The sequence below is a fragment of the Apteryx mantelli genome, chromosome 18 (assembly GCF_036417845.1).
Source record: "Apteryx mantelli isolate bAptMan1 chromosome 18, bAptMan1.hap1, whole genome shotgun sequence".
NCBI lineage: Eukaryota > Metazoa > Chordata > Aves > Apterygiformes > Apterygidae > Apteryx > Apteryx mantelli.
The window spans coordinates 2,571,444-2,783,287 of NC_089995.1; the positions used below are offsets into that span (position 1 = coordinate 2,571,444).

Sequence of the window (211,844 nt, forward strand, 5' to 3'; positions counted from 1 at the left end):
GCCTAATACATGCAGGACAGCTAAGCAAATAGAAAGAAACAGAGCTAGCTTTAATCTTCCTCCCTAGACTAGTTATGGGCACAGGAACCAAATGAAATGTAGCACATTCCTGACAGAGATCTTCAGTTCCCTGTGTTTAACATCCAACACAATTTTAGAACAACTTGTTCACTAAATGCATTGTCAGATACAGTTCAAGTTATTTTGGGAGAGAGCTGCAGTGAGTCAGAACATCTCAGAAAACCTTGACTGTACATACAGGAATCTGGGATGCCTGTAAAGAAGGAAGTCCAAGTAGGTGATTCCATTGGCCCCATGAGATCTAACATTTAAGAACATATGAAAGAATTCTAAGGACTACTGTGGAGTTTCAGGGCCATTAAAGCAGCTGCTACTGCCCTCCTGAGAAGCTGACATCCCAATAAATATGCTGGGAAAGAGGGGAGTAGAATATTATAGTTCCCCAAGCCCTTTAAGACAGCACTGCTGCTGAAAAGAGCAGCCTCCCTCTTCCCCAGCTGCTCTTGCCCACATCTGCACCAGCCTCCCTCTTACCAGTACTAACATTTGTGAGGTGATGTGGATGTGATCCAGGCTAAAACCAACCTGGCAAAACAAACCAGCTCATTTTGACCTCTGTCAGGTTGCTGGTCTGATTCACTCTGCAGCCTCATGAAAGCTGGTGCCAGCAGAAGGAAGGGATGGGGAACATGCAGTGGGGGCAGGCAGGACCATTCCTGGTCGCAAGGTCCTGGCTCCAGGGCCTATGGGACACTGGTGTGAGGGGCTTTACCCTGTTCTCTTGCTACCACCACCATGAAATCTCCGTGCTGGCACCTGTGTGAGGGTCTCAAAGAAGTTGTCTTCTGCTTGGGGCTGCCCGAACAGCCAGCCCAACACCAGCCAGAGGAAACCTCGCTGCTGTCATGGCCACCAAGTGGCAGAGCTTGGCCCTGATGGGTCAAGCCTTCTAGGAGAGGGAACTTACAAGGGGCAAGCACGGATTTGCCACCTTTCCCCTTCCAAACCAAACCCAAGCACACCGACACGCCCAGCCTCGACTAGCACCCCCCTTTCTACACCCCCCGCCTCGCCACGCCACACCCCTCCCCCCGCCCGGCTCGCTCCACGCAGCGGCGGCCCCGAGGCGACGGCAGAGCGCGCGGCGAGCCGCCCACCAACAGCCGCCGCCGCGCGCACACGCTGCCCCCCGCCCCGGCCAACGGCTGCCGCGCGCGCGCCCTCCCGCCCCTCTAGCTAACGGCCGCCGCGCGCGGCTCCCGCACCGCGCGTGCGCGGCCCGGGGGCCGGAAGGGGCCGAGCCCGGCCCGCCGCGCCGCCGGAAGCGGCGCCCAGCATCCATGGCGGCGCTGGTGAGAGCCGTGGTGAGTGGCGGCGGCGGCCGGGGTCGCCTTCCCCGCCCTCGCAGTGCGTGGCGGCCCCTTCCGCGTGACGGGGCGGGGCGGCGCAGGCATGGCGGGGGGCGGCGCTGCCGACGGGACGAGCGGCGTGTGAGGCCGAGGGCGTTTCCGTGGGGTGGTTCCGGTGTCGCCCCTGCGGTGCCGGTCACGGACGTCTCACAGCCCCACGGGCTCCTGCGGGCTTCCCTGCGCACTCCCTGTCTCCAGCGTGGCCTTGCCCTAGGCAGCGTATATAAGAAAAAACTGTTAAACGATGTTTGTAAAGGAGTTGTCGTTTTGTAAATGATAATTAGTTTGATTTTTGGCGTTGCTGTGGGAGGTTACTGCAGCCAACTGCTTATTCCTGTCCTCCTCAGGGTGCGGCACTCAAATGGTTCGGGCATTCCCCTGTGTCCGGGGCGGATGTCTCGTGAAGGCGGGGGGAAAGGCTTGAACTTTTCCTTCAGAGGTTGTAGTTACATAACAGTTATGCAAGACTTTGCTACTCCTGCTTGGGGCTTTATGTTTGAGAAAACTTGTCTGGTATTTTTCCCGTCACTTGGGACATTTGTATGCCCTGCGGGATGGGGGTTATCTCTCCTTGAGGTTCCTTTCTCAGTTTTGAGGTACTTGATAACAAAGATTATATAAAGACTCCAACTTCTGTGTTAAGTGGAACAGACTGGGTTCCTATGAAGGACTGCGAGTGTATTACTTATTACTCAGCTTTTTTTTTTCCTTTCTAATGCACTTGTATCTATCTCTCATCTTTTTTGTGTGTATGAGCTTTTAAAGTCCTTGCAGCAGGATACCACTCTTCAGTAGAAACGAGAAGAGTGAAGTCTGTGACTGGGTTCTGAGATTCTGTCGCAATACAAATACTGGGATGCCAGCTATGCTAGATGGAGAAATATTTGTGAGAAAAATAGAAGACCTTTAGTCAAAGGGCTGTACCCACTTAAACTAATCCTCTGGGTTTTTTTGAGCTGGTGTTGTCTCAAGATGTGGTTTTATCAGCATGGTGAGCCCTACCTGATGCTCCCTGCAACTGAAATGAGGAGTCCCTGCTTCGTTCTCCTGTTCCTACTCTTCCTCCCTGCTCCTGTCTCTGTACTGTTGCCTACATTTGCCTGCTTCAGCATTTTTTTTGGATCATTATGTGCTAAATGCCAAAACAGAACCCTGACAATATTAAAATAAGGTTAATTTCCTGCTGTTTTAATGAGTTAAAGAGTTTACAAAATACTGTGGCAATCCGTAACAAAAGAGGAGGGGGAAGACAAGCAGGAGGGGAGCAGGGAGAATGGTAGAGAGATGGGTTCAGCTGTCCATGGAACTGTTCCCCAGGGTATGGTTTGCAATTAAAACCTGCTTACAAAAGGTGAAGGACTTGCCTCCCAGGCTTCCCCTGTCCCAGTGTAACTCCTCTTCTCCTGGCTGGCTCTGACATTCATCGTACAGCAAAATAAGCTGATTCAATCTGTCAGCCTGGCCAGAAAAATCTCTTTTTTGGGGGGAGAGAAGAGTTAGTTTTCTGCCATTTTTGTGAGCTGGTGTGCCTTACTTTGCAGTTAGGGAAGCACCTGAGCTGGAGTAACTGGTGGGAGTATGCAGTTGGGAGGCAGGGGACTTCTGAGAGCAGCAAGGTGTTTCAGCTCAAGCTTTATAATATCCTAACATTGCTGAGCCTTGACATTTCCCAACATCTGCTTTTGCATGAGGATTCAATAGTTGCCTAATCACATGGAAATGAGTCTTCAAGCTTTCAGCAGCTCCTCTTTGCACTAGAAATAAGAAAGGAAATGTTTTTTTTTTCTTCTTCTAATCCTAAAGCCTCCTCTGTTGCTCCCAGTGCGTGATATAGTCTTGATTGTTGTCCGGACATTTCAGGTCTACAAGTTAATGCTACCATTATGGTAAAGATGTTGTTTCCCTAAGTAATAGAAGAGATCGCAATGCACAGTTTTTCTGCTACCTAAGGTTTTTTGAATAGTTGCCAGGAAGATTTAGAAGACTGTAGTTATTTTCTTTCATCTGTATCTTGACAAGGCAGCTGCCGGAGGTGCTTAACTTGCCTGCAGATTGTTGCTGGATAATTGCATTCAGTTTATGCTTGGTACATTTTCTTTTAGCCATATTCTAAATGGAGAAGTCTAACATTTGTAATTTAAATATGGAAGGTTACATTCTGCAAAAGGTGACACTGGCTCATGAAGATTCCTTCACTCACCATGTTCCCCTTCTGTTGCTCTGCTACTTTCTTCTGTTGCCTTTTTCTCTCTTATTTGATTATTTATCACATCTCTATTCCCAACTGTGCATGTGCCTGTTTTGTGTTTTCTTATGTCTCTGTCCATTTTGGCTTTGTTCTGTTAGTGCTTATTAACAGCTATAAACCCCAGTATATTTAAGCTCTAAGACACTGGAATCTAGACATGTTTTCCTTCTTATTACAAAGAATGAGCATCAAAAATCCTATCATATAACTTAGTCTTCTAGTCTTTCTCTATAAAAACTGGTGAATTTTCTTTCTGACTTTTATTACTTGTTAAACTGTTTATGTCAGAGCACTGGATTACCTCAAGAATTACTTTTGTGGTACTCAGCTGGATTGTTTTGTCAAATATTATTTCTTTTTATGTATTAGTGCTACGCGGCAATTGGATAAATGGCAATATTGTTTGTAAGAGAGCTTTCCTCTCGATTATTTTATTTTCTTTGTGCTGTTTTTTCAAACCTTCGTGCAAAATTATAGGGCTCTTTTGATTGAATCCCATTTCTCTTGCCATATTCCTATTACTTTGTATCTGAAACCAGCAGTAAGGATTTTTTACATCTCAATTTGCCTCTGCTTAGCAAGCAAAGGAAAACTATTAGAAGTTTATCCATTTCATATTTGTACTTGCTGGGTACTGATGTTATGGAGAAGGATCAGAAACTAAATAATCTTCCTTAGTTACAGTAAAGGGGGAAAGGCATAATTGCAGTGAACATTAATCATGTTTGTTACAGTAGTGCCTCTCTCCCCCCTCCATTTTTTAAAAGCCGAGATCAGTTCACTTAGTGGATGAAAAGTGCAGCTCTATCAAGAGTTAAATGTGGACAGTCTGAGGAGGCAGTACATTGCACCTGAGGGGTAGCAATGAGTGTGCAGATAGAGAGAATTGCGTGGGGAACAGGAACTCAGGTTGGTTTTGCTTCTGTTCCTCCTAGTCTTTGGGCAGATCTGCTAGTCTCATAGTTTCTGGGAACTTCTGGTGTTCTGTGTAGCGGGACTGCATTGGGTGCTACAGGTATGCATGTAGTGTTCCCTTGGGTTTGGCAGCAGAAGTTTATTGAACTAGAGATACTTACTGCTTTTGAATTGGAGAACCGACATTTTTTGGAAGAACCACAGGATCGCTGAGGTTTTAAGGGACCTCTGGAGATCATCTCATCCAACCCCCCCTCCTTAAAGCAAGGTCAAGTAGAACAGGTTGCTGTGGGCTTTGTCCAGTCAGGTTTTGCATATCTCCAAGGATGGAGCAACCTGTTACAGTGTTTGATCACCCTTAAAATTAAGTTTTATTCTTATGTTTAAATAGAATTTCTTGTATTTCAATTTGTGATCATTTCCTCTTGTCCTTTCACTGGGCATCACTGAGAAGAGTATGGCTCTGTCTTCTTTACTGCTCCCCCCACCCAATCAGGTATTTACACACTTTGATAAGGTCTCCCTTAAGCCTTCTATTCTCCAGGCTAAACAATCCCAGTCTCTCCTCATCTTTGTGGTCCATTAAAAGATGAAGCTATTTTTATGAGAAAAATATTATCCACTCTAATAATATATATGTTTTTCCCAGTATTAATGTTGGGCATGTATGAAGACAGCAAGTGTAGTACCTACTTGAAGATTGCAAGTCAATGAAAGCACGGATGAAAAAAACCTCTTTTCCTTATTTTCTGTAATTCTCATTAATGAGAGAAAGTAATCATCTTTCCTGAAACTTGTTGGGACAATGTATGCTTTTGGAATATTAAAATTACTCGTTATGCCCCAGTTATGTAAGACAGAAAGATGTGTAAAAGCTGAGAGTGGAATAATATACCTGTTTATATATTTATTGTTGACTGTGTGATGGGAACCAGATACTTAGCAGAACTTGGCAAGGGGATTTGATGAAGGCTTCTTACAGATCTCTGTCAAGTGAATAATGCTTCTTAAGCATCTTAACTTGTTCTACAGATATAAAAATTGTGGTGTAGTTTTATGATGTGGACAGCTCACTATTTCCCGTGATTATTCTGTTTCTGCCTTCAAACTCTGGTTGCATGCTTTTCTCGAAGGCGAGCTTTTTTTCATTTAATCAAAACTTTTGCTTTTGTTAAATACAAGTTTGGAGTTTAATCTGAACATTGTTGTGTGAATGAATAAAATCTGTGGAAGCTGGAGGACAACTAAACTGTTCCTGAGTTATTTGGATGCTCCTCTTCATCACTAGTCTCTCTGTTCCAGAGCTGCCAGACTGGAGTAACTCAATGGATAGCAGCATGCAGTGGATTATTACAGACCACCATGGTCCAAGGCCAATGTAGAAGGATGCTCTATAGTATTTTCCAGGTAAGATGTCGGAATATGTTGAAGTGTGTAAAAACTGGGATGTGCTTAAATCTGTAAGAAAAAGTCACAGTTTTTGAGTAGAGAGGTTTCCAGAAGTTTTACTTCACCATCTATGTATTGATGAAATAACAGCCAGCATTTTATAGAGCATGTTTCTGCTGTACAATAGCCTTGGAGTTTCTAGTACTGAGATAGTATGTCTGCCTGGCACAGCAAAACACTGAATAGTGGTGATATTGCTGTTTGAAAGCGCTGCTTTACAGTGTTAATTCCATTTTATACTAATATTCATTGCAGCTCTGTAATACAAATCATGTGTCATGTAGAGGTTATAGAGATACATACCTATTCCCCTGTAACTTGTTTTGCTCAAGTCCTGTCCACAAAGACAATTGGATGGGCTAGAAGGTTGCTCGTAAACTCTGTTTCTCTGCAAGGCCAGGGAAGAAAAATTATTTAGTAAGAGACAAAAAACATAAGTAGGATTAATTTCTCAGAAAATCCAAGTAGCATAGCCTGTGGTTTTTGAAAGTGGAGTGGCCTGCCAGTCTATTCCATCCGTACGCTTACAGAGCACTAAAAAATATGTTGTATGGAGCATTAAGCATGACAACCTATTTATTTGTAACAGTTATGGTAATAAATATGTGCTTTATGTGATACAAAGTTCTGCAGGTTTAGAATGAACTATAATTGGCTTAGAAGCAAATTAAGGGTAATTGGTGTAAAGTTAAGTGTTCACTACCAAATGATCTCTTCAATTTTAACTTTTTTTTTTCTTTTATCGTTTTTATTAGAGACGCAAGACTGGCCGATTCCAACTGTCTAACGTCTGTGGTGGATTGACTCAGGCCAATGGAGCCGTTACACAGCAAAATAGATCATTTTACAATACAAATAAGGTTAGAAGAGTTTGTTTTTATTATTGGGCACACTGTGCTAGGGATTATATAGGTACAGGTAACAAAATGTCTTTGAAAATGTTTAGGAGGTGATTCAACTTTTATATAAAATGTTTTAGTATAGCATTAACAGTAGATCTGATAATTTGAGAGGTGCTGTGTTCCTTTCCAGAAAATGAAGTGCTAATGTAGGAAAGTCTGGTCATAATTGGGTTATTTGCGGGGAGGTTCCCATGACAAGCCCAGTTAGGAAAGAATCTAAGTTAAGGAGAGTAGTAGTAATATGGGGGCAGATGGTCCTTTCTTACCTTCAAAGAAGGAAGCACAGAAGTTTTCCATATATATTACAAATGACAAGGTGACAACAGTTTTGATGCTAAAGCCCCAAAATTGTCATGCAGTATATTAATGATGACTAATTCTAGTGCGCAGCTAATATTGAAAGTCTGTTCGTCAATATTATTTTGTGTTCTATCCATCTCTTTTATCTGTTGTTGTCTTTTGTTTTGGGATAGAAGTCTTCTGGAGCACGAACCATCTCCTAAGACTTGTTTAGTACTTAATCCAAGGGTGTCAGCATCTCTCAAATAATAAGTACTATGATCCTGCTCTAGTGATCTCAATGCAAAGATAATGGCAAAATGCAAGAGAAATGGGAGGACAGAGGGAAAATGAGGGACCGAAAAGTAAAATTTACATAAAAAATAAAAAATTATCCCAGTTTGCTCTCTGACTAATGGCATATTTTGTTGTTGTAGTGTTAGAGGTAAATATTAATCAGTTGGAATTTGAATTGCATATTTTGACGTGGAAAAGCAAAATGAAAGAAAACAAGGAGATGCATGTGGAAGGAAAGAACCACTGGCTGCTATCTGATTCTTAACTAGAACTTTTCTTAGTCAGTTTTGGAGTGTTTTTCAGCTGACAGGTAAACTGAACATTTTGCAGGCAAAGAAATTGAAGCATGCAAAATGGCTTGCATAAGTTATACCATGGCCTAGCAGCAGAGCTAAGAACAGAATCCAAACTAGACCCAGTGCATACCCTAATTCCTATGCCTGCACTGCTTCTCTCTTACCTGCCCAAACGTCATTTGGAGAGAAGATCTGGGAGAGCAGTGAATAAGATAGTAGATCTAACAAGCCAAGAGCAGCATGAGGCTCTTCAAGGCAGAGATGAGAAGCTTGTGTTTGGCATAGTGGAAAAGGACTAGTGGAGGAGTACAAAACTAGAATGATGAGTCAGGAAACTTCCTGGTTAAAATGGCCTTCATGTAAGAAACCATGCAGGATTTATGAACAGAGAGAAAGCAGTTTACAACAGGGGAGATAAGGTTTGAGATAAGCGTCTGGACTGCAACCTTAATATTTTGAATGGAGAAAAACATACTCATTTTTGAAATGTGCACTTGGATATCCACTCTTGGTGGGAAAGCGAGTTATAATTAATGGGGAACTCCAACTGTCTTGTTTTGGTATTTGGTGTTAAGATTAAGAGGATTAATTGCTTTGAGTGCTGGGTTTCAGGTGCTGTGTGGGGAAGTCGGTGTGAGGTAGGCCTCTCAGTGTCCTGATAAGCTTGTTAATTTGAATGAGTTACAAAATGTATTTTGAATTTTTCAGTATATTTTTTGTAAATCTAATTTTACACACACTTGTATGACTGTTTAATTGCATTTGGCTGCAGCAGTAGCATCGGCAGGCTGAATTGCACACCTCTGTCTTTACCTTGAACCCAGCACTCACTGCTTAAATCCCTTCTGCATCTCCTGAGCTAGTCCAGGCAAACTTCTGAATGGAGTAGGAGTCATGGGACTTCTTAGAAAAAGACTATTTTCCAGTCAGAAACCTTTTTTTTTTGGTGATGAACTAGCAAAATTTGAATCAAGATAATTTTGGTTTTAAGTTGACTTCCTCTGCATAATGAAAAACCTGTAGTGAGGGAACCTTCATAATGTATTTGTAGACAAAGGCAATGTACTAAAACTAATCTGCCTAGATTAACTAGGAACTAAGTATGATTTTAATTAGTGTGGAGAATATGAAGGTTATTTTAGTAGTTTTGAAATTGGTATGACGCTGGTTATTGAGACACAGAAGTTGTGTGCTGAGCATATCCTACCATCCTGGCTGGAGGGAGCTAATGACATAAGGTTCGGGTGGCATTTTTAGTGCACAGGAGGAAAATAATATTACATAGGAGAAATGGGATAAGCTTGAAGAACAACGTAATAAGAATTGGGTTAAAACTTCATGTATGTGTGAGTAGACTCACTGGGTCCAACACACGTGATAGAGGGAGAGAAAGTACCTTTGCAGAGGCAGTTGTTCTGGATAATAACAGTGGACATGGTGAGCAGGTTTAATGGCCAACATTCAAAGCAAGGATCTGAGTATTAAGGAAGATTCTGGAGAGTGTGATGCTCTGTCTTACTAGGTGATTGACAGATACCAAAATGGTACTGAGCGTGTTTCTTCCTGTTTACCTAAATACTAGGCATGGTGGAGGTCAAGACATTGACAGCCATCCATGGATAGTATGAGAATACAAAGCGTTTTATCTGGAATACTAATGCTGAATATACATGGCGATTATGTCTAAAAGCTGCAATTTTTGTCCCCTTTGCAATTAATTTGTAATTAAGCATAGCAACTTATACTGGATACGTGTCTGTATTTTAATATGTATCTTTTAAAATCATTCACCTTATAGGTAAATGAAAGTTTGTCAGTAATATAATTTCAAAAATTACTATACTAGTGCTAGGAAGGCTGTAAAGAATACAGCAAGGATAATCAGGAATGGGAAAAGGCTTCTGTATGTCAAGAGACTAGATTTGGATTCTTGAAATCTAAAAAGAGCTAACAGATGAGGATATATATGATACTGGCCTATAAAATTCATTAAAAATACTGAACAAGGGAATAGGAATTATTGTTTCCTGCTCCTTATAGGAAAACGAGGCATCCAATGAAACGACAAGGTTCAAGTTTAAAACGGACACAAGGAAATTGTTTTCGCATAACTAAGCTGTGAAACTCAAGTGTCACAACTCCATAGGCTGTGGAGGGTAAATGCTTAAATGGTTTCAAAAACTGATTGGGGTGCTGAAGATGCATCCAGTTGCAGTTGCCAAATGTGATTGGGTGGATACATTTTCTAGTGCAGGAATGACTATCAAAAGAAGGGCAGGTACACCCCAGGAAGCTGCTCTCTCTGCTATATTTCTCTGTTCTGTAAGTACCTCTTCCAAGTATCTGCTGCTGGTCCTTGTTGTAGATGGGATACGGGCCTAAGTGTTTGTTCTGGTAACGTATGGCAGTTCTTTTGTTGCTGAATTGCTACACTTCCTACCAAATCTGGTAACTAGCTGATTTTTTTTTTTTTAAATATGTTATTGTCTTTGGAGAAAGTGTTTAGAGTGAAATTCCAGTAACCTAAAGTAATTTAATGCTTCGTCGGGCAAGGAACTTTCTCGGATGATAATGGCTCTCAGCTGTATTCTTCAAGTATATATAGGAGATTCACTTGCATTAGATTTTGGTTAGATTGGTTAAAAGTAGAGTAGTTTGTTGATAATATAATGAGTTAAAGTATGCAGTGTAAACGTTCATTAGAAATTTGTTAGATCCCAAACTGTAATTACTGATGGCCGATCGCTATTGCCAGCGTGTTTTAGGCAGAATACCACAAAGATTCTTATCAACCCAATGCTCTTTAAGGTATGTAGTTAATCTGGAAGAAAACAATTATTTTCATGTTTGCAGACAGTGCAAATGATTGACCTGGTAAAAACTAAGGACTAATTACTTTTCTGATCTGGATTTTCTGCAAGTAAGATCTAGATTGATAGAAAGATTCATCAGCTACAAGGGGAATAAGATTCTGGAGGAGCTTTTCAGTGAGAATGGTGGATTTGTGTAACTTCAGTAGTTTTAAGATGAAACTGATTGGTTTTTACAATGTATAATTCTAGAATATGATTTGCCTGTGCAAGCAAGGACTGAACTCGGAGAATGTGCAAGGGCTGGGTAGATTTATTTACTATATTTCTGTGATTTGTTTGTTCATTTTGTCTGCAAAAAAATTAATTCCAAATAAAGCTCACTTGTCTAGAAAGAGAACATACTTCATACTTAGGAAAACAGGAGCTGTATTTTGGTAAGCAGGTTTTCATACAAAAGATTTGAGCCTGAGCTTCCAATGGGATGCTTACCAAAACTGATATGTGATGCTTGCATTCATATGCAGAAGAATGTCAAGTAGAAAAGTATATCTTTATTTAGTATTGTGAGACTACTTGAGAAACACTGGGACCAATCCTGGTATTAGCATTTCAAACTGAAGAAGTGGAAATGGATCAGAAAAATCACCTAAATGACTGAAAAACTAGGTTTGTCAGCTTTTTCACAACACTTTCTTTTTTTTCTCCTTTTTTTTTCTTCCTTGCATGCCTGATCTTCCTTTTAATGTTTGAATTTTTAGCTTTAAACCCTAGGTTTGTAAGTTTGCTTGGAAAAGCTTATAATTTCTTAGTGAAATAAAAGTAGTCTAAATTAAACTTCTATCCTAATGTTGTTTGCTGGATCTTTTTCATTCTACTTAATGTTTGGCACAAACAAACCCCAGGAATGCCTAGGTAATGTCATTGTGGGATCTTCATATAATTAAATACATGCAATATTACTCATCAAAATATTTGTTAGTCTGTTGAGCAGTTGAAATCCTTAAATGAAAATTACCTATTTTTCTGCAAGTTGTGATGAAGCTCAACTGCTTTGTGGTCTTGAGACAGGAGTTACTGAATAGCCTGCTATTTTTTTTATAGCATGCTGAAGTTGTACTAGATAGCCATTAAAGATTCTGGACCTTGGGACATGTTCATATTTAATGCGGAAGGTAGCCAATGATGTTTTCTGATGTCTGATATGTGTATTAAAACTGACCTTCCTAATCTGGAGCTGTTAAATAAGTTTTATAAAGGTATATTTTGTAGAGAATATCTAAATATGTACTTGTTTTGTTTGTTGAAGTAAGAAAGTAAACCAAAAAAGCTAATATTAGCAATTAACCTTGTAGTTTGTCCAACTAAAATGATTTGTCAGATTAAATTGCTGAGATAGAAATATGCAATAGTTTTTTTTTTCTTTTTTAACATTTCAGCATCTTTCTGCAAAAGATTCCTTGCAGCCATCTGAAGAGAAAGTGGGTGCCTTCACAAGGATAATAGAAGCAATGGGTTTCACAGGACCACTGAAATATAGCAGATGGGTAAAGCATTTACTTGGTGATTTTTCTTTTTTGCTTGCTTATTACTTTTAACATTCTAAAAAACCCCTATTTTCTCCTATGATAGGGGGAATACTTGTGTGGGACAATCCTATTTATTACCTAAGTAATTTTCCTTTTTGTGATATAGGGAATAGTAATCTAGAGCTTGAACCTGCCTTCATTTATGCATTTCCATCACTAACATAACTGGGAGTATTATATTTGGTTTGTAGAGGAGTCTTAAGATGCCTTGAATTTCTTCAAACCTCTGATTTCCCACTTTACAGGCATACCTCGTTTTATTGCGCTTCGCTTTATTGCGCTTTGCAGATATTGAGTTTTTTACAAATTGAAGGTTTGTGCCAACCCTGCGTCGAGCAAGTCTGTCGGCGCCATTTTTCCAACAGCATGTGCTCACTTTGTGTCTCTGTGTCACATTTTGGTAATTCTTGCAATATTGCAAACTTTTTCATTATTATTATATCTGTTATGGTGATCTGTGATCAGTAATCTTTGATGTTACTATTGGAATTGTTTTGGGGTGCCATGAACCGCACCCATATAAGACCGCAAACTTAATTGATAAACGTGTGTGTTCTGACTGCTCCACCAACTGGCCGTTCCCCCGTCTCTCTCCCTCTTCTTGGGCCTCCCTATTCCCTGAGACACAACAATACTGAAATTAGGATAATTAATAACCCTACAATGGCCTCTAAGTGTTCAAGCGAAAGGAAGAGTTGCACGTCTCTCACTTTAGATCAAAAGCTAGAAATGATTAAGCTTAGTGAGGAAGGCATGTCGAAAGCCAAGACAGGCTGAAAGCTGGGCCTCTTGCATCAAACATTTAGCCAAGTTGTGAATGCAAAGGAAAAGTTCTTGAAGGAAATTCAAAGTGCTGCTTCAGTGAACACACGAATGATAGGAAAGCGAAACAGCCTTATTGCTGATACGGAGAAAGTTTTAGTGGTCTGGATAGAAGATCAAACCAGCCACAACATTCCCTTAAGCCAAAGTCTAATCCAGAGCAAGGCCCTAACTCTCTTCAACTCTATGAAGGCTGAGAGAAGTGAGGAAGCTGCAGAAGAAAAGTTTGAAGCTAGCAGAGATTGGTTCATGAGGTTTAAGGAAAGAGGCAGTCTCCATAACATAAAAGTGCAAGGTGAAGCAGGTGAAGCAGCAAGTGCTGATGCAGAAGCTGCAGCAAGTTATCCAGAAGATCTAGCTAAGATAATTGATAAAGGCGGCTACACTAAACAACAGATTTTCAATGTGGACGAAACAGCCTTATATTGGAAGAAGATGCCATCTAGGACTTTCATAGCTAGAGAGCAGAAGTCAATGCCTAGCTTCAAAGGACAGGCTGACTCTCTTGTTAGGGGCTAATGCAGCTGGTGACTTTAAGTTGAAGCCAATGCTCATTTACCATTCCGAAAATCCTAGGGCCCTTAAGAATTATGCTAAATCTACTCTGCCTGTGCTCTATAAATGGAACAGCAAAGCCTGGATGACAGCACATCTGTTTACAACATGCTTTACTGAATATTTTAAGCCCACTGTTGAGACCTGCTGCTCAGAAAAAAAGATTCCTTTCAAAATATTACTGCTCATTGACAATGCACCTGGTCACCCAAGAGCTCTGATGGAGATGTACAACGAGATTAATGTTGTTTTCATGCCTGCTAACACAACATCTATTCTGCAGCCCATGGATCAAGGAGTAATTTCGACTTTCAAGTCTTGTTATTTAAGAAATAAATTTCGTAAGGCTATAGCTGCCATAGATAGTGGTTCCTCTGATGGATCTGGGCAAAGTAAATTGGAAACCTTCTGGAAAGGATACACCATTCTAGATGTCGTTAAGAACATTCACGATTCATGGGAGGAGGTCAAAATATCAACATTAACAGGAGTTTGGAAGAAGTTGATTCCAACCCTCATGGATGACTTTGAGGGGTTCAAGACTTCAGTGGAGGAAGTAACTGCAGATGTGGTGGAAATAGCAAGAGAACTAGAATTACAAGTGGAGCCTGAAGAGGTGACTGAATTGCTGCAATCTCATGATAAAACTTTAACGGATGAGGAGCTGCTTCTTATGGATGAGCAAAGAAAGTGGTTTCCTGAGATGGAATCTACTCCTGGTGAAGATGCTGTGAACGTTGTTGAAATGACAACAAAGGATTTAGAATATTACATACTTTTCGTTGATAAAGCAGCAGCAGGGTTTGAGAGGATTGACTCCAATTTTGAAAGAAGTTCTACTGTGGGTAAAACGCTATCGAACAGCATCGCGTGCTACAGAGAAATCCTTCATGAAAGGAAGAGTCAATCTATGTGGCACACTTCACTGCTGTCTTATTTTAAGAAATTGCCACAGCCACCCCAACCTTCAGTAATCGCCACCCTGATCAGTCAGCAGCCATCAACATCAAGGCAAGACCCTCCATCAGTAAAAAGATTATGACTTGCTGAATGCTCAGATGATGGTTAGCATTTTTTAGCAATAAAGTACTTTTTAATTAAAGGTATGTACATTGGTTTTTTAGCCATAATGCTATTGCACACTTAATAGACTACAGTATAGTGTAAACATAACTTTTATATGCACTGGGAAACCAAAAAATTTGTCTGACTTGCTTTATTGTGGTGGTCTGGAACCAAACCCACAGTATCTCCGAGGTATGCCTGTATTTGTGCATCAGAGAACACAATAACAACATTATTATCTCAAAGCAAAGATCCATATAGACCAGCATTGTGTCTCTGGTAATGATCAATAGCAGTTATCTGGAAAGAATTTAATTTTGGGGAAGACATATAAAGAAATTTTTCTCATGCATTCCTCCAGCCTACAACAATTGTCTGTTTTGGGACTTCCTGAACCAGGGAATTTCTGTAATATCAGTTGATGGGTTTTTCTTCTATAAATTTGTCCACTTGCCCTTTGGACTCTTTAAACTTACAGCATCCATAGCATTCTTTATGTGGCAGTTCCATAGCTTACATGCCCATTGTGGGAAGAACTTCTGCTAATTTTGTATTAAAAAAATTGCTGATTATTCTGCCTTTTGAGTGTTTGTTCACATTCTCCCTTCCACTCACAATTTTATAGACTCTTATATCCTATAATAGCTGACTTTTTCTGAACTAAAGAGACCTAGTCTAACTTGTTTCTGTTACTGAGGCTATTTCATGTTTCTGATTTTTGTTGCCCATCTCCGGACCTCTTAGCCTTCTGTATTTCTGTGACAGGAGGGGGTCCCACGCAGACAGTAGTGAGGTATGTTATCATTGCTGTTAAGAGTCGCTTTTCAATAGTAAGCTGACCAGGGCCAAGTCACAAATAGGTTTTCCTCTTGGGAATTTTCTAAATAGTCCTTTCATAAAGCAGTTGTTAACAGTGACTAAACAAGAGGAGTTCTGTAAGAGACACCTTCAGTTGAAAAGAGATGGGATTCAAAACTTCTTAGCTCTGAACTAGGGACTCAGTATAAAGGAGTCAGTGGAGAAGACAGTATAACTAGGAGGACTGAGCACAACTGTGCAGAAATTAAAACTCTATAAGGTACTTTGAAAGTCTGCAAGACAGAGTAGAGCTTCTCAAAGACTGATCTGAAACTGTTGCTGATTACATCTTCTCCTGTCAGAAAGTAAATATAAAGGAAAGATAACTTGCACTTAAGAGGGTGAGGTATTTTGATTTGTTAGTTGCTTTTAATCAGGTGATGCTAAGGCTTGTGAGAGAGTGCTGCTTCTTTCACGCATTTGTGTATGTATTGTTGTAATAAAGATTCTTGTTAGCTTTAAGTGTTGATTCCAAGTTCTCCTTAATTGCTATGCTTTACTGCCTGCTTTTGGCTAGGGGACTTGGGTTTGGAGAGAATTATTTTATGATTAAGGCCCAGGAGACCTGAGTTCATTTTTGGCCTTGCCAGTGCTCTCTGAGATCTTAGGGAATTTTCTTACTATTTCTCTTTTTTCTTATTTTTCTTTCTCTATCTGCTTACCTCTTCTGCACTTCAAAACCTCAATGCTTAAATTTCATCAGTTCTTTCTCTGTGTTACCTGCCTTATTTAAGGGCTGCGTGGCAGGGACTGTTCTTTACAGTATGATTTTAATATCTAGTAATGCCTGGTCTGGGGCAATGAATTTCACTGGAAAGATACTCTACTCACAGGCCAGACAGTGTTTCCTTTAAAGTGGAAATCTTCAGAACTCCAATAAGTAGTGTAAATTATTTTATTGTAAGGATTTTGTATGTATAATTGATTATTGAGAAAGCTTCTAATCCTTTATTTATGACAGAAGACCTTGACTATTGAATAAGAAAAACAACAGTTCGTGTGTTTCCATAGTAGGAGAAAAGCTGCAGTTTCCTTACCTTCCTTTTGGTTGGAGAAGGTGTAAATAATATTTTAGTACTTTGAATTGCCATTCTAAAAGCATGCTGTGTGGGTGCTAGCCATGTGCTCAGCTCTGCAGTGTAGTGAGCCCTAAGATGATTCCTAGTAGATACTGCTTAAACAAACAAAAAACCAGCAACCATGCTGCCTCCTTCTCACCTGGCCCTTCTCTGGTAGGGGAGTTGGCTCTGGAGTTTTCAAGTTTTCAACTTCCCTCCTTGATATCAGTGGAGGGGAATAGCTGGCAGTTCTTGCTGATCTCTGCTATCAGTTATTGTGCTCTTTGAAACTTCAGCACATGTCTCTTAGCTACAGATGATGCTCTGAAGGTGTTTCATGCAATGGCAGACCAAGAAAAAAATTAGAAGTGCAAAAGGATCTTACATATTGTGTGATACATCATTTGGGATTCCTTTCTAACTTGTGAAGCTTAGTTGGTCAATTTTCATTCTTGCAGCGAAAAAGATTTTTAGGTGACTGGCACATCACTTTTTTAATGTTTGAAAATTACATTATACAAGACATTTTGAGTTGTATGCATCAACAGTTAAAGTTATTGGAGGAAACCAGGGACTGTGAATGGGTTTCTTTGCAATCTTATTAAGGAAAGCCATTTCAATTATTCTCATATAAACAAGTATTGTATTAAAATAGTTTTTGAAGGGAATTCTAGAAGCCATTTAGTCAGTTTATTGCCTCAAGGCAAGATCAATTATACTTCTGTCATTCCTGGGAGATATTAGTTTAATGTGTTCTTAAAAATCTCAAATGATTGTGATTTTTTAGGAGAAGTCTTCTCAGAAGAAGACTGTATATGTATGTATTTAACAAAAACAGTAGCATTCAGTAGGTCTCATGATGAATACTCTAATTATTGTGTTTTCTCTTTTTCTAGAAAATTAAGGTGGCAGCTCTGCGCATGTACACGTGCTGTGTGGAGAAAACAGACTATGAGGAATTTTTTAACAGTAAGTTACAGATCTGGTGGTGTTAGAATTTGGATATATTTCAGATATATTTATACCAATAAATATGACAGAAGCAAGAGTGGCTAGACCCTAACAGTGCATGGTAAAGTAGGAGCCGATTATACTGCACCATTCTCTTAAGCTCCAACAGTGGCAAGGGTGCAAGGGCAGACTCTGAAATCTGGAATTGTTGCACTTTGTCTCTTACAATGGAGAACAAGAACAAGTGTGGGATAAGCAGAACCCAGAATATTCCGGAAAGTGAAGAATATTGCCTTTTTTATTGCTAAGGGTGGCACTGACTGAGAATCCAGGTGTGCATGTTCCCTTTTCCTTGTGATCAGATGGTCTATGTGTCCTATCCAGTCCCATGCTTAGTTGTGAGAAGGTCCCATATAACCAGGATGTGGATGCAGGTATATGAGAACCATGCCCCTCCATAGGCCTGCAATTTTTTTGATGATATATGATCAGCTAGATCTCAGGGTCCTACTTGTCTCTTTTCCTTATGTCTGTGATAGAGTTGGCTAGAACTGGATAGAGAGTATGACTAGAACCAAGACACAGAAGTCCCTCCTCCAAGTATGTAGGAATAATATTGACTTGAATTTGGATGACTGAATTTGGATACTGAATGCCTTCTTTGCCTCAGTCTTTACTGGTAAGACCGGCCCTCAGGAATTCCAGGCACTGGAGACCAGGGAGAAGGTCTGGAGAAAGGAAGAATTTCCCTTGGTGGTGGAGGAGGATTGAGTTAGGGATCGCTTAAGCAAACTAGACACACTGGATACACCCACAAATGCTGAGGGAGCTGGCTGATGTCATTGCTAGACCACTCTCAATCATCTTTGAAAGGTCATGGTGATCAGGAGAGGTGCCTGAGGACTGGAAGGAAGCAAATGTGTCTCTAGCCTTCAGAAAGGGCAAGAAGGAGAACCCAGGGAACTACAGACCACTTGGCCTCTCCTCGATCTCTGGGAAGATGATGGAGCAGTTAATCCTGGACACCATTTACAAGCATATGAAAGAAAAGAAGATGATTGGGAGTAGTCAGCATGGATTCACAAAGGGAAAATCATGCTTAAACAACCTGAGAGCCTTCTATGATGGAATGACTGCCTGGGTAGATGAGGGGAGAGCAGTGGATGTTGTCTACCTTGACTTCAGGAGGGCTTTCGACACTGTCTCCCATAACATCCCCATAGGCAAGCTGAGGAAGTACAGGCTAGATGAGCAGACAGTGAGTGGATTGAGAAGTGGCTGAATGGCAGAGCTCAGAGGGTTGTGATCAGTGGCGCAAAGGCTAGGTGGAGGCCTGTAGCTAGCGGTGTCCCCCAGGGGTCAGTACTGGGTCCAGTCTTATTTTCAACTTCTTCCTCAATGACCTGGATAAAGGGACAGAGTGCACCCTCAGCAAGTTTGCTGATGATACAAAACTGGGAGGAGTGGCTGATACCGCAGAGGGCTGTGCTGCCATTCAGAGAGACCTGGAGAGGCTGGAGAGGTGGGCAGAGAGGAACCTCATGAAGTTCAGCAAAGGCAAGTGCAGAGTCCTGCATGTGGGGAAGAATAACCCCATGCACCAGGACACGCTGGGTGCTGACCTGCTGGAGAGCAGCTCTGTGGAGAAGGACCTGGGAGTGCTGGTGGACACCAAGTTAAGCATGAGGCAGCAATGTGCCCTTGTGGCCAAGAAGGCCAGTGGTATCCTGGGTTGCATTAGGAAGAGCATTGCCAGCAGGTCAAGGGAGGTGATCCTTCCCCTCTGCTCAGCCCTGGTGAGGCCACACCTGGAGTACTGCATCCAGTTCTGGACTCCCCAATAGAAGAGAGACATGGAGCTACTGGAGCGAGTCCAGCGGAGGGCTACTAAGATGATGAAGGGCCCGGAGCATCTCTCATATGAGGAAAGGCTGAGAGGGCTGGGACTCTTCAGCCTGGAGAAGAGAAGACTGAGGGGGGATCTTATCAATGTGTATAAATATCTGAAGGGAGGGTGTTTTAAGGAGGATGGGGCCAGACTCTTCTCAGTGGTGCCCAGTGACAGGATGAGAGTCAATGGGCACAAACTGAAACATGGGAAATTCCGCCTGAATATGAGGAAAAACTTCTTTGCTGTGAGGGTGACAGAGCACTGGAAGAGGTTGCCCAGAGAGGCTGTGGAGTCTCCATCCTTGGAGATACTCAAAAGCTGTCTGGACAGGGTCCTGGGCAAGGTGCTGTAGGTGACCCTGCTTGAGCAGGGGTTTTGGACTAGATGATCTCCGGAGGTACCTTCCAGCCTTGACTATTCTGTGACTTTTCCATGTAGCTCACAGTTCTTAAACTGTCAGCCAAAAAATCTGTTGCTTTATTAGTATCATTACATAAGCTTCAGTAATGATTTCATTCTTATGTGAATTCCTAATTTTCTATGTCAGTGTGACCCAGCTGGTAGTAAACCCGTTGCCTGGATTTGGCCTGTCATCTGACTTCCTGAGTCACCAAATGCTTTCTTATGGTCTTAAAATGCACTAGCACAGGTGGAAGTTGTTGCCACCTCCTCTTGAGAGATTAGCTTGAAGGTGTATCTTTGTGTTCATCTAGTGCAGAGCTCAATGAGGGTGGTTTGGTACATGGTGTTGCTGCTGCTGCAAGGTTTTCCAAAGGTTTCCAGAAGGTTTTCCAAAACTGTTTTGTGGTTTCAGTAGTTGCAGGAGTTGAGAGAACTGTGTAAGCAGTAGGATTCATCATTAGTGATCAGAAAATTAGAACCTAATTTTTCCTGTGCACACACCTCTTTCCAGCTGTGTGCCCTCTCAGACTTTCTCAGCTAAGTTCTCTTCTGTTTGTTGTTTTTGCCTCTCAAAGAAAGGTTTTGCTATTTCTAACTGGGTTTCACTATCTCTGATTATCAGTAATTGTAAAAAGATATATAAATATTGCTCTAGATGAAAATTAAAAAAAATATCATTTTCTCAGCTGTGTTTTGAAATTTCTTTATTTGGCACAGGCTTTCAGGTTCAGTTCTGAGTAAAATGAGTTCAATTGTATTCTTGGTATTGTCTTACCATTTTAAATAAGAAAGTTCCCAGAGCTCCCCCTCTCTTTAAACATATCACAAACGGCAAGTGGCCTTTCCCTCAAGTTTCTCTGCTCTCTCAAGGAGTGTCCTGATTGCTCCTATTGTTCATCCCTCCGCAGCACAAGTTATAGCCAGTCCAGCTCTGAATTTGCAGCCAGGGAAGCCTATTCCCTGGGGAGGTTCTCAGGGAAGGTTCACTTGAGAGTGTTGTTACATAAGGGAACGAGATAGGGTTTTTTTGTTGTTGAGATTGACAGAGTGCTTGATGGCACCCACTGGTGTTCTGAGAATGCCTGTGGTTTTGAGGTCTAGGGCTGTGGTTCCAAAGAAAGCGTTGCTCTGATAGAAAAACAGATGTAAAAGGTTTCTGTTACTTCTATCTACTTACAGCTGCAGCTGGTTTTGGGATTGGCTCTAAACCCTAACAGGCATGTGATTCATGTTAAAAATAGTCCCCCTAAAAGACAGACTGGGTGAGGTGGGCAAGAACCTTTTAAATTGGTTTTGCCAATTAAGAAGATTTAGGCTGTGGTTCCACAGGCAGCTGAGTTGAAATAGTGGCCAAAGGGAAAGGGCTCACTGCTTCATCTTCCCTCCTCTGCTCCACATAGACTCTCTGCCTGTGTCCTGGACTAGGTAATTGTTATGTCCTGTAAACTGTTCAGCTCACTGAAGGAAAACTGCCTTTTTTTGTGCTGGCTTACTGTTTTGCTGTGTTAGTGAATTAAAGTGGCAGAGAGAAGCATCTGATGGGCGGCAGTGGTGGGGTAGTACACGCTTAAGAGAGAGGAACAAGACATGAAGCAAGATATCCAGCTTTTAGTTCAGTTCACCACGTCTTCATCAAACTAGTTCAGTCGGGAGCAAGATTTTCCTTTCTAAATCGGTCCTTTTTCAAATAAAGATGGGCCAAATTTAAGCAAGGATTACGGCTTATTACCAGAGGAGCAGCCTGGGGAACTAGCAGGAACAGGAAACAACTACCTCTTAACTTTGTCCCTAGGTGATGCAGCAAGCATAGGTGTGCCTGAATCTGTTGGTGCAGTAAGGTTCCTGCATGGGACCCAGCTCAGACCTACCTGAGCCAAAGCTGACTGTGGGTGGACCTACTAGTATATTTATGCATTGCTTCCCCTAGCACTTCTGGCTCTAGTTGCATGGTGTTGAGATATCCAAGTAAATTCTGCACAGAGTCAGCTCAGGTCTCTGGAGAGCTTATTAGCTTTTTCTTTGCAGTTCGTAAAAGTTGTTAACCTACTGAGCTGGCATTGGAAACAGTACATCCATGCATGTGCAAAGCTATTTGTGGACTAATTAACCCCGTGTGATCAGAACTGGTTTTTCACAGAGCCATCTTCAGTGTTCCTGGACATGCTTTTGTGATGTGGTTAATTTGTAATATGAATAATAACTGAGACTTGACCTTACGGAACTTGGATTGGTATGTGGATGTTGTGAGGTAGGTAGTTCTCTGATACAGGTGACATAGGGTATAAAGGTTGGATAACGTGTTGTTGAGGATGAGGACAATGATGAGAGCATTTCGTATGTCATAGAGTATCCTGCTATCTCAGTGCCTCTCTGCTGGTGCTTAGTGAACTTGTAAGAGAACCCCTCAATACAATATGAGCCCTGTGAACCTCCCTTCTCTGTTATGCCTTGGAGCAGCAGTTCACAAAATATGGACCATGGCTGTGCAGATCATGAAGCCTCTGTAGCATACAAAGACGTTTGAATTGTGGCTCTCCGGTATTATTCTGCTGTTTTTTTTATTGTGCCTGCTATTCTGTTGTTCCTTTGTTTTATGATCACGCACAGATAAAACCTTGGGAACTCTGTTTTAGAACTTACATCCCAAATGTCTATGTTGTGCTGCTTACAAGAAAAGGGGAGCCATTTGAGGGCTTCAGCTGTTACCTGTATAAAGAAGGAGAACAGAGAAGTAGCAAAGGGAACAGCAACATTACTGGTGCCAGACTTCTGTGCACAAAGCTTGTGGGGCTTGGGTAGTTTTAACAAAATGAAGGAAGTAACTCTTTGTGAGGAAAGTACTTCATGCTTACCTTATACCTGAAAGACCAGGAGAGCTTTTAGGATCAGTTAGGTGATACTGAGAGCTGAGCTGAAGAGTTTGTCTGGTGGACATGGAGTGTAGGGTGACTTGAATTTGTCTTGAGCTGTTAATTGCTACATTGTCATGCTGTTGCAGTGGCAAAGAGCCTGTCCTATCAAAACAAGCATTTCAGATAGCTCCTAGTGGAGCTGCCAGGCAACTCGAGAGGGCTGGAGTTTACCTACAGCTGTCTGGATCCTTCTGCCTTCCTTAGCCCATCAGCATCTTATAAGACACCTGCTGCTATCTCTGTCAGTCATGCTTTAAGAGTTGAAGCTTGACATAGCATGCCTTTTTTTTTTTTTTTTTTTTTTGTCCAGGGTGCAGGGATATTGTCCCATTGCATCCTTCCTTGCACGGTAGTTGCAAAGATGATCTATCACAAAAGAAAGTCTTTGTTCACATTTGCTTCCCATACCTGATGAATTTTAAATTCAGAATATGACTGGAGGAAGAGGTATGTCCTCGTAATCCTGGCATTCATGTCTCTCATCAGATACAGACATCTAAACAGGATGTATTCTGTAGGTGGAATAAATTTATTCCCCAGCTGATATCACAGTTAATTCATAGCTAGCTTTGCTATCTGACATTTTTCTGTATCTAAGTGTACTTAATTACAGGATGGACCTTTCTCCACTGTTAGTCTGGAATAAGGCATTCCAAACCCCACAGTTTTAGAAGTGCATTTCTTATAAAAAGCTGATTTCTAAAGGCAAGCTTTTTGTTTGAGGACTTGAAGCTTTGTCACTGGGCTCTGTTCGTACCATTTTCCTGTGGTAGTTTGTGAAGCCTGTTATCAGGAAAGCTGATGACCTGTTACAGCCTGATATATCATGATGCTTAGTTGCCTGTTTGTCTGACTTAGCTATGAGATATCTCTTTGTGACCATAGGATGGCTAATAGCTGTAGTCTTTGGTAAAAATAAGTTCAGTCCACAGATATGAGTCACTGAATCAGGCATAGGGCCTCAAGATGAAGTCTTTAATTTCTGCATGACCATGTGCCTATTCAGCTTAAAAAATAAACTGTTAAATTGATGTGTGGGTCAAGTGCTGTCATGAAGACAGCCTCCTTCAGGGAAGTGGCTGTGGACTATTCTCTTTTGAGAGGTCTTGGTTGTTATTTTGCATGTCTTGCTGAGCTATGCTAGTAATTCAGTGAAAGGGGCAAGCAGATGCTTAGGTGCCTGACCTGAATACAAAGCAGGACTTTGCCTTTTAGTTACTGATCCCTGGAATAAGTCCAGATCTAGTATGTCCATTACTTCCTTCTCAATGGTATTCTTTAAATTCCACAGCATCCGTCACGGGACTTCTTAAATCTTGTTGTGGGTTGAGTCTGTGTTTCATGCTGGAATAAGTAGGTTATCCTTTAAGTTACAGCAGAAAATTTATCTGTGTAGGAACCTACTTGCTGAACTGCTTAGATCTTTTGTCGTAATCTCTGAGAAACAAGTGTAACTTTCTGGGAATAGGATGAGCTTTGTGGTCCCATGTAGAGATTTTTCAGGCATGTATGTGATGGTGAATGCTGTGTATTCAGCCAAGGTTTTAATGCGTTTGTGTGACAAATCTTTCTTCTGCATTATGGGCCGGTGCTCTAGATAATCTGCCAGCCTCATCCTTTCCACTTGGGCCCTTGCTAGCGGACCAGTGATTTTGATTCATATGAGGGAAGCAGTAGCAGGGCCCTTATTCAAGGCTTTGAGAAGTTCTTAGGTGAGTCCTCGCATTACATAATCCTGCTGATCAAGCTGGCTTCTTTGCAGGCCTTTTTGGCCAGTCTTGCTGTGTTCTTAGTCTTATCCTGATGTGTGTTACATAATCTTTCATGTTTTGGACTGTTCTTCTCTCTTCTCTCTTATCAGGCCTGAGATCAACCTGGATTGGTGGCCATTTAGGAACTCAAGAGGGGAGAACTCTGTGGGAGTTAGTGGTGCTTTTTGTATTACAAACAGGACAGTCAATAGCAGCTGATTGTTTTTTCACAGCATGGCCAATGAGTTTATTGAGCATTTGCTGTAAGATCTGATTACTGCAGTTTTCAAGAGTTTGAACCCATTGTAATCCTTCTGTATGAATCTATCCCTATCATTTTGGAAAGGCCTCAACAGAAAGCAGGATCAGGATTTGTCAACAGAAAGTCAAAAAAACACAGAAAACATTGTTATTTCTTTGTGGAATACCGCTTAGTAAGTGTAAAAGAACTTGAATCTTGTTTTTTTTCCTCTTCCTTGGGTGACCTGAGCGTGGCACAGTATGGATGATGCAGTTTCTCCTTTGTGGAATGCCTTGGGTTCTAATGACTCCTTAGACTCTCTGTAGAAGACTTAGTGTAGTAAGTCTCTGGAAACAGTGAAGTGCGGAAGCTGCTGTGTTTCCCCATGTACTGCTATAAGCTTTTCTGAGATCTGACTCAGATATTTTTGCCTTGTTATTTTCAGGGCAGAATGTATGGGGCGCTGTTTTAGGACTTAAGGGTGCATTTAGGATCTCTTTATCCCCCTTTGTATACTGAAGTCTCTGTCCTTCTCTGTCAGGTTCTTGCTTATTATCTCACTCATACTGTCATCCGCTGCTGTCCTCTACTTTGACTGTTATTCAAGCCTGTTACAGAGTAAGTGAAATATGTTGTCTAGGAGAAGGAGTCCTGTCCCTGCCAGGCTCAGTCTTCAGCTCAAAGTCTTTGCTGCATGATTCATTGTAGCCCTCTTCTCTGTTTCAACTCTCCCTTGTCACTCTGGGGGTTGAATACTGACAGAATCCCTGCTAGACAGGTGCTTCCGCCTGGTTACATGCATTGTGTTGTTGTGTCTCCACTTTTAATGTAGCCATTCCGCCTTTGAATTTAGGATGTAGTCAGTCTTAATGTGGAAGTTAAATGAATTACAAAAATAGAAGTGCAACATTTGGGAAGTTAGAGAAAAAGTTCTTTCCTCCTGGGTATTGCGTAGGTCTTTAAAAATCTTTAGTATCTCAAATAGTAGAAGCATGAGCTTTGCTTTCCAATAAAGAATGATTTTTTGTTTTAGAAGACTGATAGATAATGGCTTTTACTTCAGAAACATCTGTCTGTTGAGCCGTATTTCACCCTGGATCTTGCCTGTGGAACTCTCACTCAATGAAATGGTTTGGTTAAATGCAAGCACTCTGTACTTTTACCCTGGTTAGGGAGGTTGCCCATGGCATGCCTTTAGGTGAAAGTAGAGTTGTTCCTAGGCACGTGGACTATTTCTTGTAAGAATGAAAGAGCTAAATGTGGAGAGGGGTGGGGGAAAAACTTGTGATTAATCTCCAAATATAGAATGTTAGTGTCTTCATACTGCCTTAGAGGTGGCATAGATAATGTATGGGCATTGATGCTGAAGCAACTCTTGTGCACTCATAGAATCATCTCTCTGAGGAGAGAGGAATACTAATGATTTATTTGTTTTTTTATGGTAGTTGTCTGACCATGCTTGGTGTGTATGAAGAAAGGCTATGAAAACGTTGCTTCATGATCCAGTTGAATCTCCTTGGTGATACTTGGGAGCCAGGAAGTACAGGAGTCAGGAAGGAGTACGTTCAAATACAAAAAAGATAAGGTTGACTTCCTTGGGACAGATCTTAGTGGAGACTCACTTTCTGGCCTTCTTACAGCTAGGCTTGAATAGTTCAGAAGATGAGGCCAGGTGCTGGACGGGCCAAGGTAACTGTGTCAGATCTGGATCCTTCACATTGAATATTGCTCTTAAGACTTCTTCAGAAGAGAGATGTAGAGGAAGCTGTAAGGTTGAGAGGAGCAGCAGGACTTACAGTGCACACAGCCCATAGATCCATGCTTTTCAAGTGTGAGGAAGAGGAGTATGGTTTCTGTGGCAGATAGCATAAGTCTCCAGGCGCACATCCTAATGGCACGTGCCCATTCATAGTGTGAACATGCATGTGGACAGCCCATCTCTTGGAAACCCAGTGGCTATAGTAGCAGAACTAAATCTGGTAATAGTAATTGTTACTCTGGTTGATCAGTTGCTTTAATCCTAACACAGAATGGCTAGAGGCTGTGTAGGCTGATGGTGTCATGGGTTATACAGTTATGTAGTAAATCAGAACAGCTGGGTTAGACCAAAGATCCATCTAGCACAGTATCCTGTCTTTGGCAGTAGGCAACAGCACATGCTAAAGGAGGGTGTAAGAATCGGGCAAAGCATCCACTGATATTTCCCTATTATTCTTTACCGCTTTGGGACTTCCAGAGCCACATATTTGTGTTTAATTTTCCACTGTGGATTTTATTCTCTGTAAATTTTGTCCTAATGAATTCTAAACATATGTATTCTTTTGAAATCTACAGTGTCCTGTGGCTGCATGTTCAAGAGTTTAAGTATATGTGTGACAGTGAAAGCTATTTGCTTCTGATAGGTATTTACAGTTTGAGGCAAGAAATTAAATTTCTAAAATGTATTTAAGTTTTAGTTTAGTGAATTTCTGGTAGGTGCAAAAAGTGGTGAAATTCATATTAATGTTTAGTTTTGTTTTTTACTGTTTTTCCCTTCCCCTCTCCCCAAGGATGCCATATGCCTGATACTTTGAATTCATGGTTTCTAGTAGCCCAGCTTCATGTCTGGTAAGTGAAAATTAAAATAGTAATATAATTGTTTTCAGAATGAAATGCACCTTACTGTGTGAAAAAGTGGGCTCCATGGTTATTGATAACAGTGGTTGTATTTAATTTGTTAACTTTTAAATTTTAGCTGTTTTGTGTTAAAGAGCAAAAAGAAGCTAAAATCTTTTAAATCTTTAAATTCCAAAGTAATGAAATGGTCTTTGCCATGAGTTTTCCAAAAGCCTTGCTCAGCCTGGATGGAAAAATTATATATAGCTGTTTTAGGAAAAGTTTAAATTTACGTAGAAGTGGTTTAAATTGTGAGAATTTGTGGTGATTTAAGTTGCTGCTCGTCAGAAGCATTTAACAAATTCTAGCACTGACATTTATGCTTGCACCTCTGAAATGTACATATGGGTTGGTGAATGCCAGCTTGGTTGCATGTAAAAATATTTAACACCTTAAGCAGGTTTTTTTCCTTTTTCATTTGTAAAATTAGTAGCCAAAAAAATCAGGTTTTCATCTAATGTTACATACTTGTAAAGGTCAGAGGGATGCACAAGGGAGTACAGGTTTGTGGGTTTTTTTAAGTGCCAGATCTTTCAGGAAACTAAAGTCCATAGATTTGCTTTCAGCTGTCCAAAGGCTAAAAGGAAGTTTGAATTGAAATATCTGCACTTAAACAATGGCCCCTTACTTCCTTGCCTGTTTTTTCCTTTCTTTTCTTTTAACTTCCCATCTCCTCAGTATATTGAAAGATGGGGCAGCTTATTTCACTGAAGAATGAATAAATTAGTAGAAGCCTTGAAATTGGAATCAGCTAATGGGATCAATTGAATCAACTAACCAATTAATGAAAAACCCTTGAGACTTGCTGTTTCTTTTTCTCACTGTTTCTTGTGGGGGAGAAAAAAGGCTTTAAAAGTCTGAATTGATAAACTAATCATTCATTTCAATATCTGAAAAACTACTGAAATAAATATTCAAAACCAAACCATTTGTAAATACCTGAGGGAAGACAGAGGGGTAACATAAATCTGCAAAGACTATGCTTTTTTTTTTTCCTAATGATTTTGATTTTTACTTGACAGGAAAACTTACCTTGTGATAGAAGGTTATATATCTTGACTTTGATGCTGTCTTTCATGAGAGTCTTAAAAATAAACAAGGGAACTATTATATCTAGCATGGGATAGACACAAAACTGCTAAGATCATAGCTGTATTAGAGAAGGCCAAGAGTTGCCTCTCCATGAGCCAAGGAGACAGATAACGAGGGAAACTGAAGTACTGTCATGTTTTAAGTTATGATGGACAGGTTGACAGCAATAGACTACACAAATAGGAAGGAACCAAATTCCTCTACTTTGTTGGGCAGCAAAGAAAATTTGAACATGGAGGGTAGCACAGAAGGTTAGTTTTTCTGAGGTTTATATGCCTGGTTTCTCCATGTTCCTGGCAGCTTGACCTAAGGAGGGCTGTCATTCTGGACTGCAGATGGGAGATCCAGTTTGATGTCCCAGGACAGGGGGAAGCCCTGATAGGCTTGCTCACTTACTGGGTGCTACAGGTTTTGCTTGTGACTAAGCTCAGTGACCAGGATCCTGCCATGGGATACTTCTGCATTCACAGTCAGGTGTACTGCTACATGCTTTCTCTCTGATTCTCTTCTTTTAATCAGTCTTGATCTGGGTAAAATCGGAAAAGAGCATTAGCGATCCTGCTAGCTCTGGCATAGTCAGGGCTGTCTTCTCTCTGTCTGAAGGCTCCAAGGCCTGTGTTTTTCCTGCTGAACCTTTTGTCTTGGAGGCAGAAGCCTTCCCTGATCTGGCAGCCAGCCATCTCGCAGTGTAGATTGTGGATCGCTGTCTTTTAAAATGTTCCAATTTTCCCCTGCAAAGCAGTCTCGATCTCTTTCTGGCTTACTTGCTCCTTTGAAGTTTTAGTTTCAAGTGTCTTAGGATATCTCTTGGACCTGGAGAAGATGAGATTTTCTCTTAGTTTGGTAAAAACCCTTGCTGCTGTCATTGCCCATCATGCTCCAGTCAACTGTGTTTCTGTGTTCTTATATCCCACCTTTTATAGACTTAAGGTGCTTGTCGGAACATACCTCCTTGTGTTATGGATTCCGGTGGGTCCTCTGTTTGAATCTTTGGCTCTTGTCTCCCCTTCCTGTCTGTGATTACAGTTTTCTTCCCTGTATCTAGAAGGAAAGGGGCAGGGAATTCAGGCTCTCATGTTTAGCCTGCCCCTTACGCCAATATCTTTAAAGATAACGTTCCTTCAGATACATCCCAGTTCCTTCCCATTCAGTGCTAAAATTCTACTTAAGCTAGAAGTCATTTTATCAATATTCTTCCTTACTGTCATGCTTTTATGGGCCATTTCTGTTGCTTTGCATTTCTGATATCAGGAGGACTCCCTCTTTTTAGGAACTCTCAAGCTGTTCGTCTCAACTTTTGGATTTGTCTTTTCCCGTGCAGAGGCAGTCTAAATGGATTATTCGCTGTGTCTAGACCTGTTATGAAACTGCCTAAGTGGTGACTTTAGTGGCTGTACCAAGAAGTGTCTCAATGTAAGAACGCAGGTTGTATCATGTAGATATCTAGAGCTCCCTTCATATTTTCACCAAGCATGGTCCCATCCCTGAAGCATTTAGGATCAAAGTAGAGTGATACTACAAAACTCCTGTTCTGACGGGCTCCAAGATCTATGGTAAAACTTCAGCTGAATATTGCTTCTGATAAAGAAAATTGCATTTGAGAAAGTGTTTATCAGAGAGAGTCCAGAGGAGAACAAGAACCATCAGGTACATAGAAAACAGTTCCTGCAGGAAAAGACTTACCAGATTTCCATAGAGGAGACTGAGGGTGCTGTATCATTTTGAGATACACTATTTCAAAAGAAAGGAAATGATTTCTCTATTATTCACAGTGCAGAGAACAGGGAGAAATAGAGTCCTGTGGGGGGGGGGGAGGGGGTAGGAACAAGTTTATCTGGAATGGCTTCAGCGTTTAGTTGATCCTGCCTGGAGGTGAGAAAATGGACTAGATGATCTAAGTGCTGGCACCAGGAGAAAGGAAGACTATATAGCCAGGCTCAGATCTGTTAGCTTGTGCCCCAGCAGAGATGTGTACATGGCTGTAAATACAATAGTTAGTGAACTTGCTAGGCTGAAGCACAGGGTAACATGCAAACCCATTTAGGAAGAGTTTAGGATTCTGCTCCTTACTGTTATTCTCAGCTACCATTATTCATAAAAGTGTATATCACAACATACAGCTGGTGGCAAAGTCAATTCAGGAGCATCCTCCTCCTGTCCCCAAGTTCCTGCCCATTCATGCATGATCTAGGTTAAACAGAATAAAACAACAACCTTCTACAATTGTTGTTGATACTTTTATTGTTAAGCTAGAGTCATTTCTCTGATTTAGTATAGTATAGCCCAAGAAGTAGTTGCGCTAGGAAAACTGAAGAAGCAGGAATGAGTGGCTAGGTCCAGGGAATAGCAGGAAGCTCTGAGTAGACTTTGCCTTTAGAGACAGAATGCATCATCCTTTATTGATAGCACTAGTCCACCTCACAGCAGAGTCAAACAGGGTAGCGTTGATTAGTACTACCGGTGTTCAAGCCAGTCTGTTGGCGCTGAGTGGGAATACTGACACAAACAGTTATAGCTGAGGGCTGTTGTGGGAAACAGCTGCTGCTTGTCTAACAAGGGTGGAGGCATAGGTGCTTCTGTTCCTTTTCACGCATCCTTTTGTATAATTTTCTTCTAACATAATCTCCTTGCATAACTTAAATGCAGCATAAGTTATCCACCCTGACCGATGTCATGTAGACGGCTTTCTAAAGATAGGTTGGAATAATTTTACTTCTGTGGTTTGACAAAGATGAGTCAGTATTTGAATAAATTACAGAACAGGTTCTGCAGTGAAACGATAAAATGTTTCACACTTGATCTAGTTAGAAGGTTTATAGTCTTTAAAGAGTCTGTGTCTTTTAAACCTCAGACGGCAGGTGTAGTAACAAACTACCAAATTTTCAAATAAACTGCAGAATTCCATGATCTCACTCGTGGTCTCATGGTGCTGCAGAACAGCTCTATGACAGCACTGTGCATCCAAACACAGAGCTGCCTTTTAGGCTTCAAGGGTAACAAGTTTTACTCTGAACACTACTCCATTCCTGCTCATCAGTGACCAATTGTAACTGTTGGTCTGTGTACTCTTTTCTCCTCCTGGTACACCACCACTGAAGACAGACTGGATGGGAACCAGCATTTATGCTCACAGGGTTTCTTGCCAAGCCACTCTTATTTTATTTTTTTTTCTTCCCCCCTGAGCTTGTGTATTCAGCAAGTAAAGTATAAAAATTCTTTTCTCAGTCCAGAATTAGTCTCCTAAACTGAGTCTTTTTCTCTCCAGCTTGCTAAGAGTGAGAAAAAGTTTGGGATACAGTCACACTTATTAATTAACTTTTTCATACAGCTCAATTATATAAATATACAAGAGGAACAAAGGTTTTAAAACTGGTGAAACTGAGACACAGAAGTTTTAAGCTGGTTGTGCATTGGTTTGTGGAAAGACTGGTAACTGGACAGCTGTCTTCTGAGTTCTGGACCACCATTTTAGCAGAAAGCTTTTTTCTGCTGTGAACAAGATGCAGGTAGATTAATTTCTTGCTACTGTCTTGCTACTCATTCTGCCGGCACTTCAACATTTTCCTTCCATTCTTTTGCTGTTGCTGTTTTTCATTTGTCCTTCCTTGCAAGACTTTCTTTCCGGTTCTTTCTCAACTGGTTTTGCAAGGTTTAACAAGTGTCTGCCCACAGTTTTTCAAGGACTGATCACTCTCTCCAGCTATCTTTCTCGTTGGAGTTTGCTGCCAAGCATTAGAACAAGCGTCAGGTTTTCTGCAAAGTGCCCAAGGCTTTCAGCATGGTGTTGTCTTGGAGCCAAGGCATCCAGCCTGCTTCAGGCAGAAAGCAGAAGTAAGAAATGAGGCAGAATATATTACAGAGAAAAACCTAGACTTTGTCGGGTACTCCAGAACTGCCTCTCGCTTGGTCAGTGGTGTTTTCAGAAGCCTTTTAGTTAAAAATCAGATTCTGGTCCAAGGGCTTTTCTCCTCTTAATTTTGGTGTTTGAGATGAATGACCCTTGTATGGGACCTGAATATATGGCTCTATTGAGAAGCAAGAATGTAGAACTAATGCTATTTTTGGTGCCTTCAGTTTGTTTTGTCTCTGTGACTCATCCTTGAGAATAAGATTTGCTTCTTTTGACAGTTAGAAATATCTTTCATTTACTAATCAGTATGCTAGATAAAATCCATCAAAAAGATCGATTTCTTTCCTTCTACAAATCAGCTCAATTGACAGTTTTCAAGTGTTTATGATTCTACCTGTTGAGCTGGCATCCACAACACACCAAATACTTTTAGTGCCTACAGGGGCACAGATCTTATTTCCACTGAAGAAATGAACAGGTATAAACATCATTTTTTACCTTTTAACTCTTCTGGTATGTTCACAATTGGTACTATGTTACTGCTTCAAAGTGGCCTGCAGCAATAAACTCTTGCTCTTGCATAAGTTATGAGAAAAAGCTTTTATGTGGGAAGTTTCCCAGCTGTAGCATGCCTCTTTGCAGAGCAGTAACTTCTTTCAGCTCCTGTGTTCGAGCACCACGCTGTCTACAATAACTCCATTGGTACAGGAGAGGCACTTCTGACTCAGGATGCAGGAGCAGGGCTGATTAGTAAGGTAGAGAACATGTGACTGGTGATGTGACTGGTGTCTTAGCTCAATGAAGGAATAGCCTGTATTTTGGTTAATGCTGCTTACAGATCTAGTAAAAGAGGCAAAATAAATGGTGGTTGTTTATCTTTTTTATACTGAACAACAGCAATGAAGTTCAAGTGTCTTAATGCTTAAAAAAAAAAAAAGTGAAACAATTCAACCTGGTATTCTCATTAAGATCCGGCAATGCACTTACAAACTTGTTAGTACTTCCAGCATGTACTGCAGGGAGGGAGTGTGCCAAATGGTTGGACATGTATCCAAAGACTCCGTAGCTGAAATAATTCAGGACATGCTAATGTAAATTCGGGCAAAGCCTGTAACTTGCTTAAGCTCTCACAACTTGACTGGTATAAACTCTTTCAGCACTTTAGTATACCAAGCTGAATTACAGCTGGTTTGTATCCTAGGACAAGACATTCATTCCTGCTCCAAAGGGTGACATGTTCTTAAGAATGTGGAATACTGATTAACTAGATTACAGTATTATCAGCTGCAGTAGAGTCCACTGACATTCTCCCATAGCTGAATTGGCTAAAATCCAGTGAGTGCAGCTCTTGAATAAAGAATAGACAAGTTTGTGACAGTTAAAGGGGGAAAAAAGGGCATTTTTTTGTATATTTTTTTCTGATCACAAAAACACTTTCTGTAAGGGACTTTTAAATGAGCTGAAGTATTTAATTTACTGTTTAAATTTGAAGGAAAATTAGAAGCTATGGATTTGCCTGGTGTTTATGTTCTTGCAGGATGTGTCTGGTACGAATGAAGCAGGAGGGTCGAGCAGGAAAATACATGTGTCGCTATATAGTTCATTGTATGTGGGAGGATGTTGAACAGCGTGGTAAGGTGATGGGGGTAAGTCATCTTTGGTGTTGATTATCTTGATTATTTTGATGATTCAGATGCTTTTGTAACTTTGTATATCTTAGAAGAAAGCCTAAGAATTAATTGGTAGCTGTGTGTGTGTTTCTTTATTAGCTTAAGCTAGCATATGTAGCTCTTACTCTTGACCATTCATACCTGGACTGACTATTTTATTGAGCCTGTGAAGTTTTTTTCTGAAACTGTACCGTGATCTGGATCAGTGCATTGATTTGACTGAAAATGATCCATTTTCCATCTGGGTTCACCAAGTCATTGCAGAAATAGTGATGCTGCTACAAGAGAGTTGGTATTAGGGGATGGGAATGTGCAGCAGGTATAGGGAGAAACATGACTGGTGCCAAACGTATAACCACAACTTAAGTAATTCCAGCAGAGCTTTGAGTTTTCTTTGCGTCTAGGACTGTTAGTAAAAGGAGGGAGAAGGGACAAAGTTTTGTACATGAGTGTAAATAATCATTAGTTAATCATTAATCATTAGTTAAGTTTTCACTTTGGCTACTTAATATATCTAGTCTTGATCACACAAGAGACATTGTAAGGAAAGGGTAGTTCATTTGAGAGTCTGAAGGAAGAGGAGGGTTGGGTCTTTTTGGCCTGTGCCATGAGCAAGGTTATGCTAGTTAGCTGTAATGGTCATTTTGGGCCTTAAAGTCATAACTGTCTGTCTCCATCCTTGCATTGGTGACAACCTTCAGAGAAGGCACTGCAGAAGCAGTGGAAGTAGGTGATAGTTTTCACAACACCAGTATCACAGTGGTGGCAGTGGACCTGGTGCAGTTGAGGATGCCCATCTCCAGGACACTCCTAGTGGGAGAAGAGGGCTAGGAAAGATTTCCTGGTAGCTCTAGAGTTCTTTTCTTGTGACAAACAAGGGAATTAACTGGTGAGTCAGGATTCGGTATGAAGTCACATTAGTAATTCAAGAGCTTTATCTCTGATTATATCTTTTATTTTGTGTGCAGTCTTAGAGTGTTGGTTCTGGTATGACTTCAGTTATTCCATCCATGATGGTGCTTCTCACCCCCCCCCCCCCCATTTGCCATGGACTTCCTCAGCTTTATTGTGTTACAGGTTGCTTTTAAGGTCATGCTCTTAATCTTCTTTTGGACTGAATCTAAATTTAGCCATCTTACAATTTCTTGCTACGTTAACAGGCAGCTCATAAGCTCATATATGGGGAAACTCTGCTACCCTCATCAGATGCTGTGAGGCAGTGTGAGTAAGCTTGGACAAATTAGATAATAGTAGTACAGGGCATTCTTAATAGTACGGTTTGTTCTCAGAGGCTTTTACATTGGTTTTTCATTCTAGGAGACAGAATGATGTAAGAGCTCATGCAGCAGGTTTCAGACTGTGATGCTTTTGTGGACTGCAGATTATGCATGAGCAATTCACTGAGTAGAGGACCTGAGCACCATTCTAGAAATGTATTTTGAAGGGCAAATGGCAAACATTGCACATTATTAACTAGCTATTCTAAAATCCCTGTATTGAATTGCATTTTTCAATTTTTTTTTTCCAGTGTTTCATTGTCTTCAGGTTTTGGGTTTTACTTCCTTTTTACCATAGTTTTGGCTAAGAAAGAGATAGAAACCCGCTAAGTAGTCAAACTTCGAATGAAAAGTACCAGAGAAAGAGATTGAACAAAATAGTGTTTCTATGTTTTTGTCCTTACCTACATCTTCCATGTCACATCAGTGGCTGTTCCCTGTTTCTGTAACAACTGGAGACAGCTCAGATCCTTGTTCTGGGTGTGAACTTACATGTGCTCCTCTTGATTAAAAAAAATTCTTCAGGAGTCTTTTGACTCTGTCTGTACATACAGAGAATGCTACTTTGGAACAGAGATTCTCACAGGATTTAAAAGAAAAAGCTTTGAAATAATTTCTCTGTTCCTTTTGACACTGTTTTTTCCTTATATCAGCTAGCCTCAGATGTTTTCCTGTAGTTTTCCTTGTAGGATTTGAAGCAGTGGCAGACAGTATAGAGAAGCAAAGCTGTTTGCTACCCTTACAAATATGCAGAACTCCAAAGTGAAGCATGGTGCGAGTTTGAACTATATTGAGATGATTCAGTAAGCTTAAAAAAAAAAAAAGATAGAATTGACTGTGAGCACTTTATAAGGGGAAGCACAGGTTTTCCAGTTCTGCAAACTAAACTGTTCCATTGCTGTCAGAAATTCCCCAAAGTGTAAAAAGTGTCCTTATATATGTTTTTATCCAGTCTGGAGCTTCAAATGTTAATACATGCTTGTTATAACTGTATGGTTACTGTACAATGCAACTATAAGGAGATCTTAAGTTGGTTTGAATGCCCTTCATTTCATACCTTGTCAAGTTATACACCTTTTCAATTTATCCTTGAATTTAAATTTCCCAGGCTATCATGCTTAGTTTGTATTAATATGATTTCTATAATGCATTTTACTTTGTTACCAATATATGTTTTTGACTGTGACCTAGTCTTAACCATAGCTTTTATGTGGCAATAGCTGATGCTTAAACAAAGCCTGTACACATTTAAGGGCTTGATCCCACAAACAGTTACATCTCTGTGTATATTTAATATAGTTCAACTGCACAGAGGCCCATTGATTTTAATGAGTCTCCTTGTGAGAGAAGGTGAACTCTTGAGGTAACTGCTAACTAGACCAGGCATTAAGGGTGTGTACGAAAGCATAATGAACTCTCCTAGACTGTAAATGTGGAAATCGGGACTGTTCTCTTCCCCATAGTGTTTGCAAAGGCACAGGGCTTTCATAATCTTTTAGTGATTTTCATCTTTTAATGGTTTCTCATCTTTCAGACATTAGTTTGTCAAGAGTGATGAACTTCTCAGTCTTTTCTGGTAGTATTTATTATACTTCAGATGAAAGTAACTTATGCATTGATCTTTGAAGATGTTAGTTGTTTGTTTGCTCCTAATCATTGCTTTATTTACCTTGCTCTCTGCTGGCGATCCTGACCTAATCTACCGCTCCATCCATGCTCCTGCATGAGCACTTCCTGTTTCTGCCATGTTTATTCACTCCTCCTCGCTTCCTTTTCTCCCCCTGGCATGCATGCCCTCTAACTGAACTCATTCACATACCAGCTTTAGCAGTTACAAAGAGTTGTAAGTGGTAAATAGGTAAAGGGTACCTACCCTAGGTATTAGGTACAACTTATTAATCTTGATATATTTATCCTTAATGTTTCATTAAAATGAAGTTGAGGTAATGCTTTACCTTCACTGTCATACTCAGACACAGGGTTCGTGAGCTGATTGAAGAATATGTATAACAGCTTTTTATTTTCAAGCAATCAGTATCCACTCTACCTCCAAAAGAAGATAGTTAAATACATCAAGATAGCAATAGCAGATGAAGAGAAAATATATTAATGTTCCTCTGTTGATGATTTCAAATTTCAGAATCTGAACCTTTCTTGAAAGTAAGTCAAATGAATGGAAAATGCTGAATACTTTCTGGGTGCTGAGTTATCATCTGCATGGCTCCCATGAGATTAGGAAATTCCATTCCCTGCTTTTTGTCTCTTGCAGGTTATCAAAGGTCAATATTGGACTCTCAGGCTGGTCCCTTCCTGTATTGTTGTACAAGTGACAGCACCTGTGTGAAATTTGCTAGTTGGAGTAATTAGGTTAATGTGTTGACAGGAAGAACTGCAGTTCTTCAATGCAATTTCATATCTAGCAATATTTAAAACGCTTGATGCAGAAAATGGACATTATATTCCTGAACTGATATCGATGGTTTATTAGAATATGCTATCTGCTCTTAAATATACAGGTTAATCGGAGCAGAAAGTGATGGAATGTAAGGCATTTTAACTACTAATTTACATCAGCTCTGACTCTATTTGGATTTTGTATTATTTCAAAAACTGGTTGTTAAAATTGCTGAAATCTAAATCTCAGCTACAAAGTTTTGGGACCTGTTAGCCTGAGCTCCTTCAGCACTCCTGAATGTCGGCAAGAGTCAGAAACCAAAACTTGACGCAGCTGTAAAAACACACAGAGAGCCTGTGGCCTCAGCAAATTCTACCAGTGCAGGCATATTTCAGATATAAATTTTACTCTGCTGTCCCTAGTACTAATGAAGTCAGTTTCTTTTGGTGGGTTTGCAGCCAGGTGTGTCCAGTTCTGTGGCTAACCAGTGCTCTTTACTTAATTTTTCCACTAGTGACATTTCTATCAAACGTCAAAAACAAACAGAAAAATTGGCTTGATGCAATGGCACAAAGTGTTAATAGTAACATTAGGCTGGGTAAAAGACTTCCTTTCGATCCTGCTTTGCCAGAGATCTCCACCTTGTGGCTTACAGTGAATAGATTTATACTATCCAAACTGGCAGCTGCTTAATCGGTTTGTAAGGGGAATTCAGTCAGTACTAGAAATTGCTCCTATTTGTCTTCCTACCAGAGTTCTTTAGCAAGCTGAATATTAACCTGGCTGATCTGAATATTGTGTTTTAGCAACTGTGTGTTTATAAAAGCAGGCATTGTAAGTTTGAGTGTATTTTTTTATACCTTTAGATGAAGCTGCAGTTTTGATCAGAAGGACTGTATACTCTGGGGCTCCCTGGAATGTGATTTCAGCTGATATCTCACGATAGGGATGTGATACAAAAATTTACTCATAACTCTGGATGCAAATGGGATGCTATCCTGAAAAGATGCATCAGGCTTTTTTCAAATATCTCTAACTTCTTATAGGCTCATTTTAACAATGATGTGTATTGCATTTTGCGGTGGCATTGTACTTCTGAAATGAATAAGGCTTTTTCAGTGCAGAATAATTCACTTTATAACCATACATGTTCTAAAAACTGCAAAAGAGATGATAAGAACAGGAGAGGCGGTCAAGCCCAACATGCCAAACCTGTTTTAATTTATCTTAATCCCACTTTCCTGTTTCCCACCAGACCACTCAGACCCCTCCCCCCTCCCCTCTTTTTTTTTCTTTTTTTTTCCCCCAGGAACACATCTAGGTGTCTTTTGAATTCATTTATTGGCTCTGCTGTGCATAGCACAATACAGTCTTTGTTTTACTTTTAGCCAGAGCTGTTTATATACAGTGACCATAATTTGCTCTCAGTTACATTGGTGAACATCTGAAGTAACACCATCAGAATCAATAACATGCTTCACATCAGTGTAACTGAGAGCAGAATTTAGCTCTGTAAACGTGAACCCAACTTTCTGTCTTGATACTTTCACAATTAAAAGACTTTAGATAATTAAAAATATCATCTTACCTTACACTAGCTATGTTTTGTTTTTCAAAATTTAATCTAGGAGTCAGAATTTATGTTCACATCTTATATTATTGCACTTACCTAATTTGATACACTTCAATTATAGTTATTCTTCTTGTGGAGAACAAAAAATTTGAAACTTTTTAACTATGGACTCAGAAATCATGGTCAGAATTAGACAAGTGAGATTCTAGAACAGATTTCTAAGATGAGAGGACAGGGCATAAAATTGATACAAAGATCGAGTTTCATCTTAAAATTTTATGAATTGAACTGTAGTAGGTGAGTTACCTGCAGTGGGAAGCTACTGCACTTGAAAACTCAGAGGTTCCTTTTCAGGCCTGTCTCTTAAATCTCGTGGAAGTCATGGAGGGTGGTTCTTTTTCTCTCTCAAGAAACTAGTCCATGCGTAATGGTTTAAGTTTATTGCTGCTTCTCTAGGTAGAAAAACCATGTATTGTGTCTCAACACATCTGTGTTGGGAATGTAAAATACTGTGTGCCTGAAGACAAGCCGCCTTGGCACAAAAGAACGTAGGACCCATGGAAATGTACAGTGGATATTTGTCCCCTTCTAGAGGTAAAAATGTTTTGAAATCACAGTTGTAGGGTCTCTTCCTTTAGCTCTATGAAAGTAAGGCATCTAGATTAACCTAGCTGTCTCGTGTAGTGAGTTTCAAAGAGCAGTATATCCCAGTTACTTAATGCAGGTTCAAAAAGACATATTGAGCAGATTAACAGCTGCTAGGAGACGTAGTTCTTTAGTTCTTTGTGCCACCACCAGCATTCACAAGACATTTCTGTGAGACACTTAAATGCTGAAGATGCAGAAAACTAATCCTGTAGAAGAGAGGGGTTTTGTGTGTGTTTTTTTTTCCCCTCTTCTTCCCCCCTCCCCCCCATTTTAACAAGATAAAGCAACCCATGTAAGGTCTGACTTTCCAGCAATGCTGGAAGCATGGAAGGGGAGAGTTGGCCGATCAACGTACACTTGAGGATAGGGTGGGTTGCCCTTTGGGAGCTGCTCATCTTTCTCCACTGGCTTGATAAGAAATCTGGTTGACTTGTTTAAACTGGATGCTTAACTTCTAAATATCCAAGGTGAGGTGAAAAGTACTCCACTGAGGATGTCTGAAAGTCTAAACAACTTCAGTCAGAAGCTTGGTAGAATCATTTACATCTAGTTATCAATACTATATTTTGAGTAGGAAAGTATGCTGGGATAGCAGCATAATCTAGGAGTTTTTTGATTCAGAGGGAAGATTCTAACATTTTATTTGTCATAAGTTCAGGAATGTATATGAATGAAAATTCAAAACGATTAACTATTAATTATGCAGTAGAGTATTTAAGTCTTATTAAAACAGCCTTTTGGAGATGTTTTTTCCCCAGAGATGCTCTGAAATCCACATATGTATCTATCTTGGCCTGAAAATTGCTACTGTCATTGAGGCCTTAACAGGAAAACTAAAAGTGCAAGTTTAGGATCAAGTTTAGTCAAACAGAACCTGAGAACCTGCTTTTAAAATTAACTTTGTGTGCTTTTTTTCTTAGAAGGTTTTGTCCGTGGTGCGGGATTGTACTTTTTTTGTCAATTAGACATTAAGTTTGACTGCTTTGCCTAATCTCAACTTTTGAGCGTCACCAAGAAATGGTTTCACAACACCATGCTCAAAATTAAAATTACATTCTGATTATATGAAGCTCTACCTGCATGTTATAGAACCTGGTATGCAAGCAGCAGAGAAATAGTGCATCAACTTTTGATCCTTTCTCAAAGAGCTCCAAAGTTCACAGCTAGTTTCCAGGAGTTTGTCATTTTATAAATGTATAAGAATATCAGGTACTGCTTCTAGGGTAGATGTAGTTTAATTTGGTTATGGGGATCCTAATAACTTAAATATACAGGAAAATGCATGTGTATGGAATTTTACCCTGAAAATACCTAGACCGTGATGAAGTCTGGAACAGATAATAGGCTGTGATATAAATTTAGCTTTACCGGGTCATGGAGTTTTGAAATGGTGGTCTTTCTCATGTTCTGTTTTTAATATAGTTGTTCTAGAATCAGAGCCCATGGAACTAACATGCCTGCCTCTCTGAAACAGGCATGTTTGGTGCATGCCAACAATACCTGGTGTTGAAATCAAGGTGTAATATATGTTTGTATTCTTTTCACTAGCCTGCCCCAATTTTCCATGGAGTCTGACATCAAAAATCAATTTAAACTTCCCAGATGTGTTGGAATCTGTTACTGTAAGGTAGTCTTCTTGGACTACTTCGTGCCTTCCTTTGGCACCTGCAAGAAGTACGCTGGAAGCTGCCTTACAGCACCTCTTCTAGAAACCTTTCTCATTATCCCCCACATTCTGAACCAATGTGGGGATTTCATGTGCCAAAATCGATTTTTACCATACAATGATTGTAGGGTTTAAGTGCTGCTCTGTGTTCCTCAAAATCTCCAGGACGTAGTTTAGTTGCCAAAATTCCAATGTTGAACAATGAAATAACTGCATAGCACAGCTGCATAATTTTTATTTTGACGGTACAGATGATGACAATAGAAATAAGGAAAACAATCCTTAGAGAACCTGCCATAATTTCCAGGCTCAGCAGAATGTTCCCTGGCCTCCTGTCAGTGCTTTGCGTATCACTTATAATGCAGTTCATGATTTGCCTACACTCAGTGCAGGGTTAAGTAATATGTTGTCATGCTAGATATTTTGGACATTTTTACAGTATCAGTTTCCTAGTCCTTGGAAGTTCTCCCCAAAATTCCTCGACTGACATCCACTGATCTGCTTGGCTTAAGTCTTTGAGAATTTGAGAGCAAGGTGTCTCATCTTGCAGATATAATTCTTTTTTTATGAACTCTAAGCTGCAGCAGTGAAAATATGACTGCACTGTTAAGTTCCTTCCTAAATACAGAAAAATATTGGAACTGATGACTTTTCTAGGTCTGAATAATCAAGATTTGCTAAAGTCGTTAGAGGTTTTATGTTGCTCCTGATGTATTTTATTCATATTGTTGCTTGTGTTTTTCACTGCCAATAGAATGTCAATGGTATCATCTGTTTCTTCTACAAAATTTGTATTTATAAATTTCCAATTCTGAATAACTTAACTTTTCCATAAACTTGTGCTGCCTGCCTATCTTGAAAGACAATAGCATAAGTATTAATTAACATTCTGATACAGTGCAGGAATGCTGAAGGTGTTTGAGATGCTGCTCATTCCCTTCCCCTTTTCTTTGTCTTTTCTTGTCTCTGGCAGAGTCAATAGCACCCATGTCTTGCAGTTTTGATTAAAATGGTATGCAGCTATTCTTGGCCCTCCCAACTCCCCTGTACTCATCCAGCTTCCAAATGCTTTTTCTGGCTAAATTAAGGAATGGTTGTAAGTCCTGTATTTTGCACAAATAGATATATTCTGGAAGTGTCTCCACAGGGCACAATATCATTGGGGTTTGTTTGATGCTTGAGATCTCTTTTCTAACTTTTATTTTGGGGGGAGGATTAATAACTTTGTTCCTTTGTTTTGTTTCTGAAAGCAAAATGCAAGTGAGGCTTTGCATATACCATCATTGTTGAGAGGAGAGGAACAGATTCCCTTGCCACTATCATTGTTTACAAGGAGAGGAAGACAGATTTCTTACTACTGAGCAAATCTCGACTGTTTTGTCTTTGGGACAGCCAATGCATTCAAAATAATAGGATCTTCATCAAACTTCAGCAATATCTGTACAGCTGTGGAAATTACTCTTGTTCTCTCTCAGTCCTGCTATGCTGTTTGAGAAGCCTGGTGCTGCTCTGTTGATTGCTTTCCTTGCTTGACTTTTTCTTCCTGTCAGGTGCATGAATGTACAAGCTTATTTCCCCATCGGTTACTTTTCTATGTTATGTTGGCTGTTATGTTGTACTGTTTTTCTGTATGCCTAATTTGGTATTTGTAGTACATAGGCAGTTACTTAGGATCCTCTGTTCTTATAACTCGTCATACCCATTCTGAATGATTTTTTCCCCCTCCTTGGTTGTCTTTGTGTTACCCAGATGCTGGAAAAATTCACTAGAGCTTGTGTATGTTCTTCCCTTTGCAGGCTCCACACCTGCTTTCACCTTTCCCCTGTCTCAGTATATCACACACTTCTCCCACCTACCTCTTAACTTGTAATTAGTCTGGCTGCCTACCTTTTCCTTTTGCTTCTTTTTTAGTTCTCTTTCTTTCCTTGCAGCAGCCCTTCTCATAGGTCACGCTGGCACCACCAACTCTCTCCATTCCCTTCTGTTTCCCACTTGACTAGTTCTTCGTAATCATCAGTGCCAGCTGTGCCTGCTCTTCACCCCTTCCATGCTTCTCTGCTGATTCCATGGTCACACACTCTACACCAACCTCCTATTGCAAAGGTCCATAATGAAAGCTCAGGCTCCCTCTTAATGTCTGCTTGCTTGAAACCTACTCTGGCATGTTGAAGCATCTTCATGACTTTGCTTGTTTCATTTCAGATCGTTCTCTTCTTCAGTTCTTTTATTTGTCTAGCTGAGCACCTTCTTTCCCATTCTAACTCCCGGATCCATATTTACTGTTTTTAGCATTTTCCTCAGTTACTAATCTTCTTTCTGCCTTATCCTTATCTCTCGCTGGCTTAGACATCACTTACGTGTCTTCCCAAAACTGCTGCTAGGATCATCTGCATGGCTTGTCACTCACTACGGCATTTCATCTCATGACAGTCGCCACTAGTTCTTGTGATTCAGTGGCCTCCAGGGGAAACAATGTCTGTTCACTCAGGGACGTAGCAGAGCGGGGGGGTGTTTGGCAGTCTGCCCGTGTTGGCAGTCTTGATCAGCTTCTGTAAGCAGCTCCATGCCATTTTAATTGTAGAACTCCTTCAAAGTCTGGTCTTAAATTCTACTGCAGACACAATGTCTTCATGTTTATAATACCCATACTGCAGTGCCTTGTAGCCTGGCTAGATAAGTGGGTTGCGCACATTTATATTTTCCTCTTTGAACTCGATTTATTTTGTTACCTTATTTTCTGACTTCCCTGGCCCATTTTATCTGTTTATAAAAACTCCCCAGCTTTATGAAGCCCTTATCTTTGACTGCTTTTGCTAACAACTTCTGCAATAAAATAAATGATAATGATCAGGAAGTGCAAATACAATGCATTCAGTATTTTCAGTGCTCTCTTTCTCTTCTTTCTTTCTCTCTCCTTTTTTCCATTTTTTTATTCCTTTAGTATGAGCAACCATACGTAATACTTTTGTGCACACCTAGACGAACTTTGTGTTTTCTGTTTATTTTCCTGTTCTGGGAAGCTCAATAGATTTTATTCTTTCTATTCTCTTGTATCTCTTCAGTTGTTATGTCTTCCTCCCCTCGGTTTCTGATCATACGCAGTGTTTGCTATTTTTGTATTGGTATTAACTAGTTAATTATCATTACACTTCTAAAAGAACATGAATGTTGCTATTTCCATATTCAAAAGGCAGGAAACAATGCAAAAGGTGAAAAGACTTGACCAACGTGACAGCATGTCTAGTCTTAGAGAGAGCAATCTCTATTTGTTGCTAGCAGATCTATTTGCCAATTCAGTTAGGCAATTTTCAACTTGGTCAGTTGGCCTTCTTGTGGCCATAAGGATGACTGCACATTAAGAGGGAGATTCAGCTAAAGATATGGCTAATGTGGATAGGAAATTGGGTCAGTACAATCTTGGTTTATGTAAAATGAGTAACACTTTCATCTGGGTTGGATTTCAGAAGCCTAGGAATGGATTTCATAACTACAAATGTCTGTGCTAGACAGAAGGCTGGCAGGCCTGTGAACCAGTGGTTTTAGGGAATGTCACCTGAATTAGCAATTAATTTGTCTAGGTAGTGCTAAAAGTGCTAGCAGTTCCTTGTGTTTGTAGATGTTATATGAAAATTCAATTTTTTAAAAACAAAGGAGATGGTAGAGATTTGGTCTCTTGCCAAGAGGCCAGAACCAAGAAGCTTGAAAACAAAGTGTCCAATTCAGGGCATCCTAAATTTGCCCTGTTGTATTTCCTACTTTATTTTTCACTTGCAGAGGAGAAGGTGGCTCATATGTAAGTTTAATCTTTGTTATTCAGGAAACAGTGTAAAAGGAAATTTTTGCCTCCTTAAAATCCTTGCCCGCTCATTTAGGATCTTTTGGAAGTTTGTTTATTCACAGCAGCATCAAATCTGAATGAAATACAGAAGTACGATGGAAAACTCACAGCATCTTACCATGCAGCTTTTTCATGGTTTGCTTTCCTCCTTTGCCTTTTACTTGAGGGCAGAAATAGGGTAGAGAAATAATTTTTGTTCACTTCTGAAAGGTTACAGTAATAAAGAAACTCTTGTTAACATCAGAGTATATGGCAGGCAGGAGTTTTCACAGTCTGGCATTGTTTATTTTACCAGCAATTTGGAACCTTCTGCACTCTTAAAATATTGGCAAGAAAATATTTAACTGTTAACTATTCTGTGGCATGCATGTGTTTGAAGCCCTGGGGAGGAGGAGTGCTTGGGGAAATCGGGTTTTTCTCAGCTTATGATTGAAACCAGAAGGTGCAGAATATTGGTAGAAGGTGAAAGCAATGTGACTTCAAATTATAATTTTAGACCTAATGTAGAACTGATGGGAGGATGTCAAAGAGGTCACATATGAACAGGACTGTGGTAGAAAATAGTGGGAAGTCTGATGGAGCAAACAGAAATAAGCCAGGCTGCTAGACACAACAGAAATGAATTGCAAAGTTAGATGGTGAGAGTGAGTATTTGCATTTGTCCCTGCCTCAGTCACGGGTTAAAGGTTATAGCAGTACTAGAGATCAGCATCATGGAGCAGGCTTGTTAATTGCTCAGTAATTGTATGGGATCTAGCAATTGTCACCTCATTTGGAAATGAAATAAAAATAACTTTTTTTATGGAGAGTTTTTGTTTGTGTTTTGTTTTTCTTTTCTGTAGAGCAGATGCAGTGGTTAGTTTGGGTCTCTTGCTTTCCTAGCCAATAGAAACTGGTTCTGGTCCCAAATTCTTGGAGAAAGCTTTTTTTTTTTTTTCCTTTCTTTCTTTTTTTTCTTTTTTTCCCCCCTTCCCTCCAGGTGAAGATGAATGGCTGGTATGAGCAGGATCATTCTTGCTAATATTTCTATATAAGGCGTAGCCTCTTCCCGTAGGATTACTAAAAGCTATGCTAAAGGCAGCATTTTCTTTCACAGTAGTTTATTTCAGTAGAAATTCTTACCAAGTCAGCAAAGGCACCTGACTGGTATCCAGGATCATCTAATGGGCTATGGTGGTCTCATTGCAAGTCACGGCAGGAAGAGATGCACAGAAGAGGCACTGATCAACATCTGCAAAGCTCAGCAGAGAGTGAATAAAACTGAACATATTTAGCAGTCATTATTCTCATGTTGGCTGAAGATCCAGTGTATCATTTCTAACAATAACCAAAGATGTTTCAGGAAAAAGTATAAGAAACAGAAGAAATGTGAACCAGTATGTCTTATTGTATGTCTTCTCTGTGTTCACTGATGAGTAATATGAAAGTTGCATGGGGACCATCATATTTAATAGCTACTAATAGAGCAATCCCTTATGAATTTGTGTAGTCCCTTTCTGAACCCATTCATATTTTTGGCTCTTTAATGTCCTGTGACAATTATTTCCACAACTTAATTGTGTTACATGAGAAAGTACTTCTGTTTATTTTTAAAGTACTGTTGGCTTGTTTCATTGGCTTCTTTCTAGATCTTGTTTTATGAGAGTTAATGAACAGTAATTTCCTGTTCACCAACTCTGTACCACTCCTGACTTTACATTGTGTCTTCCTCCTTGTAGTCTTTTCTAAATAGAATTAGTGTTTAGTGTGTCCTCATACTGCTAATCACCTTTTTTTTTTTTCTCGGTTTTCTAGTTTCTGTATCTGTTCTGAGATGGAAAGATATGTGTGCAGCATTTATATGTGGACAGACTGGATTTATGGCAGAAGAGGGTTCCTCTGTTTTGTTTTCTCTTCCTTTCATAATAATTCCTAATATTTATTTCCCTTTTTCTCCACTGTTGGATGTTGAACTGACATTTTCAGAGATCCATCCACAAAAAAATCTTAAGATCTATTTCCTGAATTCTAGCTGGTAAACAAAGGCACATTGTTATATAAATTTTGATTGTTTTTTCCTAAAGTATACTACTAATACCTTTATCAACACTGAATGTTACCAGTCATAATCATCTGAAACTGTTATTCTATCCTTTATTATAGTTTCTACTAATTTGTTAGAAATGGAAGTCAAATTTATCAGTCTGTACTTCCCTGGATCTTCTGAAACTCTTTCAAAAATTTATGCCACATTTCATGGCTCTGCAAACATATTAAATGTTATCTAATATGTTCCATTTAGTTTAATACTTTCTGATCCCAAAGATTTTGTTGCTCTTGATTTTTATTAAGTTATCTTAAGTCTGTTTCCATGGACAGATCATATCACGTGGAATATGGTTCTTTTCAACTCTTTTCAATTTGTGTAACTTCCTTTCAGTTTTTTAGACAGAATTCTTGCTTCCAATGTGCTCAGGTATATTATAATGATCACTTTTAGGCTTTTAGCAAGTAATTTCTTAAAAGAGACATTACAGGAAAAACCCACCACAACTTCTTACCCTTACAGAGAACCAGCGCAACTAAGGAGAGAGCACAGCAATTTTACCTCCCTTCTATGACCTTTCTCTGGAGAGGTTGTCAGTGAGCTGTGCCAGCATGTGCTGAAAAGAAGAATTAAGAATAAGCCTCCATCCATTTCATATAGTCAGGATTGTATTGTGACCTTTGCTGCATCTGTAACTGTAACCATGGCAGAGTTTCCAAGTTAATAGGCTGCAAAATAGAAACATATCTCATTTTACTGATACATGATGGCTAGGGGTGACGGTCTCTTTTTTTCTGAAACATGTAATGCTGTGTTTCTATGTCAGTTTGAAATAGATGTGGTCTAAGGAGTATTACTGATGGTCGTGCAGTTGTTATGAAGGTAGCAGAGCATACAAAAGTCTTTTTCCCTTAACATGTTGTTTTTATGGATTGAGAATTTTGGCAGGAACTGGTTCTGATACAGACTAAAATATATTTAGCTTTTGTCTAGGTTAATACAATGTTGTAGGTTTTCACTGGACGTTGAAGGTGGTTTTAAAGAGTGTGCTCCGAAGTTAAGCATCAGCTGAGGTGCATTACAAAATGACTTATTTTTAATTAGAACATTAGAGAGTTTATCAAAAAAGTTAATATTTTTAGAAAGTATATGGGGAATGACAGCTGTAGCTGATTATAAGCCGGTTAGCTTGACCCTGATTGCAGGCAAAGTAGCAGAATGGTTAATGCAAGACTGAAAAAAAAAAAAAAAAAAAATTGGAAAAATAATTTCTGCAGGATCTTTGTCAGTTATACAACTTTGTGACATTGCATGGAGGAACTAGGCGTTTTGGCCCATTGCTACAGAGTTTCTTTTAATTCTTTATATTATTTTAATCTTTTTGATCTTTAGCTACATGTCTCAGTCATTTTCAAAAACTGTCCTACATGTAATAGTCATGTTATTGAAGGAAATAAAAGGGCTGTATGCAGTCTTTCCCACTTAATGTCATGTGCATTTATTAAAAGGGCAGCAAACACTTAAAAAGCCTTTATATAACTATATATAGTTATATTATTTATAGTTATAATATAAATTATATATTATAAGCCATTCTTTCCAAACGCAAATTTGGAGAGGGTGCAGAAAAAAGCCCAAATGTTTGAGGACTGACAAAAATGTTTTATGGTGAAAGATTTGCCCTGTATCTCCTACAGGAACTTCTGCCAACATTGAATGCTCCATTAATCAAAAGCGTAAATAGGAGTGATTCATGTTTATGGCAGTGTGGCTAACAGAAGTCCCCAGAGCAGACCCAGTCATAACGACAAAAGTGTACTCATACCTGTGTAACTTGTTTTGCGCAAGAGATGAACTAATTTTACTGTATCAGCATAAAACATGGCTTTGCTATTACAGCTTTGACCACTCTAGGAGTGCTCTGATGATGTAGTGTATCAGTGCACCTAGTGTAAACATTATCTTAAAGAGCCTAATCTTAGTTTGACAATATTACTGTTGTGACACATTTACTAGGTACAGATATAGGAGCAAATAAAGTGTACAGAAGAAGCCTTTTATTCTAGCAGGAATGGTATAATGAGAATGAAAGGGTGGAAACTGAAGCCAGAAAATTCAAATATGAAATGGGATACACATGTTCAACTGTGAGGGTGATATGCTTTAGCCAAACACAACTTATTGAGCTTAGTACAGAGAGAACTCAGTGAAAGGTAATGGTCTGTGATATGCAGAAGGTCAGATTCTATGATCTAATCATTTCTTCTGGCTGAAATCTCTTCATAAAAAATATAGTTCAACCATAACTTATGGCCTAAAGAGAGGAATTGCTGCATGAAATTCAATGATTAGTGCTTGTACAAGGTGAGGTTAGAAGTGTCCCTTCTGGCCTTATACACTACGGATGGATGAATGTGTTAAAGTAGCTTAAGGGTGCAATACATGCTGGCAAAAGCCATAACACCAAGAAACTCCCGTTAAAATGCTTTGAAATAGTGTTGTCTGTGGTCGTCATGGCTATGTCTACGCTAGTGTGTAGTGTGGCCCAACAGGGACACATTTGTTGAGTGAAACAGTTGAGGCTCCAATGTCCCCGCTATACAGGGATGATTTTTACTCTGTGCTAGTTCTGTTCTGATCCTGTGGACTAAACGCCTCTTAGCAGGTGGAGCGCATTAGAGCACGCTTTCAAGTTTGTGCACTGTGAGACTTCTCTGAAGTGTAAACCAGAGCATGGTAAGTAGGGATGATGAGGAGATTCACTATGAAAACATACTCTTGATCCAACCAAAAGATGAATGTAGACTTACCATATGGTAGCTTTCATTTAAAAATTTGCTTATATCTAAGGCAATTTCATACAAGTCCAGCATATACAATAAAGCAGTGTGTTCTTGTCTTCCTAGAAGTTTTGTTAGAGTGCAGAACCTTAACTGAGACTTGAGTTGGTAGATTGCCTGATACAGCAATAAGCCTCAACAGCTGTCTGTTCAGCAATGCATATTGACTTGTTGGGGCTGAAGCTGAGGTTTCTCACCGTAATATAATAACAAGAATGTAGTGTGTGCACTGTAGCCTTAAAAAGGCGAATGTGGGATCATGGAGCCCTTCAACGAAAAGTGGTTACATGTAAAAGGAAGATGTGTTAGTTGTACATTTCCTTTTTTTAAAGGTAAGTGTGAGAGATGTAAAAATAAATATATTCCTAGTTTTGAATTAGGATTTTTTCCACTGTGTCAATGATATATAAATTATTCTGGTGACAGTTCTGCAATGGGTTGTTTCCAAAGAAGGCAAAGTGGCTAAGTCCTTAGAAAATTCCAGATGTTATCATTTTTTTCTTGTTATTATCAATTACTCACTTGGAATTGTCTAGAAGCTTTTGTACTTAATAACGAACAGTGGGAGAAGGCAGCAAAATCATGACCAATCAGATCATGAAGCTTGCTAGTGCTAAGAATATGTACAGGCTTGAAAAGAGGAAGTGTTCCCAACAAACCTGGATTTGGATTTACTCATTCTTCTTGTTTTATAATGAAGGATTTTTTTTTCTATAATAATTGTGCCGACGCTGATTGTATTCATCAGAAACTACAATATTCCTTTAAAAGTAATTTTACTGCCTAAGATACTGCTCCATCCCCAAAGTCATATTTTATATTTTAAACTGTTTGTCTTTAAGATGTATTTATTGCCATGTTTGTTTAACTTGGTTATCTCCTTCATCAATCTATTTCTTACTAACTTAAAGCTGCTGCTCTTTGTTTTTAGTACAGAAAGCTGCTTCCCTAGGGGTGTATAGTCCAGGACTTGTCTCTGTAATGGGACTATTTGTTTTCTTTGCCCCTTGCAGTTGCCTGCTGTAACATTTGTAGTATGTGTTAAGTAATCCTTGAGGTAACATTTTTATTATGTCATAAAAAGTGCGTGGCAAATATATAATAACTCATGGAATTTGTTTGTTTAAAAATGGAAGGATAATTTATTGAGTGTGTTACATGAGACCTGCTCCCCCTTATTAGAGCTGTAGAAGTGCAGCTTATTTAGAAGTATGTTCTATTGAGAAAAACCACGATCTCTGACATGCATAGAAAGTTTTGAGCATGGTTGGGTAGAAATGACATCATAGTTTATGTACTCAATAAAAATTTAATTAAGTCATTACAGAAGTTGCAGTCATCATTTAACCCTCTGATTTCTTAGTTTAGTTCTTCTTTTTTTTTAAAAACATTTAGTAATAGCCAGTCACCAAATCTTGATGGCCTATAAAATATCTGCATGAATTTTAATAGCTTATATTAATGGAAAAATGTGAGTAACTGACATAAAAGAAATTTTCCTTGTGTTTGCACTATAAGCAGTTCTATAAAAATCAACTGATGAAAAAGATAGCAGTTTAATGGAATAATGTTTGAACTGGAGATTTGATAGTATGACAAAATAATCCACGTTTTGATAGGAAGCTGTTGCATAAGGACCAAGGTTAGTACTCCTAAGGATACTAAGAAAGATTTAGGACATGTGGTTCCCACTGTCATAAGTATTAAGATTTTAGATATGTTAAATTTCACAGCTTTTCTTTAACCTTATGATAAGCTATACACCAAAGACAGTAATGCTCATTCTGTATTAGAATTGATTTCCTACCCTATGTTCCTGTTTGCGGTTTCTTTTTTAAAAACTTGTCCCCCAAATGCGGTCTCATAGGTAAGTGTTCTGGTTTGGAGGATTGGAGATAGTTATCACGCAGGATTGGAGATAGTTATCCTTGTCAATTATACTTACATTGCATGCAAGGTTTGTAGGAAAAGAAATGCTTGGTCTCTCACGAGTCAATACAAAGAATAATCTTTACCAAAGAGAGCAGAGCTCTGCCCTCATGAGAGTAACTGTTTATTACATTGTTCTGTCGATAGAAATAAAAAGCATGAGCAAAAGGAGTAGCCAGTTTGCATGGAGGAGATGCATGTGAATTATTTCAGCCATCTCTCTGGACCTAGCGGTCTCTCTTTGTTCTACCTAAACTCACACAGGGCTCAATTCTGAAAGCCAATGGGTAGCTCAGGCCAAAGTAGCAAATATTTAAGCAACTGTTAAATTTAGTTAAAAGTCAGTGTGGAACATAGACTGAGTCATACAGCATAAGGGGATGTAGCTTGAGAATCACCAGCTCTGAAAGAAACTTAGTCATAGTGAACAACTAGCAAGTCTGAGCTTCTAGAGAGATGCTGTAGAAACAGAATCCATGTGACTGCTGAATGAGCAAGTCAATATTGACAAGTAATTACGAAGCAGTGGTAGGGATGGTGCCTCTATCTTTAGCGTTACGGTACTTTTACTGTAATAGCATGTCTAGCTCTGGAGTCTGTGTGTTAGAAAAAATGTTCAAAAACTTGTGAGTTTCTAAAAGATCTATATGAATGAATCAAGGTCTGAAAAACCTGCATAATAGGTAAAACACAGAGCAGTTTTCATTATCTTAGTCTACGCTGCCACTGAAAGGACAGCCTTGCCTTCACTCTTTCCAGCCAGCATTTTTTCTCTGCTCAGGTAGCTATATGCCAGCACTGTTGGTTGAGGATTTTTCTGCCATTTATATAATCTTACTAACATTGACTGTGACTTTTATTTGTGTAAAGAACTAATGGAGCTGTACTGTACATTCTTCTAAAGTCACTGACTACATGAACCTCGCAATTTACAGCCAAATCCTAACATATAGACCACGGTACTCTTTCTTCTTTTCCTACTCAGAATGAAACTGGTAGTTTTTTCATCACCTCCACCAGTTTAGAACCCATTCAGATGGTTTTCTTTTTTATTTTTCAGATTACTTCTGCTGCTCTAAAGGAAGATTTGAGAAGTATGGTAGAAAATTTCTATGCAGCTCTGTTTGGGTATGATGAGGTAAGAAGGGTATTTTCAGAGAATGAGCAGGAACAAACAGGCCATCTAATTCACTTAACAGAAAATGCTGCAGATGGATAAAACTTTTGCCATACATATCATTGGGCAAATGTTGCATTATGGAGGCAGACTTCTTAGCTATTGTGATCAAGTTTTGCCTTGGATTGAACCGTCTTTAAGAAAAAAGGAAACGTGTAGCACATATTGATTTAAAACATGGGACATGGAAGAGGGATGTTCTTTGTTCTGTTTGACTGTTATTGCTTGACCATTAGTAAATCATATCCTCTCTCTGAATCTCATTTTACTCCACTGTACTTTGAGAGCAGTATTTATAGTAAGAGTCTATGAATACTGGGAAGCAAAAGCACCATTGTGTACAAGTGTTTATGGGACATTTTCAAGTAGAAAATACAATTGCATCAGCTCTTACAGTAGTTAACTTTTTGCTCTAGTGGGTGTTGCTACTGATGTTCTTTTTGTTTACATGGTGATGTTGTTTTTTTTACATGGCTATTTGCATTATTAATATCTTGTAAAGGTAAACTTCATAGAGTATTGGACAATGTTATGCATGCAGGTTTTTCCTTTAATCTATTTTTAAGTATACCCAGGATGTGTCTGTATGTCTGTCTTTTTCTTTCCTCTTTTTTTGTTGACAGTCTTTTTAGAAGCAAAATGTCTAGTTAAATTAAAGACAAATGTTGACCTTTTATATTTTAACTGAATATTTTAAAGTCCTCTCTTGTCTTTGGCAAACGTGTCAGCAGAAGACAGGAGTTATGAGACTGTGGTGATAGCACCATATAATCTAGAAAGACAATAAAAGCTGAAGAGAATTTAGATGAAAAGTTCTCATGGATGTGACTTGTGTAAGCCAAATTTAAAATTAGATTTAACTGGAAAAATCTAGATAGTTCTTGATGATAAGAACTTCTCTCTTTCATTCAGAATGAGGCAAATAGTAAAGTCCAGATTGCTTTTCCAGAACATCATATTATATATCTTTTAATTTTTAATATTTCAAGTATCATGGGCTTCACACAGTTCTCTGAAGTGGTGCTCTCTTCTCTGTAAGGCCTAATCTAAAGATTTAAAAACAGAGAAACAGAATAGTCAGCTACTACATTGCCAGTACCCCCACCCAGGTTTTTCTGATTGGCTGAATATTTGTTACAGGTTGAAGCAGTTAGTCTCTTGCAAGCTCAAGGTTGTTCTTAACTCTGGGGAAGAATGACGTTGATGCTTTTTCACAGGTACAGTCCACAGTAGTTGTGGGCTTTGAGAAGTCTGATATTGTCTAGCGCCAAGTAGTTAGAATAATGGATCAGGTTTGTCTTGTGTTTACACTCTCTTCACGTGCAGTTTTTAATTCCCTCTCTTTACTTACTTAGGGAATCTTGTCTGATGATCATGTTCTGGCAGCGGCCCTTTGGAGAAACCTTTTTAACAGGAACTGTGAGGACCCTAGGCATCTGGAATTACTTGTAGAGTATGTGCGCAAACAGGTACGCTACAGCTCATAGCACAGCTTCTCTTCATTCTCTTGTTAGGTATTGAATATTTATTTTTTATTGCCTGCATACTATGTAGCTCCATTTTCCTTGTAAGTATAGGTGGGTTTTATATTCATTTGTTACTTTTAAGGAGAAAAGGTAAAACTATAAAAACTGGCTGACATTCATTGCAGTTTGACTACAGAGAAATTGGCTACAGAGAAATTCACAGGAGATTGAAAGCAACCATGCTTATTCTTTTTCTGGGCCCATGCTATGGAGGGTCTTGACAAAAATGTGTCAGAAATGAGCTGCAGCTTGTTGTAGCATTATACTTGATGTTGTGGAGTCATCCTTGACAGTGCTCTGCCATATGGGACTTCCTGTAACTTAATATATGCCAGGGCCATTTAATTTACTTTGGGGAGCCTCTCCTACAGCCTAAAATCAGTGTTGTAAAGAAGGGATTAAGTTGCATTAAACCCCTGGAATCTTTTAAGAGGGAATGCTATTCTGCAGCTCTTCAGGAGTCTTTCAATCACTATGGCATATCGTTATGATGAACTTTGCGGATAGTAAGTAACAGGTTTTGTTTTTCAGAATGATTTAAATTTCTTTTGATTCATACCTGGAGGAAAAAATATTAAACAGTGTGTGTCCTCTCAACCATTATGAGGCTTCTGAACCAGGTTTCTAGGAAATGCTGGGTAGGAGCTGGTGGATGTAGCCCAGGGTGGGTTCCAAAGATGGAAGAAAGGGTGAGAGAGAAGTTTTGGAGGAAAAATGTAGGCTGTTGGACAGGAAATTGAAGACCAGGTCCTCCACAGTAGCATTATCTGTAATGTTTTCACTACTGTATTCAAGACCTGATGGATATTTGAAGAGACGGTATTTCAGTGCATGTCTGACAAAAAGGTATGGAAAGTGAAAGGCTCAAATTTGTCAGGGACTGAGGATGCTTCCAGCATGCTGGAGTGCTTCTCAGGAGGCACAGACTTAATGTACCAGGTTGCTGATGCTTAATATCAGGGAGGTCATAGGAAAGTTTAAAACTGAAGATAGGCAGGAAGCAAACAAGTGTAGAGAGCATGAAATTTGGGACAATTTGTCCACCAAGTGGGGAAATCATAGCAATTCTGTATGCTCAAGCAAAGGGTAGGACAGAGGCTATCAGCAGTTGAGTAGGAAACAGTGATCATACAGATAAATGTGGCGCACTGGGGAAGAGTCAGCACGGCTTTTCTGAAGGCCAGTCTTGCCTCACAAATCTGTGGAGTTACTTGAAAGAGCCATTGATGCTGTGGACAAGGAATATCTGATTTACATAGTCTCTTGGTTTTCTAGAAAGTTCTAGGAAGCTTCCACCAAAGACTTCTAAAGAAACTAGGTAGCCATAGGAGAAGAGCAAAGGTAGTCCCATAGACAAGTAACTAATAGGAATGTAGGCAATAGGGGGCCAATAAATTGTCAGGTTTTAACAGAGGAGAGATTGTTACTAGATTCAGAGGACTGGGGGTGGGAAGGGCTGTGTGCTGTTCAATATGGTTGTAAAGGAAACAGAGGGGAGTGAATTGTGAGATGACAGTTTGCTGATACTAGGCTGTTCATGGCAGTAAGCATGAGAGTTGATTGCAGAAAGAATTCATACAGCGAATGACTAGATGAAGAAATGGCAGATGCAGTTCAGTGTAGACAACTGTAAAGTGATGCGCTTGGAGACAAAAACAATCCCAACTTTTCATATATAGTGATGAGCTCTAAACTATTACCACACAGCAGTGAGCCCTTGAGATTATAATTGGGTTATCAAAATGTCAGCTCAGTGCTAAGAAGTGTTAAATTAAAACAAATGCTCAGAACTCATGAGGAAGGAATAGAGAATAAAACATAGTGTTGTCATGCCACTTTTTAAATCCATGGTACCCCTGTGATCTTGAATAATGCGTACAGTTTGGGTCCCTGCCACCAAGAAAGATTAAAAAAAAAAATGAACTGAAGAAGGTTCTGAGAAGAGCAGTAAGGCTGATATGAAACAGCTTCTGTATTAGCAATGACTAGGACTCCCTAATCTGAAAAAAACAGCTGAGAAAGAGTATGAGACAGCTCTGTGAAGTCTTGAAGGCTTATGGAAGGTGAGGTGGAGTAGGACCAGACGATCTCCAGAGATCCTTTCCAAGCTCAACCATTCCGTCATTCTGTGGGTGCGGAAAGGTTGGTAAGCCTCTTCTGATACAAGAGTCTGGGGACAAACGTTGCCACAGGTTGCCTGGGATGCTAAAACATACATGGATTTCAAAAGCCACAGGCAAAGTTCATGAAAGAGAAATCTATCGTGGGCCATTAAATGCACGACCACCATTTCAGGCTCAATATCCCTGAACTAACAAATTTGGGGAGGGAGGGAGAGTAAACAAGGAAAATAGCATTGTACGTATGTGTTGTACTTAACCCCTCCTGAGGAATCTGCTATTGATGATCCTCAGAAACAGGATACTGTGCTTAGGTGGCACTTCAGTCTGATCCTGTGTGGCCGTTGACACATTACGTTCTTTCCTTTGCTGAGAAATTCCTTGTCAGATTATCTTTTGTTGCTAGTAAGCCCTGGAAATCCCTTGAGTAAGAAATCTTTTCCGCAATTTCTTGCTGATCCTGTCTTTAACAGTGGCTATTAGCGGATGCCCAGAGAAGAATATAATAACAGGGCAAGCGTGTGCACTGTTTCCCTGGTCAAGTCTCCTAGCAGTCTGTGTTCCCAGACTTCATGAGCCAGAGGTGGTATTTTTGTATTTTAATGCCCCTTGATGGACTATAACCCTTACAGACTTTCAGTGTTTGCAGTGTCCTGTGGGAGCAAATTTCATAATTACCAATGTGTTAACCCTATGTTGTATGAAAAGTTTTTTTTTTTTGCTTGCTTTGCACCTTATCTTTTCGTTTGCCACTTATTTCTTGAATAGTGAGAATGAGTATTCGTTCCCTGTTCACCTCCTCCAACCTGGGTGCTTTTATAAATCTCTGATGCCCCCTGCTAGTCAGTCCCTGGTCTGTGTGAAACCACTTCCTGGAGCAAGCGCTCCGGGCAGATAACGCTGCTGGTAATGTGTCATCCCAATTAACCGCTGGGCCCATGAGGGGAGTCACAGCAGCCTTGCGCGGCTCCTCCTTGTCCTGCTGCCAGACTTTGAGCGGAGGCGTTAGCCGCGGCGCGAGGAGAAGGCTGCGCGCAGTCGCCTGCGGCGGCTCTGCGATCCTCATCCCCTAGTGTTTCCGTGCCCCGTCGGAAGCTTCGTCCTTCGCCCTTGGCCCTGGGCAGCCGGGGAGGGCGGCGGGCGCGGACACTGACCCCGACGCCCTGTCGCCTCCAGGTGCAGCACCTGGACGCCCTCAGCGGGGAGGAGCTGCTGCTGACGGGCGAGGTGAGCTGGCGCCCCCTGGTGGAGAGCGACGCCCGCAGCATCCTGAAGCCCCTCTCCCCCGTCTACAACGATGAAGGACTCTGAGAGCCTCGTCGCGTCGCCCCGGTGTTCGCTTCTCAAATGGGAAAAATTGCTTGGGAAAACTGCCTCCGATTGAACTGCTCTGACGTGGGGTCAGGAAGGAATAACTGCTGTTGACAGAATATATTGAAATAGATGCCATATCTGTGGTGACTCGGTAGCAAATTGGACAGCTGTACTCTTCTGGATATTCATCTGTGATTAAATGCTTAGTTGGTTCAAGAACCTTTGTTGTTGTAATGGCACTGAGCGGTCCTTGCAGACAAATTCCAACCAGACGTTTTACCATGAGTTATAATTCACTCAAGAAGACATTTCTGTCCTTTGCCTCGTTTGGAGAGCCGCTGTGTACAGACACAGCAGTGTTCCTCTGCTCACAGAATGTTTGTGAACACAAATCTGAGCTTTGCTTATTAGATGTTAATATATTCTAAAAGCCTGACATTAAGATAGAACGGTCCATTTTCGCTTTAATAGAGTTGAGAATTGCTTTAACAGATTCTGAAGGATTTTCCATGAAAATCCTTTTTAGGAACTCTCTGCGCTGTTGCACAAGGATATGAGGATGGAAAGAACAATGCACTGTTCCCACTAATTCTCTATGACTCTAGCCATCCTAGTGAGAAATGCAGGCTGAAACATGGCTGGGCTGTCACTAAAAGCTACCTCAGAGTACTTTGTATTTCAGAGGAGCTCTGCCTTGCTGATATTTCCATATTCTTTTTAGAGTTGTGTTCTAGTTATATTTTAGGAAAATAACATCCCCATTTCTGTCCAGGGCTCTTAATGGGATAGGACTGTGCTATCCCCCACCCCTCAAAGCAGTGGTTCAGAGCTTTTTAATGAGACCTGTTAACCCCAGTTAACGCGCAGGCAGATTACCCCTACATGATAATTATGAGAGCAATTGCTCCACTGATTAAATCAGCAGCGGCTGAGGTGTACTGTGCAGGTGGATGGTTCACCAGGCTATTTCCAGGTCAGTGACAAAAACTGTTTTCATTTCTCATGTCTAAAATCCTAATCCATAATAAATGTCAGTCTGGATAAAACTGATGTGTATGTGTTTTCTATGTCATGTGTGCTTCTGATAAGAACAAGCCCTATAATATTAGGACTTATTCCTAATAAAACTATTAAACAAAAATAGAAGATAGTAATCCTTAATTTGTGATCAAATGCTGTTATTTCTGGTGAAAGTGTGACTGTGCCTGGCTGTAACTGTTCTTGCTTCTGATGTTCCTTCCTTTGGATTGTGTGTTTTGGTGAATACTTGGCATCCCTCTTCTGTGTGAAGAGCAGTGGGATGCAGAATATAGGCTCCCAAACACTGGCCTGCATTTTTTTAACCTTTTCTTAGAGATTCTTCTCAGTACTTGAAAGAAAGAAAAGAAAAAAAAGGCATTTTGTTAGTTTTTTTTCCAAGGCGAACTTCCTCAGTTTAACTTGTTATAAAATGAGTCATGTAAAGAAACCCTCTATGTGTGAGGTGTATCCCTCCTCTGTGAAAACATTACAGACCAAACAACTTGCTTGCAGTTTATTTAAGATGCTTTTGTTGAAAGCTGAGCTAAGCAGAGAAACCTCTTATGTGTGAAGTATTATACAGTGTGTGTGAGATAATAACACCTTGTAATTCATTACAGCTGGGTTGTATTTACATAAAAGAAGGCTGAGCTGTGTAGGAATTTGCTGATTAATTTATTTTTAATGGGAGTGAAGTATACCAAGTACCAAAATAAACTTTACTTTGTGTATCTTACTGCTCCTGGAATAGGTGGAAAAATTAATGGTAGATATTTTGGCTCAAAACTACATACATTAATTCATATACAAAACAGTCATTTAAACTTTAACTCCTTTCCTGCTATGTAATTTAAACCTGGACTCATGTTATCCATGCCATGGGAACACAGGATTAGGAGTACACCGCCTTCCAACCCAGACGACCTAGTGCGCGCAGGTCTGAGATCACGTAGCATCTCTGGTACTGAAGCTGTGAAGGCTGCAAACTAGAATTCATGGGACCACTGGTCTGGGATGATGGTGTCTTTTGTACTGTGAATGTGCGACAGCTGTATGATCAAAACCTTCCTTTTATGTGTAGGGGTGGGAGTCTCCAGAAATTGTGGTGCTTGATTGTGGTCACTGGTATGTGCTTTTGCACTTTTATTAATATGAGAATAGAGACACCTCTAATCAAGGTTCATTGCTTGTTTCATAAAATGCCTTCAAACACCCCACTGTTACAGAATTGAGCCAGCAGTCAAGGTGTGTTTTGGAGAGAAGTGGGTGGAGCATATTAAGAGAGTAAGACAGAGACTGTCTATGAATTCAAAGAGAGGTCTGTTAGGAAAAGTACACCGGAGGCTGCATGGGGTGAGAGAAGAACTGGCTTCCCAGCCATTGATTATCTGGAGACAGAATTTGGGTGTAGACTATGAGAGTGTCTTACTCTTGAGAGAGGTATTTCAATAGGACAGAAACATCCTGTTTTCTGCATTTTATATGAGAGGCATCTTTACAGCCAGAATTTAGAGTCCTTGAGGAAAGCTTGTATTTCCAATAGCAAAATCTGCCTCTTACAAACATTATGGCAGCAATGATTAGCAGGTAATGTGATTTCTGTGTACAGGACTGAACACAGTATTATTAACCAGTCATGTTGTAAAGCCCATTTTCAAGGTTTTGGAGAGGGAATAATTGAAGATATTTTACTTTTGGATAGTTCTTTGTTAATGCTGCTAGTTTTTTGAGAGCGATCCCAGAGCATCAGCTTTGGTCACTTACTGTATTTTGAGTGAATATATGGATGTGCATTTCTTCTGACAGCAGCAAGTTCAACGCTTTATCATCCAGCCTGACCTCCTATGTCATATATAGAATTCAGATGTTGCTGATTAATTTCAAAGAAATTGCTCTCCGAAATTACCCAGGTGTCATGAGGCACCAGCCTCTAGGAAGCACTGAGTATGTCGGCTAAATCTTGTCTTCCTTTGTTTCTGTGAGCAGAAATCAAGGGCCAACAATCAATGTTCCTTCCATCTCTGCTGCTTTTGTTCCAGCAGTAGAGTAGGTGCACATTTTGCCCACAATGTCACGCTTGCAGGTTCTCTTCAGACTGAGACAACTTGGGGTAGGGGGAGTCATCTGTTGTAGCTCAGGCATCCAAGGGTATTTTAGATGGTTGAATGTTTTCCTGCAATACATGTTATCTCCTCTGTTCCTATGTTCGCACCTCCATTTGGTATTTATATCTAGCTGTCTTCTCCTGCTTTTTAGACAACTGAAGTGCTAAAAGCACAGGTATCCTTGCTGATTCCCACATTTCCTGTCCTATCTAGGTGCCTAAACCCTGTTAGAGTACAGTTACCACTTTCCAGATTTCTGAATCCTGTCCTAACCTTCCACCAAGTGCAGTTTTTAGTCATGCTTGTATTGCACCAAATCCTCAGGTCAGAATTGCAACTCCTGACATAGCAATGGGATTTAACCACTGACCTGTCTCATTTATCCTGCCTTTGGCTTGGCAAATAGCATAAAGAGAAACTGGAGACTGAGTAAGAGCAATTTTTTCCACAGAAGCTTTAATGTAGTAGATGTGGAATAGCAATGTGGTAGGGGGAGAAGCATAGGTTGGGAGAGGATTGTGACAGGCTCTGAAAGCATGGTCACTATGATTTATGCCACTGCATGACACCCTTTTGAAGAGTAGTGGGAACCAGATGAGGACGGACCTGGACCGGGAGCCCTCTGACCCACCCCCATGTTTTTACACATTCTTCTACTTCCAAAACCTACCAGAGGAGACCTGCATTCAGAGATTCAGATCAACATAGACCTGATGCAGTCTACTTGTGGCATTCTGTAGGACAAGTTTAATCCTGAGCGTGTAACAAAGGTTGTCTCCACCCTAGAGATGTGCTGAAGTACTGCTGCAAGCATTTAGAGAAGTATATTGATCCTCTATGCAAGTATACTGAACAATTCATCATCTTTCTTGAGCCCCAAAACTGGACTGCGTATGCTTTCTTCCAGCAAGATGAAAATATCAGTGTTGGGAGTGATAGACATTCACACCAATACCTAGAAATTGCCTAGTGTCTTTCTAACGCTTCTGCTACTAGAGTTGTGCCTTGAGCACCAGTGGTCACCTGTTGTGACTTCCTCTGGGTTCTCAGACTACAGTGCAGATGGATGCTTGTGGTCTTAGCCTAGTACATGTATTTTTCTGGATGATACTGGTGTTAGCTAGTTTTTTAGTAGACACTCCATTATCTAGGCCCCTGCCCTCTGCATCTGCCTCTCTATATTTGGCCTACTGTGTCTGATCTCTGTTGTCTTTTTGTACCATGAACTCTAATCAAAACTTTTTTTCCCCCTTTTCTTCACAAAAGACTGATAAACCTGTGCTCCCTTCTTGCTGCTGAACGCTGCTTCATCAGGCTTGATTGTGCCTTTGGTATCCTAAAGTCAGATTAAAACCTCTTTCAGTAGTCTGGGTGGTGGTATTTCTACCACTCTGCAGCATGCACTGGGTAACACTATCTCCATCTTTTGGACATATTATGACTGCACAGCCTGGGTCTCAGCAAGTCTGAGAGGCAGAAACTTGCATAGCAGGCCGAGAAGGTTGGCAAGGACACAGGAAAAGATTCTGAGGCTGAACAGGTGTGAGTACTAGTCTGCAATGCTTTAGCAGTTGTGCTGTGCTTCTGAGGTGTCCACCTCTCCTGCCTGAGAAGGGAATCTCACCCACTGCTGCTGGTGAGCTGCTTGGCCTCCTGCACTGTGAAGGGGTAGTTGCTTATTAGTAGTCTCGTGATCCTTCCCAGACTCCTCTGATGAGCTTTTCTTTCCAGCTGCTTATGGCTGTCCTGTGCATCCTACATATGTTCTTTCTGAAGTTGCTGAACATGTTGAGGGAGTATTTGTTTTGTTTGCAGTCATTCAACCTGCTCAGCAGCTTGCTCTGCTCATTTGTGGGACAGAGGAGATGTTTGAGCCTCATCCTTCCACTGGGAATGCAGAGCAGGAGCTCACATAAGCATGATCCTATCCTTTCCTGCTGCATTTCAGTGGCTGCTCCAGATGTGATGTGCTGGGAGCACCCACTGAGTTTAGGGGAAGTGGCTCTGTAGTGGATCTGTATGAGGGACCTGGGACAGCCTAGTGAAAGCATTTTCCTGTATGTGAGAGCAGGAACCAGAAATACCTACTATCCTATTTTGTATTGTCTTGTGCAGATGCTTTCATGTAGGAGGACACTGCAACAGGTTGTTGAAGCTGGATCCTGTTGGTGCTAGTGCAGCTGTCCCAAGAAGGTAAGGGCTCCTTCATGTTTATTTAGGAAGCAAGAAGTTTTGCAAATGCAAAGCTTTCATTAACGGTTGCATCACTCACTAAAGGAGTGAGCAGGAATCGTGTTCATTCCTCATCCCACTTGCTAGCCTTCTGGGCTACTCCACATCCTGTCGAAACAGGGCATCCTGTGAGGATTTGCTCATTGTCCCACATCCTTCCTTTCATACCCTCTTCCTGCCTGTAACTATATCCACTGATATTACAATTTCAAATTCCATTTCTGTGTATCTCCTTTGGAAGGAGAGAAGGAAGAGATGGCTGAAAGTGCTTTTTCACGTGGAGCTCTGTTCACATGTAGGCCCCTGCCTGTTGGTGCTTAGAGAACAACAGCCTGGAGAAGAGGCAGGTTGTGGTCCTTCTCAAGAGCCTCCCACTTTTTTGAGGGCTATAGTCACTTTTCTCCCTAGCTCTGAGTTCACAGAAGTCCTTGCAGGCTCTGCAGGGCCATTGAACAAACCTTGGGTGGTGAGTGAGAAATACTGATGGGACCTACATGACAAATTCCTGTGTTGTCCAAAGCTTTGTTTGCTTCCCTTAAGGAGTGATCTCAAGGTATAGCAAGCACTGACACCCACCCAGGCTCTGCAGGCATTGATGAAATTGCCTCAGACCTGGGATTGTTGTTCTCATCTTATGATGCCTTTTAGCTCTGCTCTAGCTATAAAATTAGGTTTCTGTAAAGGTAGCCAGTACTTGCACAGCACTCACTGTAGTGAACATTTATTTTGTATTTAAAATGCACTTCCTCATGCCCTGATACAAATGGTAACACCATGCTGGTCAGGCTGGATGTTCTGAGAACTCATGGAAGAACTGTGGAGTTATAAATTAAAAAGATCATGTTGGAATTGAAACCTTCATGTGAGTATTGATGCATCTGAATCCTGGAGTGGGAAAGGCACCAGCCTGTGTTTGGACAGGCACCAGCCAAGATGATGGGCAGCTGTATTGGGTGATAGCTCTGTTTTGCCAACAGCTGCGAATCAGTATCCTAAGCAGCTCAGGCTGGACCCCGAAGGAACACAGAATGACTTTGTGGCCATGCACTGGGCCATGTGTCATAGGCTATAAAGGGATCTTGGATCAGCCAGAACGTGTATGCTGGGCATGCCACTGAGCAGGGAGCTAGCAGAGGACGTAGGGATGTCTACCTTCCCTGCCATTGCTAGCTGTTAGATCGTTTGCCCTATAGCTGGCAACTAGTGTTCAAACCTGTCCTTCAGCTGAGTGGGTTCGAAGCTGTATCTCCCCTGATTTGGAAGAGTCTTAACACATAAATGGAAAAAAAAAAGAAACAAGGAGCTCGTGTGCTGCAGCTGTGTTTAGAAAGAGAATGATTCTGTAGTGCCGTGATCAGGAATCTCAGACGAAAAACTGGGGCATTTGTCTTTGTGCTGCTCTCTTGGTGATTTCAGTATTGACACAGATCTCAGTGCAGTAATTAAAACTCTTTTAAAACTTTTCCCATCTAGTTGCGTGTCCTAGTTGTTAGAAAAAAAACAAGTTCACTCTTGCTGCTTCCATCTGGTCAGCGAATCTGGAATTATTGTCTGCACAGTGGAACATTTTTATGGAGATGCTTTCCAGAAAAGCCTATCAATAAGTGTATTTGAGCACCATGATGTGTGGTGGGAGATGTGGATCTAAGTGCTGAAAACGAAAGGGGAAAAAAAGCACATCCAGCTTCTCATGTTCCAGGTGAGTGCTCTCCAAGAACCACATGGTTATGAAGAGAGGTAGCAGGCTCCTTTGCATCTGTGCTCAAAGAGGAAGCAGCAGACATATTTTGTGGGAAGCCCAGTCAAGTTGTTTGTGTTTGGTAAACTCCAAGAATATCTGTAGTGGGGCACATGGATGAAGCACTGACTAATTTCTGGATCCCAACTGAACTCGTATATCAGCTAGAGCATAGTTGCCTAGGGATGTTCACTTGGGAGTGGGATTCAGTATGTACGTTTAGCCAGAAGGGAATTTCCCCCCATCTTTCTCTGTTGATTACAGAAGATGCATAGACAATGCTTCTAGATAAGATCCTAAGTTCTAGGTGGCAAAAACTGGCTAATGTGATTCCCACATCCTGTGTTGGCCATCAAACAGAAGAGTGCCAATTATAGACATTTATCTCTTTGCCAGATGATAGGGACAGGATATCTCACATCTAATTTTAAATGTCTCCACAGTAAACCTCTGTCACTGACTTTGGCAGCCTGAGCGCTCTCTCCTTATACTCAGTGAACAAAGATAAGTACTTTCATGGCACAGTTCATCTGACCTGTTTCAGATGTCTGCTTTAGGGTGAGGTAACTGACTCCCTAACAGTCTCTGCCTCTCCCCACTGACACTGAAGAAGGCCTGGCTGACAAGCTTGGCTGGAGACATTTGCATGGTTGGTGCTTTCATGTGTTGAGGTCCATGAGAAATTATTGGAGGGGGAGCAGATCCCTACCAAACACCAGCTGGAAAAAGAGTTGAAATCCCCTTACTGTACCAGAATCAGAAGCAGTGATATATCTGGCAGAAAACACATCTGATGACTTCCTTTAAATTTACAGTCTTTTTAGCTCTTCAGGAAGGCAAAAAGAAGGGTGATGTTAATACACAGCACCCTGGGAAAGCAGCTCCAGAGAAAGGCCCATCATATGTATCTTATATCCCCTTCCCTTAACTCTGTACATTGATTTTTCCTCAAACTTCCTTACATTTTATTTGGTTTTTCACCTCACCATTTTAAGTTATGTTTTTCTTTAGGCTGCTCCAACACCTATTTGCACCTATGAAACTTCTATGCCAATAGCATTATTATAATTTTCTCCCATATCTATTGTCCATGGCAGCTAACTCTGCACCTGCTCTCTGCTGGCTTCATTGCAGCACAGCTCTGGCAGGTTAGTTAAACCTTCTGATTAAATATACATTGGCTTCTGTTTTTTAGGTTTGCACAGTCCTGGTAAGAGTCTTCATTCTAACTTCAGCAATCTAAAGACTAAATGGCTAATCTAAATAAATCATCTATCTGCATCTGTAGCTGGTGGAGAGTGATAGCCCCTTGAGGATGTGATTCATCCCAGCTGCCCTAGAACTCAGTGTTTGAATGTGCTAGTTCACACTTGGCATGGCTGTCTCTCTCCATTGACTATTGCCTGGTGATTATTAGAGAGCAGACATTTAACTCTTAGCTTAATTTAGCTTGGATAATTTAATCTACGGGGTTTTTGTAACTTGTAGATAAAAGGCTAGCTGATTACATCAACTATCCAGCCAGTTCTTCATGCTGTGCTTTAAAATTTTTCTGGTGGAGTTTAGTAGCTGCAGGGTAAGTGAGATGAATGGGGTGGAGGAGGTCCAGATTGCAGTCTGGGGACTTCTATGTGCCTCCTGTGCAGAATTTTTCTTACACTGCGTTATGTACTGAATGCATTCCTAACACAGTGTTTTAACTGATCTATTATTGTCTGCCTCTAGTGTTTCTCCAAAAATAATTCCATAATACTTCTGGGTAGCTGGAGTTAACTAATCCCCCAAATACCCAGCCCATGGACAATGTTATCATTCACACTGTACCAGACTCCTATGTTTGAACGCTCCCTTCCTTGAAGAATTTCCAGGGAGATGCTAAGAGACCATATGAGCTATTGCTCTTGCAGTCTGTGGTATTTAATAATGTGTACTGTGCTGAGATTCCTGCCATGCTTCATACAGACACTGTGGCCTTGTGATATCAAAAAAGGTGCTGTTTTGACTTCTCTGCTGCGTGCCAGTGTGGCAAATCCCAGGTTCCCAGGAAATGCTGAACAGGAACCAGTAGCTATGGTTCAGGAATGAATGAGTTTCTTGGCCTAGTCTCATTACCTGCTCAGGATATTTGTATTTCATTATAACTGCCACTGAGAAGCATGTTTGATTTGGAACAGATTTCAAGCAGGAACAAGTTGCAACATCTGCATTTCCACTGTGAGCGCAATGAGGGACAAAACAGGTTAGAGCCTGCTTGGCCAAAGGTGGGAACGTCATAGGAGTGAAGGGGAGGGCAGTGCATGAATCAGTTACAGGGAAAGGGAAGGAGCAGATTGAAGAGCTGGTCTCCCTCCCATTGCAAAAGGGATACTTTAAGCACTGAATATCTGGAGTGTGGCTGGTGAAGCTGAGTGAGGGAGCTGGGGAAGGCCAGCTCCTCCCCCAGAGTAGGAGGCCGTACCTGGTGATTATCTCCCAAGCGGAGGAGTGGAACTCATGTTGAATTCTGAAGGAACCTGTTGGGAGACAGCTCAGGAGAGTAAGAGAAGGTCAGGAAAGACCTGGAATCTGCCAGAGGACTAATCCAGCTAGAGAGGCACTTCTTAGCATCAACAGCTCTGGTAATGTTCAACTACCTAGCAGTAGAAGCAAGGCCCCAGTTCCATCGCAGCTACAGGGGCCAGCAAGTAGTGTCTGGGCCACTGAAGAGCCGTCTAGAGCAGCTGAAGAAGCCATGGTGGAGAGAGCCCACCACTCCACTGGTGCTCCAGCATAGTGAAACAGCTAGGCTCGCCATAGATGCCTTTCTTGAGCAGGGGGAACGTGGCTACCTGTGTGCCATTGCTGAGGAACGGGAGCTGCCTTTTCTTTCCACCCTGGACATGGAATATATGAACCATCAGAGAAGCCAAAGCTTTCCAGAACCCAGTGCCTTGAAAGAAAAAGAGACCAACTCTGCTGACATGGACACTGAAGACAGGTCTTCTCTCTACTCTGAGCTAACATCTGGCACCTACTTTCCACTTATGTCTGATGTGCATCCCCCAGAGCTGGAGCTGGGGTGGCCAGGGATGCCGTTCTTCACAATGTCAGGCCAGACTAAAGCCACTGTGGTTTTTCAAAGAAACAAGGCTAACAGCATTAAGGATTTCCTTCGGTCCCTGATCAGCCAGGCACGGACGGTATGTATAGAGCTGCGTCCCTTGAGCAGGTTCTTGTACCACAGCACCTGCGTCTTGGTGGCTGTTCCCACGACAGTACCAAACTGTTGTTGCTGTCTAAGATGTCTGGCATGGTGTGATTGCTGTTTTTCTAGCAGATCTGTAACTGTTCCTGCTCCTTTCTGTTCTTGTAACTTCTTTCCACCTGGGATTTCATGTCATGTGGGCAGTGCCCTTTAAGGCACTCTGCATCTATATTTGCACGTATGCAGAGCATGGTACCAAGGTCCAAAGCAAGTGGCAGGGTGTGCAGCGTTAACGCTCAACTGTCCTAAGCTGCCAAGCGTGCACCATCAGACCCATTCTGCCCTCCACCAGGGAGCTTGCAAGGCCAGGGCTTATCTCGACCCATGGACGTGATGTTAAGTAGGGCAAGAGGATTGCACTGGTGAGCTGCCATGGGAAAACATAGGATCTGAATAAACTTTGAACACGTGGGACTGCAAGTCCCTGCCTATGGTTTGTAGTAGGTTAGACTACATCACCGTATCTTCTAGCCCTGATGTCGGTGACTCTCTGAGTTTGAATAAGATGAGCCCATTTTTGCCCTGTCATGCAGTTTCTGCTGGGTGTGGATTGCCAGGTTTCAGATGCAATAAAGACTGACAATATTTGCCTATCAAGCACAATCCTGATGTGTATTTGCTCACTAAATTATGCTCCTTACTTCTTGTTTCTTTTTATTTTGCCATTATACTATGTACTAAGCAGCAACTCAGACAGCTGTATCTCAGACACATTTTCAGTTTTTATTACCTTTTTGCTCTTTATGGTTCTTTTCATGTTTTCCCCATTCATTTTCTTTTGTGCTATTTCAATAGAATAGGGATATTGAGTTAACTTTTAGTGCAAAGTTCACTTTTAATCAGTCAGCTCCTAGGCAATTTCTCTTATCACTCTACTAGTTTCTTATTTAACTTGACAGTCACCCCTTAAATCCATTACTACATAGCACAGAAAGCAGGGACTAAAGAATTGTTAAACCTGGACTTCAGCTGTGTCAAGAACACAAGCCATTTCCAGGCAGATCAAACAAAAGCATTATCTTCTATCACCATCTGCAATTCTGAGAAACACAGTTAGGCTGTCGCCAGCAGATCAAACTGGGGCCATGCAGCAGCTCAGATTGCTGTGCAGCTTCATAACATCATTGAACAACCACATATCATTGAAGGTCAGGCATGACAATGAGGTAAATGGGGATCTTTATTTTTTTTAACCAACAGAAGACCATTTTGCAACATAAGCTATTGCCCAGTTGTAAGCAGCTATTGCTTAATACCTGAATGTGCCTTTGTAGGCAAATATGGGAAGTTTTGTTCAGGAAGTAAGCCACAAAAATCTTTGTTTGTCCTTGCAAGCACCTGATTTATGACATCCTAAACAGTCTGAAAAGTCCTGTGACACTTGTTGCATCATTTTCAGAAACAGGGATTAAGACATAGTCATGGTCAAATACACAAAGTAAATGATTCCTGAAGAAATGTCCCCTTGTCGCTTAGCGCATGTCCTGGATCTCTGATGATGTTTTAATCAGCCTGTTGCACCCTGATTCTTAAACCACATGAAAAATATCTTATTGCTTTCTCAGTTCACACAAACTTGCCAATAGCTGCAGAGAGGTTGCCAGGCAGTAAGCACTCACAGAGGTGCTTTCTTGTACATTTTGAGTGTTTTCACCCTTTTTTGCTTGGCTTGGGAAAGCACAGAGAATCTTCAACCCTTTATGTTCAAGCTGGAAATTTTCATGCAGCGTTTTTGACTGTGTTGTGTAAAATGCAATAATGAGCTTTAAACAATCTTATTGGTTCATTACTGGTGTTTTACTGACTTCTGGTTTAGCAGATCTAGCCAATGCTTCCCATGATTAACTCTATGTATGACAGCAGTTCCAGCTCAGTCACAGCCCCAGTTACACATCTTTAATTAGTTCACTGAGTCATTTTGCTTGTCAGAACATCCAAAAGAATATTACTTGTACAGTTTTTAATGTCAAAAGAGAACCAGAGCTAAAAACATCTTTTGTCTGAAGTGGCAGTAGCAACCCGACAGAGAACCACTTGCTTTTCACTTTTGAACTGCAGTTTTTGCAGTGCAATGGCTCAGATGCTTTCTGCACTAGACTTTAAATTCTCCCTGCATTCCTCCTATGTGTTCTCTTAGGTGCTTACAGCTAAAATAAAAGGGGGATAGCCTGCCAGTGGGATCTGGGAAAGGTATTGAGATCCCAGAATACTTCTCCTGGGTCCTGTAGTCAGGAAGGTGTGCATCCTGAAATGTTGTTTGCTGTTTTCTTTTGTACAGTCATACTGAACAACATAAGCTGACGTATTTTGCAACAGCGTGTTTGTACTGACAAATCATCAAAATGGGCATTTGTTTTATTGGTACCTTTTGCTGGTGTGGTTTGTCTTTCTACTTTACTGTATTTAACCAGCTGTCTTTGAAGATATATTTTCAGATTTGAGCTTTTGTTTTTGCAGACGTAAGAAGATGCAGCACAGCCACACCTTAGCCTTAATTTGTTAATATTATTACAATTTACTTGTGTTGGATGAGCTCCAAGCTATTTTGAACTGTTCATACTACTTTTTCCCCCCTTTTGTGCAACTCTGACACTGGCTGCATGTCTGCATTTACATGCAATGGTAGAAGGGTCTTTGATGGTCCCCAGGGAAGCAACGTATTGCTTCAAATGGCAACACTACGGTAATGACCAAAACCACACTGCTATTGGCAAATACCAGTAAAACCAGCTGTGCTGGTTAGAAACCAGACAGATGGCAACCCCAACTGGATGCTGGTAAGTGCTGTAATTCCCAAAGTGATGACTGCAGTAATTGCTGAATTGTGAGTTTCCAGAAGTGGATTCAGAAATGTCATGATTTAACCCTACAATGGCAAGGTGTGAATTTTTTAGAGCCTGTGGGGCAGCTGTGTCTTTGTGGTGTCCTGGCTGCCAAGACTGGCTGCGGGCTTGGAGGCCGTGATGAGCATGACGAGCACAGGGTGATGAACAGGGAGGCTCTGAGCCAGCCCCAGCCATGCGGCTCCCACCACTGAGGCCAAGGGGCTGAAAGCATTGGATGTACTTTGCTCAGGTTTATAAGGCCAGATTGACTTAAATGCCTAAGGCTTTTTAAACATGAGATGAGTTGTCAGGAGCCTGAGCTGGAAATGGTATTTAGTTACTTCTAGTGCTGTATAGATCTGTTCAGAATTATCTTTGGGATTTTAGACCTTGCTTTTGTGACAATACTGCCTTCTTAGGAGCTTTCAAGGGGAAGACTTCCAGGGTCTCTTGGCTTTGTGTCCAGCTGGGGCTACTGTAAGAGCTGCCTGCTTTGTTTACCAAGAGGACATGTTGATTTGACTGGCCCTTCTGGTTGTCCTGCAGCACACAGGCTTAGTATGAGCAGCCCCCAGCCTGTAGGAGTGTCCTGGCAAGGGTGCCTGCTCCTCCAGCGCATGAGGCCATGGCAGGGCACGTTCTGCCCTCTCACCCCACCACGATGCCCTTTGTTGCAAACTGCAGTTCAAGCATGGCTGCCAGCCTTCCCGCTTCCTTGCCCCAGCAGCAGCTGTGGGTGCTTGCCAGCACCACCAGGAGCAACCCTACCCAAATCCCTCCTTGTGGAAGGATCACACGTGAAGAGGCCGTGAACAGAGCCAGAGCTTGTTCCACCTCCCAATGGTAAGCAAAGACCCGCTTTGGAAAACATGAGTCTGACTATCGCACGGGGCTCCACCCATCTTGCACAAGCCAGAGTCCTGCTGCCTGGGTGCCAGAAAGCTACCATGAGGTTGCCAGGAGATGCAGATCTGCCTGGCAGCGAGCTGCATCACAGCCTGGGGCGCGGGGCACCACAGGTGACTCTGTCACCTGGACTGTCCTACGCAGCCATGCTAGTGCCTGCCTGGCCTCATCCCTTCCACAGCGAGCACCAGGAACCAGCTGTGCCTTTTTTGGACAAACAACAGCCCCAAGCACTGTCAAAGCCTGTAAGCACCGGTGGAGACAAGCCCACTGACGTGTTCCTTCTGTGCACACCTGGCATGCATGGCGCAGCTGAGCCCAGAGAGTCTGGGGCTGAAGGAGCCTCATTCTCTCTTGAACTCCTTTATCGTATTGACTTTTCAAGTCAAGTTTAGATTGTCTCTAGGGCCAGGCCTGCCCCAGGACTAAACCTCGGATGAGCCAGGATATTGTGAGGCAAGTGTGGCTGAGAGGGACTTGCCTGGGGCCCTGTACAAGGGCTATTGTTTTTTCTTGGTGCTTCCACATTAGAAGATGGGTAGCCCATAAAAGTCACTTGGTTAAATTGCCTGGTCTTACAGCCCTTGGTCTTTGGCTGAAGGCCAATACAGAAAGACGTAGTGAAGTCCTGCTCTTTCTGTGGGTCTCAGCAGTACCTAATGTCTATGGCCCAGCAGCAGAGTTAATTTGGGAAGCCAAATATGTTTCTCTTGCTGCTTTCAGAGCCCTCCTCCCAGGAGCTGACTCTGCTGTTCATGCTGGATGCTGGGATTTCAGGAGGGGATGATGGTTTGCTGGAGCCTTATATGGCTTCTGGGAAGACAACACTGGCAAGGGCCCCGGCTGTTGGGAGTCAAGCTCTGAGGCCTGTGTTTCCCAGGACTGGGGTCAGAGGGTGGAGGAGAGGTGATTTTGGCCTGGACAGTAGGAATGTTTTTTAGTTCTTGCTGAGGAGGAGAAGTATATTGCTTTCTCACAGCTGCCTAGCCTCCTGCTTGGATACCTGTGAGTGCCCTGACCTCTAGGAAGGTGCTCCCCCAAACCTTGCTGTGGTGGGCTAAGGGGGTCTCCTGCAAAAAGGAGAGAACATCCAGGCCCTTGCATGAATGCCAGGGAGGGAAGACGAGTCCTAGGCCTGCCAGGATGTCCTGCCTCAAGGGCTGGGGGCTGGGGACACTGCTGGGTCTTTGTGGGCATTCAGATGGACTGAATCTGGGAGATCATGTAGCAGAGACTGCCTTGTGGACCTCACAGGGATGGTCTTCGGGGACAATCCAGATGGAGCCAAGAAATCTTGCCCATCTGCAAAGGGCTAAATCCACAAGGGAACAGGCATCTCAGAGGGGAACCTTTGGGCATTCCTGCCCTCTGCTGCCATGGCCCAGGTGCAGAGGGTCTCCCGGCAGTCTGTGCATACAGGCAGAGCTGAAGCACAGGGCTGAGAGGAGACAGTGTGCTAAGCAAAGGATGAGCCAAGAGAGCACACTGAGGCAGGCACAGCCCCCTGCTCTGCCCACAGCAAAGTGTAGAGCAGGAGAGCTACCCCGTTTGCCAGGCCATTGGGGCCAACCTGTGGATCGGGAGCAGAGATGTGAGCCTGTCCCCACATCCCCGGTTCAGTGATACTCTGAGCTCCTCTTTCCTGCCACTATTCCAGGTCAGACCCATGAACCTGATTCAGCCAGTGCCTAGTTTAAAGTTTGAACCACTGCACACATAAGAGTCAGTCTCACAGCCATCATCAGCATTTAAATTTTTATTCAAAGAGGAGCAGCTGAGCAGAAGTGGCAGAAGAAAGCTCACCCCACAGAGTCTGCTCCACACGTACCTCAGACCACAGAGATTTGTATTCATGGCCATGCTCTAACACAGGCAGAAAAGGTTTTCAAAAACAGATTTCCCACCTCCTTGCAGGATGCATTATGGGCAGCAGGGACAAGCTCTGTCATGGGTTTTGCACACCAGGTGTAGTGCAGGGCATGTACATTGAGAGCAAATAGGGCCATTGGAGCTTCCCTGAAATGTTGGGTCATCTTTATTGGGGCATCCTCTACTAGGTGCAGAAACTTGAAAGCAAAGTTATACAAACAACTTACAAGTACCAAACAATTATCTTATTTACTGCTAAGACATCGTAAGGACTGGGACTAACATACCTGATTAGTAGTTCCAGTATTTTTTCAGCTTTTGAAATGAAGCTGGCCTGTCTGTAATTCCTTGGTTACTTTACCTTTTTCAGTCTCCCAGCATGTTACCATCTTCACTGAGATCTCAATATTAACTGTTAATGGTTTGAGGTCTAGGTTACCCGACCACTCTGTGAGCACCCTTGAGTGAAGTTTGTGAGGCCTGGCTAACCATCCTGCTCAGCTTTCCTGCCTGTTCCTTCCTTCTCCAGGATGCTCCTCCACTCCCAATACTAACAGTGGTGGCCAACAGATCACAGCTGTCACTTTCTGATCAAAATAACAACCTTCTTGCTGTTGTTTTCTGGCATTGTCACTCTATGTGGAAGAGTGGAGCAGCTTCTCCAGTCACATCTTATTCTGTTTATGGCTGATCTCCTTTGATCTATTGTCCTGGTTGCAGGTCATTTTGTACTTTAAATTTTCTTGTTCTGAGACAACTTACTAGTACTAGATACTTCTCATGACCTACTTTCCATTTCCTGTATTTTTCTTTCTAGTTTTTGGAGAGGTCGTTTAGCCAAGATGGTCTCTTACCTTCCATTCAAACTCTCTTCCACAATAGGTTGGATTGCCATTGTCGCCTTCATTCTCATTCTTTAAAGAATTGCTAGTTCTCTTTAACTTCTTCATTTTAAACCTCCTCCCTTGGAGACCTTATCTTGCAGTTCTTCAGTTTATTGAGACAGCTCTTTAAATACATTTTTTTAATTTTAGTATTATTTTTTCTTCATACCCTTAGGATTGTTAACTATCTCTTCATGGTTGCTCTCACCAAGACGCTTTAGAATATCTACCTTTTTATGGACAGAGTCAAGTCGAGAAGAGCTCTCCCATTAGTTATTTCTTCATCTTTCATATGAAAAGCTGTCACTACTGCATTCCAAGGGTTTGATAGGCATCTCTGTCCTGCTATGTTTCTTTGCCAAAAGATGACTGGACAGTTAAAGATTCCTCCTTGCCACAAAAGCCTGAGCTCTGGATAACTCAGCCCATTGCCCATAATAGATTTCATCCATTTGATCTTTCTGGTCCGCTGATGTATGGGCAATCCCCAGTATAATGATGGCTATGTTCTCTTCCACTTTATTTATTTACGCAGTGACAGCTGTGATCTGTTGGCCACCACTGTTAGTATTGGGGGTGGAGGAGCATCCTGGAGAAGGAAGGAACAGGCAGGAAAGCTGAGCGGGATGGTTAGCCAGGCCTCACAAATTATTTATGAGGCAGTTTCTTTCAGCTGGCTGATGTCATTGCAAAGCTGCTTCTATTATCTTTGAAAGGTCATGGCAATTGGGGAGGAGGGAGGGGTGTTACTTATAACTGAAAAAGGCAAATATCACACCCACCTTCAAGAAGGACAAGAAGGAGAGACTGAGGAGCTACAGGCCAGTCAGGCTCACCTCAGTAAGCTATATCCAGGCACATGAAGAATAAAAAGATGACTGTGAAAGCCAGCATGGAATTATGAATAGCAAATTGTGCCTGTCCAACCTGAGTGCCTTTGTGATGAGATGACTGGCTGCGTGAATGAGGGGAGAGCACTGGACATTGTTTACCTTGACTTTAGCAAGGACTTTGACATGATCTCCCATAGTCATCTTATAGTCAGATTGGTAAGATACAGTTTGGATAGGTAGACTACAAGGTGGATGTAAAAACTGACTAGATCACTGGATTAAAAAGTGTGATGATCAGAGGTTCAAAGTTCGAGTAGTGGTGTCCCCCAGGGGTCAATACTCATGCCAATACTATTTAACATTTTTATTAATGACTTGCATGATGGGATGGAGTACAACCTGAGCAAGTTTTGGCAATACCAAATTGTGAACAGTCAATAATTTCAGCAAAGACAAATGCACAGCCCTGCCCCTGGGAGGGAATAACCCCATGCAGCAGGACATGCTGGGGGCAACCGCCTAGAAAGCAGCTTTGTGGAAGGGGCCCTGGGGTCCTGATGGACAAGTTAGGCAGAGTCAGTCATGTGCTCTTGTGTAAAAGAAGGTTGTCCACATCCTGGGCTGTGCTGGCAAGAGTGCAGCCAGCAGGAAAAGGGAACGGATCCTTCCCCTCCATTCAGCACCGGTGAGACCCCATCAGCAATGCTGGGCCCATTTTGGGCTCCCCAGTACGATATAGACACTGACATACTGGAGTGACTCCAGTGAACACCACTGAGACTGTCACAGGCTCTCATATGGAGCATATGATAAGAAGAGGCCGAGAGACCTCTTCATTCAGGCTGGAGAAGGGGAGATCTCATTGCTGTTTTCAGACACCTAATGGGAGTTTATAGAGGAGATGTAGCTAGAATCTTCTCAGAGGTGCAGAGCAAGTGGATTAGGGGCAACGGACACAAGTTGGAACCAGAGAAATACTAATTACATATTAAGAAATTGTTTTTCACGATGAGGGTGGTCAGACACTAGAACAGGGACCCAGAGAGGCTGTGGAAATCTCCATTCTTGGATATATTCAAAATCAACTGGAGAAGGCACTAAGCAGCCTGGTATAACTTTGAAGTTGGATATAACTGTGACATTGGCCCTGCTTTGAGCAGGTGGATATGGGGGAACCAGATGACCTCCAGAGGTCCCTTTCTGCCTGTGTTATTCGATGATTAAATGTAGTTCCCCCTAGGGTGAGATATTAGAACAAGGACAGGTACCTACTAGATTGAGATAACTCCTCCCTTACCTGACAGTGTGTCCTTCCTGAAGAAATGATACTCCTTTATATTAATATGCCAGTCATCCATGGAGTCACTCTTATACCAATTGAATCATGATTTTGGTCAGTCTCAGGCTTTCCTGTTTGTATTTCGTATAATTGCTTAAGGTAATACATCCTTGTTGCACCAATGATTTTGAGAGTCTGTGCACATGCATTACCCTTTCTGCTATTTCTTTCTGTGAATGACAGATTGATGAGACGGGAATATCTTCATAGTTATTAAGAGTGATATTATCTACCATGGTGGGGTAAGGACTATTAAACACAATGGTCCAGGTGCAATCACCACTCTTGGCTGTACTTGCCCTGAAACTCTGGAGGTTTGAAGACTTAATTCACAGTTTGTAGCACAATCCACTTGGTTATGTGATTTCAACAGTCTCTTTTCCCATCCACCCCCCTACCCCTTTTCTCCTGGCTAGGTGATAGCAATTGTGATGGATCTGTTTACAGACATGGAAATACTGTGTGACCTGCTGGAGGCCTCAAGCAGACGGCATGTTCCTGTGTACCTGATCCTGGATGAAGAATACTTGAAGCATTTTGTGGAAATGTGCAATAAAATGGCTCTCACTCAAGACAACTTCCCAGTAAGTTTTCAGTCACACTTTGGATGTGATAACTAAGTCTTGGAATTGGTTAAAAAAAAAAAAAATGCTGCTCCCCTCTGCCTGGTCCCTAGGACCACTTGCCCCACCTTGTCCCACTGTCCCAGGCTAAGAGAGCATGGCTGTTTGGTCTAGGAAGTCAAGCTCTGTCTCTAAACACAGGGGAGGGAGAAGAAGAGCCCTTCTAGTCCTGTGTCTTGGTGTTTTGTGATTCTCATTCCAGTTTTACACCCTAGAAGTGTGAGGTCAAGGCAAATAAGATAAAACCTTACTGAAAAGCTTTGCTGGGCTGGTGCGGATAGATAGACAAAGGTAGACCGGGAAACTTCTGCTCACATGGACCTGTATCATCTCCTTTCCTTGTCCCCTCTCTGTCCCTGCCCCTAGGACACTGAATTGCAGGACTTAAACTGCTCTTAGTTCAGATCCCTCAGCTTAACTTTAGATTCTGACCAGAGCTGCTGTAGTGTGATAACTGTGTGGGGAAGGGAAGCAGGGAGTGTCTTGTGAAGTCCTGATGCAAAATCTACCATTTCCTCCTGGCCCTGGTGCACAACCTCAGTGTGAAACCAAGTGTTAAAAGTATCATTGTAGGATCTGCTTTTAGGCTTGTGATTCAGACTGTGACCTGGATTTGTGAGGGATTTATGAACAGCCTGGTTCCCCACTCAGTGAGGTGCCCATTAGCAATGACACGTGGTGCCCAGAGCAGGCAAATGATAAAAACTAATAGTGTCAATGTGATAAGCTCCCTTGGGAACTCCCAGGCCTGAGCACCCCAGTATCTTGCTGACCACCATATAGCCTTCTGGTTACCACCTACCAATGGAAGATGTCTTTTGATGTCATTTGTCAGTCCTGTGAGGCCAGTACTCCTGCTTGTGCTCCTTCTCTGGGTGAATAGGATTCGCTGGAGTCATGGGGTTGATACTTTCCAGCCACCCAGTTCATAGATTTCCCCTCTTCTTGGTCGGGGATGCTTGGAGGTTATTCAGTTTTCTCAAAACTATTCTTAATTAAAAAACAGACTATGGAAACAGGCAAAAATAATGTTTTACAGCATTCAAAATAGATGCAGTTACAAATGTCTTAATTTTTCCTCACTCTTAACCTGTTTACACAAAGTTTAATTTAGAGAGGCTTTCTTCTCCCATGTTGGTGGTGTTCTGTCCTTTCTTGTTTCTCACAAGCCAGACCTATTTCATCCTGCCTTTTCAGATGGCACTACTGTTAGAGAAAACCATTTCATGCTGGAGCATGTTTGCTTTCATAAAAAACTGCATCAGTGAAGTCAACTGATGGATCCAGATAAATCTCATCGCTCCAAGTTTTTATTTGCTTCTTATCCAAGAGCCTGGTCATTGTTTTTAATGAAAATTACCATTGGTTTACATCCATGGAGATGTCTACGTCTCTTTGTTAAACCTGATGTCATCTCTTGTGTTTGAGTAACTAATTAACACTTCCCTCCCCCATTCAGTGACTCATCCACAGGTTTCAGTGCGAAGTGCCTTTTAGGCTGATGCGTGTCAAGCAACATTAACATATGTGCTTGATATTCACATCTAAATGGAATGAGTATACATATATTACTCCTGGCTTTCAGTTGAGAACCGATATGATGGTAAATCTCCATTTGGATAATTGGTGACAATTTGGGGTTTATTGGGAAATTCGGAGCAAGTCACCCTGCAGCATCTTACTTCTAAGAACATTTTACAAGCAAATCCTGCAGCAGTGCTTCAAGCATTGGCAGTGGTCAGAGCTAAAGACTCAACTGTTGGATTTTTCAGTTAGCCATCTAATGGATCTAAGACTACTGTCCAAGTCAAGTGAGACTGATACATGGCAGTCTGGCTTTCCTGCAAGACTTCAGGATTCTCATCTTGTTTGGAAAGTTTGGGGCCTGGATTGACAAGAGGAAGAAGAGGATGGAAAAAATGAGCAAGGTAGCAGAAACTGACCAAATTGTTGGAAGGATAGAGGGAGTGAAGAAATACTGCAGAGACAAATCTATGGAATATCCCTTACTTGGAGTGGTTTTAACTTCCCTGGGGGGATAGAAAGCTCATCCCAGTGAGAACTAGTATTACTAAAACCTCAGCATTGCAAGAAAAAAATCCTGTGTTGATCAGCAATGGGATTAATGGAACAGCTCTCCAAGAATCCAGTCTATCTTGCTCTTTTTCAGCAACCTGTTGTGGCTTTTCATAGGATCATAGGAAAATTCAAATTGGAACGGACCTCAGGAAATCATCAAGTCACACCTTCTGCTCAAAGCAGTGTCAGCTATGAGAGCAGACAAAGTTATTCAGGCCATTATCTGGTGTAGTCTTGTAAATGTCCATGGATGGAGACTGCACAACCTCTCTGAGTAACCTGTTTCAATGGGTGACTGTCCTCAAGGGGAAAAGTTTCTCCCTTCCCCTAGGTGACAAATGACATGTTCTGGGATGCAAGAAGGTAATGAGTGAGGATAGCAGTGCAAAGGTTGTGAAACTTCAGCTCTGTCCCTGCTAAAAGTTTACATGAGCTGAAGAGAAGATTGGACAAGTACTGAGACAAACCACAAGAGGCTCAGGAAGTCCCTTGAGCAGAAAATAGAGGCTGAAATAATATTAGGAGGCAACATCATAAATCCCTGTTCCTACTCTTCCCTAGCTGCCACTGACCACTGCTAGAGATAGACTGTTGGGTTTGATGGACTGGATGAGATTTGCTGCTTCTGTGAAGCCTTACAAGCAATGGTGCTCATTGCACAGGCAGGGGGACTTCCTCAGAGTGATGTAAAAGTCAAGCCTTTCCTGCCCTGCTGCAATGAGCTCCCCAGCAGATGAGCTGTTTCCAAGAAGTTCACCTACCACCTGCAAGGACTGTGACAGAAGAGGAAGACTGGCCAGAGTGGAGTTGAGCTCTGCCTGCAGCAGGGTGACCACCTCCTGCTCCTCGCCCCTGAGACACAACTTCTGTACTGTGCACCCCACGTGAGGCCAGAGACTGGGTGAGCCAGTCCCTGGCTGAATATGGATGGCCCTGTGAGCCCACACGTGTTCATCCTCCTTGAGAGGAGGGGGAGGAGGAGAGCACTTGTAGACAAATCACTGCTACTCAAGTTTGTCTTTTGCCTGCATCCTGGCATTGGTTGTTGAAAAATGCTGTGGCTGGCCAGACTGAAATCTTCTGTGTGGCAGAGGGAAGGCCTGCCCAAGCATGCACTGGCCACTGACGGGCACCCTATCTGCAGAGGGATGAAGCAGTACCAGCTGCGTGCTTGCAGACCATCCTGACTGTCACAGCACACTGCTGCTGGTTTTCATCTTTTGATGGGCTGGTGCTAAGCAGTGCAGGTGACCAGGAACTGGCCTCAAGGTGCAATATGGGATGATCTAGCATGTCAGTGTAGATGAAGCCTTAGGTACATTTATTTACATACTAGATGTTTTGTTTAGCACTGCATCATATAGACCAGTCCAATAACTGTATCCAGTGACTCTGTTCTCCTCTTCTGCTTGCTCCAACCGAGGTGCAAATAATGCCTCATCTTATGAAATGCTCCTGACAGATACTGAGAGCCTTATTATATAACTTATGTAATTTAGAAATGATCTACAACATTAGGATTCTCCAAATTTTTTTCAAAGCAACATTTGCACCTAAGTGCAACTTGTTAATATTTCCTGGTATTTTTATCTTACAGAAGCAACATTGTGACAAAATATTTCGGTATGCAAAAGCCAGAAAATACTTTATGCCTTGCTGCATCCTACTTTCAGAAGTAGACCTCCAGCTTGAGATAATCCATCATTGATACCTAAGGGAATATTCCAGTTCAGTTCAATGCATAAACTCTTACCAACTCTCCCTTCTTTGGTTTCAGAACATGCGCATAAGATGTCTGAGTGGAGACATATACTACAGCAAAGCAGGCAAGAAATTTGCAGGCCGGGTTCTGGAGAAGTTTACCCTGATCGATTGTGACCAAGTTCTTGCTGGTACATACAGGTGAGAAAAATCAGCAATTACTTCAACAAAGACTGGTGACACCATGAAAATATTCATTGTCAAAATACTTGTTAAAACCCACAGAATAATGTAGCTCTTGTTCTTTTTCTCCCTGCTCTCCCTCTTCATTTTACCCTTATATATGTCATTTTCATTTTGGTGATTTACCTTCCACCCATCTTCTTGCTTTTATCTTGCTGCTTAACTTTTGGATATCATTAACTGCCTACCAACACTAACACTTCCTGGACCCATCTGTCTATGAGTATCACTTCATTTCTTTAAAGTGTAAAATATGCCCTACCAGGTCAGAAGATTTTCCACCTAGTCTAGGTTCTGTCTCCAGCAGTGGCAATAGGAGATGCTATTTAGGGAGAGCAGCGAACCTGGCTACTATCTGCTGTCCATTCCCTTGTTGTCTGATAGCATGCACAACCATTGCATTAGGGATGTTAGAGAGTACATCCCTAGCTATTCCCTTTAGTATCTGTTTTGGATCTATTGTTCATGAATTTGCCCAAACTCATTGTCTGTTCTAAACCAGTTTTCTACTTGTTTCATTGAGTGTCCCTAGTTCTAGTGCTGCAGATTGTTAATACCTGTTCTAAATCACTGCCTTCATGACTTTGCAAACCTTCATCATATCCCCTTTCCCTCACCTTTTCTGCATTGGGCCTACCAATTCCTTGACTGGCAGTACAGCATTTTGAACAACCTCTATGCTGCTTGTAATCATCCTGGGTTTTTGGACTGCTCCTTTTAGGTGTTTTTTGACTAATTGCTTCATTTTTACATAATTCCCTTTCTTGAATATCCATGTGCTGTATTTATTTAGATCACTCTCTCCCGCTACAGAGTTAAAACTAATTGTGTGGTGAGCATTATTACGAAGTGGCTCTTCCATTTCTACCTCTTGAACTAAGTCTTGTGCATCATTCCAGACCACATCCTGAATAGCATCTTTTCTTGTATGTCAAACAATTTAGACTTCTTATTCTGGGAAGTAATCATTTATTGCTTCCAAAAATTTTCTCTCCACAACTCATCCTAGTGAAGCATTAAGTTAGTCTGTATAAGAGTGGATGAAATCTTCCACTATTACTATCTGTCCTAATTTTGCAGCTTCTCTAATCTCACTTAATGTTGTCTGATCACCATCATTGTTCTGATCAGAGGCTCAGGAGTACAGTCCTTGTACTATATTTTTATTATTAGAGTCTAGGATTTCGATCTGTAGATCTGTCCCACAATATTTCCATGTTGCAAATCATATTATCCTTCACATTCAGTGCGACTCCCCTAACAGTACAGACTATTCCATTATTTCTGTAACGCTGGTCGCCTGGCAATACTGTATATCATAGATTTTCCACCTTCCACCAGGTCTCCTTGATTGTAATCAAGGTCTCCCTCTCTCTCTCTCTTCTATCTCCCAGCCAGAGCTTGCCAGACCCTCAGACCACCAGTGTCTCAACCTGTGCTGCAGCTCCAAGCTGCACCTTCTCCTCTGCTCTGGCTTCATCATCTCTGGGTGTGGAAGTCTCACCTGATCAAACTCTGGCAGTATAAAACTGAAGTGCCTGGCCTCAACTGGTTATGTAGAGTCTCTATATAATCAATATGGAGGGCAGTGTCTTTGGAGGCAATTTAGTCCATCCTAAGACAAGTGTCTAAGGACAATGGGGGTGAATGAATCACCCCCTGGAAATATCTGTCCATTTCCATTTACTGGAAGGGGATATTAGATAACTGAGACCGCTAGTTTTGGGATGGCTAAAACTGAGCATGTGTCTGCTGGACTGAACTCCACAGCTGGAGGAACATCTGGTACTCTTATTTCCCTGTACCCCAGTGTCAGAGTATTGTCTGAAACAGAGATTTGGTTCTCTGGGTCAGTTCCTCCCTCTGCTGTTTTGGAGCAGTGATTTGGGCTTGTCATGAGCTCTCTTTCTAGATGCGTGTTGCTGAAATTTCTCAAGTTCTGGAAGATAATTATCAGATGAAAATGGCCTTAAATCTGGTTCTTTGCCCTCCCAATAAGCACCTTATGTTCTGGACTATAAGAACCAGTTTTTATGGAATTTTGCTCAATAGTGGACAGAAAAGTTTCCACAGGAGAAATCTGGGGAGTGTCCTACTAGGTATACCGTAGCCCGCTAGTATATGCAGTACAGCAAATAATTAGATTACTCTCCCTGAAGGTGGGAAAGCTAGATTGAAAGGATGAGAATAGTTACTGAGCAAAGCTAAAGATCATTTATCCAGTATCCTGGGATGATACAGGACAGAGTGTAAGAACAAAGCATTGTTCTTATCCAGTAGCAGGTTTTACAGTTCAGCAATCTTATGCACAAGGATCAGAGGTTTCAGGACCTCTGAGGCTGTATGTTGTATGTGCTTCTTTATGCTCGGTTTCCCTTAAAAGACTTTTCTTCCACCTGTTTAATTGTTTTCTGGTTGTTCTGTTTTTGGCCTCCACAATACCCTCTGGCAATGTGTTATGCAGTTTAATCTATGCTTTGTGTGAAGAAGTGATCCACTGTATTTACACTAAGCCTATTGCTGGATAATTATATTTGATGTTCCCAAATTCCCATAACCTGGGAAGAGTAAATTACTGTTGCCTACTTACTTTCTTGACTGCACCCATGATTTCACCTGCTTTCTTTATAATCCCTCATATGAATCAACTCTTCTCCAGCTGAAGTATCCTGGGCTGTTCAGTCATTTCCCATACAGGAGAACTTCCAGACCTTTAATCATTATCTCTATCTTTTGTGAGAGGTGTTGACCAGAACTGCATGAAGTGGTCAATGATACCCCACCCACTATACTTCAGCATAATGGTAAAATGATGACTTCTATCTTGTTCTCTGCACACATTCTGGCAGCTCCTAGTCTGTCTGCTTTTTTGACTAGTGATAAACATTGAAATGATTCTTTTGTTGAACTATCCAGGGTGACCCTGACCTCTTAATGTGATCTGAGAGTTCATCGTTGTTTCAGAGACAATTAGGGTTTTTGCATCAGTTTGCATTTATTGACATTGAATTTTGCCTGTTGTTTTGTCTCTCATTCACCCTATACCATAAGATCTTCTTGCAACTTCTTATTAACCAGTATTCTTTAGACAACCCAAGATAATTTTGTCATGTATGATCTCTGACATTGACTGTTTCTACCATTTTCCAGGTCTTTTCTGAATATGTTGAACTGCAAAGATCCCAACGTAAAACTTGTGGGATTACAGTGGGTAAATTAAAACTATTACTAGCATTTGTCTCCCAACTTTAATAAATTATTATTCTTTGGGAAGACCTTCCTTTATACTTCACAATCACTTCTTTAAGAGCCCTTGGTGAATGACCTTGTCAAAATCTGTTTGAAAATCCAAGTATCCGACATCAAACAGATCATATGTATCTTTGTGTTTGCTGTCTCCTTCAAAGAACTGCAACAGTCTTTTGAGGCATGGCTTCCTTCCACAAAAATATGCTGAGTATTCAACATTATGATTATAGTTATTTATGCATCTAATCATTTTACTCTCTATTTGCTTCTACCAGTTTGTTCAGTATGGAAATAAGACTGGCTGGTTTGTAGTTTTCCAGGAGCTCTTTAAAAGGGTTCACAGTTACTACTTTTCATTCCTCTGCTACTATGTCCAATTTTAAATGATAGGTTATTCACTGGTTAATAATTGGAAAATTGCTGACTTCCACTTTTTGAAGGCTGTTTACTTTAATATTTTCCTTTATGGTACCTTTTAACTATAGTGACTTTTTGGATGCTTTTAAATGTCTTTATTTTGATAGGTACATGTGCTCTGAGCCTCTAATATAGCATCTTTAAACAATCTTCATGCTGCCTCAAGCATTTAACCTTTTTGGCTACTCTTTTCAATTTTTTTTTTAAATACCATTCCTCACTTTCTTATTTAAATTAAATATTACTGTTGTGGATTATTTTGCTTCTTAAAGAATATTTGATATGAGTACATCATGGTGATTTTTGCTGAGTGGCCTTTACAAAGAATCTTTCTGAACTGGTAATAGTATTTCTCCTTTTGTTGGTTTTCTGGTTAGTTTCTCAAAAAAGCAGTCATTTATAATGTCTCAAATGTAGTTGCTGCAGCTCTCCTAGTCAAGGCCCCTATTCTACAGGGATATAACTGAATCTCCCTTTATTTCTCTGCCTTCTGCCTTCATAGCCTCTCAGCTCTTCCTTTGCATGTCATATTTCAAATCAGTACTCTGTTCAGAAAGTTCACAGTATAGTCCTAATACTATATTTTCCCTATTGGGGAGTGGAGTTTCAATCCACAGGGAACATATTTCATTTTATGATATATCATTTGTTATCTATCTGACTTATTTTTCTTTAATGTGTTGTGCCACTGCTCCAACAACACAACCCCTATTTGTCCTGTCTGTATAATTTGTACCTGTGCAGTTATACTGTTCCTTGATTTTCTTCTGCCCAGTAAGTTTCTGAGATGCCTCCTGTGTCAAGGTCATCATTTCAGCACAGATATTTCATAACATCTATTTACTTTTTTAGCTCAGAAGATTTGTACAGATGCATGTAAATATTTGCATCTGATCCGGTTGCTCACAACTGAGCCTTTCTAAACGCAACTCTATTTGTTTGGATGCTTTTCATTGTTTCTAATTTATTACTCAAGTTTTATTGATTTCCTTCCTGTCCTTATGTCAGAATACAGTTTTTATGTTTTTATCCCTAAGGTAGAGTGAGCCATCTCAAACTGTATGGTGTTCTACACATGACAGCTTTCCTCCAGACTCTAATTTAAACCACCCTATATCTTTTGCATTATAATGTGCAGCAGCCAGTTTTCATTTAGATTAAGATGGAATCCAGCTTTTTCCTGTAGATTATATCCCTATAGTTTTCCAGTTCCTAGTGAATCTACCATCCTTTCCCTAACACAGTTTCCTTAACCATGTACTGAAATGCTCTTTCTTACTTCTCTGTCCCATTCTAAGCATGGTACAGGGATCATTTCATTAAGGCTACCAGGAAGATCCTGGTCTTTTTTAACCTTCTACTTAGGTGCTTTTATTTTACCCCCAAGACCTATCTTATCTCTCTTGGAGTTAATGGGACCTATATAGACATTGACCAGTGTCTTCTCTGTAGTGCTCCCCAGATTAGATCCAAACGTCTCTGCAATCCTTCATCCCAGCAAGCAGCTCACCCTTCACTCTTTGCTGGCATCCTGCCTGAGCATTGAATCACCCAGGACTGTATCTGCATCCTGTCTGCCATGGGCATGACACAATTTAGCATCTTCCCTATGGCATGGTTTTTATGTCTTGGGGATGGAAACCATGCTGACCCTCGGTCATGTCTTTTCCAGACTCAACATCCCCTTTTCCTCAGAGGATACCCCCTAAGTCTCTAATAATTTTCTTTGCTTTCTTGTGAAGTCTCCACTTGGTCAAACTCTTCCTTAGCATGTGTTGCCCTAAACTGACATCGTGCTCCATCCGAGCTGCGGTCGAGTGAAAGGATTACACAGATCTCATAGACCATAATGCAGTTCATACATCCCTGGGATGATTGCTTGTTTCCCAGCACTGTGACACTGCAGACATACTCTGTGCTGCAGACTGTTTTCCTTAAGACATACTCTAACCCCTGATCTTCTGCAGAGCTGCCACCTGGTCATTCTCCACCCTGTATTTGCGCACCTGATCATGCCTGCCTAAACACATTTACCTTGAATATTTCCCAACTGAATGACATCTGATTTTTTCAGAAAATTTTTCAAATTCAGTCAAAATTTTAGACTGTGCAATCCCTCTCCATTTGATATGATTTGCCAGTTTAATAAGCACGCACTCTTCCATCCTTTAGGTTGCCAGTGAAAATATTGGATAGCATCAGAGCCAAGATGCTAAATCCGTCTAGAGTTTCAATACATCCTTCTGTGCTGACAGTGAACCCAGATATCTAGTCTCTCTACAGCCTCTCTTGCAGGAGGTGATTTTCCTACTCAGTTCTTCACTATTCAGGTATTCAGTAAGTGCCTTTTAATTCTTCAACTGTAAGAAAAGACTCTTTTCTCTTCAAACACATGCTCAAATCATGCCTGAAATCTCTAGCTATTTCTCTAGTCCCCAGATTTTCTCACCTATGAGCCCTATAGGCAGTATTACATACATGCAGCAAGAGAAGTGTACTTATTGACATTTTCATATTGAGCCCCCCATGTTGATGCTGTTGTTCTCTATGTAGACATTTTCCTTGATATATTTGTAAAGCCCTTTTTATTCTCCAAAATACTCTTGGCAAGGTGAAGTCATTTGGATGTATTACTGCCCATTTGTATGAATCAGGCATATTTTTGGAAGATTTTCTAAATCTGCGAACCAAGCTCAGTGATTTATCCTAAACAGCTGCAGGTCAATTAGTTTAGACTCCTCAACTTTTCTGTCTTTTTGGCTAAATATTTCCCTTTGTTTTCCTTCTTTACCATTATTTTTCCTTTTAACCATGAAAATGAGAAAACAGGGTTAACTGAAAAATCCAGACAAAGGAATAATCTAAAACACTAAATATAATCACATCTAGTTATTTAGTATCATTCTGGGCACCAGAAGAAATGGTATGTTTCTTCAGGTGCTATTTTAAGGTAACAGAGTGAATGATGTGAAGGTATTTACTAGTGTAGCAGACACTAAAAAAAAAAGAAAAAAAAGAAAGAATGTCCTTGAGAGCCAAAGTGACAGAAAAGTGATAAAACTGAAAAATAGAAATTACTGAAAAAAAGTAAAACAACTTCTGTTGTACACTGGGGTCTCATCAGCTGGAAGCAGCTGAGGCTTGAGAGAAGTTAAGTGTGACTAACTGCAGGTCACCTGCACAGTACAGCTATGGGAGGAACTGTAGCCTTAGACTGTATCACAGGTTTCCATGGGGACAGAGGGAAGAACTGTTGTCAAAAGTGCTCTTGAGATTGACACTTCCTCTGAAATACTGCACGGTGTTCTCGTCACTTGTGCTCAACACAAGCTGGAGCATCGGGCCATGGGAATATTTTGGCAGAACAGCCAGACTGTGGTGTTTCTCGGACCACGTTTCCAACCTCCTCGGAGATGATGTTTCAGCTCCATCTGCTGGCCGAAATCAGCGCTGCAAGTGTTCCTGGAAGATTACTGCTCAGGAGTGTCTGAGAGCAAGTTAGGGAAGGAGATGGTCTCTGTCCTACAGAGATACTTTCCCAGATTCCACCAATTTGTGCCTCAGGGTGATCCAGAGCTGGAGATGGTACCTCCATAAGCAATAGTCCGTTATGGAAAAATTAATGGCAGGAAAGTCCTACTGCTTTTTGAACACATGTGAACTCCTAGCATCCACAGTGCCCTGCAGTGAGGAGTTTCACAGCTTGCCTGTGTGTTGTGTTGTGCAGGGAAGTATCTCTGCTTGTCTGTATTGAATTTGTCACCAGTTAATTTCATTTAATGCCTCATCTTTATACCAGAAGAGATCGAGAATGAGCATTCCCTAGCTATTTCCTCCATGCCACTCATGGAGGAAAAGACCTTCATTGTTTTGTATGATCGGCTTTTCCCCCCCTCTGTCACTGCTCTTCCTGTCCAAGCACTTCTGTTGGGACAGGCATCTGGCCAAGGCCTCCTCACCACTGTTGCAGGCTATGCAGTTGTCTCTAGAAGGACGGGTTTGGGCAACAGGGCTGTGTACTGTGTCTTGTCAGGTATTGCCAAGGCCTATGATGTCCCTGGTGTTCCTGTTTCATACCAAGACATAAGAGCTCAGTTCTTGCTGTCCCATGACCCACTGGAGGCCTAAGAACAAGCATCAGATGGCACAGGGCTAGGATGCAGCTGCAGTAATGGGTATAGCAATGACTGGCATGGCCACATCGTCCTACCATGGAAACCCGTGTTATGGCTATGAGGAGAGCTGTGCCTTGACACAAGTCCAGAGCTGTCAGACCATATACCTTGGGGAGCTTGGATGCTTCCTTCCAGGGCCTACAGTGACCTGGAGTGGGCAGGTCCCTATTGGATTGGCATGGGAAATTGGGGTAAAATAACGCTTGGACTGGGGGAAGAGCCATAAGAGTCTTCTGTGGTGGGGACAGTTATAAGGTCAGGGCAGTGTATTCATGGCTCTGAGGATGCTTCCCTTACAAAGGAAAGGACAGTTCATGTGGATGGGAGGGAAAAGTTGTGTGTGTCTCACGCTTTGCTGTGGGGAGGCAGTACCCAGGTCAGAGGGTGCTGGGAGGAGGCAGAGACAGAAGCTGGAAGTGACTGGGTCCAGGGAGGGAAGGAAGGCATAAGCAAGACCTCCTGTTTGCCTGCTGCTGAAAGTGAGGCAGAGGCCTTGATGGGCAGCTGTTGTGATGTTCTTGCTAGACCACGCGAGAGCCAGTCTGAAGTAGGAGGGCAGATGTGGCCTCTTGCGTAGCTACAGTGGTGCCAGGCTGGGCGAGTGAGGACTGGCAGGCATGATCCTCCACATGGCTGGTCAGTGTCCTCTCACAGCTCATGCGATGATGCTCACAGCATGAGGGATGCAAGCCTCCTCCAAAGGAGGAGAGGCTGGTCAACCCATTGAGTGTGCTGTGGCCCTGGGGAGTTTGCGTGAGCAAAGCTGTATGTGTGTGCATCCTGTGGCCATTCTGAACCAGCCCCTCAGCCCACAGTCAGAGCACGCAGGCGGCAGCTGCCGCAACACCAAGTATTAGACTCCACACATTGAAACTCATGGCTGGAAGGTGAGTGCCTGGTGTGAGGGTATAAAAAGAAGCTCTCAGAGATGCTATTATGCCCATTGCAGTGGCCATAAATTATCCTCAGTGGTGCTGTAGGGTTTTGGGTGGTATCCTCTGCAGCTGCTGTAATCACTGAAATGTGGGGAAACACCCCAGGGTGAGAGGAATTCCTGTCATGGCCCCTCTGCAGGTGGTATGTCTGTGATGCAGAGCTAACAAGTGGACAGTCTTGTGATGGCCTCACAGATACATGCTGTAACCATGCTACTTCCAAACTTGTTCCCCCATGACTGATAAAGGTCAGAGCTGGTGATACTCCAGATGGTGATGATATTCAGCTTCCCCATCAACAGGGGCCCTCAGAAGACCTTGTGCTGATGCTGGCTGGTAGGTGCTAGCTTCCTTCAGAGAGCTGCAAAGGTTTTACATATGTGTCATAACTCTGTATGCACTGCCACTCATCCCAAATGGGAAGCACTGCCTAGGGCCACCAGTTGGTACTGGTTTTCCAGGTCCAGGATCTCCTCTCCACTCTGGGAAGACTGATGACAGCAGCAGCTGAGGCAGCTGCCCCACCCATTGTGATTGACCTGAGCTGTTTCCAGCACTGGGCTGATGGCTTATCCAAAGCTCTTGGAGCTACTGTCCCACCTGCCTTAGCATGATGCCTCTGATGAACGGTGGCTTGCCTGGAGAGCATGCTTCTGGAGAGCTTTGCAGGCCAACAAATGGACTGGAGAGGGCATCACAGGCTATTTGGCAGAAAATGTAGTGGCTGAAGAAGTATCAGGACCAGCAGCAGCAATGCTGGCAGCAATGGTAGGCATGATATTCTTGCAGGCTGCTGAACAGAGACTGCCCATATATGTAAAGGCGCAGCCCTCTCACGGAGCCCGCCAGCAGGATTGCAGGTGGTGCAGACATGTGGATAGTGTGCCAGCTGTGCCATGCTACAGAAGGGTGCGAAAGGCTGTGGGTAGGCACTGAGTCAGGGATCTGCACTACGGTGTGCAGGCACAGCACTCTTGTGTAGAAAGGGAATAGTTTTAAGCAAGGTGGATGGCAACACCACCATTCCATTTGTCATGGGAGCCAGGCTGTTCCTCTGGGATAGATGCCTTTGGCAATGTAGATACTGGCTACATGAAATCTCCCTTCTCTGGGCACTTGGATTTCCTTCAGATAACTTGTACAGCTTTGTGAGAGATGACTTTCCTCTGAAAAAGCCACCTTTCCTATTATATCATATTTACCGATATGCCCACTAATTGTATTCTTTAGAAGAGTTTCTACTAATTTATACAGTTCATTTGAGTCTTAATGATCTGAAACATTAAAAAAATTATATCATATTAGTAATCTTCCAGTCTTCTGCTAACCAAGGCACTTTCAAGTGTGAAATTACACGTCATGGTTAGTAGTTGACCTATTTCTTTCTTGAATTCATTTGGTGCTTCCTGGTCCTGCCAAGTTCTTACTCTCTGTTTTGTTGATTTGTTTTCTAATCTCTTCTACAGAGATTTCAATCTGAGACTGATCCTCTCTCATGTTCTGTATGAAGGTAGGTTCACGGCAAGTTCCCAAGCTCCTGTATAGTAAACACTGATGCAGAGGAAGTCTCTGAGCACTCCTGTTACATATGGAGTATGTGTTAGCCCCAGGGAGCTGATTATTGTTTCTTATGCTTTTTGCAAAGTGTGCCCCAATCTTTTGCAAGGATGGGTTTTCTGATTTTAATAGCTTCTCTTCTGCTGTCGTTTAGCCATCCCAACTATTTTCTGTTTTTTCTTATATCCTTCCTTTCAGCTATATGCATTTGCTTTGAGCCTGCAATATGGTGTTTTTGAATAGTCTTCATGCCACCCACAAAGGCTTTTTCAGTCTTTTACTTCTTCTTCATTCTTACTTAATTTCCCTATCTTGACATTAAGCAGAACAGTATTGATTTTTTCATTTTTTGTTGCTCTTGGGGGCAGGATGGGTGCAGAGTGTAAGTATACTATTTTCTTCAAAATAACATCATGAACCATAATAAATGCATACTGCCCAGGAGCAAGCCAAGAGCTGCTTTTCCTACAGCAAGTTCACGAACAGCTGTTTTGTGAAGTAAACATCAATGGGTCCCAAAACATAGTGTCAGCAACGTGTCCTGAAATGACATTTACCCTATTTACTTGAGAATATTTGGAGTTTCCCATTATGACTGCTCTCCTGTAGCTTCTGTGATTTCATCATATTTTTGCCTCTGTCAGCATCTTGCTTTAGCAGCTGATAATGCAGCCCTAATGAGATGCTTCCACCCGCAAAGGTTCTATTTTATTTATTAACACAATTATTCTGTTAGTCTGGTTTGACTATAGCAAGAATAAAAGAAAAAGCCAATGACTGGGATGACCAGGAGGCTGGGGAGCCTACTGTATGAGAGGAGTTTTCCTGTTTAATCTAGGAAAATGAAGACTAGGAGGAGAAATGTGGTTACTATCTGTAGATATACAGGGGGGGAGCTATTTAAGTTACAGTTCTGGCACAAAGAACAAGTGGGATTACACAGATGAGGAAAAAACGCAGCTGGCAATTAGTGAAAGTTCTTCTCCCTGAGAACAATAGATGATGGTAATATCCTTCCAGCAGGAGCAGCTGGGACAAAACCTAATTCGTTTTTAAGGTGGAGCATAACAAGCTACTGAAAGGGATCCCAAGACATTTTACTGTGACAGCAGGGACTGGACTTGCCACGCACCAAAAGCAGGTGCCACCGGAAAAGAAGTATAGGCATGTCTTCTTGATAGAAGAAAAGGAAGGACTGAAACACGGTGCTGTGCTTTTGGCCAGGGACTAATTGCTGTTTTACACCCTTCATAAGGCTAAGGAAAACCTGCTGTTAATGTTTTATTGGTTTCTACACTCTTACAGTCAATGTACAGGAGATTTCTTGTTCATATTTTCATACAATTCATTAAACCACTGAGCTGAAAAATGCCAGTCTCTGATCTACAATTAAACGATCATTTAGGGGTTGTTTTTTAAAATTATGTAATGAGTACATCCATCTCCAAAAGTAATCTCAGACATATACTTCAGAGAAAGTGTTAATTTAATGACATAATTGAGAGGTAAGAAATCATTCAAATGCTAAAATCAATATTAAGTATCACATCACTCTGTTAACAAGTGTTATATGCACTTTTTCTTCTTTTCTTGCAGTTTCACCTGGCTTTGCAGCCAAGTCCACACCAGCCTGGTGACCCACTTCCGTGGTCAAATTGTTGAAGACTTTGACAAGCAATTCCGGTACTTGTATGCCGAATCCAAAGCAGTGACTAACTTTTGCGTGCCAGATCCTGGAACATGGCCCTCTTCTCAGAATACCTCAAAGGATGTTGAATCCCTTTTAAAAGCTGACCAGGTGAATGATGCTGAAACCTCCAGCCCCTCAAGCAGCCTCTCAAATGTAAGCATCAGAACCATAAAAATGTCTCCCTTTCTGAAAATCTCCACCTGCAAAGTACAGCAGGAAAAGCAAGATTTGAGCCCTGATTATGCTAGTAAAAGGGGCAAGGAAGACACGTCTCTGAAGCCTACTTGCTCTAAGCAACAAGGGGAACCACCACACTCCTCTCACAGTCTTCCAAATAAATCCACCCCAGCCATGCAGCACAGACCAAATCTCTACTCCCTGCTGAGACAGGAGCAGAATTTGCAGTCCCTTTCGGAGGGTGCCAATAGCAACGGCACAAGTGAGAACCAGAAAGGGCCCACTGTTACCTGCAGGGAACCAACATCAGACAATGACAACAATTTTTATGGGATGGAAAAAAGACAGAGTCCTGGACAAGGGAAATTGGACCTCATACCTCCATACAACCAGCTAAAACGAGAGAAGAAAGCTGCAATTCCTTGCTGTGATAAACTCAGTGAGGAAATGCTGATGGAAAAGAACAGTGTGTATGGGGCTGAGAAGAGAATGACTCTTGGGCACAGTAAGCTGGATCTGATCACCAAATACAACAAGTTAAAATCTAAACACATACACAGTCGATTTGAACTCTGACCTGGTTCTTGTAGTCCTTGAGATGTCCTTTCATCTCATTTACTAGTGGTTGTTTTTCCCTATCAATCATCATATCTGGTGCTTGAAGTCAAAATATGGGTGGCAAATTAGTCTTGTTTCTATTGAAAGGTATCTGTGCTATGCTGCAGTCTCTTATGTGTGCAGATTACTGATTCAGATGGGATTAGCAAATACAATTTATATTTTCAATTACAAGATGGTGGTAAGGGAGAGAAAAAGAAAAAATCCACACTTCTACTTCCTTTTACCCATTTTCCCCAAAGCTGTTTTGCTCTAACTGTAAACTGTTTGACCACTGATGTCTTCAGGATGAACCCAGGTTTTCTTCATACTCAGCAATTCCTCTCCATGTAGGCATTTGCTGCAAATGAAATGGTCAAAGGCAGGGTAACTTTGTTAAAAATAAAGGAGATATTCTGGTGGAAAGAGCTGTGTTCGGTCCCTTGATGGGAGGTGAGCACCCTGAGCTTGGCCAGGGCCTCTCTGGGCCTGTGGCCAGGAGCTGCCTATGCCGAGCTGTGCCATGCTGGGAGGATATGGGTGGTGTGTGCATATGGGCAGCATCTGCACACACGTGGTTTCTGCACATGTGGTGTGTACGCATGGCCAGTGTCTGCCCATGTGATGTGTGCACCTGCATGGTGTGTGCACATGGGCAGCACCTGCACCTGCATGGTGTGTGCACATGGGCGGCACCTGCATGGTGTGTGCACATGGGCGGCACCTGCGCACGCATGGTGTGTGCACATGGGCGGCACCTGCATGGTGTGTGCACATGGGTGGCACCTGTGCACGCATGGTGTGTGCACATGGGCAGCACCTGCACCTGCATGGTGTGTGCACATGGGTGGCACCTGTGCACGCATGGTGTGTGCACATGGGCGGCATCTGCATGGTGTGTGCACATGGGTGGCACCTGTGCACGCATGGTGTGTGCACATGGGCGGCACCTGCACCTGCACGGTGTGTGCACACAGGTGGTGTCTGGGCTCATGTGGTGTGTGCACATGGGTGGTGCCTACACGTGCATGGCATGTGTACCTGCACGGTGTGTGCACATGGGGAGAAGGGTGGTGCGTCTGGGCACACGGGTGGCATCTGCAAATGGGCGGTGGGCGCAGATCAGTGGTGTTGGCACAGGGGTGACATCGCCGGGTGGGCGAGGTCAGCACACGGATCACGTCCGCCTGCGGGGATGGCGCCCGCACACGGGTCGCACCCGCAGGTGGGCAGCAGCTGCACACGGGGGACGCCGGCGGCGCCGGACACGGGCGGCTGTCTGCAGCCGGCGGCGCCCGGACACGGGCCGTGCTGGGCGGGGCGGGGCGGGGCGGCGCGCCCGAGCGCGGCTGCGGTCAGGCCGCGGCGCGCGGCTGGGCCTAGCGGCAGTGCCAGCCCGCGGGGCCGGCCCCGGGCGTGCCGCTGTCCCACGGGCACCGCCGCGGGGCTCCTGCGGCAGGCTCGGGCTGCGCGGGGCCTGGCGAGGCCGGGCCGGGGCCGGGGCCGGGGAGCTGTCGGCCGGCGGCAGGGACGGCTCTGTCCCGCGCCTTCCGGCGGAAGCGGAAGTGGCGGAAGCGGAAGCGGCGGCGCCCGTCCCGGTCGCGGCTCTGGTCCCGGTCCCGATCGCGGCCCCGCCATGGCTGTTCGCGCCAGCTTCGAGAACAACAACGAGCTGGGCTGCTTCGCCAAGCTCACCAACGCCTACTGCCTCGTGGCCATCGGCGGCTCCGAGAACTTCTACAGGTGAGCGGCGCGGCGGGGCCCGAGCAGCGCCCGCGCCCGGCCCCCCCGCTCCCCCCGCCGCGCCCCTGGCGGCCCCGTAACGGCGCCTCCTCCTTGCAGCGTCTTCGAGGGGGAGCTCTTCGGGACCATCCCGGTGGTGCACGCCTCCATCGCCGGCTGCCGCATCATCGGCCGCATGTGTGTGGGTAGGTGCCGCGGCCGGGGCGCTTCCGGCTCCTTAGTGCGAGAGAGGCCGCGGCCGGCGTTGTGTAGCTGCCTCTGCTCCAGTGGAAACCCTAAAAACCCCTCTAAAATACTGTGGGTTTGGTTGTGGTGGGGAGTACGGCAGGCAGCACCTACTCCTCCAAGGGAATTTTTATTCTAAGGCTTTCAAGCACGTAAGGAAAAGGAGTGAAACTGGGAAACCCAAATTTTATGCAGTAAGAAAGATTAAGGGTAAGGAGGAGCGTTTGCCTTTCAGCACATGAAGATGGGCTGATGACACATGTAAGTCTGCTTTCTGGCAAACCGGGAAAGGTTGTTCCGTTTTCCTGAAGGTTAATGGTTCATAGCCAGCACTGGAGGTGGGGGGAGGCAGGGGGCATTACAAATGTGTAAGTCAAAGAAAAGCTTTTCACCTCTTTCTGACTTGAGTTTTGTTACTGTGAAAAGAATATTTTTTGTCCATTCTACCTCATTGCTTTGCCATATTAAAGTAATGCAAACGAGCAGAATCTGTACACTTGTTGGACGATCAGCATCTGTAGGGGAAGATCTTTGTCAAAGTGATTCAGTGAGAACCTTATGCTTCCTCTAGTTCTGTTGAATAAGAGAAGCGATAAAAGGTAGTGCTGCTTGCCGCTTACTGATTTCTACTTTGAGGTAAGTCTATTTCTTCCCAGTCTTCCCATTGTCTGTGATACTGTTTTATTTTTAAATGGTAACATTATTTCTCTTGGGCTGAATTCTGGTCCTGGGAGGAATGGATAGAGCAAGGACAATTCCAAAGCATTATATGAACTTCAGGAAAGTAGTAAGCCCAGTGGAAACGTGTATTTAAATTACTTTATCTAATGCAGAACTTGTTTTATTCCTTTTTGTTATTGTTTTCTTTCAGGGAACAGGCATGGACTGTTAGTCCCAAGCAGTACAACAGACCAAGAGCTTCAACACATCCGCAATAGTCTTCCAGATTCTGTACGAATTCAGCGAGTAGAAGAGCGGCTCTCAGCTCTGGGCAATGTTACTACTTGCAATGACTATGTAGCTCTTGTTCATCCAGATCTTGACAGGGTATATGACTCTTACACTTTTAAATTCATAGCAAATGCATTTGAAATGATTTGGAAGCTACGGTTTGAGTTTGTAGTTAGGTATCTGGGGAATTATGCTAACAGCAGAGCGCTCATGGAGGAGGATGTGCTGCCTCATGCTTCCTTTCTTCTAAGGAAAGAAATCACAAACTTGGATATTGTATTTATGACTCAGATTCAGTTGATCTGTGTCCTTTTTTACAGTTAATTTTTATTCGTAGAGGTGGACCCTTCCCCGAGTATAGTCCGTGCCCTCTTTTTTGGCTTGCTGTAGTATATGGTGTTTATAGAAGGGAGGGGATGGGATGTGGGAGTGTATTATCAGGTGCAATTTGCTTTGGGTATGTGAAATTGACTGAATAAAAAGGAGTGTGTGTGTGTGTAATAATCAGTTAAAGAGAACATAAAAAGGGGATTGGTCAGGGTTATAGCAGTAGTTAGAGGATGCTGCTGATCCAGCTGAAATTTCCAACAGTGTTGAAGGAGGACAGGGAAGTAGTGGGGTACAGGCTTTTTATTTACTATATATTTAGACAGTTGAGTGGAAGAAAACTGGAAGGTTCTTCCATGAAAATTTAAAACATGGTACTGGAGAGAATATTGCTGCCACTTTACATTTGAGAGCAGATATCTTAGTAGCATTACAGAGGTGTGCAGTGTGACTACAGAAAATGAAGGTCCTTAGGCTATTTGTTTTCAATTTGTGGTAAAGGTGACAGGGAAATGGGAATTGGCATAAGGAATGCAAAAGGAAAAGACAATGGTCTTTGTAGCATATGTTTTAAATAGTATTAAAAAGTAAGTAAGATGGCCAGAAAGGAAGAAGTCAAAATAAATTACAGTGAAAACCTGGAGAGCTTTATCTGGAGGGGAAGGAAGTTCTCTAGAGTTGCACAGAAAGACACTGTTCAGGCGTGTCCTAGATCTGGGACAAGAGAAGACTGATTCACAGGGCACGCCCAGGGATCAGGTATTGAAATGATTCATGTATTGACAGCATCCTCCAGAAAAAGTGGGGGAAAGAGCGTTTCTTAGGAAAGACAAACCTGTGTTTATAGTTTTCCAGCTCTCAGCTCAGGATGCATAGATAACTGGAAACAAACCTGGAGTATAAAGAACGATGAAGACGACTAAGCATTTATATAACGATTGAATTCCAGTGGATTGTGAAAGTGTGAGCAGGTTTTCAAAGCTGATGCTTGTGTGCAGGAGTAGCTTGACTTCTAATTCTACAGTACCATTTTGCTGAGGACTTTATTCTTGCTTTCTGTTTGCAGGAGACAGAAGAGATCTTGGCAGATGTACTAAAAGTTGAGGTTTTCAGACAAACGGTAGCAGATCAGGTGCTGGTAGGAAGTTACTGTGTTTTTAGTAATCAAGGAGGAATTGTGCACCCCAAAACCTCAATTGATGATCAGGATGAACTCTCTTCATTGCTTCAGGTCCCACTCGTGGTAAGAGTGTGTGTTTTCTTTCTCCACTCCCTTCCATCCTAGTTTTCAGTTTTAATGTTTCTACGTCTTGATTTTTTTCTACGTGATTTTTTTTTTTTGTTTTCCTCACAGGCTCCTTGATACTGTTTTCTCTGCAGAGCTGTTCCAAGTGGGAAATGAGGAGAAGACTTGAAGGGGGCATTTTCTCTAAGACACTTTCCCTGTCTTTTCTGAATTTGAATAAGCTACATAGCACTTTTAGTTTGTTCCTGAAACATTGCTCTGCTGGGATTGTGCAAGCAGTGCTGATTCATTCATGCAGAATAGGAGGTTGTCTGTGGTTTGGCCAAAGGCAGCTTTTTAAAAATTCCAGTCATAAAATCCTTTCCCTACTGAATAGAACAGCAACAACCTAGTTAGTTGAGTTGGATTTGTGAATTTTAGGATAGCTCTAACTTTATGCTTCCTGTTCATAAGGTTTTATTTTATTGAATTTCACAGCTTTCTTTCCAGATATTAAAGGCTTTTCATTAGTCTCCAACTTTTTATCTAAAATCTTTATAAATTTATTGATGGCAGAAGCTTTAATCTCTTTTCAGGAGTGTGATTTGAGGCCCTTCACTGAAGACTTGTAATGAGAAAACATAACAAAGTGTGTTGCTGTCAGTGTACCATGGTAACTCTTAATGGTTTGTTTTTGCCAGGCGGGAACAGTGAATCGTGGCAGTGAGGTCATTGCAGCAGGAATGGTTGTAAATGACTGGTGTGCCTTTTGTGGGCTGGATACAACCAGTACTGAACTCTCCGTTATTGAGAGTGTCTTCAGACTGAATGAAGCTCAGCCAAGTACCATTGCTACAAACATGAGAGATTCCTTGATTGACAGGTAAGGAGGATCCAACTTTGTGTATGAGAACAATCAAAACAGGCAACATTTTACTACAGTGAAGCTGTAAAATTAGCTGTTTTCAAAGATGATTTCTCTCTTTTTTTTGTCTTTTTTTTTCCCCTCTTGCTCTTTCATTTTATTGAGTTATTGACAAGAATTATCTTGTTACAGAAAGGTTTATTTTCTTCTAGCTCTTTTGGTCCTAAGTTTTATAAGCCTGCTTAGTGGAAAAGTATAACAGTTCTAATTACAATTACATAATGCTTTTTTGTGAGAAACAGTATCCACTTCAATGTTTTCTCCATGTTCAGCGCTTAGCTATGTCATGTATGATTTTTTTTTTCTTTGGAAAAAAAATCTTATTCTAAAAGTTAAAATGCTTGTAACTTTGCTTGGCATCTTGCATTTTGATTGTTCTAACCCATAACGCTTTTATTTCAAATGCTTGCTAGAACCATATCTGGAGCCAGGAAGACTTTGGAGCTTTTCTGCTGCCTTTGAACATTTTTGCTGGGTTTCTTTTTGGTTGCTTGGTTAGCTGATTTTTTTAAAAAGCCTTTTTGTCCAAGGCTTTGTCTAAGTTCCTTTTTAATAGGAGTCAGGTTTCCTTGTTTTCTATGTGGAGTAGTAGTGATACAGGATATTGCCTATTCCGTGATGTATGCAAAAAAATTTATAAGGCATCCTTATAGATGAATATGCTATTTAAACTTCATTTGGTCTTTTAACTGATTGTAACTCTCAGGGTCATTGCTTTCGTGCTGGAGATATGTTTTTGATTTACTTAGGCCTCTACAACTTAGTGACAGAGTTCTTGGTTCTCATAAAAATGTATGGGAATGGTTTATTGCATTGGGAAAGAATAAGGAATTCTTTGAAAAACAAACCCTTTGAAAGAGTTCTTTGCTGCCCTTTCACAGGACCTGTATAAAGGCTTGGTGTCTGTGAACATAACACAGAGCCATTATTAAACTTGCTCTGAGTTTTTAATAACTTCCCAGACACAGCTGAGTGTACATTTCATCCTTGTCAACTTGAAAGTCTGTTCTTACTTCTGGCTGTTAGCAGCATGGGCTCTGGGGCACTCTTTTCAGACTCTTATATTCTAGGAAGCGAAATTACCACTGGTCCTTTGCAACTAGAGGTTGAGAACTGACTATACTTTGAAATGCCTTCTGCACTCTCTGGCACTCTATCTGCTAAGTCTTATCTCTGTTTTGTCTTTCTAGCTTGACATGAGAAGTGTTGGTTCCTACCTTCCAGGAAGCTCCTAAGGAGTGAAATGTGAGGCTGCACTATGGAGTACAGACTTCTAGACCTTCTGCTGCAGGCCTAACACAAGGAAGAGGCTACAAACCCAACTTTTTATAGTGTTTTGTAAACTAAGTATTATTACAAAACTGACAAATAACATGTATAAGTTATAAATAAGGAATGCTCTGTATCCCTTTGCTGACATTCTCCAGTTCTTTAATAACAATAGAGCTCTTTCTCTCTGTGATGCTGAACTAGACCCTCAAAATAGCCCGTGGTATTTACTCTTAGCTTTGGGGTATTGGTCACTAGAGGTTATTTTGCCTTAAGTAATGGATCAGTGTTCTGGTGCACAGCAGTCTGTTTCTGCACACATACAGCACTGCCTTCTGTTTCCACACTTCTGCTAAAGAATAGTGTTTCTGCTGTAGGTAGACTTAAGAGCCCCTTGCTGTTCCTATACCAGAAGTGTCCTGAATTTACCTGCTACGAAAACATTCTGAAGATATCAGCTGCTCTCTTGCCCTGACTTGTGGCTATTCCCATAGGGCAGGGAAAGGTGATTTCTAAAGTGAGAAGTGATCAGCTCAAATGGAGTTTCTCAAAGAAGTTAATCCAGGAACTTAAAACAGCAACAAAGTGTGGACTGCCTTCAGAACAGTGGGTTTTTGTCTGCACGTGCCTGGTGACCTGTGTGCTGCTTCTGAGGCATCTGCAAGAGAGAGCCTGGAAAAGCATGCTACTGTCAGTAGGCCTAAACTTGCTCTACAGGAGTTGGCCACCTACACTGGGAAATTCTTAGAAGTCAGCAAATCAAAAAAGGTTGAAATGCACTCCTCTTGAATTATGTAGAAAAAAGTTAAGTAATCCAGTTCTAACCAGTTCCTCCATTCAGTCATACATTTCAGATTTGGGAGCTGGCTAGTACAGAGCATCTGCTCGTCGGGGAGTGATGACGACGAAAAGGAGCTTTAGATACTGCTTTCTGATATATGATAGTCATTTGCTTTTAAACACAGCTGTTCCTTAATCTCTCATTTCTGCTTGCCTGTTTAAGGAGTGTTGAAGGCAGAGGAATGCCTCTGCTTCCCATCCTAGGGGGACGTAGAAGCGCTTCTCTTGATTCCACATAGCTGCGCTACTCTCAGTTGGGTTTCCTGGAGGAAGTGGAGCACTGTCCTAAGTGCAGTGTGGACGTAGCTCTTTTTTGGCCCTGGTGCTTCAGGCTTTGTAGAATATTATTTCATTTTGGTTTTGCTCTTTGGCTGTTCAGGGAAGGATTCACAAGTGTTTGTTTGGTTAAAGGATGTTCTTTAAATAAGGATTGCAGTAGGATCTTCTCTGAATCATAGCAGTCCTGCAATCCTGGTCTGTCTGGAATGGTAACGGAGCCAGGGACTACCATTTTCAGACAACTCACCTTCCCTCTGCTGTTGGGGAAACCTGTAAGCAGCCCATAGCTCTCCTTACTACTATTTGGCTAACAATTTTTGTTTTTTTTTTATGGCCCCTTTGAAGGACTGGACAACCTTTCTTGTCACTGACTCCAGGTCTCCTCCTCTTAGTAAATCTTAGTACTGAGAGCCAGAAGCTGCTTTCCTTTGGTCACAGGGCTACGTCATTGGGCGTAAAATGGTGAAGTCTGCCCGTTGCTACAAGTGTTGGCATGTATTTCTCACAGCTGTGAAGTGAATAAAGCTGAGGCTTTCCTCTGCAATTTCTGTAACTGCATTTTTTTCATTCCAACTGATAGGCAGGAATCCTAGTTTGTAATGGTGATCTTGGTGTGTATTACATGTTAAAAATTGCTTAGTGGTAAACAACAACAACAACAAATCCAGTCTCTGTGAAATCCAATTCAGTGCTTAAGCAGAAAAGATACTGGCACAATGCTGGAGATTGTGAGATGCCAAAGAGGATTAGAGAAAGAAAGCAAAAGAGGATATTGCTCACTCTGGTGTCTTGTAAAGGTTGCATTGATACTTGAAGATTGGAAGGTGGCAAATGTGATATCAGTTCTAAACAAAGGGCATATGGGAATTCTGAACTAGTAAGGTGGACCTACGTACAAGAAAAATTAATAGAAACTATAATAAAAAACGGAATTAGTGGAAATGTGGATACGTGATATTATGGGAGAGTATAAACCAGGCTTTTTAATGGGAAGTCCTGCCCCACAAGACCTACGGAGTTCTTTGAAAGAGTCCACAGGCATGTGGAGAAGGAGGTCTGTTGTAATCTACCTGAATTTCCAAAAGGCATTTGGCAGATTTTTTTACCAAAGGCTTTTGATGATCCTGGATGATCCTATGGAATTAGAGGGAAGCCCTTTTACCTGGTTACAGATGGGGAAAAAGTAGGAGTAAATGGTTAGATTTTTCAGTGGAACTTCACAAGTAACTCAGCTGGGAGCCATGATGCTCAGTGTTGTGTCCAGCCTAAGGAAAGGCACTGAAATAGTGCAGTGAAGCTTGCTCATACTGACTTATTCCAACTAGTAAGGATGAGGACAGACTGATGAGTTGATAGGTAAATGAAATTCAATGTAGCTAAATGTCAAGTGAAGCACATTGTGGTAAGAATCCAAATTTCACACCCACAGTGATAAGATCTTAGGAGACCAGGAACAAATTCTTGGGCTTGAGGTAGATATTTGAATGAAAACATTAGCTTAGTACTCAGTAACAGTCAAAAAAGCAAACGAAATCTTTGGGATTACTAGGTAAAGAAGAAAGCCCAAACAGCATCATTATCTGTAAACCCTTGATGCATCTGCATCTTGAGTACTGTGTGTAGATTAGATGCAGGTATTGGACACTGGTTTCCAAGCTTTTGTGCATATATAGGGTAATTCTACTCTGTTACTCATTACATTTTGGTTTTACTCTAAACTAAAATCTCCGAAAGAATCTGGGGGAAAGAAGAGGTGATTTTCATGCTGTTGACAATTGCTTCCCATGGGAACCTGCCTAAAAACAGTGTCAGGGCTTGTAGGTGCAAGGCCATGAGGATAACACCAGGGAAAAATACTTCCATGACAACTAGGGTTGCACAGCTGCAAGTGAAAGGCAATACAGAATTGCAAGTGGCAGGCACTTGGCATTACACAGGTTAAAGCACTTAAAGCACTGTGCAATGCTTGACCCTTCCTTTTCATGTGCTTTGTCTCAAAGGTAGCATTCTCAAGCTGAAGTGTCAATAGAAGGTGTTTTGCAATAGTCAATAAAATGAAGTTGTAAGTCCCCAGCACCAGGTATTAGTGCCATAAGCTCTAAAAGTTCATAAAAATGAAAATGCTAAAATATAAAGCAGTAGCTTGTATACCACAGTTAACCCACCTTTGGTATTAAGCAGCACAACCTTTGGTATTAAGCAGCACAAGGCAATGTGTGAGTTCAGGTATTGAGAAGGGTTGCAGGAATTACCTGGGGAACTCCAGCCAATTAATTCCTGCTCTGCTGGACAAATAAGTTTTAAACTAAGAGGAAAAGTTGAAATTAGGCCTCCATGCAATAGGATAGAGAAGAATTGTCTCAGTTTTCTGAGGGAGGAATGTCTCCCAACTCAAGGTTTTGTGAAGAAGTTGTAGGGCATGTAGCTTTGGCTGCTATAATGTACTTTAATTTCCAAAAACCTTTGTCAGTATCCTTTAGCAGAGGCTTTTAAAAAACCTGAGTCCCCATGGAGTGAGATGGGAGGTCCCACTGAGGATTAATGACTAATTTATATGGTAGAAGCAAATGATCCCTGTTACAGTGGAGGACCACCTCTGTTTTGACTGTGGTGATTAGTATGTTCCATCATATTTATAATTTATGTGGAAAAATGGGCCTGCTTCACTGAAATTATTCACAATAGTCAAAAACTGAAAAAATGTAGAATGTTGAGTGCAAATTAGGGTATATAGTGAGCTGCTCCCTAGAGGAGCCAGAAGGGCTGCAACTGCTGCGCTCAAGGTAAATGTGTGCCAGGACTTCCCTCTTGCTGTAGAAATGCCAGACACTGTAGGGCTGTGTGTATCTTGCCAAGAACATGCTTGTAACTCCGTAGAAGAGCCTCTTGCTTATGTGACTAGAGTTGAATAAGCATTGATGTTCCTTGCTCTCCTGGGGTGGCAATATGTCATGGTACTGTGTTTCTGGGTGGGATATAAAGACAAGGAACACGACCACCTGTCCATGAAGATGCCTTAACCATGCTGATGGGAGGCAGACAGAGTCGATGTTTTTCTGCTGGTCAGGTGCTGTGCTTGTGTAGCGTAAGACGATCCCAGCAATGAGCTCAGATGTGGGAATATAAGGAACTCTCCCTTATATGAATACTGACATTTGCATCCTGATTCAAGTCGCCCCAAGACTGCATAAGTGCATTACAGAGGGACCTGGATTGTACTCAGGGGTAGTGGATCAACTGCTCACCTACTTGCCTCCTTCCACCAGTTCTTTCAGCAGGTGATAATCCCCTTGTCCCTCCTGGGCTCCCTCAGTCCTTGGGTAGGTGGTACCTGAACTAAACAAGCTGGCTGCTCACAGTGGCCATTGCTTCAGGTACAGTGAGGACACAGACTTGCATCTCTGTCACCACAAATTCTCATGTTTGGCCTGAGCACTGGCTTTGGAGTGGCTGGCTGGTGTTTCCTAGTGGCTTTTGCTGCTTTTTCACTAGTAACCACAGAGGGCTGAGTTTCTCAGTGACTTAAATGCCCATGCATGTTCTCTCTCCACACACATCTACAGGCAGGTTTTAGGCCTGAGTAACTTGGTTTTATCCTTGTCTAATTTTCCCTTGAAACCAAACACCTCCTTCACAATAGGTACATGTCATTTCATGCTCCTCTTACAGAGCCTGGTACCCTTAAAATCTTCCCTTGCATGTGTTCATGGACCTCTGTTGCAATTTAGTTTTCAGGAGGTGAAAATACTTTGGGTTGTTCCCTGGCATATAGGGTCTCCTAAATCCCTGTACTTTGGGGCAGGATTTCCTGAGTGCATAGAGAGAACTGTATGAAAATCTCATTCAGCATCCAAATTTTTACAGGTACAGGCTATATAAGAGAAAGATGGGAGGAGGAGAGATGGTTCCTTTTAAGATATCTCAGTTAAACTTTGTTCTGGATATCACCAGAGCAGATTCCTCTATTTCTTTTACAAAAACCAACTCGAATATTAAAATCTGATTTGGCACTATCTCCAGTGGCTTTCCAGGCTTAGCATGGGCATCCTTTTGTGCTCTCAGCAGAAATAAAAGCATGCAAATATATGAATAACTGCAGTGCCCTGGAGGGGTTGTCTTACTCTCATGTGTTATGTGTGTGCAGTGAATCTTGATGCTTTGGGGGTGTATTGGCCTCAATGTGCGAGTGTGCTCTACTGCACCAATGCTGCAGAGTTGATTTGAACTTGTGCCGTGGTCAGCTCCTGGACTTTCAAAAGGTTAACGAGTCATTTGGAGTTATTACAAAGTACCTCACAGCCCTGGTAATCAAAAATATACATTTACCCTGTGCCGCAAGGGTGCATCTGCACGAGCAGTTTAGTGTGCAGCAGGAACCAGCTAAGAGGTAGCTGTAAAACATAAAAGGCACCAAACTGTTTTTTCAGTTCTTTGAAGCAACAGAAAAGGCGACTGAATTTTGAAAATATACTCCAGAAGGCGATATGCAGCTGTCTGGGAAAACAGTTGACCTTGCTAAGGACTCAGTTATCCCGCTGCCTGTACAGAATCACAGCCCTGGCCTGCCCTTGCCTTGCAGGAGAGTTCAACACTAAGAACAACCAAGCCCTTGACAAGTCCATGCCAGGGCTGAGCTGTTGGCCTTTCCTAAGCACCAACCACAACACCCAAGCCTGTAAATCAGTAGTCACGGACATGCCCAGGGAGCGCTGCTGACCAGGACGATGCTCTGCTCACTCCATACGGGCCCAAGCGTCCCCAGGTCCATAGCGCCCTTTTCCTGGGGAGGATCACCAATGTCAAGGCAGGACCCCAGGGTTCTCCAAAAGGCACACGGAGGCCCTGGGATGCACTGAAAGGCACATGGGGACATCTAGGTGCCCCAAAAGGCACACAGAGGGCTCTGTGTGATACTGAAAGATGAGGAGAGGTCTTGTGGGGGAAAAGACATGATGACAAATGGAGGTCTTTGGGGCTCATGAAAAGCTGAATAGATGGCTTTGTGGGCCATCAGAAGGCTCTGGGCTGTCCCCAAAGGCAAACAGGCAGGTCCTGAGGGGACCAGAGGCCAAGCAGAGGGCTCTGGGTTGCATTGAGGCCACACGTACCAGATTCACGTGGCTCTAGAGACGTAAGCTTTCACTGCTCCGCAGTGCTGCTCTTTAACTCCGGAAGGTTTCTCTGAGCGTGGCTCGGGTTTCTCCTTTGAGCTGGGAGAAGCCATGAAGCTCTCTCTCAGCAATCATCACGTGCTCCAAGTGTGCTGGGACACCCAGTCAGCAGGGCAGGCTTACAGGTCACGTTCCCTTCATGCCAATGTGGCACGAAGTCAGTGCAGCACTCACTGCTGCCCTGCCTGCCTGTGGCTAGCTGAGCAAGGGCTGTCAGAAGCACTCACCGCATGCACACGGGGTGCTGGTGAACGGGAAGGTCTGACAAAGTGGCAGCATGCGCATGGGAGGGGGATTTCTCTAGCAAGGCAGGGGGTCAAAGTGGCAGCCGGAGCCGTTGCCTTTGTAAGTTCTCCCTGGGACAGAACAAAAGGCATAGGAGGAAGGGGCAGCTCCAGCTGGCTTGGCTCCGCAAAGAGCTTGCCCCCAGCTTCCGCAGGCAGGGCACAGAGGCTGTCCTGAGCACCGCCACTGCCTCAACCGCACGCTAGCTGAGCTGCTGTCAGCTTGAGTCTCGAGGCAGAGGGCTGGCGCTGTCCAGGCACGCAGCACAGCAGGTTGAGAAAGCTGCTTTGGGGGAAGGTGCAGTCCCTGCCCACCCACCAGCCAGAGAACACAACGCCCCCCATCTGGCAGCACCGCTGCCCCGACACCCGCTCTCCGGGACAACAGCAGCCCGCTCCAGCCTGGCGCTTCCCAGCCACGGCTACGCCATCTCCAGGCCAACTCCTCCAGCTCCAAGCGTGCGCCCCACTGACACCCGCTGTATGGGTCTAATTTGTCTAGCAAGTGACCCCATGCGACAGGCTGGCCATGGGCACTGTGCTAAAAGACTCACTTGCTAAGGGAGATTCATTCCAGCTCCTAGGCTGAGGATGGTAAAGGCAATGGCAGACAGAGCAAGAGACTCCCCCGGTGCTGTAGCATGTCCTCCCTCTCCCCAAGCTCATGACAGAAGTTCTTTAATTAACCAGGTGCGAAAGCGCAGGTTGACTACTGCTCTTTTAGGCCCTGTGCTCCCCTCCCCACTCACAGAGGCTGGGCCAGGGGGCTGACACCCACAGCTTCCCCTGCCTTCCAACTATTACTGCAGGTGTCACTTTTTGTGTCCCCCCACCCCCCCAACTCTTGCAGGAGTGAAGTGAGGTCCCTGGGACTCTCTGAGGCAGCAGAGAAATCCGTGTCTCCACCTGCATACACATCTCCCAAATGCCTGCCCGCTGCTTTCATACGTGGAAGGCTTTTGGGGCAGGGCTGCTGCCCACAGACCTGCGGCCCCAGTTTTTTACCATAGCCCCAGGCTCCCGGTGTAACTAAGGCGCTCAGCTGGCCTCCTGCACCGGGGCTTTCTACGCGCGGGCGCGTTTGCTGCAGGTCTCCAAGGCCGCAGCCAAGCAAAGGGCAACGCCGGGCGGCCTTGGCCACCCCGCCTGCCCCCGGGACCTCCCAAGAAGGGGAAGCGACCCAGCCCCGAGAAGAGAGGCCGGGAGGGGCCTGGCGCGGCCCCGCGCCTCCTCCGGCGCTGCACAACGGCCCGGGCCTGCTGCGAGCTCCTCCGCGCTCCCCCGCCTCCGGAGCCCGAGGCAGACGTGGGGGAGCCGGAGCGGCGGGGCGCGGAGCCCTTCCCGCGGGGGACGCGGCCCCGGCAGCCCCGCGGCGCTCGGGCCCCTCCCGGCGCCAGGACCGGGGCCGGGGCCCTCCCGCCAGCCCGGCGCGCCGCTGCGCGGCAGCCCGGCCCGGCAGGGGACGCGCCACACGCCGCCGGGGCCGGGGGCCTGCAGCCGGCCGAGCCCCAGGCCCGCGCCGAGGAGGAAGAGGCGGCGCCGCGGCCGCCGCCCGCCCCTTCCGGCCTCGCCGCGCCGCCGCAGCCCGCGCCGCCGGGCCGCAGCCCCGCGCGCTGCCATGGCGCCGAGGCGGGGCCGGGGCCGGCGCCGGGGCTGGGGCCGGCGCCGGGGCCTGGCCGCGGCGGGCTCCCTGCTGGCGCTGCTCTGCGCCCTGCTCCGCGCCGCCGCCGCCGACACCGCCACCGCCGCCGACACCAGCACCGGCCGGGTGGGTCCCGGGGCGCGGGGGGCTGGGCCCGGGCTCCGCCGGCTGCGCAGGGCCGAGGGCCCGAGGGCGGCGCGCCGCGCCGGGCCGGGCGGTGGCGTCCCGGGGCCCGGTTGGGAGCGAGGTAGCCGGCGGCGGGAGCGGGGCGGGGGGAGCCCCGGGGCGGGGCTCGGCCGGGGCCGGGGGTCCTGCGGGGACACTGGGCCGCGGGGCGGCGAGGAGGCTCTGCTGCGCTGGCAGCGGCGCCCTGGCTGCCCCGCGCCTGCCGTCAGCCCTGCCGCTGGGCCTGGGCACTGCTGCTCCGCCAAAAGGCTTCCCGGCATCTCTGTCAGGCTCTTGTCTTGCTGCTGCCTCAGGACCTCCCGCTTCTCCTGGTCAAGTCCCGCTTTAGTTTTCTGCTGCTGAGCTGGTCTCAGTTCTGCGGTGTCGGTCGTGTCCCAGCTTCTCTGCCTGCGCCTTCACCGCTTTCCACGTACCCAAGCTGGGAACTGGCTTTGGAAGATGATCTTGCCTCTTGTGTTTGATCCCCACCCTCTTCCAGAATCTGATCCTGGGGGAAAGGTGGTGTGTGGTGGTAGCACTTGTCAAAGGCGTTCTGGTTAGCTTGCTCTTTCACTGCTGCATAACCAGGTCAGCTGCTTTTGCTCAGACTTCTTGTGGCCCATCCGTGCCGGTATCCTGTGTTTGGCAGAGGCCAACATCAGATGCCGAGGCAACAGTACAAAACGCCCAGTCTCCCAGCGGTTTTGCAGCTTGGCTTTTTTTTATGCCTGTGGTGATGCCCGGCATGCCTTCCCTCCCCGTCCCCCGGCATGAATTTCTGTGTTTACTTTTTGAACCCGTGTAACTGTCTTTGGCATCCACAGCTCTGATCCTGTGGTGCACTTTCTTTCTCATCCCTTTGAAGCAAGGACTTCCACCTTTGCAGAGCCCATCTCCATAGAGGATCTCTGTGGATCTAGTGCCCCCAGTCTAAGTAAGGTGTATTGAACAGGAGGCTTGTGTTTTGCAATGGCAGAGATCTGTCTTTGGAGTACGGGACAGAGGCTGGGCATACTGGTCCTGCAGTGTTAGCTGGCTTTGGCCAGGCCTGTGAAGCTGTTTCCTTGGCGTGGCAGTACAGAGGCAGCGGTAGGTAGGCAGTGGGGTTTTGTGGCCGTGCTGCTGTGGGGACGGAGAAATCTCGTGCTGGCCAGGTGACAGGGTGGAGAGGAGGTCTTGGGAAGAAGTGAGGGCCTCAGTATACACACAAGTCGGAGTTTACCCAGCATTTTCTAAGCTTGCTTTGTACCAAAGGCGTACGTCTGCCTCAGTTATTCAGTGGGCATTGCAGCCATTTGTAACTGGTTGGCCTGGACAGTCCTGTCCGGGCAGATGCTGTGAACCTGGGTCTTTATCCCTTCCCTGCTACCAGATGGTATCAGCAAATGGAACGAGAAAAGAGAGGGTGTTGAATTTCTTTGCTGCGTAGTCCCGTCTTGTTTTTCTTGGGAAGAAATGTTCTTATCTGTAGACTTTACAACTGCCTGTGCAGCTTCTTATGCTCTGTTTCTTTGTTTTTCAGGGCTGGTTGAAAACTTATGGCTATTTGCTTCCATCTGACAGCCGAATGCCTGCCTTGCAGCTGGGCAAAGCTATGCAGTCTGCAGTTGCCACTATGCAGCAGTTTTACGGGATCCCAGTAACAGGAGTTTTGGATCCAACAACCATTGAGTAAGATTAACGTTGGCTGTTTTTGTCTTTTCCTGTCTAATTACCTTCTACTATGGCCTGAGTTCTTATGGCTGGTGGCAGAAACCCTCAGAAGTGCTTGATGTGACTAACTCAGCCAGTCACAGAAGTCTTGAAGACTGTGAAAGGGTGTCCCTAACCAAAACACGAGGGAAAAGTCCAGCTTCATCTTATTGCCAGGAGTACTGTTTCCAAGCGTTAGGAAGAGCTCTTGTTAAAGACAGTTCTTTGTGTGTAGATCCCCCTTCCTGGTACACGTGTGAAGCATGAATCAAGGGTTGTGTTCATTCGCATCTCCCCCTGCATTTAGGTGAAATCCTGGCTAGAGAAATGCCTTCTTGAGAAGTCTTTCTTAAGTAATTGGAGCTGTGGCTCTGCATAGATGCTCTCTGTGAAGAACTAGAGTAATGAGTGAACACCCTTCCTCCTTGTGAGGTGTAGTAGTCCCCTGATGAGGATAGCCAAGGCTACTCTAGGTGTCAAATACTTGCCATTTGTTGGACATTAGATGCCATCTGTTATTTGTTCCTTGTGATGTGGAGCAGTCTCTTGACACTGCTGAACCGCAGGCATCGAGCACCTGGGCTGGAGGACCTTTGTTCCTGGAGCCTGTTGCCTTCGGTCTGCTTGTTCAGCATGTACCGGGAAGTGCAGTGTGGAGGTGGTGTTTGTTGCCGCTACCTGACTTGCTTCATGCTGTTTGATTACCTGGACAAGGTGTGTCAGCTGAATGTGTCTCCTGATGTTTTGGAGTAGCGAGGAGCACCCACTGACTAAAGCACAATCCAGACAAGGTCTTAGTAGTGCTTCTTGGGGTGGGGAGGCATCTTGTGAGCAAAAAAGAAAACTCGAACAACCAAACACTGCGTGGGACTTTTCCCTCAACCCTTTCTTACTCCGTTAAAAACCCTTCTGACATGTGCTCTCCGTGGTGGTTCTTCTCTCTTGTCATGACACTCTCTGCTGGTAAAAGGGACACGGTGGCACAAAGGAAGGGGCCACAAAGTAAGCCAGTAACAGGAAGCTCAGAGGTGTTTGGTTGCATGCCTTCAAGACACAGAAGAAGAGGGAGAAACCAAAGCAAGCAGTGTATTGGTCAGCGGGGGGTCGTCGTGGACTGGGGGCGCCTCTCCAACGAACGTAACATTCCCTCAGTCAGCTCACGTCAGAAGCCGCTTGTTCTCCATTGAGGGATACAGAAAGCCAGTTTGTTTGCTTTTCCAAGGTGTTGAAAATGAAATGCTTCTAAAAGCTGGCATTTTCAAACTGAGATCTGTCCTCCATTAATAACAGAGCTTTGGAGCGCTCCTTCACTTAAGCACAGAAGCAGTGGCAATAACCCCCGCTACCTGTGTGCGGGCTCTTTTGTAAGCCTTCCAGCGCCCGGAGGAGCCCGTAAGCAGGTGCTGCCAGCCAGCACAGCTGTGCCGCTTTGCGGGCCTGCTCGTAGGCTTCAGTTCTGAGGCAGAACGCTGAAGTTCGTATCCGTTACACAGGCAATGTTGTTCTAGCTTTACATATCACAGAACGGCTGAGGTCATTTGGAGATCATCTGGTCCACCCCCTCTGCTCAAGCAGGGTCACCAAGAGCAGGTTGCCCGGGTCCGTGCCCAGATGGCTTTTGAATATCTCCCAGGACGGAGGCTCCACAACCTCTGTCACCCTCACAGTGAAGCAGAGCCAGAGGAGAGCAGGTTGAGCCAGACTGGCTCGGAGAGCTCTTGAGTTTGCTCAGGTACTTGTTGAGCTTAGGATTGTTATTGCAGTCTGTGTTATGACTTTGGAGATTGCAGTGATTAAGCTTTGTGTCACTTCTGCCCAGGTCCTAAGCTCTAGCCCTTTAAAATTTCCTTATAACCTGTTAGAGTGCAACAATTATTTTCTATGGGTTCTTCTCAGGGATATAGCGATGGAAGCGCACGGGGGAGAGAAGACACATTAGCGCCTCACAAAAGCGGTGAACACTGTGTGTGTCACAGGATCAAACACGTGGTCATGAAGAGAACCAAGAAATAATCTTACTTGTGTTCGGCCTGACTGGTGTGTCTTCAGTTGTGTCTTGTAGCCTGCTGTATAGGTCCCCGCCCTTGGGTTGCAAGGCACGGCTGTAATTTTGTTATTTACCTCAGGGAGTTTAAGCGTACAGCTCCCACCAGCTCAGCGGTAGGCTACTGTGAGAGGTCCCTTCCTCCTCTGATGGGAGTCGTGTGGAGGCCTTGGTGCCCGAGCCGGGGAAAACAGCTGTATGTGGACAAGAGCTGGACAGCAGTGCTGTTGGAAATGGCATATTTCTGGGCATGCCAAGAAGTTGGAGGACTGCTGTAGCCTACGTCTAAAAAGGACCAAGCAGACCTTTTGAGTGTCCAGTTCTATTGGTGCCTGCCTTTACTAAGCATCTTTCAACACCTGAGGCCTGCTTTAAGTACTTCTCTTTGCTGTTGCTGTTTCAGATGGGAGGTGTATCTGTAAATCCCCAGCAGCAAAGAAAGGGTTAAGGAAAGGACTCACTAGCGAGTGTCTGGCAAAAAGCTCAGCTAAAGAAGATAAATGGTCCCAAGCTACAGCTGCACTTTGGCTCAGGAAGCCCCTAAGCCCCAGAGAGCCAATACTGCAGCTTGCCTCTGGAACGGTGCCGTGTGCCGCCTGGCACCCTTACGTTGTCATGGAGCTGGGGCACAAGCAGGGAATGTAGTTACCCCTGAGGGAGTTCACAGTTGGCCAGGTCACAGCTGAAATAGGCTGAGATAGCTTGGAGCTAATCATTGGGTGGGAGCTGACTTTGTGCAAACAAGGCCCTTGCGAGGCATAGCACAACTGTTGGAAAGGTGCCTGAAGTGTTTGTCCGTAGAAGAGATGTTGAGGTGTGAGGGACTTGACAATTTATTTATTACTAGTGGGTTGCTAGCACTGTCCTGTAAAATCCTGGTGATTTGTCTTATGCATCCATGTCTGTATTGTAACATTCCCTTCTTACCTTTTTCTCTTCTAGAGAATAGTATTAAAGATATGATAAAATAACTTTTACTAACGTGGTGTGACTAGGAGGACAGAATCGTAAAACCTTTCAGGTTGGAGAGCACCTTGGGAGGTCATCTGGCCAACCTCCTACTCCAACCAGGCTCAGCACAGAATTCGGACCACATTGCTCAGGGCTTTGTCCAGTAGGGTCTTGAAAACTTCCAAGGACAGAGATCCCACAGCCTCTCTGCCCCCGTTCCACTCCTTGTCTGAACTCCTGGTTAATTTTTTTTCCCCTCCTATCCATTGTTCATCCCTCCTCTTCCAGCTTCTGACCACTGCCTCAGTCTCCCACTGTCTACCTCAGGATAGCTCCATCTACTCACCATTACAGTGTGCCTGTTCTTCTGCAGGAGATGTCCCCACACAGAGCAGAAGAGTTTTACAGACTGCATTACTTAGCATGCTTGCCAGTTTATTTCCCCTTCTTGAGTCTTAGTTCTATCTATTTTGAAACATTTTCTTCAGAAGGGTCTGATTTCTTTCACAGCTCTCCAAAGATCTATTTACCAGAACGAGGCTTAAGTGTAGTGTTCTGATTGCTCCTGTGGCTGGAAAGAGAAGGTGAAAAAGTGGCTGGAGCCTTGGGCTCAAAGGGTAGTGCAAAGCCATTCAGAGTTCCACTGGTGGCTGGTTTCTGGTATCATTTTTCAGGGGTCTGAAACTTATTAGCTGACTAATATTATTCAATGTCCTCATTAACAGCACAGAGGAGGGGATGGAGTGAACCTTCAGCAAGTTCACAGATGACACCACATTGGTGGAGGAGCACTTCGTAAGGTGCACGGCAGGACTGCTATTCAGAGGGATCTTGTGCAGACTGGAAAAAGGGGCTCATGGGGACCTCATGAAGTTCAACAAGGACGACTGCAAAGCCCTGGGAGGGAATAACCCCCATGCAGCTCGACAGGCTAGGGAGGCCTAAAATGAGTATGGCAGAAGAGGTTTGGGGCGTCCTGGTGGACAAGAAGGTGAGCTTGAGTCAGCAGTAGGCCCTTCTGGAAAGGACAACCAGAAATTTTCCTTGACTTGGGCAATTAAAGTGTAAAAGAAGTGCTTTGGAGAACTTAAGGCCATCGTTGAAAAAGTAAACTAATGTAATTGTAGAAGCTCTTGGGGAGGTTTCTGCACTAGAATCTTTTCTTACAGGAAACTCCTTCTACAATCTATCTCAAATTGAGGCATCCATCGGAAAGGGAGTGGAACATGGAGGCAAAATAAAGAGCGGGAAAAAATGGCTGTGCTGAGAATATTGTTCACTGGCATTTTTACTGAGCTGAAGAGATGAAGGCATAATTCAAACTACAGTCTGTGTAAGCTTATCCTGAAAACTCACTACCATATGACTGGTGGCTTCCGGGCAACAGCAATGTCTTTGTCTTTTATGTTGGCTCGGCTTTGTTAGACGTGTATTCAGTGTATTCAGTTCCTGAAGTCTGTCCGGGGAATGTCTGGCCCTCCCTAGTCTCAGCACCCACATCAGTCTGAACAGCACTGGCAAGCCTGGCCCCGACAGGGGGCCTGTGCACCCCTGTGTGTACCCCTCACTGTGAACCAGGGGAGTAAAGAGAGGCCACGAAAGACACCGTGCTTGGCCTGACTCGACCGTCGTTCTCTTCCCTGCTCACCCCCCACCCCCCAAATTACAAGCTCCAACTATAAGCTGTCTCTTTTCCTCTTTGCTGTTTTTTTCCACTTTTGGAAACTGCGCCTATATTCTAGCTTATCATCTGGCTCCAGATTTCCACCAGGGGAGTACTGCAACCAAGTCATTACAAGGACCCTACATGATGAAATACATCTTTGACATTCTCAGATTGCAATGCTGTTGTCGCCAGAAACTGGGGGCACCCTGCCGCTTTCCCCAAGAGAAGTGATGTCCTTTTGAGAACATCCTGTGTTTTCAGCTGCCTGACCTTCATGCTTAGCCACTGCTTGAGGTATGAAGAGGGAGAAGCTCTTGAGGGAGGCAAAGGAGACCTTTTATGAGAAGGAGAGAGGCCCAGCGACTAGGTGGGACCATTCAAGACTGACAGCCCCTGCAGAATGAAGCAGAGGTGTTACAGGGGAAAATGGCATGAAAATCTACAGCTCACCAAATGTGCAAAGCTATCACAGAGAGCCTCTGTAGCTAATCAGGGAAGATCAGGTTCAAGGAGGAAGGACTGGGCAAACAAAACACTGTGTGCGGATGATAAAAATGTTTATTAAAATTGGAAACATTTAGAAAGACACGACAGGGAAGGAGCACTGAAATAAAAGTAGGGCCACCAACTGCTTGTCATGTTTAATGTTGGGGTAGTTTCTTGGTAAGTAGGAGGTTCAAAAGAAAAGGGGAACATGGCATAGCAAAAGTGAAGCATGAGGCCAGTGGGACCCAGACCCATGGCAGCTTGGAGGTCTGTGTTCCTAGAGGTGAGAGATAGCACTCATCACTGCGCCTCCTTTTCCTGTAAGGAGGCTTTCATGTATGAGGATCTTCAAAGACATCTCTCTTGAATCCGGGAGTATGACAGACCCCATTTTCTTGGAGTCCAGCAAAAGTATTATTTTGCAGGACCATGCTTGGAAATAGCTGCCATATGGACACATTCTCATTTGAATGGGCTGGAAAGGAGTCCTTTTCTGGCAGGAGGGAGATGGCAGATGACTGCCCTGAAACTTGTAAGCACCAGCAATTTTTAGATGCGGGAAGTTGACAGAGTCTAGGCAAACCGTTTTGCTGCCTGAACTGGAAACACGTATGTGCGCTGTGAATGAATGTTCTTCTGAGGCTGTTTGAGGGAAGGTATCTTTCTAGGAACAAGTCTTCTGTTCCTCTGCCATTTACTTACTGACCTCATCCAGACTACCATGGGAGGACTCTGGCCCCATGAGGTCAGCCAATAGAGAGCACAAAATGGTTGTCCACTCTGAGCCCTGGTATTGTCCCTTTTATCCTGTCTGGTTTCATCTTGTAAACCACCTACTGGTCATGGGAAGAGAGTCTCCCTTTGAAGAAGTGGGGCTGGTATTTTGGTAGATAAGATGTACATTGTCTAGGCTGGAGTGAGTGGGCATATGTGGACTCATTGATATTGACTGGCTGCAGCTGATGAAGCACAGCCTGTATTTGCAGGCCAAGACTTGCCCCAGGGCAGGTAGGAAGTGGAAGCCGTGCTGAGAGTAGGGGAGAGAATTTGGTGTCCTGCATGACAAATCTGCCAGTATTGGCTATGATGCTCTTCTCAAGTGTAACTGGGCTGTAGCATGCTGCTGCGTACCGTATCCTGTAATGCATCATCAATGTCTCATGTCACAGTAAGACATTTGCCTTTGTCATCAGTGTAACTGATGATCAAATCCATAAATGACCTGAGGAATGCCAGTGGTAATGTCTCCAGCTGTAGTCCAAGTAGGAGGCTGAGAGCAGTGTCTGTGTGCTTGGGGAAGCTGTGACCAACAATTACTTTCAGTATTCCTGGGCTCTGAGCTCTTGTGCTGGGCTGCACTGCTAAATATGAGTGAATATGGCTACGACAGAAGATTGCTGTGCAGGGACCTCTGGAGACCGCTGCCTGTAGTTCCTTTTTTCTTTTCCTGTCTCCTTTTTCCCCTGTCACATACAGTGACAGAAAAATTCATTCCTACACAAACTACATCTATGACCTTTTCTGGAGCCTGCCCTAACCAGCAAGCAGGATGGTGATCTGGGTCACAGTTTGTTTCTCCTTGTCAAGCTGGTACAGGAAAGAATAAAATACGTTAGGCCTGGAAGAAAAGGAAGTAGCGAAGGGGGCATGACTGTCTGTGATAATAGTGCATGGATACTTCTGCAAGGAAGAGTATCCTTTGCTCTCCCAGTTCAACTTGGACATAGTGGCAAGAGTTTCCTATGTCAGTGACTGACATCAAAAGAGTAGAGGCTAGAGGGGAGGATCTAATGGAATTTGAGGACTGTGACCCACCAACTGGAGAGATCTGTTCTTGTGGTTACAGGTGAAAGCCTTAGTAATTAGGTGGGAGAGTCCTGTTTGCTCTTGATCAGTCTTATTTAGCTAATAATGCATTGGAGGTTTTTTGGGTTTTGTTTTTTTTTTTTTTACGTATTAGCACAGCAGCACTGTAACAAATGGAGAGTTGATAGAAGATGTTGATCCCACTGCACACAGAGGTGCAACTTGCATCTGGGTCTCTTGTGGCATTATCATCATTAAGCTGTTGTGCAAAACAAGGGCTACCTTATCTGGTATCTGTGTTACATTAAAAAAAGAAAAAAAGCAGCATTTTTGTGTGCTGAGTTGTCTGGATTGCCAGCAGAAGGGGTGTCTCCAGTCCTGTGCAAAGAAAATAAACCCCACAGAGGGAGGACTAAGCCCTTCTTGGTTTCTGTATTGGTCATTTCTAGGAGGTTTTGCAGTCACACCCTTAGCTGTTTTGAATCTCTTTTCCAAACTCTTAGTGAGCATTCCTCTTAATTTTTTCCCTCCAGGTGGATGAAGAAGCCTCGATGTGGAGTTCCAGATCATCCCCACTTAGGCCATAGCCGGAGGAATAAGCGATATGCACTAACTGGACAAAAATGGAGGCAGAAGCATATAACTTACAGGTATATTCCCCTCCCCATAGCCCCATTTTTATTTGGAAAAAGATATCTGGTATGTTTTTGATTTTTGTAATGAGTTGTAAAAAGTGAATTTTCTTTTGAACATTTTCAAGAACTGAAATGCAGTACATTGGGGAAGGTTTTCAGAGCACTGAAATATCTGAGAAGTATGTTCTCAATTAGAAAACAACAGATAGGCAAAGATATCTAAGTCCCAGCCATCAGATGTGTAACTTTGGTTGAAAAATCCCAGAAGAACCTTTCCATTCTCTTAGACATCTAAATTACAATATAATCTAATCTTTGGAACTGAAGCTACACTGACAGACAGCAGGACTCCAGCCTTTAAGTCATTTGTGTCCTCTTAGGAAGTATTACCTTTAAAGCAGAAGGAGCACCATTGTCTAAATGTTTGATGTTGTTCTGCCACTACCGTTTGTCCTACCAAGTAGCAACATTTTATTGAATATTTATTTTTGAAGAGTCTTTCCTTTTGCTCCTGTCATAGAGCTCTTGCTTTTAGTCCAGATGTAGCTTGCTGAGGCTATATGCTGAAGTGGCCTACTAATGTAAAATGAAAAGTGTTACCTAGTGGTCATTGTTTCCCAGATACGTATTTTGCTTGAGTCATTTAAACTCTTAGCTTTTGAAAGAGAATTGCTGAATGATGCAAATGAAATGACACTAAGAATATCACTGCAAAATAATATATATATATATATATATATATATAAAACCTCTAGCTGAAAGTACCTGAATAGTCTTTTAATGTTTTGGAGATGGAAGATGGGTTGCAGAGGAGTAAAACTTAGGTCTGTAGACATAGAGGAGGAGATAGAGGTCAGCAAAGCTTGGACAGAAGGAGGTAGTGAAGAGGTAGACATCTGAGTCACCAGCAAGGGGAAGATGACTGAATGTGTAGGAACAGATATGATGATATTAAAGAAAGAAAATCAGGGGGTACTTCTGCAGAGAGCTGTGAGAAGGGAGGAGGTGAATTCTTCAAAGGAACACTGAAGGAGTTCTGTGAATGGTAGGATAACCAAAGGAGAGCAGAGCTGAGGAAGCCAGAAGTACGTATGATTTCAAGAAGAGCAGGGTCTCTTATAGCAGACAAGGAGAATGCAAGCAAAGCGCTGCTTCTAAGCTCTGGCTAGAAGCGCAACTTTGGGACACTTAGGAAGATCAGTGTCAATGGACATGTTGGATCAGAAGCCAGAATAGAAGGCTAAGACAAGAAAAGAAGACTCTGAATGTCCTCTAAAACTCACAAAGGAATGGTCAGTGACTGTAAGGAAGAACATGAGTAAACAGCCATAGGTAGAGAGCTCAGAGGAGGGATTGTAAGTAGGAGAGACTAAAGGGGAGGATTTCATAAGCACGGACTGTAGCCTGAGAAGGCTCATTTCCCTTCACTGCTTCCATAGTCAAAACAGGGGCTTTTCCAGAGGAAAGGCATATATTCATCACTCTAAGCACCCTCTGCAAAGGCCTATTTTCAGGATCACGGTGAGAGTTTAGGGAGGTTGAGCTCACCTGAAAATATCTAATCTTTGTGAATATCTTCTTCTGTCTTCAAGCTACTTGTCGTTACGCGTCTTCTCTAATGTGGAGTGAGATATCTGAGAGGCAAGAGAGGGAGCAGAAAGGAAGGAGGTGACAGTGGGCACAACAGGAGACTGAAAGAGCTGGGATAGGGACATTTGTCCAAGCAAAGTGGTTTGTCATATCTCATCGTTCCCTTGGACTCTGTTGACCTCTGTTTATCCATGGTCTTCTAATACTGAGATTCAAAACTCCATAGGGCCCTGGCTGGTATCTGTTCTTTGTTAGGAACCAATTACATGGTGGAGTTTTGGTTGACATAGCTCTTGGGAACTACAGTTTCTACAATGACTTTATAATGTAACTGCCAAAACTCAGTATTTGGAGATTAGTTGGTGAAGTTCTTTGTCTTGTGATCTGTAAGAAGACAGATAATGAAATTATTGCTGGGGTTTTTTTGGTGTTAAAATGTGCAAATACACAGTAACCTGGAGATCTGGTTCACCATGGACTTGCCCAGTAACATTCCTCTGGACAGTCTTTCATGTCTTCCAGCTTTGGGGGAGAAGTGTTAGGAAGAAGACAGGAAGACAGACACATGATTTCTCTTTGTCAGAACTCTAGTGTTTAGGTGAGAATGCATTCAGTCAGGTTCCATGACAATAAACTGCAGTTCGGGTTCTACAATAAATACTAACGGGTGAACTTCAGAATTTGTGATGTGAGCAGAGGGTTTATACTCCCATCTTAGAAAAGGCTGTGAATACAAACTCTCTTTGTAGTACAGGTCTGGAAAACAAGTCACTGGGAATGTGGGTTGTATATCATTTAATCCCTTTCAGAAGTCAATCCAGATATTTTAATAACTGTTAGGTTTCTTTTTATCCAGATTCTGGTGTGATCTAGAATTTGCCTCTTCTAAGCCTACTCATTTGTAGCCTAGGATTCTTCTTGGCCACTTTATACCCTTTTATTCTTGTTTGTCCATAGCCAACAAGTTTAATCATTGTTTTTCCCCCTCTGGTGTTCACCCAGTGTTTCGAGATGCTAACCAGATTCCCTCTCAGCCTTCCCTTTTGCTAAGTGAAACAGGCCTGGCTCTTTCAGCTTCTTCTTGTCTAATGGGCTCTTGATTCTCCTGTTTATCTTAGTAGCACTTCTGTGCATCTGCTCCGGTATGAAGGAATCCTTGAACAGGATAACCAAAGTTATGCATGGCAATACAGATGAGGTCATCATGGCCTTTGAATACAGCTGTTAGTAATTCTCTGTCCCTGAAGGAAAAGACCTTTCCACATGCATCCTACAGGCATATTTCTCTTTTTTTATTATTGTTTATGGCTGCATCCCACTGCCAGCGCTATCAGCACCTGGTACTCCAGGCTTTTTTTCTCCACTCTTTTAAAACTGCAAATGTTGTTTTCTTTCAAGTGTTTTTCCATTTGTGTGTAGCACTGTAGATTTCTAGGAACTTCCAGCAGTCCTTACAGTATATGTCTGTCTGTGTCTTCCAGTTGCTAGACTGATAGCAACTGGACTTGATAAAGGCTTTGGACTGTATGACCCCCTTCACCTCCATGCTGTCACATACCAGGTTGTGCCTTATTTGCATGCAGACTTTGTTTTGATCTATTTATATTATGTCCTTGTAGGGAAATAATATTCACTTCACAGGGCTTCTCCCCTGTCTGGTGGGAGGACTCAGCTAATACCTGCAAAAGCAACCCATTCCTTTCCTCCAGACCATCTGTGACAATTCCCACAGGTGCCTCCTTTGCTAAGGTGGAAAATGCTTGGTAGCATTCTCTCAGAATAAGGCTGCTGACCTGCTGGGCAGGCAAAGTTCGCATATCAGTTCTGTGGAGCTTGAGATGCTCCTGTATCATATACAGGAGGGCACCTTCGACTTATGAGAAGCAGTTTCCAGTACAGCATTCTATATCTATGTCCTACCAGGACAGGCGAGATCTTTGCCCCCAAGCATGGAGTTAATCAGTCAGCTTTTGAAATGGGCATATCACCCCCAACTTACATGTGCTGGCAGTGCTCTTCAGATCCTGCAGAGTACCCAACTGAACAAGTCTTAGCAAGCATTTCTTCTAGAATCATACAGGGAAGATCAATCTCTTGTGCTCCATTTTCTTGTCCTGGGGCTATCTGGATATGTATCTCCATGCTTCATGTCTCAACAAGCAGTGTTTGCATGCATATTGCCTATATCAGCAGTTCTGGTTTCTGGACCCTTGCACTTAGTAATGAAGAGTAATAGGCCTCTGCTGATACTCCTGGATCTGTTTTGCCAGAAGTGGGGCACTGCACCGCCATCATCTTGGCAGTGTGGATGCAGGATGATCTGAGTGAACTGGCAGACCTCCAGCCAGAGAGACTGAGGAAAGTTGCTGCTACACAAGCCCATTTAGCTGAGGTGACTAGGTTTTCAGCTTGGCTTTATGGAAATCTTCCTGCCTTTGTGCCGAGTGTACCAGACTGTCTTTCCTAACTGAATTGCAGCTGTACCTCCTTAGCTGCTTTGCGAGTTCACCATCCACTACCAGGAAAGAAGGTTGACCTTGCTGACCTCATGTAATGGTCTGACAGCAGTTGTTTCTCCAGAGACAGGTCCGCTTACCCAGTGGAGCGTATACTTCAATATTGTCTCAATCAGCTATGTTACTCATCAGAGAACAGGTATTATGCTTACTTCTGGGGACTAATTCAAAGCTACCAATAATTACTGCTTTAACTCAAACTATAAAGGGCCACCTTATGTATGTGACAGGCTGGGAGTCAGACCTTACTTTTGACCTTTTCTAGATTTTAGGGAAAGCTAGTATATAATCAAATAATTAAAAAATAACTTATTGTGCATGCAGAACCACAGTAAGCTGGTGAGCAGATGGCTTCACTTTTGCCATTTCTAAACTAACAGTTGTTTAACTTTCCATTCTCAATATTTGTAGTGTGACATTCAAGTGGTGGTATCTCAGTTTACCACTAAATGTATTACAGGGTCTTTTATTTGTCAATCACTGAATTAAATTCAGGCAGTTTCTATAAAGACTGAAAGTTGTTTCCATGGCATAGATGTTTCATATCACCCAAGCCAAGTTTAGTAGGTTTTGAGCATATTACATGCACACAAAATTCTCATGAATGCCACTTTTTAAGCTCAAGTTTATGTGAGATTTCAGTTAAATTTCAGTTAAACTAATTTGTTAATTAGCTCTTTATCAACTGTCATGCAGTGGGTTGCACAAAACTGGCAGGTCCATCACTCATCATGAGCTCTTAGAATGGAACTGCTCACATAAGTAAGGTTATATAGTTTACTGATAGGTTTGTTTCTCAGAAAGAATTTTAGTAACCATCTTTTTTTCGTATTCTGGATTCCATTTTAGCACGATATTTTCAGACAAAATCTGAAGTAATTAGCATTTTCAAATTAAACTTTCAAATTACTTAGCGTTCTACACCATAATTTGGAAGGTAATCAGACTTTTGGGAAATGATGCAAGATCAACCGAAGTATTGGTAAGATTCTTGTTAGCATTAGTGGACTTCAGATCAGGGCTATTGTTTTGTTGGTAACTTAGTTTGCAAAACCAAAAATTTGCATGCCCAAAAGAATTTTTGCAAAAAATAAAGACCCTCTAGGAATGGAGACTCTGCAGAAATGACTAGGTATTGGAATTGTAATAAGAAGTCTTGAATGAAATCTTGTACCTTTAAACAACCCTTCTTTCTCATTTACGCAGTGTACACAACTATACCCCCAAGGTTGGAGAGATTGATACAAGGAGAGCTATTCGTCAGGCATTTGATGTTTGGCAGAGAGTGACACCACTTACCTTTGAAGAGGTCCCTTACCATGAAATTAAAAATGACAGGAAGGAGGCAGATATTATGATATTTTTTGCTTCTGGTTTCCATGGAGACAGTTCTCCGTTTGATGGAGAAGGTGGATTCCTAGCTCACGCTTACTTTCCTGGACCGGGAATAGGAGGAGATACTCACTTCGATTCAGATGAGCCATGGACCCTGGGAAATTCTAATCACGATGGTAAGAGTGCAGGTCATTTTTCAAAAGAAGAGTAAGTCGAATGTAGACACACTGATAGGCTTTTAAATGGGAAGTGTTTGGTTAGTGGAGTCCTCCCCTCCTATACAATGGTTCAAATGTTTTATGAAATATGTATTCTATCTTAAATGCACAAATCATTTTATTAGTAAGTTTGTGACCCTGCATGCCTGTGTAAACATGTGAATATTCAGGAGTGAACAGAAGTGTGTGTGTACTGGCTGTTTCACTCTTCAGAGATTTGGCCCACTGTTGCTGCAGAAAGCGTGGTTCCAGAGGGAAAAAGATGAACGAGAGAATGTTGAAATGTCATCTCAGTATCTCATGAAATACTTCAGGGCAGCTGGAGTTAGTTGTAGTTAGCAATAGAAAGTTGAGAAACTAAAGGTGTTTGAATAGCAGTTAGTAGTAGTTTCTCACTTGGTAGTAGAGTTTCCAGGTAGTTTTAATCCATATTTATTTTCCCAGAACCTAAGTGTGGTCATAATTTCTCACATCAAGGAGCGGGGGGGAGCTGGCTGATTTGTTAAGGAAGACTGTGGATTCAGAGAACTGTTTTTCTAATATTAAGCCTGAAACAATTAAGAGTTTTTGTGTCTTTGTGGCTTTATCTTGCTCTCTAGTGGCAATGAGAACTTCTTGTTTTATTTTCCAAACCTTTCCTTGAGGATACTGATGACTTGTAACGGATTGAAGTTGGTAAAAAGAGAATTTTTTAGTGGACTGATAAAATATCACTCCAGCTTTTGCTGGCAGAAGGGTATTGGGAAAAACATGGATTCAAAAGAATATTTTGAAACATTGTATATGAACTAGAAATTTACTTGGAATATAAATATGATTTGATTTTAAACATACTATGTTTTGATAAAAACATAGTAGCATTGGTGTGGCCATGATGTCTAAGGAGGTAGGATCTTTTATTAGACCAACTAGTGTGGTTTGAAAAAGAGAAGAGCTTTCAGGCACACAAAACACCTTCATGCCTGAAATAAAAGTGGCAGTTTCAAAGCAGAACACGAATTGAGAAGGTCCCTCAGACTTTTGAGTAGATATCTATCAGCTAGATCATCTTTGAAAAAATGCAGCTGGTAAGTGTGAAGTAGAAGTAGAGGGAATATTAATTTGGAGGAAAGCAGAAATAATAAGATACTTGTCATCTTGGAGAACAAGAAGGAACGTTTCCTGGCAGGTTTAAATTATTAGTTTAGATGTGGGCAGAGAAAGAGGTTACAGCCTGTGGGATGTGGACGGGGGGTAGTGTAGAAAGTGTGGGAGATTATACTGTGGCAAAAAAGCAGTTTCTTCATGTTGTCTGCTATCTTAAAAAGTTATGAATTTTCATTCCTAGGTGTGTGGGGAGAGGGTGTTTTATAGGTTTCCCTTGAGGATCAGGGTTGAGAACGAGAGACTGAGCGATTGCCTTGTGAGAAATGTTTTCCTGGAAGTTGGATGTTTTTGTGCTTTATCTGTGCAAGTTCATTCTGGTCTTAGTGGTTATTTGATTTCACCTACAGGATAAATGAGAGTGATTGGTATACTGGATACAACACCCCAGGAAAGCAGTGTGTGAGGAAAACGTGTGGGAGTGCTGATGGCTGGGATAGAAGGTCCTCACAGGAAGGAGGAAGGGAAGGTTTTGACAAGGTTTATATGATCTTTCTCTCAAAAAATTTACTTCTGATGATGAATTTAGCAAGGTTGGGAGGTGGTTTGAAAACTGGGAGGGATGGCTCTGGGAATTTTTTTTTTCCCCCAAGTAGGGCATTCTAGTATAGGGTGTAAATTGTTTGAGGATTTTTTTGTATAGATTTTAGGTTAGGATAGTGTTTGACAGAAATGTATATGATGAGTAGAGGGACTTTTTTGTATGAAAGCCATTCCTTACACAGTGTCCATGTGGCTCTTTCAAAAGTGTGATCTGTTTCTCTGACGGGCTGGGTGAAGATCATGAGTAGTGTCCTCAGAGCACAAATAATTGATATTTGAGGGGCCGGTGTGCATTAGCATTCTGTTGAGCATTTCAGATGACTTCTGGTTTTATGGAGGCAAAATATCTTCATCTGTGGCATTTTCTACATATTGTAATTTGTAGGTTACTTTTCTGATGTTGCTTGTAATAACGAGGAAGCTTGTCTTGTTGGAGGAGTACTTCAGAGACAATAGAGGATTGTAGTTTTTTTAGTTTATTGTGAAAATTGATAAGAGAGGTGAGATTTTCCATTCTAGAGAATAAATGTCATCTAGGTATTTTGGGTGCAGTGTAGACTCAGTGGCACAGTTATTTAAAAACTCTTTTTAAAGTGACCTGTGAAGGGATGGAGTGTGATGGGGCCATCTTTGTCCCCCTCACCTGGGGAAGGGCTGATGGTGGAAAGGGAAGTTCCTGAGTTAAGGATGCCAGGGGTGAGCCTGGCAACCTCTCTGAGTCAGTAGTCAGAGCATTAAAGATGTGAGTATTAAACACTAGAAATTTGGTTCTGCCTATGTTCTTAGCCCTGGTATCCAAATGTTCACGTGAAAATGTTCTGTCTCCTCACTAGACAATCTGGGCCTTTTTAGGAGGTTTTCTTTTTCTGTTTCACTGTTTATGGTCATTGGAACGCTCACTACCTGCAGGTTCTCACCTCTGGTGTGTTTTACTTGAAATGCTGTTAGCAGATCTTAAAAAATTTCTCCTTGGTTGGAGGTTTCTCCCGCTGGGATCAATTCACTGCCTTTTTCAGTGGAAATGAGGTGTTAGTGAGGACAGTATTGCCTTTTCAATAGGAAATATTTCTTCAAATATGGTCTCACTTGTTCTTGTCATATGTATGCTGGGGGAAAAGTGGCTCTTCAGCTGGAACTGGAAAAGTCTCTCAGCAAAAAAATAAAAATACCCTACGAGTAGATCAGTAGGAGAGCTTGCTCTCATTTATTTATCCATATACAAACAAGAACTGTTTTGGTTATTCAGCATCCATTCAATAATTATAGAAATCTTAAAATAGCCATAAAGTAACAACAGTATCTTTACATCAACCCACAAAATATCAGCATGTAAAGCGTTCTGTTCCTGACTAGAATGTGTATTAATTGCACAGAAAACTTGAACAAACTGCCTCAAAGCTCATTTAGCCTTGCCGCAAGGCAATTGCAAAGGTAATCTCTGGTCAACAGAGCAGGGTGCTGACACTCACACTGTAGGTTCTCAGAATATTTGGCTGATGAATGCAGAGATCTGTTTAGTCCATGTAGTTTTGTTACAAACCAGTATGATTTTAAGCTTTGCTTTTGTTAGTCTATGGTTGTTTTACTGTGTTGTGGCACCTGAAGAGTTTCAGCAAATCCATGTTTGGATGCAACTGTTGCCCCACAGAAGAAATATTTTGGACTCTTCAGTAGTGGTGCAAATTATGTTTTAATCAAATAAAAGTGAACCATTTCTGACTGGATTAGACTCCATGTGAAAAAATGAAGAATGAATTGAACAGATCTTTCTGTGAAAACACCTGTCTCTGAATTGTACATGGAGAATTTGATATACCCTGTTCATGAAAGCTTCCATCTGAGAAAAGCACCTTGTGGTAATCCGCTGAGGTTAATTAGCAGTTTTTAACACCAACTAGTGAAATAGTTCACTGGCATTTGTATACTCATTAGCATTTTGTGTATACTCATTAGCATTCTGTATGATCATGATTATACTGATTTTGCCAGTTTTTGACGGCTAGACCAAATGTGCATGACCATTACCGTGTCCCTTAAAATTAGCAGTAAATAGTCATGGATATGATGCTGTTCTTGTCTATCCAAGACCATGGTGACAGGGACACATGCACCAATATATCTGTTATCTTCTGCTGCAAGAATGATCCTGCATAGGCTTTCAAAGTGACCATGAATTTTCTTCATACTGGATATTATTGCCTGTTCCCCTCATGCACACAGTTCCATTAGCCATCTATCATCTTAATTCTGTCAGAGCTTTAATACTGCCTTCCCTGACATTCCCATAAGCAAGCCAGGGAAGATTATTTTTGGATGTGCAAAACTAGCTAGGAAATTGGACTCATGGAACAACCCATAGTTCATAATTAAACTGGCAGGCTCTATGATGCAGAGTTTTTAGGGATCTGTTCTGGATCCAGTACTGTTCAGTGTTTTCTTTATTAACTGGGATCATGAAATACAGAATTCATTTATTAAGTTTTTAGATAAGAATGTCAATGGGCAAGCTACAACATGGAGAATATTGGAATTCAGAAAGATCCAAGCAAATGAAAGAAATGATGTGGCAAACAGGATGCAACTCAAAAAGAGCAGGAGTATGGTTTTACATTTAGGCATAAATCAGCTACCCAAGCACACAATGAGGAACAACTGGCTAGATCACAGTTAGGGGGACTTATCTCATATTTTTCATAGAAAGTGCTGATCAATAAAAGTGAAAGCAGCTCTCGGCCCTTAGCTTATCCCAGACTTGTTGCAACAAAGATTCACATCTTTTAGGCTTTGATGTATGGGCCCTTGGAGGGAATTGAAGTCATAGTCTCTTAGCAGTACAGCGTGAGTGGCTCCTCTCAGGCCAAGTGGCCTGCCTTGGCTGCTTAGACGCAGGGTTTGGTCACCTGAGTTGAGTGTCAGTGCAGGCAGCCTCAGTATTCAAATTATTTGCATAGCAGAAGGAACAGCAAAGGTGACTTTTCTATACTTTAATTCTCCCAGTCCTGGACTTTTTTTTAACTTCAAATGTACTGTAGGAACATCCAAGCAGACTTTAAACTGACCATCTCCAGACTCATAGTGACAGCCATACATTGCTCACAGTAGGCAGCAAAGCCTGTCCCTGAAACAAGGTGAATGGATTTGGCTGTGCTATGATCTCTTGCTAGGCTGCTTCAGTATCTTATCTAGTTTGGCTCAAGCATAGATGTGCTGCATAAAATCTAGTTTTAGGTGGATAAAACAGAGTATTTTCTAATACTCTATTCTCCTTGCCCAAAGTTCTGTCAGTTTAAATATTCACATTGCCTTCTCTGTTTTGACACCTCTGACAACTGAAACATTTGTTTAATCCAAGTTAATTACATGAATTCAATTTTAATCTCCAGTTTAACATTGCAAGTAATATCAATAATAATCCCAGGCAAATCTTCTTTGTGATCTTTTAAAAGTAAAAGAGCTTAAATACTACACATATACATGCAAAGTACATAAAAGTAACAGCCCTGAGAAAAATAGTAAAAGAACCACTGTGATCTTCAATTAATGGGTTATATTACCTCTGAAAGCCTGGTATTTTCTGCTCTCCACTCCCACAGGACCACCTTCAACTCCAGGCACGTAAGAGTCCTGCAGTCACAGTCTTGCAGTCTCACATGACAGCTGTTTCAAAGGTCTGGCACAGAGACTGTTTGAATGTCTTCCCCATGAGCTCCCTAGGCTCCCTTAGTTTGTCTCATCATTCAGACACGGTGAGTTCCCGCTCCCCCATGAATTACTGTTGGCCAGGGTGTGCTTGCCTCTTTATTCCGTGTGAGCCTGAAAGCTTTTCATAACATTGGATCATCTCTAGATTAGCTTGTTTGGTCTGCTCTGCATTGGAGTCACATGCTTTCTTTCCAGTCCTATTTCATTTCTTTCTGTAAGGGACCTTTTTAGTTGCTCTGGGAAGGTGCAGCACAGACAGCTTTTTCACTTTATGCTCATGCATATTTTGTAATTTCCATGATGCAGCTCTCTTTCCAGATCAGTAACACTGCCATTACCTGCAGAGTCGTCTACACAGGGTCCCATGGCTTTCTTGGAATACAAATGAGAGCTTTCTAAAGAGGTGTTTGAACCACTGTGTGTCCTAGCCTCTGAACTGAGCTCTCCCAGAATGTGCTATGAAACTGCTGTTGGTACACAAGTCGTGTCAAAGGGAATTTGAAACCTCACAAGGATCTGCGAGCTGCCACTACTGATGATGGAAACAGCTGCTCATATGATAGTCCTAAGTGTCATCTCTGCTGCCGGGACTGGCACCTGCCCCTGCTGCCAGCAGCAGTTATATCTCAGCACCTCTGTTTGTGCATGTCACCATCAACACCACTGCTAAATGCAGAGTGTCTGCCAACCCATCACAGCTATCAGCAGGAACTTCCTCTGTTGCAGTGATGGTACTTGCTCTTGTCACCATCACTGCAGACAGTGGTGCCTATATCTTGCAGTGCTGGTGCCAGTGGCACCCACCTCTACCATCACTACCTATGGCAGTAGCAAGCACCTCTGCTGCTGCTGTGTTGATAACCAGGAGTGCCCCTGCTGGGGCTATCCCATCTACAGTAATGATACCTACTGTCATTTTTTATCTGCAATCCAGATTTTGTTCCAAAGTCAATCCCTACCAAGCACCATCCTGGTCAGAAAATGCTCTGAAATAGTGGTAGAAGGCTTGAAGTGGAGCAGGATTGATTTAAGGGAGACATTTAGAGAGCCTTTTTAATGGTAAAGCTAGATAAGTACTGAGGTATACATGCTTTGCCAGGATCACTAGAAATGTTTCCTTTCAGCATGCCTAGTGTTGTGCTCTGGCCCCTCCCCTTCACCTGCTTGGTGTGTGGCATGTAACTGTGAGTGTGCCTGCAAGGCAGCTACTTGGGCTTCATCTGGATACAACTCCACTTGTCAACATGGCAAGTTATTCCTGTAGCTACCACGCTGTAACTGAGCTTCACAGCAACTGTGCAGTACATAGGATGCATCCTTCAGTAATCTGTCTTCCAGGTACTCTCCCACCCTGTACAGCTTCACACCTGTAGCAACATGTCTTTGTAACTGTATGGTTGCCGGTGTTCCAGGTTCAGCAATACTGGATGTGACCACTTTTTAAATATTGTCAGGAAATGCTGTGTTTTGGTAACAGCGAACAAAGAAATCTTGTAGTCATTACAACAAGCCTGTCCCTGTAGATCCCTGTGCGTTCCTCCAGAGGCTTCTTTGGAAAGCTTCCTGTTCAGGCCTTCTGAAGTAGAGCCAGCCAAGAAGAACGCCAGTACTTACAAGACATTGCCAGAGCTGATACAGGAGATGAGACCTCCTGGGTCACTTTCAGTGTCAAATCAACCCAGGAGCTTCTGCAGAAATTCTGGAGTAGAAGGGCCTGAAACAATGTCCAGGAATGCTTCTGTTAGCCACACAGGAGAGGAACTGGACAGATTTTTTCCTATGATTACACCACTAGGCCTAACACTGTTTCAATGGACAGCTATCTAGACAGCAGAGCTGTGGCAAAGCGCGAGCAGGCACTCCTGAAGCTACCATCTGGACATTTCATATGTTCAGCAATCTGTTGAGGATGAGGTTTTACAGGACAGCCAAAAACTGTCTGAGCTGACGAATATGAACATTCAGCATGCACCTCAAGGAGAAAATTTTGATTAGAGTAGTTAATTTTGGAGGAACATCTTACTGATAGCCAGTGAGTATTATGAGTTATGAAAAATTGTACCTGGTTTGGGAGGCGTAGCTTTGATCTGGCTTTTGGTCTGCTAGCCAGCATGTTCCAATTTGTGTCTGCACTGGGGATGTAAGGAATTACAGTTTTCAGTGCTCGCAATATTAATATTGCAAACCTCCCTGATTCTTGTGGAATTTTATCCCCTTTCCTAAAGATGGGATCCTCTCTCCCATCTCCACTTTCACCATGGAGTTCAGTTGCATAAACATAGGCATTTAGTGCGCTTTTAGAGACCCAGTTTACTCAGGGCAGGCACCCCTCCCGGTATATTGTCATAGGGCTGGCAGGTAGGACACAGGACCTAAAAGAGACCAAGAAACTTGTGTCCTTCTGGAGTGGCAGCTAAAGGCCAGGCATTAGATGCCATTACAGTGTCACTCACTACATGCCCTTTTTTTCTCAAGTTCTCAGATATTTGTGTACTGGGAACAGAAACTGAAAATCAGAGGTATCACGAAGCAGGCATATGAATTGTAGTGTTAAAACAATCAGGAAGCCTAGCATGCTTGTCTTTTGTTAAAGACTAATTTTCACAAGAAAAAATGCTCAAATCAGTTCATGGACACACTGAAAAATAGCAGATTTAAGGTTTTGTTTCGCTAAGCCTCTAACTGTGTGTTTGTGAGGCCCTGGGTTGAATCTTCAGCATCTCTTTGTCTTTTTGCCCTTAAGTTCTGCTTGTTGTGGTGGGTGTAGGTCAGTCAGACTTCTGCAGTAGTCAGATTTCTGTTCTCCTGTCTGATGGCTCTGCTCTTGATACAGCCACTCTCCCGTCACTGGTTGGGTTGTTCCTGTTCAGAAATCAAGTGTGCCAAATTAATTTGAGTTTGAACCTAAATGTCCTGGTACTTACTTTATTCCCGCTGAGTTCAAGGCTCTTAAAATGTCTCAGGATACCTACAAATTCTCTGCCTCAGCACTGTCCCCTCCTTGGAGTCGATCCCATTTTTAGATCACTGACCCTTCCTTGCCTTTATCCATCTGATCCATCTTGGGTGTCTTACATAGCTGTCCCATGCTCCTGACACCTGTTGCATTAACTGTCACATGCCAGTGACGGAATCCATTCATTTATCTTGAATACCCTGAAAGCTTTTAGAAATAAAACACAGGAAGTTTCTCCTGTAGAAATGGAGATATTGAGCAGTGTCTTCATACTTTATGGACTGTATCTGACTAGAACAGGTTCTCCTTCTACAGACTGTCTCAACAACCAGATGTATTGCTTTCCCTGTTCAGATTCAGTCCCTGGATTTTGCAGGGATGAGTGTCCTTCAAAGCCTTAAATAATTTGACCCTGAATGAGAAACAGAATTATAGTGCCATGCTTTTAGTTTTCATCTTCCATTAAACATTGTCCAGCAGGAAGTTAGTTTCCAGATTAATGCTATAGGTCTTCAATCAGTTTAAACTGCTATGCAAGGAATTATGTGCATGCTTCCCCCAGTCACTGGAACGTGATTCCTCTTTGAACCAGAGGGAAGGTTCAGGTGGCCACAGTGTGAACTAGGGAACTGATTTAGCCAAATGTTCTTTGTCTTTTTCCTTTTTTACCCTGATCTCATTTAACTTACAGCTGACCAGTTCTTGGGCCCACAGAAGGAATTATGTAGAAATGGGCAGCTGGGGCAGGAGAAAGGGCTGCCCTTTACCTTTTGGCTGCAGAGCAAACGTGTTGTTTGTAAAACTACAGCAGAAATATTGCATATCTACATTCTGGATAGGGTTTTTATTTCTTTAAATAAAAGAAGAAATAAATTCTTTCTCCCCCTCCCATTCTTACTGCCTTTTTTTTTCCTTTTCCTGTTCTTTGTGACCATTTTCTTCCAGAAGACTTTTCCTGCCTCTTACCCAGATCTCTTTGCAAAGCCAACTTCCATTTTGTCAGCAGTGCGTTGTTAGAGGAAAGCAGTGAAGTTTCAAGTTTAACAGCAGTGGAGTGTGCAGTTTGAGGTTCCCAGTTCAAGACTGATGTCAGCAAACTGAATTGAGTCTAGTGGAGGAGCACTGTGATGGTAGGAGTTTGGAGCACTTGACACACAAGAAAAGGCCGGGGGACCTGGGCTTGTTCAGCCTTGTAAAGAGAAGGATGAAGGGGGAATCTGATAGCATTCTTCCACCACCTGAGGACCAAAACTCTTCTAGGAGGTGCAAAGAGAAAGGACAAGAGGCAAGGGGCACAAGTTGCAACAAGGAAAACATTATCTGGGCAGAAGGGAAAAAATTCTTCAACATGAGAGTGGTGCAACTCTGGAACCTGGCCCAGGGAGGTTATGGCAACTCCACACTTTGAGATTTTCAAAACTTGACTGGGTGAGGCCCTGAGCAACCTGATGTAGCTTTGAAGTTAGCCCTGCTTAAAGCAGAAAGTTAAACTTGATGACCTCCAGACATGCCTTTCAATATAAATTTTCCCGTAATTCTTTAGCATTACCAGGAAGACAGCGTTTTAGCACCTAGTACTTCAGAGTAAATTGCAGTTATTTCTCATAACAAGTATGAGCTGTACCAAGGTACTCAACTCATAAAATTCTCTTATCTATTAGCAAGTTCCCTTCTAAAAAAACAGAATCTTCTAATATTGAGATTTGTCGTGAAAGAGAACTGATACTTGTAGGTGCAGAAAGGTAGCTGGCAATATTTTTCCTAATTTTTGATGCTTTTAAAGAACCGCCTCTTATTGTTACTTTTCTAAAATAAAAGAATTTAAATGGTTGCTCTAAGCATTCATTAGATTAATCGTATAAACGTACCGAAAGTATATTAGGATAAGTTATGTAACGTTAGTATTAAGTGGTGCTTGTTATTAGGTTTGTCTTTTCTTACCTGGTAAGAAAACCTGGTAGCTGTTTATTATAAAACACATCACTTTGGAAACATTGTCCACAACACATTCTTTATAGTATTTGATTTGTTTGATTGAGAGAGTGATATTTTAGGCAGAGAGAGGGGTCAAAGAGAAATGAAGAGTAGCCAGTCCTTGCATTCTTTCTGATTTGCACTGTTATTCACTTTTCTGGGATGATTCTGTACTCTCTGCTTGCAACCCACTTACCTGAGTTGTACAGGTGCAGTGCATGCTTGCTGAAAAAGGAAATAACCACTTTCTTTTAGCTCTATCTCTTCACCCAGCATATTGCTAGAAGTTGGTAGTCTTTTATCTTCAATTCGTTCTGAAGTTCCTGTTTCCACTACATTTTGCTTCACTTTTCTGCCTCATTTCTTCTTCATTTTACCACTTTTTTCATATTCATTTTCTGTGGAAGTGCTGAGGCCAGCAAGGACAATCTACAAATTTTTGATACAATGAGAAACCTGACAGAGAGCACGTGCACTCACAAGAAGGAACATGTATAGTCTTTGTCACTTTTTGACTGTTAAATACTTTTTTAATTTTCTTTTTCTGGTTTCTCAGGTACAGAACATCTAACCATCTAAAGAGTTTTGTTGTAAAAAATGGCATTTTGAATCCATCAGTATGTTTCAAGCTTCTGATACTCTATTTTTGAAAATAAGCATCAGTATTTTTCAGAGGGAAAATCAGAGCTGCTTTGAAGTTACTTATGAATCCTTAAATGCAGAATGCCCATTATCTGACTGACTTTCATATAGATGTTGGAAGTTGTACAAGTCATAAGATTTTATTAAAATTTCAACTTATTCTCTCAGGTTTTATAATATTTCAGTCCCCCAAATCATGCTGTTGGTCAGCACTTTTGTTCACTGCAGAAAACCAGTTCAGTATTCAGTATCTAAAACATTCCTACTTAAGGTTGGAATTATCCTAAAATTGCTTAGAGAGACTGGTTCCCATAAGCCAAAGTTCTCTAAAATCATATTTAATGTTGAATCAAATTTGAGAACAAGCATATAGACACATGGTCTCAAGATAACTGTCCATGGCAAAAAAAGATCAAACCAGTCCACTTAACTGTGCAGCAGTTTGAGATTACGTCCCTGTCATGTCAAGCTAGCTAAAACATAGAAAGCCTTAAATAAAGGATTTGCAAGTTATTTATAGCAAATTATAATTTTTAAAAGCTATTCCCACCAGAGAAGCTTGTCAATCATCATAGCCAATCACACGAAACAAATGTTCCATTTACTGTGTGAATTACAAAACTAAAATGAAGAGAAAAAGGCCACCAGCGCAAATGGAAGACTTCTGTCTTCAGTTTCTTCTTCTTCACTAATGGACAGCATCTCTGTAAGTAATACTTTCTTTTGTTTTATACACTGTCATTATATAAAGATAGAAGTGGCGCAACAGTAGTGCTGTGCTATTGCAGTCTGGATTTTAAAGCTTTGCAATATTGACAGTGCTAGTTATTGATTACAGCTGAAATTCGTGAATAAGGATCACCTTCAGTTTCCACTTTCAGAACAATATATTTGTAAATACACCTGATATTCACAGTGTTCCAAAGAGAACATTGTTATCCATTACTTTTGTTAATGATTGTTTTATACACATAGTATGAATACATTTGTGTAGGCATTTGGGATCCTATTGATTTGTGTATAATCGAAGTAAAGTATTATATTTCTTTCCACAGAGAATGAGATACTCTGAGATTCATAGAAAGGAGCCAGTAAGGATCAGAATAATGTGTCCTTCCATACAAAGGAAAAAATACCCGCTATGTAAAAAAGGTGGGTTACATTAGAATCAAGGTGAGCCAAAAAGTGTCCTTTTGCCTTCTTCCTTTCTGAAGAAAAAACAGATTATGTAAAGCAAAGCGGAGCGAGCCAATGCACAGCAGTATCTATAATAAACTGGCTGCATTCCATTCACTGAATGGTCAAGACCTGTTTGGAGCAGACTGGGCTAGCCTTCTTGCTCTTTCAAAATCCTTTTTTCATAGTAACCTTCCAGTTGTTCCCCACCTGGGGGAAGTACTAAATTCTAGCTGTAGATCCTGCTGTTTGCAGTAAGGTGGACTTAGCATCCCTTGGACTTCCACTTTCTTTCTTCACTAGCTGTGTCTATGTAAATCAAATTTGACTTTTTTGTATTATTATTTTTATTCTTTTTTAGCTCATAACAGAAAAGTGGAAAAAGTGAGAAAAGGGAAAACTCTCTAAATTATCGATTTCAAATTTATTTACATAATTTTTAAAAATAAAACCACCAGCATAACTTCTTTTAAAGACTGGTGGAATGAAAATTGTATCTATATTTTACATGCTTTTATAAGTATTTTTCTTTTCTTGACCAGTTGTTGTACCAAATTAGAGAATTATGTGCTAATAAAATTTGTATACATTGGGCAGAGTTCACATGCAATAGCTCTTGTAAAAAAGGTAAAACCTGAAAGTTTTGTATTCTATGCCATTTAAGATTTCTGAGTGAAAACAATAAAATGCTTACCACTGATTGACTTCTAAAGAGTAACAGAGGCCATTTGCAATCTAAGAAGAGGAGAAATCCATTCCCATAGGTTACAAAGATGAGAAAAAAAAATTATTTTATTGCACAGATCTTTACAATATAAAAGGCAAGTATGGTCATGCAGTTTGGAGTTGATGGTTCTTCGGTATTTTCATATTGAATGACAGGCTTTGAATTAATCTACACTTGTGAAAGATAGGGGAATATTTTTCAGCAGAGTATTCTTATTCCAGTGCATGTCTGTGATTGCAAAGCCAGCTGCAGCAGTCCCTGCTTCCCCTCTCTCTGGCTGCCCAGTTTTGCCTCCACATCACACAGACAGTTATGGCCTCACCATTCCAGAAAGATATTTTAAATTTTTCCTGTGAATTTCTACAGGAGATTGTCCTCATAGTGCCATTTTACCATGTCAGATGACATATCAGCTTGCAACATTATTCAGGTCTGTAACACAACTACCATAAAGTCAGTTTGCAACTACCTTTTGAGAGAATACGGCAAACTGCCTATCTTTCATGATGATTGGTAATACAGTGTAGTTTTTTGTCCTCTGCAGTCGCTTGATCTCATGGAGATTTGAGTCCCTTTCTGGCATTACACTAACAGAGATGATGTCATTACTTCACTGATAGAGATTCCTGCTTTGAGATGTCCAGTCCATGCAGATGATATAAAATGCACTGTTGTGACTGTGCTGACCATATGTGTCAGACTGCACTCTGCTTTCCTGAACCAGGAGTCCTGAAAGCTAATGTTGTAGTATTTGTGCACAAAAGGTGCAATGATTCATGTATGAAATGTCTGCTGTGTCACCTCAAGCCCTTCATCTGGGGCTTTTGACTCCCAGGGAGTAGTGGCTCTAAAAGGTTATGGTGTGTTTGCCCTGACCAGGAATGTCTACCAATCTTTAATTGCTGGCAATGAGTCAGTTCCTTCAGGGTGAGGGTGAGATCAAGCGAGTGTTCATACCTGCAGCCAGGAATTACAGCTAGTCCTTACTCATCTACCCTGAAAAAACTGAGCTGCTGCAATATCATTTGAGAAACAGGGAGAAGGGGTAATATTCAGATGAGTCGACTGGGGACTTGCACTTAAAAAATGTTTGAGAAACTATTATAAAGGAGAGCACCTCACAGCTTGTACAAGTTAATCCTGCAGCTGCTCGATGAGTTGTCACACTGCAGACAGGAAAGTTTAGAGTTAAATTGACCCTATTACCATTAGTGACATTCCCCATAATCTCATTTTGCTAACATTTTGTTACCTGCCTATGGTACAGCTTCTGTGCAGATTACATGTCACACTTCTTTCTCCACTGAAGTTGTTTAAAGACACACTAAGAGTTTGCATGAAGTCCATAAGATGTGTCATATTCATTGCTAAATTTGCAGTCATAACAGTTTATGAACAAAATGAACCTATATTTATTTTTAACACATTTTTGCTTCCTTTCTAGGTTGAAAAGCTCTTTTCCACATCTCTTTTTTGTTGCAAACAAATGGAAAAGCAGTATCAACACTTCTTCCGGATCTTCATATGCAAGATTGAAAGCCTTTAGCAAAGACAGCCTTTATTGAATGGAGCATGTTGTGGAGGTGGACAGAGGATTACAGACAAATCACATGTTCTTCTGTTTGACAGTTTCGATCTGCCAGGTCTGAAGATGTAAGTGCCAAGGCATAGCTTAGAGTCGCCCTAAAGCTTCTTTAAGTTGTGCTTGGAAAACAATTGTCTCCACATGGCTCCTGGACTTCAAGAGGTCATTTTAGTGTATTTTAAAAGCATGTTTAGTTCACACCATCTCTTCTGTAATTATGCTAGGCATGGCACTGTCACAACCAATGATCTGACTTCTTCATTATTATTTTTGCTTTAATAAAATTTCAAAATTTAAACTTCTTATCTGTCTCTTTAATTATGTCTGCGTAAACTGCAGTAAGTAGAAAAATCTAACATAGATTTGTGTTAGCATGATGATACAGTTCATGAAGTATAAAACTAATGCAATAAAGGTCAGAGATTCACAGTTCCTCTCATATTACTAATTAGATATACCATATTATTAATTTGTACTCCTGTTGTCATAGAAGCACTACCCTGGATTTATACTGCACTGTGCTAGGTGCTGTACAGAATCTACCTACACCTGTTGCAGCTATATTGCTGTCATGCTCAGTGATATATATATAGGCAACATGTCTGTATTATACAAGTAACAACTGGCTGGAGTCCTAGCCATATTAACACTAATATCACTGTATTGCCATAATAGTATCCTTGTGACCTATTACTTTAAGCTTATACAGATTTAAATGAGTGCTTTTGCTGACCTACAGGAATTGGACACCCCAATATGCAGTGTTTTATAGTCAAATAAAGAAATGGTTTTGTTATGAACTTTGATAGCTAAAATGAATGAAGCTGTAAAAGAAGGCATGTGCCAGCAGTTTTACAGGGAAAACTTTTCCCAAGATGTCTGTTATCTGATTTAATAGCCATTTCTCCAGCCAAAGATGACAATTCAAAGAAGCCAGAGTGATGGAGGATATGACTAGAAGGAAAATCATATATAAATCTGTTTATCTGTGACTACAGTTTTCTGTATGTTGTTTCACTAAAACCATGGGTTTCTTATCTCTGCAAAGTGATATGGTATCTTACAAACAGCTGCTTTTAACCAAGGAGTTGATATATATGATTATATTGCAATTTATCCCATTATATTGCAATTATATCCCAATTTATCCCCAAAAGAGAGGAGGTCTCTTCTGAGCAGAAACTTAGCTTATTTTTAATTAAGAAAAAGCAATGCATGCTTAAAGTTATGTATTGTAGTGTGCAATCTGCGTCTGATGTGTGCATGGGCTTTAACAGTACTATTGAACTGAACATAAGAAGTTATCCATGTGTTGACCTAATTTGGCATCATGATAATGGTAATGAGCAATGCTTGTGCATTGTTATAGGTATGCCCTCAATTATAACTTTTTCTAGTGGTAATGTTTTGGTAAGGTAAACATGTCAACAGCTTTAAAGCTAAATTAACTGTGTTTCTTTATGTTTTATTATATTCTAGCTAAGTCAAACTATTTCAGTCAATGAGCCAACTTATAAAACTACCCCCAGTCTTAGGAGTTCTTGGAAGACTAGTGTTAAATGCTCTCTCTGATGCTTATTAGTGGACTTCTGGATACCTACTGAGAACCAGGAAGAAGGAGGAGGATGCAGGTCTCTGACCAGGCCAATTTATTTTGTACAGATGGTGCAAATGAGCAGAAATTCTTGGATTTCCCTTGGGAACTCCCTCTGCAAATACAAAGCTAGGCTATTCAGTTCCTTCTTACCCTGTATATTCACTGACACAGATGGCTGGGGTACACTGAACACAAGTTCAACTTGCTACTTGTTCTTGGTCTTGGAGGAGAGGGATTGAACAGGAAATTCAGGAGCTTTGTCATATTGCCTGACCTCATTTCCATACAATTAGTGAAGTATCAAGCTAGACTATCTGTCCTCCCTTCTGAATCTTGCTCCAAAAGGATGAACATTAATAAAAAAGGTTGTTCAGACAAGTATTGTGCAGAACATGAAGGTCGGAGATCTTATTGCACGTTCAAGAACTGACAGAAACAGTTTGAGAGATACTCCTTTCAAGACTCCTGCAGATCAGCTGAGTAGACAGTTTCCAAATGGCAGCCAAACAGCAGTGGATAACAGCAAAGAGCACTACCAGCTCCAGCTTAAGGGCTATGTGAGAAGATAAGTACACTGTCAGGCAATAATTTTATACTTTGATGTTTTCTTTTCAAGGCAGATCATAGCCCATCCTTTGAAAGGGAAAATGAACAGTGTGTTTTCTTTCACACTGTAAAACTCCTTACCATCTACAACAATAAAAGGAATTTTAAAACTTCTTGCTATTTGTGTCATTGTGACTGATGCCACAAGAAAAATAGGATGAAGAACCCAGAGCTGGGCTTTTGAGCACTGTATGCTTGCAGAGTAGCCTTAGACTTTTTTCTTCTGTCTCTTCCTCCCACAAAATACATGCTGTCCACTTGCCATCTGGAAAAGAAGAAAGCTGGAAGAATGAAGCAGTGGTGAGAAATCTTTGGCTGGGGAGGGAGCAGAAGATGGAGATTGTGTGTGCTAGGTGCCATTCCACTGCCTTTAATCAAAGGCTTTGAGATGGGAAGCAACTACAGCATTGAGAATCAGCATATTTGTTGAGAGACAACAGGAGCTCCTTGTCCTACTTTCTGTGGAGGTCGCTTCATTTCCTAGAAACTCCTTAGCACTGCTTCATCTGCTCCAGCCACCAGCTCCCAGCACATCGCTACTCCAGTCTGAGTGTCCTCTCAGCAATGTAACCTCCTTCAAGGTAGCTTTCTCACTCCAGTGTTGACTTGTGCTCTGTTGCTGTGCTAGAAAGAGGAAGGTACATTTTTTCTAGAAAGATGTCAAAGAAACAGTTCTCCAGCCAAAATTTCCCATGCTCCATGGCATCCTCATACACCACTGTCAGTCAAAATGGTATTTCAAAACTCAGCTGAAGCAGCTGTTTTCACCATATGCCTGTGTTTCCTGGTATAGGTGAGTCGTAATGACGACTGGAGAAAGGTGTGTTTATATGCAGTAATAAAATAACTGGTAGGCCTGCCTGCCATGGCTGGTTACAGACTTCTTCAGGTGTGAGCCTTTGTCTTTCTGGGCTTACAGATCAGCTCAGAACTCTTCCTAGTTTTCTCAGTGCAGTTAGATGGAAAGGACACGTATGTTCTGCCGTGTCAAGGTATGCACTCAAATCATCTTCTAAAACAAAGTATTTGAGGTTGCTTGAGCCTTAATTTTCCTTTGGATCCATGCCAGAAATTCCAGTCACATGAGGTTACCAAGCAAAGCTTTCCTTTTAGATAGATGTGCAAGCATATGGCTCCCAGGGCAAGTTGTTTGTCCTGTCACCTTGCAGTTTGATCATACAGGAAGGTGAAATCATGTATCAGAGGCATTCATGGTCATTTCCCTGTTCATCACATTATGCACAGCAACCTGGCATGTTGCTTCTGCTCTTGCTCTGTGACATCCAGGACTTTTCTTCAGATGATGCTCTTCAGGGCAAGGGTGTGGGCAGAGTAGGTAAGGTGTGTGGGAGCTGAGGGCTGTGCAGTATGAGGGTAAAAGTTAGAGGATATGGGATTGGGAAAGTGAAGTGTGCAGTAGAAGAGAAGCTCGCAGATGAGGCACTGTCAAAAATCCAATTAAGATAAGGTTCTCATTGAAAAGACAAGTTAGTGCCTCATAGCACTGACATCTTTGCACACGGTGAAGGACAGCAAGCACATAGAGCAAGAAAAGAGCGATTCTCTTGTTGTCTTGTCAAGGTGCATAGATTGCCCTTCCTTTACTGCTACCAGGCATCTCATCTCCTCCAGTTTGTGTTGTACTTGGTCTCCATTTATGTCAGGTCTTCTCTCTCTTAGCATTGCCTTTTTTCCTTCTCCAAACAATATGCAAAAAGAGGCTCTACTCTATAATCTCATTGAGATTACAGAGACACAGTAGGATAGTTTGCACAGCTGGAGTGTTGCCCTGGATGGATACAAGCTCTTTAGGAAAGACAAATGCAAGGAGGGGAGTTGTCTTTATGTGAGAGAGCAGTGGGAATGCATGGAGCTCTGCCCAGGGGTGAATGATGAGCCAGTTGAGAGATTAAGGGCAAGGATTAGAGGGCAGACTAACATGGGTGACATTGTGGTGAGTGTCTGCTGCAGATTGCCTCATCAGGAAGAAGTAGTAGATGAGGCCGCCTTCAAACAACTGGAAGAAGCCGCATATTCACAGATGCTGGTCCTCATGGGGGACTTTAACCACCCCTATATCTGCTGGAGGGACAGCATGACAGAAACAAGCCAGGAGGTTTCCGTAGTGCACTGATGACAACTTCCTGACGCAGGTGATGGAGGAGTTGATGAAGGGAGATTCTCTGCTGGACTGGATACTTAAAAAGGAAGAGTAGTCAGGGATGAGAAGATAAGGGGCAGCCTTGGCTGCAGTGGCCATGAGATGGTGGAGTTCAGGATTCTGAGAGAAGGGAACAAGGTAAATAGAATCACAAGCCTGGCTGTGAGGAAAGCAGACTTTGGCCTCTTCAAGGATCTGCTTGGAAGAATCCCATGGGAGATGGGCCTGGAGAAAAGAGGGGTCCAAGAGAGCTGGCTGATAGTCAAGGATCAGCTCCTCCAAGCTCAAGCTGAAGGTGGCAGGAGGCCCGCTTGGATTAACAAGGAACTCCTGACTAAACTCAGACGTAAAAACAAAGCATACAATAGGGGAAGCAGGGACAGGTGACCCAGGAGGAGTACAGAGACACTCTCTGAGTGTGCAGGGGTGGGGTTAGGAAAGCCAAAGCCCATCTGGAGTTGAATCTGGCAAGGGACATGAAGGGCAACAAGAAAAGCTTCTACAAGTACATAAGCAGCAAAAGGAAGGCTAGGGGAAAGGGGGGGTTGCTGCTGAATGGGGCAGGGCCCCTAGTGACAAAGGGCACAGAAAATACCAAGATACTCAATTCCTTCCTTACCTTGGTCTCTATTGGTAAAACCAGCCTTCAGGAATCCCAGGCCCCTGACACCAGTGGGAAAGTCTGGAGCAAGGAGGAGTTACCTTTGGTAGAGGAGGATCAAGTTAGGGAACACTGAGACAAACTGAACATATTCAAGCCCATGGGCCCTGATGGGATGCACCACAAGTGCTGGGGGAGCTGGCTAATATCATTGTAAGGCTGCTCATGTTTACCTCTGAAAGGTTGTGGCAATTGGCCGAGGTTTCTGAGGCTTGGAAGAAAGCAAATGTCACTCCTATCTTTAAGAAAAGCAAAATGGAAGATCCAGGGAACAGAAGGCTGGTCAGCTGCACCTTGATCCCTGACAATATGATGGAGCAAATAATGTTGGAAACCATTTCCAAACATATGAAGGACAAGGAGGTGATTGGGAGTAGTCAGCATGGATTTACAAAAGGGAAATTGTGCTTTATCAACCTGATAGCCTTCTACGCTGAGATGACTGGCTTAAGGATGAGCGGAGAGTAGTGGCTGTTGTTTATCTTGACCTTAGTAAGGCTTTCAACACTTTCTCCCATAACACCCTCATTGACAAACTGATGCAGTATGGAATAGATACATGGACTGTGAGGTGGATTGAAAATGGGCTGAACTGATGGATTGTGATCAGCAGCATGAAGTCTGTCTGGAGGCCAGTCACTAGTGATACTCTCCAAGGGTCAATATCGGGGCCAGTGCTGTTTAATATCTTCATTAATGACCTGGATGAAGGGACAGAGTGCACCCTCAGTAAGTTTGCTGATGATACAAAACTGGGAGGAGTGGCTGATACACTGGAGGCTTGTGTTGCCATTCGGAAGGACTTTAGCAGGCTGGAGAAATGGACAGAAAGCAACCTCATGAAGATGAGCAATGGGAAATACAAAGTCCTATACCTGGGCAGGGATAATCCCATACACCAGTACAGGCTGGGGCCTGACCGGCAGCTTTGCAGAGAATGACCTGGAGGTCCTGGTGGACACACATGAGGCAGCAATGTGCCCTTGTGTCAAAGAAGGCTAATGTTATCCTCAGCTGCATTAGGCAGAGTGTTGCCAGCGGGTTGAGTGAGGTGATCCTTCCCCTCTACTCTACACTAGTGAGGCCACATTTGGAGTGCAGTGTCCAGTTCTGGACTCCACAGGACAAGAAAGATATGGACCTACTGGGGCAAGTACAGCAAAGAGTCATGAAGATGATTAAGGGACTGGAGCATCTCTCATGCAAGGAGAGGCTGAGAGAGCTGGGACTGTTTAGCCTGAGGAAGGCTCACAGAGAATCTTATTAATCTATATAAATACCTGATGTGGGTGGAGTAAAGAAAGTGGAGCCAGACTTTTCTTAGTGGTGTCCAGTGAAAAGACAAGAGGCAATGGGCACAAATTGAAATACTGGAAATTCCATTTAAACATAAGAAAAAGTTTTTTTACTATAAAGGCTGGGCAAACACTGGAACAGGTTACCCAGAGAGGTTGTGGAGTCTCCATCCTTGGAGGTAGTCAAAACCCAACTGGACAAGGCCCTGAACAACTTGCTTTAGTTGACCCAGCTTTGAACAGGAGGTTGAACTAGATTATCTCCAAAGGTCCCTTCCAACCTCAACAATTCTGTGATTTTGTGTGATTCTCTTTTCCCACTCTGTAGTGGGTTGACATTTGTTTTGGGTAGAAACAAGTTATTGAAGGTTATTTAAACCAAATTTAAATGACGATAGTGGTTGGACTTATATTCATGAAAAAGTTTAGCCTGGTCTGTGTTTGACTTATATAGAGACAAATCCTAGATATGCTGTCAGTACAAAGATTCTTCAGATATTTCAACAAAGAGGAAAATGCCACCAAACTGATGAAGAGTCTCTAAGCACTTAGCATGGACACTGTCCTCTTCCTATGAAAGTCAGCTCTGTACTGAGGGACTTTTACCATGGGCTTCTGTGTGGGAATAGTTGTGGTAGCAATGAAAACTAAGTTTTCGTGAGCATTTAGTTGATGTAGGAGACTAAGTCCGTTTAAATTTCAACAGAACCTTGAGTCTTTGAATCCCCTTTGAAAATTGGGTCTATCTTCTAGAGTGTTTTTGAAAACCCATAAAAAGTGATCACTCCGATCTTTACCATGAAACTGCTTAATAAATTTTATACTATACCAAACATTTTATTGACTTGTTCTGCACACATTAGATTTCCAGCAATGAACTAAAAAGAAATTATTCTTAAGTAAGTCCACATTCAGATTTTCAGAATACAGAAACTCTGGAATTTTAAATGTATATATGGCTAAATGCAGCCCACATGTTTTTGGTCATTTATATTTGAACAAATGTATTTGAAAATTTATCTGAAATATATTTGTATATGTTAATATGGCTTGCATATTCAGATGGTTATTCCCTCCAACTCCTCAACGTTTAGATGATTTAACCATTTTGGTGCAGTATGTATGACCTGCTGAGCACTGTACGTTACTGGCTTAATGGTAAGATATCTTGAGATGCAGGGAAAGCACCACTCTGTGAAGAACTGCAAACCCCTGACCCACTGTTGTCACATTTTTATGGATGACAATGAAACAATAAGTATTTGAAAAGTGGAGATAGTTCTACATGAATCACTATTGTAATTCCTATCCCAAGGCCAACTCAGCTGCATATATAAAACTGAACTTTGTTAGCTCTAAGATAAGGGCAGTTGGGTGATATGGGGAGGTGGCTCCTGCAGGCACTGTTCCCTCGCACACTGGGATGCTAGAACAGGCCTGCAAGGCAGCCACTGAGCAGCCACTGCCACCTCTGTTCTCTGTCTGATTGCGAGTGCTCCATGTTTGTGCCTTGCCAAAAACAGCAGAGAAGGCCCATGCGGGCAGGGGTGAGTGCTCAGGCATTTTATTGGCATGGGGAGTCTCTTACTTCTTTGTTGGCTGTATCTTGATCCCTCACACAGGCATTGCTTGTGTGTCCTCCCATGTCAAGGTGCCCTCACAGTGTAAGGCATCCAGAGACTACACCAGAACAAGGAGATGGGGGGCCCAGATCCATGAGGCAGAAGTGGAGCATATGCCTGTAACACAGAGTTGAAGGTGCCTCAACTTCTCCCTTCTTCTGCCAGCTTTTGCAAGAGATAGGGCCCTTCAGCCCTTTCTCTTCCTGTTGGAAGCATGTCCTTCTCCTCCTCCCTCCTCCCTCCTGCCATTGGGTCTCAAACCAGTGTCACCAGCCTTTTTCTCTGTGGCTCTGCCTCTGTCCCCCTGCAGAAGCATGGTGTTACCTGTGCTGACCTCCTGTAGACGTGGCAGTGCTAGGAGTCTGGCAAAGTAAAACATGCTGAGGAACCTGTGCTAGAGGAGATGAGGCTGTCCCAGGTATCACAAGTGTGCTTCTAGGGCATGTTAGCTCCAGTCTGTGTCCTTCCTTCTGCCTTGCCAGGCCTGGCTGGTGCCTCACAAATCTCCCCTGGGATTTTGTGGTCCAGGTCAGGGAAGAGTGCGGCATTGGCAGACCTAGGAGAGAGACCAAGCTCCCTTCCCACCGCAGCCCCTTGTTGATTAGCAGACTGGCAGTGCTCTCACCTCAGCTGGCAGCATTGTGTTTAAGCTTGGGATAAGAAGTCAATGATGTCTGAACAGTTTACTTTTTGGCTGCTTTCTGTAGACTCTGGTATCCTTTCACTCTAGGCAGCTACATGTTTTACCTGTTCTGGAAGTGCTCTATGTGGCCATGGGTTAGGAGGCTCCTGGCCATTCTGTGACACTGGCTGTAGAAGCCACACAGAATTTAAGGACTAAACCCATCTCTCCCATAGCTGACAGTGGCACTGTGCCCTGCTACACAATAGGATAGCAAAGCAGTAGTTTCTTGCTTTATGAACAAATGGAGCTTGGGATTCTGTTTAACAGTGTGGCTGTGATACTAACCTGCATGTGCATTCTTTCCGCAGGGAACGATCTCTTTCTGGTTGCGGTCCATGAGCTGGGGCATGCATTGGGTCTGGAACACTCCAATGATCCCAGTGCTATCATGGCTCCTTTCTACCAGTACATGGAAACACACAACTTCAAACTGCCCCAGGATGACCTCCAAGGAATTCAGAAAATCTATGGTGAGCAACAATGTCCACTCGTGAATTTATATTTAGCCCAAGTGTAGTAAGTGTTTTACAGCCACAAACAGGTATTCCTCCAAAATACTTGAAGTCAGTGGGCTGGATTTTCTGCTGTAGCTGAATTCGGAACCATTTAAAGCCCTTGATCCGCAGCCAAATACGTCTGTTCCTGTGGCAGTGTCAATCTGCAAATCAGAATAAACAAACCTTTGTGATCTTGCTACTCCTCCATGCCTCACTATATCCCCAATATAAAGGTTTAGTAGAAAGATTTAGTAGAAAGTTTAGTTTATTTCTACTTTAGTAGAAAGTAGAAATATAAAGGTTTAGTAGAAACCCCTGTACCCAAAGGTTATCTTTCAGGAACACCTTCCTCCAGCAGACCCTGCACCTTCTCCCATCATCTTTCAGCCAATGCAAATAGAGGGGAGGAATGTGAAGAACATCAAGGGAAGTAAAAAAAAACATTTATGCGCTCATTTTTTTTTCTCCATGTATAGAGGGTAAGGAAAAGAGGTTTGGATCTGCTTGGGAAACAGTTCTTTTTAATCTCCAGCTGAAAAAAAAACCATCATTGCATAACATATAAGATATGGGTTCAAGGAGAAAAGAGAGAAAAGGAGGCAAAAGGATTAGGGGAGAAAACTGGGGGGTTGGAGATGATGTGGCACCATGTGAAAGAATAAGGGATGTGAGCACAAGGACTTTCAGAGAATGATTTGCAAGTGGCTGAAGAAGAGGGGAGCAGAGAGGAACGCAGGTTTTAGGAGCCACAGTCAAGGGAAGACTGAGCTAGAAGAAGCTAACAGGCTGTGAGGTGCTGGATCTGATACTCCTCTCTGCCTTCAGATGGGGTCTACGCAGTTTGGTGAGCAAAGGTGACAGTTCTTCAGGGGCTCCCACAAACAAATATCCCTTGTATCCCTCTGCATTTCTTGAGCTGTTAGCAGGAATAGGTACTGCTCTATGATCAGTCACTACAAGGAGTCACTGATTGCATAGCGAGCAAGTCAGAGCAATCATTTAGAAACTGCAGTAAGCATATCCTCTATGAAGTTAGTAAAGAAAATGATTCTTCTATAGCTGATAAATGCAAGAGTGCAAAGTTCTCTGATCTTGTCTGTACTTGGCTATCTCAACTGCTTGTATTTTCCGACAGTGTAAGGTCTGTTTCTTTTTTAAGAGAGTTTTCTATCTGCCGTTTGGACAAAGTGAAAAGGGCAAGCAGAATGACACAGGTAGCTGGAGAACAGCTTAGTCTGGGGTCACTCCTCGGGCCAATGAAGGAAAAGCTGATACCAGATTCAGTTGCTAAAAAGGCTAATGTGGGAAAGTAATGAAAGGTAGCTGAGACAGTTTGTGGAAAATAGCTTCTGTAAAACAAGCCTGAGTTCATTCTTTGAGGAAATTACAAGTTTCACAGATTACTTAATAGTAGCCTAGAGCAACAATGCTATGTAGCTATGCAGCGTTCACAGCTGCATATCGTCTGGATTAAAATGTTAATACCCAGGATCAGTAGAGCAGATACTGTATGAATTAGAGCTGAAAAATACTTATATGGTCACTGTCAGTGGGAAATCATCACAGAAAGCTGATGTTTCTGATGGATTGCTGCTGGGATTAATGGCAGACCCGATACTAGTCAACGTTTACATCACTGGTCTGCCATTGAAATTAAAACTATTGCTAAGAGAACTTGTGCCAAGACGCATAAAATTCTTAAGCAGTCTGGAAAGACTTTAGAGGTCTAAATTGTATGTCAGATATTTTAGTCTGAAATTTTCCTTTGGTGACTGGAATAAAATTGATTTGTCTCAACATAGATGCCTAAAGAAGAGACATCTCTGTCTGGGCTAGTTTCTTTGACCCCTGTCTAGGCAATGGAAATAAACAGGCATTTGTAGAGTGCAGTTCATCTCACTGCAAAGTAGATATATAAATAAGGTTCAACATTTAAAATAAGATGGTCTGTAGTACACCTAGAGAGAACTGGCTCTTTTCCAGCAGTGTAACTGAAGATTTCTCTTCACCATTCATTAATAGGATGAAGTTGCATGTCAGTTGTCCTATGGTATCATGCATACTTTAACACAGTAAAATACTCTGGATGACAGTGATTCTTCTGGATGGCTTTTAAATGAAGTGCTGGGGTAATAAGCATTAAACCTTCATTAAATAATGTACCTAAGTTTTCATTTTTGAAAGCTGCTAAAAATCGAGGGCAATAGCAAGGCCTGCAGGGCAGGGACATTGCTGGCCAGGGCCCATCCCACCACCCCCGGGCAAGGCAAGTGGGACAGGCCCAGGGGCAGCTGGAGTCAACCAAGAGTCCAGATCATCAAAGAAGTCCATGGTGATGAGGCAGGTCCAAGGTTAGGCCAGGACATCAGTCTATAGGTTGGGGTCAGGATCAGGTCTGGTGACAGCAACCAGGGTCTGTCACAGTCCAGTGATCGTTGGGCAGGTCCATAGTGATGAGACAGGTCCAAGGCCAGTGCAGGTGGTCACCCGCAGGTGCCGGTTGGGATCAAGCCCGTGGCTGGGAAGGACAGGGCTGTGGCAGAGCTGGAGACCAGCACTACTATGGCATTGCTAGGCAGGGCCTGACAGCCCCGGGCTGAGCTGAAATGGGGTCCTGAGCCATGGTTGGGGGCATATGGGGGTGCCGAGTCTGGTCAGGGCTATTAAGGCCTATTAGTGCACTCAGGGCCCCGACAGTTATGTTCCTGAGAGCACAGCATGGCACCTTGCACACAGCTATAACACAGAACAGAGAGAGCTCTACACCATACCACCTACGCTGAGAAGCAGCACCACAAGACTTCCACTTATTTTTTACTTACCTAGTGGCATTAAACTTTAGCCACATACTAAGTTAAGATTCTCCTTGTGCAATATAACATGCTTGAAATTTAAACTGAGCTTGAAAAAAGGCAGTATGAACTTACTACCTGATGCAGTCTGAGTTTGTTGACTATCCTGGAGTCATTGAAGGCTTATCTCTGAGGCCTTCAAAATGGAGTGGGCTGGGGATGGTGTTGGTGGTTATAAGATTATCTGGTCCCGACAGGAGAAGAAGCAGCAGCTTCTGCATTCGGATCTTTGTTTCTCCAGGTAGAGATTTCAGTCTTTAGCACAGAGTTCTGACCCAGAAACTGAAGTTTAATTTAAAAATAGGTCTAATCCTTATGGGTTGCAAAGATGGAAAGTTTAGGTTATGTTTCTCCCTGAAACAGGAGATAGGAGATATAATGACAGATTTTTCATCTGAACTCCTTACAGCTTAGAAGTAACTGCTGAAATATTCTTCTTGTAGTCTTAGCAGGAACATTCAACTAAATGCATCTTTTTTCCACAATACCAATCCACTTTGTTGTGCTTTGGGGATGCTAAAAGCCCCTCTACCAAAGCACCTATCGAAAAATCAAAGCTTCCTGCTTCTCGCTGCCTTAACATTTTCTAAAGTGCAGTAGCATGCACTCAATACATATCATTTAAGACCATACTCTACAAAATAAATCGTAGAGCCACTGTGTTGTCTGTAGCATCTTTTTAAAAATAAATTCAATTAAAACCTCCAAATTTTCATTCCAATGGAGCTGCTAGAACAAAGAACAGAGGCTCTATTAGAATTTAAGTCCATTTTGTCTCTTTCTTTTGAGAATGATGTGTTTCAAGTATATTTTTATGTTGTATCTGTGTTTAGCCATAGGAAAAAGAATATGTCTAAATCTATCATATAACTGATTTGTTGAATGGATTTTCTTCTGGATTTATTTCAAAACTCACCTAAAGAGACAGTAGGTGATGTAAAATTTTGTTTGTGCTTCGTTCTGATTAGTATGAGGTCAATGTTTAAAATGTTGTTTCTACTTATAAGATAATGATGAGAGGGGCCAGCAACTCAGTGTGTGTATCAGAGTGAGCTGGAAGACAAGTCAGCAGTATTTCCATCTTCTGATAAGTGCTCCTTGTAACATGTTCCATGACAAAACAGGGGAAATACTGTGACTGTTTATTTCATGTCTTTTTCAGAAGAATCTCTCTTAATTTATTTATGTGCCCATGTTATGAATGATTTGCCTAGGAAGGAATTAAATTGGAAATAATACTTGTGTGTAGGTCCCCTGGATATCCAGTTAAGCTGACTGACTCCTTTACTTGTCATAGTGTTGAGGTCAGGTTAGCAGGCAGCTGCAGTGCAGAAGGAGAGAAGAGACATACTCAGCCATGGCCTTGCCACAGCCTGAACTGATCATCCTTCAGCAATGGTTCATCTGTTCGTCATGTCCTTCTCTAAGCACCCTTTTGCAGTGGGCTGTGAAGCAGCCTCTCATATTGGGAATGACTATCCTGATACCGTGTCTGGAAGCAAAGGGGTTCATACGATGTGCAGAACAAAAATGATGTCCACATGGGTACTTGGAGAGAACATAGTTAGACGAAATATTTGCAGCTGGCAAGATATCTAAGTGGCAATAGAAGTATATAAGCTGGCACATGACCCTAAGCATGCAGAACAGGATAGAGAAGCAATACAAATACAAATTTTTAATTGGCCTCCAAGATCAATGTGGCTTGGTTTATGACATGTTGATCAAACAGTATGACAGAAAGCTGACTGCTCAGTCCCTAAGGGTGGAAGATCTTTTCCTGCACTGATCCATATCTCATTCTCTAGAATGTAGAACTGGTAAGCCAGGCCATCTTCTCCAAGACCCTTTCAAAGCCTAAGGTCACAAAGGAAAGGTCTCCTGTCCACTCAAAGATAGACCAAATCATTAAGCCTGGAGACAGCCTCGAGGATCTGGGTTCTCCTGAATCTCACTGAGAACGTCAGCTTCTCACGTGTCTTTTCTACAGCCCAGGAGAAGAGCTACCAGTCAGTGTGTGTGCTCATCCCTTGAGGGCTCAGGTCCAGGGTTGTAATAATGACTACACAAGCCCCTGGCCAAAGAACAAGTTTGTCAGCACTGGTCAATACCGCCTCTGACATCCAGGAATAGTGGATCCTCAGGGCACAGTATCTGTGAGCAAAGAGCACCTTCTTCCAGCCCTATTGTTCCTGTGCAACAAGTTCCTGTTTTACAACCTCCCTCACCTTTTCCATACAGGTCCCCATAGAGCAATCCCAGATCCATATAAGCTACATGCATGTGCAAGATGGCTTGTGAAGCAGAAATACTTGATGCAAAAGGCTGTAAGTTCCACGTGGCAGCACTGCATTGTAAACAGGACCATCAGAACAAGTTTTGCTGTCATACAGGGCCTACAAAAGTTAAGTCTGTTTTCTGATAATATCCTCTGAAGGTGGGAAGCATATAGCGATACCAAAGACCCTTATCTATGAAAGGTGGTATTTTTAGTGATCATGAGGCAGAAAAGCATAGTATGCCTAATGGATTTGCATGCCTGCAGTGGATCTCCCCATGCCAAATGAGCAGTAGGCTAAGGACACTGGCATTGTGCTGAATGTCCATCTTGCTGAAGGACAAGTACCAGCCTCCAGAAGAGAGAACTGAAAGGGTAATCTTCATTTCCAAAAATGGTGCATCTACTCTAGGAGATCCTAGCTCTTGACAACAGTGTGATTCTTCCTGTGACTGCTCATCCCATCTAGAACTGTTGCTCTGCAGGGGTAAAGAAGGTGAGGTTTCAGTCCATTATGATCAGATGGATGAGCAGTGGCAGCAACAAAGGTGTCAAGGACTTGCTGGTCCTGCTGGTACTTGTACACAAGGTAACAAGGAATCATGGGCCTGGCCTCCTGCTTACAGTACTAGTCCTTGTCACAGCAGCTCACAGAACGATTGTGTAACCAAAGCAGTGTGGATTCGGATTGATCACAGATAGCACAGGACCAGGCAAGTTGGAAGCAGGATGCATGCTAGGTGATGCAGGTGAAGCCAATGCCATATCTTTTGAACAGTTCACAAAATCCAAATGCAGCGCAAGCCCTATAGTCGCAGCACTGTGGGTTCAGTTCCGTGGGCTCAAACATAGGCATCAAAGGCCACATGGTTGCCATCACTGAGCTCACCATTGTGAGACATGCAGCTTGTCCTAAAGTATTAGCACTCAAGACAGCAGAACAGGCATTTCCAAAAGGGTTCATCTCAGTGTTCATTTGAGAAAATTGCTAGAATCTTTCCTCCTTACAGGCAAATTGACAGTGCTATTTTCTTTCAAAACAAAGAAACTTAACTTTTTTTCTCACTGTGTCACAAATGAACCAACACATGCAGCTGATGAGATAACAGCATTAACTGTCCCTGCATTACCCGTACTGGAAGACTGGCTGGAAATGGTAGAAATAATAGTGCTTCTTGTGTTGTGTTTTGAGGCTTGGGTGTTTGAAGTGTTGGGGGCTTTTTTTGAATGCTGTGATTAAACCTCTCTCCTATTGTTTGTAGAGTTCAGAGCGTGGAGACAAACTATACACTTGTTCCCAATGACCCTCCATCCTATGTACTTACACAGTAGAAGCACCCATAGAACCAGCTGAAAGGAACATCTCTTTGAGGACTTATGGGCATCCTACATTACCCATCTGCCCTTCTCCAGCCCCATGCACTTCCTGCCAGCATCCCTGAAACAGCACAGTGTGCAAGAGGAAGCTGCCAGATCTGGGGCTTTTAGATCCACACCTCACAGTGATATGTTCAGAAAGGAAATAGGAGAAAGAAAAGGGGTGGCAATGAGAGAACAGGGGAGATCTGCCCTGATGCCCCAACTCTGGCAGAGATGGCAGAGATCCCAGACTCCCTCTCTGTGTTGCATCCCTTCATTTGTGCCCTTCCTCCTTTCCAGTGTCTCTGTTGGACCCAGAAGGAAGTACCAGACTCCTTCTCTGGTGCATCAGCTGAGTCTCACCTGCCATATGCCAGGTCTCCATTCCCATTCCTCCAAAGAGCAGGCAGGTAGTAACAGCACTTCTCTGGTTCCCTGTGCTGTCCCTGGGATCGCCTGGAGGTCCTTGTCAGAGCTCAGGGACTCACCCATGCCTGCACCAGTCCTGGAGCCTACATACTTGGGTATGAGAGGAGGGAGCTGGACCATACTGTTCAGCTGCTTCCTGATGAAGGGGGAGCTGAAGAGGAGCACACCCCTCTTAGGAGCTTTTTCAGCTAATGGAGAAGCACTACTTTATATTATGGCTGTGAATGAAATATTTCTTTTATCCTACAGATCTTCCTGAGTCCAAAAACTGTTCTGTTTTGCAGTGGAGCAAATGTCAGAAATAAAGTTTTTCCAGAGGGGAACTGCGGTGCAGGCACCACAGCTTGAGTGTCTTGCAGAGACCCAGATTTTAATCCTTCTGCTTGAGTCAGGCTAGGAATTTTGGACACAGTTTTCATGTCCAACCACAAAGTGAATCACCTTGTTAGACAGTTTGTCAGAGCCTTCCCTTTTGTGTAGAGCAAGGATTTAGACTACGGACTCCTGTAGTCCAGGGAAATGCTCTAATACCTGGGCAGCAGTAGTTCATACAGAAGAGAACACCTCTCTGAGAAGGGCTTGAGACACCCTTCCTGTCATCTGGTGATTATCACCAGCTTCAACTGCCCAGCTGTTGGATATGCTGTGGGTGTTGTGGCAAAGATACCCAAACTAATTGTAAACTAGCTAATTCACTTTACTACTGAGATCTAATCACAGATGAGCAAAGAGCTCTATGGGCAAATTTACCTAGTGAGCAAGGTAAATGAGTCCTTCCTGAGCACTGAGCTGTTGTGGATGGACTGTCTCTTGTCCTTGAGGTAGTTTGTTGGCAACTAGCTCATTTAATATGAACATGGACCTCTCTCCAAGTCACTGGAGTCTGCCGAGCAGTCAGGTGGGTTTCTCTCACTCTCCCTGACTCATTTTGATCATACGTTTTGTTTAGGAACTGAGGAGTCTTTTCTGCATACCTGGAAAGCTGGCACAGTCCTGCAGAAATGTGTAGACAAATCAGCGTTTTATGACCAAAACCCCCTATATTTTATTCAAACCTGCCTGTACTCTGGATCATAGTTTTATTCTTGGAGTGAATATTAAGAAGATAGAGAAACACCTTTGGTTTTAGGTGGATCATTATCTCCCCTGATCTAAAACAAAGGACCTTCTTTGCTGCTGGTTTGGAGACCTGCTTGCTCGTCCAGCCAGAGGCTAGAAAGTAATGGACACAGAGCCATTCAGGATGCCTTCAGGCGGGTGTTGTGCAGTTCAGGGAACACTCTGTCAATAGCCAGGAGGACAGTACAATTATATTTTGTCCTCAACTATCGACACAGTGGCTCCTAAATGCCTCCTCTCTCTGTGTTATCTTCACAGGTCACCTTGGTATTCAGATGGTCTGCGACAGAGGAAGCATGAAGGGAGGAGGCTAAGTGCCAGTGGTGGAAGTCACACTCTGAAGGTGATCTGTTGTGACCCAAAAGCTTTCTGACATTTTTTGCCTCGATTGTGATAGAGAGGAAGAAAATCTTCTTCTCCACACAGTGTCTGCAAAGTCCTACCAAGTTGTCTCCAAAACATAGAGTTTCCAGCTCCAAAGGATTTCCTACCTACTTCACTTGTGGAAGTGGCTAGGTTCAGCCCCTGAGGGTGGGTTTGACCCCAGGGCTGGGATCGCAAAACGACTAGGTTCAGACCTAATGAATGGGTTCAGGCCAAATAGCAACATCTGTGCCTACAGTTGCATGCAATATCCTCTCTCGCTTAGTTTTCTCTCAATGAGATTTGCTCTCACTGATTTTCTAAAGTTGCTTGGAAACACAGTGATGCAGGCTGATTTGCATGTGATACCTCCTGGTTAGTTATTTCAGTGGTGGGTGTAATCAGCTCCTGTAACAAATACCAAGGTGCCAGCATCTCTTAAGTAGGTCTTTGTTCACACAGCCATCTCTGCTGCTGATAAATCTGTTACATCCTGCCTTTAGCCTTCTGTCTTAGATGCAGGTTACTGTGATGAGATTCTGGAAATAGGAATGTTGGGAAAACTATATGGGGTCTATTCATTCTGCTTTCATGACAGGTTGTGCTGCAAAAATGTCTCAGGTGTTACAAGATAAGTGTCTTTCCTCAGCAAGGGCAGATTGTGCTGCTGCTTCCCATTCCACTAACTGTAGACTAAATTCTACCTGCCTAGCACTTGGACCCAGGATGTGTGTTAAACTCTGCCATATGCATGTGCATAACTAGGATTAGCTTGTGTCAAGAAAGAAGTCGCCTTTAGCTGAAAGTCCATCCTCACTCAGTGGAAAAGTGAAGGAAACAATTAAAAACACAGTGTATATAACAACAGGAGACAGCTTCAATCAGGAGGACTCAAAACTGTGTTTTATGGAATCCTTATTGGAGGGACCAAAGACGAGGACATCCAAGACCACAGCACAAGGCTGTGGAGAGTGTGAGGCTGAAATCAGACAAGTTGAAACTGAGACGAGCAAAGAGGTTTTATTTTAGACATCTATTGACTAATGAAGAACTCCAGCCAGACCCTAAAAACTGGGACTCCTTAAGGAGTATTTCCTTAAGGCAATACTCAGAACAAAGCATGCAAGGGAAGATTGCTGATATTTAGGAAAGGTTAGCATCACTTACCAGATGCCCAGGAGCTTCTATAAATTAGAAGGCATAGAGTGCATAAAAGCAAGAATAGAAGCAAAAGATAGGAAGGAAAAATACATGGCTGTCAGGGAAAAATCATAAGAGGAATAGTTTGTTTAAGTGAAATGACAGAGTTATTCAGGAAGATGAAGAAAGGACAGTAGTGCTCAATAAAGATTTCTGGCCAGTGTTTAGAAATGAGCAGGAGGATACACCAACATCACCCACAGATAATGAAATATCTGCAGTGCAGATATCCATTGGTAGGGCTTTGATGTGTATATCTTCTTTTCCTTGAATGCCAGTGACCCGGAGATGTTACACTTTGAAGGCAATTGTGTGAAATGTTAGAAATTGTCATGTCACTAACATAATCTAACTACAAACAAAACATCGAGTAGTCACATTATTCAATCATTATTGAAAATTCATGAGATTACCAGAGTGCTTATGGACTCTCAGTTAAACAAAAAGCCATGAGAATGTTCCTGCGAGACCAGAGCACAGAGCTCAGTCTTGGCCAAACACTAGGAAAGCTGGTATAGGATTCAGTCAATAAATTGCAGAAATATCATCAAGAATTTATGAAAAATTAATCTTGCCAAATCAACTTGTTTTTTCATTCTTTGGCAAATGTGGCTGATGAGGATAACAGACCTAGTGTAGTAGACTTGTGGTGTAACCCACTGTGTCTTTTTGTGCTATTAAAACATGACTTTGGCAAAATTTAGCAGCCAAAGCCATCCAAAAAGAGGGCAAACTCAGCAGCCATCTAACCATGAAGGCACCAAAAGTAATTTTGCAGTTATACTTTGTATCACAAGTTCCCACGCAGCCTGTGCTTTGCAGAAGAGCCCTGGTCTCATCTGAGCTCTGCTGTAATCCAGAGACTGCAGAGGCAGGTAGAGAGATGCCGTGAGCAGGCCTAGGACATATCAATAGCAGCAGGCAGCCAAATGACAGTCAACACTTTGTTTTTTTTTCCTCAAAAGCACATTCATGGAAAGAGCTAGTACCGATCTTGTGTCTTGTAGCCTGGTAATTAGGAGACTTGCTCTGGGCATAGGAGACAATTACATTTTCAGCTTAGCTTCAGGTGGTTCAAATCCACATTGCTGCAGTTAGGTTTGTGCAAGTGTTTAGCTGGCTAACGCAATGTTGGGCCTGGGTATTGCTGAAGCATCTTTTTCTTTGTTAGGTCAACTGATGGACGAGGGTCTTTCTAGTCCTTCCAGCTTTGGCCACATCTAAGTTTGCTGGTTGGCTGCCACAGCTCTACATAGTCCAATTTCATCTTCACCACTGCTGCGTGTCAATCTATATTCAATATTCTTTATCCCTGTGTAACCTGGACTGGTGCCTTTTGCCTCTGTTTCCCATGTTTATGCAATGATGAATCTGGACCTACAAGCTACATGTTCTGACCTCAGATGTTTTGGCTCTGTGCTAAATGACAAGAGTGTTAAACCATATAGAGGGCTCACCAAAGAAGAAACTCAACTCTTGGCAATTCCCCAGTGCCCTGTCTGTTGCTTTCTGCTGACTTTCATGGAAAGCGTAATACTAGGGTTGGGCTGTTATCTAGTCCATGGAAGAGTGTATTGTAGGACCACTTTCCTCCATTCTGCTTTTGTCATGATTATCTCTTAGCTCCTTTTTACCACCAACTCTGCTTAATTGCAGCTTTGTGTATTTTGTGCCCACAAGCTCACCCAAACGCTGCTGCAACCAAGTGTCGCAACCTTGAACATGGCACATCATACGTGACATTTTGCAGAATTTTTCTTCAAGTTCTCAATTGCAATCCCTCCAGTTCCCTCCCAGGAACTCTAATAGTTAATTACTGTGGCCATGTAGTTCCTGCTGCTAAAAGTGACTGGATCTGCTTAAACATCTTTCCCCAGGTGAGCTTGGGAATCTGTGGTGCTGCTGAATAATAAAGAATAATAAAATAAAAAAGAAAAGGATTTCTTTTTTAGATGCTGTCTTATTTCTACACCCCACAGTACTGGGTAATGAATGAGCATTCATTCCTAGCCAGGACATACACTCTCTGGCTTTCTTCATTCATGACTCAGTTTTAAGTATATCTCTGTTTCATGAAGTCTCCTTTTCTTTCTGAACAAGATCCCATCTTGTGCACACACTTCCTTTCTTCCATGGTAGTAAAGTATAAGCACTGTGGCTGCTGAGTCAGGCATTGGAGTCAGTGAGGGAGTGCTTTGATTGTCTGCAATGATTCCTCCTGTTTGATGCTTTGTGAGTTCAGCTGGAACCTCCTGTCAGAGGCAAAATGGTGCTGTGACACACTGGAAGGTTAAACCAGTATCTGTCACCTGACTGATCTGCCTGCTTGTAGTCGTGACTTTCCTGGACCTTATATCCAGCTCATGGCACTATCATGCCACTTGAGTGGCCTCAACATTGACTTATTTATTGCAATCTGTAACAATTTACAGTTATATCTCCCTCTGCTGAAAAACCACCAACTCAGACAGCAGCACCTCTTGTAAGAGGATAGTCCCACCTTTCTGCATGATGCTACAGGAAGTGCTCTGGGCTGCTGGCATGCCCTCAGGGCAGATTTTCTTTATTCTTTCAAATATCTCTGGGTACCTTCATTGCACATTTGTATGTTAACTGTCTCAAGAGCTTCCTGGGCATCTGGTAAGTGATGCTAACCTTTCCTAAATATCAGCAATCTTCCCTTGCGTGCTTTGTTCTGAATATTTCCTTAAGGAGTCCCAGTTTTTAGGGTCTGGCTGGAGTTCTTCATTAGTCAATAGATGTCTAAAATAAAACCTCTTTGCTCGTCTCAGTTTCAACTTGTCTGATTTCAGCCTCACACTCTGCACAGCCTTGTGCTGTGGTTCTGGACGTCCTCATCTTTGGTGCCTCCAAAAAATACAGTTTTGAGAGTCCTCCTAGTGCCCAGGTGGGCTTGTACTAGAGCGGGCGACCATGTGTGTAGGTGACAGGGAGCACCTTGCAGTGCTGCCTAGTGCCCATGGCAGCAGGAGCAGCTCCAAGCTCTGCTCTCGCTGGCGTCACAAGAGCACAAGCACTGACAACCGTCCAGCCATGACATAGCCCTGTCTGAAGCAGCAGGTGTTGGCTTCACCTCTGATGCATTTTCTTGGGCTGACCATGCCGTAAAGAATGGATCTGAGGGAAGACTTGGGGTTGGAGTCTGGTTTGAAGAGACGCTGGGAGAGTGTAGGGGGGTTGGAATGACAAATTTGTCTGTTTGTCTGTGGGGCTGAGAATGTACAGCAGAAGGAGAGTGGACTAGGCCTGAAGATATCATACGTGTAGCAGGAGTACACAGAAGATTGCAAGTGTGGAGTTGGAGTTCTGACCTGTAGATGTGGGTGCCCCAGACTGGAAAATTGGATAGCACAGGCAGGCAGCCCTGGGAGTTTTTGTCACTACCACTAGTGGTACTCAAGCTTGAGGAGGTTATCTTGGTGCTCTGGAGGTCTGCATCCACGCAAGTTGCAGTATCACCTCCAAAATGTGTGGGAAGCCTGTCAGTGCTGGATACCTCCTTCAGAACAATATGCCATAACTATTTTGGCCCTTGTAGATGGTGAATACATTTGGTGGCCGAGCTTCCCTTGTTAGTAGTGACTTGTGTTCTCTTCCCACTGCTATAGCAAATGCTTCAGTTCATGCAGATCTCTGGTTCACCTGAATCTTTTCTGATTTACACTGTCCTGATCTCAGTGTGTATGACTTTGATTCTCCCTCACAAGTTTATCACAGTCTCTTTCAGTGATATGTTAGGGCTCATGAAAGCCTTTATTTCAGTCTTCTGGGTGCTATTTCTACTTTCATCTTTTCTACAAAAGACTATGACAGACTTCAGGCACCCAAGCCTTAGAGAGTTGAATGTGACTGCTGTCCTGCAGCAGGGGCACAGCAGGCCATAACCTACTATACAGGTTGTTCTCTCTTGTGAATTTGAGCCCTTGCTGTAACTGAGTAGCTGATGAAGCTCCCCTGACGAACACAGACCTGTCCCTGGATTGGCTGCAGTGAGGCTGTCAGCATTGCTCTTCCATTGCAGGCCACCCCGTGGCCAGCTTACACAGGACAGGTAGGAGGTGCATCTCCTCCTTCTCCCCACCTGGCACCTCATCTCAGGACTGGAAGATGCTCTTACATGAAAAGAACTATGAATTTGAATATGAACTAACCTTTTCAATGCAATAAGGAACTCAAACAAATTCACTACCTTTTTGGGCAAGTGCTCTAACCACTAGGCTATTATATAAAAGATAACTGGACCAGCTTTTCCAGAAGAAGACTGAGCTAGTCACATGGCCCTACCCAGAATGATTTAGCAAATGACACAAGTTTTGCTGACAGTGAAACTGGCTTAATAGCTTCCCACTTGCCCTATCCCAGAGTACTTTCACTTGCTGCCAAGCCTAAGTTGCCCACTATGTGTTCACTGTAAACTGAGTTTAAGAAGTTGAGGATTTTTAACCTTGATCATTTCAGTAATGGCTTTGGAACAACTAAGGCAGCACATTAGTGGCATAAGGGCAGGCTTGGGGAGCAGGAAGGGAAAGAGCTTAATTGGGCTTCAGTGCTAAAAAATTCTTATATCAAAAATACACTCTTAAGCACCCAGAAGGAGAAAGGCAAATATTCAGTGTTTATGTTTGTACTGATTAAGTGCTATGAGCCTGTGAAATGACAATAAGAGATTGTTTCTTACTACCTTTCTGCCTTTCATGGTACTTGTCACAAGTGTATACACTGAACTGTGATATCCCATTCCTGAATAGCCTGATTCTCCAGTTTCCTTTACTTCTGTAGTTTTAACCCATTTAATACCTGTTCTTTTTTGTTACGGTTTTGATCCTTTCCCTTACTATTCAGCTGTTCTAACAGTTTGGCAATACTTATCTAAAATTAGACATGATTTTGTTTTAGATATCTCTGTAAACTGGAATTACATGCCCTACAAGCAACCTTATCTTTAATTCAGTGAATTTTTAATAACTCATGTTACATGAGATTCTTGGATATGATCACAATTCTGTATTCCCTATGCTGCACCTTGGTATCAGATAATTTCTCTTTGTGACCCCTCAGACACATTTATCATTATTGTGTTTAGATATTATTCCTCTCTCACCCCTTTTTCCTTTAAAATAGATAAAAGGTTTTAATTTCATATTTTCTTCTAACTGCCTATGGTCTTCTCTGAAAAATTATGTTCTTGCCTTCCTCTGCTCTCAAAGTGTGAAATTTTGGGCTTGTTATTTCTGATAAGCCAGAATTGCTGTTGATGTGAATATCTCTGTCTATTTGCTGTGTTTGAGCAGCAGAACAGTGCAGACTGGGCAATCACTTCGTTTCTCACTATGTGTCTTTCCACCTAGCGGTTTGAATACATAATGCATAGCGACTTCTTGGGTCTCTACCAGACAGTTCACTCTTACAGCATGTGCTCCTCTTTGCATTGCAGATTGCTGCACAAGTCACCCTGTTTAAAGGCAACAGTGCTTCCTGGAGCCCTCCTGATGATCATTTTGTAAATTTGCTTCTAGCTGCCTCTTGCAACACATGGCCCAAGCCCAGGCATACCCTTCATGCTGGAACTGGTGGTGGTCTTGTGCAAATTACCGAATAGCTGTCTTACGAAAATGATCCACCAGATCAATTAAACTGACCACCAAAGAGACTTTCCTGATCTCTTTATAGCAGAAGAAACATATCCTTGATTTGGTCAGCGCACAGTAGTGTTAGCTTCTTGCAAGGGGAGGGAAGAATAACTACACCTCTGTCATGTGCTTCTGCAGCATCATTCAATAATCTCATTTAGAAAGATGAGCCTTGTATTAGTTTGTTGGCAAGGAATCCTGTCGTGTAGGATGTATATTAGAGACACTTCAATATCAGAGTGCACAACCTTATTTACAAAACACAGCAACTTGAAGACATATAGATGACAGTACAAGAGTGCAAAAAGGACCACACTGCTGTTTAAAGAGAGGGCTGCTGTGTGCAATAAGTCACTCATTATTGTTTCCTTGATTAGGTCCCAGCCAAAACCTATCTTTCCTTAACGGAAGCATTTCCTATCTTCATCAAGCATTTAAATCACTGGTTTTCAAACTTAACTTGTTCAGGTACTATCACTGGGGTCAAGTACCATTTTTGGCAGCCATTATAGGCTTCCAATTTCCTGCCCCTTTTAACTTGCCAAAGCAGGATCTGAGCACTGTGCTCCCACTTCCCCCATTTGCCATCTGTACAAACCAGGCTTTCTACATTTATGATCTATCTGGAACCTCTTTCCCCATTCCCATTCCTTCCTCTAAAGCATATCTCCACCATGTCAACTCAATCCTCCCTCAACTAGCTTTTCAGCCTGAACCAGAAGTGCCATTCCTTCAACCAGCAGCCAGCGTGCAGCTTATTGGAGAAGAGGGCAGTACACAGCCTGTGTGCATCACACAGTGCTACATTGCCTGTGTCTGTATTAGCAAAACAATATCCATAGCTATTACCAAGAATAACAGTAGCACATCTATAGATAAAGCAGCATTTGGGGATGGTGTTAAGTAGAGTGCTGAGGACTTGTCATCCACACTGTATGCATTTTGGGGGTGGGGGTTACTTTGGACTATCTTCATCCTTGTCCTATGATGCCTATTTGCAGCTACAGTATATTAGATGTGCTCTGAAAGTGCATCTTCTGGTATAGCTTCATTCAAAAAGAGTGTAAATGACTGAGAGATTCTCTTCAAAAGGACACTCTTGAGCTGAACTAAAACACTAATGTAGATGCACCCTCATTGACCAGCTAACAGGGGACTCTAGCCCTGCTGCTCCTATGAGAGACAGTGTCTGGAGAGCTCTGTTGCATAGCATTTTGGGAAATTCACAGACAGCAGTATCACAGTTTGGGAATTTTATTTTAAAGAACTTTATGGCCTTCTAAGATACTGGGCACTGCACAGCTGAGATGAAAGGGGATGAAAAATATACAAAATCAGTGCAATATTTTTATGCATTTAATGTAGACAAATTAGCTGATGGTTTTCCAAGAGTAATTATCAACAGGGAATCCTCATCTAAGGATTTCTGTGAGCAATATTCAAAATCTTTTATCAAAGTTCTGGAATAAAAGTAAATAAAAATAGTTGCTAATAAAAATTGCAGCTGGCTCAAAATATGACATGATGAGTACAAGTGACCTTATAGAAATATAATGATCCACTTGGAAAGCTCTAAAAAAGAGCTGCAAGAGTAAGTCTTAAGATCTCAAATACAAAAAAACCTTGCAGCAACAGACATAAAGAACTGACCTATTTCACTCATAAAGGGGAGGTTAAAGAACAACCAAGTCAAGACCTATAAGTGCTTAGATGTTGGAACACTTAGCAGACACTGAAAAGGAAAAAAATTACTGGATCTAAAGCTGCACAAATTCAGACAATAGGTAAGACACAGACTTTAGCAATGACATCACTTAATCATTGGAACAATTTACTGAGCATTACAGAGGATTTTCTATTGCTTGAAATCTTTAAACCTAAACTGGGTGTCTCTTCCTGGAAAATGTGCTTCATCTGTACCAGCAACACTAGGCTCATCACAGGCTTTGCTGGTGGAGGTTTCTGGCCTGATTATGCAGGAATTTGGACTATATTACATTATCTGAATGGTACCTTCTGCGTAGAACATCCATGAAACCTACAGACAATATTCTTAATGTTACAATCCTAATAAGAATTAAATGTGATGACTTTCTGTGATGACTTCTTTGTCACTATCTGTGATGATTTTCACTGATCTCAGCAACTCTTCTAGAACTTATTAAGTACTCATTCATTATAGGAACCCTTGGAAAATGTAATACTTACAGGCTAAGATGACATAGGTACTTGTGCACCTAACCATCATTTTAGGCACCATAGCTCAAAATGTTTATCTGTAAAACTCCTCTTCTAGTGCCACAGATGTCTAGATTCCATGGTTATCTAAAGTCTTACTTCTCTGGGTATGGTCAGACAATCATCCACAACAGGATAACTCCCCTTCAGCTGCCTGGGAGCATGATCCTAGTCCAGTGCAAGTGTAAAATAACATCAGCTGGTTTAAAGCCCATCAGTAGTGGTGTTGAACCCTAAAACGGTGAGACCACCAACAACCATGAAAGTCAGTCCCTATTCTGCCCACTGGTGGAGATTTTCCTGCAGTCTCTTTATATAGCATCTTAAAAAGCACTGTTCAGAAAGAGATGGAAAACATAATCCATGTAAATAAACAATCAAATACCATTTGATTACATCAAATATAAAACTTTCCAAAATCTTTGCCCTCTAGTAGCCTTCAGCTTATTGTCGTGCCAACTTGTGACCTTCTCTGAGAAGCAACAAGAAATCTTACTGTGATTCTCTTTATTTGGTTTGTTCCAGTTTTTACCACTTATTGTTAACAAAATGGCAAACTCCTATGGCACAGTCAGTTTAAAAGTAGACTTCTGCTCCAGGTATCAGTCACATATATTTTTATAGCTCTTTAGATTCCTGCAGCCTTGTCACATCTCAGAGCTAAGCTGGGTCAGAATCAAAAGGGAATTGCTTTGCAATTTCAGGGAATTGCAGTACTGTCATTTGTGAATACCAGTTTCCTAGGTGGTTCTTCAGGCTACTGTGCCATCATTTGAATGATAGCAAACAAAGTCCCTTATCACTTCAGAGTTCCCTTAGTATTCTAAGAGTAAAGTTTAGTGATAGAACTGTAATAAAGTAATTGTTTTATGATTCCTAAGTTCTCCATGCAGTCGCCCTTATATTGCAGTGTTGGGAATGTAATTAGTGTGTCTCCTCCTTTCCTTTATCTCCAGCCTCCTTGGGAAGACCTACAAAAACTTACTGACTCCTCTTCAGTTTTTATCACTCATCTATTTTGGAACATCTTTCACATGTGGATGCATCTCATTCTGCTTCCCATTTCTAGGAAATGGATTCTTATGTGTATATAGTGCATAAGGAATATATAGATTATTCAAAAGGACCTTTATCCAGCCCATAGACTTTTAAAACCTAAGGGGAAGCACAGAAAATCCAAAATTGTCCACCTGGCTAAACAATTTTCTTTTCACTTCTAGGTCCACCTGTTGAGCCACTGGAGCCAACTAGGCCTTTACCGACTCTTCCTGTTCGCAGAATTCATTCTACTTCGGAAAGAAAACATGAGAGACAGCCAAGACCTCCTAGTCCTCCTCTGGGTGATAGGCCATCTCCTCCAGGCACAAAACCGAACATCTGTGATGGCAACTTCAACACTGTGGCTCTCTTTAGAGGAGAAATGTTTGTTTTCAAGGTACTAAGAATTCTGGCTTAAGCATGAGGCTTTCCACTGGGAAAGAAAAATAAAAGTATAAGGTAGTTACAGTAAGATTTGAAATGTCCCCACAAATAACTCTGTTCCCCTGAAGCTAGTGAATGATTAATGTTAGCAGGAAGTGTAAGCAGATTGGATTTGTATATTTATAAACAATGAACCACACTGCCTGATGGGATTCACAAGCTAAACAAAACACCCAGGCAGCCTGTGCACCAAAAAGTGAACCAGCTGAATTAGCAGAGAGTTCAGATGCCATCAAGATGAGAAAGGAGTCACCTGTAAAGCCAGAAGGCAATGCCAGTAACAGAATGGGGATTAAGCCTCGTTCCTTCCAGAGATGGCACACACCAAAGCCTGGGCTTCAGAGAGAACGCTTTTTTATTGGGGATTCATAGCACTCAACCTGAAGCTCTCAGGGAGTTTGAGTCAGCCTTGCTCATAAACTACAGCTAGGGAGGAAAGAGAGGTTGTTTGCTCAATAACCTACATATTAGAGCACCTTGAATCTAGAAGACTGTGGTCCCACCCCCAAAATACCTGTACCTTGCACTCTGCCCAATGGGTATGAATGTGGACAGGGAAATATTGAAGGTCACTAAGTGGACAAACCCTGCCAGTTGCAGAAAATGCCTGAACTGGAAATAGTTGAAGTCTGGGACAGTATTTCAGAGAAGTATCACAAGTTCTTGCCCTGCTCTTACTCTTCCCTGACCATCCACTTTGACTGTTTAACTAACAATCTTGTATAGTATCTAAAGGGCTATTTAATAACTGCCTTTGTGCCTTTGGAGATTGAGTGCTTTACTCATTTCCCAGGTAATGGTAAAGTCTGTCCTGGGGTTTGATAGTTGAGCATCAGTTGCACTGGGCCAAGCATGACACCACAGCAGCAAGACATGCAAAGAGGTCACTCACAAATAAGTTCATAATGCTTTCTCCTGCTCCTCTTTCCTCTCCTTTCCTACTTTTCTTTCTGCCATTTTCACAGCACCAGCAATGAACTTCTCACCCTTTTTAGCAAAGCACACTGCCAGCTGCACCATGAAGCGTTTTCCTCACTAGAGACAGTGTTGGTCTGGGTTGGAGCTGTCATCTGAACCAGGACTTCGTGGTTATGGGGCTTAGGCAGGAATTAGTAATGCTTGATGATGGACCCCCCCCAGTCTCATTTGGCTGCAAAATAAAAATACTCAAACAGTCTAAAGACCATTCTGTTTTTCTCAGGATCGCTGGTTCTGGCGTCTGCGCAACAACCGAGTGCAGGAGGGCTATCCCATGCAAATTGAGCAGTTCTGGAAAGGCCTCCCCGCAAAGATTGATGCAGCCTATGAGAGGTCTGATGGAAAATTTGTTTTCTTCAAAGGTACTGTATATTTCAGTACAAACCTACCATCCCTGCCTCAAATCACACTCTTCTTTCATGGCATAGATTGTGAAAACAGGTTAGCTGCATCCCTCTCCTTTTCCAAGGGGGCACTTGAAGCAGCCAGAGATTTCTGAACCACTAATCAACTTACCAACTTTGATTTTCTAATCAAAGACACAGCAAATAAGTACCATTAGCAGCATTTCCTTGCACAGAAGAGCCAGCCCCTGCCCCTTGCAAGTACTTCCTACTCTGGTATCCCGTCACCGGCAGGCTAAGCTGCAGGTTCCTGCAGAACTGTGCAGGTCACTGGGGCTGCACAGCCTTCTGCAGCTTTACAGCAAGCTCTTATGCCACCATGTTCAGGGGCTGAGCTACCCTCCCAGGACACAGACTGCTACGAAATGGGTCTTACGAGTCCACTGCATACTTCGGGTTGCAAAGTTCAACCTTAGGACTCCCTGCAGCTTGAAAATGTCCATCCACATGCAGAAGTGCATGGTGGCTGCTGGCCATCCCAGGTGAGACACGCAGGGTACTTTCTTTGCCCTGGGGGCACTAGGAAAAATGGTTGCTCTGGCAACATATCTGCAAAATCTGTAATAAACAAGGTGGGCTGTATAAGAATACATTAAATAGGGCATATGTTAAAATAGGCCTAGCCTTTTCTCACATATTCTCATTGCATTTTGACTAATGTTTGGTGGTCTCACTAATAATGACTGATCTATATGCAAATGTTCTCCTTTGCTTTTCTCTTTCCAGTATGACAGCCAGTCCTTAAAATACTGCTTAGTGGGGGCTGGCCTTGCCAGGAGAATCTCTGTATAAAGCTAATAAAGTTGGCTTCCATTTGATAACACAAAATAATTTCTATTTCTCAGTGGCTACCAGTGTCCTGCCTGTCTCACAGAACATGTTCAGGCAGGTTGTTAGACCTCTTAAGAGGTAGGACACTCCCAAATCACATTTCTGAGCAAGGATGAAAAATTTGCACCCTGGTCAGAAGAGCTGGGGGAGGTATTAGGAAGAGCATAGTCAGCATCCTTGAGGCAGGCCTTGAACCTTGTTAAATATGTAGGCCACTGTCCATTAAGCATCTGTAAAGAGAGATTATTCACAATGAGGTCAGATAGGCACCAATACAGTGGATTGACTTGCACATGTTGTGGCCTGTGTGGAAGTCCAATGTCAATTTAATTATGGTCCCTCTCCTTACATCTGGTCTAAGGAGGGAACACTGCTGTTAGTTACACATCACATACATTAACTTGATGCAACACAAGCTTCTATGGTAATGATCTGCTCGCGTGCCTTTTCTTGAGGAGATGGGAAAATTTGTTGTGCTTTTTCTAAAGAGACAAAATGTCCAGCCTCATGCTGAGGCCAATGTTAGCTCCTTGCACTGTGAGAGTTTCTGAACACGATCCTGTCATTTGAGAGCAAGTTGTAAGCAAGGAAGAATGGATGGAAAGCATCACCATGCCCCTGTACAAAAGCACAGTACCTGTTCTTCTGAAATAATTGTGCAGTTTCAGTCCCACATCTCAATAAAATATTAAAACTAGAGAAGATTCAGAGAAAGGAACAGGAACGCTCAAAATTATGGAATAACCTCCTACAAGGAACAATTAAATAGCCTAGAACTCCTTAGCCTGAATAAGAGGTGGCTAAGAGAGGCTATAAGCTAAGTCTTTAAGATCATGTCTAGCCTAGAGAAGGTGATGGGAACAATTGTTCAAAGTCTCTGCCAAAACAAGAACTAAGAAACATCAAATGAAACCAAGAGGTATGAGGATTAGAATAAACAGGAAGAAGCACCTTCTTCATATAACCCATAGTTAAGCTGTAGAAGTCCTCATCATGTTGTGGTTCATTGTGGTTATTTTATATTTTTATCGATTCACCTATTAATTAGGCAAATCCATCTGTTTGTGTCTCCCCTTCATCTCTAGGAGATAAATACTGGGTTTTTAAAGAAGTGACAGCAGAACCAGGATACCCACACAGTCTTGTGGAGCTGGATAGCTGTCTTCCCCGGGAAGGCATTGACACAGCTTTGCGTTGGGAGCCTGTAGGTAAAACCTACTTCTTCAAAGGAGACAGGTACTGGAGATACAATGAAGACAAGCGAGCAACAGACCCAGGATACCCAAAGCCCATCACTGTGTGGAGAGGAATCCCTCAGGCTCCACAGGGAGCTTTTATCAGCAAAGAAGGCTGTATGTATCTGCAATCACTACAAGTATTAGATTGGTAATAGTTTGCCTAGTTTGGGAGTTTGGTTGTGGGAGTTGAGTTGTTGCAAATAGTTGCACTGAGATAGAAATCGAGTCTCAGAAAACCCAAGGTCACCCTGACACCTGTGAACACAGGGAGTCTGTGATTCTTCCTGACCATCATCCCAACCCACGAACCTTCTCAACTGCTCAACAACGTTACTGTAATTCCAGCTCTTTGGGGCAGTGATGTGAGACAAGGGCTGTCAGGCTGGGTCTTCCAGTACCTCTGGAAGACTGCAGCAAGAGCCAGATAAGCAGGAGGTCAGAAGCAGGTGACTCAATGCTCCCTTCCTTTTCTTTTCAAATCACTTGAGACTGATTGTCTTTACTGGTCAGGCCAGCCCTCAGGAACCCCAGACCCTGGAGGCAAGAGAGAAAGTCTGGAGAGAGGAAGACTTTCCCTTGGTGGAGGAGGAGTGGGTTAGAGATCATTTAAGCAAACTTGACACCCACAAATCCATGGGCCCTGATGGGATGCACCCACGAGCGCTGAGGGAGCTGGCGGATGTTATTGCTAAGCCACTCTCCATCGTCTTTGAAAGGTCATGGAGAACAGGAGAGGTGCCCGAGGACTGGAAGAAAGCCAATGTCACCCCAGTCTTCAAAAAGGGCAAGAAGGAGGACCCAGGGAACTACAGGCCAGTCAGCCTCACCTCCATCCCTGGAAAGGTGATGGAGCAGCTCATCCTGGAAGCCATCTCCACGCATGTGGAGGAAAAGAAGGTGATCAGGAGTAGTCAGCATGGCTTCACCAAGGGGAAATCATGCCTACACCAATCTGATAGCCTTCTATGATGGAATGACTGGCTGGATAGATGAGGGGAGAGCAGTGGATGTTGTCTCCCTTGACTTCAGCAAGGCTTTTGACACTGTCTCCCATAGCATCCTCATAGACAAGCTCAGGAAGTGTGGGTTAGATGAGTGGACAGTGAGGTGGATTGAGACCTGGCTGAATGGCAGAGCTCAGAGAGTTGTGATCAGTGGCACAGAGTCTAGTTGGAGGCCTGTAGCTAGCGGTGTCCCCCAGGGGTCAGTACTGGGTCCAGTCTTGTTCAACTTCTTCATCAATGACCTGGATGAAGGCACAGAGTGCACACTCAGCAAGTTTGCTGATGATACGAAACTGGGAGGAGTGGCCGATACGCCAGAGGGCTGTGCTGCCATTCAAAGAGACTTGGACAGCCTGGAGAGGTGGGCAGAGAGGAACCTCATGAAATTCAACAAAGGGAAGTGCAGGGTCCTGCACCTGGGGAGGAATAACCCCATGCACCAGTACAGGCTGGGGGTTGACCTGCTGGAAAGCAGCTCTGCTGAGAAGGACCTGGGAGTGCTGGTGGACACCAAGTTAAGTATGAGGCAGCAATGTGCCCTTGTGGCCAAGAAGGCCAATGGTATCCTGGGCTGCATCAGAAAGAGTGTTGCCAGCAGGTCGAGGGAAGTGATTCTCCCCCTCTACTCAGCCCTGGTGAGGCCACATCTGGAGTACTGCGTCCAGTTCTGGGCTCCCCAGTACAAGAGGGATGTGGCACTACTGGAGCAAGTGCAGCGAAGGGCCACAAAGATGATTAGGGGACTGGAGCATCTCTCTTATGAGGAAAGGCTGAGAGAGCTTGGCCTGTTTAGCTTGGAGAAGAGAAGGCTGAGAGGAGATCTTATCAATGTGTACAAGTATGTGAAGGGAGGGTGTCAAGAGGATGGGGCCAGACTCTTTTCAGTGGTGCCGAGCGACAGGACGCGAGGCAATGGGCACAAACTGAAACACAGACAGTTCCATCTTAACATGAGGAAAAACTTTTTCACTGTGAGGGTGACAGAGCACTGGAACAGGTTGCCCCGAGAGGTGGTGGAGTCTCCTTCTCTGGAGATATTCAAAAGCCGCCTGGATGCAATCCTGTGCAATGTGCTCTAGGTGACCCTGCTTGAGCAGGGGGGTTGGACTAGATGATCTCCAGAGGTCCCTTCCAACCTCAGTGATTCTGTGATTCTGTGATTCTGTGATTAGAAAAGGAGTTTTGGAGTCCTTTGGGGAGGTGAGGGGTAATTCAGGCAGTATGCTGCATAAACCACCAGCCTTTTATTAACAGCAGGACAAGACTGTTTTAATCTTAATGAAAGCCAGACCTTCCAGATGCTGTGGCCAAAAGGACTGATCTTATACAGCATCTGCTCCCTCAGATTGGGTGGAAGGAACCATACATATATAAGTATTCACCCAACCTCTATCACACCCAGGCAGACACTGTCATTCTGTCACTATGTGGCTCTGTAATGAGGAGCACATGTTTGCAGATGCTTTAGTAGAAAATAAATTACTGCAGCACACTTGCTTTAAAATTGGGGGGGGGGAGGGAGGCTAGTGTTTTTATTCTCAGCTTAAATCATGATCATCAATTTGTCTTGGCCAAGGGGGAACAATACAGGGACACTGTTGGCAACATAGCTCCCACAAGCCAGGGCTAGGGCTTCTCCTTTAAATCCTAGCTCCAAAACTGACTTAGCATGGCTGTATTTGTGGAATGCCCTTGATGAACATGTCTTATTTGCCTAAATAGCCATCATCTTCCCAGTCTTTCAGGTGCTCTGAACTTATGTACACACACACACACAGAGCTTATCAAGTTGGAAATGGTGTGGTGAGAAATCTTCTGTTTTGTTTTCTAGTTTATACCTACTTTTACAAAGGGAAGGAGTACTGGAAGTTTGATAACCAGAGGCTGAGTGTGGAGCCAGGCTACCCCAGGTCAATCCTCAAAGACTGGATGGGCTGTAACCAGAAGGACGTTGAACGAAGCAAAGACAGACACCTCCCCCACAACGATGTGGATATTATGGTGACAATAAATGATGTGCCTAGCACTGTAAATGCAATTGCAGTTGTGATCCCTTGCATTTTGTCTCTGTGTATCCTTGTCCTGGTGTACACGATCTTCCAGTTTAAAAACAAAGAGGTGCAGCAAAACGTTGTATATTACAAAAGACCTGTCCAGGAATGGGTATGACACAGCCAGCTGCACATTTCAACTCATTGCTCCGATGAGGACTACAGACAAAAAAATTTTAAAAACTTGCATTCAAAAGCCTACCAAACAGAACTACTTCAGTGACCTACAAATTTTGGACATCCTGGGACAGAAAGAAGCAGAAAAACTGGAAAAAATACAGGCAGCTTTGCAGTGTGGAGTCTTTTGCCTTCTTACTGCCTCAGCCATGTGTCAGTCTAGATGTGCCATTCTCCACAGGCTCGCTCTGCAAATGTCAGAGACTTCAAGACAGGTTTTCTTCAAACTTTTTCAACTGACCTGGGAAACTTCCCTCAGTGCCCTGCACCAGTGCTCCCTGTTAAACCCAGCATTCTCCAGTGTAGCTAAACCACCCCTCAAGACTCATTTTTTTAATAGCTGTCTCATAAATGAATTAAGATCATGAAATCTATGAACAGGAACACTTCAGTATCGTAAGCAGAATGCATTCTGATGCTGAACCATTCTAAAAGATCTTCTTAGTTTATTACAAAATCCAGGGAATTACCTGGATACAATTTTCCAATACCTGCTGGTCAGAGGTTTTGTACATTCATAATTAATCGACATTGCCACTCAGCACAGTGCAAAAGGAACCATTAAGCACTCCAAGAGGTAACCGAGTGTAGAGCAGAAGCTCAAGAAGCACCAAACCAGACAACATAAAATTACCTGGTAACATCAAGTCCTAGATTGGGACAATCTGAAGACAAAGTAATTGGGTCTAAAGAAACCAGTCATGGGAATGCATGTTTTTGTTTTGGGAGCCATTCATGAAAGGGATATTTAAATATCATATGATGCTGTTTTAAGCTCCCATCAGCCGGAAACAATGAACTGATGGTTACGAATATAATGAAAAATATGTATAGGAGTACACTGTACTCTGCCCCTGTTAAGATGCTGGGAAAAGATGAATTATTGTTATGTGGCATGTGTAACTAGATTGTGGAATTTGTTTGTTGGGTATAAGGAGAATGGAAATTTTGTTTGGAGTGAGATCATAATTTTATTTTGCTGAAATGGTCAAGATACAGTAAGAATTAGGCCTGTTTGTAAAACGAAATCCAATCTCTGTAGATGTTACGAACATTGTATGACTTAGAAATTTGGTTTTTGTTTTTGCTTACCTCTTCACATGCAAATATTTGGCAAAGGTCAAGGGAAGCATGCCATACAGTAGAAGAGTTCATCACTAGCCACATTTGACAGAAGCACGAGAATCAGATAAAGGCTAGATAACTATTTGAACTTTCAGTTAGTAACTTATCACAAGTCTCTTCCTACAACAGTAGCTTCTGCTCATCTCTCTTACAGTTGTGAATTGTTTAGGCTGTTGTGTCCTAACCACAAACTTAGTCCATTTTATTGTTGATGCTGATATTCCTACCATAAATAAGAGTGGAAGAAGAATCTCTTGTAATGCAATGTAATGGTGAAGTCCAGCCCTATATGGAAGTGCCATTCACGTAGCACATAAAGTGCTTTGCATGCTGGCAATAGGGGATAGGTGATTAGCATAGGCCCTCTACCAATAACTGAATTTTATTCAATGCAATGGAAGCACAAAGCACTGACTGTCCTGTTACTATACAAAAAGTACAGCTTCATGAAAAGTCAGCTATGAGAAAAATCAAAATATCTTTATTTTCTTGGCAAACAATTAATGCTATAAATATTTGTTATTACAATGATGAGGAATGAAGAACCAGAAAGATTTTTAGCATTCTGAATTTCTAACTAGCACTCAAACATTACTATGATGAAAGCTAAATACACAAATAGATACTTTTAGTGAGACACACTAGGATTGCATAATGTGTGGTCTCATACTGTGTTTTGTCCTTTATATTTAATTTTCATAGACAAGCAATTTATTGTGTTTAAACATAATTGAGAAGTAAGCAGATGCGAAACTTTGAATTTTGGTGAAAAATGTGATAACGTCTCATGATGGGTGAAGGAGTGCAAAGGACCAAATAAAATCAGAGCTACTAATAAGACCACCCCCACACACGCTACTCCATACGTTGCTATGTGTACTATATATGTGGTAGAATACACACTATGAATGCCACAGCCACATAGTACGTTGAACTCATCTGTATGCTGCCATATTTTGGGAGCTGTGACAGCCCAAATCTTTGAGCAAATTCCAACAGTCATCATTAAAAAAAAAAAAAAAATTACAATCCAGAGAAATGTCTGGTTTTTGCGTTTTTTTTTTTCCTCTCGTGCCCAAAGGCAGAATTTGTTTCCTATAAAACTTTATACGACTCTGAGTAATCACCGTACATGATATCGGAAATCATGGGGCTATTTAGCAAAGCTCAGCAAACATACCTACAGTCTGTATGCGTTCTGTCACTGGAGCTCACTTAAAAACAACACACAACACTTAAAGAACTACACATCAATATATATTTAAAAAACACAAAAACACAAAACCACAACATTCTCTTCACTAAAAATCTACATAACTGAAGAAAAAGCTAGAGACGGAGGCCTGAGGAAGCGCGGCGCTTCCTAGCAGCAGCCAGGGTGAAGGATGTTGTGGCCTGCAACAGAAAAGGAGGCATTTTTAGGGGAAAGGAATGTGTTGGGGGCATCCCAGCATTAACAGAGCCTCTTTCCCCGCTTCCCAGACTCTTTCCGAGGAGAGCTGCTGCCAGTCGCGCACTGCCAGAGGCTTCCCGTGCAGACCTGAGGCCACAGCCAGGGAGAGGGCTCAGGCAGCCAGCCCCCGAGGGCTTTGCCGCTGCTGCACGTTGGGCAGCTCTGCCCCAGAGCCCATGCCTGCGAGACCTCCCTGACACCCCTGCCAGGATCCCCGCTGGCTGCTTTTGGAAGCCACCCCAGGAGCAACGGGAAGGGGAAGGGCCGAGCCCCCACCTCTCCCCATCCAGCCCGCAGCAGGAGGAATACCTGGCCGCTGCAGCCGTAACTCTCCCATTCCATGGGCTCCGGTTGGCTGCAGCCTGCCAGGCTGTTGGTGCCCAGAGCCTGGAACAGAGAAGGGGCTTTGGCAGGGGAAGCCACAAAGCCAGAGGCTCTGGCCCCAGGGCCTCTTGTCCTCTCCCTGCCCGGGGCAGGCAGTGCACAGCACAGGCAGTGTTATTGCCTGCCCACAGCAGGCTCCTTCCCAGCAGCCCATCCCTTTCAGAGCTGGAGAGCACTGTGGGCAAGCAGGCAGCTCAAGTGCCGGTTTTGTGCCTCTCCTTGGCTACCAGGAGCCTCGGGAAGGCTCTTCTCCAGCACATGCTTGGTCCTTCAGTGTCTTCCCTGCTGCTGGGAGAGGGCCTGGGAGGTGGCAGGGCCCTTGTCGCCGGCATGTTTCACCACCTTCCCCTCTGCAGCCGTGGCAGCTGTGCCACTTGCCCTCAAATCCTCGGAGTGGCCAGCTCCTCTCCAGGAGGGTGGCAAGCGCCTGTGGCCTTTTTGCCCACCTGGGAGGTCACAGCAGTGCCGCACTCCCATGAGCACTGCTGAGAGCTTGTCCCCAAGTGCGCCTGCCCAGGAAGTGCTTGCAGGAGGAGGCTGATGGGTTTTCTGCAGCCAAAGGCATCGCAGTGTCCTGAGGACGCCTCCTGGCCTGTTCTCCCAGGACTTGCTCAACTGACATGCTTGGGAGGCACAGGAAGGAGCAAGCCCCCATCTGTCCCCGTCCAGCCGGCTGCGCGGGGAGTACCTGGCCACTGCTGCCATAGCTCTGCCAGTCCATGGGTTCAGGCTGGTCACCACCAGCCTGCCCGTTGGTGCCCAGAGCCTGAAAGAGAGAAGGAGGCATTTGCAGGGAAAGCCACAAAGCCAGCGGGCTCTGGCCCCAGGGCCTGTCTTCCTCCCAGACTCTTTCCGAGGAGAGCTGCTGCCAGTCGCGCACTGCCAGAGGCTTCCCGTGCAGACGTGAGGCCACAGCCAGGGAGAGGGCTCAGGCAGCCAGCCCCCGAGGGCTTTGCCGCTGCTGCACGTTGGGCAGCTCTGCCCCAGCGCCCATGCCTGCGAGACCTCCCTGACACCCCTGCCAGGATCCCCGCTGGCTGCTCTTGGAAGCCACCCCAAGGCTCTTGGAAGCCACCCCAGGAGCAACGGGAAGGGGAAGGGCCGAGCCCCCATCCGTCCCCGTCCAGCCGGCAGCAGGGGGAATACCTGGCCGCTGCAGCCGTAACTCTCCCATTCCATGGGTTCAGGCTGGCTGCAGCCTGCCAGCCTGTCGGTGCCCAGAGCCTGCAAGAGAAAAGGAGGCTTTGGCAGGGCAAGCCACAAAGCCAGAGACTCTGGCCCCAGGGCCTCTCTTCCTCCCCCGGCCCGGAGCAGGCGGTGCACAGCACAGGCAGTGCTGTCTGCCTGGAGTGGGCTCTCTCCCACCAGCAGTCCCTCTTCCCGCACTGCAGAAGACTGTGCACAAGGGAGCCCTGAGAAAGGTTTCCACTAGGAACCGCCCTGAAGAGTTTGCCTCTGTCACTGGCTGCAAGGCACGTGTGGATGGTTGTTCGCTGGGCTTTGCCTGCTGCTGCAACTGCTTCCGTGCAGCTGGGAGAGGGCCTGGGAGGCGTCAGGGCCCTGGTGCCAGGCACGTGTCTCCTCCTTCCCCCCTGCAGCTGCAGGAGCTGTCCCACTTGCCCCCCGGCCTCTGCGAGGCCAGCTCCTCTCCAAGAGGCTGGCAAGCACCTCTGCCAGGATCCCCTCTGGATGCTCTTGGAAAACCAAGGTCCCATCTGTCCCCGTGCAGCCAGCTGGCTGCGGGGGCAGTACCTGGCCACTGCAGTCATAGCTTTCCCATTCCATCGCTTCCGGGATGCCCCAGCCAGCCATGCTGTCTGTCTCCAAAGCCTGCAAGAGAAAAGGAGGCATTTGCAGGGAAGGCCATGAAGCCAGCGGGCTCTGGCCCCAGGGCCTCTTGTCCTCTCTCTGCCCGCGACAGGTGATGCACAGTGCAGGCAGTGCTAGGCCTGCCCGCAGCAGCCTCCTTCCCACCGGCAGTCCATCTTCCAGCGTGGGAGCAAAGTGAAAACTGGAGAAAAGAGAAAACTGACATCTGGCCTGAGCCTGCTCTGGCCTGCAGTGGATTTGGGCCATCCCTCTGAGCCATCATGCAGGCCCTCCTGTCCCCGCGCAGCTCCCCTGCATCTTCTCCCGAGCATCGGTGGCCCCTGGTGCTGGCCGGCCCTGCTACACACCTGACCTTGTGGCTCCGTGGCCAGCACTGGAGACACTGTGGGACGGAACCTTGGAAGCATCCGTGTTCCCGTGGCAATAACAGCCCCGTTGTGAGGTGCCCGGGGGTGGGGGGGGGGAGGGCAGGGCCAGTGGGGACGCAGTGAGGAAGGGTGGTCTTATGTTGGCCTTACCCTAGCACTGATGACCGTGGCGGCAGAGACAAATCCTTGGGGTTGGGCATGCTGTCTGGGAATGAGGTGTCCTAGCGCCATGCTGGCTGCTCTCCCAAAGCTGCTTTCAGCTGGTGATGGAGCCAGCCCAGCAGCGTGGCACCCAGGGGTCAGTGGTAAGGGCTGCGGAGACCCCCGTGCGGCTTGCCAGGCCCCGGCGGTGGAGGCAGCAAGCAGCTGGGGCTTGTCGGGGGCTGCCGGCTGGTGGACACTGGCATCAGCCAGCACAGCCGCAGCAAACCCCTTGGCGCAGAGCTGGGCAGCGGGATGGCCCCATCGTGTCCCCGAGTGCTCCTGGCCTCGGGCTCCTGGGCAGGCAGCAGCCCCACCGGGGCCAGGTAGTCGTGCCCATGGCCCAGCTCTGGCCCCGCTGCAGCCCTGGGGCCTGGGGGCCCGGCATGTGAGACAGCAAAGGCGGTGGCGGACGTTTGCATGGGGCTGCTGCTCCCGGAGGGCAGGCCCTTTCCCACCCGGAGACACACATCTCATTAGCAACACACTCACAAATGACTGCCCGCACGCACTGCCTGGCAGCGACCCTGTTTTCCGGCACCAGCTCGCTGCCACTGCCCCTCGGGTGCTCAGGGCCACGGTGCCAGTCGTCCACATGAAGAAAGGAGGGCGATTGCGGGAGTTGTCAGCATCCTCCGTTCTTCTCCAGAGGCAGAGCAATGCTGGTGACGGGGTTTCTTTCTCTGGTGGGAGCAGTCCCATGTTGATGCTGATGGTTGCCTCCTCCAGAGGCTGGGGTCCACTTGGCGCTTTTTTTAGACCTTTGCAAGCATGCGTTAACGCCTTGCTCTTTCTTCACCGCTCTGCAACTCCCCTTACAACCCAATTTACTCTAGAAGGTGTGCTTTACACGGTCGAGACGTGTTCTTTGGTAGCCCAGCTACCCCAAGCGCCCGTTTTGCTCAGCTGCCAGGTCTGCATCCCTTCAGCAGACCACTTGTGAGTTGTTGGTGGCCTGCGAGCCTCTGGCGTCCTCTTGGGCTCCTTCTCTTCTCATGCTGGGCACCTTGCAGGCGCCGTGTCCCGCAGCTGAGCCCAGCCTTCGCACGGCTCCTGCACTACTGCCCATCACGCGGGTTCCCTTGGCCTGCTCCGCCTGGAGAGGGCAGAAGGGGCACGTGGCCGCCCTGACCAGCGGAGACCTGAAGGTGTCGCAGAGCCGCTGAGCAAAGGCCTCAGCCCAGCGAGGCTCGCGGGCTGGCAGGGGGAGCCCGCAGGCACCCTGGGTATAAGACGGTGGTTCCTTGCCTGGCAGCTCAGCCCCCTGCAGCCTCCGTGGGGCCTACGCCAGGGCTTGCAAAGGCACAAGGCCCCCCACTGCCATTGCCCAGCCTGGCATTTCTGGAGGCCGTTGGGCAGCGTCCTCCCTCTGCTGCCCGGCAGGAGACGCAAGTCTCTGCACGGGCTTTGCTCCGCAGCGCAGCTCGGCAGCGCCGTGCGCGGGACCGTCAGCAGGGTTTGCAGGGGCTGCTCAGCCTGGGCAAAGGGGCTGCGAGCAGTGCCATGGCCACAGCCCAGCGCCAGCGTGGGCCAGCTGCAGGCAGTGGGGGAGCTCGTGCATTTGAGCAGCGCACCTGCCCTCCCCAAGCCCCGACGCGCTCGCGGCTCCGCCACAGCCGAAACAGAGCGGCCTCGACAAAGCTGGCAACCAGACACAGGGCTGGGTTCCCTGCCCGGCGTGCGTGCTGCGCAGCAGCTCTGGCTCCCCGTGGCCGCCTCAGCCCCCTCCCCTAGGAGCTCCTCCACCTGTGCTGGCCCTTGAAGGACAAGAGAGAAGAGAAGAGAAGAGAAGAGAAGAGAAGAGAAGAGAAGAGAAGAGAAGAGAAGAGAAGAGAAGAGAAGAGAAGAGAAGAGAGAAGAGAAGAGAAGAGAGAAGAGAGAAGAGAGAAGAGAAGAGAAGAGAAGAGAAGAGAAGAGAAGAGAAGAGAAGAGAAGAGAAGAGAAGAGAAGGGGGTGAAACACCGCAGCAGTGTCGCAGCTCCCAGGCCACTGGCAGTGGAGAGGGTGCCAAGCGCACGTGGGTCCACCTATGTGTCTCTGGGCGTGCGCGCGTGCACGTGTGTGTGTGTGCGTGTGCGTGTGCGTGCAGGAGGCTTGTGGGGGCTCTGTGTGCATGCTTGGGGGTTCCTGTGCGTGTGAGAAGAGGCTCCTGGGGGAGCGGGCAAGGAGAGGTGATGGGTGAGCATGTGCGACAGGTGGGACATCCTGCGCTGTCCTGGGAGGTGCCCAAAGGGAGCCCCATGGGCCGCAGGCTGCGCCTGTGCCCCTGCCCGGGCTGAGGAGGAAGTCGCGAGACCCTTCAGAGCTGCGCAGCTCATCGCAGCCTGCGCGCGGGCCGAGCGGGGAGGCTGTCCGCAGCGCAGGTGTGGCGGTCTGGCAGAGACAGCTTATAGTTGGAGCTTGTAATTTGGGGGGTGGGGGGTTAGCAGGGAAGAGAACGACGGTCGAGTCAGGCCAAGCACGGTGTCTTTCGTGGCCTCTCTTTACTCCCCTGGTTCACAGCGAGGGGTACACACAGGGGTGCACAGGCCCCCTGTCGGGGCCAGGCTTGCCAGTGCTGTTCAGACTGATGTGGGTGCTGAGACTAGGGAGGGCCAGACATTCCCCGGACAGACTTCAGGAACTGAATACACTGAATACACGTCTAACAAAGCTGAGCCAACATAAAAGACAAAGACATTGCTGTTGCCCGGAAGCCACCAGTCATATGGTAGTGAGTTTTCAGGATAAGCTTACACAGACTGTAGTTCGAATTATGCCTTCATCTCTTCAGCTCAGTAAAAATGCCAGTGAACAATATTCTCAGCACAGCCATTTTTTCCCGCTCTTTATTTTGCCTCCATGTTCCACTCCCTTTCCGATGGATGCCTCAATTTGAGATAGATTGTAGAAGGAGTTTCCTGTAAGAAAAGATTCTAGTGCAGAAACCTCCCCAAGAGCTTCTACAATTACATCAGTTTACTTTTTCAACGACGGCCTTAAGTTCTCCAAAGCACTTCTTTTACACTTTAATTGCCCAAGTCAAGGAAAATTTCTGGTTGTCCTTTCCAGAAGGGCCTACTGCTGACTCAAGCTCACCTTCTTGTCCACCAGGACGCCCCAAACCTCTTCTGCCATACTCATTTTAGGCCTCCCTAGCCTGTCGAGCTGCATGGGGGTTATTCCCTCCCAGGGCTTTGCAGTCGTCCTTGTTGAACTTCATGAGGTCCCCATGAGCCCCTTTTTCCAGTCTGCACAAGATCCCTCTGAATAGCAGTCCTGCCGTGCACCTTACGAAGTGCTCCTCCACCAATGTGGTGTCATCTGTGAACTTGCTGAAGGTTCACTCCATCCCCTCCTCTGTGCTGTTAATGAGGACATTGAATAATATTAGTCAGCTAATAAGTTTCAGACCCCTGAAAAATGATACCAGAAACCAGCCACCAGTGGAACTCTGAATGGCTTTGCACTACCCTTTGAGCCCAAGGCTCCAGCCACTTTTTCACCTTCTCTTTCCAGCCACAGGAGCAATCAGAACACTACACTTAAGCCTCGTTCTGGTAAATAGATCTTTGGAGAGCTGTGAAAGAAATCAGACCCTTCTGAAGAAAATGTTTCAAAATAGATAGAACTAAGACTCAAGAAGGGGAAATAAACTGGCAAGCATGCTAAGTAATGCAGTCTGTAAAACTCTTCTGCTCTGTGTGGGGACATCTCCTGCAGAAGAACAGGCACACTGTAATGGTGAGTAGATGGAGCTATCCTGAGGTAGACAGTGGGAGACTGAGGCAGTGGTCAGAAGCTGGAAGAGGAGGGATGAACAATGGATAGGAGGGGAAAAAAAATTAACCAGGAGTTCAGACAAGGAGTGGAACGGGGGCAGAGAGGCTGTGGGATCTCTGTCCTTGGAAGTTTTCAAGACCCTACTGGACAAAGCCCTGAGCAATGTGGTCCGAATTCTGTGCTGAGCCTGGTTGGAGTAGGAGGTTGGCCAGATGACCTCCCAAGGTGCTCTCCAACCTGAAAGGTTTTACGATTCTGTCCTCCTAGTCACACCACGTTAGTAAAAGTTATTTTATCATATCTTTAATACTATTCTCTAGAAGAGAAAAAGGTAAGAAGGGAATGTTACAATACAGACATGGATGCATAAGACAAATCACCAGGATTTTACAGGACAGTGCTAGCAACCCACTAGTAATAAATAAATTGTCAAGTCCCTCACACCTCAACATCTCTTCTACGGACAAACACTTCAGGCACCTTTCCAACAGTTGTGCTATGCCTCGCAAGGGCCTTGTTTGCACAAAGTCAGCTCCCACCCAATGATTAGCTCCAAGCTATCTCAGCCTATTTCAGCTGTGACCTGGCCAACTGTGAACTCCCTCAGGGGTAACTACATTCCCTGCTTGTGCCCCAGCTCCATGACAACGTAAGGGTGCCAGGCGGCACACGGCACCGTTCCAGAGGCAAGCTGCAGTATTGGCTCTCTGGGGCTTAGGGGCTTCCTGAGCCAAAGTGCAGCTGTAGCTTGGGACCATTTATCTTCTTTAGCTGAGCTTTTTGCCAGACACTCGCTAGTGAGTCCTTTCCTTAACCCTTTCTTTGCTGCTGGGGATTTACAGATACACCTCCCATCTGAAACAGCAACAGCAAAGAGAAGTACTTAAAGCAGGCCTCAGGTGTTGAAAGATGCTTAGTAAAGGCAGGCACCAATAGAACTGGACACTCAAAAGGTCTGCTTGGTCCTTTTTAGACGTAGGCTACAGCAGTCCTCCAACTTCTTGGCATGCCCAGAAATATGCCATTTCCAACAGCACTGCTGTCCAGCTCTTGTCCACATACAGCTGTTTTCCCCGGCTCGGGCACCAAGGCCTCCACACGACTCCCATCAGAGGAGGAAGGGACCTCTCACAGTAGCCTACCGCTGAGCTGGTGGGAGCTGTACGCTTAAACTCCCTGAGGTAAATAACAAAATTACAGCCGTGCCTTGCAACCCAAGGGCGGGGACCTATACAGCAGGCTACAAGACACAACTGAAGACACACCAGTCAGGCCGAACACAAGTAAGATTATTTCTTGGTTCTCTTCATGACCACGTGTTTGATCCTGTGACACACACAGTGTTCACCGCTTTTGTGAGGCGCTAATGTGTCTTCTCTCCCCCGTGCGCTTCCATCGCTATATCCCTGAGAAGAACCCATAGAAAATAATTGTTGCACTCTAACAGGTTATAAGGAAATTTTAAAGGGCTAGAGCTTAGGACCTGGGCAGAAGTGACACAAAGCTTAATCACTGCAATCTCCAAAGTCATAACACAGACTGCAATAACAATCCTAAGCTCAACAAGTACCTGAGCAAACTCAAGAGCTCTCCGAGCCAGTCTGGCTCAACCTGCTCTCCTCTGGCTCTGCTTCACTGTGAGGGTGACAGAGGTTGTGGAGCCTCCGTCCTGGGAGATATTCAAAAGCCATCTGGGCACGGACCCGGGCAACCTGCTCTTGGTGACCCTGCTTGAGCAGAGGGGGTGGACCAGATGATCTCCAAATGACCTCAGCCGTTCTGTGATATGTAAAGCTAGAACAACATTGCCTGTGTAACGGATACGAACTTCAGCGTTCTGCCTCAGAACTGAAGCCTACGAGCAGGCCCGCAAAGCGGCACAGCTGTGCTGGCTGGCAGCACCTGCTTACGGGCTCCTCCGGGCGCTGGAAGGCTTACAAAAGAGCCCGCACACAGGTAGCGGGGGTTATTGCCACTGCTTCTGTGCTTAAGTGAAGGAGCGCTCCAAAGCTCTGTTATTAATGGAGGACAGATCTCAGTTTGAAAATGCCAGCTTTTAGAAGCATTTCATTTTCAACACCTTGGAAAAGCAAACAAACTGGCTTTCTGTATCCCTCAATGGAGAACAAGCGGCTTCTGACGTGAGCTGACTGAGGGAATGTTACGTTCGTTGGAGAGGCGCCCCCAGTCCACGACGACCCCCCGCTGACCAATACACTGCTTGCTTTGGTTTCTCCCTCTTCTTCTGTGTCTTGAAGGCATGCAACCAAACACCTCTGAGCTTCCTGTTACTGGCTTACTTTGTGGCCCCTTCCTTTGTGCCACCGTGTCCCTTTTACCAGCAGAGAGTGTCATGACAAGAGAGAAGAACCACCACGGAGAGCACATGTCAGAAGGGTTTTTAACGGAGTAAGAAAGGGTTGAGGGAAAAGTCCCACGCAGTGTTTGGTTGTTCGAGTTTTCTTTTTTGCTCACAAGATGCCTCCCCACCCCAAGAAGCACTACTAAGACCTTGTCTGGATTGTGCTTTAGTCAGTGGGTGCTCCTCGCTACTCCAAAACATCAGGAGACACATTCAGCTGACACACCTTGTCCAGGTAATCAAACAGCATGAAGCAAGTCAGGTAGCGGCAACAAACACAAGATCACAAGAGCAGCAAAAGAATACTAGGACATAAAAGCAGCGCTTGGAAATAAACTCTTTATTCTCTGTGGGGCGACCATTTCCCGCAGTTTTCTTGCTGACTGTTAGTTCTCAGCGCTGGTGTCAGAAGAAGAACTGGAGCCTGGAGCCACACACCTCCTCAGCACACCCTCCACCAGCCGCCCAGCTAACGCCCTCTCTCCTGACTCCCATTGCTCTGGCTTGCCTGGCACAAGCTTTACACGCAGGGGTCTCCTCTGGGCTCCTCTCTGGGAAGGGGCCTTTGGAGCTGGTGGAGGAGCGGGCTGCCTGGAAAACTGCTGGCCCACGGAGGGGAAGGCACCTTGCATGCTCCCTGGCCTCAGTTTAGGTAGGGCTTCCAACACGGGAGTATAAAGTCTTGATGTGTGTGCCGACGGAGGCTTCCGAATGCCTTCTGGCGGGCTCTGAGCATCTTGCTCAGACTCTTGGAGGACAGACAGGAGGCGATTACGGGACAGTTCCTCTTCAAATGGTGCTTCTGCCTCTGAAGGCATGACCGTTCCAGGGAGGCTGATAGGTGGGAGCTTTGCTCTTGGTTGACTTTTCTCTAATTTTCTCGCAGGAATTCTCTTTCCTCCTGGCCTTTCAAAGTCCTGTCCCGGACAGCTCTCATCCCCACCTCTTGGGCTGGGCTGTTTTGCAAACCGCTTCCCACAACTCACTCCTAAAGCAACGTCAGTCAGAGGTTGACTGCACTGACCCAATAGTAACTCCGCCAGCCCGCTCTCCACGCTGCTTTCTTCTGAGCTGCCCTTTGGATGCGTTTCCTTGTCTAAGTTCTTCTGCTTCTTCAGGGTTTCAAGAACATCGTGGACAACAACTTCGGCATACACTTCTAATTCTGAATGGAGTTGCTGAGCTTTGGAAATTGCATTTGGGATGCTACCCCTCGCAGGCATGCTACTCTCCTGTGATACAGCGGAAGCATTGCGGAACGCTCGTAACATAGGTGACTTTCTTTTCTTTATGGCCTCCGGTGTCCGATGTTCAGATGCTCTGGATGATCCTTCTACTGCCTTCGACACCTGGGCTGACAAAGGTGTCGGCGATGGCTGCAGTTGTCTCTTAGAAATAGTCTCAAGGGGCAGCTTCAGGATTTCAGAAAATTTACACCGGAAGTGACGTTCAAATTGAGAAGCTACAAACGATTGCAAGGTGGATCCAACCTTCTCAACAACATCTTTGGCAATTTTGTCAAGAGAAGCCAGAGGAGTTGTTCCGTCATACTCTGGTACTTCAGCTTGCCTCGCTCTGCTTTCTCCCGATTTGCCAGCTCGCCTGGCTCCTCTGGCTACGAGCTGCTCCCTCCACCTGGCCGACAGCCGGGGCTCACAGGGATCTGTTGTGCTGCATACCAAATGCTTCCCAAAGGAATCTATAATGGTCGCTACAATCTCTGAGGCTGCCACTTCAATTTCCTGCTGGAGATCTGGAGCAGGTGTCTCAGAAGACTCTGCCCTTCTCGCACTACCAAGGAATCTTCCACCGATCGCCAGGGGAGCCCTCCTTAAAACGCAGACTGACGGACCCAGCTCTTTCACCCTCTCCAGCACTTCCTCGAGCACGCTCTCAGCCACCTCTTCTAGCTCCTGGGCTTCTGTCAGTGTAGTCCATAGCAGCATAGTCTGGGCTTCATTACACAGTTCTTCATTTAAAGACTTCTGTAACAGAAACCAGGAGGAATTGATGAGTGAACACGCTCCTTGACTTTGGTTGGTTTTCCTTTCCCTCCTCATAAACTGCTCACTAGATGGGCTTCAAGCAGTCAGGCTTGAAAAAGTGTAGTCGCGCACCAGAAACAGCCTGAGTCCAAGCAGAAAGAGACCGTTCCTTAGAGACCTGTCTGGGATTTGCCAAAGGAAAAGCTGTTGGTCAGGGGACACCACCTGGCATACAGGTGTTGGAGGGCTCATGCAGCTAGGAAGCAAACATTTCTGGCATTTCTAAAAATCACTCGGAGGAGGTTTTCTAACGCAAAGGGTACTGCAGCCAACCTGGCTCCCAGTGTGCGAAAAGATGAATCAGGCCCTGAACTGGGAGTTAGTGGTCCCCTGGGGACTGTTGACCGGCCGCGCCGGGCCCCTCCTAATTGTTCAATACAGAGACTCCCAGGCTGGGAAGATCCCCCCCTAGCTCATCAGGGCATTTCTCAGGAGATGCTCTGACAATCCACCACGCGTCACAAGCTGAGAGAGGCTGTGTGTGTTGCAGCACCCTCCCAGGAGTCCTGAGCACCAACGCGCTGCCACGCAGGAGAGGTGGCCACCACATCCACCCAGCTCCTACTCACAGGTCTCCCTTCGACAGCTGTCCGAGTAGCATCTTTTTCCTGAGACGAGGTGCTTTGGCATGTGGCACTAGCCATGACCTCCAAGCCCTCCTGGGAGAACACTGGAGTACGCAGAGGTCTTCTCTTCTTCTTCCTAGCAACTGAAGACTGCCCGGTCCGTTCAGCTCCTATAGGGGAAAGGAAGTAAAACTCCCGTTTGTGAACGTTCTCCATGGCAAAGTGTGCTGGCCACAGGGCTAAGTAAGAGTTTCCTGCTCTGAGTGCACAAATGGAAGAGCCCATGAACAATGTTCAGAAGAGCGTCTGCCTGAATGAACGTCTCACAGAAGATGGAGCTGCTGTGAGTTACGCGGACCTTTGTCATCGGCAAGCACGAGGGATGTGTTTCACAGCTGACAGCAAACACACTGAGTACTATTGGCGTGACTGTGTAAATCTGCGTCTACTGTGTAACTTGTGTTACTATCAAGCATTCCTTTCTAATGCAGTGTCTTAGCTTACTTGAGCTGTTCTGGGTGCCTGGGTGTGTCTTCTTTCCCAGCTGCTGCTGTTCTCGCTCAGCCTGCTGGAGGAGGTGTTTCTCTTCTTCAAGAGCCTCAAGCTTCTCCATCCTCTGTGCAATCATGGCAAGAAGCCTTTAAAGACAAATAGAGATGGCTGAAACACAGCACCTGGAGCTGTCTTGTCCAGGCCAGTCTCTGCTCAGCCACTGCTATCATTGTGCTCTGGCGTCCCTGGCTCAAGTGCCCCGGACAGCTTCCAGCTGCCTTTGCCAGGCTCCAAACACTGATTGCACCACTCTAGGCACAATCAGCACCTTGTCCTGTCTCTTACCTATCCCTCATCTGCCTCTCTCCATCTCTCAAACTCTCTCTTTGCTCCCACAGCAGCCGCTCTCGCAGGCGAGAAATGTCCATCCCTTCTGGCCATTCAGGGCCATCCTTTAATTTTGCCAGCTGTCGTCGAAGCATTTTCTGAAAGTAGACGCCAGGTTTTAGCTCCCCTTTGCCACAAAAGGCTCTCACGCACCTGCGTGTAGAGGCTTCACGCTGGTCCCGAGCAGCGCTCTGCTTCAGCCAGGAACCGGGAGAGGAGAAAAGGGCTTCCCTCAGAACTCCAGGTCCTCAGGGATGACTTCCCTGCCTGTCCCCACCCCGTGCCACCCCAGCTCGGACCCAGGCAGTTGTTTCCACACCAGAACGCCCAGCCTGCCAGCGCAGCCCTCACTGCTTCTTCAGTTCATGCCTTGCTGAGATAAAACAAGTCAAGTCCCAACCCTCAGCACCATGAAGCATGCCTATGAACAGTGAGCTTTGCTTACTTGTTCTTGCCGGTACATTTTGTCAGCGTCTATCCTGAGCGTGGTCAGATACTGCCTGTATTCGTTGAATTCCCGCAGAGTGCAAACCACCTGTGGAGAGAAATCACCAAGGCTTGTCCTGCCAACTACACAGCCTGCCTTCCCAGAAGCAGCGCTAACCAGCAGGAGCTGCTCCCCTGCACACCCTGCCCTGCCCAGCGGCTGGCGGCTTCGCTCCCAGCCAGCCAGCCAGCGGGGAGCAGTGCCCCTCGCTCCGCCGCTGGCCCACACGCCCGCTGCTCCGTCGGCGCTGAGGCAGCGCGGCACAGCCTTGGAAGAGCAGGCGTGGGAATTCCCGGAGCGGGCTTTGGACTCCTTCTGCCCCCGGGGAAATCGGCACAGCAGCCCTGCACCCTCCGCCCACAACAGGCGGCTGCAGCAAGCGCTCTGGCAACCCTGCCTGATGGAAACTGTTCTTCTCACCCTGATATCCAACCTACTTTGCCATCCCTGGTGATGTAACCTCCTCTCTTCAGTCTCCGGAGGTTGTCTTTGCGTTTGTAGTAGGCCTGCAAATGCGGGTCGTGTAGACTGTTGTACTCGTTGCTCAGTAAGCGGCAGTATGGATCTCCCAAAGCAAAATAACCAGATGGCTGGTGAAGCTGTAAAATGTATCGTCCACAGCATGAGCAGGGTAGGAGGGATCAGGAAAGAGACAAAGACACTTCACAGCTTCCTCAGCCCATAGGGTAGCTTTTTCAGACCTCTGAGATTTAGAGCAACTCCTGGCTCGGCACTTAGCTCAGCTCTGAATTTTACCCAAAGGAAAGATTTCTCTGCTCTAGAGACTCTTCAGCCAACAAAAAGCCTGGGGCCTACAGCTTCAGTCTTGGGGTTACCTACTGTTACTGTATGAAAGTGAGGAGCTATTTACAGGGCCTTTTGAAAAGACGTCCCATTTCTCCACTAAAATTTGCTTGTCCTTTTCTGCATCCAGTGTTGCAGTTCTAAGGAGCTCGCCAGAAACTTTGCATCTACCTGCGGTCTCCTTCCTTTGGAAATTCACTGTGATTGCAAAATGAGGTTGTTATCAGGAGAGCCGCAAAACCGTGCTTGTGAAAATAGAAAGTGAGTTTGAAGAGCTGATGCCAAAAGCCTTTCCCATCATTCTGAAGCCACAAAAAATACCACAGCCAGACTGCAGGGCCAGAGCAGGGTGGGGAGAAGGCAAGAGAAACCCCCCAAGCAAAAGAGGCATCCAAGCCAAGCAGGAAGAAATGTAGGAAATTTCCACACCAAAAATTTCTATCCTGATGTTTCAAAGTTAGCAAATCTCCAAGCCACTGTAAACAGCCTCCTCAGGGTTAGGCGGTCCTAAGGAACGCCTTGGCTAACTTTGCCTCCAAGTAGTATCTGTGCTGGGAAGAATGCATCGAAGCCTGGAAGGAAAAAGATACTTGATACGTTTCCCTAGCAGAGAGGCCGTGGCATTGGCATACACACGAAGAAATAAAGCAGGAGAAAGTTTGGCTTTCCCTGATGATGATGGTGATGGTGACCCCTCCCATTTCTTCTCTAGGCCGCTCAAGTGTACCTGGGCAAGCAGATGATGAAAAAGAAGGGACCTTTTCCTACTCCTTTCTACTGCTTTTACCTTTTCCCCCAGCTTGGTCCGGTAGAAGGCAGGGTTGGAGCCAGGCAGCAAAGGCATTTTGACCCCGAGCGGGATGTCCAGCAGCTCAGTACACCCTCCTCCGAGTTGCTGTCTTCTGCGCCCGAGCTAGAGAGACACACATTCATGGGCATTCCGGCCATGTTCTCAAGAGCCTTCTTGCACGGCACTTGCCAGAAATGCTCTTTGAAGACTCCAAACGGGGAGAGCGCAAAGAGTGGCCTATTCCACAGCAGCTCTCTGCTTCATCGCCTCCTTCCCTACACCTCCAATCTCTGTAAACCAAACTCGACTTCCTTGCACACCACCCCTCCTGCCTGCTGAGCTGGAATCCACGGTGGGCAAGAGAGACAGGCCTCCCTGAGGGCCTGCACCGGCCTCACCCTACGTCTATCACTCTCACTTCCCTCCGCGCTTCCACGTGCCCCAGAGCAGCCCCGCATGGTCACCAGCTCCCAAGCTGAGCCCTCTCCATCTGCCCGGTACACACCTCACCCCTCTTCTCCTTTGCGCTCAGCAGTCCGTCTGTATTTCGGATGCCAGCAGCGAGACAGTGCTCCATGGCTCCTTTCAAGAGCCCTCCTGGAGCTGCGACCCTCCACTGGCACCTCTTGCTCCAGCAGCACCCAGCTCTGGTCGCCCCAGCCGGTCTCCCGGCGATCGGCACTACCGCAACAATTGCGCATTGTTGCATTGCCGCTTTCCCGTGCCACCGTGCTGCTGCTGCCAGGCCACCCTGGCGCTGGCCTGCAGCCCTGGCCTGCCCTTGCCTTGCAGGAGAGTTCAAGACCAAGAGCAACTGAGCTCTTGACAAGTCTATGCCAGGGCTTCCCCTGAGCTCTTGGCCTTTCCTAAGCACTAACCACAGCACCTGAGCTTCTAAATGCATGGTCACAGAGATGTTCAGGGAGTGCTTCTGACCAGGACGCTGCTCTGGCTCACTCCATGCTGCCCCATACATTCCCTTCCCCTCATTCACCTTTTGGTGAGGGGCTCAGCAGAGTCACAGGAGGGCCCCAGAGTTTCTCAAAATACACCCAGAGGGCCCTTAGGTCCCAGTTCATTTTTCTGCTGCTGAACTGGTCTCAGCTCTGCAGTGTCAGTCATATCACAGCTCCTCTGCCTGTGCATTCACTTCTTTCCATGTGTCCAAGCTGGGAACTGGAAGATCATCTTGCCTTTTGTGTGTGCTGTTGAGCCAGCAGTCTCTTGGGAGGAACTTCTCAGGAATTGTCTCTGTGGATAGATGCCGTATTATCATCCTTTTGCTCACCCTCCCCTTCCAGAATCCGGCCTGGGAAGAAAAGTGGTGGTAGCACTTGTTGAAGCTCTGTTGGTTAGTGTACTCTTTCACTGCTGCTTTTGCTCAGACTTCTTGTGGTCCATCCATTTCAGTAGCATGTGTTTGGCAGAGGCTGACATCAGATGCTGTGGCAGCAATAACAGTCTTTACCATCCACAGCTCTGATCCTGTGGTGCACTTTCTTTCTCATCCCTTTGAAGCAAGGACTTCCACCTTTGCAGAGCCCATCTCCATAGAGGATCTCTGTGGATCTAGTACCCCCAGTCTAAGTAAGGTGTATTGAACAGGAGGCTTGTGTTTTGCAATGGCAGAGATCTGTCTTTGGAGTACGGGACAGAGGCTGGGCATACTGGTCCTGCAGTGTTAGCTGGCTTTGGCCAGGCCTGTGAAGCTGTTTCCTTGGCGTGGCGGTACAGAGGCAGCGGTAGGTAGGCAGTGGGGTTTTGTGGCCGTGCTGCTGTGGGGACGGAGAAATCTCGCGCTGGCCGGATGAACGTGCAGCCAACAGAGCAGAGGCAGCCAACAGACAGAGCAGTCTGCGCAGCAGTTTCTGGACTCTGCTTCCTCCCTTCTTGAGTCTTAGTTCTATCTATTTTGAAACATTTTCTTCAGAAGGGTCTGATTTCTTTCACAGCTCTCCAAAGATCTATTTACCAGAACGAGGCTTAAGTGTAGTGTTCTGATTGCTCCTGTGGCTGGAAAGAGAAGGTGAAAAAGTGGCTGGAGCCTTGGGCTCAAAGGGTAGTGCAAAGCCATTCAGAGTTCCACTGGTGGCTGGTTTCTGGTATCATTTTTCAGGGGTCTGAAACTTATTAGCTGACTAATATTATTCAATGTCCTCATTAACAGCACAGAGGAGGGGATGGAGTGAACCTTCAGCAAGTTCACAGATGACACCACATTGGTGGAGGAGCACTTCGTAAGGTGCACGGCAGGACTGCTATTCAGAGGGATCTTGTGCAGACTGGAAAAAGGGGCTCATGGGGACCTCATGAAGTTCAACAAGGACGACTGCAAAGCCCTGGGAGGGAATAACCCCCATGCAGCTCGACAGGCTAGGGAGGCCTAAAATGAGTATGGCAGAAGAGGTTTGGGGCGTCCTGGTGGACAAGAAGGTGAGCTTGAGTCAGCAGTAGGCCCTTCTGGAAAGGACAACCAGAAATTTTCCTTGACTTGGGCAATTAAAGTGTAAAAGAAGTGCTTTGGAGAACTTAAGGCCGTCGTTGAAAAAGTAAACTGATGTAATTGTAGAAGCTCTTGGGGAGGTTTCTGCACTAGAATCTTTTCTTACAGGAAACTCCTTCTACAATCTATCTCAAATTGAGGCATCCATCGGAAAGGGAGTGGAACATGGAGGCAAAATAAAGAGCGGGAAAAAATGGCTGTGCTGAGAATATTGTTCACTGGCATTTTTACTGAGCTGAAGAGATGAAGGCATAATTCGAACTACAGTCTGTGTAAGCTTATCCTGAAAACTCACTACCATATGACTGGTGGCTTCCGGGCAACAGCAATGTCTTTGTCTTTTATGTTGGCTCAGCTTTGTTAGACGTGTATTCAGTGTATTCAGTTCCTGAAGTCTGTCCGGGGAATGTCTGGCCCTCCCTAGTCTCAGCACCCACATCAGTCTGAACAGCACTGGCAAGCCTGGCCCCGACAGGGGGCCTGTGCACCCCTGTGTGTACCCCTCGCTGTGAACCAGGGGAGTAAAGAGAGGCCACGAAAGACACCGTGCTTGGCCTGACTCGACCGTCGTTCTCTTTCCTGCTCACCCCCCACCCCCCAAATTACAAGCTCCAACTATAAGCTGTCTCTTTTCCTCTTTGCTGTTTTTTTCCACTTTTGGAAACTGCGCCTATATTCTAGCTTATCATCTGGCTCCAGATTTCCACCAGGGGAGTACTGCAACCAAGTCATTACAAGGACCCTACATGATGAAATACATCTTTGACATTCTCAGATTGCAATGCTGTTGTCGCCAGAAACTGGGGGCACCCTGCCGCTTTCCCCAAGAGAAGTGATGTCCTTTTGAGAACATCCTGTGTTTTCAGCTGCCTGACCTTCATGCTTAGCCACTGCTTGAGGTATGAAGAGGGAGAAGCTCTTGAGGGAGGCAAAGGAGACCTTTTGTGAGAAGGAGAGAGGCCCAGCGACTAGGTGGGACCTAGGTGCGGTGTCGGAGCAGGGGGCTGGGTTCGGCAGATGCTGGATCTGCCTGTAGTGCTGTTTGGTGGCTCGGCTGTGACACTACCCTCCCTGCCTCCAACCTCTGCCCTACCGCTGACTGACCTGGGAGCCTTACACGTAGTATTTGATTTGCAGGGTCCCAGGAAGGAAAACTGCAGACAAGCAAAGAAAGCCCAGCACTGCACGGCAGGAGCTGGCCCAGGCTCTGCAGTCTCCTCCCAGCTCTGGACGAACTCTACACAATGGCCAGAGCAAGAGTGGGAATTCCCAGAGGGGCGCTGGGGCGACTTCCCTTCCCAGGGAAATCAGCACGGCAGCCCTGCACCCTCCAATGAGAATGGGCAGCTGCAGCGATTGCTTTGGGAACCCCACTCAGTGAAAAGCCTCTTTGCCCCCTGATGTCCAACCTACTTTTCCGTCATGTGTGATGTAATGCCCTCTCTTTAATCGCCGCAGGTGGCCTTTGCATTTGTGGTAGGCGCATAAATGAGGCTCATGCAGACTGTTGTGCTCTGTACTCAGTAAGCGGCAGTAGGGATCTGCTAGGTTGAAGTCCCCAGGTGGCTGGTGAAGCAGTGAAATCTACGTTCCACAGTGTGAACAGGACATGAAAGACCAGGACAGACCTTTCATAGCTTGTAGCATTTTTAAGCCTCAGTAGTCTAGCTTTCACTTCCCCGTTCAGCACTCAGACCAGCTCTGAGTTTCACCCAAAGGAAGGATTTCTTTACTTTGGAGACTAACTCAGTTTTACAGCCCTTGTGTTCATACATTCAGGGCACGGCAAACGCATCAATGGGGAGGGACCAGTGGTGGCACACATTCTCCCGACCTCTGGCCAGCAGGAAGCACTAGCGGGCTGCCCAGAGAGCTTGTGGAGTCTCCATCCTTGGAGAGAAGTCAAAACCCAGCTGGACATGGTCCTGAGCAACCCGCTCCAGTTGACCGTGCGTGAGCAGGGGGGTTGGACAAGACGGTGTCCAGAAGGCCCTTCCAACCTCAACTCTTCTGCGATTCTGTGATAGTTACTTGCTTGTGGCAATGGCTGGGAGCCAAACCGCAATGGTACACTCCAAGGTAACAAGTCGTTCTGATGTGCCAGGGGCCTTCCTGGCAAAGGGGAGCAGAGTTTCCTCCCTCCCTCCACTACCACTGATGATCATGATGGTAGAGTGAAACCAGGGTGCTGCAAGGGACGGGAAAGCCTGGTCGCAGCCCTGGGACATGAGTGCCACACAACTGAAGCAGACAAAATGGGCCCCAACGCATGAACTCCCACACCCGCCAAGGAACGGGGACGACCTCCCTTGGTCACTTGGTTCCAGTCCCCGGTGACCGCATAGGGACAGAGCAGCTGCCATCATGGTCTCCAGCACGGGCGCGATTCCTGGCAGCAGGAGATTTCTTCACGAGGACCCTCCTGGGAAACTGTACCCCCCCCCCCCCATAAGGCCTTTCCTGACGGTTTCCAAGCCCATGCCGAGCCATGTATTCACCACGAGTCTCTGAGAGCTCGCCTTTGCCTTTCAAGGCCGTACGTCCTTTGGGCCCTACAGCTTCCCTTGGACTTTGGCATGTGGACTGTGCGTAAATGTTCTCGCAGCCATCCTGAAAGCTTCAGAGGTACGCCGGGCGATAGGGCTTGTCGATCTTTCCCCGTCAGGCATCCCCAGACTCACATTTCAAGGGGAGTCCGACAGATACCTTTCTTCGGGACCTCACCTGCACATGATATCGGAAATCACGCGGCTATTTAGCAAAGCTCAACAAACATACCTACAGTCTGCATGCTTTTTGTGACTGGAGCTCACTTAAAAACAACACACAACACTTAAAGAACTACACATCAATATATATTTAAAAAACACAAAAACACAAAACCACAACATTCTCTTCACTAAAAATCTACATAACTGAAGAAAAAGCTAGAGACGGAGGCCTGAGGAAGCGCGGCGCTTCCTAGCAGCAGCCAGGGTGAAGGATGTTGTGGCCTGCAACAGAAAAGGAGGCATTTTTAGGGGAAAGGAATGTGTTGGGGGCATCCCAGCATTAACAGAGCCTCTTTCCCCGCTTCCCAGACTCTTTCCGAGGAGAGCTGCTGCCAGTCGCGCACTGCCAGAGGCTTCCCGTGCAGACGTGAGGCCACAGCCAGGGAGAGGGCTCAGGCAGCCAGCCCCCGAGGGCTTTGCCGCTGCTGCACGTTGGGCAGCTCTGCCCCAGCGCCCATGCCTGCGAGACCTCCCTGACACCCCTGCCAGGATCCCCGCTGGCTGCTTTTGGAAGCCACCCCAGGAGCAACGGGAAGGGGAAGGGCCGAGCCCCCACCTCTCCCCATCCAGCCCGCAGCAGGAGGAATACCTGGCCGCTGCAGCCGTAACTCTCCCATTCCATGGGCTCCGGTTGGCTGCAGCCTGCCAGGCTGTTGGTGCCCAGAGCCTGCAAGAGAAAAGGAGGCTTTGGCAGGGGAAGCCACAAAGCCAGAGGCTCTGGCCCCAGGGCCTCTTGTCCTCTCCCTGCCCGGGGCAGGCAGTGCACAGCACAGGCAGTGTTATTGCCTGCCCACAGCAGGCTCCTTCCCAGCAGCCCATCCCTTTCAGAGCTGGAGAGCACTGTGGGCAAGCAGGCAGCTCAAGTGCCGGTTTTGTGCCTCTCCTTGGCTACCAGGAGCCTCGGGAAGGCTCTTCTCCAGCACATGCTTGGTCCTTCAGTGTCTTCCCTGCTGCTGGGAGAGGGCCTGGGAGGTGGCAGGGCCCTTGTCGCCGGCATGTTTCACCACCTTCCCCTCTGCAGCCGTGGCAGCTGTGCCACTTGCCCTCAAATCCTCGGAGTGGCCAGCTCCTCTCCAGGAGGGTGGCAAGCGCCTGTGGCCTTTTTGCCCACCTGGGAGGTCACAGCAGTGCCGCACTCCCATGAGCACTGCTGAGAGCTTGTCCCCAAGTGCGCCTGCCCAGGAAGTGCTTGCAGGAGGAGGCTGATGGGTTTTCTGCAGCCAAAGGCATCGCAGTGTCCTGAGGACGCCTCCTGGCCTGTTCTCCCAGGACTTGCTCAACTGACATGCTTGGGAGGCACAGGAAGGAGCAAGCCCCCATCTGTCCCCGTCCAGCCGGCTGCGCGGGGAGTACCTGGCCACTGCTGCCATAGCTCTGCCAGTCCATGGGTTCAGGCTGGTCACCACCAGCCTGCCCGTTGGTGCCCAGAGCCTGAAAGAGAGAAGGAGGCATTTGCAGGGAAAGCCACAAAGCCAGCGGGCTCTGGCCCCAGGGCCTGTCTTCCTCCCAGACTCTTTCCGAGGAGAGCTGCTGCCAGTCGCGCACTGCCAGAGGCTTCCCGTGCAGACGTGAGGCCACAGCCAGGGAGAGGGCTCAGGCAGCCAGCCCCCGAGGGCTTTGCCGCTGCTGCACGTTGGGCAGCTCTGCCCCAGCGCCCATGCCTGCGAGACCTCCCTGACACCCCTGCCAGGATCCCCGCTGGCTGCTCTTGGAAGCCACCCCAAGGCTCTTGGAAGCCACCCCAGGAGCAACGGGAAGGGGAAGGGCCGAGCCCCCATCCGTCCCCGTCCAGCCGGCAGCAGGGGGAATACCTGGCCGCTGCAGCCGTAACTCTCCCATTCCATGGGTTCAGGCTGGCTGCAGCCTGCCAGCCTGTCGGTGCCCAGAGCCTGCAAGAGAAAAGGAGGCTTTGGCAGGGCAAGCCACAAAGCCAGAGACTCTGGCCCCAGGGCCTCTCTTCCTCCCCCGGCCCGGAGCAGGCGGTGCACAGCACAGGCAGTGCTGTCTGCCTGGAGTGGGCTCTCTCCCACCAGCAGTCCCTCTTCCCGCACTGCAGAAGACTGTGCACAAGGGAGCCCTGAGAAAGGTTTCCACTAGGAACCGCCCTGAAGAGTTTGCCTCTGTCACTGGCTGCAAGGCACGTGTGGATGGTTGTTCGCTGGGCTTTGCCTGCTGCTGCAACTGCTTCCGTGCAGCTGGGAGAGGGCCTGGGAGGCGTCAGGGCCCTGGTGCCAGGCACGTGTCTCCTCCTTCCCCCCTGCAGCTGCAGGAGCTGTCCCACTTGCCCCCCGGCCTCTGCGAGGCCAGCTCCTCTCCAAGAGGCTGGCAAGCACCTCTGCCAGGATCCCCTCTGGATGCTCTTGGAAAACCAAGGTCCCATCTGTCCCCGTGCAGCCAGCTGGCTGCGGGGGCAGTACCTGGCCACTGCAGTCATAGCTTTCCCATTCCATCGCTTCCGGGATGCCCCAGCCAGCCATGCTGTCTGTCTCCAAAGCCTGCAAGAGAAAAGGAGGCATTTGCAGGGAAGGCCATGAAGCCAGCGGGCTCTGGCCCCAGGGCCTCTTGTCCTCTCTCTGCCCGCGACAGGTGATGCACAGTGCAGGCAGTGCTAGGCCTGCCCGCAGCAGCCTCCTTCCCACCGGCAGTCCATCTTCCAGCGTGGGAGCAAAGTGAAAACTGGAGAAAAGAGAAAACTGACATCTGGCCTGAGCCTGCTCTGGCCTGCAGTGGATTTGGGCCATCCCTCTGAGCCATCACGCAGGCCCTCCTGTCCCCGCGCAGCTCCCCTGCATCTTCTCCCGAGCATCGGTGGCCCCTGGTGCTGGCCGGCCCTGCTACACACCTGACCTTGTGGCTCCGTGGCCAGCACTGGAGACACTGTGGGACGGAACCTTGGAAGCATCCGTGTTCCCGTGGCGATAACAGCCCCGTTGTGAGGTGCCCGGGGGTGGGGGGGGGGAGGGCAGGGCCAGTGGGGACGCAGTGAGGAAGGGTGGTCTTATGTTGGCCTTACCCTAGCACTGATGACCGTGGCGGCAGAGACAAATCCTTGGGGTTGGGCATGCTGTCTGGGAATGAGGTGTCCTAGCGCCATGCTGGCTGCTCTCCCAAAGCTGCTTTCAGCTGGTGATGGAGCCAGCCCAGCAGCGTGGCACCCAGGGGTCAGTGGTAAGGGCTGCGGAGACCCCCGTGCGGCTTGCCAGGCCCCGGCGGTGGAGGCAGCAAGCAGCTGGGGCTTGTCGGGGGCTGCCGGCTGGTGGACACTGGCATCAGCCAGCACAGCCGCAGCAAACCCCTTGGCGCAGAGCTGGGCAGCGGGATGGCCCCATCGTGTCCCCGAGTGCTCCTGGCCTCGGGCTCCTGGGCAGGCAGCAGCCCCCACCGGGGCCAGGTAGTCGTGCCCATGGCCCAGCTCTGGCCCCGCTGCAGCCCTGGGGCCTGGGGGCCCGGCATGTGAGACAGCAAAGGCGGTGGCGGACGTTTGCATGGGGCTGCTGCTCCCGGAGGGCAGGCCCTTTCCCACCCGGAGACACACATCTCATTAGCAACACACTCACAAATGACTGCCCGCACGCACTGCCTGGCAGCGACCCTGTTTTCCGGCACCAGCTCGCTGCCACTGCCCCTCGGGTGCTCAGGGCCACGGTGCCAGTCGTCCACATGAAGAAAGGAGGGCGATTGCGGGAGTTGTCAGCATCCTCCGTTCTTCTCCAGAGGCAGAGCAATGCTGGTGACGGGGTTTCTTTCTCTGGTGGGAGCAGTCCCATGTTGATGCTGATGGTTGCCTCCTCCAGAGGCTGGGGTCCACTTGGCGCTTTTTTTAGACCTTTGCAAGCATGCGTTAACGCCTTGCTCTTTCTTCACCGCTCTGCAACTCCCCTTACAACCCAATTTACTCTAGAAGGTGTGCTTTACACGGTCGAGACGTGTTCTTTGGTAGCCCAGCTACCCCAAGCGCCCGTTTTGCCCAACTGCCAGGTCTGCATCCCTTCAGCAGACCACTTGTGAGTTGTTGGTGGCCTGCGAGCCTCTGGCGTCCTCTTGGGCTCCTTCTCTTCTCATGCTGGGCACCTTGCAGGCGCCGTGTCCCGCGGCTGAGCCCAGCCTTCGCACGGCTCCTGCACTACTGCCCATCACGCGGGTTCCCTTGGCCTGCTCCGCCTGGAGAGGGCAGAAGGGGCACGTGGCCGCCCTGACCAGCGGAGACCTGAAGGTGTCGCAGAGCCGCTGAGCAAAGGCCTCAGCCCAGCGAGGCTCGCGGGCTGGCAGGGGGAGCCCGCAGGCACCCTGGGTATAAGACGGTGGTTCCTTGCCTGGCAGCTCAGCCCCCTGCAGCCTCCGTGGGGCCTACGCCAGGGCTTGCAAAGGCACAAGGCCCCCCACTGCCATTGCCCAGCCTGGCATTTCTGGAGGCCATTGGGCAGCGTCCTCCCTCTGCTGCCCGGCAGGAGACGCAAGTCTCTGCACGGGCTTTGCTCCGCAGCGCAGCTCGGCAGCGCCGTGCGCGGGACCGTCAGCAGGGTTTGCAGGGGCTGCTCAGCCTGGGCAAAGGGGCTGCGAGCAGTGCCATGGCCACAGCCCAGCGCCAGCGTGGGCCAGCTGCAGGCAGTGGGGGAGCTCGTGCATTTGAGCAGCGCACCTGCCCTCCCCAAGCCCCGACGCGCTCGCGGCTCCGCCACAGCCGAAACAGAGCGGCCTCGACAAAGCTGGCAACCAGACACAGGGCTGGGTTCCCTGCCCGGCGTGCGTGCTGCGCAGCAGCTCTGGCTCCCCGTGGCCGCCTCAGCCCCTCCCCTAGGAGCTCCTCAACCTGCGCTGGCCCTTGAAGGACAAGAGAGAAGAGAAGAGAAGAGAAGAGAAGAGAAGAGAAGAGAAGAGAAGAGAAGAGAGAAGAGAAGAGAAGAGAAGAGAAGAGAAGAGAAGAGAAGAGAAGAGAGAAGAGAAGAGAAAAGAGAAGAGAGAAGAGAAGAGAGGAGAGAAGAGAGAAGAGAAGAGAAGAGAAGAGAAGAGAAGAGAAGAGAAGAGAAGAGAAGAGAGAAGAGAAGAGAGAAGAGAGAAGAGAAGAGAAGAGAAGAGAAGAGAAGAGAAGAGAAGAGAAGAGAAGAGAAGAGAAGAGAGAAGAGAAGAGAAGAGAGAAGAGAGAAGAGAGAAGAGAAGAGGAGAGAAGAGAGGAGAGAAGAGAAGAGAAGAGAAGAGAAGAGAAGAGAAGAGAAGAGAAGAGAAGAGAAGAGAAGAGAAGAGAAGAGAAGAGAAGGGGGTGAAACACCGCAGCAGTGTCGCAGCTCCCAGGCCACTGGCAGTGGAGAGGGTGCCAAGCGCACGTGGGTCCACCTATGTGTCTCTGGGCGTGCGCGCGTGCACGTGTGTGTGTGTGCGTGTGTGTGTGCGTGCAGGAGGCTTGTGGGGGCTCTGTGTGCATGCTTGGGGGTTCCTGTGCGTGTGAGAAGAGGCTCCTGGGGGAGCGGGCAAGGAGAGGTGATGGGTGAGCATGTGCGACAGGTGGGACATCCTGCGCTGTCCTGGGAGGTGCCCAAAGGGAGCCCCATGGGCCGCAGGCTGCGCCTGTGCCCCTGCCCGGGCTGAGGAGGAAGTCGTGAGACCCTTCAGAGCTGCGCAGCTCATCGCAGCCTGCGCGCGGGCCGAGCGGGGAGGCTGTCCGCAGCGCAGGTGTGGCGGTCTGGCAGAGACAGCTTATAGTTGGAGCTTGTAATTTGGGGGGTGGGGGGTGAGCAGGGAGGAGAACGACGGTCGAGTCAGGCCAAGCACGGTGTCTTTCGTGGCCTCTCTTTACTCCCCTGGTTCACAGTGAGGGGTACACACAGGGGTGCACAGGCCCCCTGTCGGGGCCAGGCTTGCCAGTGCTGTTCAGACTGATGTGGGTGCTGAGACTAGGGAGGGCCAGACATTCCCCGGACAGACTTCAGGAACTGAATACACTGAATACACGTCTAACAAAGCTGAGCCAACATAAAAGACAAAGACATTGCTGTTGCCCGGAAGCCACCGGTCATATGGTAGTGAGTTTTCAGGATAAGCTTACACAGACTGTAGTTTGAATTATGCCTTCACCTCTTCAGCTCAGTAAAAATGCCAGTGAACAATATTCTCAGCACAGCCATTTTTTCCCGCTCTTTATTTTGCCTCCATGTTCCACTCCCTTTCCGATGGATGCCTCAATTTGAGATAGATTGTAGAAGGAGTTTCCTGTAAGAAAAGATTCTAGTGCAGAAACCTCCCAAGAGCTTCTACAATTACATCAGTTTACTTTTTCAACGACGGCCTTAAGTTCTCCAAAGCACTTCTTTTACACTTTAATTGCCCAAGTCAAGGAAAATTTCTGGTTGTCCTTTCCAGAAGGGCCTACTGCTGACTCAAGCTCACCTTCTTGTCCACCAGGACGCCCCAAACCTCTTCTGCCATACTCATTTTAGGCCTCCCTAGCCTGTCGAGCTGCATGGGGGTTATTCCCTCCCAGGGCTTTGCAGTCGTCCTTGTTGAACTTCATGAGGTCCCCATGAGCCCCTTTTTCCAGTCTGCACAAGATCCCTCTGAATAGCAGTCCTGCCGTGCACCTTACGAAGTGCTCCTCCACCAATGTGGTGTCATCTGTGAACTTGCTGAAGGTTCACTCCATCCCCTCCTCTGTGCTGTTAATGAGGACATTGAATAATATTAGTCAGCTAATAAGTTTCAGACCCCTGAAAAATGATACCAGAAACCAGCCACCAGTGGAACTCTGAATGGCTTTGCACTACCCTTTGAGCCCAAGGCTCCAGCCACTTTTTCACCTTCTCTTTCCAGCCACAGGAGCAATCAGAACACTACACTTAAGCCTCGTTCTGGTAAATAGATCTTTGGAGAGCTGTGAAAGAAATCAGACCCTTCTGAAGAAAATGTTTCAAAATAGATAGAACTAAGACTCAAGAAGGGGAAATAAACTGGCAAGCATGCTAAGTAATGCAGTCTGTAAAACTCTTCTGCTCTGTGTGGGGACATCTCCTGCAGAAGAACAGGCACACTGTAATGGTGAGTAGATGGAGCTATCCTGAGGTAGACAGTGGGAGACTGAGGCAGTGGTCAGAAGCTGGAAGAGGAGGGATGAACAATGGATAGGAGGGGAAAAAAAATTAACCAGGAGTTCAGACAAGGAGTGGAACGGGGGCAGAGAGGCTGTGGGATCTCTGTCCTTGGAAGTTTTCAAGACCCTACTGGACAAAGCCCTGAGCAATGTGGTCCGAATTCTGTGCTGAGCCTGGTTGGAGTAGGAGGTTGGCCAGATGACCTCCCAAGGTGCTCTCCAACCTGAAAGGTTTTACGATTCTGTCCTCCTAGTCACACCACGTTAGTAAAAGTTATTTTATCATATCTTTAATACTATTCTCTAGAAGAGAAAAAGGTAAGAAGGGAATGTTACAATACAGACATGGATGCATAAGACAAATCACCAGGATTTTACAGGACAGTGCTAGCAACCCACTAGTAATAAATAAATTGTCAAGTCCCTCACACCTCAACATCTCTTCTACGGACAAACACTTCAGGCACCTTTCCAACAGTTGTGCTATGCCTCGCAAGGGCCTTGTTTGCACAAAGTCAGCTCCCACCCAATGATTAGCTCCAAGCTATCTCAGCCTATTTCAGCTGTGACCTGGCCAACTGTGAACTCCCTCAGGGGTAACTACATTCCCTGCTTGTGCCCCAGCTCCATGACAACGTAAGGGTGCCAGGCGGCACACGGCACCGTTCCAGAGGCAAGCTGCAGTATTGGCTCTCTGGGGCTTAGGGGCTTCCTGAGCCAAAGTGCAGCTGTAGCTTGGGACCATTTATCTTCTTTAGCTGAGCTTTTTGCCAGACACTCGCTAGTGAGTCCTTTCCTTAACCCTTTCTTTGCTGCTGGGGATTTACAGATACACCTCCCATCTGAAACAGCAACAGCAAAGAGAAGTACTTAAAGCAGGCCTCAGGTGTTGAAAGATGCTTAGTAAAGGCAGGCACCAATAGAACTGGACACTCAAAAGGTCTGCTTGGTCCTTTTTAGACGTAGGCTACAGCAGTCCTCCAACTTCTTGGCATGCCCAGAAATATGCCATTTCCAACAGCACTGCTGTCCAGCTCTTGTCCACATACAGCTGTTTTCCCCGGCTCGGGCACCAAGGCCTCCACACGACTCCCATCAGAGGAGGAAGGGACCTCTCACAGTAGCCTACCGCTGAGCTGGTGGGAGCTGTACGCTTAAACTCCCTGAGGTAAATAACAAAATTACAGCCGTGCCTTGCAACCCAAGGGCGGGGACCTATACAGCAGGCTACAAGACACAACTGAAGACACACCAGTCAGGCCGAACACAAGTAAGATTATTTCTTGGTTCTCTTCATGACCACGTGTTTGATCCTGTGACACACACAGTGTTCACCGCTTTTGTGAGGCGCTAATGTGTCTTCTCTCCCCCGTGCGCTTCCATCGCTATATCCCTGAGAAGAACCCATAGAAAATAATTGTTGCACTCTAACAGGTTATAAGGAAATTTTAAAGGGCTAGAGCTTAGGACCTGGGCAGAAGTGACACAAAGCTTAATCACTGCAATCTCCAAAGTCATAACACAGACTGCAATAACAATCCTAAGCTCAACAAGTACCTGAGCAAACTCAAGAGCTCTCCGAGCCAGTCTGGCTCAACCTGCTCTCCTCTGGCTCTGCTTCACTGTGAGGGTGACAGAGGTTGTGGAGCCTCCGTCCTGGGAGATATTCAAAAGCCATCTGGGCACGGACCCGGGCAACCTGCTCTTGGTGACCCTGCTTGAGCAGAGGGGGTGGACCAGATGATCTCCAAATGACCTCAGCCGTTCTGTGATATGTAAAGCTAGAACAACATTGCCTGTGTAACGGATACGAACTTCAGCGTTCTGCCTCAGAACTGAAGCCTACGAGCAGGCCCGCAAAGCGGCACAGCTGTGCTGGCTGGCAGCACCTGCTTACGGGCTCCTCCGGGCGCTGGAAGGCTTACAAAAGAGCCCGCACACAGGTAGCGGGGGTTATTGCCACTGCTTCTGTGCTTAAGTGAAGGAGCGCTCCAAAGCTCTGTTATTAATGGAGGACAGATCTCAGTTTGAAAATGCCAGCTTTTAGAAGCATTTCATTTTCAACACCTTGGAAAAGCAAACAAACTGGCTTTCTGTATCCCTCAATGGAGAACAAGCGGCTTCTGACGTGAGCTGACTGAGGGAATGTTACGTTCGTTGGAGAGGCGCCCCCAGTCCACGACGACCCCCCGCTGACCAATACACTGCTTGCTTTGGTTTCTCCCTCTTCTTCTGTGTCTTGAAGGCATGCAACCAAACACCTCTGAGCTTCCTGTTACTGGCTTACTTTGTGGCCCCTTCCTTTGTGCCACCGTGTCCCTTTTACCAGCAGAGAGTGTCATGACAAGAGAGAAGAACCACCACGGAGAGCACATGTCAGAAGGGTTTTTAACGGAGTAAGAAAGGGTTGAGGGAAAAGTCCCACGCAGTGTTTGGTTGTTCGAGTTTTCTTTTTTGCTCACAAGATGCCTCCCCACCCCAAGAAGCACTACTAAGACCTTGTCTGGATTGTGCTTTAGTCAGTGGGTGCTCCTCGCTACTCCAAAACATCAGGAGACACATTCAGCTGACACACCTTGTCCAGGTAATCAAACAGCATGAAGCAAGTCAGGTAGCGGCAACAAACACAAGATCACAAGAGCAGCAAAAGAATACTAGGACATAAAAGCAGCGCTTGGAAATAAACTCTTTATTCTCTGTGGGGCGACCATTTCCCGCAGTTTTCTTGCTGACTGTTAGTTCTCAGCGCTGGTGTCAGAAGAAGAACTGGAGCCTGGAGCCACACACCTCCTCAGCACACCCTCCACCAGCCGCCCAGCTAACGCCCTCTCTCCTGACTCCCATTGCTCTGGCTTGCCTGGCACAAGCTTTACACGCAGGGGTCTCCTCTGGGCTCCTCTCTGGGAAGGGGCCTTTGGAGCTGGTGGAGGAGCGGGCTGCCTGGAAAACTGCTGGCCCACGGAGGGGAAGGCACCTTGCATGCTCCCTGGCCTCAGTTTAGGTAGGGCTTCCAACACGGGAGTATAAAGTCTTGATGTGTGTGCCGACGGAGGCTTCCGAATGCCTTCTGGCGGGCTCTGAGCATCTTGCTCAGACTCTTGGAGGACAGACAGGAGGCGATTACGGGACAGTTCCTCTTCAAATGGTGCTTCTGCCTCTGAAGGCATGACCGTTCCAGGGAGGCTGATAGGTGGGAGCTTTGCTCTTGGTTGACTTTTCTCTAATTTTCTCGCAGGAATTCTCTTTCCTCCTGGCCTTTCAAAGTCCTGTCCCGGACAGCTCTCATCCCCACCTCTTGGGCTGGGCTGTTTTGCAAACCGCTTCCACAACTCACTCCTAAAGCAACGTCAGTCAGAGGTTGACTGCACTGACCCAATAGTAACTCCGCCAGCCCGCTCTCCACGCTGCTTTCTTCTGAGCTGCCCTTTGGATGCGTTTCCTTGTCTAAGTTCTTCTGCTTCTTCAGGGTTTCAAGAACATCGTGGACAACAACTTCGGCATACACTTCTAATTCTGAATGGAGTTGCTGAGCTTGGAAATTGCATTTGGGATGCTACCCCTCGCAGGCATGCTACTCTCCTGTGATACAGCGGAAGCATTGCGGAACGCTCGTAACATAGGTGACTTTCTTTTCTTTATGGCCTCCGGTGTCCGATGTTCAGATGCTCTGGATGATCCTTCTACTGCCTTCGACCTGGGCTGACAAAGGTGTCGGCGATGGCTGCAGTTGTCTCTAGAAATAGTCTCAAGGGGCAGCTTCAGGATTTCAGAAAATTTACACGGAAGTGACGTTCAAATTGAGAAGCTACAAACGATTGCAAGGTGGATCCAACCTTCTCAACAACATCTTTGGCAATTTTGTCAAGAGAAGCCAGAGGAGTTGTTCCGTCATACTCTGGGTACTTCAGCTTGCCTCGCTCTGCTTTCTCCCGATTTGCCAGCTCGCCTGGCTCCTCTGGCTACGAGCTGCTCCCTCCACCTGGCCGACAGCCGGGGGCTCACAGGGATCTGTTGTGCTGCATACCAAATGCTTCCCAAAGGAATCTATAATGGTCGCTACAATCTCTGAGGCTGCCACTTCAATTTCCTGCTGGAGATCTGGAGCAGGTGTCTCAGAAGACTCTGCCCTTCTCGCACTACCAAGGAATCTTCCACCGATCGCCAGGGGAGCCCTCCTTAAAACGCAGACTGACGGACCCAGCTCTTTCACCCTCTCCAGCACTTCCTCGAGCACGCTCTCAGCCACCTCTTCTAGCTCCTGGGCTTCTGTCAGTGTAGTCCATAGCAGCATAGTCTGGGCTTCATTACACAGTTCTTCATTTAAAGACTTCTGTAACAGAAACCAGGAGGAATTGATGAGTGAACACGCTCCTTGACTTTGGTTGGTTTTCCTTTCCCTCCTCATAAACTGCTCCACTAGATGGGCTTCAAGCAGTCAGGCTTGAAAAAGTGTAGTCGCGCACCAGAAACAGCCTGAGTCCAAGCAGAAAGAGACCGTTCCTTAGAGACCCTGTCTGGGATTTGCCAAAGAAAAGCTGTTGGTCAGGGGACACCACCTGGCATACAGGTGTTGGAGGGCTCATGCAGCTAGGAAGCAAACATTTCTGGCATTTCTAAAAATCACTCGGAGGAGGTTTTCTAACGCAAAGGGTACTGCAGCCAACCTGGCTCCCAGTGTGCGAAAAGATGAATCAGGCCCTGAACTGGGAGTTAGTGGTCCCCTGGGGACTGTTGACCGGGCCGCGCGCGGGCCCCCTCCTAATTGTTCAATACAGAGACTCCCAGGCTGGGAAGATCCCCCCCTAGCTCATCAGGGCATTTCTCAGGAGATGCTCTGACAATCCACCACGCGTCACAAGCTGAGAGAGGCTGTGTGTGTTGCAGCACACCCTCCCAGGAGTCCTGAGCACCAACGCGCTGCCACGCAGGAGAGGTGGCCACCACATCCACCCAGCTCCTACTCACAGGTCTCCCTTCGACAGCTGTCCGAGTAGCATCTTTTTCCTGAGACGAGGTGCTTTGGCATGTGGCACTAGCCATGACCTCCAAGCCCTCCTGGGAGAACACTGGAGTACGCAGAGGTCTTCTCTTCTTCTTCCTAGCAACTGAAGACTGCCCGGTCCGTTCAGCTCCTATAGGGGAAAGGAAGTAAAACTCCGTTTGTGAACGTTCTCCATGGCAAAGTGTGCTGGCCACAGGGCTAAGTAAGAGTTTCCTGCTCTGAGTGCACAAATGGAAGAGCCATGAACAATGTTCAGAAAGAGCGTCTGCCTGAATGAACGTCTCACAGAAGATGGAGCTGCTGTGAGTTACGCGGACCTTTGTCATCGGCAAGCACGAGGGATGTGTTTCACAGCTGACAGCAAACACACTGAGTACTATTGGCGTGACTGTGTAAATCTGCGTCTACTGTGTAACTTGTGTTACTATCAAGCATTCCTTTCTAATGCAGTGTCTTAGCTTACTTGAGCTGTTCTGGGTGCCTGGGTGTGTCTTCTTTCCCAGCTGCTGCTGTTCTCGCTCAGCCTGCTGGAGGAGGTGTTTCTCTTCTTCAAGAGCCTCAAGCTTCTCCATCCTCTGTGCAATCATGGCAAGAAGCCTTTAAAGACAAATAGAGATGGCTGAAACACAGGCACCTGGAGCTGTCTTGTCCAGGCAGTCTCTGCTCAGCCACTGCTATCATTGTGCTCTGCGGTCCCTGGCTCAAGTGCCCCGGACAGCTTCCAGCTGCCTTTGCCAGGCTCCAAACACTGATTGCACCACTCTAGGCACAATCAGCACCTTGTCCTGTCTCTTACCTATCCCTCATCTGCCTCTCTCCATCTCTCAAACTCTCTCTTTGCTCCCACAGCAGCGCTCTCGCAGGCGAGAAATGTCCATCCCTTCTGGCCATTCAGGGCCATCCTTTAATTTTGCCAGCTGTCGTCGAAGCATTTTCTGAAAGTAGACGCCAGGTTTTAGCTCCCCTTTGCCACAAAAGGCTCTCACGCACCTGCGTGTAGAGGCTTCACGCTGGTCCCGAGCAGCGCTCTGCTTCAGCCAGGAACCGGTGAGAGGAAGAAAAGGGCTTCCCTCAGAACTCCAGGTCTCAGGGATGACTTCCCTGCCTGTCCCCACCCCGTGCCACCCCAGCTCGGACCCAGGCAGTTGTTTCCACACCAGAAAACGCCCAGCCTGCCAGCGCAGCCCTCACTGCTTCTTCAGTTCATGCCTTGCTGAGATAAAACAAGTCAAGTCCCAACCCTCAGCACCATGAAGCATGCCTATGAACAGTGAGCTTTGCTTACTTGTTCTTGCCGGTACATTTTGTCAGCGTCTATCCTGAGCGTGGTCAGATACTGCCTGTATTCGTTGAATTCCCGCAGAGTGCAAACCACCTGTGGAGAGAAATCACCAAGGCTTGTCCTGCCAACTACACAGCCTGCCTTCCCAGAAGCAGCGCTAACCAGCAGGAGCTGCTCCCCTGCACACCCTGCCCTGCCCAGCGGCTGGCGGCTTTGCTCCCAGCCAGCCAGCCAGCGGGGAGCAGTGCCCCTCGCTCCGCCGCTGGCCCACACGCCCCGCTGCTTCCCGTCGGCGCTGAGGCAGCGCGGCACAGCCTTGGAAGAGCAGGCGTGGGAATTCCGGAGCGGGCTTTGGACTCCTTCTGCCCCCGGGGAAATCGGCACAGCAGCCCTGCACCCTCCGCCCACAACAGGCGGCTGCAGCAAGCGCTCTGGCAACCCTGCCTGATGGAAACTGTTCTTCTCACCCTGATATCCAACCTACTTTGCCATCCCTGGTGATGTAACCTCCTCTCTTCAGTCTCCGGAGGTTGTCTTTGCGTTTGTAGTAGGCCTGCAAATGCGGGTCGTGTAGACTGTTGTACTCGTTGCTCAGTAAGCGGCAGTATGGATCTCCCAAAGCAAAATAACCAGATGGCTGGTGAAGCTGTAAAATGTATCGTCCACAGCATGAGCAAGGTAGGAGGGATCAGGAAAGAGACAAAGACACTTCACAGCTTCCTCAGCCCATAGGGTAGCTTTTTCAGACCTCTGAGATTTAGAGCAACTCCTGGCTCGGCACTTAGCTCAGCTCTGAATTTTACCCAAAGGAAAGATTTCTCTGCTCTAGAGACTCTTCAGCCAACAAAAAGCCTGGGGCCTACAGCTTCAGTCTTGGGGTTACCTACTGTTACTGTTATGAAAGTGAGGAGCTATTTACAGGGCCTTTTGAAAAGACGTCCCATTTCTCCACTAAAATTTGCTTGTCCTTTTCTGCATCCAGTGTTGCAGTTCTAAGGAGCTCGCCAGAAACTTTGCATCTACCTGCGGTCTCCTTCCTTTGGAAATTCACTGTGATTGCAAAATGAGGTTGTTATCAGGAGAGCCGCAAAACCGTGCTTGTGAAAATAGAAAGTGAGTTTGAAGAGCTGATGCCAAAAGCCTTTCCCATCATTCTGAAGCCACAAAAAATACCACAGCCAGACTGCAGGGCCAGAGCAGGGTGGGGAGAAGGCAAGAGAAACCCCCCAAGCAAAAGAGGCATCCAAGCCAAGCAGAAGAAATGTAGGAAATTTCCACACCAAAAATTTCTATCCTGATGTTTCAAAGTTAGCAAATCTCCAAGCCACTGTAAACAGCCTCCTCAGGGTTAGGCGGTCCTAAGGAACGCCTTGGCTAACTTTGCCTCCAAGTAGTATCTGTGCTGGGAAGAATGCATCGAAGCCTGGAAGGAAAAAGATACTTGATACGTTTCCCTAGCAGAGAGGCCGTGGCATTGGCATACACACGAAGAAATAAAGCAGGAGAAAGTTTGGCTTTCCTGATGATGATGGTGATGGTGACCCCTCCCATTTCTTCTCTAGGCCGCTCAAGTGTACCTGGGCAAGCAGATGATGAAAAAGAAGGGACCTTTTCCTACTCCTTTCTACTGCTTTTACCTTTTCCCCCAGCTTGGTCCGGTAGAAGGCAGGGTTGGAGCCAGCAGCAAAGGCATTTTGACCCCGAGCGGGATGTCCAGCAGCTCAGTACACCCTCCTCCGAGTTGCTGTCTTCTGCGCCCGAGCTAGAGAGACACACATTCATGGGCATTCCGGCCATGTTCTCAAGAGCCTTCTTGCACGCACTTGCCAGAAATGCTCTTGAAGACTCCAAACGGGGAGAGCGCAAAGAGTGGCCTATTCCACAGCAGCTCTCTGCTTCATCGCCTCCTTCCCTACACCTCCAATCTCTGTAAACCAAACTCGACTTCCTTGCACACCACCCCTCCTGCCTGCTGAGCTGGAATCCACGGTGGGCAAGAGAGACAGGCCTCCCTGAGGGCCTGCACCGGCCTCAACCCTACGTCTATCACTCTCACTTCCCTCCGCGCTTCCACGTGCCCCAGAGCAGCCCCGCATGGTCACCAGCTCCCAAGCTGAGCCCTCTCCATCTGCCCGGTACACACCTCACCCCTCTTCTCCTTTGCGCTCAGCAGTCCGTCTGTATTA

The 211,844-nt window shown here is 44.8% G+C and overlaps 4 protein-coding genes and 2 long non-coding RNA genes across 8 annotated transcripts; all 6 read left to right on the plus strand.

Annotated features, from left to right (window-relative positions):
• Positions 1–1,313: 1,313 nt before the first annotated feature.
• UQCC1 (ubiquinol-cytochrome c reductase complex assembly factor 1) lies at positions 1,314–59,409 on the plus strand. 2 transcript variants are annotated; one of them, XM_067307750.1, is made up of 10 exons: positions 1,314–1,385; positions 5,896–6,000; positions 6,798–6,902; positions 12,066–12,173; positions 17,470–17,542; positions 27,271–27,328; positions 33,856–33,964; positions 53,241–53,318; positions 54,713–54,826; positions 58,180–59,409. In XM_067307750.1, exons 1-10 carry the CDS (start codon positions 1,362–1,364, stop codon positions 58,312–58,314), a joined length of 909 nt encoding a protein of 302 aa, XP_067163851.1. In that variant the 5' UTR covers positions 1,314–1,361; the 3' UTR covers positions 58,315–59,409. The 2 variants fall into 2 exon arrangements, with proteins under 2 accessions (XP_067163851.1, XP_067163850.1); XM_067307749.1 differs by lacking the exon at positions 1,314–1,385 and adding an exon at positions 4,972–5,089.
• An 8,552-nt stretch (positions 59,410–67,961) lies between these two features.
• FAM83C (family with sequence similarity 83 member C) lies at positions 67,962–95,171 on the plus strand. The gene is made up of 4 exons (XM_013961535.2): positions 67,962–68,591; positions 77,729–77,896; positions 81,792–81,916; positions 93,888–95,171. Exons 1-4 carry the CDS (start codon positions 68,034–68,036, stop codon positions 94,732–94,734), a joined length of 1,698 nt encoding a protein of 565 aa, XP_013816989.2. The 5' UTR covers positions 67,962–68,033; the 3' UTR covers positions 94,735–95,171.
• A 1,160-nt stretch (positions 95,172–96,331) lies between these two features.
• Positions 96,332–103,083, plus strand: EIF6 (eukaryotic translation initiation factor 6). The gene is made up of 6 exons (XM_067307637.1): positions 96,332–96,498; positions 96,598–96,683; positions 97,595–97,770; positions 99,068–99,244; positions 99,928–100,109; positions 101,342–103,083. Exons 1-6 carry the CDS (start codon positions 96,392–96,394, stop codon positions 101,349–101,351), a joined length of 738 nt encoding a protein of 245 aa, XP_067163738.1. The 5' UTR covers positions 96,332–96,391; the 3' UTR covers positions 101,352–103,083.
• Positions 103,084–109,697: 6,614 nt separating this feature from the next.
• On the plus strand, positions 109,698–176,101 carry MMP24 (matrix metallopeptidase 24). 2 transcript variants are annotated; one of them, XM_067307929.1, is made up of 10 exons: positions 109,698–109,762; positions 111,324–111,472; positions 118,980–119,096; positions 123,252–123,326; positions 124,394–124,698; positions 148,124–148,285; positions 167,022–167,236; positions 168,485–168,623; positions 170,582–170,848; positions 173,570–176,101. In XM_067307929.1, exons 2-10 carry the CDS (start codon positions 111,369–111,371, stop codon positions 173,905–173,907), a joined length of 1,722 nt encoding a protein of 573 aa, XP_067164030.1. In that variant the 5' UTR covers positions 109,698–109,762; positions 111,324–111,368; the 3' UTR covers positions 173,908–176,101. The 2 variants fall into 2 exon arrangements, with proteins under 2 accessions (XP_067164030.1, XP_067164031.1); XM_067307930.1 differs by lacking the exon at positions 123,252–123,326.
• Positions 136,882–139,490, plus strand: LOC136993637 (uncharacterized). Its single transcript, XR_010886037.1, has 2 exons — positions 136,882–137,697; positions 139,048–139,490. It is a non-coding gene; the product is annotated as an uncharacterized lncRNA (long non-coding RNA).
• A 17,097-nt stretch (positions 176,102–193,198) lies between the features above and the next one.
• LOC136993617 (uncharacterized) lies at positions 193,199–194,449 on the plus strand. Its single transcript, XR_010886010.1, has 3 exons — positions 193,199–193,455; positions 193,634–193,797; positions 194,225–194,449. It is a non-coding gene; the product is annotated as an uncharacterized lncRNA (long non-coding RNA).
• The last annotated feature ends 17,395 nt before the right edge of the window (positions 194,450–211,844 follow it).

What these genes read in the sequence shown, in the direction of transcription:
- UQCC1 (XM_067307749.1), top strand. Translation starts at nt 5,051, where the DNA reads ATGGCTCTGTCTTCTTTACTGCTCCCCCCACCCAATCAG. An exon ending in CATTTTACAATACAAATAAG is followed by an intron (nt 6,903 to 12,065) that starts GTTAGAAGAGTT and finishes TTAACATTTCAG; the next exon opens with CATCTTTCTGCAAAAGATTC. An exon ending in AGCGTGGTAAGGTGATGGGG is followed by an intron (nt 33,965 to 53,240) that starts GTAAGTCATCTT and finishes TTTATTTTTCAG; the next exon opens with ATTACTTCTGCTGCTCTAAA.
- FAM83C (XM_013961535.2), top strand. Translation starts at nt 68,034, where the DNA reads ATGTTCAACTACCTAGCAGTAGAAGCAAGGCCCCAGTTCCATCGCAGC. An exon ending in TGATCAGCCAGGCACGGACG is followed by an intron (nt 68,592 to 77,728) that starts GTATGTATAGAG and finishes TCTCCTGGCTAG; the next exon opens with GTGATAGCAATTGTGATGGA. An exon ending in GTTCTTGCTGGTACATACAG is followed by an intron (nt 81,917 to 93,887) that starts GTGAGAAAAATC and finishes CTTTTCTTGCAG; the next exon opens with TTTCACCTGGCTTTGCAGCC.
- EIF6 (XM_067307637.1), top strand. Translation starts at nt 96,392, where the DNA reads ATGGCTGTTCGCGCCAGCTTCGAGAACAACAACGAGCTGGGCTGCTTC. An exon ending in GGCTCCGAGAACTTCTACAG is followed by an intron (nt 96,499 to 96,597) that starts GTGAGCGGCGCG and finishes TCCTCCTTGCAG; the next exon opens with CGTCTTCGAGGGGGAGCTCT. An exon ending in CATCGGCCGCATGTGTGTGG is followed by an intron (nt 96,684 to 97,594) that starts GTAGGTGCCGCG and finishes GTTTTCTTTCAG; the next exon opens with GGAACAGGCATGGACTGTTA.
- MMP24 (XM_067307929.1), top strand. Translation starts at nt 111,369, where the DNA reads ATGCCTGCCTTGCAGCTGGGCAAAGCTATGCAGTCTGCAGTTGCCACT. An exon ending in CAGAAGCATATAACTTACAG is followed by an intron (nt 119,097 to 123,251) that starts GTATATTCCCCT and finishes TTGTTTCTCCAG; the next exon opens with AGACAGGTCCGCTTACCCAG. An exon ending in GAGAAATGTTTGTTTTCAAG is followed by an intron (nt 167,237 to 168,484) that starts GTACTAAGAATT and finishes TGTTTTTCTCAG; the next exon opens with GATCGCTGGTTCTGGCGTCT.